Below are 215591 nucleotides of genomic sequence, written 5' to 3' on the forward strand. Positions count from 1 at the left end.
GAACATTTCTCATTAGAAGGACCCATACCAATTTTTGTGCTTACCTCCATAGACGATAATGGGCCCTTAGAAACCAACAAAATTAGAAGACCAGCTCTGTATTATTGTTGGGCATTTCCTTCATATTTTCCTCACTTGGTTGGGTGTATTGCTTTTTGAAAAAAAAATCTGAATTTCATTTGCGATGATGCTACATGTTGTATCATCTCGCCTCAATCAGCTCCTCGAGTTTATTTTGAAGTTCACCCATTTTATCAAACGGTTAGATTGGGTTATTGCAGGAGACTATGTTGCCTCTGTCTATTATCAGAAGGGTTTTAAATGTTGTGAAAGCTCAGGTACAGTCATCAGGCCTATACTTTATCCTCCACCTGTCCTTGACCCCCGAACAGCAAACAGTTGTCTGGCATCTAAACACCACCACCATAGAACATGTGGACGTGAACAGTGCTTTAAATGGGCCGGTACTCTCTGGTACTGAGTACTGGCACTTTGTTATTTTGAGAGGAAGAGTACCGGCACATCTCAAGAAAAACGTAATACTTTTAATTGGAGAGTACCGGCACTTCTCAGAAACAAGCAGGTACTCTGGTAAGGAGTACCTTCACTTCTATTTTTCCATTTAAAGCACTGGACCTGAATGAAACGAGACAACTGTGAAGTCTTTTTTCATATTCAAGTGTGGTTGCTTTGATAATTCCTGACTTGAAATCAGCATAGACAGGCAAGCAAGACTTGAGCCAGAGATTCATTCTAATGAAACCATGTTTGAGGGCCCTTGTGGCCAGCAGATGCTTTTCCTCGCAGTCTAGGGAGCCATAGTTCTTCTAGGGCAGGAACCCAGCAGGTCCACTGAAACTGAGAGATATATTATTAGCCAAATGAATACAAAGGGCGGGATATGAACACAAACAACTTCACAAAGTACGTCACAGAACCAAAGCTCACTGGAGGCAAAGGTGTATCTTCAGCACACAAAGCATTTACAAACCATAAATGAACTCTCCAGACGTTTTTGGTTTGTGGGGGGAAAACCAGGAACAGAGCAGTGCTCTCAAAAATACAACCCAAAGTGCCTTGTAATAAAGTATAGTTTAAAATATACCTGGCTGGTCAGTAAACTTTTTTGGAAGGAGTTCTTTTACTTCACTTCACAACTAACCCAAACTCCTTGCTGAATTAATATGGAAAAATAATAACATTTTCTGTCAAAATATTGAGAATTCAATTCTCATGTAGGAAAACTGGAGCGACTGGTTACAGGATCCAGGCTTCAATTAAACCTGCTATTTTAGGCACCAAACCCCAAATAATGAAGACAACCAGATTCACAATGAAAGCATTTTTGTACAACTCCAACAGTCTTCTCGATGGGCTTACAAAGTAGAGGACGAGGGCCCTTCAAAAGCAGCAGCTTGGGGATTTGGAAGAGTTCCGTAGCATAGATGGGCAGATAGACCATTTAACAGAAATAGAAAATTCTCTGAACAAGCTTTACTGTGAAAAAAATGCATGATATTCTGTACTCTAACTAGTTGAAATCTGAAGTCCTTGAAAATCAAGGCACGTTGAAAGTGGGTTTCCCACAAAGGACACTGGGTTTCAGTTCTGAGACCCGTAGCCCAATGACTAGGAAGGCAGAGGGATTTGCTGAGTGACATAGAGATACCCATGCTGGACATTCTGTTTACCTTACTTTGGATTGTCCTCTTCAGAGAAACCTAGACGCAACTACTTGCTAGACGTTTCAGCAAATGTGTGACCTTACTGGAGTCACCTGCATGTCAATTTGGGATCCTACCTGAATAACTCTGCTTCTCATCCTTACAAGGCCTTCAAGCTGTGCAATATTAAGATCAGTTATTTAGAGATCTTGGAAAGGGCAACAGTGTTCGCTAGCACAACATAAAAGCACACATTCTAGGTTTTTATGAAAGGCTGTTCCTAATGCATCAAATTATTTTGTAGGGGGTGTACTTTGAGAGTTTAGCAAATTTCTGAATATCAGCTACAGCACATGATTTGAAATGAAGCAATCAAGGAATTTGTATACACAGATCATGGCAAAGTACCTTTGGAAAGACCCTGGTGTCTGTGGTGTTGGCCAAATAACAGGTGGGAGGGTAATTCATTTTCTTTTGCTAGAACCCCCATGGCTCCTTTTTAAAATATCTACAGCTAAGGAACTCACTTTGGTGTTGGGTCTACGCCAAGGAAGAATTTCTACTAGGAGCATGAACTAGTATTTCTTGAGACACTGTGAGGACAGAATAAAGACTAAGGCCCATATTTATGAATGGTTAGTGTCGCTTTAGTGCCATTTATTTTGGCACTAAAACGGCACTAACATAACTCCATATTTATATTGTGATGCTAGCCCAGTCTAGCTTTAGAATATTGGAGTTAGCGTCGTGTTTAGGATGCACAAAACCACCTTGCATCAATAAGATGCAAGGTAGAAAATCCCATCCTAAACACGCTAACCTCCTAGCGCCATATTTATCTCCAGGCGCAGAAACGACGCACGAGGAGCAGGTGGGCCTTAATAATGGTGCTAAGCCCACTTAACACCATTATTTAATACCTGTGTCAGACCAGGCGTTAGGGTGCAGGTAGGCCCATTTCCATGGTGGAACACCATGGAATGGGTACAAAGATGCCCACCCCAAGCCCCAGCAACACCACCACCCACACTACAGGGACACTACCGGAGGGGGGGACCCCATTGCAGGTAAGTTTAGGTGAGTATATTTTCATGAGTGCCATTGGGGGCCCCTTACATGGGACTAGGTATGTAGGCTTGCCCAGGGGACACTGGTCCCCTGTGATCTGCATTGGGGTGGTGGTTATGACACCTGTCTATACTTACACAGGAGTCATTTTGGCAGATATTTTGCCGCTAACCAGCCTAATGTCATTTCTGACCCACTAGCTCCATTCCCCCTAATGCCATTCCCCTGGCGAGTGTTTTTTTTATTTTTATTTAACGGTAGCCATTCCTTAGTGCCATTGTGCGTCATTATATAAATATGGCATACAATGGCTTTAGGGAATGGCTGTAACTCACATTAAGAAAAATGACGCACAACTGCATTAGTACAGTTGTGAGCCACTTTTCATAAATAATGGCCTTATAATCAATCTTTGGCTATAAGAATTAGTGAGGGCAATAGTTGTGGGCTCTCATTAATCCTCATAACATTCCTATTTTAGCTCATTTGAAAAAACTTCAGTGTTATTTTCTGTTGCAACTCAACTTTACTCCTTCTAGGCCTATCCGTATGGGTGAAAATCAACCATCTGACTTGTACTCATTGTAACTCAGCTACAGGAAGACATGCTATGCAGCAGTCTTACTTTAGTTATATTCCCTCTGCAGGTTTTTGTATGTACCTAGTTTCGTTTTTTGGAAGAGATCCCTAGTAAGAAAGCAAATTATTAGTTGGGGTGGATGGTAGTCCTCCACAAGTAATTAAGCCAGTAACCTGTTAGGCCCAGTCAAAGGTTTAAGTAATTTAAATCTGAGATAAATCCCGGGTAGCTATGACATAGAGCAGACATGTTTCACGTAAAGGAAATGTGTAAGGCTTTCAGAAGTACCAAAACAGTTAAAAAGTCAAAGACGCAGCACAACAACAATCACACTCTAATTTATAAAAGAAACAAACAATACTTAATCTGCAAAAAGTCACCAAAACAACAATAATCCAATTAGGGGAACTAGAGAAATGTTAAACGTTTCAGTGGAAAAATACCAAAAAGTGCAAAGCACCCATGTTAGTCAATACTTCCAGTAGATAAGGTCGGATGCACTAAAGTCTGGAAGTCCAAAAGTTTCTGTGTCCCACTTCAGAAAGGGACTTTGCCACTTTTTTTTGTTTTTGAAGAAAAACACTGAAATGCCTTTTAAGTCCTAAAATATAGTGGAATATTGTCAATTTCTTTAGAGGAAAAATCTTCCCTGCGTACATTGCTGTTGAAATCGTAGCTGCTGACGTGGAAGAGAAGGTTGAATACTGGAAGCAAAGACCCAAATCAGAAAGGGACTTGGTAGTGTTTTTTGGAGGCTGAGGGGTGTGTGATTTGGGGTGGGGAGGGATTTTGGAGGGGTGGGTTTAGAGAAGGATGAAACATAATTTCAATCCGAAGCTGTGGAACTGCAGTCCAGATACTTATTGTTAGGTTGAGCAGAAGCTCTGGAGGAAAGGTTTTTCTAAGGTTCCAAACATGTTTGTCGTGCTCAAATAACCATAGAAGAGCACTTCTAAGCCTCCAGGACCTCACAGGAGGCATTTAAGACTCTAAGGATGTCACACAGAGGCCACAAGAAGGGTCCAGTCGCTACTGGTCAGCAATGGGGCACTTTAGGAAAAAGGCCTCTTGCAGCTTATTGTGTCCCTGTAACTACACAGGAACTCAGCCAACTGACTGTTAGAGTCCAATTATTTTCCCTGGGTACAACTGAAAGCGGGTCCAGCCCTTCAGATCTTGTCACATGTATGTAAAAGAAGATGCAATTCTTCTGTTCTTCCACAGGCCCAGAGAGTGTTCTAAGGAGGATGTCTTGGGGGTGGCACCTTAATGCCTGGGACCTGCGAGTGGGTGGGGGTGACTCCTGGCGCTTCCTACCAACTTTTGTAACAGTTCCTGTTCGCTCTACTGCGAACAATCCTACAGTGCAGCTTATTCCTAAAATCCGAGATGGTGATATTCTTCTCTCCTTATGCAAAGCCTGTGTGCCAACCGAGAAGTGTGGCAAGGGTAATGAGCAGAGAGCTTCCTCCACTGTGGTCACTCAATACTGGTTCTGGAGTAGCTTTTCTCCCAATGGGTTTGGTATCAGCCTCTGGGGACAATGGCTAGACCTTTCCAGTTTCACCTAACATGTACTTGTCACAGAACAGGCTACTTTGAAGTTAAGTTTCTGGGCCCAACTGGACTGGTCTTCCTGCCGGGTAAACACTTCCCCACTTCCTGGCAATTCTCCTTGCTCTGGGAGAAGTTTTCACACTTCATTCAGGTCAAGTTAAGGCTGGGCACTGGCTGGAAACCTAATGCAAATTAGCTTTAATGGCTTAAGACTAATGTTCTTTAAGTTACACCAGCCTTATGTTTAATAAAAATCTGACCTAATCATTAGCTGTTATTAATGTTAAATATAAAAATGCATATTTGAATATAGTCAGTAGCTGGCACAGGTCAACGTTTTAGATTAATCTATATAATCTGCACTTTGACTTTTCCAACAGAACACTGTCTATTGACAACTTTGTTTTAGTTTAGGCACTAGGAGACATCACACGTGTCACTCTTAAATATTATGCACTATTTTCTTGTGGACAGAGAAGTGTGCTTAGGGTGACTTATTCAACATTTAAAATCTGTTTTGTTTTTTAACTCATCTAACCAAAACAGTTTTGACACATCTGAGAGGCAGGGTTCACGCGGCTGCAGTCAGGCTACGCTGGAAAGGCCTGAGGACGTTTTTATTTGTGGCATTAGTGGATGGAACAATACGTGCTGCAGTCCACAGAAGACATTTCATTTTCTATGCCATGGGTGTAGTTTCTGAACCAAATACTATGGCATTGCAGAAGAGTTAAATATGCCAATCGGGGATTACAAGTATTAGGGGTCAGAGCACACACGATGGGCACTGCACGGCAGTGCACCAGTGTGCAGAATCGAAAAACCAAGAATACAATGCAGCAAAAAAATAGCATTTTCACACATCACTCTATTCCAAAATAAGCAGACTGTGTTGAATAGGGCTGGAGTAGGATTGCAAATGAAGATCTAGCATCCTGTCAGTATAATTGTTTGGTGACATTGTTTTCTTGGTCTTTAATTTCACATTTGTGGAGATCTACTGAAAGTCATAATGTGGATAGCTGGGCTATAAAAATTAAGGGGCAGATTTAGACAAAAGTGACGCATCGGTCCCAATGCGGCACTCTTCTTGCATGCCCCTTGCCCTCCTTAACGTCACCATTGTTGCACTGTATTTACAATGTGGCGCACTATGGCGGCCGTTACCACAACAGCGTCAAAATGTTAGATGCTGTTGTGGTGCTTTGCTACAGGGAGGCCTAGAGATTACTATGGGTGCGTCACTTTAACACCTGCCTTGAGCAGGTGTTAAAAATGACAGAAACAATGGCGCAGCGAAATCGTGTAAATTTCACTTCGCCACTTTTTGGGCCTCCTGACGCAGGCCTAATGTGGCACAAGGGGTTGCAAAGTGGCTTAATGCGTGCATTGCACCACTTTGGGAATATGGCGCAGGGTAATGGCCACCTTAATGCCGCTTTAGCGTCATAAAAATTACACTATGGAAGCGTTAAGGAGGTGCTAGGGGCTTGTAAATCTGCCTCAAGGTTTATCATTCTCAGCTGAACAGATGTTGGTTCAAAGGTAGTTCATTAAGAAGAGACTTTCTATTCCATGCTTTAGGGGATGATGATGGTGCTACTTAGATCTTGTAGGATTGTGCTAAAAAGGAGTGAAGCAATTCACTCTCCTTCTCAACGCCTACCTGTTCCTATTGCTGTTTCAGACTTTAAACTTCTCTCCCTATTAGGTTGTACCTATCTTCTGGGGGTGCTCCCTTCTTGACAATCTTCTTCTCTGGTTAATGAGTTGCAGCAGTGTTTACCCCTACTTTCTGCACTTTTCTTTTTTTTGCCCCTTCCTATTCCTCAATCAGTACTGATTTCCGCTCTTTCTTGTCCACCTCCTGCATCTCTTAGCACAGATCTAATGTTTATTAATCTGATATTCCATTAAAATATGCAATCAGTTTACAAAAAAAAAATCATGTAATATAAAAAAAAATCACAATATTAAATACAAATTCACAATAACGCACTATGTCACTTCAAGATCAAGCTTAACAAGCTTGCCTACAGCAACTACTCTCTCTCTCCACATTCCATATAGTTAAGAAGTCCTCTTATCAATTAACAACTTATAGTGTTGGTCTGAGGGACTACTTTTGGATCCCTCTAACATGGGGCAGGTGAGGAGAACATGCATTATATCTTCAACAACCTAAACCTGCAGTTGCACATAACAGAACAGGTCCTCATACTTTCCAGTATAGTGTTCGGATTCCTAAGGCAAAATTTTCAATCTAAACTTGCTACTGAGGATCTGATCACACAAGAGTATCAGGCTAATATGTTGTTCCTCTTCAAAGGGAAATTTGTGCACACTGCAGAAATATAGAAAGACGTCTCATGATGTATCCCAATCTGTCAATAAAGACTCAACACTGAATAAAGCATGGTTGAAACGGTAGGGTGTACTATGGTCAGAATTTCCTGCCTACTTCATCTTGTGTTTATTTAATTATAACATTTGTAAAGCGCTCTGCCATCAACTGGTATCCTGGCTCCAGCCATAAACAGGGGAAATAAAGACTTCTGCTAAATGTACTGCCAAGGCACACTTAGGGAAGAGCCAGTTCTTAAGGTCTTTTCTAAACTGAACAAGGTTGGTTAGCAATCTAAGGGAGGCTCGAAGTTGATTCCAAAGTCTGGCTGCTTTAATTATAAAGGTCCGACCTCCTTGTCTGGATTTCCTGAACTTTACAACACACACCAAGTTGGCTGAGCGAAGAACCCTGTTGGGAGAGTATCTTTTTCATCTCTTTCAAAGTGGAGCCGGTCCCAGCCCCTGCGAGGCTCTAAAAATGATACAAAGTGACTTCACACAATTCTTTGTCTTAGCGGGAACCAGTGTAAATCCTTCAGTGGTAAAGAAGCAAAGGCTCTCCTGGGATTGTTCAAGGTACGATTGGCAGCTACAACTTGTACTCTTGACAGATGGAGAAGCAAATACTCAAGGTCGCCCACTAGGAGAGCACTGCATTAATCTAATCGACTGAGAACAATGCTGGATACCACAGGAGCTCTGCAGAGTGGGGGGGAAGGGGGGCGGGGCAACACTGTTTTGTTCATGTGCTCTCCATGCTGAGCTTTTTGTGGAAAATAACCCCCAAGGTCTGAACCGTGTTGGCAGCAACAATGGTGCCATCGGATGGAACAGGCCAGAAATTAGGGGGAAGAACAACCAGCTCCTTATTGGATGAGCAGCAAAGCACCTCAGTCTTATCCCAATGGCTGAGGGGAGCCAGCAGATGAAAAATAAAACAATAGCTTGCTATCGTTTTATTTTTCATTTTTTTTATCTGCTGGCTCAGCCGGCAGGTGCAGGGAGGGGCGGGCTGGGCCACAGGGACGTGGAAAAGTGCACTAAGTGTGCAAGTATGTATGGCCAGCTGTTCAAGGCCAGCCAAATAAACATGCACACTTAGGTTTCTCCAACCCGGCTGTATACACATCCGGGCCGGAGAAACAGCACAAACCCCAGGCTGGTTTCTGAGCAGCATTGACTGCTGCTCAGTCCAATCTTGATGCTGCTTACATGCTATGTTTAGCATGTAAGCAGCATCAGAATTGCTGGGGAGCCTGTGCTGGTATCCCAGCAGATACTGGGACAACAGAAGAGGATCAAGGCGGCAGGAGACAGGTGGCGCAAGGTAAGTGATTTCTTTTCTTTAAACAAAAAAAAAAAAAAAAGTTTTTCTCCAATCATTCGTCGCCCATCCCCATCCCCATTCCCCTCCTCGACATATGCTTAAGCCGCCACTCTCTTATCCCCGTTGAACTTGAGAGAGTTAAAGTTGAACCACTGAATAATCTCATTCATACAGTCATGAAAGGTTGTAGACTGCTGGTTGCCTGTCAGCAACAGAATGGGTTGGATATTGTTGGCGTAGTTAATCCCTTATTGAAATGTGAATGGGCTCAGAGTAAACACTTGACTCCACACATTTTTTCAATATTTTGTATAATGTGGTTAGTACCTTCAGTCAATAGATACTATCCCATGCCAAAAACAAGGCCTACATGGATCCCAGCATTTAACGGGATCAATTCTGGCTGAAACCCTAGAAGCCATCACTGCTTTCATGAACTTGTTGTGGATCGTTACTGGAGCAAAAGCGGGAGCAATCCCTCAAAACCAAATTGCCATAAGGAAGCACAGATAGCTGTATACTTGTACATCCAAATACATTTGTTGAGGCGAGAAACCCCAAAAGGAAAATAAGATCAAATGACTTCAGTCACACTGGGGAAAATGTGCTTATTCTACCCACCGCCATCTTTGTTCCATTTCTCTGGAATTGTATTCCTTGAGCAATATTTGTCAACTTTACCACCCATATGTATGGACTATGAATCTCTCACTTTCGTTACTCCAAAAACAATCATTTAGTTTTTTGAGAGTTTGAGTTGAAATGTACTTTTCTTATGTAAGAATCTGAATACATCAGATGTCTTTATTACAACTTGCAGCAGAGGGACAGCACAACCAGCACTAAAATCACCCACAAAGTGTGGTCACTTTATTATGACAAGACATGCTACAATGGACCTCATTTCTGCTGCAAGAAAGTGTAATCATGGACATTTCCCAAAGACAGCAACATACAGAACGTTATATATGTGTCTGGTGCACAGAATAAAAACAAACAAAATTCAAATCTGTAACCATTAACTGTATTATCGAAAAACAGACTGATTGATAGATATATATATATATATATCTATCAAACAAATACTATACAAAATATACAAAAAACATACAGATACCCAAACACACAGCTGTGTTTGGATTACATATTATCCCAAGACACCAACCTCATGGGTTTATTTTATATACATGAATTCATACATCATTACATTTTTTTTTTTTTAGGTCACAGCTTACCAGACAGCGCAGCTGTGACATATGCAAAAGACATCTTGAGCAGTTTCAGAAATTTTACCTGGGAATGCATTTTGCCCGATGCTTGCCATTGGCTTTGAAACTCACATTTTCTGGCTTTCCATTTGCTGGCTTGATTTGCTTTAGGCTCCCCAGCTCAAGTTTGTCCCTCCCTATGCCCAAACCGTGTTTACAGTATTCTTCCACAAACTTGTTTTTTGTAATAAACAGGCCTTAAAGTCGTGTTCTTATCTCGACACATTTGCTGGGCATTCAAAGACCGAGGTCAAATGTCAGACTGTGTCTTTGAGGGAGCATGGTGTTTATTTTGCTTTTGGCTGATTTCAAAGTGAGAGCATTTACAGTAAACAGCAATGCAGTGTACTTTCCCCATAAAGCATGATTGTGCCCTTCAAAAATATATATAGTTTAGACATAGCAATTTTAAAAGGTATCTTGTTCTTCGTCCGCACAAAAATTTTCCCATTCGTTCATGGGGCATAAAGTTCACTATTGGCATTGTCATGGTTGGTGGAAGCATGAACGTTTCTAAAATCATGTTTGAAAATTATGACTTACAAAAAAACTTGCACTGATTTAGTCGGATCTACTAGAACTACTTAAGATGAAAGAGTTCTGCATGTGAATGAAATACAGTTTGGGAATTTTTGCAGATATTTTTAACATGTTTTTTGCAAAATGTTACAGTACACCCATGTTACTTGCTGTCTTTCACATCAATTAATTTGTAGCTAAATGCTTGCCCGTTTTGAATGGGGTGACCCCATGAAAAGTTCAGGAGGGGGCTTGTGCACCACAGTGATTTAGACTGATGTACTAGTACTACTAAGATGAAACAGTTCTGCATTTGAATGAAATACATTTTTGTAGAGACTTTTTCATATTTAACATGTTTTTTGCAAAATTCCTCTTCTGTGGTGAGACCGTTTAATTTGTGAAACTGCCTTTTCAGAAACAAAGGACAAAACTGCATTCCATTCTCAGTTTTAGCCTAACATATGGTGATCCAGGGCAATTTTACGGCCCATTTATTTTTTCCTGTGAAAAGATCGTATACTGTGCTCGACACAGAGACAGCCACATTTTAACACTGTTTAACAATGCTTGGTTTTCACTTTGATGTGTAAAGCATATGCTTTGTTTACAACATCTGTGGCAACTCGTTTTGGAGTTGGATAGAATTTTTTAGGAGAGATTTTGTGTTTATGTTTAGCAACACAATAATTATGTATTCTAGCTGCAACTGTGCCTTTTTTTGAAATGCATATAAATGATTTCCCCATTTGTCCTTGCAGGTACTAGGGTCATGAGTAGAATGGTGCAGTGGCACAGGGTCACAAAAAAGTCTAGAAAACCCCCTGAACACTGATTATTGCTACATTTTCATACTAAACAAGCAGTCACAATTGCATTTACCTTGCAGGCACTAGGGTTTTGATTTAAAAGGTGCAGTGGAACAGGGGGCAAAAAGCTCTAGGAAACCTACTGAACACTGATTATTTCTATATTTGACTTCTAAACAAGCAGCCGCATGTGCAGTTACCTTGCAGGTGCTAGGGCCATGATTTGAATGGTGCAATGGCACAGAGGCCAAAACTCAGGAAACCCACTGAACACTAATTATTGCTATATTTTACTACTAAACAAGCAGTCACAAGTACAGTTACCTTGCAGGCACTAGGGCCATGATCTGAATAGTGCAGCAGGTGCAGTGGCACAGGGGCCAAAAGGTCTACGTAACCCACTGAACACATATTATTGCTATATTTTACTAGTACCCCCAACTTGGAACTAGCTATGGCCATTGCCCCCACTTCCTAGCAACCATCTGCTGTCCCAGTGCTCCCTGTTGCACAGTGCGAGCTCCGCTTCATCCACTGCCGCCACACCGACCGCCTCCCTCTCAGGCTTCCTCTTCTCCTCACCTAGGACACTGGCACACCTTAAAAGTCTATGGATCACCTTTTTTTAACAGTACAGGCAGCTTTTACAAAAGGCACTTGTAGGAGGCTGGACTGGCTTGTAGTGAGTACCAAGGGGTACTTGCACCTTGCACCAGGCCCAGTTATCCCTTATTAGTGTATAGGGTGTCTAGCAGCTTAGGCTGATAGATAATGGTAGCTTAGCAGAGCAGCTTAGGCTGAACTAGGAGACGTGTGAAGCTACTACAGTACCACTTAGTGTCATATGCACAATATCATAAGAAAACACAATACACAGTTATATTAAAAATAAAGGTACTTTATTTTTATGACAATATGCCAAAGTATCTTAGAGTGTACCCTCAGTGAGAGGATAGGAAATATACACAAGATATGTATACACAATAGCAAAAATATGCAGTATAGTCTTAGAAAACAGTGCAAACAATGTATAGTTACAATAGGATGCAATGGGGAAACATAGGGATAGGGGCAACACAAACCATATACTCCAAAAGTGGAATGCGAACCACGAATGGACCCCAAACCTATGTGACCTTGTAGAGGGTCGCTGGGACTATTAGAAAATAGTGAGAGTTAGAAAAATAACCCTCCCCAAGACCCTGAAAAGTGAGTGCAAAGTGCACTAAAGTTCCCCTAAGGACAAAGAAGTCGTGTTAGAGGAATAATGCAGGAAAGACACAAACCAACAATGCAACAACGCTGGATTTCCAATCTGTGGTACCTGTGGAACAAGGGGACCAAGTCCAAAAGTCACAAGCAAGTCGGAGATGGGCAGATGCCCAGGAAATGCCAGCTGCGGGTGCAAAGAAGCTTCTACTGGACAGAAGAAGCTGCGGTTTCTGCAGGAACGCAAAGGGCTAGAGACTTCCCCTTTGGAGGACGGATCCCTCTCGCCTTGTAGAGTCGTGCAGAATTGTTTTCCCGCCGAAAGAACGCCAACAAGCCTTGCTAGCTGCAAATCATGCGGTTAGCGTTTTTGGACGCTGCTGTGGCCCAGGAGGTCGCAAATTGGACCAGGAGGTAGAGGGGACGTCGAGCAAGACAAGGAGCCCTCTTAGCAGCAGGTAGCACCCGGAGAAGTGCCAGAAACAGGCACTACGAGGATGTGTGAAACGGTGCTCACCCGAAGTTACACAAAGGAGTCCCACGTCGCCGGAGAACAACTTAGGAGGTCGTGCAATGCAGGTTAGAGTGCCGTGGACCCAGGCTTGGCTGTGCACAAAGGATTTCCGCCGGAAGTGCACAGGGGCCGGAGTAGCTGCAAAAGTCGCGGTTCCCAGCAATGCAGTCTAGCGAGGTGAGGCAAGGACTTACCTCCACCAAACTTGGACTGAAGAGTCACTTGGACAGAGTTGCTGGATTCGAGGGACCTCGCTCGTCGTGCTGAGAGGAGACCCAAGGGACCGGTAATGCAGCTTTTTGGTGCCTGCGGTTGCAGGGGGAAGATTCCATCGACCCACGGGAGATTTCTTCGGAGCTTCTAGTGCAGAGAGGAGGCAGACTACCCCCACAGCATGCACCACCAGGAAAACAGTCGAGAAGGCGGCAGGATCAGCGTTACAGAGTTGCAGTAGTCGTCTTTGCTACTATGTTGCAGGTTTGCAGGCTTCCAGCGCGGTCAGCAGTCGATTCCTTGGCAGAAGGTGAAGAGAGAGATGCAGAGGAACTCGGATGAGCTCTTGCATTCGTTATCTAAAGTTTCCCCAGAGACAGAGACCCTAAATAGCCAGAAAAGAGGGTTTGGCTACTTAGGAGAGAGGATAGGCTAGCAACACCTGAAGGAGCGTATAACAAAGAGTCTCTGACGTCACCTGGTGGCACTGGCCACTCAGAGCAGTCCAGTGTGCCAGCAGCACCTCTGTTTCCAAGATGGCAGAGGTCTGGAGCACACTGGAGGATCTCTGGACACCTCCCAGGGGAGGTGCAGGTCAGGGGAGTGGTCACTCCCCTTTCCTTTGTCCAGTTTCGTGCCAGAGCAGGGCTAAGGGGTCCCCTGAACCGGTGTAGACTGGCTTATGCAGAATTGGGCACATCTGTGCCCAAGAAAGCATTTCCAGAGGCTGGGGGAGACTACTCCTCCCCTGCCTTCACACCATTTTCCAAAGGGAGAGGGTGTAACACCCTCTCTCAGAGGAAGTTCTTTGTTCTGCCATCCTGGGCCAGGCCTGGCTGGACCCCAGGAGGGCAGATGCCTGTCTGAGGGGTTGGCAGCAGCAGCAGCTGCAGTGAAACCCCAGGAAGGGCAGTTTGGCAGTACCAGGGTCTGTGCTACAGACCACTGGGATCATGGGATTGTGCCAACTATGCCAGAATGGTATAGAGGGGGCAATTCCATGATCATAGACATGTTACATGGCCATATTCGGAGTTACCATTGTGAAGCTACATATAGGTAGTGACCTATATGTAGTGCACGCGTGTAATGGTGTCCCCGCACTCACAAAGTCCGGGGAATTGGCCCTGAACAATGTGGGGGCACCTTGGCTAGTGCCAGGGTGCCCTCACACTAAGTAACTTTGCACCTAACCTTTAGCAGGTAAAGGTTAGACATATAGGTGACTTATAAGTTACTTAAGTGCAGTGTAAAATGGCTGTGAAATAACGTGGACGTTATTTCACTCAGGCTGCAGTGGCAGGCCTGTGTAAGAATTGTCAGAGCTCCCTATGGGTGGCAAAAGAAATGCTGCAGCCCATAGGGATCTCCTGGAACCCCAATACCCTGGGTACCTCAGTACCATATACTAGGGAATTATAAGGTTGTTCCAGTAAGCCAATGTAAATTGGTAAAATTGGTCACTAGCCTGTTAGTGACAATTTGAAAGAGATGAGAGAGCATAACCACTAAGGTTCTGGTTAGCAGAGCCTCAGTGAGACAGTTAGGCACCACACAGGGAACACATACATATAGGCCACAAACTTATGAGCACTGGGATCCTGACTAGCAGGGTCCCAGTGACACATAACAAACATACTGAAAACAAAGGGTTTTCACTATGAGCACTGGGCCCTGGCTAGCAGGATACCAGTGAGACAGTGAAAACACCCTGACATACACTCACAAACAGGCCAAAAGTGGGGGTAACAAGGCTAGAAAGAGGCTACTTTCTCACAGCACTCAAACATTCTATAAAATATTTCAGGGCTTAATAAGAGCACCAGTTATATCGAACAAAGACAAGTTTTTATGGCACTTGGGAGATTACATGATTTGGCCAGGATCACAGGATGTTGAGCAGATGCCAAGACTTAAACCCGGTTTCCCAAGTCGGCAGCTTTTTCAGTTACTTCACATCTTTTTCACAGTGATCTGCAACATGTACAAAAATCATTGACAAAGACAATAGATTTTGCATAGGCAAAACCTATTGGCTTTGTCAGTGCGTGTTCTTTACTATAACATGTAATACAAACTTGAAATACATACCTTAAGGATGTGTGGTGTACGAAAACTTCTTCAACATTTGATTTTACTAAAATGTTGTCAAGGTAGGCCATCCAAAGGGTGCACATAACTGATTTGTCTCTTAGTTTACTATTGGTATTGTCGGTAGTGGAACCATATACGTTTCAAAACTCATGTTTGAAAAGTATTATTTAAAAAAACTTGCAATGATTTAGTCTGATGTACTACTGCTAAGATGAAACAGTTCTGCATGTAAATAAAATACATTTTTGGAATTTAATTTTTTAAGAGACTTTTTCACATTTTAAATATATGCTTGCAGAATGTCTTAAAAATTAATGTGGTCCAAAAGATAACTGTGCAGGACACTCTAGTTACTTACTTTCCTTAACGCCTATAAACTTGTAAATAAATGGCTGCCAGTTGTGAACAGGGACATGCAACATGCAAATGCTAGGAGTGCGCTTGTGGCCCCCAGACTACAGATCTACCGTAATGTTGTAAGATTATACAGCAGCACTGGCTTCAGTGCAGCATAACTACAAATAAAAAAACAAAAACAAAACAAAACACTATAACACAGTCAACGTTGGCTGTGTCATAACACTTTTTAATCTTTACTTTTAACCATTTGCAGCATGGCTAAAAAACATTGGCAAGGCCAATAGATTTCTCATAGGCAATACCTAGTGGCTTTGCTATTGCTTGTTTACTTGAGGGTATATACTTTGTATGGTACATGTTTGATAGTTCTTTGATAAATAAAAAAAATCTTTATATATTTTTCAATAATACAATTCGTGGTTACAGATTTGAATAATTTCTATTATTATTACGTTTATTCTGTGCTCCAGACAAGTATATAAACATCAGATGTCTTCAGGCTTCTAGGTGTTTGAGCAACAAAAGCAGGGTCATCCGCATACAGAAAGGTATCATAAGACGCGTATCCAAGGCTACAGGGTGTCTGCTCTCCATTTCTCAGTCAGTGTACCAAAGTGAACAATGTATAAATAAAAGAAACAATACTGGATCTAAGGAGCAGGTCTGGCATACCCCTACCTTGTTCGGACTTTTGTAGTACCAGTTTGCCACAGACAAACACTTCAAGAGCTACTGGCGCAAATTAGTTGAAACCCATCTTTTCTTGTTTTTATTCACAAACTTTGCCCACAACAATGATCTATGAGTTAGATCAAAAGCCTATGCAAGATCTAAAAAGGCAACCAACGGCCTGCCACCCTGGTATTAAACCGATTTTATTCAGAGTACCAGGCAGTAGTTTGCTGTTGAAAAACATTTCTAAACCCACTTGTGTTTTGGGGATACATTTATTTTCAATGAACCTTTCTTCTACACTACTCAAAAATCATCTTTGTCAGCAATTCGCTAGGAATGTTTAAATGGGCGAGGAGTTTATAGGTCATGGTGTATTTTGTTCTCTATGAATTTAATGATCCATTTCTTCCATGAAGCTTCGCACTTACAACTCATGTTGAAATCAAAAATATCTCTTCCCACAGTTCTGGCACCACTCCCCTTGCTCACCGCCGAGTTAGACCCCCCCCTGGGTCTGTGCAGTAAATTATTGTATCCCTGCTCTCTTTTGGAATCGTCTGAGAAGGATTGCCATACCATGTTGACTCCCTCGGTCTGCAGGGTAACAACAGATGCTACCATTGCCCCACATGTCCGCAGAGTCTCTCCTTTGTTCTTTCAAACTTCTACATACAGGGCCTCAACTCTTGCATAGTCTTCTTCCCTGTAGGGGTTGCCCTTATTTCCTTCGTTCTTAAATATTATATTTGCCGAGTGCCTTTACGTACCCTGGTCATCATCCTATTAACACTGCACCTCCCTTTTCTTTGCAGATCACAGCTTCCTAAGATAGATGCATCCAAAGCCTGTGGCTACAGCTCACAAACCAACCTATCGGACTATAAGAGAAGGTGGGATTCGAAATCATCGGAGGGTGTCATGTTGGACCAGTGGTTCCCAGAGGCAATGTAACAGGAGTAAATTAATATGAACGCGGACATTTGAGCTTCTTCTGCATGTCAGGAAGTGATCTTGTGTTACTTGGTGATGAGAAATGTCCTTTTACATAACTAGTGAGATGCCATCAACTTCAGCTAATTGCTGGTCTCAAAACTTAAACCCCCACTACTATTAAGCTGATCAAGAGGCAAACTCTAAAAATGACAACATTAACCTCTAGAAAAAAAAACATGTTGAAGCCAACTTCATGTAATTTTTGAACTAGTGACAAATACTTTTATTGATGAAACTGTTTGGTCAGTACCAAGTTCAATTATTAGTCAATAGTAACTAATGCATTCATACAGTCAAATGTATTACACACTTTTGGTTGCTGCTATCAGCCAGCCGCTAATATTGGTTCTTGCTAGTATCTCCTCCTCTCAGTATCACTACAACTAAGCAAATGCCCAACAAATGCAAAATATAACACTCATCACACAATGTAATAGTTTGTGGCTCTTTTGCAAGTACACAATAGGTGGAGAATTGGCACGTTCGCAGTGCTACAAATTTATCAGCAAAGATCTAAAAGTAAGTACCTGTAAAAATGCTAACAATGATGGGGGTTCATTTAGAATCCTTGGTGGCAGAACTGATCAAATCCTCATGCAACTCCTTTTTGTGGCTGGAGTCTTTCATTAATAGGAGTTGCCTTCACTTCCCAGCCCTTTTGATTGTGACAAACGACATTGTGGCTTTTCTCAGTTTGTTCATGTCCTCAACAAAATCCTGCATGTGGATCTGTCAAACATCCAACCAGCAAGACCTCTACTTTGGTGACCGACACTCTAACCATTCGAGACAGAGCACCAGCATTTAAACATGAGGCATGACGTCTATGTACAATTCATTTTGTGCGGGTTCTTTTTTTTTTCCTTCTTCACTGAAGGAAACATGCAAACCCACCAGACATGTTCAGCAGAGAAAATGATTTCTTTCCCTACAGTCAAAATACATTGAAACTATGCTGGTGTAACTGGAGTGAGAAGCTGCTGTATATCAACAAGAAAGGAGCCGACAGCCAGGCTTAGGCAGATGGTGACCTATGAAATGTTACTGTTCCGCTTACTAATGGAAGATTCTCCTTCAAACCTACAACTTTTCTAAGGCGTTCTCAGTAGACTGTCTGGACATTTCTTTGCTCTGGGAAGAACCTCATTTAAAGACTGTGATGCGCCACCAATAACAAGAAAAAGCATAGCTCCATGAAATAAGGTAAAAAGTACTAATTTTGGGAAGGGGCGGGGGAGTGGGAATAATATCGCTGTTGACAAATGCAACTGGCAGCTCCACAAGAAACTTTTGAAAAGCGAGGAGCTGGGATGATGGCCTCTAAGAGAGGGAACAAGGGCGGTGGTAATGAGGTTTTACTGGTTCCATGCTGACTCTTTTGCTTGGTGGAATGCTTACTCAAGCCATCAGTTAGGACGGACTGGGAGAGGGGCCAGGGAAAGAGGACAGTGTGTGTTTAACCCTCGAATGACTCCAATTAAAAACATGGAAATATGTGTTACCAATTGTCTTTGCTCTGTCCATAGCGACGTCATGAGAAATAATGGACTTGATAGATAAACTTCTGTAAGGCACACTGGGTACCTATCTGCAGATCTTCATTTTTAGAAGGCCTTAAGTTATTTTCCCACCCCATTAGTTTTGAAAAGTACACATCTTTGCTAGCGTAGCAGAACATTATGAACAAGAAGGCTCTCCATTAAAGGAAGGAATCTATATTTGCTTTTCTGTTACATGCTTAAACGTACAATGTGCCCATGCTTTCTGGCGAGCTGGGGTCTCTCAGTAAATCCATCTATCCCCATGTGGACATTAGTAGGTAAGCAGGAGAAGGTTTGGTTGACGCTAACAGTGCCCAGCCAATGACAGTCTTGTTTCAGATCACAGCTTTAGCTCACTCGGCATCTCTTCCCCTTTCAGACCAGCCAATAGGTTGTTTGCTGCCAGCACTGACATCTTGTTTCGCGTGGCATACGTGGCACTTCCTATATGAGGCAGTATCACTAAATGGAGAAAGAGAATTAGATATTGATAATGAAGCAATTACCTAAAAAACAATGGCATCCAAAAGATGGCAGCATGCGGTAACAACATCCAACAAAATGCCACCATATTCTGCAAAACTCACCTATACAAGAACTACTGCATTTCCTTCAGAGAAACCTATGCAATTCCCCAGGATTTTTCTATTTCCATTTAAGGAAAGGCTCATTTATGTATTTTCTTAATTACAATGTACCCGTCACACTGTTCAGCAAGGGAACAATGACCAACAACTACATATAGAGTAATGCTCAAACGTATGCAAACAACATGTACTTTGACAAACTATGGAATAAATAAGGAAAACGTTATTACCCATTAAGCATCTGTTCGTAGTGCTGTAGATTTACATGCTCTGCATACTCCTATCTAGTGTTGGCCTTAGAAGTTTGCAAGTTGTTTTTCTGCAGAGAAAGTATTTTGAATCACAAGGTGCCCTTCGACTTCTATTTAAGTGTCCACTACACATGAGCACTGACTACATGTTAGATTGTTTGTTGCAGAGTGAGTGAGGATAGTATTGAGTGGTAACAAAGTAAGGTGAAACATGCATTGACAAAGAAACTTAGAAGGTAAGGCAGAAAAAACGACATATGAAGTCAGAGCCGTACAAGGCTGGGGAGGAGGGTGGGCACGTGTATCTAGAGCACTACATGCTACTAACAGATGCTTACAGGGTAATATTTTCAGTTCGTAGCATGTATTGCTGTAGCTACACATGCTTTGCATAGACAGTAAAGCAGTACCAAACAGCAGGTGGTGGCGAGAATGTGGATGATATAGATGTCTGAATTGGGTCCCGAGGACCATTTGGCCAACCATTGCTTGTTGGCTGGCTACGATGTCCACACAATAATGTTTAGTTAAGGTGTTTGTGGTTGACCAGGTAGCTGCCTTCCAAATGTCAGCTAATGGAATGTTCCCTAGAAAGGTTGCTGCTTTTTTGCATGTGCAGTGCATCTCAGGAGTGACAGCAAGAGCTATTTTGCTTTGAGATAGCAGGTCTGGATACATTAGACTATCCATCTGGCAATGCCTTCTTTGGAGATAGGTTGGCCCTTGTGTGGTGTTCATGTAAAGACCTGAACAATTGGTTAGTCTTGCAGGCAGGCTTTATCCTGTCTGTGTAGTACATGAGAGCACGCTTGACATCTAGGGTGTGAAGGGGTCTCGCTTGTTGAGGGATAATGAAAATGTCACTTACCCAGTGTACATCTGTTCGTGGCATCAGTCGCAGTAGATTCGCATGTTCTGCAATAGCTCGCCATCTGGTGTTGGGCCGGAGTGTTACAAGTTGTTTTTCTTCGAAGAAGTCTTTCGAGTCACGGGACCGAGTGACTCCTCCTTTTGTCTCCATTGCGCATGGGCGTCGACTCCATCTTCGATTGTTTTTCCCCGCAGAGGGTGAGGTAGGAGTTGAATTGTAGTAATAGTGCCCATGCAATGGAGTGACTAAGTATGCACCTATTTAAGGTTGAGATGATACATATATAAATAATTGAAGGTAACTTCCAAACTGCTACAGGCTCCCGGGGAGGCGGGTGGGCACATGCGAATCTACTGCGACTGATGCCACGAACAGATGTACACTGGGTAAGTGACATTTTCAGTTCGATGGCATCTGTCGCTGTAGATACGCATGTTCTGCATAGACTAGTAAGCAGTTATTTCCCCAAAAGCGGTGGATCAGCCTGTAGGAGTGGAAGTAGTTTGAAATAATGTCCTTAATACGGCTTGACCTACTGTGGCTTGTTGTGCGGATAACACGTCTACACAGTAGTGCTTGGTGAATGTGTGAGGCGTAGACCATGTGGCTGCCTTACATATTTCTTGCATTGGGATGTTTCCTAGAAAGGCCATGGTAGCACCTTTCTTTCTGGTTGAGTGTGCCCTTGGTGTAATGGGCAGCTGTCGTTTAGCTTTAAGGTAGCAGATTTGGATGCATTTAACTATCCATCTGGCTATACCTTGTTTTGAAATTGGGTTTCCTGCATGAGGTTTTTGAAATGCAATAAAGAGTTGTTTAGTCTTTCTGATGTTCTTTGTTCTGTCAATGTAATACATCAATGCTCTTTTGACATCTAATGTATGTAGTGCCCTTTCAGCTACGGTATCTGGCTGTGGAAAGAACACTGGAAGTTCCACTGTTTGATTTAGATGGAACGGTGAAATAACCTTTGGCAAAAATTTAGGATTGGTCCTTAGGACGACTTTATTTTTGTGTAGTTGTATAAAAGGTTCCTGTATAGTAAACGCCTGAATCTCGCTTACTCTTCTCAGGGAAGTAATGGCGATGAGAAATGCCACCTTCCAGGTTAGGAACTGTATATCGCAGGAGTGCATGGGTTCAAAAGGTGGACCCATAAGTCTAGTTAGGACAACATTTAGGTTCCATGAAGGAACAGGTAGTGTTCTTGGTGGTATAATTCTCCTAAGGCCCTCCATGAATGCTTTAATGACTGGTATTCTATATAGGGAAGTTGAATAGGTAGTCTGCAGGTATGCAGATATTGCTGCAAGGTGAATCTTAATGGAAGAGAAAGCTAGGTTAGATTTTTGTAAGTGAAGCAAGTAACTTACTACATGTTCTGGAGTTGTGTGTAATGGTTGTATTTGATTAATATGGCAGTAGCAAACAAACCTCTTCCATTTACTTGCATAGCAGTGCCTGGTGGATGGCCTTCTTGCTTGTTTTATGACTTCCATACATTCTTGGGTAAGTTGTAAGTGCCCGAATTCTAGGATTTCAGGAGCCAGATTGCTAGATTCAGCGATGCTGGATCTGGGTGTCTGATCTTTTGGTTGTGCTGTGTTAACAGATCTGGCCTGTTGGGCAATTTGATGCAGGGTACCACTGATAGGTCTAGCAGCGTTGTGTACCAGGGTTGCCTTGCCCAATTTGGTGCTATCAATATGAGTTTGAGTTTGCTTTGACTGAGTTTGTTTACCAGGTAAGGAAGGAGAGGGAGAGGAGGAAAAGCGTAAGCAAATATCCCTGACCAGTTCATCCATAGGGCATTGCCTTGGGATTGTTTGTGTGGGTACCTGGATGCGAAGTTTTGGCATTTTGCGTTCTCCCTTGTCGCAAACAAGTCTATCTGAGGTGTTCCCCAGAGTTTGAAATAAGTGTTCAGAATTTGGGGGTGAATTTCCCATTCGTGGACCTGTTGGTGATCTCGAGAGAGATTGTCTGCGAGTTGATTTTGTATCCCTGGTATAAACTGTGCAATTAGGCGAATTTGGTTGTGAATTGCCCAATGCCAAATTTTTTGTGCTAGCAGGCTTAACTGCGTGGAGTGCGTCCCTCCCTGCTTGTTTAGATAATACATTGTTGTCATGTTGTCTGTTTTGACGAGAATGTATTTGTGAACTATTATTGGTTGGAAAGCTTTTAGTGCTTGAAAAACTGCTAGAAGTTCTAGGTGATTGATATGCAGTTTTGTTTGATGTACGTTCCATTGTCCTTGTATGCTGTGTTGATCGAGGTGTGCTCCCCACCCTGTCATGGAAGCATCTGTTGTTATTACGTATTGTGGCACTGGGTCTTGGAAAGGCCGCCCCTTGTTTAAATTTATGTTGTTCCACCACAGAAGCGAGAGGTAAGTTTGGCGGTCTATTAACACCAGATCTAGAAGGTGACCCTGTGCTTGAGACCACTGTGATGCTAGGCATTGTTGTAAGGGCCTCATGTGCAGTCTTGCGTTTGGGACAATGGCTATGCATGATGACATCATGCCTAGGAGTTGTAATACCATCTTTGCCTGTATCTTTTGTGTTGGATACATGCGTTGTATGATGGTGTTGAAATTTTGAATTCTTTGTGGACTTGGAGTGGCTACTCCCTTTGATGTGTCTATTATGGCTCCCAGGTATTGTTGTACCTTGCGTGGCAGAATTTTGGATTTTGTGAAATTGACGGTGAACCCGAGTTTGAAGAGGGTTTGTATGATGTGATTTGTGTGATTTGAGCACTGTATGAACGAATGGGCCTTGATTAGCCAGTCGTCCAAATATGGGAACACATGTATTTGCTGCCTTCTTATGTGTGCAGCGACTACCGCTAGACATTTGGTAAAGACTCTTGGTGCGGTTGTTAATCCGAAAGGCAGTACCTTGAATTGGTAATGTATTCCTTTGAATACAAACCTTAGGTATTTCCTGTGGGATGGGTGTATTGGTATATGGAAATAAGCATCCTTGAGGTCTAAAGTTGCCATGTAGTCGTGTAGTTTTAGCAATGGCAATACTTCTTGTAGTGTGACCATGTGGAAGTGGTCTGATTTGATGAAAGTGTTCACTACTCTGAGGTCTAGGATTGGTCTCAGCGTTTTGTCCTTCTTTGGTATCAGAAAGTACAGTGAGTAAACTCCTGTGTTTATTTGTGTGTTTGGCACTAATTCGATTGCATTCTTTTGCAATAGTGCCTGCACTTCTATCTCCAGGAGATTGGAATGGTGTGTTGTTAAATTTTGTGCTTTTGGTGGTATGTTTGGAGGGAATTGTAGAAATTCTATGCAATAACCATGTTGGATAATTGCTAGAACCCAAGTGTCTGTAGTGATTTCCTCCCATGCTTTGTAATAATGCCCTATTCTTCCCCCCACTGGTGTTGTGTGGAGGGGGTGAGTGACATGTGAGTCATTGTTTAGTAGTAGGGGTTTTGGGGCTTTGAAATCTCCCTCTATTTCTAGGGAATTGCCCTCCTCTATATTGTCCCCGAAAACCTCCTCTATACTGTCCCTGGTAAGTGGACGGTGTTGCTTGTGAGGTGCTGGCTTGTGTGCTTTGACCCCGAAACCCCCCTCGAAAGGGCGTTTTACGGAATGTGCTGTAATTCCCTCTGCTCTGCGGGGAGTAGAGTGCGCCCATGGCTTTGGCAGTGTCCGTATCTTTTTTGAGTTTCTCAATCGCTGTGTCCACTTCTGGACCGAACAGTTCTTTTTCATTAAAAGGCATATTGAGAACTGCTTGTTGAATCTCTGGTTTAAATCCAGACGTTCGGAGCCATGCATGCCTTCTGATAGTTACAGATGTATTAATTGTCCGTGCAGCTGTATCTGCAGCGTCCATGGAGGAACGTATCTGGTTGTTGGAGATGGTCTGTCCCTCCTCAACCACTTGTTTTGCCCTATTTTGGAAGTCCTTGGGCAGATGTTCAATGAGATGTAGCATCTCGTCCCAGTGGGCTCTGTCATAGCGCGCAAGTAGTGCCTGGGAGTTCGCGATGCGCCACTGGTTTGCAGCTTGTGCTGCGACTCTCTTACCAGCTGCATCGAACTTGCGGCTTTCTTTATCTGGGGGTGGTGCATCTCCAGATGTGTGAGAGTTGGCCCTTTTCCTAGCTGCTCCTACAACAACAGAGTCTGGTGGCAGCTGTGTAGTGATGAAAAACCGGGTCCGTAGGAGGCGGCTTATACTTTTTTTCCACCCTTGGTGTGATTGCCCTACTTTTGACCGGCTCCTTAAATATGTCTTTTGCGTGCCGGAGCATACCAGGGAGCATAGGCAGGCTTTGGTAGGAGCTGTGGGTGGAGGAGAGTGTGTTGAACAAGAAATCATCCTCGACCTGTTCTGAGTGGAGGCTTACGTTATGAAATTGTGCTGCTCTAGCCACCACCTGAGAGTACGCGGTGCTGTCTTCTGGTGGAGATGGCTTTGTAGGGTATGCCTCCGGGCTGTTATCTGACACTGGGGCGTCGTATAGGTCCCATGCGTCCTGATCTTGGTCACCCTGGCTCATGGTGGTGTGAGCTGGGGAGTGAGATGGAGTTTGTGCTGGTGAAACGTTAATCACGGGCGGAGGAGAGGGTGGTGGTGTAACTCTTTTCACCACTTTTGGTTGTGGTGCTTGTTCCGTCTGGAACTCCAACCTTCTCTTTCTCCTAATGGGGGGAAGGGTGCTTATTTTTCCTGTCCCCTGCTGAATGAAGATACGCTTTTGCGTATGGTCCACATCAGTTGCTTGTAGCTCTTCCTCAAACCTATGCTTTTGCATTTGGGAGGTTAGCGAGTGCTCTTCTGTATAAGAGCCTGAAGCTGGGTCGCTTGCAGTTTGTTTCGGCGTCGAAACTTTGTCTGCGTGTTTTTTCGGCTCCGAGGTGACTTTTTTCCTTTTCGGGGCCGAAACCTCTCGGCGTCGATCTGTTTCGGTGCCGCTGTCTCGGCGTCGAGCCGTGTCCACACCGGCATCTCGGTGTCGAGGCTTGTCTCCAGCACTTTCTCGGTCCCGAGAAGGCTGCGTGCCGGTGTCTCGACCGGAGTCGGACGATCTCGGCACTGTTTGGGCCTTTTTCGGTGCCGACGGTCGGTCACCGAATTTATGGGTTGAGCCATGGCCTGGTGGCAGTGGCGTCCCCTGGGCCTTGTAAATGTTTCTTTGTGTGTTTTTCGACGTCTTACTCACGGTTTGTGTATCGTCGAATCCTTCGGAGTCTGAGTCTTGGATCGAGAAGGTACCTTCTTCTTCCTGTTCCTCGAACTCCCGTTGGGCTGTCGGTGCGGACGCCATTTGAAGTCTTCTGGCTCGATGGTCTCGGAGTGTTTTTCGGGACCGGAACGCACGACAGGCCTCGCAGGTGTCTTCGCTGTGCTCAGGTGACAGGCACAGGTTGCAGACCAAATGTTGGTCTGTGTAGGGGTATTTATTGTGGCATTTGGGGCAGAAACGGAACGGGGTCCGTTCCATCGGCGTTCTTCAGCACGCGGTCGGGCCGACCAGGCCCCGACGGAGGATCGAAAAACTACCCCGAAGGGCACCGGAGCTCTTCGATCTTTCGATGCGGTGTGGAATCTAAGTACGCCGATCCCGAACGCAACAATACCGACGAAAATCTTCCGAAATTAGCTAATTTTCCGTTCCGAAACTCGGAGCGACAGGAACACGTCCGAACCCGATGGCGGAAAAAAAACAATCGAAGATGGAGTCGACGCCCATGCGCAATGGAGACAAAAGGAGGAGTCACTCTTCGAAGAAAAACAACTTGTAACACTCCGGCCCAACACCAGATGGCGAGCTATTGCAGAACATGCGTATCTACAGCGACAGATGCCATCGAACACAGAGTTCTGTGGTTTGATTGAAGTAGGAAGTTAAGTACTTCCCTGTCTTTGTGAACTTGAAAGGAGGGCTCTTGTATTGTGAGAGCTTGCAACTCACGGATTCATCTGAGAGATGTTATGGCCACAAACATGGTTCAGTCCAGGAGAGGTACTGAAGAGGCCAAGAGTAAAATGGTTCCAAAGGGAGTAAGGATTATATTATGGCCCCAGGAGGGTGCAGGGGGAACTAGGGGAGGGATTACTCTTTTGAGGCTTTCCATGAAGGCTTTGATGATCAGTATACAGAAGAGGGAGAAATGCTGTTTTGCATTTATGCGGCCATAGCTGCTAATTGAAGCCATACAGAAGTACAGATGAGGCCTGACTTCTCCAGGTGAAGCAGTTATCTTGTAATGTCCTGGACAGCAGGATTGAGGGGGTCCAGATGTTTGAGAATACAATGGTGGGCAAATCTTTTCCATTTCGCTGCATAACAGGTGCGAGTGTTGGGCATGCAGGACTCCTCTAGGATGTTAATTCATTCTTGTGGAAGGCACACGTAGCGGAACTCTAGGACCCCAAGTGCCTGCACTGAACATTTTGGGATCTATGTGTCTGATTTGGCCATGGTGCCTGGTGAAAAGGTCCAGCCTGTTGGGTAGCTTCTCATGGGTGCTCCTTCCTGATCCCAGTCAGAGGGGGGAAAAAAAACTCCTCCAGACTAGGTGACAGCTGATGGAGGGGTATGTTCCAAGATCCAGTGTGCTTACCTTCATGGTCTTCAAGTTGGGCCTCTTCACCAAAAATGTTAGGGGTGTCATCGGAGGTCTGCTGTTGCATCTTCTGGTGGGCCTGCCTCCTTTTGTGTTGTTATTGGAGTTTTTTTTTCAGGCAGGTGAGGCAGGCCTGATACGTGGTGTTGTCATGATTGGAGGAGAGGCAGAGGTTGCACACCTTATAATGACCGGACCATGGATATCTGCTGTGGCACTTGTGACAGCATTGGAAAGGCATCCATTCCATCAACCGGAGTCCAGTCTCGGATGTTAAGTTGCTGAAGATGAGGGGCATGAAGCCCCTTAGAGGGCCAGAAGCCCTGTGTTTGGGAGCTGATGGATGAGTCAATCCACAAACTAAAATTGTTGTTGAGATGAGATTCGGTGACTAAGGTTTCCAGATGAACAGAATCAAGTGACAGAAACATGCCAAAACTCAAAGTCCCAGAAGTACACGTCTAAACCTGTTGGCAGGAAAAAAACAATGTAACATGGAGTCGGTGCTCACCCAGAGTGCCAAGTAAAGGAGGAGTCACAGGGCAACTTGTGACTCGAAATACTTTCTTTGAAGAAAAATAACTTGCAAACGTCTGAGCCCAACCATGGATGGCAGTAGTATGTAGCATGTGTATTTACAGCAAAACATGCTACAAACACATTGTTCATGTACACTGGTTTCATAATGGACAGTCCTCTTTCAATTTTCATTTGATGTACACAGTGCATCTACTTAACACTGCTGGAAACCAGTTATTTAGAACACAGCACTACAAATAGTGCATTACCTTTATGAAAAAGAAAAGTCGCCGAAATCCATTTATATAATCGACAATAGATGTGTACCACTTGCCCTTTTTATGGACTGCTTAGGGGTAGCATTAACAGTGAAGAAAAGTCATTTTGATGGAGACTGGCGAACTTAGACAGGTCTCTAGTGCATCCTCCGAAGTTGTGGCCTTTTGCCCCTTGTACTCCACAGATTTGATGGTCCCGATGACCTCACCTTACCATGCATTACCTTAGCACTTAATCTTTTCTCAATATCCCTGATTAAATCATCTATTCTACAACCCTCCTGATAGCCACTGTACCGCTATTTCCTGTTTAGCTAATAGCAGTGGGAGTTGTGTGGCCTTCTTACACATTCTGTTCCTAATCTTGAATAGATGAATTCCTAAAAATCATGCCTTTGGTGCCAATTAGACCAGAAGTTGTATTCTTGGACTACTGATCCAACAGTTATTGCCAGTGTCTAGCTTTCTTAGAAAAAACTGTGTTAAATGCAAAAAAAAGTCATGGTCATTACCCTAAGGGCACATGCTGTTTTTGTTCAGGTCAACTTTGTGTGGTGTGGACTGCGTCAGTTGAAATCTGGTATTATTTAGGGCCTTCTTACATGTAACAGTGCCCTAGTCTCATCCCATAGTACAAATTACTTAACCTCAGTTGGTTTCCCACTTTTAGTTGACTGTCAATGTCTTTTTACAAAGGTGGCTATTAAGCTCTGTACAAGGTCAGCTAATGTGTAGCCACTGTGTCAGATAAGGAAGAGAATCTGTGGTAATGGGTCCGCCTGTCTCTTACATCCTTGAGTCTCCAGTTATGTAAAATGTGTTCATGCTCAATATCAGTTTGAGCTTCTCTGAAGGTTACATATGAGGTCACAGACACATGCAGCCACCCGGGTATGAAAGGGTCATATCAGTTTTCCAACCTGAAGTTAAGCAGTCCCTGTTTTGGAATCTAATGGACAAAGCGGCCCAACTGCAATATAGTTTTATCATTTGCTTCCAAACAAGCTTACCTATCTTGACCACAAAAGGTGTTTTAGTTTCCTCAGTACTAGGATAAACAGGCGTACAGTTTAGTCAACCGCTGGTGCTACTCCCATAAAACATTCCACACATGCTTTGCTTATCCTTGAATCATTTCACTAAGAACTGTGACTGAGCTGCGCCAACAGAAGCACTCCACACCTGTAATTTCATGCTGCTACCTATCTGCACCACTTCCCAAGATTCCCTTTGCTTGGCTGATCGCAAGGGCAACACTATAGAATTTAATTGGATGTCTAGTCCATCACTAATAACATGGCCATGCTGCATTTATAAAGTCTTTATGAATACTTCAGATCGGCTTGTGGCCTAGGTACCTGCTATATTTTTGAGGGACATATGCAGCAACTATGGTCTTCAAAAGCTAGGCTAGCAGTTACCCCATGTTGTCCACATTACTGTGAAACATCTTTCTAAATGTTCTGTGCTAAAATGTTTTGGTTTCCCTTACAAGGGTAAAACTATGTTTCTCCTGAATCCATCTGCCAGTGAAGGGGCACCACACAGCAAGCCTTTCTTGAGAAGTCTCACTAGACCCCTTTTTCAAACCAGTGAAGGAAAATGTTACTTATCCTGTGAGCATCTGTTCATGGCATGTAGTGCTGTAGATTCACATGCTGAACATATCCCTGCCATCTAGTGTTGGGCTTGGACAAGCGCAAGTTATTTTTCTTTGAAGAAGTCTTATCAAGTCATGAGGTATAGTGACTTCACCTATTGCTGGTATGTGAATCTATAGCACTACATATCACAAACAAATGCTTATGGAGCGGGTAACATTTTCCATTTCTGGGATGTGTAGCGGTAGATACACATGCTGTGCTGTACTGCCATTTGATTAATTTTGTTTTGACCAATGACTTTGTGTTTCACCACTGCGCATATTAGTTGCTCAATGTTCACCAGTAGCATATTGTATGTTTTGTTCAGTTGAGCGCCTATTGGCTTTGACATGGCATTAGCCATTACTTTCTGTATTCAGTTTAGCCGCCTATTGGCTTTGACATTGCATTAGTCATTACATTCAGTCTAGCTGCCTATTGGGTTTGACATGCTATTAGATATTACGTGCTGTATTCAGTTCAGCTGCCTATTGGCTTTGACATGATATTATACATTGCATTTTATATTCAGCTTAGCTGCCTATTGGCTTTGACATGATATTATACATTGCATTTTATATTCAGCTCAGATGCCTATTGGCTTTGACATGACACTAGACATTGCATTTGATATTTAGGTTAGCTGCCTATTGCCTTTAACGTGGAGTTAGACATTGCAGTTGAGAATCCAAGCTGTATTTTTCCAAGCTGTGTTTTTGCACAAGATGAACCAAGATGTTTTTCTCACAGTAGACTAGACCTGATAAGAAAGGGTACACTGGTTGTTTTTCTCTCCGCTTGAGCCTGGGAAGAGGAGAAGTCTCGGAGACCTGGCCAGTCTCCAAAGGCTTGCTCAGCTTTCCCGAGTCTGAGAGGAGGGGGCACACCTTTGTAACGAATGTCACAGGCTGCAGGGATTCAGATTCGAATCTGCCTGACTTCGTGCTGGAACGAGGCACCCGTTGCCAGTATCCCTTGTGGGTAGATGAATCTCTTTCTTGCGGCTGACAGGAGGTCATCAGCTTGCAGACCTTAGAAAGATGAAGCTGTAAATAGTTTCCCACACGGTGAAGTATTTGTTTTGCTTTGCATTCAATATCTTATAAATATAACCTGCTGTGTATATTGCAAACTGATATATTTTGTTTGATTAACGCGGACTTGAAAGCTACTAATTCGTCATTCATAAAAATTGTGGTTGGGGAAGAATTAACAACAATAAAAGTCTTCTTTGAAGTCAGAAGTGCATTTCTGGTGTGTTATGTTAGTGCTTTAAAACTAGCTAAGAGAAAAGCACTACAATTGGTACCAGGAGTGGGGCCGATCATTAAGAGTTGATTAAGGGGTATTGACGAATTAGTAGATTTCTACGTGAACACTTTAAAAGTGTAATTGTTTTTGTTGTTTTGAGAATTTCAGAAATTGTTTTTTGTTGTTTGGAGAATCACAGTTGCACGGCAGACCATGTCTGGGAATGCATGTGTTGTTAAACTGCCCGATGGTGCTATGAAAAACTGTGAATTGTTTTCTGTTTGTAGAATTACAGAAGCACGGCAGACCATGTTTGAAAATGCATGTGTAGCTAAACTGCCTGATAGTGCTTTGAGAAATAATTTCTGTTGTACATATGTAGAAAATGTGTCTTTTGGAAGTAATGATGACAGAAAGGTCTGGATACCTTTATCTGCTTATAGAGAAATGCAGGAGGAATGTAGGCAGTTGGAACATGAAAATAGGAATTTACGTGAGCAAATTAGCCAGACTGAAAGTTATAAAAATCCTGTTTTAGAAGAATCTTTCTTTTCCCATTCCAGTAATGAGGGGGTTAAGACAGCTCCGAGCTGCTTTGAGCCTGAAGTAACAAGAAAGATTTTAGAGTTGTTTACTGTTGGCACTAAGCAAGAGACACCCAGTTTCATTAGCTTGTTTGATTTTTGGAAACAGAATAGCCCTCATTTGAGTGAAATCCTAACACTTTTGTATATGGTCACTGTGAAAAATAATATGCAGCTGCGCGCTTGTGATTTGGCAAATGAAATAATTCAGACTTCAGGTTTCTGCGCAGTGCAAGAGGTAAAAACTGATGTACATGTAAATCATGAACAGGGAAGGAAAATAGTGCCCCTAGCTAGAATCATACACTGGATCTGGTACTTGCAAGACAGGGCTAGAGTACCACAGGTAGAAGAGTTATTAGTGAAATTGAGTGCACCATTTGAACTCGTGTCCACTGAAGATAAAAAGCATGTTTGTTTTACTAATGATTCATTGACTGAAATGTTGTTTTCTGGCACAGTAGAAGGAACAGCGTTGTATAATGTGTGTCAGATTTTAAAGCAAGAGCTACGTGAGATGTGTCATTTTTACGCTGATTTTTGGTTCATTGCTAATGTTTTAGCTGTTTGTTTTTCCACCTGGCTTGTACCTAACTGGTTCAATTACCTTGCAGATGTTAATGAGAAAAATTCAGAGAGAGAAGTGTTCACCCAGAATTCTGCCTTAGTGGGGATGGCTAAGTGGGTGCCCCAGAAATGTGAACAGCTGAGAGAAAAAGCCATTTACAGGTGGGCAGAGATGAGAGAGATGCCCATTCCCCTAGATTTGATAAAAACTGTGCAGCACGCACAAAAGCAATCTATCATGCAAGCAGTCACAGAGCAGTTGGGGAGAGGAAAGTTACCAGGACAGAAATGGCAAATTGATCAGGTTTTAGGGAGAGTGATTGCTGCAAATTACCAAGGAAAAATCGAAATTATGCTGATACCTAGAAAAGAAGCTGATTTATTCATACAAATTGGAGACAAAATGGCCCAAATTGGCAAAAGTGCAGTGAATGCAGGTTTGGTAAAGAATGAGTCTGCCCCAGCCATTCTGACAGTGCAAGAAAAGGGAAGCTGTGGCGCAGCAGATAAAAACCTCAGTGCTGATGTGTGGGCTGAAGTCCCAAGTGACCCTCCAGAACCTGCAGAAAATATAACAAAGGGCCCCAAAAATGTCCTGCTGATTATAAAACAGGGAAAGAAAGAGGAAGGGTGCAGTTTAAATGACAAATGTTATTTGCAAGAAAAGTCATACTTGTTTCTTTTGCAGATCCTACCACGTTTCGCCACTGTCCCTGAGTGTGCTGTGTGGTCCCCCTTCCGGTGTGTGCGTGTGGGGTCGGGGAAGGGTCCGAACCCCCAACCTGAACCTGGCTGAGTAAAGTGCCAGCACCATGGATCCATTTTGCGCAAACTGCGCCTTCAGTTTAAGCTCAACTTGTTTGATTGCATTCTTCCACTGGAACTAAGCTGTGTGTTTTTTTTTTTCCCCTTCTCGTATGGAACTCTGACTTTTGCTTACCTTCCAGCAAACCTTTCAGATGGACCGTGCATCTTTACATGAGTAGAACTCATGCCACATCAAATTGCTAACACTGTTGAATTAGAGACTCATTCAGAGTACAAATTGCTCAGTCTTTTCTATGTAGATGTATCTGATGTGAAAGGTTATGAGATCTATATGTTAATTCACTTCTATTGCTTTACAGGTATTGCTTTGATCATTCAAATCTGATTTGCTGATAATGTTTTTTTTTGTGCTGATGTTTTTTTTTTGTTTTTGTTTGAAACAAGAGATATGTGAAACAAAAATTAATTGGTCAAAGGGCGGAATGTACTGCCATTTGATGAATTTTGTTTTGACCAATGACTTTGTGTTTCACCACTGCGCATATTAGTTGCTCAATGTTCACCAGTAGCACATTGTATGTTTTGTTCAGTTGAGCGCCTATTGGCTTTGACATGGCATTAGCCATTACTTTCTGTATTCAGTTTAGCCGCCTATTGGCTTTGACATTGCATTAGTCATTACATTCAGTCTAGCTGCCTATTGGCTTTGACATGCTATTAGATATTACGTGCTGTATTCAGTTCAGCTGCCTATTGGCTTTGACATGATATTATACATTGCATTTTATATTCAGCTTAGCTGCCTATTGGCTTTGACATGATATTATACATTGCATTTTATATTCAGCTTAACTGCCTATTGGCTTTGACATATTATACATTGCATTTTATATTCAGCTCAGATGCCTATTGGCTTTGACATGACACTAGACATTGCATTTGATATTTAGGTTAGCTGCCTATTGCCTTTAACGTGGAGTTAGACATTGCAGTTGAGAATCCAAGCTGTATTTTTCCAAGCTGTGTTTTTGCACAAGATGAACCAATATGTTTTTCTCACAGTAGACTAGACCTGATAAGAAAGGGTACACTGGTTGTTTTTCTCTCCGCTTGAGCCTGGGAAGAGGAGAAGTCTCGGAGACCTGGCCAGTCTCCAAAGGCTTGCTCAGCTTTCCCGAGTCTGAGAGGAGGGGGCACACCTTTGTAACGAATGTCACAGGCTGCAGGGATTCAGATTCGAATCTGCCTGACTTCGTGCTGGAACGAGGCGCCCGTTGCCAGTATCCCGTGTGGGTAGATGAATCTCTTTCTTGCGGCTGACAGGGGGTCATCAGCTTGCAGACCTTAGAAAGATGAAGCTGTAAATAGTTTCCCACACGGTGAAGTATTTGTTTTGCTTTGCATTCAATATCTTATAAATATAACCTGCTGTGTATATTGCAAACTGATATATTTTGTTTGATTAACACGGGCTTGAAAGCTACTAATTCGTCATTCATAAAAATTGTGGTTGGGGAAGAACTAACAACAATAAAAGTCTTCTTTGAACTCAGAAGTGCATTTCTGGTGTGTTATGTTAGTGCTTTAAAACTAGCTAAGAGAAAAGCACTACATGTGCAGAGACTGTAAAACAGCCCTCCTAGAAGAGGTGGCTAACCTGACCCTGTTGCGGAAGACTGGAAAAGTGTGGGACGGACAGCCTGACCAACTTTAGCGAGCTCAAACATCCACACCGTAATGTTTCATAAATGTGTGGGGTTGGGTACACATGTAGCTGAGGCTTCTAAGATGAGAGTGAGGGATGCCTGCCAAAGCTTTGAAACCACAAATCGAAGACATGGTAGAGGCAGAAAAGCATAGGCAAATATCCCAGACCAGCTCATCCATACTACATTGCCCATGGACTGTAGGTGTGGGAGTCTGGAGGCAAAGTTTGGGCATTTTGGGCCATATTTATACTTTTTGACGCAAAACTGCGCTAACGCAGTTTTGCGTCAAAAAAATTAGCGCCGGCTAACGCCATTCTAAGCGCCATGCGGGCGCCGTATTTATTGAATGACGTTAGCCGGCGTTAGCCGCTGGCGCCGTCTGGTGTGCGTTAAAAAAAACGACGTACACCAGGCAGCGCCGGAGTAGGGGGATATGGGGCTTGGGCGTCAAGAAATGGGGCAAGTCAGGTTGAGGCAATTTTTTCGCCTCAACCCGATTTGCGCCATTTTTTTTTCACTCCCAACCCCCATAGAAATGACTCCTGTCTTAGCAAAGACAGGAGTCATGCCCCCTTGCCCAATGGCCATGCCCAGGGGACGTCTGTCCCCTGGGCATGGTCATTGGGCATAGTGGCATGTAGGGGGGCACAAATCAGGCCCCCCTGTGCCACAAATTTGTTTAAAAAAAATACTTACCTGAACTTACCTTAATGTCCCTGGGATGGGTCCCTCCAGCCTTGGGTGTCCTCCTGGGGTGGGCAAGGGTGACAGGGGGTGTCCCTGGGGGCATGGGAGGGCACCTCTGGGCTCCTTCAGAGCCCACAGGTCCCTTAACGCCTGCCTTTTGCAGGCGCTAAAAAACGGCGCAAAAGCGGCCGTACGTCATTTTTTTTTGACCCGCCCACTCCCAGGCGTGAATTTTGCCCAGGAGTGTAAATACGGCGCACATGCCTCGGAGTCAATTTTTTAGACGGGAACGTCTACCTTGCATATTATTAACGCAAAGTAGGTGTCCACGCTAAAAAATGATGCTAACTCCATGGACTTTGGCGCTAGACGCGTCTAATGCCAAAGTATAAATATAGAGATAGTTTTGCGTCGGAATTGCGTCAAAAAAAACAACGCAATTCCGGCGCAAACGGAGTATAAATATGCCCCTTTGCTTTTTCGGCTGTGGCAAACAGGTCTATGTGGGTGAACCCCCAGTGATGGAAGTAAGGGAGTAGGAATTGGGGGTGAAGTTCCCACTCGTGGACTTGTTGATGCATCCTGCTAAGCAGGTCTGCAAAGTCTTTGTCCACCCCGGTTATGTACTGCATGAGAAAACAGACTTTATGATGTATCACCCACTGGAAAATGCTCTGAGCTGGAGAGACAACTGCAGGTAGTGTGCGCGACCCTGGCTCTGTATCTAGAATATGGTGGTTGTATTGTCTGTCTGGACTAGAATTACCCTATGTTGAATGAGAGGAAGAAACTCCTTGAGGGCTAGCTGGGTTGCTACCAACTCCAGGAGGTTGATGTGTAGATCCCATTGGTTGGGGTTCACACTCCTTGTACAGTCAGTCCTTGAAGGTGTGCTACCCAGTTGGACAGCGAGGTTTCCATGTTGATGCTCACTTGCGAAACTGGGTCCAGAAAGGGCCATCCCTGCAACAGGTTTTTGAAATTTCCCCACTGCAGAGAGCAAGGAGTGTGGCCTAGTTCAAACCTAGATCCTCCCATTGACCATTATCCTGTAACCAATAATTGGTCAGTCTCTCGCCACACAGGTACACATTACACCTTACTCTTCATCAGGGAAGGATTGCATAGGGAACACCATTAGGACTAACTCCCCCCTCGGAGTAGATTAGAAACCTAGTCCTGAACAATTGCCCTGATCCTTGATGGACATTAAATAGGCAAGAAACATGTTGACCTTTTTCCATTCACATATTTGAGCCAGGAGTTCATTGTGTCCAATTCTGGCTGATTTCTGTTTTAGTCATGACAGGAGTCCTTGAATAATAAACTCAACGAGGATCAGCCCTAGTCATTTTTAACCCTCTACGCACCAATCTACTCACCTTCTAGACACCACGCCTTCCTTTGCATCTCAGAATTCACATCGGCAACTTACAAAGATCTCCTGCAAAGAGCCTTCTTGTGGGGCCCGTTGAGCGTTGTAGTGCCGACCCAAAGAGGAGCTGCTGATGATGGAGCATGATACCCTTCAGGTGTGTGAGGGCTTTTGCTCCTGAAAGGGCTATCCCTCTCCGAGGTACTGACCTGCAAATGATTTTCTTGTTTTCTGTAAGAACTGCATAATGGTGTTTGATTTGACTTTGTGGCATAGAGGGTTACAAGTAGGCTGTGCAAGAGATGTATGGTGGCTTGGGTGTGCACTAGCCATTGCTACTGCACTGTCCAGCGCTCTTGATCAGCCAATCTTCCAAATAAGGGATGACAGGGACACTGCTCCTTCTGAGGTGAACAGCTACTACTGCACAACACTTTGTAAATACTTTGGGAGCTATGGTTACTACAGCACTTAGAACTGATAATGCTCACCACTTACCACAAGCCGGAGGAACCTTTGATGCGCAGGGTGGATGTGGAAGTAGGTGTCCTTCAGGATGAAGGTAATGAAGTCGCCTTGCTGTAGTAGAGGTATGACATCCTGGAGTGTCACTGTGTGGAACTGCTCCGACAGGATGTGCTTGTTGAGGGTCCCGAGGTTGAGGATGGGCCTCAGAGATCCGTCTTTTTTTGTGTGCAAATTATGAAGTATAAGGAGTATACCCTTTCGCCATGGTGTTGTGGCCGCGTAGGCTCTATGACTCCTTTGTTGAGTACTGCATGCATCTCCTCTTGAAGCAGAGGCTGATGTTCTGGGGAGAGTCTGTCTGCGGGTTGGGTGCTGTGGGTAAGTTTGGTGTTATTTGTGTGCGTTCTAGACAGTACTTCACTACTATAACATCTAGAACCCACTAGTCATAGGTGATCTCGCCCCAGGAAGGCGAGAATTCATTGCATCCTCCCCCAAACAGGTGTTAGATGGTGGGGTTGGGGGGAAGGGTAAAAGAGTAACTGTTTGGAAGGTGCTGCCCCTTTGGGGGCTGCGCCTTTTCCCTGGACCTTCCAATGTTGCCTCTGTATTCTCCCATGAAGTACCCTCGGGAGGGTGTTTGCTGCTGTTTCTTTCTGGGGGAAGGATGTGGATGCCTCAGCGGCGGTGGTCTTAGCCTCTGCAGGATACTGTGTGCAGTGAAAGCAGCCATGGGCAGAAGGGGTCTGTAGGACACCCATGGCTTTGGCTGTCTCCGTGTACTTCTTAATTTTCTCCATCTCATCAACACATTCTCGCCATCTAAAAACAAGTTGAGGAGATGTTGTTGCATCTCTGGTTTGAATCTACACATGCGCTCCCAGGTGTGCCTCAGTAGGACATCACTCCTGTTGACGCTTCGATCGGCGGGGTCTGCTGTGTCCAAAGCACATCTTATATTGGTGTTGGAAGTTATTTTACCTTCCGCCACCAACCCCTTACCCAGTTTCCTATATTGGTCGTGAAGGTGCTGAATTAGGTCTTGCATCTCATTCCAGCCGGCATAGTTGTACCAGGAGAGCAGGGGGACTCAATTGGCATTACGCCAATGTGTGGCAGACTGGGCTGCAACAGGTTTCCCCGCTGCATCGATCTTTTTGCTTTCACAGTCAGGAGGGGGCGCATCTCCTGTGCCCTGGAAATTAGCATGCTTCCCTGCTGTATGCCATGACCATGGAGTCGGTGATCGTTGACCCCTGATGTAAGGTAGACTAGAGGGGGATGCTTTTTTGTCCACACTAGGTGTAATGACTCGCACATTCACAGGTTCTTAATGGTAGGTCTAAGCATCCCTTTGAGCATCTGAAAATACTACAGTGATCTATGGGTGAATGAGAGGGTCTCCACAAGGAAGTCATCCTCCTAAGGCTGCTTATGCATCTCCACCTTGTGAAAGGTGGCTTCCCAGTGCATAACCTCATGATATGATGTGGAGTTGTATGGACAGAGGTCCAGGTCAGTGTCAGCAGGGGCATCCATGTCATAGTCATCACAGGGGTTGTCATGGAGATGTGTTTCGTATGGCAGGTCACAGGGAGACCCCCACACCCTGAAGAAAGAGAAACCTGAGATGTGGCAAAGGGGCCAGAGGCAGCAGTGGAGCAGCCAGTCTGCTAGGGAGTGGTATGGGAGGAGGGGAGAGTAGAAGGACGAGGAGGAAGTGGATGAGGCAATGAAAGTGGTAGAGAGGTGCCCTTGCCACAGCATCTATGTTTTTTGAACACCAGTTACTAAGGCGGATTTAAGGCCCCCTCGAAGGTAAAGTTCCTCTTGGGAGGAACAGTGAGCTTGGGTTTATCTGGAGGCTTGGTAGCATAAGGCCGGTGCAAGGCTATATGTGAATAAGCTGCTGCCTAGCTTTGAGCTCCTCTTGGAGGCGCTGGATTTCTGGCTGGTCGAGGTCCTCTGAATCGGCAGAAAAGGCGGGAGCGGAAGACAGTTTTATTTTAGAGCTGAAGGTTTTTGATGGCCTGCTGGCGCTGAGCTGGTTTTCAGCTCTAACCCCTTCAGATCCGATGGGAGTTCAAGGACATCTTCAAGGCTGGAGCCGAGGTGCCAGGCATCACATTGAGGAGGACATTGGTGCCGAAGTTTGGGCTTGCGTCGGGTCTGATTTTCAGACTCCTTCAGTAAGTGCCAATCATGGCCACGTGGCAGTGATGGAATGGAGGCTTCATGAGTGGCCTGCAAGCTCGAAGCTGTATCCTCCCTTGCATGTAAGTGGTGTTGGGGAGTGGGTTATGGGAGTTTAGTGCTCACTGCAACTGTTTTCGTGGCAGTTGCAATGCCAGCTCATCCATCTTGGCATCTGAACTGGAAATCTCTGCTTACAACAGCTCCTCTATCCCAGCGCCGGAGGCCTCTGGCTGTTGGCGTTTTGGTTCTGAAGAGTTTGGGAGTAAGCCAAGGCGATACGCTAGGCTCAGCGGTTTTGGAGTGTAGTTTTGTTCCAAAAGGCAAGACACGCTGCCCAAGAGCCCTCCTGGTGTTCGGGGAATAAGCAGAGGTTACAGATTTGGTGACGGCCTATCCTCAGATATTTTGAGTGACACTTCAGGCAGAAATTAAATGCAGTCCTTTCCATCACTGGGACATTCTTGTACATCAGGGAGGTGATCTGAACAGGTCCGGCGAACACACCATGAGGCATCGAACTGGGGCTCGAAGGGACATGTCTATTGTTAGAACAATCCAACAATGGGGGGAGATGCCGATCCGTATTACCAGCAATAAATGGAGTCACTGCACCTCGTGACTTGAAAATACTTCTTCAGAGAAAAACGACTTGCACACGTTTGAGTCCAACACTAAATGGCAGTACTATGCACAGCCAGTATATCTTCATTTATACATGCCACGAACATAACGTTCAATTGATTTCCCACTTCCATAGCAGGAGTTTTCGTTCTTACCATTTCAATTCTCTTACAGTTCTTACAACTCTACAATTCATAATCGCCATCTTGACTTCCAATTCACCGTGGTTTCTTCTTCATCTGTTTTTTTTGCCAGAAGAAGTTAACTATTCCACAAATGCACTTCAACTTTGATTGGTGACCTAAATTGTGCTATCCACAAAGTTACTCAGTGATGCAATCACTAGATATTTGGTGGGTTTCTTTTGGGCACACCTTTCAACAAAACTTCAGTTATTTACCATTCACTATCCACATTTCCGGGTTTTCTGTCTTAGGGTCTTATCTATATGAACGCCCTCCTCTAGTTTGACAAGTCCATACTTTTGTTTGAAGCGTAGTTCTGTTTGGCAGTGATTTTACAGACCACTTCCATAAAACAAAATTAATTTGACACAAACACTAGGCAATCACACTGAAATCCAAGCAATCTCAGATTGATAAAAGATCCTTCTACTTACTGGCCCAAGCTTAATTAAAATACATCACTGCAGAACATCCTACTATCTTGGTCTTACATTTAATACAGAATTAGTCTGAGGCAGTGCTCTCAATATAGTCCATACCCTCCAAAAACCAATCAACCAAAACTCATGACATCTTGGTCTATATTTAGTCCATCTCAACCTGGCTTTTTCCAACTGGTGACACATCATTTACCTTACCAATAATGTTGTCTTCCAATTACAGACCCTTCATTATGCCTGGCCTTCTTAACCCTATGTAGTAGGGAGTTGTGTACAGGGCAACAAAACGGTCTTTCTTGCTGCTACGAGTACCCCATTGTTTGGCTAATGGAGGTAGCCAGAGTCTCCAATTCTGCCTTCATCTACTTTAAATTTCCCTCACACTATAGTTGGTCTTAGCACCTCTAACTATACCTACTCTTGTCTGACTTTTATGTCCCAAGCACAGTCTCACATGGGTTACAGTTGCTCTAGTGCTTTTCAGCTTCTACCTCTGATGCCTCACCCCCCTATTTTTTTTTTTAAAGCTCACAACATGCACTACCAGTTCTACACAGACCTATGCTTCATCAACTAGCAAAATCAATATGGGAATCCAAAAAAAAAAAAAAAAAAAATCCTGGGCACCATTCAAAAAGAACTGGTTCTAAAACAAAACTTCTATGTCTCAATGTCAAAGAACAAACAATCTTACTCCAACCCATCAAAAACTCTGCCACTCAGCCTAGACCTGTCTTTCCCCTCCAGTACCATAATCACAGATCTAGAGTCACCCTAAGTTTCTAATTTCTCAGTGCACAGACCTATTTTATGGCCAGCATATCCCACCTTTAACCTTGCCTACTCCATTGTATCTGTACAGAGCATTGCTCAGTTGTAGAGGGATCCAGCATTAACTTAGCATAGAACTTGCATCACTCACAGTGGCTTGCCACAACCGCAAATGTTATGGATTTCTGGTGATTTAGACCACTGTAGTCAAACTATTGATCCAACAAGAAGCGTGAGATTGAGTTCCACTGATCCGGACGGATCTAAAACTAATGCATGTCAATAGCATAGTCACCTTCAAGGACACTTGCCTTACAACCTAGGCCCCATCAACCTAATCGTCCTAATAAAGTACTTCATCCTTGGATGCACCACAACCCTTTTAACCAACACCTATTTCAGCTACCAAGAACAACCTTCATCTTGAAGGGGAAGCACACATTTATCAGCTCAGATACTACAGATATGGAAGACGCTCCCTAAGACCATCCACAGAATTCCAACTACTTCACTTTTAAATAAAATGTGCTTCCATGGCTAAAGACAGGCGTGTAGAGTTTTTTGGGTAGCAGAGCAACATACAAATTGAACTACATACAAGACATCCTGTAGACAATCATTCATCAAAAACATCTAATTGCAAAGACTTTTGGCGATTACGACTACTTTCCCCCTAATAGGGGTAGATTATTCCAAGCTGATATGACCTGCACTTATATCTCTAACACCAGTTATCTGACTGACTCTTATAGCAGATTAAGGTTGTCACAAAAAGCACCCAGACAACACTGTGAGGCCTTTCTACAGCTCCATCTATTCTCTGTGTTCTTTTGGTTTTCACTTTCTTCTAATGAATCATCTACACTCTGGCTCTTAAGAACCATCTGTCAGGCCTTCAAAGCCAACAGAGATAGGAGCCCTCAGAGTGGGGTGAAAGGGAGGGAAATATTCTAATTTATGTCTTAAGTCCAGACACTATGCATTAAAAGAGAAATTCATGGTTGCAGTAAAGGAGTTTATGAAATGTTACACAAGGAGTTGTAGTTATCTTCCCCACCTCAATAAAATTGTTTTTTAATACTTGACAACACGCTTGATGCAAAGTATAAAATGCCCATAATTACCACAATTCTTCAAGGAGAGGAGTGGATGGTCAACTGGAAGTGGTTCTGGAACAGTAACATCGAGTCCGGCAGCTGCTATCTGGCCACTAGACAAAGCCTTGTACAAGTCATCCTGGTTCACTACAGTGCCTCTGCAAAAAAAAAAAAAAGACTCTCTAAATTAAACTTTCACTTTGTGCTTAATTGTTTAGTATGGACATACAATGTTTTACGCTAGTGGTTCTTAACCTTTGGTCCATGGACCCCTGGGGGTCTGTGAGAACTCCTCAGGGGGCTGCAAATGTTTAACAAAATTAAATATTCAAATTAATAAATTAAAATGTATAAAGTATTTACAAATAAGGATGCAAAACTGAAAAATTGAAAACGTTTCCAAATTTGCTTGTGCATTAAACTAAATATTCGAATATTTGGGAATTAGTTTGGTGTATACCTTTTTTGTATTTGTGTGCATTGTTCTGAGGTTTTAAATCATAGAATTACTGTGGTAGGGTGCCGTCGGCTTCCATCAGGGAGTCAGTGAAGGGTCTGTGGATTCCAGTAATAATTCAGCGGGGGTCCACAGCAGTCAGGAGGTTTTGAACTGCTGTTTTACACCATGAAAGCCTCTGGCAAGTTTAAAATTATTTTTAGAACCTGTTTTTATCAAATGACTAGTCCTTAGTTTTAGACCTAGCTTCTTGCCCCTTCAAACGTATGAGGTCGAGTAAGCCATTATTATTAATATAAAGTTTCTAAGACACAAATCTGTACATTGCCCACCTTCTAAGACCTGCCAATACATTTACACTGCTGCTCTCTCCTTCTCAAATGCATTTGGACCCGAATACGTTGTTTTCTAGTGTTCGCTTAACAGATGTTCTGCCCGCTGATATGGGTTTAAAATCGTGTTACCAGCTTACGTGGGGACATTGTTCCAAGTGCTGTGTTTGCATCTGAGACTCAGCTGAGTAATGCAAGCAGCGAGGAGTGCTTGGTTCTGGTGTAAGTGACTTTGATTGGGGTGAACATTAGTAAAGGTGTTGTGGTGTATGACTGAAGTGCAAGATGTGTCATAAGAGACTGCGTGAGGAAGCAGTTGCTGGGCAGGGAAGACCAGAATTGCCAGACTCAGCCCTGCCTTGACAGTGGGTGGTGGAGGAATGGATTTTGTAAAGCTACGCCCGAGACAGATCCTTTCAGAGAATATGGACATGATCCTTGGAGACCTAAAGGCTGGAAGGACACCCGTAGGCTGGCCCTGAACTACTGGTGGGCAGTTTCATCAGGCTATCCAATTCCCGGGTTATCTCTGCTGCACAGGACATTGAAAAAGATGAAGAGGAGACAATCAGAACCCAGATCTACTGGTATTCTGTGAGTAAGGCAAAAATGCCCAGTGAGGGGGCGTTAGTTTGCCTTTCTTTCTGTGTTGCTTTATGTGACTCAGAAGAAAAAGCCCACCAAACCATCTCAAGTGATGGTGTCACGTGCCTCATTTCTCAAAGCGTGAACTCCAATGGTGGGGTAACCAGACACCCTCAGGACAACCAAAAGATACTTGTGTGTGTTTACTGTTATATAAATGACTAAGTATTATATAACAATAAAATACACTGAAAAAACATAGGTTTAAGTAACGTTATTGTTAGGTGACGGTGTTCAGTAACAACCTAACGTTTGAAAATCTAAAAGCCACAGAAATTGATCAGTTATAGTCTAAAGTAACTATACCAACTTGCGCCCCCACCATGAACAGTTTTGTCATCAATAACCTAATTGCAAATGTTGCAGTGATATTATCAGCGATTTCTTGAGTAATGTAATATGTGCAAAACTTGCCACAGGGGTGAATATATCTGGTTCCATTTGATGAATCGCCACAACATTTTCCAAAAAAGTGCTAGTTTTCGACTAGTTTACTTATGGAAAGTTTTGCGGTGATTCCTAAAGCAGGGGCTGAGAAAAACAGGAGGTACCAAAACGGGTTTTCCCATTCATTTTTCCGTAGAAATGTTAGACAAAACTACAGCTCAAACTGCTGAACATATTTACACCAAACTGTCAGAAACTTAGATCTTGGTCCAGACAGAGTAACTTTTGCGATTTGGTGTAAATACGTTCAGTAGTTTTTCAGTAAGTAAAGTATATTTCACGCAGCGGAGGATCTGCAGAGCCAAAAGATCTCCTGCTGAGATCTGAATGGACGCCACCACAGCAATCAGGAAGTGGTGGCAGCCATCTTAGGATTCAGGACTCTGCCCTAAAAAAAAAAAAAAGACACAAAGGCAAAGAGTGACATAGGAGGCAAGGTACAAATATCCCTGACCCCTAGGCTGGTGGTGGTGGTGTCCCAGATCCCACCTGGGCCATTTTATTTTAAAATTGTGCACCAGATTTGCAGAGTATCTGTGAATTTGCAGGGATAAAAAAAACGCAGGCTCCCACACCTTTCAAAAAACAACCCCCTGGGGTGGGCCAGGTGGCCTCACAGATCGTGGTTAGAAGAGGTGGAGGGGGCGGCATGCACCCTCCACACACACCACAGAAGCTTAAAATGGCCCTGTGTATTCCATCCACAAGGGCCACCATTTTAATACATGGTAAGGGAACACAAGGCACTCTCTTAGAGCCTAAAAATGCCCCAGGGTCCCATCCCCTAGACACAAGTAATTACGGAAGGGAGGGGATTGAACAGCCTCCCTCCCTGAGCTGAATTAGACCCTGGGGGCCCGTCCCCCGGGTCCGTGATTGAAATTAAAAGTGTACTGCCCCACTGCTTGAGCCTTTAAAGGCCCCAGGGACCCGAACCCCTGGGGCTGGCTCAGTGACTGTGTTTCAAGGAGCCTACTACTGGGACACAGCAGTTTTCCTGCTCACACTAGCGTGGATAGGGAATTATATATCTTCTCTCATCTGGCAGGATCATTTTTAAATCTCCTGCAAAACGAGAGCAAACACTAAAGGGGTCATTACGATTTTGGCAGACGGATAAGCCCGTCCGCTGAAATCCCGATGGGGAGGTTGCTGCCATTGTGGCTGCCTCCCTGCTGGGCCCATTATGAGTTTCCCGCTGGATCAGTGGGTGGAAACCACAGTTTCCACCCGCTGGTCCAGCGGGAAATGGCCTACAGCATTGTCTCCAGTTTGTAATCGAGCCAGCCGCAATGCTGTAGTGCGCAGGGTGCACCAGCACCCTCGCAATGTTCACTGAGCATTGCAATGGTGCCTGCCAGGGGGGCCCATGCACTGCACATGCCAAGTTCTCCGCCAGTCTTTTCATGGCGGTGCTACAGCCATGAAATCGCGGGCAGAGAACGAAGTTGTAATCCCCAGATTAGGACCGCCAGCACTGCCAGGCGGCGGGATGATGAAATCTGGCGGTCCCACTGTGACGCTACCACTGTGGTCATAAAAAGATGGTGCTGCGGGCTGGGTGGAGTTTTATGTTCTGTTTCCATGTCTGAAACAGAGCACTTATTGCTCCTGCCTGGACTGAGCATGCATTATTAGCTGCTCCTTCTGCTCCAAGCGGGGAGTTGACACAGTAGGGGCCCTAGGGCTCCCTTTGCAGCATCCAACATGTTGTTTGTGGGTGCCCTGGGAGATCACCACAGCACCCACCTATATTAAGGGTTGGACCTGAAGATGAGGTCCCCGGGGCCATAAGAAGCAGGGGGAGGTGAGAGGCCCTCCTCCTTTAAATAAGGTAGGGCTCTGGGGATGGGGTCCTCAGGCCTATGAAGGTATTATGGCCCCAGGGGATGGGGCCACTAGGGGCCTCATAAGGCTTGTGGAGGGAGGCCATGTGGCACCCCTTTCCCTTTATAATGGCATGGGCCCCGGTGGATGGGGTTCTTCAGGCCTAATAAAAGTGGTCTCCTGCTAGTCCAATTGTGGTTCAGCAGCCACAACTGAAGGTCTCTCAGTCTCCTTCAACACCTGTATAGGCTCTGATAAGTGCCTTTGGTCTGGGCCCACTGAGAGTTCAAATCTCACTGCAGAGCTTTCATGTGCCACTTGGGGTGGTCAATCAGCAAGACACAGGAGGCCAAGAGGCCCAGAATCCTCCCTGCACCAGTTCTCCTCCTGGTCTTTGTTTTTAGGCTCAAAAGTGTATATTCTTCCCCAAACTGGAGCTCAGGGGGTTGTATGGGGACAAGCCTCCCTAGCCCTTGAAGTGACCCAGTGGTCCCTGGGTCAAATGGGGGCAGTCTCCTTTTAGGTATCAGAGAGTTTCTCCTTCCAGTTGTCCATGGCTGTCACGTCCCAGGGTCTAGCAGCGAAGATCACAAAAACACCAATAGTCCACTCTCCCTTGTGCATGAGTTTTTAAAAGGGGGTGGAAGTTTCTAGAAGCCAGGCATTCCTTGCCAATCCTAGGGTGGCACATCACCTCTCCACCCCTCAGGCACAGCATGCTGGGATAGTTCAAGATGGTGTCATCCAGAAGTCACCAGTCACATCTGCTCCTGTGGTCTCAACTCCACCCCTCGCTGACATCAATGCCAGGGCCTTTCCCACCAAAAACTTCAAAGAGGCCCCCTCCCCCCACACACCACATTGTGTGGGCTCCAGTTGCCAGAGCTTCCTCCTTTAGTCAGTGGGCCTGGGCTGTCCCCAGCCCTGGCACAGTGCGATCAGTAATTAACAGATGCAGATTCTTTTCATCCTCACCCTTTCCTCCTCAGGAGTCGAAGGGAGCACTGTTAATTACTCCATTTGTCTGGGGCGGCCTTTGTTCTCGCTGCTGGAAAGAAACATAATTAACTTGGCCCAATAGGGTGACAAAAGGCCTGGGCTCTGATCCTGAGCTGAGCCACAGAATTATGACAATTCTGGATGACCCATAAAATGTACAGATATCTTCTTGGAACTCGCAGATTTGTTTTTGGTGCACATGTTACACCTCATTTTGATAGGTCACTGAACTTAGTAGGCCAACGTGAAGCCAAACTGCACTGAAAGACAGTTTTTCCCCTAGTGCCACTGTAGGCAAAACACCACACTGCTGTTCCTATAAGTGTACACCAACATTATAAGACCTACCCCAGTTCAATACCTAAACCTACAGAGTCTCCTCTACACCAGGCTACCTGTGCGCAGCTACCAGGCTGCGCAAAACAGTAGTTTCCCACATGCAGCCCATACACATGTGCACATGTAACAGCCAAGTGTCCCTTACTCTAGCTGCATTACATAGGCCTTATCTAAAACAAAAACAAAAAATCCGGGCATACTGAATGGGTGGAACCCAATTGCAACACCCACCTTCAGTAGCCAGCCATCAAGGTTTTGGAAGACTATTATTCCCTATATCCGCAGGTGGGCTGCAAACACAACCATCACCTTTGTGAACACCTGAGGTGCACTGGGGAACCCACAGGGGAGCACGGAGAAATGAAAATGCTCTTGGCCTACCTGAAAATCCAGGTAATGTCAGTGGGACTGCAGGGTGAGAATGTGAAAATATATGTCTGACAAGCCCAGGGCTACTATCCAATCGTATAGGTCCAAGGCAGACAGAACTTGGCCCAAAGGAAGCATCTTGAACTTGTCTTTCCGGAGGAAGAAGTTCAGGGGGCGCAGATCGAGGACAGGGTAGAGGACTCTGTCCATTTTCATCACCAAGAAATAACAGGAGTAACAGCCAGTCTCGATCTCTGATGCCAGTACCCCCTCTCTATAGCTCCCTTAGCCCAGAGAGTCTGTAAATCTTCTTGGAGTATGGACAAGCGGCCTTCTCGGAGGTTCTGCAAAGTAGGTGGCATGTCAAGAGGATAGGACAGCAAGGGTAAGGAGTATCCGTGTGCCACTCTCTGGAGTACCCATTGACGTGAGGTGATACTCCTTCACCTGGGGAGGTAAAAGGTGACTCAGCCTCTCACTGATAATAAAATGTCGTTTTGCAGCAGCTGCAGGAGGGGGCCCAGGCTTTGGGTAGGACCCTGCCCATAGAGCCTGGATACTGTTGGCTTGCTCCCCAGCCTCTACCCAGAAAGGACTGGGAAACCTGTTGGCGTTGAGCACATACTGACGCTGCCACTGCTGATGTCCCCTGCCAAAGTCTGAAATGGGTCATTGTTTGGGGAACTTCCGAGCAGGCTGATCTAGGTCCAGAGAGCTGGTACTGGTCTTGCTTTCGTCGAGTTTTTTTTTTTTTTTTTAAGGCTGAGTTAGCCTTTGCTCAAACTAATTTTAAGCCATCCAAGGGCATGCCCATGTGGGACTACTGTACATCTGATAAAAAAGCTCATAGAACGAACCTAGATGTGACACCTAAGCACAACATTAGTCCAGATTGCCCTACCCAGAAAGCCTGTTGTGTGCAGACCTGAGCTGATGGTATACTTTGCTGCATCTTGACCATTTAAGATTAGGCATTATGGGGTTAGTTTGATCTTTTCTGGGAAAGCTGGCAATACATAAACCACCCTGTCCCACAATGTGGGAAAGAAAGTACCTTTGTAAGAGGTGTGAGATATGGTTCTGGCTCAGTCTCCTAAAAGCACTAAAATTCACCAGTTCTGGACAGCAACAGAATGCACACCATAACCCACGCCTGTCATCTTGAATACAACACTTTGCCAGTGGCACAGGAACAAAAGACAGACTTTCTAGAGAAAAGCATGGCGGATGGCATGAGTTATGCTATACACTCTGTGCCCTGCTAACGATAAATGTAAAATGTAAGTCGTTTTCCACTTTTAAGCCATAACTGTTTTTTAGTGAACATATATTTAACTAGAATCACTTTCTTAAAGGTAAATTATATTTTTGTGTACTTTTAACACCAAGAAGAAAGACTACTTTAGAGGCCAGAGAGGAATGATTGTGTTCTCCAGCATGGATCGAAGGATGGTAAGCTGCCCATCTGGTGCGCCAACTATGGACATGAGAGAGCGTAGTTTAAACGTCACTATTTTAAATGTAGAATGCCTATATTTTAAAAATGCTGCATTAGTAATATTATTCATTGAAACGTACTTTATACGTGGAGAATTTTTTCATGCATAAACTAATGTCGACTGTAAGAAATAATTGCTTGTAGTATGACTAACTGAGAAAAATGTTAAAACGTATAAAGATTGCATTTACTAGAATCCATAAGCCTTAAGTTAGCGTGAGTCGAAGACTAGCTGTGTAGCTCTCATATTAAAGCGTATTTTTCTGTTTCTTCAGTGTGCTGACTTGCAAAAGGCCATGAACCAGCAATTGTTCTTTTCTCTGTTATATGTAACATTGCTAGATTTTCTCATCCGCATACTAGCAGCTTTAGTATAAAAAATTCTGTAGACTTTGCAACAAACATGGACACTTTCAAGGACATTAAATCGCGGAAAAGAGAACTCTTGACCCGAAGAGTGTGCCAGAAAATGAAGTAACCCCGGATATGCCACCTACGAAAAACTTCAATTATGAAGACCAATCAAAGTGTAGAAAATTATCAAAGAATGACAAGTGCATTACTTAATGTATAATTTAATAGGTCACAGATAGTGGGGTGAAGTGACTGTCCAATAGAATTTTGGGGGAATGTATTACGAAAAAGAGATAAAAACTCATGACACAGGAGACTCGGAGCATTAGGTAGGGAATGATATCAATTGCATCCAGAAACTCTGTCACTCTATTTGGTGATTTGAGACTTAGACAAAACCATCCTCGCCCATAGACTGCCCCATTACATTTTCCTCCTTATGAGGGAAATGTCCTCTGTCCTTAAATTAGATAGACTGACGACGATCATACTGATGTCCTGAAGATGAAGACTGATCCTGTATGCTGACCTATCCCGGAGGGTAATTATAATGTTGCTATTGGAATTCACTTATTTGCCTTTTCTTTCTAGGTACCAACTGCTGTTTATTTTTGATTAGAGACCTTAGTTTAGATGTTTTCCAAATTGGTGTTCTAAATTGTTTTGCATGAAGCCCAACATGCCGATGCTAATTAGTGGGTAGATGAGGCATTCATCTTGACTGACAAAACTGACGAGACTGACGTGATGCTATGCTGAACTAAATACCTACGAGGTTTTACGCGTTAGATTTGTTAATCTTCATGTTACTATCCTATGTTTGAGATCTTTGCATTATTATCGCATTGTGATTATGCCTTTGTTTCTTGATTAATACGTTTGCTATTAGATTGTAATCAATAGGGAATAAAATTCACAAAACTTCAATAAGGTGTGGTTATTCATGACTGAAAGGTCATGGTTGCGCCGAAAAGATTTAACTAATGTTTAAAGTGAAATATATTGTGGTGATATATGTTGACAATGTTATCAATGTATTGCTTGACATATTAATCAGTTATCTCGTCTTACGGTGTCTCACCACTGGGTCCAAAGATTCATCGGCCTAAAACGAGTCCTAATGTGTATTAATTAACATAAAGGGACGCGTTAACAGACATAATAAACTTAGGGTCTGATTTAGATTTCGGCAGATGGGTTACTCCGTCACAACGGTGATGTATATAACCCATCCGTCGCAATCTAAAGTCCATGGAAAACCAAAGGATTTACATTTCGGCAGATGGGATATCCGTTTACGTTCTAACCCTTCCACCAAAATCTAAATCAGGCCCATAATTAGGTTTTCAAGTCTTAGGAAAGGACTTAAAGAAATTCAACTGTAGCCAAACACTGGGCAATTGTTGGATCAAAGCTAAATCTCTGGCCCTCACACCACACACCATGCTCAACTTTCTCACAGAGGCGATTCTCACACAAACCGCTTAGCAATCACTGCTTAGACACATTACATGATCGAAGCACATCTACCGCCCACAGGCCCCAGAACACGGCCATACCCACAAGCAATATCCTCCACTCACACAAACTTTTTTCTTGCTCTCTCATGGAACCATGTGCTCCATACCATTCCAACACCTCTTCTACACTAGCACACTTAGGTGCGGTGTGACATGGTCCTGCCTCTCAAGCACCAAGGACAACTTCCTACACAGCACACCCTCAACCCCCAGATCCCCCCAACCACTCATGTAAGCTGTGTCCTGCAACTGTTTCCAGACAAGGCAACAGAAGTACGATGCCACATGAGTTGTGTTATTCAAACCTTTGTATCTTAACATTTGTTTTTCCTACTAAATCATTTACCTGCTTGTATTTACAAATATTGCAGTTTTCTTCATTCTTTCGAAAAAATCCTTGTTACAAATTCCTTGGGTTTCAGGCGTTAAAGAGCAAGAAACAACAACAAAGTCTGATTCCTCAGCAAGCTTTTCTAGAGACACTGAAATGAAACACAGACAGACATTTGAATTTTTGCAAATCATTAAAGATTATTAGTTCAATATTTCAAATCATTGTACATATTTAAGTACAATGGTAATATATTACTAAAGACTATATAGCTGTTCTTTTTCTATACATATGCCAAGCCCTGAAAGACAACCTGCCCCTCTTTCACTTTATTCTGGCCAGGAACGTGCCATTTTGCAACCTTTTAGTCCCTTGTATCCTCAGTCTTGTGGCTGAGGGAACCTTGTTTTCTTTTATGTTCCCTTATGCTTTAATTCTTTGTGTAGCATATCAAGGCTGTCTGAACCCTCATCTGTTTATTTAGTTTGTTATTTTAAATATCTTAGTTGGCAGTTTCAGTGACGGCTACTTAACTTTGAAGGTGGTGGGGCAGAAATATATGGCCGGGTATCGCTGAGGCCTCCTACCATCAAACACCACTCACCCCCACGTAAGCTTGAATTAAACCATAGATGTACTTCACTTTTGGATTAGGGGTCGTAAACCCCTGGCCGTATTTTATTGACAAAATATTGTTAATCAAAATTATACGCAGTCACCACAATCATGTTCACAAAGTATTTACAGAGTTCAAGGGATGCCTAGCCTTAACAGAGTACGCTAATACATCCACATTCTTGTCACTGACTAAAAAAACATTTGTTCCTGCGTACCCAATGTTGGGGGCTGTAAATGAGATCATGACTGTTTTCCCATACCCCAAACCCTACCCCTCTTTACACTACACATCCCAGGGGTAGGATCTCCATCAGGGTGTTCTCATATCTTCCAGACTGTATTGCTGTGGAGGGAGCCCGGCTGCCCGCTCGGATACCTACCTCAGGCGCCCGCCACCCTGAGACTCTACCCCCCCCGCAAGGGCCAGTGCTCGCTTCTGACCTTCTGCGCATGCGTGGGTGGTTGGCCCTAGGGGCCAGATGCCAGTGACCGCTCACAACCCCCGTGCCCCTGTGTACCCAGCCAGCACCCCTTAGAGGGTCCAATTAGCTTGCCACACAATGTTGCAATAAAAAAGGTACACATTTATCTTCCCAATCATGATCTCACCCCGCCCACCATCGTACCCAAAATACGAGAAACTAACAGACAAACTGTCCATTCACAACAAATCGAGTCACCTGAAAAAAAAAATCGTTAGCATGTAGACAATTGGATATTTAGAACATTGAAATCTAACTGTAAGAGAAGGAAATAATTCAGTAGAGACAGATGCCCAACAACAGGGGGAGGTGGGTGGGTAATTCTTGTAGTGGCCACTGGGGCCCACTGGTCGGATCGGCAAGCGTGAGAAAGACACGCTCGCCAACCGCGGCCACCTTATAAGGCCAGCCGTGTGACGTAATTTCTGTGCGTGACCCCAGAAGCACAATTTTTTTTAAATGGAGGCTAAATGGTGCTTGTTAAAGCATATTTGCATGGAAGATTGAAATATCTAGAGATCCTGAAAGAGCTATATTGAATACTATATGGTTCGAAGGGTATAGAGTACTTTGGTGTTGGGTGACAACCAGCAGCTTTCTGTTATTGTTACTTTGCAGTTGAGCTTACGCTAGAAGGGTTAGCTGTGCATGGGATTGTGCTTCCATCCCTGTGTGGGAAATGTGTTCAGCTTCTGAGCTGGATATGATCCTGGAGCTAAGGCACTCTCTAAGTTCAAAATCCCAGGGGGCAGAAGTGGAGAGGAGAGAAGAGACAGCAAGAATAGTATAGCAAGTGCCCCGACACTTGCGCAGTGTCAGATGTAGCAGAACATTCTGGAAGGGCAGAAAAACAGTGTCTGGCTGGCTACCGGGTTTTTCCGTGGGCTGGCAGAGTGGGGGTATTTCAGCACCATGGGGCCAGTTATGTTGCTGGAGACCTGTTGAAGACTCAGAATAAACAATGAAAAACAAATGGTTTAAAAGCCTACTTTAAAACCATTTGTTTTTGCATTGTTTATTTAGAACGAAACGTCCGGTAGCCACTCCGACCCTGTAGAAAACTCCATGTGTGAGATACATTAAATAAAAGAGACTAGTACAAGCACAACACAATAACCTGCGATGGAACTGTCCTTGGTTCTGCACAAGGAAATGGGTACATTCATCGTGTTTGTTTTTAAATCCCTCTATTTCCATGAAACGCTGAATCGAGACACTAATATCCATGATGCTGCAAACAAGATAAAAAAACACCTCGAGTTTGTTTACAGAGGTCTTCTCATAAGTCATTTAAAAAAAACGTTATAAAAAAAATAAGAAGAGTTTGTAATACGTAGCCTCGTAATCAAAGATGAACTTTTATTGGAAAAGTAAGGTGTAATTTAGAAGTGAAAGACGCCACTTTACAAGGCAAGGGAGTAAATGTACAACACTAACACTCACTATGGCACTAGTACTCTCCATATCCATAGCTACTAACGTGAGACTTCGTCAGGCAGCTGTGTCTGTTTTACTTGCCCTTTCCATGCTAGAAGCTTTGAGACCATTCTATCAAGGTTTCAATGTTATAAGTGAAACTTCAATTCCCAGAATGCGACATGCTGCTATAAAGGTCAGAACTATCTGAATTTGTCTCAAACGACATTGGGCCACTCGACAGCAGTGGAATTAAGATAGGTAACATGACGGCGTCAGAAAACACTATGCACAACACTAAATAAACGGAGGAGTGACGTACTCTGAGGTGGAATTTGTTCCTAAAGTAACTGAAATGTAAACTAATCTGAACCGTACTCTCGTGTTATGAAATGACTGGAAATGGAAATGGAGCATGCATACAACATCAGAGGCGGGTGTGCCACAGACCTGTGCTCATGAGGTGGGGGAACTGTAAAGTACTTTTTAAAATGCCGCAAAGGGTGTATTAAAATATAACAGTAGGTGATGTAAATACTCATGTTTTAAAGAACGCAAGCCGGATGAGCAAACGGCATGAAGCAGCAGCTGAAGGCACCGGTGGCGAGAGATAGAGGCTATAGCAGTCTTACAATTCCAAATAACCCTCAAGTTTCCCAGCATCGAGTGTGAATTGCTCACTCGTTCCAGGTTTTTAAGATGCATTCTGGGGTCTGTAGTTATGACTAAAAAGAACAGCTAAAATGTGCAGCATTCAAACAAAGTTCCTGGATTAGGCAAGTTAACCAAGCATGGTGGAGCTGAAAAACTTGACAGCTCAGTAGGCGACACATGACCCACGTGGCACCACTGCAGCAACGTGTTAAGAAGTGAAGGAGCAAAAGCTCTGCTCACAGATGTTGGGTCTGATGGGTTCGCCATCCCCAGCACAGCTGCCAACGTTTCACATTGATTATGTATGACATTTTCATTATTTCAGTGTAATTATGAGTGACATTTCAACGGCTATGAGTGACACTTTCTCCGAGCAAAATCAAGCACTGAAAACGAGGGAAATATATAAATATCAGAGATTACACCTATTTGGGCAAATTGCTTATGTGTGCCATTCTCACAGTTTTAGTGTGCTTATGAGTGACATTCAAAGACTAAGGCTCTCATTTTGAATACGGCGGTCAAAAAGGCAGTGTTTATGCTGGCGGTCTTCACAGTGACCGCCAGCGCCCCCGGAACCCAGCCGGCCGTATAATGTATATTCCTCTGGGCCGGCAGGCGGAAATGTCCGCCAGCCCAGAGGAATGCCTGGCTGGGACATTGACGGCAGCTCCACATGGAGCCACCGCCAATGCCTCTGTGCGGCGGGTGCAACTGCACCCGTCGCGTAGATCACTGCCCGTAAATCAGGCAGTGACCTGCGTGATGGGGCACTGCACAGGGGCCCCTGCACTCCCATGCCACGGATTTCCCGCCACCACCGGCATGGTGGCCCACACCGCCATGTTCATAATGAGGGCCTAAATATGCGACACTACAGTCCCACTTTATTGCAACCAAAATCATGGAATGTTGTCCATGGAAAAAGACAAATATCAGAAACCACACTCATTTGAGCAAGGAGAAACTAACTTTGCAGCAGGAGCATACATGCCAACCCTCCCGATCCAGACGGGAGACTACGGATTCCAAGGCTAGTCTCCCGCCTCCCAGGAGAAACCAGATTCCTCTGCCAGCTTCAGCTGACAGGGTCTGGTCTAGTGTGACTCAGAGTATGCACTGCTTGGTAACCTGCTCCTGCAGGCCAGTGCACAGTTTTGTCACGCTCTTTCTGCCTACCCTAGCGCTTTCACCGTGCTCCGGACAAATAAGAGAAAAAAAACTGTATGACTTGTGAGATCATTGGCAACAGAGATGCCTGGCCTGCCCAGAGCTGGAATTACTATATTTCACCTGTTGCAGTTTTGCAACAAAAAAAAAAAATAGGACAAACATTATTTCCCCACTGACTTCTAATGAAGCATGGGCAATTTCAGGCTGGAGACACTGTAAATAAAGCAATTTTTGGCTTTGGAATCAGGAGTCTCCCGATCATTTGGCATGTATGTGACAGTGAGGATGAAAACCTTGAATAAACATGGTCCCCACAACCCTGGATCGCGTGGGCGTCTACTTGTCGCTATCTATAAACACTTCATTGGCACAAAAGAAATGCCAACTGTACTCGAGTGATAAAGAAGCATATGCCTGGTGTCAACATTTCTCAAAACTGCCAAGTGGTCCCATGTCATGTGCAATTCCTTCAGCCAGCCCTGGCTTTTTATTACACTACACTACTTTCTGAGTTTTATTAATAGATTAAAAATATGGCCTCATATATCACGACATGCTCAGCGCAGATGCCCAAAAAGCCAGTACTGGGCATGGGGAGGGTGGAGGGGGCCTTCTGCAGGCAGGAACTGGTCTAGTGAGACTCTGAGTATGCACTGCCAGTAACAGTAACCTGTTTCTGGAGGCCAGTGCACCACATTTTCTTGACGCTCTGTCTGCCTTATCGCTTTCGTCTGGGCTCCTGACAGGTACAGGAAAAAAACACTTATATTTGCATTTCAGATATTCGTTCCTGCGGCAGCAAACTTGCAAGTCTCACACATGACAATAGACACAATTCAGGCCTCAATAGGAGTCAATGGGAGGAATACATTCTCCCGATTATTTTTTTAAAACCTCCCACTTTTCTCTTCTAAAATGTTATCAATTATACAAGTGATTTTACTCCTATTATTTCTAAATAATCAGCACTCCCCACCCCAACCTCAGCACCAGGTGCAGCTGAACCACAAGTAACAAAGGGATCTCGGTCACAAAAGCAGTAACCCATTGAGCTAGCCACAATAAATAAGCTGGTAGAGTTTCTTTCCAGCAGGCGTATTAACCATCTATGCTACTTTATGGTGAAAATCAAAGCTGCCAGTAGACAAAACTCAGACCTTCCTCCAGCGGGAATAAATCATCTGACTTATCTCTGACTTACCAAGTCTCACAGTGCTGGGAAAATAAAGCCTGATGCTTCCTACTGCCACTGTCGCTGTGGCTGACCTATCTGCGAGTCACTCTTACTGGCTGCAGACCGCTTCTAAGACAGTGTTACTTGAATATTTCTGAATTGTATGGTAGAAAAGGGGTGAGATATTCTTGGGGACACTTCAACATACATAATGTGCATGCCAGCGAGCAAAGATATTAACTTTTTGAGACAAATAGTGGCGAGCAAAAATGCCAGTTTAGTTAGTCAAAACTCTTACTTTAGATGGCCCTACATTTACAGGGCAGACAGACAACTTTTCACTCTGTAGGACGCCGAAACAAGCTAAGGACTTTCTTTACTGCCACAATGAAACGTCTGGAACAAACTTATTTTGTGGGATCTTCAAGAGAATTTGGTGCATGATCTTAACTTCCGCAGTGGAGGCACGACACCAGTAATGATGCCAGGCACATAGTCCTGGTTTGTTCCAAGCAGACTCTGACTCAGCAGTTTGATCTAGCAGAGGCCACCCCTGAAGGGCCAGCAGATTAACAGCTGCCGGGGACCCACAAAAACCAGTTTAACTGGTTTCTGGGCTGCCTTGGCGGCTTCAAAGGGGAGAAATCTCCCCTCACCTCCCTCAATCAGGAATGGCAAGTGCACCAAGGTTGGTGGCTCAGGAGCAGAGGACTACCCTTGACCGTGACGATGTGACTGCCCCACAGGAAAGGATCAGTGAACTCAACTCCCCGCCTCCCCTTTTGATTTTCACTGCAGCGGCCCAAGGCCTTGCAGGGACTAAATTACCCATTCATCTACACCACAACAGCGGGCAAGGGACCCAATAACATGGGATTGCTACTGCATAGTGATGCAATCCTGCCCCTCCTGCCATGCAGCAATGCAACCCTGCCCCGATGGCTCAGAGAATCGAAGTGCTAGCCCCACCTTCCGGGGTCGATAAGTTTCCCTTAAAGGGGATTTTTCTTCCCATGTTTGGAGCAGTGCCGAGATAGGACCGTCAACAGAGGACTGCAAAGTTCACCCGGCCATGCCCACAAGAATACTATGTGCCCGTTTTACAAGGGACGCAAATCCAAGGCGATCGGCAGGCTCTGGGGGAGCAAGCTGGCTAATTAGTAAGTGCTACTTCAGTGGGGACCAGCCTGCACCATCACAAAGTGAAGAAACACAAGTTAATGCCTCCAGTCATTTAGCGTGGTGTGACTTTTTTGGGCTTAGAGTGTGTAACAGTTTTCTGGGCGATCTCCAGTTGGGAAAGTCTGGTTTGCATTGACAGTTACAACAGCAAATTATTTTCTGGAGACATTCCAGAAACTTAAATCTTTACAGGGTGCTAATACAAGCCACAGGATAACAGTAACAGTGAGAATTAGGTGACGCTACCCAGCTCATACCAGGGGGAAGTCTGAGGACAGCCCACGTATGGGTGACGTGACTCAGACCACCACAGCAAGTGCCTCAAGGCCACGCCAAGTCGCGACATGGAGGAACAAGGGCAGAAAGAACAGACAGATGATGGAGGAAATGCTTTGCAGGATGTGGATGGCAACAGAGAAGCATGGCAAAGACAAGGACTGGTTGTGTCGCAAGCTGGATGAGAAGCCACATAGGGTTCCTGAGAAGGAAAAAGAAGGCAGGTCTTCAAGTACTTTGGGGGACACAGAAGGGACCCAGAAGGGACCAATCCTGACCTAGAGGCACAGCTAACACTAAAGAAACACCAGAGGAAGGAGAGTAGGGCACCAAGAAAGCTGGCCAGCAAGACCCAATGCCTGCAGCCATCCTGGCGACAGCAGGTTCCACGGACAATGCCAGTCTGAAGACAACAGATTGTGAGCATATAAGTGCAATTGTTAAGGAATGCTTGAAATCCTTTGCACCCTTATTGGTTAGCAGCAAGGGCACAGCGCAGGCTCCCACAACAGGGAGGCGCACAAGTGAGGGGGCACCCGCAGGCTGAGGTGGACAGCCGCGTGCACTGCAGTTCACCATCACCTGTATCAGCCTGGGGTGGCACGGGGTTCAGCATTAAGCAAGCTACAAGAAACCCTCGAGTATTAGGGCAGGCACCGGACGCATATGCAAGGGTTTCATTAGGGCAACCATCAATGATAAAGCCAACAGGGCTAGCAAGCCTCATCCCTGTGGTAGTCAAAGAGAGAATTTGGAGGAAGGAATTTATCAACATTTTTACATTGTTAGAAAAACAAATAGAGGGCTTGGACCTGAATCTGTGCTATAAAATAGAAGGACAGGCAAGAGAGGAAGAGAGTCAGGAAAGAGAGGAATTTTAAAAACTGGTTAGAAGCATTCAGGGTAATGTCATGCTTCATTGTAGATAAGTTTCCCCACTGTGCCTCAGACTTATGGCTGTGTGAGTCAAAAATACACGAGGCTCACAGACAATTTCCTGGCAATACTTGGCTGGAGTATGACAAGGGTTTCAGGCTTAAGATGCAAGCACACCCAGAGATCAGTGGAATGAGTAGGATGTGGGTACAGCCACAAAATTATGCCATCCGGAGAGGTCAAGGCTTGGGTGGGAAAGGAGAGCAGCCCTTTCAGACTTACCATTTCAAGAGAATGCTCGACAAGCCCACAAGGGATAGGGAAATTTGCAGGAAGCCAGGCCCCTTATTGACACACACACGTAATTAGAAGGCTGGCCAATGTGTACACCAACAAAGAGGATGCTACATTGTTAGTGAATGGCTGGTGGTGGGAGGCACCTAAAATCTGCCCAGTAACTCCCAGGTGTGGTCCACTGAAAAATGAGAAAGATTTGGGGTGCATAGATGGCCCCCTACTCACCCCTTTTCCCAAGGGCCTGATAATTTCCCCCTAGGGGTACTCCCCAAGAAGGAGGCGGGCCAGTTTAGGCTCATCCATCACCTTTCTTTCTCAGAGGGAGCATCAGTGAATGACATGATTAACCCTGAGGAATGCCCAGTAGGGTACTCTACTGAGGAAGATGCCATAGACATCGTTAAGGCAACAAGGAGGGGGTACCTCATGGTGAAGACCAACAATGAGTCTGCCTTCAGGCTCCTCTCCGTGCACGCTGACAGTTTACACCTACTGGGTTTCCATCACAAAGGGGAAACATATGTTGACAAGCCAATGCCAATAGGCTGTTCTATATCTTATGTATACTTTGAACATTTCAGCACATTCCTGGAATGGGCTTTGCACCAGCGACACCCACAGGGTGGCACACTTCACTACCTCAATGACTTCCTGTTCGTGGGGTGGGCAGGAACAGAGGAGTGCAAGGACACACTAAAGGCTTTCCAGGTCCTAGCCAGGGAGTTAGGTGTCCTCTAGCAGCAGACAAGATAGTGGGTCCAGCTACAAAGCTGGTGTTTTTTGGTATTGAGGTGGACTTGGTGGCTGGCATATCTGGGATGCCAAAGGCCAAGGTCCTAGAGATAAGGGAGGTGATCGGGTCAATGTGCAACAAAGAAAGGGTGACCCTGCGAGAACAGTAAAGGCTAATACGCAAACTCAATAATTTCGCAGCTAAGGTCATTCCGGCTGGGTGAGTGTTTGCAAGATGCTTAACCAGACTGACGGCGGGCCTGGGGGAAAAACACCACCAGATCAGGCTGGTGGCAGGCTTAAAAAGGGACCAGGCCATGTGGGTCTAGTTTTTGGCCCATTTCAAATGACTTCTTAAATGGAGAGAGGGCTGGGTGACAGGTAAACCAGTTATCCCTCTTCACTGATGCATCAGGCAGCCATGATTTTGGGGCAATACTGGGAAGCAAGTGATGCGCAGGGCAGAGACCCAAGAGATGGCATGAACTAGGCATAACAAAAACATAACTTCCCTTGAGATATTCCCCATATTGGTGGCCTTGACAGTCTGGAGTAGCAGGCTAAAGGACAAGAAGATTACACTGTGGTCTTACAACCAGGGGGTGGTGCAGGCATTTAACAATGGCTCAGCCTGCTGCCCAGACATACTGAGTTAAATGAGGCATATGGTTAGTTTGCAGCTAAGGGGGAGCTTTGACATCAGGGCCAGGCATGTCCAGGGAGCTCTGATGAACAGGTTCAGAAAGCTAGCACCACACGCACAGCATGAGATGACGCAGTTTCCAGAGGATTTGGGGGAGCTGGTGGAACAGACCTGTCCACTCTCATCGATCAAGACCTTACACCAGGCACAGCAAGGCAGTCCAAAAAATATGTAAACACAGTAATGCCGGTGGGTGTCTGCAGGCACTGGGAGACCCAGAAGCCACAGCTAAGGCAGTGGAGCGCTTCATTGAATGAGCCTACTGGCAGAAGAAAACAAAATCCTGGGCACAGGCCCACTTAACAGCAGCTGCACATTTTTCTAAGCTGAGGGTGGGCAGGGACCCAACAACTTTTCATTACATTAAAACAGCCATGAAAGGGTGGAAGCACGTGGAAGGAAAGAAGCAGGACACTAGGTGACCTATTGATTTCAGCAAACTGACTGAATTGGGAGATGCTCTAGAGGGATTGACAGATAACTCTTTCGAGTTATCCCTATTCAGACCGGACTTTACAGCACCATTCTTTGGAGCATTCGGGGTAGGTCAGCTAGTGCCCCTAGCTAAAAAGAATATAGGTGCTGCATGTCTACAAGTGATGGATCAAGGGTGGGGGGTGGGGGAATAGAGCTGCTGCTCAGGAGATCCAAAACAGATCAAGCAGGCAAGGGGTCGTGGGTGCAGCTCCAATGCATAGAGGACCCCAGATACTGACCTGTTGGATGGCTCAACAACTACTTGGCAATGCTTCCCATGGTAGTGGGCCCGCTCGTCATGCACGTTAAAGGGGAATTGCTGAGCAGATTCCAGATCACAGCAATTATGAGCAAGGCTTTGGGACAAGCGGGCCTCCCACCCTCCACATTTGGATCCCACTTGTTTAGGATAGGGGCAGACACAGCAGCAGCACATTATAAGATGCCCAAGGCCAAAATAAACGAAATGGGCAGATGGCGCTCCAACTCTTACAAAACCTATGTGAGGCCTCAACTACTGTAATATAACAGGAGACACACTACGAAGGAAGCTGATGGATAGTAAGTTACTGTGTGTTATTTTGATGGGGAGCCGGCCTAGGACAGTCTGGGTAGCTGGGCACTCATTCATTCGCAGGTTGCAGGCATAGTAGACTGGTGGTGGCAACAGACAAGCTGATGGGCTGGTAGCCATGAGCATCAAGCGGTGGGGTTACCCCGGGATGAGATGGAGACAAAAGCTGTCAACACTGGCCAAAATATGGGCATCTGCCTCTTGGTACCCCAACCTTTTAATCATACACTTGGGGGCAATAATCTTGCACAGTTAGGAGAAAATACCTCCTATTCGGCTGGGGCTGACCAAGGCAGCAAGAGCATTCAGCAGTACCACCATAATCTGGTCTGAGATCCCAAGGCTCATATGGCAGGGCACTGTGTCTAATGGAGCAGTTGACAATTCCAGGCGGAAGCTGAATATAGCAGTCACCAAATATTGCAAAGCAAATGGACTGGAGAGCATCAGGCATGGTTTGATACACCCGAGATCCCCAGAATTCAATGCACCCGATGGGGTACACCTGTCAGAAGAAGGGATGGGTGTGTTTTGGGCCAATCTGTGGGCAGGCATGATTATGGTGGGCTGTGTGTTAAAAACAAAACAAAAAACAAAACAAAAGTAGGACGAACCATGAAGTAATTAAGGGGGAAGCCCCCTGGAGATGTAAGCTTCTCAGGTGGCGTTGGGGCAAAAGGGGGACATTAGTTGGTTAAGGAGGCTCACCAGCAATGAGGTGTGTCAAAGGAAGGCCACTCACCTGGGAATGCCTTACGACAGGGTGAGCGGGACCAACAGGGAAAGTAAGCAGAGCACAGCACTTGTAGCCCAGACCTGCCGGGCAGATGGCCGGCCTCAAAATACAAAGACAAGGTAGCGAGCTAAGCATAAACACCATTAAGAAGCTATCCCCTTCACAAGCGGAAACAAACCAACAATGAATTTGTGACCCCCAAGGAGCGGCATGTATGATTGCAGGAACAACAAGCAGGTGTCGAACGATGACAAGCAGACGGCAGGATCAGATGGTAATATAACAAAATTGATTCATGACCTGTCTGGCATGTATGTTTCATGATCAGTCAATTACAGATGATTTATGGTCCTGTCACAATGACTGATGATGTCACTGTGATTTAGGACACTGTCGCTTTTTATTTATGACCCATCATGATGATTTACGCCCCAGAAATTGTAATCGTGCATACAAGAATAAAATGCAGCCATGTTTTTTCAACAAGATAACGTCTCAAGTGAATAATTGAGGTGAGGTCATGTGAGATCCATACAACGTCAGAAGTGCAGGGGCTAAGGACCATGACCATGAGCCGGACTGCAGGCATTTCCCTTAAGGGCCTAGTCTTACTTTGCCAGTGCACGAAGCAAAAGTGTACCCATTTGCATGGTGCTATGCTGGAGCCCCAATCTTGTAACAAAACATTTTAAATGTTAGCAGTGGGTTATTAAATTAATTTGTGACTTACCCGAGTCTCTGAGTGTCAGAATGATCCGATACGACACAGAGGAAATGCTGGGGTGCCACTGCGGTGATCGCTAGCCTGTCTCTTCTTGAGAGTCATAGAGCGAGTCGTGCTGCATGTTTCGGCCTGTGCCACCTGCTATCACTGTGAGACTCGTGCTGGTGTGACAAGTCTGGGACACAAGTTCGGCTCTGGAAGGGCACAGCAACAGCACATGTCGAGGTCAGGAGGAGGTGAGCGGGTGGTCAGTTCTCGAACACCGGCTTCCTCCTGTTTAACTCAGGACCATGCAGGGCATGCAGTAGATACAGCAATTCATTCCTGAGTGTCTGTCCGGTAGGCAGGAAATTGAACATGCGCCGCCCAGACATGGCTATTACTCCGAGACAAAAGAAAACAGAGTGCGGAGCCCCAGTGTTCCTGAATAGGAACCGCCCCTGGCGCGTTTGTTTGTTTTCCCTGTTTTTCACCCGACTTCTGCCTGGTGCAGGGTGATGCCAACTTTCTTTGACCCCTTCCTACCTGCATTTACCTGCTTCAATTATTGCTGCAGGGTTTAGACCAAAGCACTGAATGATAATTCGCTTCTCCTGCAATTTACTCTTGTGTGGAATGCATCGTTTTGTAACACCAGCCCAATATTTTAGTTCCTTGTGTCCCCAGCCCTCTGGCTGAGGAGCCCCGCCCTCCACAGGCCCCGTTTTTAGGTTTGGCCTGCACAGCGCTTCCACTGTGCTTGTGAAATCTATTGTTAGTATAAATCTTAAAAGGGGCTTACATCCAGCAAAGACGCATATGACCAATTTGCACATTTGTAGTTTAACGATACAAACTGGAATACTGTTTATGTTATGTTTAATGAAATGACAGGTTGAATTGCAAAACATGTCTATCGGCTTGCATAAAGCAACATAAAATGTAGTAAATACAGAATGCAGCAGCAGTCCACCATTAAAATGCTATCCCTCGCCTGTGTGAGGAACAGGCACACAGGTTGTTTGAACCGTTCAAGTCATTCATACTGCACAAAAATAAATCATGGCATTTTCATTTGGTCTAGGTGAAAGAGTTACTACAGCTTAATAGCACTGCCAAGTAGGGACAGCACACAGCGCTTTGATGCTCCCTGCCCTTTTCACAAATGGGAATTCTGACATAAAAAGAGGAGCGATATTGAGACACAGTTTTTTCCTTTTTGGGGTTTTGACTGCACAGCACTTGCGCTGGGCTTGTTAGGTTTCGCCAGCATAGTGCTGGCGCTATGCTTGTTGAAATTTGTAGGAATGGCATAAACCATATGGTAGAATAAAATGAAATGCTGCAATAATAATTGTTATACTGAGTTTAAGTTTATATTTCATGTACGCACATATAATTAGTGCATGTCCGTAGAATCAACTGTCCCAAACACAGCCTTTGTTTTTATACTGTGGGTAAGGGGTGAATGTTTTACTTCGATCTCTGATCTCCAAGTTTCTTAACGTCCCTAGCTCAGCTCCAGGGGCCCCTCTAAAACACTATGAAAGTTTTAATGGCACCTTTACTAAAGACATTGTTGTGCATTCATAACACCACAGGGAGTAGTTCTAAAACAGTCATGGTGGCAGTTGAATTCGGAATGTGTAACATGAAGACAGATCTGCTGATGTCAGCATTTAGGCCTTTGTCGACACAGGGGGGCTTATGTACAAGCCCCTTGCGCTGCTGGTGCCTCACTTTATATATGGGGAAAAGAGGTGCACCCAAGGCGCAAGGGGCTTGTAAATAAGCCTCAGAGTTTATTGTATAGACGTGCATCTCCTTAGCTGGACAGAGCTTCTACTACTCCACCACCAGGGGAGTAGCTACCAATAGTGCAGTTGCACCAGGGCTCTGGGGCCTAGCGAGCCCCCTGCATCTGAGTTATAGATGGTTTTTGCTATCAAAACAAGAGAATGGGGGGGGCACTTTGCTTGCATTGGAGTCTATGGCAACTTTGTTACAACACTGACCACATCCCCTCCAAACCCCAGTGTGGGGTAAGGTACTGCATGTTTGTTGTAGCTTTATGAACTCTATACTGTTGGACATCACTCGTACAAAATACTACTTCATACTACTTCAGCATGTTTTTGTTGCTTCCTTCAGGTAGAGCCTTGGAATCATCTGGCTAATGCAGGTAGATTTTTTATTTTCCTAGATAACCTAAAACATAATGACGAGTTTATAAGGCGAAGTAACCTAATGCACAGATAATAATTGGAAACATACTTTTGTTACTGTTACAAAATACATTGCCACACTGGAAAGAATGTAACAAGTTGACTAAGACTAACTACAAATAAATATGTTTAGCAAACTCCTAACATTAGAATGTTTCTAACATACCTGTTGCAGTACTTGCCATCTCCGAAGACTGAAAAAGGCCTCTTGAGCATTTCAAAAGTAGCAGTCTAACCTATAGCTTAGCTAATTATGCACTCCAGTGCTGAATTATGTTGGCCACATTTTTTTTATTCTGTTCATTCATTTACAATAATGTTGACGTCTTTTTTACGGTCTGGCATTAGCCAAGACCTTTCGATTTTTTAAATATATTATAGGGGCTTTCAGTCAGGCCTGTTCACCCATTAGGCTGATGTATCATTCATATATTTCTTCTGCTCACTACATCATACTGCATGGGGCAACAGGTCAGTTCACGTCAGCCATTGCTAACTTAAATGTGATGACATTCTACATATACTGCACAGGATTTCATCTAGCCCTCCATGACTCTATTGTCTATTGGTGGTTCATTGATATTTGTATTTCACCCACTACAGTTAGCCATTGGCTGACTTCACTGTTTAAGACAGAATTTTAGACAATGCTTTTTTAGGTCTGGCCTTTAAGACCAGTTTAGCTGTCTCACCAAAGTACTGTTTTACCAAAAACATCATACATATATAATGTGGTGTTAAGAGTGGTGTTTCCATTGGTCTATTAAATTGTCATTCACATTTCGATCCCAACCACCAAAGCATAAAGCATGGTACCAGTAGGTAAAATCCATTTTACTCACTAGCTCCCTTCACAGGCTGTGCACATTCTACACATCAATCTGCAATTAGTTCCTTTCTCTTTAGTGACAAAGCTATTTTAAATTGCGTTTTTTTAAAAAAATTATTTAAAAAAAACAAAAAAACATTATATTGTCTCCTTCGTGAATAATAATACAATGTATGCCTTAAGAGAATGGCTTGTTGTTTAAAAACATAACTAGTATAACAATAACATCAGTAAAAGATATTTAAAGATCTTTTTAAATTTAGGCACATAGTTACATTTGTGGCCACATGTTTTATTATTTCCTTTTCTTTCTACCTTTATGCTTGTAATAACAAATAAAAAAAATAATCACTCCACAGTGAAGTCGAGCTAAGACAAGACCTTTAGCTTTGCCAATGCTTGTTTTCTTTCTTTGCCCTGTAGTTTTGGAAGGTATCACCTTTTTATGTGACTATCTTTCCCTGTCTTTGGGTCACTATCTGCCTTTGCCTTCCTGACCTTCCATTATTTCAGGCCTAAGGGTCTCAATTGCAGGAAAAGTACAAACCTGTGATGACACGGTTTCACCAGACATGCCACAGAGCTTTTTAGGTTTCGCCTGCACAGAGCTTGCACTGTGTTTGTGAAATCTATTGTTAATATACATCTTTAAAGGGCTTACATCCTACCCCTTTACTTTTCATTGGTTCCTGTGCTTGCCACTTACTTTTCCTCCGTTACTATTGGCTGCAGCATGATATTTCCTGTTCTTCCTCATGTGTTTGCTCTTATAAGTGTCCCGAGGTCCAAGTACTGTTTTCATCTGCATTTGAAGCTGAACTTTTTTGGGATATTTTGCCTGCACAGCGCTTGCGCGTATAGCCGACAGATCTCAATGCAGCCCCCTCTCATATGGAGCTGCACGTGCCTCAGTTTCATGCCGGCTCTTTTTTTCTTATTATTATCTTCATTGTGCTCACACAGCCTGACTTTAATATGGCCGCCTCTCAGGGTGTTGCCTTCCATGAAAGTATGTCTCTATGAGGTGCGTGCATTTCGACGTGTCAGTGTCATGCCAGCTCTTCCATTTGTCGTGCCTATGTTTGGCCCCTTTAGTCCCTGTAAAACAGAATTTGAGATTCAGGCCATCAGCCCCTTGGTACTCGCAGTCCATCCCTGGGCTGCACCTAAATTGTAAGCACTCCGAATCCGAACGTAAATGGAGAAAGGCTTACTTGACTGAGTATTTAACAGAGTTTAAAAAAGCTTTGAAAACTTATGATGAAATGAAGATTGCTAAAACACTGTACTTTGCCTCGCAGATTGACAATGCCAAAGCCAATCAGAAGATTATTTTCAAAATTACTAATTCATGTTTGCAACCGACAACAGCTAGTAGTAAGATATCACCCTCACAAAGCTTATGTCATAAAATCTGTGAATATTTTGATAAAATACGATCGATTTAGTTGGCATTTGATAACCTGAAGCCTCTGGAGAATTCATCAAGTAGTGATCCTCGATATCTAACATTTTTCCTACAGTCCTTTAAAGAAATCACTCTTGCTCAATCCCACCAGGTGATTCTATCATGCAATTCAGGATCTCCTTTTGATCCTTGACCCCCCTTATTCTCCATAAAGTGGTAGACTACATTAACCCATTAGTTAATGATATGCTGAACTCTTCTTTGTTATCAACCACAGTTCCAGATGAGTGGAATTTAGTGGTAGAAAAGCCTCTTCCCAAAAACCAATTAAATGATCTCACAACATCGTCTAACCGCCTGCCCATTTCCCTACTACATGCTCTAAGTAAAATGCTTGAAAAACTAGTCAATTTACAAATTATGACTTCATAGAGCAAGCCAATATCTTGACCCGAAACAGTCGGGCTTGCACCGACACCATCAAAATGACATTGGATTTGGGTAAAAACGCAGTGTTGAGTCTATTAGACTTATCTGCAGCATTTGACACTATCTCACATGATATATTGCTGCAACAAGCTTATGATTGTGGTATTTCGCATTTGGCCTTGGCCTGGATTAAATCACTTTTATCCAACAGAAGACAAAAACTGTCATGTTAGGATCCTTTTTCTCCCCAGAAAAACTGGTCAACTCAGGGGTGCCTCAGGGCTCTTCATTAAGCCAAGCTGTATTTAATACTTATATGGCCCCCTTAAGCACCTTAATTTAATCATTTGGCATTGATGTTGCTTCCTATGCTGATGATATGCAAATGATGTTGTCTTTAGACAAGACTTCCTTGGGCTCTGAGCTTAATTTCAAATGTGGTTTGACCAAAATTATTCGGTGGATGCAAACTAACCACCTTAAATGCAGCATAGATAACACTGAGATTATGCTCTTTAGAAGTTCCAATACCTTTGATCATAGCCTCTGGTGGCCTACTTTTACTTCCACTCTGCCTCCCCACCCACCACCCCCCAAGTTCAGGTTGCCAGAAATGTAGGAGTTAAATTTAATTCAGCTCTTTCTTTTTTGCCTCAAGCAACAACTATAAGTGGTATTTGTTTTTTATGAAAACCCGGTAAAAGGTTTTAGACTTTCTACCCCTTGCAGTGCTCCTCTGGGAGTGACACCTGCGCTCTATAAAACTCTGTAATTCATTTTTTTTATTCATCCATGTCTTGTAGATTGGATTTGCAGTAGTGTGACCCCCGGGCCACCATGCCGAGGCATCCACTGACATGTAAGTAGCGGGGACTGCTGCCCCTCCTCAAACACTCACAATGCTGAGATCACCTGCCCACTGTATGTTTCTGAAACAGCATAATTGTTCACAGATGTTTGGAAAAGTCTTTCAAAGTACTCATAGAAGCAGATTTATGGACTTGGAGATCGTATAGCATTTTTTAGAAAATGTGCAGTGCGTTATATATAACGATTTCCCTGACTGATGCGCTTACATAGTCTGCTCTTCTTTAATTCACAAGGGATTTTGTTTTTTCAATTCAGTCGCAATCGCTGCCAAATACTTGTGAGATAAACTAAATTTGAGCAATGTCTTGGATTGATGTGAGGCACTGCACAGACCGACCAGGAGAGCACCTCCAGCCATCAGCACCACCCATGCCTAGAGACATCAAGCAAACACAGCACTCCCTGAGGAATCCCTTTTAGGAACGACATGGATCAGCATAGGACCACGTGGAGAGAGAGATGACCCAAAACAACAGAAAACCGGCGAATACAGTGCTTTATGATGAAGGTATCTGACACGCCTGAGGAGAATCCCATGTTCCCAATTAAGGTAGGAGGTCAGGAAATGTATTTCCTAGTAGACAGTGGTGCAACTATCTCTGCAGTGAGACACAAGTTTGGTCCCAGTAGTGGTAAAACAGTAACTACTGTAGCTGTAAATGGAATGCTGATGTATGAAGAGTTATCAGAACCCCTTCCAGTTTCTGTTGAGGATTTCACAAAGACCCATCAGTTTCTCCTGTAACCAGATGCACCAATCAATTTGCTGGGAAGAGACCTCCTCTGTAAATTGCATGCAACATTATATTTTTCACAAAATAGGATTTACTTACAAGTGCCTGAGGACAGATTAGAATTGGCTAATAGAGCACTTACTGCTTGCAAATTGAGTGAGGACTCTATGTTATGTCCAAACCCAGTTTTGTCTCTCTCTCTCTCCAACACGCTACCAATGGACCCCGTTACAGGGAGATTTCTACAATGACCTGTTTCAAGAACTGTTTAAATACAGCACTGACATTGAGATTGACTTGATGTAAGGAAATGCCTCCTTGGCATGGTTGCCCCCTGACTTTTTGCCTTTGCTGATGCTATGTTTACAATTGAAAGTGTGCTGAGGCCTGCTAACCAGGCCCCAGCACCAGTGTTCTTTCCCTAACCTGTACTTTTGTATCCACAATTGGCAGACCCTGGCATCCAGATAAGTCCCTTGTAACTGGTACTTCTAGTACCAAGGGCCCTGATGCCAAGGAAGGTCTCTAAGGGCTGCAGCATGTCTTATGCCACCCTGGAGACCTCTCACTCAGCACAGACACACTGCTTGCCAGCTTGTGTGTGCTAGTGAGGACAAAACGAGTAAGTCGACATGGCACTCCCCTCAGGGTGCCATGCCAGCCTCTCACTGCCTATGCAGTATAGGTAAGACACCCCTCTAGCAGGCCTTACAGCCCTAAGGCAGGGTGCACTATACCATAGGTGAGGGTACCAGTGCATGAGCATGGTACCCCTACAGTGTCTAAACAAAACCTTAGACATTGTAAGTGCAGGGTAGCCATAAGAGTATATGGTCTGGGAGTTTGTCAAACACGAACTCCACAGCACCATAATGGCTACACTGAAAACTGGGAAGTTTGGTATCAAACTTCTCAGCACAATAAATGCACACTGATGCCAGTGTACATTTTATTGTAAAATACACCACAGAGGGCACCTTAGAGGTGCCCCCCTGAAACTTAACCGACTATCTGTGTAGGCTGACTAGTTTTAGCAGCCTGCCACAAACCGAGACATGTTGCTGGCCCCATGGGGAGAGTGCCTTTGTCACTCTGAGGCCAGTAACAAAGCCTGCACTGGGTGGAGATGCTAACACCTCTCCCAGGCAGGAATTGTCACACCTGGCGGTGAGCCTCAAAGGCTCCCCTCCTTTGTGCCAACCCAGCAGGGCACTCCAGCTAGTGGAGTTGCCCGCCCCCTCCGGCCAGGCCCCACTTTTGGCGGCAAGGCCGGAGAAAATAATGAGAAAAACAAGGAGGAGTCACTGGCCAGTCAGGACAGCCCCTAAGGTGTCCTGAGCTGAAGTGACTCTAACTTTTAGAAATCCTCCATCTTGCAGATGGAGGATTCCCCCAATAGGGTTAGGATTGTGACCCCCTCCCCTTGGGAGGAGGCACAAAGAGGGTGTACCCACCCTCAGGGCTAGTAGCCATTGGCTACTAACCCCCCAGACCTAAACACGCCCTTAAATTTAGTATTTAAGGGCTACCCTGAACCCTAGAAAATTAGATTCCTGCAACTACAAGAAGAAGGACTGCCCAGCTGAAAACCCCTGCAGCGGAAGACCAGAAGACGACAACTGCCTTGGCTCCAGAAACTCACCGGCCTGTCTCCTGCCTTCCAAAGATCCTGCTCCAGCGACGCCTTCCAAAGGGACCAGCGACCTCGACATCCTCTGAGGACTGCCCCTGCTTCGAAAAGACAAGAAACTCCCGAGGACAGCGGACCTGCTCCAAGAAAAGCTGCAACTTTGTTTCCAGCAGCTTTAAAGGACCCTGCAAGCTCCCCGCAAGAAGCGTGAGACTTGCAACACTGCACCCGGCGACCCCGACTCGGCTGGTGGCGATCCAACACCTCAGGAGGGACCCCAGGACTACTCTGATACTGTGAGTACCAAAACCTGTCCCCCCTGAGCCCCCACAGCGCCGCCTGCAGAGGGAATCCCGAGGCTTCCCCTGACCGCGACTCTTTGAACCTAAAGTCCCGACGCCTGGGAGAGACCCTGCACCCGCAGCCCCCAGGACCTGAAGGACCAGACTTTCACTGGAGAAGTGACCCCCAGGAGTCCCTCTCCCTTGCCCAAGTGGAGGTTTCCCCGAGGAATCCCCCCCTTGCCTGCCTGCAGCGCTGAAGAGATCCCGAGATCTCTCATAGACTAACATTGCGAACCCGACGCCTGTTCCTACACTGCACCCGGCCGCCCCCGCGCTGCTGAGGGTGAAATTTCTGTGTGGACTTGTGTCCCCCCCGGTGCCCTACAAAACCCCCCTGGTCTGCCCTCCGAAGACGCGGGTACTTACCTGCAAGCAGACCGGAACCGGGGCACCCCCTTCTCTCCATTCTAGCCTATGTGTTTTGGGCACCACTTTGAACTCTGCACCTGACCGGCCCTGAGCTGCTGGTGTGGTGACTTTGGGGTTGCTCTGAACCCCCAACGGTGGGCTACCTTGGACCAAGAACTAAGCCCTGTAAGTGTCTTACTTACCTGGTTAACCTAACAAATACTTACCTCCCCTAGGAACTGTGAAAATTGCACTAAGTGTCCACTTTTAAAACAGCTATTTGTGAATAACTTGAAAAGTATACATGCAATTTTGATGATTTGAAGTTCCTAAAGTACTTACCTGCAATACCTTCCGAATGAGATATTACATGTAGAATTTGAACCTGTGGTTCTTAAAATAAACTAAGAAAATATATTTTTCTATACAAAAACCTATTGGCTGGATTTGTCTCTGAGTGTGTGTACCTCATTTATGGTCTATGTGTATGTACAACAAATGCTTAACACTACTCCTTGGATAAGCCTACTGCTCGACCACACTACCACAAAATAGAGCATTAGTATTATCTATTTTTTACCACTATTTTACCTCTAAGGGGAACCCTTGGACTCTGTGCATGCTATTCCTTACTTTGAAATAGCACATACAGAGCCAACTTCCTACATTGGTGGATCAGCGGTGGGGTACAAGACTTTGCATTTGCTGGACTACTCAGCCAATACCTGATCACACGACAAATTCCAAAATTGTCATTAGAAATTGATTTTTGCAATTTGAAAAGTTTTCTAAATTCTTAAAAGACCTGCTAGGGCCTTGTGTTAGATCCTGTTTAGCATTTCTTTTAGAGTTTAAAAGTTTGTAAAAGTTTGAATTAGATTCTAGAACCAGTTGTAGATTCTTAAAAAGTATTCCAACTTTTAGAAGCAAAATGTCTAGCACAGATGTGACTGTGGTGGAACTCGACACCACACCTTACCTCCATCTTAAGATGAGGGAGCTAAGGTCACTCTGTAAAATAAAGAAAATAACAATGGGCCCCAAACCTACCAAAATACAGCTCCAGGAGCTTTTGGCAGAGTTTGAAAAGGCCAACCCCTCTGAGGGTGGCAACTCAGAGGAAGAGGATAGTGACTTGGAGGAAAATTCCCCCCTACCAGTCCTATCTAGGGAGAACAGGGTCCCTCAAACCCTGACTCCTAAAATAATAGTCAGAGATGCTGGTTCCCTCACAGGAGAGACCAACACCTCTGAAATCACTGAGGATAGCCCCAGTGAAGAGGACATCCAGTTAGCCAGGATGGCCAAAAGATTGGCTTTGGAAAGACAGATCCTAGCCATAGAGAGGGAAAGACAAGAGATGGGCCTAGGACCCATCAATGGTGGCAGCAACATAAATAGGGTCAGAGATTCTCCTGACATGTTGAAAATCCCTAAAGGGATTGTAACTAAATATGAAGATGGTGATGACATCACCAAATGGTTCACAGCTTTTGAGAGGGCTTGTGTAACCAGAAAAGTGAACAGATCTCACTGGGGTGCTCTCCTTTGGGAAATGTTCACTGGAAAGTGTAGGGATAGACTCCTCACACTCTCTGGAAAAGATGCAGAATCTTATGACCTCATGAAGGGTACCCTGATTGAGGGCTTTGGATTCTCCACTGAGGAGTACAGGATTAGGTTCAGGGGGGCTCAAAAATCCTCGAGCCAGACCTGGGTTGACTTTGTTGACTACTCAGTGAAAACACTAGATGGTTGGATTCAAGGCAGTGGTGTAAGTAATTATGATGGGCTGTACAATTTATTTGTGAAAGAACACCTGTTAAGTAATTGTTTCAATGATAAACTGCATCAGCATCTGGTAGACCTAGGACCAATTTCTCCCCAAGAATTGGGAAAGAAGGCGGACCATTGGGTCAAGACAAGGGTGTCCAAGACTTCAACAGGGGGTGACCAAAAGAAAGGGGTCACAAAGACTCCCCAGGGGAAGGGTGATGAGACAACCAAAACTAAAAATAGTAAAGAGTCTTCTACAGGCCCCCAAAAACCTGCACAGGAGGGTGGGCCCAGAGCCTCTTCACAAAACAATGGATACAAGGGTAAAAACTTTGATCCCAAAAAGGCCTGGTGTCATAGCTGTAAACAGCATGGACACCAAACTGGAGACAAGGCCTGTCCCAAGAAAGGTTCCACTCCAAACTCCCATCCAGGTAACACTGGTATGGCTAGTCTCCAAGTGGGATCAACAGTGTGCCCAGAGCAAATCAGGGTCCACACTGAAGCTACTCTAGTTTCTGAGGGTGGGGTGGATTTGGCCACACTAGCTGTCTGGCCGCCTAACATGCAAAAATACAGACAGCAACTCTTAATTAATGGGACTAGAATAGAGGGCCTGAGGGATACAGGTGCCAGTGTCACCATGGTGACAGAGAAACTGGTTTCCCCTGGCCAATACCTGACTGGAAAAACTTACACAGTCACCAACGCTGACAATCAGAGAAAAGTACATCCCATGGCAATGGTTACTTTAGAATGGGGAGGGGTCAATGGCCTGAAACAGGTGGTGGTCTCCTCAAATATCCCAGTGGACTGTCTGCTTGGGAATGACCTGGAGTCCTCAGCATGGGCTGAGGTAGAACTAAAAACCCATGCAGCAATGCTGGGTATCCCTGAACTGGTGTGTGTGAAAACAAGAGCACAGTGCAAGGCACAGGGTGAACAAGTAGAGCTGGAGTCTGGAAGAATGGCCCAGCCTACCAAGAGGAAGGAAAGTCAGTTGGGAAACCAACTGCAACACAGCAAAAGAAAGGGAACCTCTCTTCTCAGGAAGAAGTTCTGCCCTCTGAGGGAACTGAGCCTTTGGAGCTTGAACCTTATCAGGTTGAGCTCTTAGGCCCAGGGGGACCCTCAAGGGAGGAGCTGTGTAAGGGACAAGAAACCTGTCCCTCTCTTGAAGGCCTTAGGCAGCAAGCTGCTGAAGAGTCCAAAGGCAAGAAAAATGGAACGCATAGGGTCTATTGGGAAGATGGACTCCTGTACACTGAGGCCAGAGACCCCAAACCTGGTGCCACTAGGAGAGTGGTAGTGCCTCAGCTGTTCAGGAAGTTCATCCTAACATTGGCCCATGACATTCCCCTTGCTGGACATTTGGGACAAACCAAGACGTGGGAGAGGTTAGTCAACCACTTCTACTGGCCCAATATGTCCAACATGGTTAAGGAGTTTTGCCTCTCCTGCCCCACCTGTCAAGCCAGTGGTAAGACAGGTGGGCATCCAAAGGCCCCCCTCATTCCACTTCCAGTGGTGGGGGTGCCCTTTGAAAGAGTGGGTGTGGACATAGTTGGTCCACTAGAACCTCCCACAGCCTCAGGAAATATGTATATCCTGGTAGTAGTGGATCATGCTACCAGGTATCCTGAAGCTATTCCCCTTAGGTCGACTACTGCCCCTGCAGTAGCCAAGGCCCTCATTGGTATCTTTACCAGAGTGGGTTTCCCTAAGGAGGTGGTGTCTGACAGAGGTACCAACTTCATGTCAGCATACCTAAAGCACATGTGGAATGAGTGTGGGGTGACTTATAAATTCACTACACCATACCATCCCCAAACTAATGGCTTAGTTGAGAGATTCAACAAGACATTAAAGGGCATGATCATGGGGCTCCCAGAAAAACTCAAAAGGAGATGGGATGTCCTCTTGCCATGTCTGCTTTTCGCTTACAGAGAGGTGCCACAGAAGGGAGTAGGGTTCTCACCCTTTGAACTTCTGTTTGGTCATCCTGTAAGGGGACCACTTGCCCTTGTTAAAGAAGGCTGGGAGAGACCTCTCCATGAGCCTAAACAGGACATAGTGGACTATGTACTTGGCCTTCGCTCTAGGATGGCAGAGTACATGGAAAAGGCAACCAAAAACCTTGAGGCCAGCCAACAGCTCCAGAAGTTTTGGTATGACCAAAAGGCTGCACTGGTTGAGTTCCAACCAGGGCAGAAAGTCTGGGTTCTGGAGCCTGTGGCTCCCAGGGCACTCCAGGACAAATGGAGTGGCCCTTACCCAGTGCTAGAAAGGAAGAGTCAGGTCACCTACCTGGTGGACCTGGGCACAAGCAGGAGCCCCAAGAGGGTGATCCATGTGAACCGCCTTAAGCTCTTCCATGACAGGGCTGATGTGAATCTGTTGATGGTAACAGATGAGGATCAGGAGGCAGAGAGTGAACCTCTCCCTGATCTTCTGTCATCAGACCCAAAAGATGGCACAGTAGATGGAGTGATCTACTCAGACACCCTCTCTGGCCAACAGCAAGCTGATTGTAGGAGAGTCCTACAACAGTTTCCTGAACTCTTCTCCTTGACCCCTGGTCAGACACACCTGTGTACCCATGATGTGGACACAGGAGACAGCATGCCTGTCAAGAACAAAATCTTTAGACAATCTGACCATGTCAAAGAAAGCATCAAGGTGGAAGTCCACAAGATGCTGCAATTGGGAGTAATTGAGCGCTCTGACAGCCCCTGGGCTAGCCCAGTGGTCTTAGTCCCCAAACCTCACACCAAAGATGGAAAGAAAGAGATGAGGTTTTGTGTGGACTACAGAGGGCTCAATTCTGTCACCAAGACAGATGCTCATCCAATTCCAAGAGCTGATGAGCTCATAGACAAATTAGGTGCTGCCAAATTCTTAAGTACCTTTGACTTGACAGCAGGGTACTGGCAAATAAAAATGGCACCTGGAGCAAAAGAGAAAACAGCATTCTCCACACCTGATGGGCATTATCAGTTTACTGTTATGCCCTTTGGTTTAAAGAATGCCCCTGCCACCTTCCAAAGGTTGGTGAATCAAGTCCTTGCTGGCTTGGAGTCCTTTAGCACAGCTTATCCTGATGATATTGCTGTCTTTAGCTCCACCTGGCAGGATCACCTGGTCCACCTGAAGAAGGTTTTGAAGGCTCTGCAATCTGCAGGCCTCTCTATCAAGGCATCCAAATGCCAGATAGGGCAGGGAACTGTGGTTTACTTGGGCCACCTTGTAGGTGGAGGCCAAGTTCAGCCACTCCAACCCAAGATCCAGACTATTCTGGACTGGGTAGCTCCAAAAACCCAGACTCAAGTCAGGGCATTCCTTGGCTTGACTGGGTATTACAGGAGGTTTGTGAAGGGATATGGATCCATTGTGACAGCCCTCACTGAACTCACCTCCAAGAAAATGCCCAAGAAAGTAAACTGGACTGTGGAATGCCAACAGGCCTTTGACACCCTGAAACAGGCAATGTGCTCAGCACCAGTTCTCAAAGCTCCAGATTATTCTAAGCAGTTCATTGTGCAGACTGATGCCTCTGAACATGGGATAGGGGCAGTTTTGTCCCAAACAAATGATGATGGCCTTGACCAGCCTGTTGCTTTCATTAGCAGGAGGTTACTCCCCAGGGAGCAGCGTTGGAGTGCCATTGAGAGGGAGGCCTTTGCTGTGGTTTGGTCCCTGAAGAAGCTGAGACCATACCTCTTTGGGACTCACTTCCTAGTTCAAACTGACCACAGACCTCTCAAATGGCTGATGCAAATGAAAGGTGAAAATCCTAAACTGTTGAGGTGGTCCATCTCCCTACAGGGAATGGACTTTATAGTGGAACACAGACCTGGGACTGCCCATGCCAATGCAGATGGCCTTTCCAGGTTCTTCCACTTAGAAAATGAAGACTCTCTTGGGAAAGGTTAGTCTCATCCTCTTTCGTTTGGGGGGGGGGTTGTGTAAGGAAATGCCTCCTTGGCATGGTTGCCCCCTGACTTTTTGCCTTTGCTGATGCTATGTTTACAATTGAAAGTGTGCTGAGGCCTGCTAACCAGGCCCCAGCACCAGTGTTCTTTCCCTAACCTGTACTTTTGTATCCACAATTGGCAGACCCTGGCATCCAGATAAGTCCCTTGTAACTGGTACTTCTAGTACCAAGGGCCCTGATGCCAAGGAAGGTCTCTAAGGGCTGCAGCATGTCTTATGCCACCCTGGAGACCTCTCACTCAGCACAGACACACTGCTTGCCAGCTTGTGTGTGCTAGTGAGGACAAAACGAGTAAGTCGACATGGCACTCCCCTCAGGGTGCCATGCCAGCCTCTCACTGCCTATGCAGTATAGGTAAGACACCCCTCTAGCAGGCCTTACAGCCCTAAGGCAGGGTGCACTATACCATAGGTGAGGGTACCAGTGCATGAGCATGGTACCCCTACAGTGTCTAAACAAAACCTTAGACATTGTAAGTGCAGGGTAGCCATAAGAGTATATGGTCTGGGAGTTTGTCAAACACGAACTCCACAGCACCATAATGGCTACACTGAAAACTGGGAAGTTTGGTATCAAACTTCTCAGCACAATAAATGCACACTGATGCCAGTGTACATTTTATTGTAAAATACACCACAGAGGGCACCTTAGAGGTGCCCCCCTGAAACTTAACCGACTATCTGTGTAGGCTGACTAGTTTTAGCAGCCTGCCACAAACCGAGACATGTTGCTGGCCCCATGGGGAGAGTGCCTTTGTCACTCTGAGGCCAGTAACAAAGCCTGCACTGGGTGGAGATGCTAACACCTCTCCCAGGCAGGAATTGTCACACCTGGCGGTGAGCCTCAAAGGCTCCCCTCCTTTGTGCCAACCCAGCAGGGCACTCCAGCTAGTGGAGTTGCCCGCCCCCTCCGGCCAGGCCCCACTTTTGGCGGCAAGGCCGGAGAAAATAATGAGAAAAACAAGGAGGAGTCACTGGCCAGTCAGGACAGCCCCTAAGGTGTCCTGAGCTGAAGTGACTCTAACTTTTAGAAATCCTCCATCTTGCAGATGGAGGATTCCCCCAATAGGGTTAGGATTGTGACCCCCTCCCCTTGGGAGGAGGCACAAAGAGGGTGTACCCACCCTCAGGGCTAGTAGCCATTGGCTACTAACCCCCCAGACCTAAACACGCCCTTAAATTTAGTATTTAAGGGCTACCCTGAACCCTAGAAAATTAGATTCCTGCAACTACAAGAAGAAGGACTGCCCAGCTGAAAACCCCTGCAGCGGAAGACCAGAAGACGACAACTGCCTTGGCTCCAGAAACTCACCGGCCTGTCTCCTGCCTTCCAAAGATCCTGCTCCAGCGACGCCTTCCAAAGGGACCAGCGACCTCGACATCCTCTGAGGACTGCCCCTGCTTCGAAAAGACAAGAAACTCCCGAGGACAGCGGACCTGCTCCAAGAAAAGCTGCAACTTTGTTTCCAGCAGCTTTAAAGGACCCTGCAAGCTCCCCGCAAGAAGCGTGAGACTTGCAACACTGCACCCGGCGACCCCGACTCGGCTGGTGGCGATCCAACACCTCAGGAGGGACCCCAGGACTACTCTGATACTGTGAGTACCAAAACCTGTCCCCCCTGAGCCCCCACAGCGCCGCCTGCAGAGGGAATCCCGAGGCTTCCCCTGACCGCGACTCTTTGAACCTAAAGTCCCGACGCCTGGGAGAGACCCTGCACCCGCAGCCCCCAGGACCTGAAGGACCAGACTTTCACTGGAGAAGTGACCCCCAGGAGTCCCTCTCCCTTGCCCAAGTGGAGGTTTCCCCGAGGAATCCCCCCCTTGCCTGCCTGCAGCGCTGAAGAGATCCCGAGATCTCTCATAGACTAACATTGCGAACCCGACGCCTGTTCCTACACTGCACCCGGCCGCCCCCGCGCTGCTGAGGGTGAAATTTCTGTGTGGACTTGTGTCCCCCCCGGTGCCCTACAAAACCCCCCTGGTCTGCCCTCCGAAGACGCGGGTACTTACCTGCAAGCAGACCGGAACCGGGGCACCCCCTTCTCTCCATTCTAGCCTATGTGTTTTGGGCACCACTTTGAACTCTGCACCTGACCGGCCCTGAGCTGCTGGTGTGGTGACTTTGGGGTTGCTCTGAACCCCCAACGGTGGGCTACCTTGGACCAAGAACTAAGCCCTGTAAGTGTCTTACTTACCTGGTTAACCTAACAAATACTTACCTCCCCTAGGAACTGTGAAAATTGCACTAAGTGTCCACTTTTAAAACAGCTATTTGTGAATAACTTGAAAAGTATACATGCAATTTTGATGATTTGAAGTTCCTAAAGTACTTACCTGCAATACCTTCCGAATGAGATATTACATGTAGAATTTGAACCTGTGGTTCTTAAAATAAACTAAGAAAAGATATTTTTCTATACAAAAACCTATTGGCTGGATTTGTCTCTGAGTGTGTGTACCTCATTTATTGTCTATGTGTATGTACAACAAATGCTTAACACTACTCCTTGGATAAGCCTACTGCTCGACCACACTACCACAAAATAGAGCATTAGTATTATCTATTTTTTACCACTATTTTACCTCTAAGGGGAACCCTTGGACTCTGTGCATGCTATTCCTTACTTTGAAATAGCACATACAGAGCCAACTTCCTACACTTGATGACCAAGTGAGTACAGTTGGCATTAGTACCTGGACCAAGACACTGTACTGCAGCATTTTTTACAGGCCCAGTGCCTGAATTGTACGCCTACATGGCAGACAAATATTTGTACTGGACAATGGAGTTGCATGAAGACACATTGTATGCAGGAAAAGAGGGTTGCGCTGTCAGCATTAAGCTAGGATCAAAGGAAGAGAGGTTATTTCAAGTACTAGCTTCAGAACCACATGTGTCTATAGCTGTAGCACCAGGATTTTACCCTAAAGATTTGGGCCCCATGGTCCAACGTCTCCGGGTCTTACCAAGAGCTAAGGACTTTACATTTCCTTTGGGAGTTGTGTCTGTGTTGGGAGATGGAGAAAGATGGTGTTGGACGTTGTGTATGCTCAGAAATGACAGGACTGCAGTTTTTGACAAGCTTGAAGGGAATATGGCTTTACAGCTGACAAAAAACAAGGTCCTAGAACAAGTGAACTCAGAGGTTTGGGCAAAACACAAAAATGAGGCAGGATTGTTAAAAACATGCCCTCCCCATAAAGTGACGCTTAAGGAAAATGCAGAACTACCTTATGTGCGTCAGTACAGACTGTCACCTCAGGCAGAGGAGGGAATAAAACCTGTGATTGAGTCTCTTTTACAACAGGGTATAATTGAAAAGACCACTAGCCCCTGTAACAGTCCAATAATCCCGTTGCCCAAGGGCAACACTGGACAATATAGATTCATACAGGATTTACGCCAGATAAACAACATTGTGGTTCCCTTAGCACCAATACTATATTATCTTCTATACCTGCAGAAGCAGAGTACTTCTCAGTTATAGATCTCTCCAGTGCGTTTTTCAGTATTAGAGTCCATCCAGAGAGTGAATACCTCTTTGCCTTCACAATAAAAGATACCCAGTACACTTTCACAAGACTGGCCCAAGGCTTCACAGAGAGTCCACGGTCTATGCACAGGCAGTAAAGAGAGACCTGGACAGCCTACACCTGGAAGGCAACAGTGTCATCTTGCAGTACGCTGATGATCTTCTTGTGGCATCCCCATCACTAGAGGCTTGTGAAAAAGACACTGTAGCTCTGCTGAACCACCTCCAGGAGAGAGGACACAAAGCCTCATTGTCAAAATTTCAGTGCTGACAAAAAGAGGTAACTTACCTTGGTTATGTGGTATCCAAAGGTACGCGCTGCATATCACCTGACAGAATAAAAATGATTCAAAGCATGCAGCCACCGTCCACCAAGAAAGGAATGATGTCCTTCCTGGGGATAATGAACTACTGCGGCCAGTGGATCCCTGAGTACAGATCCTATGATGCATTCTTGAGGAAATGCACACTACAGGATGCACCCAACAACATTGTATGGACTAATGAACTTGCAGAATGTTTCAAGAAACTGAAAGGGACATTGTGTACTGCGCCAGCTTTGGGGCTCCCTGATTACAAACTACCCTTCCATCTCTATGTGTCAGAGCAAGATGAAATTGCAAATGGTGTACTGACACAGCAGCATGGCTCTGGAAAAAGACCTGTGGCGTATTACTCTGTGACTTTGCCTTCATCAGTAACTGAGCATCCAGCTTGTTTGAGAACAGTGGCGGCAGCCGCTGTGATGGTAGAGAGGGCGGCTCCCATTGTGATGGACTACCCTTGTATTGTTTAAGTGCCACATTCGGTACTATTGTTGTTGTCATCAGCAGCAACACAGCATTTTTCGGCAGCCAGGTGCAAGGTTATGAGGTCATGTTGTTGTCTAACACTAATATTACCATTAAAAAATGCCCTCCTGTTAATTTGGCAACATTATTACCTGCTGTAGGTGATTCTGATGAGACCCCTGACAATGATTGTGTTGAGGTTGTAGAAACATGCACCACACCCAGACCAGATTTACAACAGACACCTTTAGAAAAGGCAGACTATGAGTGGTACACTAATGGTTCCTCCAGTAGACTAACAGACACAGATTACAGAGCAGGGGTATGCGATAACAACAGTAGACACCATAATTGAAAGTGCAGCTCTGCTCCCTGGCACATCTGCCCAGCAAGCTGAGCTGTATGGTGTAACAAGAGCATGCATCCTAGCCAACGGGAAAACTGTTAACATTTATACTGACTCACGTTATGCCTTTGGAGCTGTCCACGATTTTGGCCAGCTGTGGCAGTATCGTGGTTTCATAACAGCAGCAGAGCACCCCATTCAAAATGGCCTTTTAGTAAAGAACTTGTTAAAAGCAATACTACTACCCAACAGCATAGCAGTCATAAAATGCGAGGCACATACAGGGGCTAACACCAAGATAGCCAGAGGAAACGCCAAGGCTGACACAGCAGCAAGAGAAAGCATGTTACAGCCAGTACAAATGGTGCCCCTAATGGCAAAAAGCATTCCAAAAATTCAGCTTATTCAGAGACAATTGTTGCTAGCTGATATAAAGGAAGCACAATGGTCTGCAGCACTAGCTGAGGAAAGAGTGTGGACTGATGCTGGGTGTTTGCAAAATGATGAGGGATTATGGGTCCACCAGGATGGGAGACCTGTGGCTCTACGTAGTATGTTCCTTCCCCTTGCAAGGCTTGCTCATGGACCCACTCACATGGCACAAGGGGGGATGAATGAGCTAATTAGACAGGAATGGTTTGCACCAGGGATAACAGCCTTCACTGCACAATTCTGCTCCCAATGTCTTGTCTGTGCCCAACATACTAAAGGCCGGTCACCTGCTACACATGATCACTTACCAGTACCACAGGGGCCGTTTGCCAATGTCCAAATAGACTTTGCCTATATGCCCCCAGTGAATGGATTCAAATATTTGCCGGTGTGTGTGGATCAATTTTCAAAATGGGTGGAGGCGTTTCCCACAAGAAAGAATGATGCGGCAACTGTGGTGCGATGCTTGATGAAAGATATCATACCCCGATTTGGGGTCCCACAGGGCATTAATAGCGACAGAGGGGGTGAATTTGTGGCTGCAGTGATGCAAAAGATGTGTGAATGGTTGGGAATAGAGTGGAAACTGCATGCCACTTATCTCCCCCCCCCCCCAAAGTTCAGGACAGGTGGACAGGATGAACTCCACTGTAAAAAATAGATTAGCAAAAACAAATGATGCAACAGGCCTGAAATGGCCTGATGCTCTGCCTTTAGTGCTGCATGCCATAAGGGAAACTCCATCTAGGACAACCCTTTTGTCCCCCCATGAGGTACTGATGGGGCGGCCTATGTCTGTGGGGTTGAGGTTGCCTCTCCCAGGATCTCATGCAGCACTGCTGTGGACAGATGAAAACATTTCTGACTATGCTATAAAATTATCATCAGTCTTGAGGCATCACCATCTCCAGGTGAAGGAAGCCTTGCCCCATCCGTCCTCAGAGCCCACACATCCTTTTAAAGCTGGAGACATAGTCATGGTGAGAAAAATAAAAGATGTTTCTCTTAGTTCTAGGTGGACTGGACCACACCTTGTGCTCCTGGTGACGCGGACGGCGGTGAAGGTAAGGGACGTCATGAGTGGATTCACGGCACTAGGTGCAGATCCGCACCATCAACAACAAAGACCGACGTGCCTGCAACGGATGAGCACATGCAACCCGTGGAGCAGCGCAGCATACCAGAAAAAGGGGGGACAGACCAGACCGCTCCCAAGAGCCACGCTGAGAGTCCGTCATCAAGTGTCAGGTGACACCAACTGAAGCAGTTGAGTGAAGCACACAACGTAGTCTCGAAGAAAGGTGATAGTCACACCTGCAGAAAAATAGACTGAAGAGGACACCACAGGGCAGGTCCGTGAAACCGCCCTTGAACAAGACTACTGCAGACTAGTAGGGGAAGAGGAGGACAGTACACTGTGTGCCATTGCCTTACTGAACAGACTTCATATCTATATCTTTTGAAAAAAAAAAAAAGAAATAAAATGCATTGCATAGTACAATTAATATTTTTTAGTACCTTAATTTTGTATGTACTAACAGTATTTAGACAAATAGCTGACCATCCCCTCATTGCGGTACATGAGAAAGTAGCCCAAGTCTTAGGTCTTGAAAACTGCTGGATGTGTAGAGAATTATCCAGAAACCCCAATGACCCCATTGGCTTACATGGGACACCTGTGCCTATACAGAATTAAGCACAAGGAAAAGGGTGCCTTATACCAAATGTAACTTGGGACTGTGGAGAAGGAAGGATTGGATGGTACTCATGTTGCACCATACTGCCCAATATTCAAGCTGAATACCCAGTGTCACCTATGAGAGAGAACAATGCAGAGGACAGTGCTTTTCCTGTATGTAAAAGCATCAAGTTTCAGGATGTAACCCAGCTTCCCGATACTTAGGATACCTCGCAAGTAGCAAGTGTCCTAACATATTAGAATTTGATGATACCACGGGTAATTGGAATATAAAGGACAGACAGTTAATAAGTAGGATCTGGACAACTAAGAGAAAAGGAAAGAAAGTTACCTACACTTTACATTACTGGAACATCACTATTCTTGGCGAAACACTGTTGATAACACCTGATGGTCTTCTATATGATCCACTAATAAACAAGAAAATGATTATACTAGGGCACCAAATGTGATTTCTAAAATATTAGAATATCCTTTATGGTCAGCTCGCTGCTCTTACATGGCGCCGTGGGCAAATGTTACTTTTATAAACTCTGCATGGATTGATTATAAATGGTGTGACCAATTTCAGAACTCTTTCCCTGACGGGGTAGGCCTTCCTCTCAGTAAATATCACACATTGGACACACAGTTACAGGGCAGTATGCATTTCATTTGTGGAACTAAGGCTTACAAAGTGCTTCCGCAGCACTGGGAAGGCATGTGTGCTATTTCTTATCTAAACCAAACATTTCAGTTGTGCCGCATATTGCAGCACATGAGCCATTAAACTTGGGGAGTTTTGCTCATAGGTATCAAAGAGATATACATACACCTATTCTGGAGGCTAGACAATGTCTATTTTTTGAGCTAATGCGTATATTAATCCCTGTATATGGCGTATATGATTTGGAATTGGCCCTTGTTAACAAGTCTGCTGAGCTAGCCATAGCATTCAATGCAACAAGAGATGCACTTCAAGAGTTGCAGGTGGAAATTAATTTAGTGGCTGCCATGACTATCCAACATAGAATTGCCCTTGACCTCCTGACACTACAACAAGGAGGACTGTGCGTTTTGTTGAATTCCTCTTGCTGTTATTTTTTAAATGAAAGTGGAAACATAGCAAGGGATGTCACCCAAATTAATAAAGCAGGTAGAATATTTCTTGGAGCAGAGAAAATTTCTGATTCTGATGATTGGTCCTGGCTTTGGTCATGGTTACCAACAGGACGGCTGAAGAGCTTAGTTCTAGCACTATTCAGTATCTTTATAACAATAGTGGTACTTTTGTGTTGCCTCCAGTGCTGTTGCTCCATGCTCCAGCAGTTCTGTAGTAAGAACATCTATTCATTTTCTGCAGTTAAAGTCCTACATCCTACAGAGCAGGAGATAGCCCTCAGATATCTTACAATACAACAAGATGTAGAGGAAGCACACAAATAAATTTTTGGTTTAATGGCTATCGACCCATAACACATGAATGCTTTAGATTAGATACCAGCATATCATTTAGCCTATGTTTAAATAATGAATACCTCATAGGTGTATATCTAGATGACAATATATGTGTTTAATCTGAACAAAATGTGTAATGCCATCCAAAGATATGTATTTTTGATACGTTATTACTATGTTTCTGCAATGTATTTATATATTTTTGCAATCAAGTATGATATTACTATCAAAAAGGAGATATTGTTGGGAAAAATATATATTCACATATATGTACCTATAGATATGATACTTTAGTTCCAATTCTCTCCTCCCTTATCTGAATCCCAGTAAGACTTCCCTACTGACCTCTCTGACACCTATGCCAGTTGTACAAACAAACCTCTCCAAGCCACGTTGTTAAGTTTAGCTCGGTCTCACACTTTAAGTTCAGCCAGCAACCCAGCCCCCATTTCTTTAGGGACCATCTGCTGTCTGTTCAGGTGCTCATGCTCACACTGCATTATGTATATTTTTACACTATGGACTTCTAGTTTTGTATGTGCAGCATTTCTTTTGTATGTTCGTGCCCATGTTTGGACTGTGTCCCCTTTTGGGGTTGTGCTGTGACAGCACTTATTAACATATATAAGTGCCTGACTTATATGCTTCAGTGTAATAGTCTTTAAGGTCAGTGCAAGGGGAAAGTAACCTAGAATTTCACGGCATGTAATCAACTTAAAAAGAATTTGAAACAATCTCTATGTACTATAAATGTAAAACAAGCGAGATTTATTATCCACATATATTTTATATCATGTTGATTCAGACGATTAACAGTATAAATCATGTCATAACATGTAATTTACATTTGTTTGGGTAGGTGCTCCTAAAAAAAAGTGAAAGTGCTGAGGTGCAAGTGAGTGATGGTGATATATACAAGTAGTGCAGAGTGTGGTGGTATGCAAATTATCGACTTCCAGTGGCTCCTAAAATCCAGGAGGCCCTGGAGTGTCAAAATATGTCTATTTGTCTCATCCACTCTTTGGAAATGTGTAGACGTTTCGACCCCGTATTCGGGTAAGTCAGGATGGGGTCATCATCAGGACAGGGAAAATTGCATTGGAAGCACCTAAATTCCAGTGGGGGATTAAATCAGGTAACGGCTGTGATCTCCAGGAAAGGTAGTCCTGGAGTCTGGGTATCTGTATCAGTCTGTCGACTTGTGGTGATGGGAGAGTCAAAGATCATTTAACTCCAGTGTTCGGAGGCTCAATGTATTGAGCATACCTGGGGCTAAGACTAGCCAGGGAGCACCACTTGTATGAGGCTCCAATGATTTGGTATAAAGGTCACTCCCACAGTGGTCAACAGGCCTTATTAATCGGCCGATGCCTGGGTTTCCAAAACCCCTGGGTGAGGTCTGCGAAAAATCGTCAGGAAAATTTGCATACCACCATATGATGGTAAACTACAGGTCTAGTCATCAACCTCGGAAGATATACTTTTGGCACAGTGGGCAGCTAGGCGTCGAAATAGGCCCACATTAGATGTCTGGTTTTGTTTTGTTGCTCAGGGTGCCACCTTTGATTGCTCCACCAATTGTTAACATGCTTATTTTGGAAAACATGCATAACTTTAGGGCTTTGTAGATCCTATGTGTGCTCATGAGTATGCGCTACATAATCCAGTTCGTAGTGGTGCCACATTTAGAACATAGAGAGGTACCAGGTAAGAAAAGAGAGAATTGCCAGACCTGAATACTCACATCCATGCATACACAGAAGCAAATGAACACTCCTTATTCCATCACATACACAAACATATTACCCCATAGGCAGCAGCAGTGATTGTGAGGCGGACAGATGAGGGCGAGGTGGAGAGTCCAGGGTGAGGTGAAGAGAGAGAAGAGTGAGGTGAAACAAGGGGAGGCAAAGAATGACTGAGGGCAATAGAGGGGATGCTGAGGCAGTAGGATAGGGAGAAGAAAGTAGAATTGTGGGGGGAGACAAGGAGGGCAGGTCAGAAACCCAAGAGGGTAATCAAAAGAGGGAGAGAAGGACGAGAAAGACAGAAGTGCTAGGTGAAGGGAGAAGGATGAGGTAGAAATAGAAGGATGAAGTGGGGTGATTAAGTTTATACAGTGAGAGGATGGTGAGGTCAGGAGAGACTGAAAGTACGATAGGGTGGAAAGAGAGGAGGGTGGAGTGAGAGAAGCAAGATGGCGACATGGAGAAACAAAGGCACAGCAGGGAAACAGGTGGATAAAGTGGATAGAAAGTAGGATGAGGTGAAGAGAGTGAGGTGGGAAGATGTCGAGGGTGAGATGAGTGGAACAGGAGGGTGAAGTGGAGAGAAAGGAGGAAGAAGTTAGGAAACAGGAGGGGGGGCCCACTGAGAAAAAAGGGTGAGGTGGAGGCAACAGAAGAGATCAAGCTCATTGGTTTAAATCTTTACAAGTACACAATTAGAGCCAGTAGACAGAAAACGGAAATAGGTATGGTGTGCAGCTCACATTTGCACAAGACCATCCAGCATGCTCAGACCCAGCTCTCAGACACTTTGGAAACTCTGGAGACCACCAGTCATCGTTATGGCCCACTCAGGCTTTTTCATGACCCTTCCAGATCCCGGAGCCAGGCCTGGTGCTACATCTTGTCTTGCTGGAAATTTTTAAAGGTAGAGGCATTTTCCTCCCAACTCCTCATATTAATCAACCCTCTTCGAGGCCAAGAGTTTATGTAACACCCATTCAATGGTTAAAAAACACTTTTTAATCCATGCACAAATTACTAATGAACCTTTGAAACAAATTTATTTTAGTGAAACTGGTTGACTGCTTACTGTAACCCCCTCATTGAAGGCTTTGTTTCAGAGAACCATAAATTCATTAGATGTGACCTTTCTTTTAAGAGAGGCAGTGGAGTTGGTGAATTAAATTTACACACAGTTCATTAAGCATTACTACTTATTCATACTCTTCCACCCACTTTGTAGTCCTGTCTACTTAATTTGTTTATGTACTTCTTCAGCTAAGATCCATTCTTTAATTTCACTGTGCCAACATTGCATATCAGGTGCTCTTACACCCATCCAGGAGATGGTGACTCGACACTCTGCAAGCACAAGCGCCAACGGCAGAAATTTGTATGCCATCTTTTTCCCTTTCGGGGGTCTGACGTTCCTCACCAGACAACACGATGGCGAGAGGTCTAGTGCAATGCTCACAGTCCTTTTCAAGTATGTTACCACTAGTTCCCAGTACTTGTACACCTCCCGGCATTCCCAGGCTAGGTGCAAGAATACTGGATCACTATTCCCACATCTAGAACAGCTATCAGAACAGGAGGTGGACTTCCTATGGAGGTGCTTGGAAGTAAGGTAAACCAGGTGCAAGAAATGATAGTGGATTAACTTAAATCGGACCTTGCAGGAGATAGAGTGGGTAAGGATGTTGATACCTGCCCAGTCCACTTCGCCCAGTTGCTCTCCTGGTCCTGATCCCAGGCGGCCGGAGACCATGGATGTTGATCACCTCTGTCTAGCCTCATGGCCTTGTATAGTAATGTGATTAAGTGGCGGCCTGCCCCGCAAGATAGGAGGATTCCTCTAGTGTGCGTTGTACCAGAGGCCTCAAAAGGTGGGCTAGGTTCCTCTACCTATGTCGGCCAGTCCTTCACAATGTAAAGAAACTCCTAAATCAATTTCATATAATGCTGTGTTTACACGCCTACGATACCCTAATTACTGGCAGATGAAGGGTACAATCCCAGTCTAGGATGGCTTTGCATCCTGACTGACTTGATAAATTGAAACTAAGCCCTTCAACAAGCCAGTCAACAATCATTGAAATACCCTTGGGGTGTGGGGAGGGTCAAGCCACTCACTTCCTGTATTGTGTGCCTCAAGACCATCCTAGTCCAACAGTGCACTGCATCCACAACCATCAGACCTGATGTCTTCCCATCCTACCAGACCCCTTCACTAGTTTTCCACCCGTAGTCCTCTCTTCTCCCTGCAGGTCTTCTTCCGTGTCACTTTGTTTTCACCCTTTGGATAGCTCAGTAGCTACATTTGCCCCCATCTGCCTCCTTCCCCTGCCTCAGCTCCCCAGTCATATTTACTGCTCTGGGGCATCATATACCCCACAGTATCAATGTCATGTAGAGCCTCCTATTTCCACAGGTTGAGTGGCCGCTCTTCCCGTAGCTGAAACAGTTTATTGATCTACTGCTTCAATCTGACCCTTCCTGTCCTCTCTCAACAAATTTCATATCCGATGAGGCACCTCCTTTTTTCTGAGCAGGTTTAATGCAAGTTTGATGGGGGTCCCTACCCTCTCTGCTCAGTGCTGTGCCATTCCCCTACCTTCCCCTATCATCAGACAAGGTGCCTTCCTTGGTATCTCTTGATCCAACAGCTGCATGACACTGATCTGGGTTCTATTCTCCCATTCAACTGATAATCACCACATTAGGCAACATCATCCTGCCCTCACCAATGCGGCAAACACTCCAAGCCAGAGTTCAGGGGACCTCTTTGGAACTGTGCTCTTTGCCTCCAGTCTGGCCATACTGTCCGCATCAACATATAAGCTACAGGTTTCCCCTCGTCAGCCATGCATTTACGAGCGGAGGAAAAGCTGGTCGGCTGCCCCATGGACTCATGTTTCACCAAGATGACTGCAGATATTTTAAGCAGTGAGCAAAACTGAACCAAATTAAAGAGTTGCAGGGTTTTACAGTATTCCACAAAAATGAGTACAAAAAGTGTAGCTACATATTAAGTTTGACAAGTGAAGAACATCCTCTTTAGATCTCAAAGGGTGATCTTTTATCAACATTCAGAAGTCCAATTTATAAAAATGTGCAACTGTCTGCCATCTTGTCCACCGACTCTTACTCTACCATTTCCTTTATTATAAATCTTACAAAAATATCACAAACTATGGGACACTGACTCCCAATTACGAAAAAATAATAGTTACCAAATTCAGCGTGAAGCTCTTCTGCGCTTTCAGGTCTGGGTTGACGTCCCGTATATAAAAACTTCTTTACACCAAAGGGTTTCAGACGACGGCCTATAGCCTGCCCTAAAAACAGAAACACGTTGGGTGATATGACCAGTGAGTGGCTGTTATGAAAGATGCTACATCACAGTTTGATTAATACAATCTTTAGTCTCTGATGGTAAATGCACCATTATATTGGTGCAGGGGAAAATGAGATTAGATCAACAAAAGTAATAGATTGGCTTTAAACATACACACACAAGGTTCTGGGATCTCATTGGACACTAATACAGACACGAATTAACAAAATCAGCTAAAAAACACCTGTTTCAAATAGACCTTTTTCTACATTAAGATAACCACCAAATTTGGAAACATTCACGACCAGATTTTTGTAGAATGTTGTAAATCTGCACTCGCATGTATGTTATCTTTGGAAGGGTGCAGATTTAAAATTTTAAGGAATTTGAAGAATGACTGGAATCCTGCGAAAGTTACATCGATCCATGCATGCTACTGTAAAATGTTTAATTCCACTTTCGCATGATAAAATGTAAACATGCTTATTAGCGCAGGCGAAAAAAATGAAATCGTGCAAATTCACCCTCTAACCACCTCCATGACACCCCACCAATTAAATGGGGTGTTCTTTTCACCTCGCCGATCCTAAGAAGACATTTCCTCCCCCTTTTCCTGACGTTTCTCAGGGTGAAAAGGGGTGACATATACATATATATATATATATACACACACACACATATACACACACATACACTAACAAACGTGTATGTTTGTGAGTGTTCCTAAACGTAAAGGAAAGGCCCTATAATTCCACTGTCTACATGCCCTCATGCCTGCTTTAAGGAAAGGTTGGCTGAAAAAAACATTAAAGAAACCACAGCTCAAAAAGCGAAGAATGATTGAAGGTTGTAGAATGATTAACGTACGCATTGTTCTCATCAAGGTGCTACATATTATTTGTGACGGCCCAATGCACCTAATAACGGACTTAGTGAAAAGTGCATAACTATCACACATTGACACATTTTGGCTGTTTTCAGAATATCCAAGCCATCATATATGATAATCTTAAACAGAGGCTCCAAATTGTACTCCAAAGTACAATTACAGTAAAATCTCGACCATAACAGTTTTTTTATTTGATCAGGGTCTTTATCAGGACGGGTAATTAAGTAGCACCTTCTGTCAGAAATTTTCAGAAAATGTAAATAAACCAAGTTTGTATGATTATGTAAAACAAACAAAAAAATAAAATCACTAGAACTCTCAGAGTTGTGAAAAGATGCCTTCTCATAACACGTTTGAACCAACAATTTGCTCGGCCTTCACAACTGACATGTAAACCGATTCTATCAGCTAATGACTCAGAGGGAAGTACTGCTGTTTTATCGTAATAGCCACCTACAGCTCCCCTGCACTGTAGCGCCATACTCTACAAGTTGATCAAAACTTTTTTTTCTGAATAGGATAATACAGAACAACTTTTAAATGTCCTTTTGTACAACGCTTTTACTCAATAAACACATGGCCTGTATTTCTTGATTATTCATTATTTTACACTTTTGTGCTGGGACTCTGAGGCCACGGTTACTATCAGACTAGTATGTTCCCAACAAGTCCATTCATTTTATGTCAAGGCCAGGAAAAAAAGGAAAACATTGGAAAAAAAAAGTCCGTTATCTGTCCCTTTTGAAACAAAAACTTAAAAACAGCAAATATAAGAAGAAATGACTTCAAAAGATTATTAGATATGTCTAACTATTGCTCTATAATAAGAGCAAAGAAAAGTAGAACTGCCTTGCTAAAAGAAATGCTGAGAATTTGACGTTTAAAAGTACGATGTCTTGACCTATTGCAGAGTCAAAACATAAACAAAGGGGAAGTATTTTTAGCTGAAAAGGTGGCCGGCTTATCTGAGGCTTGGCACACCTTAACCATGAAAGTGGCTGGCGAAGAAACACTACGGCATCCACATTTCTTCTGCCCAGACTTCCACGCCTTGAATAAATGTCCAGGACATAAGAACCATCTAGAACAGAGACTCGTGCTGGCAAAAAACACCTAAGCTCACTCATACGATGAGCTCCGGTGACTGGAACCTGAAAAAATAAGTTTAATATCAATGGCCAGTAAGGAGTCCAAATTCCTTCTTAGAACATCTCCAAAATCTATCAGCTTCTGTCACCTGCTACATGTTGTTTTGTGCCTGAGCGGGCCTGCACCGCTTACTTTTGGGTATGGTAGTGGCAATAAACATACACTCACAAAACGTTAGTTTCATAATCAGCCCTTGGCGCCAAACGCCACGCCCTTTTATTTACTAGCTCCTTACGTCAGGAGCAAACCAAAACTAAAACCACATAGAGGGGTCCTGCATGGCAGCGTCCACGCAGCACTTGGAACACCCCTGACAGAAAGAGCAACATAGTATGAACATAACATTCCTCCTCAACTTAAAATAAAATAAAATTTAAAAAATGGCGAGTCATACACCCCAGCCTAAGATGTGGCCCAAAGAACATAACGAACCCTTAAGCCAAATAGGTGGTGTACCACAAAAACAGCATATTCAAATTATCACAGCCTGTTCTCTACTGACACATAGTCTTGCAGTTTCACAGGAGCAGCAGGTCGTGGCCGTAGATTGTATCGATCCACACCTCTCCTCATCATCATAGGGTCAGTCATAGGATGATTGGTGAGGGGGATCATGAGACACATCTTTTCCGTATCAGCACCCTCATCTCGAGATAGCGTTCCTGATGGCACCTGTGAGTCTTGTGAAGACCTCAGTGACTCAGAGAATAGCCCTTCATTTGCAAAAGACATCCGATCCACATCGTCATCTTCCGTTACCTGAGGCATGGGCAAGGCTGACGAACCTGACTGGCAATGCCAAAACTAAGACACTTATATCGCCTCAGCCCCACATGGGTGGAAATGAAAATGTCACTTACCCAGTGTACATCTGTTCGTGGCATCAGTCGCTGTAGATTCGCATGTTTTGCATAGCTCGCCATCTGGTGTTGGGCCGGAGTGTTACAAGTTGTTTTTCTTCGAAGAAGTCTTTCGAGTCACGGGACCGAGTGACTCCTCCTTTTGTCTCCATTGCGCATGGGCGTCGACTCCATCTTCGATTGTTTTTCCCCGCAGAGGGTGAGGTAGGAGTTGAATTGTAGTAATAGTGCCCATGCAATGGAGTGACTAAGTATGTACCTATTTAAGGTTGAGATGATACATATACAAATAGTTGAAGGTAACTTCCAAACTGCTACAGGCTCCCGGGGAGGCGGGTGGGCACATGCGAATCTACAGCGACTGATGCCACGAACAGATGTACACTGGGTAAGTGACATTTTCAGTTCGATGGCATCTGTCGCTGTAGATACGCATGTTTTGCATAGACTAGTAAGCAGTTATCTCCCCAAAAGCGGTGGCTCAGCCTGTAGGAGTGGAAGTAGTTTGAAATAATGTTCTTAATACGGCTTGACCTACTGTGGCTTGTTGTGCGGATAACACATCTACACAGTAGTGCTTGGTGAATGTGTGAGGCGTAGACCATGTGGCTGCCTTACATATTTCTTGCATTGGGATGTTTCCTAGAAAGGCCATGGTAGCACCTTTCTTTCTGGTTGAGTGTGCCCTTGGTGTAATGGGCAGCTGTCGTTTAGCTTTAAGGTAGCAGATTTGGATGCATTTAACTATCCATCTGGCTATACCTTGTTTTGATATTGGGTTTCCTGCATGAGGTTTTTGAAATGCAATAAATAGTTGTTTAGTCTTTCTGATGTTCTTTGTTCTGTCAATGTAATACATTAATGCTCTTTTGACATCTAATGTATGTAGTGCCCTTTCAGCTACGGTATCTGGCTGTGGAAAGAACACTGGAAGTTCCACTGTTTGATTTAGATGGAACGGTGAAATAACCTTCGGCAAAAATTTAGGATTAGTCCTTAGGACGACCTTATTCTTGTGTAGTTGTATAAAAGGTTCTTGTATTGTAAACGCCTGAATCTCGCTTACTCTTCTTAGGGAAGTAATGGCGATGAGAAATGCAACCTTCCAGGTTAGGAACTGTATTTCGCAGGAGTGCATGGGTTCAAAAGGTGGACCCATAAGTCTAGTTAGGACAACATTTAGGTTCCATGAAGGAACAGGTGGTGTTCTTGGTGGTATAATTCTCCTAAGGCCCTCCATGAATGCTTTAATGACTGGTATCTTATATAGGGAAGTTGAATAGGTAGTCTGCAGGTATGCAGATATTGCTGCAAGGTGTATTTTAATGGAAGAGAAAGCCAGGTTAGATTTTTGTAAGTGAAGCAAGTAACCCACTACATGTTCTGGAGTTGTGTGTAATGGTTGTATTTGATTAATATGGCAGTAGCAAACAAACCTCTTCCATTTACTTGCATAGCAGTGCCTGGTGGATGGCCTTCTGGCTTGCTTTATGACTTCCATACATTCTTGGGTAAGTTGTAAGTGCCCGAATTCTAGGATCTCAGGAGCCAGATTGCTAGATTCAGCGATGCTGGATCTGGGTGTCTGATCTTTTGGTTGTGTTGTGTCAACAGATCTGGCCTGTTGGGCAATTTGATGTAAGTTACTACTGATAGGTCTAGCAGCGTTGTGTACCAGGGTTGCCTTGCCCAAGTTGGTGCTATTAATATGAGTTTGAGTTTGTTTTGACTGAGTTTGTTTACCAGGTAAGGAAGGAGAGGGAGAGGAGGAAAAGCGTAAGCAAATATCCCTGACCAGTTCATCCATAGGGCATTGCCTTGGGACTGTTTGTGTGGGTATCTGGATGCGAAGTTTTGGCATTTTGCGTTCTCCTTCGTCGCAAACAAGTCTATTTGAGGTGTTCCCCAGAGTTTGAAATAGGTGTTCAGAATTTGGGGGTGAATTTCCCATTCGTGGACCTGTTGGTGATCTCGAGAGAGGTTGTCTGCGAGTTGATTTTGGATCCCTGGTATAAATTGTGCTATTAGGCGAATTTGGTTGTGAATTGCCCAATGCCAATTTTTTTGTGCTAGCAGGCTTAACTGCGTGGAGTGTGTCCCCCCTTGCTTGTTTAGATAATACATTGTTGTCATGTTGTCTGTCTTGACGAGAATGTATTTGTGAACTATTATTGGTTGGAAAGCTTTTAGTGCTTGAAAAACTGCTAGAAGTTCTAGGTGATTTATATGCAGTTTTGTTTGATGTACGTTCCATTGTCCTTGTATGCTGTGTTGATCGAGGTGTGCTCCCCACCCTGTCATGGAAGCATCTGTTGTTATTACGTATTGTGGCACTGGGTCTTGGAAAGGCCGCCCTTTGTTTAAATTTATGTTGTTCCACCACAGAAGCGAGAGGTAAGTTTGGCGGTCTATTAACACCAGATCTAGAAGATGACCCTGTGCTTGAGACCACTGTGATGCTAGGCACTGTTGTAAGGGCCTCATGTGCAGTCTTGCGTTTGGGACAATGGCTATGCATGAAGACATCATGCCTAGGAGTTGTAATATCATCTTTGCTTGTATCTTTTGTGTTGGATACATGCGTTGTATGATGGTGTTGAAATTTTGAATTCTTTGGGGACTTGGAGTGGCTACTCCTTTTGTTGTGTCTATTATGGCTCCTAGGTATTGTTGTACCTTGCACGGCAGAATGTTGGATTTCGTGAAGTTGACGGTGAACCCTAGTTTGAAGAGGGTTTGTATGATCTGATTTGTGTGATTTGAGCACTCTATTAACGAATGGGCCTTGATTAGCCAGTCGTCTAGATATGGGAACACATGTATTTGCTGCCTTCTGATGTGTGCAGCGACTACCGCTAGACATTTGGTAAAGACTCTTGGTGCGGTTGTTAATCCGAAAGGCAGTACCTTGAATTGGTAATGTATTCCTTTGAATACAAACCTTAGGTATTTCCTGTGCGATGGGTGTATTGGTATATGGAAATACGCGTCCTTGAGGTCTAAAGTTGACATGTAGTCGTGTAGTTTTAGCAATGGTAATACTTCTTGTAGTGTGACCATGTGAAAGTGGTCTGATTTGATGAATGTGTTCACTATTCTGAGGTCTAGGATTGGTCTCAGCGTTTTGTCCTTCTTTGGTATCAAAGTACAGTGAGTAAACTCCTGTGTTTATTTGTGTGTTTGGCACTAATTCGATTGCATTCTTTTGCAATAGTGCCTGCACTTCTATCTCCAGGAGATTGGAATGATGTTTTGTCAAATTTTGTGCTTTTGGTGGTATGTTTGGAGGGAATTGTAGAAATTCTATGCAATAACCATGTTGGATAATTACTAGAACCCAAGTGTCTGTAGTGATTTCCTCCCATGCTTTGTAATAATGACTTATTCTTCCCCCCACTGGTGTTGTGTGGAGGGGGTGAGTGACATGTGAGTCACTGCTTAGTAGTAGGGGTTTTGGGGCTTTGAAATTTTCCTCTATTCCTAGGGAATTGCCCTCCTCTATATTGTCCCCGAAAACCTCCTCTGTACTGTCCCTGGTAACTGGACTGTGTTGCCTGTGAGGTGCTGGCTTGTGTGCTCTGACCCCGAAACCCCCCTCTAAAGGGTGTTTTACGGAATGTGCTGTAATTCCCTCTGCTCTGCGGGGAGTAGAGTGCGCCCATGGCTTTAGCAGTGTCCGTGTCTTTTTTGAGTTTCTCAATCGCTGTGTCCACTTCTGGACCGAACAGTTCTTTTTCGTTAAAAGGCATATTGAGAACTGCTTGCTGAATCTCTGGTTTAAATCCAGACGTTCGGAGCCATGCATGCCTTCTGATAGTTACAGATGTATTAATTGTCCGTGCAGCTGTATCTGCAGCGTCCATGGAGGAGCGGATTTGGTTGTTGGAAATGGTCTGTCCCTCCTCAACCACTTGTTTTGCCCTATTTTGTAGGTCCTTGGGCAGATGGTCAATGAGATGTTGCATCTCATCCCAATGGGCTCTGTCATAGCGCGCAAGTAGTGCCTGGGAGTTAGCGATGCGCCACTGGTTTGCAGCTTGTGCTGCGACTCTCTTACCAGCTGCATCGAACTTGCGGCTTTCTTTATCTGGGGGTGGTGCATCTCCAGATGTGTGGGAGTTGGCCCTTTTCCTAGCTGCTCCTACAACGACAGAGTCTGGTGGCAGCTGTGTAGTGATGAAAGCCGGGTCTGTAGGAGGCGCCTTATACTTTTTTTCCACTCTTGGTGTGATTGCCCTACCTTTGACCGGCTCCTTAAAGATTTCTTTTGCGTGCCGGAGCATACCAGGGAGCATAGGCAGGCTTTGGTAGGAGCTGTGGGTGGAGGAGAGTGTGTTGAATAAAAAGTCATCCTCGACCTGTTCTGAGTGGAGGCTTACATTGTGAAATTGTGCTGCTCTAGCCACCACTTGAGAATACGCAGTGCTGTCCTCTGGTGGAGATGGCTTCGTAGGGTATGCCTCCGGACTGTTATCTGACACTGGGGCGTCGTATAAGTCCCATGCGTCTTGATCTTGGTCACCCTGGCTCATGGTGGTGTGAGCTGGGGAATGTGATGGAGTTTGTGCTGGTGAGACGTTAATCACAGGTGGAGGAGAGGGTGGTGGGGTAACTTTTTTCACCACTTTTGTTTGTGGTGTTTGTTCAGTTTGGAACTCCAATCTTCTCTTTCTTCTAATAGGGGGAAGGGTGCTTATTTTTCCTGTCCCCTGCTGTATGAAAATACGCTTTTGCGTATGGTCTACATCAGTTGAGTGTAGTTCTTCCTCAAACCTATGCCTTTGCATTTGGGAGGTTAACGAGTGCTCTTCTGTATAAGAGCCTGAAACTGGGTCGGTTGCAGTTTGTTTTGGCACCGAAACCCTGTCTGCATCTTTTTTCGGCTCCGAGGTGACTTTTTTCTTTTTCGGGGCCGAAACCTCTCGGCGTCGATCTTCTTCGGTGCCGCTGTCTCGGCGTCGAGCCGTGTCTACACCGGTATCTCGGTGTCGATGCTTGTCTCCAGCACTTTCTCAGTCCCGAGAAGGCTGCGTGCCGGTGTCTCGACCGGAGTCGGACGATCTCGGCACTGTTTGGGCCTTTTTCGGTGCCGACGGTCGGTCACCGAATTTATGGGTCGAGCCATGGCCTGGTGGCAGTGGCGTCCCCTGGGCCTTGTAAATCTTCTTCTGAGTGGTTTTCGACGTCCTACTCACGGTTTGTGTATCGTCGAATCCTTCGGAGTCCGATTCTTGGATCGAAAAGGTTCCCTCCTCTTCTTGTTCCTCGAACTCCCGGTGGGCTGTCGGCGCGGACGCCATCTGAAGTCTTCTGGCTCGACGGTCTCGGAGAGTTTTTCGGGACCGGAACGCACGACAGGCCTCGCAGGTGTCTTCACTGTGCTCAGGTGACAGGCACAGGTTGCAGACCAAGTGTTGGTCTGTATAGGGGTATTTATTGTGGCATTTGGGACAGAAACGGAACGGGGTCCGTTCCATCGGCGTTCTTCTGCACGCGGTCGGGCCGACCAGGCCCCGACGGGGGATCGAAAAAAATTACCCCGAAGGGCACCGGAGCTCTTCGATCTTAGACGCGGTGTTGAATCTAACTACGCCGATCCCGAACGCAACAATACCGACGAAAATCTTCCGAAATTAGCTATCTTTCCGTTCCGAAACTCGGAGCGACAGGAACACGTCCGAACCCGATGGCGGAAAAAAAACAATCGAAGATGGAGTCGACGCCCATGCGCAATGGAGACAAAAGGAGGAGTCACTCGGTCCCGTGACTCGAAAGACTTCTTCGAAGAAAAACAACTTATAACACTCCGGCCCAACACCAGATGGCGAGCTATGCAAAACATGCGTATCTACAGCGACAGATGCCATCGAACAAGTGGTTATCGCTCTAGATTTCGGAGCCAGCATCAGTTGGTGGTACTCTGCACGAAGATCCATTTTGGAAAACCACCTGGATCCACTGACTTCCGCCACAATATCATCCACTGTGGGGGTGAGATGCCGCTCCCTCCGGATGGCCACATTTGGTAACCGCATGTCCACACAAATGCGCACCTCGCCTGGTTGCTTTGGATTGCAGGTGACAACGACGGGGGAAACCCAGGGTGTTGGCCCTTCCACCCTCTCAATGATGTCTGCTTCTTCCAACTTGGCTAACTCCACTTCCACTTTTGGTCTGAGGTGGAACGCTATGAGTCTGTGTTTCAGTGCCACTGGCTCAATGGACTTATCAATATGTAATTTCACTTGTCGTTCCTTCAGGCAGCCAATACCTTTGAAAATGTCAGAGTATTCTTCCTCCAAAGTCTCCAGAGCCCCCGCATGTATGCTGAAAGCAAAAGTGACCAGTTCGAGCTCCTCAGCTGTACGACAGCTCAATAGCATTCCTGTCCCAACTTGCGTGACGTATATCTTGGCTCGGGTGGTCGCATCTTCATGCACGATGTCCGTCGTGAATACACCTGCCAACGGGATTGGGGGTCGCCGATCCAAATGCGAACATTTGTACTGTGGTGGGCCGAAGTCGAGGGCGAGTTGGTATCTGCCTAAACACCGACTGAGCAAGAAGGTTTATTGAGGCTCTGGTGTCAATGAGGGTTGGCACTTGATGACCTGCAATCTTCACTGTCAACACCAGGGCAGTGCGCTCTCTACGGGCGACCAGAATGCAAAAACCCAGCACTCTCAAGATAACGTAATTTATGCATTGTGCTGATATATTGTTTTGCACTGCAGAGTTCAATCCTGAAGACTTATTTTTAAGGTGCTTATAAATACTGTTCATTTACAATGTATTGCTGCAGGCTTTCAGAGTGTGTCTGGGTGTGGTCCCTTTCCAGGGCCTTCTAGAAGTTTTCCCTGCAGCATGCCTGGGTGTGGTTGTGGGCTGGGCCAAGACACTATAAAAGGGAGCCAGCTCGGGTCCACGTGCACACTATTCAGAGGTCCCGGTGCAGAGCAGCAGCAGCTTCCTGAGCTCCTGTTCCGGTGGCCTACTTTGATCTTCCAGGCCTCTGCCCTTCATACTACATTGATGATCCTTATTCAGGGCGGTAAGACGGAGGCTGGGCTGGGCCCCCGACCCAGAGATCGAGGACGCTCTAATTCTTAGGCCTTATTCTTCATGATAAACAATTTGCTCTTGCGCGTGTGAATGTGCGTTTGGACTTTTCATGGCATTTGCATGCTGTTCGAAACGGCAAGACGCGCGATTCGCTTCCTGGTGATTTAACCCTTGATATTCATTGTGCGCTACCATTCCTTGGCAGTTTCATGGTGGCATTCGAATCAGCAAGACGCGCAATTCTTTCCTTGTGTTTTAATTCATGATATTTATTGTGCGCTACCATTCCTTGGCAGTTACATGGTGGCATTTGAATCGGCAAGACGCGAGATTCCTTCCTCATGCTTAATTCATGTTCTTCATTGTGCGCTACCATTCCTTGACAGTTACATGGTGGTTTTCGAATCGGCAAGACGCGCAATTCTTTCCTCGTGCTTAATTCATGTTATTCATGGTGCGCTACCATTCTAAGGCATTTACTTGGAAGTATTCGAGTTGACAAGTCGCATGATTTATTCCTTGAATCTATGCTGTGTTACTCATGGTGCACAATCCACCTATGGGGTTTTAATACCTATGTGAAAATCTGCAATGTGCGCAATTCATGTTTCAACATTTTGAGAGAACCAAAAAAGGCCACAGTTCTAGATGAAATGTTGTGTGTTCCTGATATGTATTCTTAAAATAAGAATTATATGATGGTTCAGAACTTATTCAGATTGTTTCCTGATACTCATGATAAAAGGAAGTACTTGAATTTGAAAGTTTCAATTAACCTCTCTTGATTCCTTCACAGGTATTCAGTCATCTTGAAGCCTAGTCATTTTAAGTGTATTCTTAGGTTGTTCATGTTTTCAGAATGACAACGCTCAGAGTCATAGCCGAGTACTGACTTCTTGAGATGTAATTTTGATGAAGTGTGTTTTAACCTTTTGCCTCCTACAGGTCTCCTTCCCAGCTGTTCCCTTCCTAATCCACTTTTCCCCACTTGGACTCTCTTAGACTCTGTGACAAATCTAATCAGAGTATTGGAGCTGTCTTGTGGTGGAAGTGTTGGGAACGTTCACAGACCCTGAGGATCTGGTGACTCTGACATTCACTCGGCACGTTGGAATCCTTTTCCGGAATTCATTGCCTGGTTGAGTGGTATGGATGACATACACCGTCCCCTCAGGTTCGTCATCATCATCCATGTCCTGCGTATCCTCCTCATGTCCTGCGTATCCTCCTGTTGTTGAATTGCTTGTGCGGCATGTGCCATCTTCGGCCCAACCGACTTGGGCTTCGGGGTTGAGCGGCAAACCTTAGCAAAATGGTTGAGGTGTTGACAGTTGGTGCATTGTTTCCCTACCGCTGGACATTTACCTTGGTGCGGGTACACTCCTCCACACATATAACAAGTGCGACTACCACCTGCGTATTTACTCTTATCTCTCCGTTTTGCTGTTACCCCCGCCATGACGCCATTAACAGGCTCAACCTTTATGGATTCTGTGAGTGCCGACTCCATGTGTGCCACCCGCACACAGGACAGTTCTTTTGATCGGCCCATTGTCAGCATGTCCGCCATTGACATCCCCGGAACTTGAAAAATGTGTTTACACAATTTAGCAGAAGGACACCCTTGAATAGACTGCACACGTATCTCATCCCCTGGATCTGGCAACGTGCATGTACTCACCAAGTCCCTGAGTCTCGCATAGAAAACATCCACCAACTCCTTGGGGAGTTGCCTGGCTTGCATGAGAAGAAAACTTTCATAATCGGGATTTGCCAATGGTTCAAAATAGGCTGTGATCACACATTTTAAAGTCTGATAAGAAAATGAAGGGCCCTCTTCAACCACCAAATGTAAGAGCATCGGAAGTCTTCCTTCTGGGTCTATTTCCATTGCTACGAAATAGTTTTCAAGACGCTCCACCCACATTTTCCATTTAGCTGCATGTGCTGATGGGGGCCCATCACCCAGGAATGGTTCCAGCGCAGGAAGAGAGGTCATGGTGCCAGCAGTGGTCGTGTGCGACAGAAACCACTTTGCCAAAAACAGCAACGGAGTCCTCCACCAGCCAATGCCAGACACCACTTTTTGTCAGAGAATGACACTAAATATTACACCCTCTTGTTAGTGTCCTTCTAAAGAAAACGAGGTGAGCACTGTCCTTGATGTGGAGCACAGCCAGTAACAATCCCTTGTTCAGGGCTCAAAACCTTACAGTCATGACTCTTGCCTATTTCCGTCAATGTCTTCTATTTTTTTTTAATGACAAGCCCCAGGGCCCTGCCCTTGCACACTTGCCAACGCCATTCATCGAGAGTTCGGTATGTACCAGCCAATGCCCGGCAGCAGGCCTCATGGCTCCGCGCGCACCTCTCACCCATCAGGGGCGTGGCCACCTCCAGCCACATACAAATCCGCTCTCTTCTGATGGGAGCGCCGATGCAGCTCCGACTCCGTGGCTGCTCTGCACGGCATGCTTCAGCCTCCAGGCGCACCACCGCAGAGACCGGGTGGGGTTGCGGCCATAGACTCCTCACGGAGCCGCAAGCACCGCACACCACCAGTCGGTGCTGCCCCAAGTCCACGAGCCTCACACAGTCACTCGTCAGACGTGGCCGCGTTGGGATATTAATAAGCGGAAGCCAGGGAATTACAAGGGCCGTCTCCCGGGCCTTGTCGCCAATTTTGTTGTGTGCCTGAGCTGGCCTGCCCCGCTTACTTTTGGGGATGGTAGTGGCAAAAAACATACACTCGCAACGTTAGTTCCGTAATCAGCCCTTGGCACCAAACGCCAAGCCCTTTTATTTACTATCTCGTTACGTCAGGAGCAAACCAAAACTAAAACCACGTAGAGGGGCCCTGCACGGCAGTGTCCATGGGGCACTTGGCTCCCCTACCAGAAAGAGCAACATAGTATGAACATAACACATGTGTTCATCCCTCCAGGATTTCGTGATTTGCACACAAAAAAAAGAAGAAAAAAAAACACTAAAAAACCCTGCAAAATTGGGATTTTTGTAAAAAAAAAAAACGCCCACAAACCCACGACATTCAAGGAATGCAACTCCTTCTTCTTTTATTGGTCCAGCACTGCTTGCTGAGGTAAAGAGGGGAAAGCAGGCAGGCGAGGCATCTGTTTACTCACATACCTGCTGCTGCGACCCATCTCCTTGCCTGGAGATGCCTGGAGCGAGCCTGCTGCATAAAACAGAAGGGAGGAAGAAAAGCACATGTCGCTTTCTAGGAGCATTATTGGAAATATAAGAGAATTGCAAAAGAAGGACAGAAGAGGAAAAGTCGACCGTTCTTTAGAATTCTTTTTACATCAGGTCCATGATGTTTATTGCGAGGTGTTGTACAGCCTGCCAATGTATCATCAAATATTGTCTCTCCCCCCAACCACCTGGCGATAATTTATCACGCTTTTTCTCTATGTAGCTATTTTGGAAATAAGCATCTGCATTATTTTCAAAAGTTTTTTGTGCCGGACAGCAAAGCGTTTCACACTACAAGATTACTATGCAGAACTACAACATGCGCCTACGGGTGTGTTGCGTTTCATTTACATTTTCTTCTTTATTCCTTCTACTTCAGCGGTGCCTTGAATCAGTCATGATAAACCCATTTTAATGAACCAACATCCATTTACAGTTGGCTTGTGTGCAGCGCATCAGTACAGGTGGGAAGGCAGTTTGGAAAAAAAAAAGCTGTGGCTCAAAATTGCAGTGTCCGGGGAGGCCCGCCGCCCTGAGCATGCAGGGTGCAGAGTTTTTTTTTTTTTTTTTTTAAAGAAAGAATTTGGACACACTACCCGTGGGCATTTGGTGGGGCACGTTGGGGCAATTTGAAAAAAAAAGGAAAGTCAAATCATTTGCTGCAAAATTTCAACTTTCGTGCCTCCAAGTTCCCATTTTTGTGCTGCTAAATTTTGTAATTTATGCCACAATATCCTTGGGGGGTCTGACAAAAGTCATTAAATTAGCCTGTGCTTTATCCTCTGGTGGCATGTCACAAATGCAGCACACAAACAGTGATGAAGTGAAACACACAACAAGAAAAATTAAAAAAAACACTTTCGAAAAATAGAGTACGTTTTAATTAATATAATGAAACTAGTATAACAAAAACAAAAAAAACTACCAGCAGAACCAGGGATATTTGGTTTCAAAGTTCTAGGAAAAATGTAAATAAAAAAATACACCTCAAAGCACAAAGCCCAACTTGCTGTCATCTAGTCACACTAGACCAGGCAAAACTTACAAGTTCAGGCTGACTGCTACAAGTTCAGGCTGACAGCGAGGAGTACTGGTCAGATACAGGGACCAGATTAATCTTTCCGAAAAGTTACCTTCTCAAGTCCAGCACAAAGAGTTCCGTTCGCATTGGAGTGGGTGAGGAGGAGGACGCTGAACTTCATGGACAGACATCACTATAGCACGAGTCGGGCATCTCAGACATTCGTAGCTGAAAGGCGAAGAGCTGGTTGGGCGTTGCAGAGTCTAAAAAGAAGCATGCTTCTGTACTGAAAACTCTTCTTTCCAGACTATTGTTTAAATCCCTGTATTTCTAACACACTTATGTACTTGTACGCTTGAGGGTTGGAGAGGAAAGTTAATCCTTGCCGCCACAAAAGGATCTCCCTTTTCCAAGGGCCATGAATTACCCAGTACTTGAAGAGAAAATAAAGAAAGACTGTATCTAGGACAATTGCAATGGTCACACATCAGATACTCTTCTAGATACTCTAAGCAACCAGCCTCATTTTAGTAACCACTGTAAATGATGCAAAAATGAATTTCCAATTCAGGAAAAAGTGAAGCAGAAAAAAAAAACAAGAAAGGAACTGCTATCAGTAGAGCAGAGTCATCAGCTTCATCGTAACAAACTAAGTAAACTGAAAGGATTTGGAGAGGCGAGGTACCACAAAGTTAGGTACAAATTAAAAAACAGGGTCACCAAGAAGGACACAGCACAATAATTTCAAAAGGAAAGCTATACAACAGTATTGAAAGCAGAAAACTATAGACCTAAAGGCCTCATTATGAGTCAGATATAGAGGTACTCCCAGGGGATGCCACCCCACCCGATTCAGAGTTTTACCTGGTGCCACACGCCACCCGGTAAAACCAAACAATTTTCCACACGTGTTTATACCTGCTAGTTTAGTTAACTCCAGCTCTTGCATCTCCCGATCTAATTTCCCGGCAACTAAAAAAAGGCACCCAAGTTGGACGTACTCGCAAAATTAACTATTTGTTGAACAGGCTCTTTTAGACCACTTTCTGGTGTAGCAGGACATGCATTTTCTTTTATAATGCATACTTCATCTTAGATTTTAAAAAGGAGGAAGTCATCTTGGATAGAAAAATTATAAACAAGGAAGCGCCACGCCTTCCACTTACACATCAGTAGCATTATCCAGTGATGCCAGAGTTCATATTGAGAACCACAAGTAGCACCAATGAAAACAAAACTGTCTCCCCAACGCAGATGCCTACATCCTTACCCAACCTACATGATGAAAGTCTCACACATACAATCACAATGTTGTACAACACTCTCAAGACTCAAGGCAGATGTAAAGGAGAGTCATGAGCAGTGGGTAAGGGCAATCTGGGCACCGATCATGATCTGGGGTGTTCGAACTCTAGCAAACCAGCCCATAAGGCCTATTCCATTATTAAAATTAGTTTGTAAATGAAAGAAGAGGAAATCCTATCATAGAAATCTCTTACCAATGGAGATCCATGAAAGACATTGGGAGCATTTGGCTTCTAACCAGATATATGATTGAACAGTGCATGTCTTTACCACGCAGTCCTTACCACTCACATACCACTACCATGTAAGTCTTTACCACAAGTAATTACCGTAAACATCCATTGAGGTACATTATATGCACGGCCACTGGAATTATGCATCAGGAAAGGACCAAATTATGCAACAGTGTTGAGTATTTTTGCAGTAACAAAAAGCAAATTATGCAGCATAATGTGGCACATTTTGAAATTGTATTACTTCATTATTTCATCCTTTTTCAACTTGGTAACACTGTATAGGCATTGATTACACCTCATTAGTAGCAGTTTAACACCCAAATATAACAATAAGCAACAGAGAGGTGACCAGTACAGCTTTGCAAACGGTCTTGCACATGATGCTGCATTTTTGTTAACTTGTGAACCGTTTGAGCTGGAAACATTTTTTTGGTTAAAGTCTTCATATTATGCAGACAATGATAGATTATGTGGCAAATGCTGCAAATCTATAATAATAATGAACAATTATTATAAAACAATGCAACATTGCAAAAAATGGCAACACTTTGCAAAATTTGTAAATATCTCCATACAAATATGAAAATGAAAAACACACCTTTACACAGAAGAAGCATTTTGTAAAACATCATATATTCATTTGTCTTTCTTTCATTTCAACATAAGCAATGTCTCTTGTCCCTAACCAAGATGGCTGTCACATACTTTGAGGAAGGTCAAAAATGCATTATTTTTCCCCAAACAAAACAAATCTACATTTAGTCACTGTTTAAATTAAGAAAAAAAAACGTTTACACATTTAATAGTAAATTATCTAATAACTCCTAAAAACACAAAAACAGTTGTCCACAATTTTATATTCAGTGGTACACTGCTTTCTGATGTGACCCTAAGCACCACTGAGACTAGGAGAGTACAGCACACTAATTTTCAAACAAAGCCATCCATCTAGACAAGTAGGTATAAAAGCTTAGGATTAATCACCCTCTTATAATACTAACTATAAAAGCATGACATTTAATTATTATAATTTTTTTAAGTTTCAGACATTGTGAAGTTTACCATCAAACCCCACCTTCGGTCAATTTAACACTTTCAACTATGTACGTTACCATTCACCCTCTTTTTTCCTTCTAACAAAAAAAAAACAAAAAAAGAAAAATTAAAATTCAAGTTGAACCTATGGTCTACTTACGGACCGTGCTGCCGGACAGTGACTGGGGGCAAAAATGACTATTCTAACTCTCCCGGGTGCTTACCTCAGGAAAGGTGGTGGGCCTTTAGTGGGTGCAAAATTGCTATTTTAACTTTGTTGAGTATTTAACGCAGGAAAGGTGCTGGGCAGCGACTGGGGCCAAAATTACTATTCTTTCTCCATCAAGTACTTACCTCTGGGAAGGTGCTGGACAGCAACTAGAGGCATAATTAGTATTTTAACTCCGCCGGGTACTTACCTCAGGAAAGGTGGTGGACAGAGACTAGGGGCATGTAGGAAGTTGGCTCTGTATGTGCTATTTCAAAGTAAGGAATAGCATGCACAGAGTCCAAGGGTTCCCCTTAGAGGCAAAATAGTGGTAAAAATAGATAATACTAATGCTCTATTTTGTGGTAGTGTGGTCGAGCAGTAGGCTTATCCAAGGAGTAGTGTTAAGCATTTGTTGTACATACACATAGACAATAAATGAGGTACACACACTCAGAGACAAATCCAGCCAATAGGTTTTTGTATAGAAAAATATCTTTTCTTAGTTTATTTTAAGAACCACAGGTTCAAATTCTACATGTAATATCTCATTCGAAAGGTATTGCAGGTAAGTACTTTAGGAACTTCAAATCATCAAAATTGCATGTATACTTTTCAAGTTATTCACAAATAGCTGTTTTAAAAGTGGACACAGTGCAATTTTCACAGTTCCTAGGGGAGGTAAGTATTTGTTAGGTTAACCAGGTAAGTAAGACACTTACAGGGCTTAGTTCTTGGTCCAAGGTAGCCCACCGTTGGGGGTTCAGAGCAACCCCAAAGTCACCACACCAGCAGCTCAGGGCCGGTCAGGTGCAGAGTTCAAAGTGGTGCCCAAAACACATAGGCTAGAATGGAGAGAAGGGGGTGCCCCGGTTCCGGTCTGCTTGCAGGTAAGTACCCGCGTCTTCGGAGGGCAGACCAGGGGGGTTTTGTAGGGCACCGGGGGGGGACACAAGTCCACACAGAAATTTCACCCTCAGCGGCGCGGGGGCGGCCGGGTGCAGTGTAGAAACCAGCGTCGGGTTCGCAATGTTAGTCTATGAGAGATCTCGGGATCTCTTCAGCGCTGCAGGCAGGCAAGGGGGGGATTCCTCGGGGAAACCTCCACTTGGGCAAGGGAGAGGGACTCCTGGGGGTCACTTCTCCAGTGAAAGTCCGGTCCTTCAGGTCCTGGGGGCTGCGGGTGCAGGGTCTCTCCCAGGCGTCGGGACTTTAGGTTCAAAGAGTCGCGGTCAGGGGAAGCCTCGGGATTCCCTCTGCAGGCGGCGCTGTGGGGGCTCAGGGGGGACAGGTTTTGGTACTCACAGTATCAGAGTAGTCCTGGGGTCCCTCCTGAGGTGTTGGATCTCCACCAGCCGAGTCGGGGTCGCCGGGTGCAGTGTTGCAAGTCTCACGCTTCTTGCGGGGAGCTTGCAGGGTTCTTTAAAGCTGCTGGAAACAAAGTTGCAGCTTTTCTTGGAGCAGGTCCGCTGTCCTCGGGAGTTTCTTGTCTTTTCGAAGCAGGGGCAGTCCTCAGAGGATGTCGAGGTCGCTGGTCCCTTTGGAAGGCGTCGCTGGAGCAGGATCTTTGGAAGGCAGGAGACAGGCCGGTGAGTTTCTGGAGCCAAGGCAGTTGTCGTCTTCTGGTCTTCCGCTGCAGGGGTTTTCAGCTGGGCAGTCCTTCTTCTTGTAGTTGCAGGAATCTAATTTTCTAGGGTTCAGGGTAGCCCTTAAATACTAAATTTAAGGGCGTGTTTAGGTCTGGGGGGTTAGTAGCCAATGGCTACTAGCCCTGAGGGTGGGTACACCCTCTTTGTGCCTCCTCCCAAGGGGAGGGGGTCACAATCCTAACCCTATTGGGGGAATCCTCCATCTGCAAGATGGAGGATTTCTAAAAGTAAGAGTCACTTCAGCTCAGGACACCTTAGGGGCTGTCCTGACTGGCCAGTGACTCCTCCTTGTAGCTTTCTTTGTTCCCTCCAGCCTTGCCGCCAAAAGTGGGGGCCGTGGCCGGAGGGGGCGGGCAACTCCACTAAGCTGGAGTGCCCTGCTGGGCTGTGACAAAGGGGTGAGCCTTTGAGGCTCACCGCCAGGTGTCACAGCTCCTGCCTGGGGGAGGTGTTAGCATCTCCACCCAGTGCAGGCTTTGTTACTGGCCTCAGAGTGACAAAGGCACTCTCCCCATGGGGCCAGCAACATGTCTCTAGTGTGGCAGGCTGCTGGAACCAGTCAGCCTACACAGATAGTTGGTTAAGTTTCAGGGGGCACCTCTAAGGTGCCCTCTGTGGTGTATTTTACAATAAAATGTACACTGGCATCAGTGTGCATTTATTGTGCTGAGAAGTTTGATACCAAACTTCCCAGTTTTCAGTGTAGCCATTATGGTGCTGTGGAGTTCGTGTAAAACAGACTCCCAGACCATATACTCTTATGGCTACCCTGCACTTACAATGTCTAAGGTTTTGTTTAGACACTGTAGGGGCACAGTGCTCATGCACTGGTACCCTCACCTATGGTATAGTGCACCCTGCCTTAGGGCTGTAAGGCCTGCTAGAGGGGTGTCTTACCTATACTGCATAGGCAGTGAGAGGCTGGCATGGCACCCTGAGGGGAGTGCCATGTCGACTTACTCATTTTGTTCTCACTAGCACACACAGGCTTGTAAGCAGTGTGTCTGTGCTGAGTGAGGGGTCTCTAGGGTGGCATAAGACATGCTGCAGCCCTTAGAGACCTTTCTTGGCATCAGGGCCCTTGGTACTAGAAGTACCAGTTACAAGGGACTTCTCTGAATGCCAGGGTGTGCCAATTGTGGATACAATGGTACATTTTAGGTGAAGGAACACTGGTGCTGGGGCCTGGTTAGCAGGGTCCCAGCACACTTCTCAGTCAAGTCAGCATCAGTATCAGGCAAAAAGTGGGGGGTAACTGCAACAGGGAGCCATTTCTTTACACAAGCCCCCCCCAGCCCACAGGCCAGGAGACTCAGCCCAAGCTGGGAGAGTCTTCCTAGTCTGTCAGGCGAGGAAGAGTAGGAGAAATAGGCTGGTTAGTTGCAGGGCCTACTCTGCCTTACATCCTTCTGTTCAGGTCATTCCCTTTGGGGAACTGACCTACTTCCACAGTGATAGGACCTAGTCTGAATTGCCTCTTGTCTGCCTCTTCAATGTCTCCACCCATTCTTTCTATTTTGGTCTTAGAGGTATCCACCTCTGCTAACCTTATCTTGGCCAGGGTTACCCCTAGCTTACCCAGAGAGGTTACCCAGAGCTGGAGTAACCCCACCATGACCAATAGGGTCAGGGGGCCTAACTTGCTATTTGGCATGGGGTCAGACCACCATGCTAAGGATAGTGCAGCCATAAAGGCTAACACCCAGCAGAGGCCACTGACAGCTGTCAGTGCCCAGAACCACACCTTTAGCTCTTCACCTAAAAGGGAAGGGGCTAAGTTACAGGCTTCTTTGGGTTCAGGTTGCCTGTCTGCTGTATTGGAGTGGGGGGTTACCACATCTTGTAGTAAACACCCTTCTTCCACTCTTTCTTCTGTTAGCTGAGGAGCCACCCACTCAGGTTTAACAGTTGCCTGACTAGCCAGGACTTCTTGTGGGTCAGGTTGGACTTTATCAGGGCCATTTTTGGAGTTCTCCCCTACTGGAGCAGAATCTCCTTGGCTTGCTGTAACCTTGGCTAAAGGTTGTCCACCCTTCCTACTCTGTTTTCTTTTCTTCTTCTTCTGGGGCCTGCTTGCATTTACTGCAGAGGCAGGACTTCCAGAATCCTTGGGAGAGGACTGGCACTGGACCAGTTCCTCTCTTGAGCTCTGACTAACCTCTGGGTAGTCATTTCCAAGGAGACAATCAAGGGGGAGGTCGGTACTGACTACTACCCTTCTCCAGCTAAGAGTGCCACCCACTTCTATGGGCACTAAAGCCACAGGCCTCTTAGTGACCCTGTCTAGGCTAACTCTTACCCTGGCAGTCTCACCTGGGATGTACTGGTTTGAGAGCACCAGCCTGTCATGCACAATAGTGTGACTGGCACAAGTGTCTCTCAGGGCAGTGGTTGGGATTCCATTCACCAGTAGGTGGTGGAAGTGTCTACTTCCCTCTGGAATCTCCAACTCACCTGTTGGGCCCTGTTTCCAGTTGAAGGCTAGGAAGACCTCCTCATCTGAGGAGTCATCTCCCATGGCTACACTGGTTACCCCTGGAATTTTGTTCTGGGGTTTGTTTTTGGGACAAGAAGTGTCCTTGGTGTGGTGCCCAGACTGTTTACAGTTGTGGCACCATGCCTTAGTGGCATCCCAGTTCTTACCCTGGTACCCACCTTTGTTTTGGGTTGTGTCTTGGGGCCCACCCACCTGTTCTGGTTTTTGGGGGCCTACAGAGGACTCTTTTTCTTTGTTTCTAGTGTCACCCACTTTCTCCTGGGGAGTTTTTGTAACCCCTTTCTTTTGGTCACCCCCAGTGGAAGTTTTGGTTACCCTAGTCTTGACACAGTGGTCTGCCTTCTTTCCCAATTCTTGGGGAGAAATTGGACCTAGGTCTACCAGATACTGATGCAACTTTTCATTGAAGCAGTTACTTAAAATGTGTTCTTTCATAAACAAATTATAAAGCCCAACATAGTCACACACTTCATTTCCAGTTAACCAACCATCCAGTGTTTTTACTGAGTAGTCTACAAAATCAACCCAGGTCTGGCTCGAGGATTTTTGAGCCCCCCTGAATCTAATTCTATACTCCTCAGTGGAGAATCCAAAGCCCTCAATCAGGGTACCCTTCATGAGGTCATAAGATTCTGCATCTTTTCCAGAGAGTGTGAGGAGTCTATCCCTACACTTTCCAGTGAACATTTCCCAAAGGAGAGCACCCCAGTGAGATCTGTTTACTTTTCTGGTTACACAAGCCCTCTCAAAAGCTGTGAACCATTTGGTGATGTCATCACCATCTTCATATTTTGTTACAATCCCTTTGGGGATTTTTAGGATGTCAGGAGAATCTCTGACCCTATTTAAGTTGCTGCCACCATTGATGGGACCTAGGCCCATCTCTTTTCTTTCCCTTTCTATGGCTAGGAGCTGCTTTTCCAAAGCCAATCTTTTGACCATCCTGGCTAACAGGGGGTCATCTTCACTGAGAGCATCCTCAGTGATTTCAGAAATGCTGGACCCTCCTGTGAGGGAAGCAACATTTCTGACTATCATTTTTGGAGACAGGGCTTGAGAGGCCCTGGTCTCCCTATTTAGGACTGGAAGGGGGGAATTGCCCTCCAAGTCACTAATTTCTTCCTCTGTGAAGTCATCCTCAGAGGGGTTGGCTTTTTCAAACTCTGCCAACAGCTCCTGGAGCTGAATTTTGGTAGGTCTGGAGCCAATGGTTATTTTCTTTATATTACAGAGAGACCTTAGCTCCCTCATCTTAAGATGGAGGTAAGGTGTGGTGTCGAGTTTCCACCACATTCATCTCTGTATCAGACATTATTTTGCTAAAAGTTGGAAGGCTTTTTAAAGAATCTAAAACTGTTTCTAGAATCTAATTTCAAACTTTTAACAAACTTTTAAACTCTAAAAAACAATGCTAAACAGGGACTTAACACACAAGGCCCTAGCAGGACTTTTAAGAATTTAGAAAAATTTCAAATTGCAAAAATGAATTTCTAATGACAATTTTGGAATTTGTCGTGTGATCAGGTATTGGCTGAGTAGTCCAGCAAATGCAAAGTCTTGTACCCCACCGCTGATCCACCAATGTAGGAAGTTGGCTCTGTATGTGCTATTTCAAAGTAAGGAATAGCATGCACAGAGTCCAAGGGTTCCCCTTAGAGGCAAAATAGTGGTAAAAATAGATAATACTAATGCTCTATTTTGTGGTAGTGTGGTCGAGCAGTAGGCTTATCCAAGGAGTAGTGTTAAGCATTTGTTGTACATACACATAGACAATAAATGAGGTACACACACTCAGAGACAAATCCAGCCAATAGGTTTTTGTATAGAAAAATATCTTTTCTTAGTTTATTTTAAGAACCACAGGTTCAAATTCTACATGTAATATCTCATTCGAAAGGTATTGCAGGTAAGTACTTTAGGAACTTCAAATCATCAAAATTGCATGTATACTTTTCAAGTTATTCACAAATAGCTGTTTTAAAAGTGGACACTTAGTGCAATTTTCACAGTTCCTAGGGGAGGTAAGTATTTGTTAGGTTAACCAGGTAAGTAAGACACTTACAGGGCTTAGTTCTTGGTCCAAGGTAGCCCACCGTTGGGGGTTCAGAGCAACCCCAAAGTCACCACACCAGCAGCTCAGGGCCGGTCAGGTGCAGAGTTCAAAGTGGTGCCCAAAACACATAGGCTAGAATGGAGAGAAGGGGGTGCCCCGGTTCCGGTCTGCTTGCAGGTAAGTACCCGCGTCTTCGGAGGGCAGACCAGGGGGGTTTTGTAGGGCACCGGGGGGGGACACAAGTCCACACAGAAATTTCACCCTCAGCGGCGCGGGGGCGGCCGGGTGCAGTGTAGAAACCAGCGTCGGGTTCGCAATGTTAGTCTATGAGAGATCTCGGGATCTCTTCAGCGCTGCAGGCAGGCAAGGGGGGGATTCCTCGGGGAAACCTCCACTTGGGCAAGGGAGAGGGACTCCTGGGGGTCACTTCTCCAGTGAAAGTCCGGTCCTTCAGGTCCTGGGGGCTGCGGGTGCAGGGTCTCTCCCAGGCGTCGGGACTTTAGGTTCAAAGAGTCGCGGTCAGGGGAAGCCTCGGGATTCCCTCTGCAGGCGGCGCTGTGGGGGCTCAGGGGGGACAGGTTTTGGTACTCACAGTATCAGAGTAGTCCTGGGGTCCCTCCTGAGGTGTTGGATCTCCACCAGCCGAGTCGGGGTCGCCGGGTGCAGTGTTGCAAGTCTCACGCTTCTTGCGGGGAGCTTGCAGGGTTCTTTAAAGCTGCTGGAAACAAAGTTGCAGCTTTTCTTGGAGCAGGTCCGCTGTCCTCGGGAGTTTCTTGTCTTTTCGAAGCAGGGGCAGTCCTCAGAGGATGTCGAGGTCGCTGGTCCCTTTGGAAGGCGTCGCTGGAGCAGGATCTTTGGAAGGCAGGAGACAGGCCGGTGAGTTTCTGGAGCCAAGGCAGTTGTCGTCTTCTGGTCTTCCGCTGCAGGGGTTTTCAGCTGGGCAGTCCTTCTTCTTGTAGTTGCAGGAATCTAATTTTCTAGGGTTCAGGGTAGCCCTTAAATACTAAATTTAAGGGCGTGTTTAGGTCTGGGGGGTTAGTAGCCAATGGCTACTAGCCCTGAGGGTGGGTACACCCTCTTTGTGCCTCCTCCCAAGGGGAGGGGGTCACAATCCTAACCCTATTGGGGGAATCCTCCATCTGCAAGATGGAGGATTTCTAAAAGTAAGAGTCACTTCAGCTCAGGACACCTTAGGGGCTGTCCTGACTGGCCAGTGACTCCTCCTTGTAGCTTTCTTTGTTCCCTCCAGCCTTGCCGCCAAAAGTGGGGGCCGTGGCCGGAGGGGGCGGGCAACTCCACTAAGCTGGAGTGCCCTGCTGGGCTGTGACAAAGGGGTGAGCCTTTGAGGCTCACCGCCAGGTGTCACAGCTCCTGCCTGGGGGAGGTGTTAGCATCTCCACCCAGTGCAGGCTTTGTTACTGGCCTCAGAGTGACAAAGGCACTCTCCCCATGGGGCCAGCAACATGTCTCTAGTGTGGCAGGCTGCTGGAACCAGTCAGCCTACACAGATAGTTGGTTAAGTTTCAGGGGGCACCTCTAAGGTGCCCTCTGTGGTGTATTTTACAATAAAATGTACACTGGCATCAGTGTGCATTTATTGTGCTGAGAAGTTTGATACCAAACTTCCCAGTTTTCAGTGTAGCCATTATGGTGCTGTGGAGTTCGTGTAAAACAGACTCCCAGACCATATACTCTTATGGCTACCCTGCACTTACAATGTCTAAGGTTTTGTTTAGACACTGTAGGGGCACAGTGCTCATGCACTGGTACCCTCACCTATGGTATAGTGCACCCTGCCTTAGGGCTGTAAGGCCTGCTAGAGGGGTGTCTTACCTATACTGCATAGGCAGTGAGAGGCTGGCATGGCACCCTGAGGGGAGTGCCATGTCGACTTACTCATTTTGTTCTCACTAGCACACACAGGCTTGTAAGCAGTGTGTCTGTGCTGAGTGAGGGGTCTCTAGGGTGGCATAAGACATGCTGCAGCCCTTAGAGACCTTTCTTGGCATCAGGGCCCTTGGTACTAGAAGTACCAGTTACAAGGGACTTCTCTGAATGCCAGGGTGTGCCAATTGTGGATACAATGGTACATTTTAGGTGAAGGAACACTGGTGCTGGGGCCTGGTTAGCAGGGTCCCAGCACACTTCTCAGTCAAGTCAGCATCAGTATCAGGCAAAAAGTGGGGGGTAACTGCAACAGGGAGCCATTTCTTTACACAAGCCCCCCCCAGCCCACAGGCCAGGAGACTCAGCCCAAGCTGGGAGAGTCTTCCTAGTCTGTCAGGCGAGGAAGAGTAGGAGAAATAGGCTGGTTAGTTGCAGGGCCTACTCTGCCTTACATCCTTCTGTTCAGGTCATTCCCTTTGGGGAACTGACCTACTTCCACAGTGATAGGACCTAGTCTGAATTGCCTCTTGTCTGCCTCTTCAATGTCTCCACCCATTCTTTCTATTTTGGTCTTAGAGGTATCCACCTCTGCTAACCTTATCTTGGCCAGGGTTACCCCTAGCTTACCCAGAGAGGTTACCCAGAGCTGGAGTAACCCCACCATGACCAATAGGGTCAGGGGGCCTAACTTGCTATTTGGCATGGGGTCAGACCACCATGCTAAGGATAGTGCAGCCATAAAGGCTAACACCCAGCAGAGGCCACTGACAGCTGTCAGTGCCCAGAACCACACCTTTAGCTCTTCACCTAAAAGGGAAGGGGCTAAGTTACAGGCTTCTTTGGGTTCAGGTTGCCTGTCTGCTGTATTGGAGTGGGGGGTTACCACATCTTGTAGTAAACACCCTTCTTCCACTCTTTCTTCTGTTAGCTGAGGAGCCACCCACTCAGGTTTAACAGTTGCCTGACTAGCCAGGACTTCTTGTGGGTCAGGTTGGACTTTATCAGGGCCATTTTTGGAGTTCTCCCCTACTGGAGCAGAATCTCCTTGGCTTGCTGTAACCTTGGCTAAAGGTTGTCCACCCTTCCTACTCTGTTTTCTTTTCTTCTTCTTCTGGGGCCTGCTTGCATTTACTGCAGAGGCAGGACTTCCAGAATCCTTGGGAGAGGACTGGCACTGGACCAGTTCCTCTCTTGAGCTCTGACTAACCTCTGGGTAGTCATTTCCAAGGAGACAATCAAGGGGGAGGTCGGTACTGACTACTACCCTTCTCCAGCTAAGAGTGCCACCCACTTCTATGGGCACTAAAGCCACAGGCCTCTTAGTGACCCTGTCTAGGCTAACTCTTACCCTGGCAGTCTCACCTGGGATGTACTGGTTTGAGAGCACCAGCCTGTCATGCACAATAGTGTGACTGGCACAAGTGTCTCTCAGGGCAGTGGTTGGGATTCCATTCACCAGTAGGTGGTGGAAGTGTCTACTTCCCTCTGGAATCTCCAACTCACCTGTTGGGCCCTGTTTCCAGTTGAAGGCTAGGAAGACCTCCTCATCTGAGGAGTCATCTCCCATGGCTACACTGGTTACCCCTGGAATTTTGTTCTGGGGTTTGTTTTTGGGACAAGAAGTGTCCTTGGTGTGGTGCCCAGACTGTTTACAGTTGTGGCACCATGCCTTAGTGGCATCCCAGTTCTTACCCTGGTACCCACCTTTGTTTTGGGTTGTGTCTTGGGGCCCACCCACCTGTTCTGGTTTTTGGGGGCCTACAGAGGACTCTTTTTCTTTGTTTCTAGTGTCACCCACTTTCTCCTGGGGAGTTTTTGTAACCCCTTTCTTTTGGTCACCCCCAGTGGAAGTTTTGGTTACCCTAGTCTTGACACAGTGGTCTGCCTTCTTTCCCAATTCTTGGGGAGAAATTGGACCTAGGTCTACCAGATACTGATGCAACTTTTCATTGAAGCAGTTACTTAAAATGTGTTCTTTCATAAACAAATTATAAAGCCCAACATAGTCACACACTTCATTTCCAGTTAACCAACCATCCAGTGTTTTTACTGAGTAGTCTACAAAATCAACCCAGGTCTGGCTCGAGGATTTTTGAGCCCCCCTGAATCTAATTCTATACTCCTCAGTGGAGAATCCAAAGCCCTCAATCAGGGTACCCTTCATGAGGTCATAAGATTCTGCATCTTTTCCAGAGAGTGTGAGGAGTCTATCCCTACACTTTCCAGTGAACATTTCCCAAAGGAGAGCACCCCAGTGAGATCTGTTTACTTTTCTGGTTACACAAGCCCTCTCAAAAGCTGTGAACCATTTGGTGATGTCATCACCATCTTCATATTTTGTTACAATCCCTTTGGGGATTTTTAGGATGTCAGGAGAATCTCTGACCCTATTTAAGTTGCTGCCACCATTGATGGGACCTAGGCCCATCTCTTTTCTTTCCCTTTCTATGGCTAGGAGCTGCTTTTCCAAAGCCAATCTTTTGACCATCCTGGCTAACAGGGGGTCATCTTCACTGAGAGCATCCTCAGTGATTTCAGAAATGCTGGACCCTCCTGTGAGGGAAGCAACATTTCTGACTATCATTTTTGGAGACAGGGCTTGAGAGGCCCTGGTCTCCCTATTTAGGACTGGAAGGGGGGAATTGCCCTCCAAGTCACTAATTTCTTCCTCTGTGAAGTCATCCTCAGAGGGGTTGGCTTTTTCAAACTCTGCCAACAGCTCCTGGAGCTGAATTTTGGTAGGTCTGGAGCCAATGGTTATTTTCTTTATATTACAGAGAGACCTTAGCTCCCTCATCTTAAGATGGAGGTAAGGTGTGGTGTCGAGTTTCCACCACATTCATCTCTGTATCAGACATTATTTTGCTAAAAGTTGGAAGGCTTTTTAAAGAATCTAAAACTGTTTCTAGAATCTAATTTCAAACTTTTAACAAACTTTTAAACTCTAAAAAACAATGCTAAACAGGGACTTAACACACAAGGCCCTAGCAGGACTTTTAAGAATTTAGAAAAATTTCAAATTGCAAAAATGAATTTCTAATGACAATTTTGGAATTTGTCGTGTGATCAGGTATTGGCTGAGTAGTCCAGCAAATGCAAAGTCTTGTACCCCACCGCTGATCCACCAATGTAGGAAGTTGGCTCTGTATGTGCTATTTCAAAGTAAGGAATAGCATGCACAGAGTCCAAGGGTTCCCCTTAGAGGCAAAATAGTGGTAAAAATAGATAATACTAATGCTCTATTTTGTGGTAGTGTGGTCGAGCAGTAGGCTTATCCAAGGAGTAGTGTTAAGCATTTGTTGTACATACACATAGACAATAAATGAGGTACACACACTCAGAGACAAATCCAGCCAATAGGTTTTTGTATAGAAAAATATCTTTTCTTAGTTTATTTTAAGAACCACAGGTTCAAATTCTACATGTAATATCTCATTCGAAAGGTATTGCAGGTAAGTACTTTAGGAACTTCAAATCATCAAAATTGCATGTATACTTTTCAAGTTATTCACAAATAGCTGTTTTAAAAGTGGACACTTAGTGCAATTTTCACAGTTCCTAGGGGAGGTAAGTATTTGTTAGGTTAACCAGGTAAGTAAGACACTTACAGGGCTTAGTTCTTGGTCCAAGGTAGCCCACCGTTGGGGGTTCAGAGCAACCCCAAAGTCACCACACCAGCAGCTCAGGGCCGGTCAGGTGCAGAGTTCAAAGTGGTGCCCAAAACACATAGGCTAGAATGGAGAGAAGGGGGTGCCCCGGTTCCGGTCTGCTTGCAGGTAAGTACCCGCGTCTTCGGAGGGCAGACCAGGGGGGTTTTGTAGGGCACCGGGGGGGGACACAAGTCCACACAGAAATTTCACCCTCAGCGGCGCGGGGGCGGCCGGGTGCAGTGTAGAAACCAGCGTCGGGTTCGCAATGTTAGTCTATGAGAGATCTCGGGATCTCTTCAGCGCTGCAGGCAGGCAAGGGGGGGATTCCTCGGGGAAACCTCCACTTGGGCAAGGGAGAGGGACTCCTGGGGGTCACTTCTCCAGTGAAAGTCCGGTCCTTCAGGTCCTGGGGGCTGCGGGTGCAGGGTCTCTCCCAGGCGTCGGGACTTTAGGTTCAAAGAGTCGCGGTCAGGGGAAGCCTCGGGATTCCCTCTGCAGGCGGCGCTGTGGGGGCTCAGGGGGGACAGGTTTTGGTACTCACAGTATCAGAGTAGTCCTGGGGTCCCTCCTGAGGTGTTGGATCTCCACCAGCCGAGTCGGGGTCGCCGGGTGCAGTGTTGCAAGTCTCACGCTTCTTGCGGGGAGCTTGCAGGGTTCTTTAAAGCTGCTGGAAACAAAGTTGCAGCTTTTCTTGGAGCAGGTCCGCTGTCCTCGGGAGTTTCTTGTCTTTTCGAAGCAGGGGCAGTCCTCAGAGGATGTCGAGGTCGCTGGTCCCTTTGGAAGGCGTCGCTGGAGCAGGATCTTTGGAAGGCAGGAGACAGGCCGGTGAGTTTCTGGAGCCAAGGCAGTTGTCGTCTTCTGGTCTTCCGCTGCAGGGGTTTTCAGCTGGGCAGTCCTTCTTCTTGTAGTTGCAGGAATCTAATTTTCTAGGGTTCAGGGTAGCCCTTAAATACTAAATTTAAGGGCGTGTTTAGGTCTGGGGGGTTAGTAGCCAATGGCTACTAGCCCTGAGGGTGGGTACACCCTCTTTGTGCCTCCTCCCAAGGGGAGGGGGTCACAATCCTAACCCTATTGGGGGAATCCTCCATCTGCAAGATGGAGGATTTCTAAAAGTAAGAGTCACTTCAGCTCAGGACACCTTAGGGGCTGTCCTGACTGGCCAGTGACTCCTCCTTGTAGCTTTCTTTGTTCCCTCCAGCCTTGCCGCCAAAAGTGGGGGCCGTGGCCGGAGGGGGCGGGCAACTCCACTAAGCTGGAGTGCCCTGCTGGGCTGTGACAAAGGGGTGAGCCTTTGAGGCTCACCGCCAGGTGTCACAGCTCCTGCCTGGGGGAGGTGTTAGCATCTCCACCCAGTGCAGGCTTTGTTACTGGCCTCAGAGTGACAAAGGCACTCTCCCCATGGGGCCAGCAACATGTCTCTAGTGTGGCAGGCTGCTGGAACCAGTCAGCCTACACAGATAGTTGGTTAAGTTTCAGGGGGCACCTCTAAGGTGCCCTCTGTGGTGTATTTTACAATAAAATGTACACTGGCATCAGTGTGCATTTATTGTGCTGAGAAGTTTGATACCAAACTTCCCAGTTTTCAGTGTAGCCATTATGGTGCTGTGGAGTTCGTGTAAAACAGACTCCCAGACCATATACTCTTATGGCTACCCTGCACTTACAATGTCTAAGGTTTTGTTTAGACACTGTAGGGGCACAGTGCTCATGCACTGGTACCCTCACCTATGGTATAGTGCACCCTGCCTTAGGGCTGTAAGGCCTGCTAGAGGGGTGTCTTACCTATACTGCATAGGCAGTGAGAGGCTGGCATGGCACCCTGAGGGGAGTGCCATGTCGACTTACTCATTTTGTTCTCACTAGCACACACAGGCTTGTAAGCAGTGTGTCTGTGCTGAGTGAGGGGTCTCTAGGGTGGCATAAGACATGCTGCAGCCCTTAGAGACCTTTCTTGGCATCAGGGCCCTTGGTACTAGAAGTACCAGTTACAAGGGACTTCTCTGAATGCCAGGGTGTGCCAATTGTGGATACAATGGTACATTTTAGGTGAAGGAACACTGGTGCTGGGGCCTGGTTAGCAGGGTCCCAGCACACTTCTCAGTCAAGTCAGCATCAGTATCAGGCAAAAAGTGGGGGGTAACTGCAACAGGGAGCCATTTCTTTACACAAGCCCCCCCCAGCCCACAGGCCAGGAGACTCAGCCCAAGCTGGGAGAGTCTTCCTAGTCTGTCAGGCGAGGAAGAGTAGGAGAAATAGGCTGGTTAGTTGCAGGGCCTACTCTGCCTTACATCCTTCTGTTCAGGTCATTCCCTTTGGGGAACTGACCTACTTCCACAGTGATAGGACCTAGTCTGAATTGCCTCTTGTCTGCCTCTTCAATGTCTCCACCCATTCTTTCTATTTTGGTCTTAGAGGTATCCACCTCTGCTAACCTTATCTTGGCCAGGGTTACCCCTAGCTTACCCAGAGAGGTTACCCAGAGCTGGAGTAACCCCACCATGACCAATAGGGTCAGGGGGCCTAACTTGCTATTTGGCATGGGGTCAGACCACCATGCTAAGGATAGTGCAGCCATAAAGGCTAACACCCAGCAGAGGCCACTGACAGCTGTCAGTGCCCAGAACCACACCTTTAGCTCTTCACCTAAAAGGGAAGGGGCTAAGTTACAGGCTTCTTTGGGTTCAGGTTGCCTGTCTGCTGTATTGGAGTGGGGGGTTACCACATCTTGTAGTAAACACCCTTCTTCCACTCTTTCTTCTGTTAGCTGAGGAGCCACCCACTCAGGTTTAACAGTTGCCTGACTAGCCAGGACTTCTTGTGGGTCAGGTTGGACTTTATCAGGGCCATTTTTGGAGTTCTCCCCTACTGGAGCAGAATCTCCTTGGCTTGCTGTAACCTTGGCTAAAGGTTGTCCACCCTTCCTACTCTGTTTTCTTTTCTTCTTCTTCTGGGGCCTGCTTGCATTTACTGCAGAGGCAGGACTTCCAGAATCCTTGGGAGAGGACTGGCACTGGACCAGTTCCTCTCTTGAGCTCTGACTAACCTCTGGGTAGTCATTTCCAAGGAGACAATCAAGGGGGAGGTCGGTACTGACTACTACCCTTCTCCAGCTAAGAGTGCCACCCACTTCTATGGGCACTAAAGCCACAGGCCTCTTAGTGACCCTGTCTAGGCTAACTCTTACCCTGGCAGTCTCACCTGGGATGTACTGGTTTGAGAGCACCAGCCTGTCATGCACAATAGTGTGACTGGCACAAGTGTCTCTCAGGGCAGTGGTTGGGATTCCATTCACCAGTAGGTGGTGGAAGTGTCTACTTCCCTCTGGAATCTCCAACTCACCTGTTGGGCCCTGTTTCCAGTTGAAGGCTAGGAAGACCTCCTCATCTGAGGAGTCATCTCCCATGGCTACACTGGTTACCCCTGGAATTTTGTTCTGGGGTTTGTTTTTGGGACAAGAAGTGTCCTTGGTGTGGTGCCCAGACTGTTTACAGTTGTGGCACCATGCCTTAGTGGCATCCCAGTTCTTACCCTGGTACCCACCTTTGTTTTGGGTTGTGTCTTGGGGCCCACCCACCTGTTCTGGTTTTTGGGGGCCTACAGAGGACTCTTTTTCTTTGTTTCTAGTGTCACCCACTTTCTCCTGGGGAGTTTTTGTAACCCCTTTCTTTTGGTCACCCCCAGTGGAAGTTTTGGTTACCCTAGTCTTGACACAGTGGTCTGCCTTCTTTCCCAATTCTTGGGGAGAAATTGGACCTAGGTCTACCAGATACTGATGCAACTTTTCATTGAAGCAGTTACTTAAAATGTGTTCTTTCATAAACAAATTATAAAGCCCAACATAGTCACACACTTCATTTCCAGTTAACCAACCATCCAGTGTTTTTACTGAGTAGTCTACAAAATCAACCCAGGTCTGGCTCGAGGATTTTTGAGCCCCCCTGAATCTAATTCTATACTCCTCAGTGGAGAATCCAAAGCCCTCAATCAGGGTACCCTTCATGAGGTCATAAGATTCTGCATCTTTTCCAGAGAGTGTGAGGAGTCTATCCCTACACTTTCCAGTGAACATTTCCCAAAGGAGAGCACCCCAGTGAGATCTGTTTACTTTTCTGGTTACACAAGCCCTCTCAAAAGCTGTGAACCATTTGGTGATGTCATCACCATCTTCATATTTTGTTACAATCCCTTTGGGGATTTTTAGGATGTCAGGAGAATCTCTGACCCTATTTAAGTTGCTGCCACCATTGATGGGACCTAGGCCCATCTCTTTTCTTTCCCTTTCTATGGCTAGGAGCTGCTTTTCCAAAGCCAATCTTTTGACCATCCTGGCTAACAGGGGGTCATCTTCACTGAGAGCATCCTCAGTGATTTCAGAAATGCTGGACCCTCCTGTGAGGGAAGCAACATTTCTGACTATCATTTTTGGAGACAGGGCTTGAGAGGCCCTGGTCTCCCTATTTAGGACTGGAAGGGGGGAATTGCCCTCCAAGTCACTAATTTCTTCCTCTGTGAAGTCATCCTCAGAGGGGTTGGCTTTTTCAAACTCTGCCAACAGCTCCTGGAGCTGAATTTTGGTAGGTCTGGAGCCAATGGTTATTTTCTTTATATTACAGAGAGACCTTAGCTCCCTCATCTTAAGATGGAGGTAAGGTGTGGTGTCGAGTTTCCACCACATTCATCTCTGTATCAGACATTATTTTGCTAAAAGTTGGAAGGCTTTTTAAAGAATCTAAAACTGTTTCTAGAATCTAATTTCAAACTTTTAACAAACTTTTAAACTCTAAAAAACAATGCTAAACAGGGACTTAACACACAAGGCCCTAGCAGGACTTTTAAGAATTTAGAAAAATTTCAAATTGCAAAAATGAATTTCTAATGACAATTTTGGAATTTGTCGTGTGATCAGGTATTGGCTGAGTAGTCCAGCAAATGCAAAGTCTTGTACCCCACCGCTGATCCACCAATGTAGGAAGTTGGCTCTGTATGTGCTATTTCAAAGTAAGGAATAGCATGCACAGAGTCCAAGGGTTCCCCTTAGAGGCAAAATAGTGGTAAAAATAGATAATACTAATGCTCTATTTTGTGGTAGTGTGGTCGAGCAGTAGGCTTATCCAAGGAGTAGTGTTAAGCATTTGTTGTACATACACATAGACAATAAATGAGGTACACACACTCAGAGACAAATCCAGCCAATAGGTTTTTGTATAGAAAAATATCTTTTCTTAGTTTATTTTAAGAACCACAGGTTCAAATTCTACATGTAATATCTCATTCGAAAGGTATTGCAGGTAAGTACTTTAGGAACTTCAAATCATCAAAATTGCATGTATACTTTTCAAGTTATTCACAAATAGCTGTTTTAAAAGTGGACACTTAGTGCAATTTTCACAGTTCCTAGGGGAGGTAAGTATTTGTTAGGTTAACCAGGTAAGTAAGACACTTACAGGGCTTAGTTCTTGGTCCAAGGTAGCCCACCGTTGGGGGTTCAGAGCAACCCCAAAGTCACCACACCAGCAGCTCAGGGCCGGTCAGGTGCAGAGTTCAAAGTGGTGCCCAAAACACATAGGCTAGAATGGAGAGAAGGGGGTGCCCCGGTTCCGGTCTGCTTGCAGGTAAGTACCCGCGTCTTCGGAGGGCAGACCAGGGGGGTTTTGTAGGGCACCGGGGGGGGACACAAGTCCACACAGAAATTTCACCCTCAGCGGCGCGGGGGCGGCCGGGTGCAGTGTAGAAACCAGCGTCGGGTTCGCAATGTTAGTCTATGAGAGATCTCGGGATCTCTTCAGCGCTGCAGGCAGGCAAGGGGGGGATTCCTCGGGGAAACCTCCACTTGGGCAAGGGAGAGGGACTCCTGGGGGTCACTTCTCCAGTGAAAGTCCGGTCCTTCAGGTCCTGGGGGCTGCGGGTGCAGGGTCTCTCCCAGGCGTCGGGACTTTAGGTTCAAAGAGTCGCGGTCAGGGGAAGCCTCGGGATTCCCTCTGCAGGCGGCGCTGTGGGGGCTCAGGGGGGACAGGTTTTGGTACTCACAGTATCAGAGTAGTCCTGGGGTCCCTCCTGAGGTGTTGGATCTCCACCAGCCGAGTCGGGGTCGCCGGGTGCAGTGTTGCAAGTCTCACGCTTCTTGCGGGGAGCTTGCAGGGTTCTTTAAAGCTGCTGGAAACAAAGTTGCAGCTTTTCTTGGAGCAGGTCCGCTGTCCTCGGGAGTTTCTTGTCTTTTCGAAGCAGGGGCAGTCCTCAGAGGATGTCGAGGTCGCTGGTCCCTTTGGAAGGCGTCGCTGGAGCAGGATCTTTGGAAGGCAGGAGACAGGCCGGTGAGTTTCTGGAGCCAAGGCAGTTGTCGTCTTCTGGTCTTCCGCTGCAGGGGTTTTCAGCTGGGCAGTCCTTCTTCTTGTAGTTGCAGGAATCTAATTTTCTAGGGTTCAGGGTAGCCCTTAAATACTAAATTTAAGGGCGTGTTTAGGTCTGGGGGGTTAGTAGCCAATGGCTACTAGCCCTGAGGGTGGGTACACCCTCTTTGTGCCTCCTCCCAAGGGGAGGGGGTCACAATCCTAACCCTATTGGGGGAATCCTCCATCTGCAAGATGGAGGATTTCTAAAAGTAAGAGTCACTTCAGCTCAGGACACCTTAGGGGCTGTCCTGACTGGCCAGTGACTCCTCCTTGTAGCTTTCTTTGTTCCCTCCAGCCTTGCCGCCAAAAGTGGGGGCCGTGGCCGGAGGGGGCGGGCAACTCCACTAAGCTGGAGTGCCCTGCTGGGCTGTGACAAAGGGGTGAGCCTTTGAGGCTCACCGCCAGGTGTCACAGCTCCTGCCTGGGGGAGGTGTTAGCATCTCCACCCAGTGCAGGCTTTGTTACTGGCCTCAGAGTGACAAAGGCACTCTCCCCATGGGGCCAGCAACATGTCTCTAGTGTGGCAGGCTGCTGGAACCAGTCAGCCTACACAGATAGTTGGTTAAGTTTCAGGGGGCACCTCTAAGGTGCCCTCTGTGGTGTATTTTACAATAAAATGTACACTGGCATCAGTGTGCATTTATTGTGCTGAGAAGTTTGATACCAAACTTCCCAGTTTTCAGTGTAGCCATTATGGTGCTGTGGAGTTCGTGTAAAACAGACTCCCAGACCATATACTCTTATGGCTACCCTGCACTTACAATGTCTAAGGTTTTGTTTAGACACTGTAGGGGCACAGTGCTCATGCACTGGTACCCTCACCTATGGTATAGTGCACCCTGCCTTAGGGCTGTAAGGCCTGCTAGAGGGGTGTCTTACCTATACTGCATAGGCAGTGAGAGGCTGGCATGGCACCCTGAGGGGAGTGCCATGTCGACTTACTCATTTTGTTCTCACTAGCACACACAGGCTTGTAAGCAGTGTGTCTGTGCTGAGTGAGGGGTCTCTAGGGTGGCATAAGACATGCTGCAGCCCTTAGAGACCTTTCTTGGCATCAGGGCCCTTGGTACTAGAAGTACCAGTTACAAGGGACTTCTCTGAATGCCAGGGTGTGCCAATTGTGGATACAATGGTACATTTTAGGTGAAGGAACACTGGTGCTGGGGCCTGGTTAGCAGGGTCCCAGCACACTTCTCAGTCAAGTCAGCATCAGTATCAGGCAAAAAGTGGGGGGTAACTGCAACAGGGAGCCATTTCTTTACACAAGCCCCCCCCAGCCCACAGGCCAGGAGACTCAGCCCAAGCTGGGAGAGTCTTCCTAGTCTGTCAGGCGAGGAAGAGTAGGAGAAATAGGCTGGTTAGTTGCAGGGCCTACTCTGCCTTACATCCTTCTGTTCAGGTCATTCCCTTTGGGGAACTGACCTACTTCCACAGTGATAGGACCTAGTCTGAATTGCCTCTTGTCTGCCTCTTCAATGTCTCCACCCATTCTTTCTATTTTGGTCTTAGAGGTATCCACCTCTGCTAACCTTATCTTGGCCAGGGTTACCCCTAGCTTACCCAGAGAGGTTACCCAGAGCTGGAGTAACCCCACCATGACCAATAGGGTCAGGGGGCCTAACTTGCTATTTGGCATGGGGTCAGACCACCATGCTAAGGATAGTGCAGCCATAAAGGCTAACACCCAGCAGAGGCCACTGACAGCTGTCAGTGCCCAGAACCACACCTTTAGCTCTTCACCTAAAAGGGAAGGGGCTAAGTTACAGGCTTCTTTGGGTTCAGGTTGCCTGTCTGCTGTATTGGAGTGGGGGGTTACCACATCTTGTAGTAAACACCCTTCTTCCACTCTTTCTTCTGTTAGCTGAGGAGCCACCCACTCAGGTTTAACAGTTGCCTGACTAGCCAGGACTTCTTGTGGGTCAGGTTGGACTTTATCAGGGCCATTTTTGGAGTTCTCCCCTACTGGAGCAGAATCTCCTTGGCTTGCTGTAACCTTGGCTAAAGGTTGTCCACCCTTCCTACTCTGTTTTCTTTTCTTCTTCTTCTGGGGCCTGCTTGCATTTACTGCAGAGGCAGGACTTCCAGAATCCTTGGGAGAGGACTGGCACTGGACCAGTTCCTCTCTTGAGCTCTGACTAACCTCTGGGTAGTCATTTCCAAGGAGACAATCAAGGGGGAGGTCGGTACTGACTACTACCCTTCTCCAGCTAAGAGTGCCACCCACTTCTATGGGCACTAAAGCCACAGGCCTCTTAGTGACCCTGTCTAGGCTAACTCTTACCCTGGCAGTCTCACCTGGGATGTACTGGTTTGAGAGCACCAGCCTGTCATGCACAATAGTGTGACTGGCACAAGTGTCTCTCAGGGCAGTGGTTGGGATTCCATTCACCAGTAGGTGGTGGAAGTGTCTACTTCCCTCTGGAATCTCCAACTCACCTGTTGGGCCCTGTTTCCAGTTGAAGGCTAGGAAGACCTCCTCATCTGAGGAGTCATCTCCCATGGCTACACTGGTTACCCCTGGAATTTTGTTCTGGGGTTTGTTTTTGGGACAAGAAGTGTCCTTGGTGTGGTGCCCAGACTGTTTACAGTTGTGGCACCATGCCTTAGTGGCATCCCAGTTCTTACCCTGGTACCCACCTTTGTTTTGGGTTGTGTCTTGGGGCCCACCCACCTGTTCTGGTTTTTGGGGGCCTACAGAGGACTCTTTTTCTTTGTTTCTAGTGTCACCCACTTTCTCCTGGGGAGTTTTTGTAACCCCTTTCTTTTGGTCACCCCCAGTGGAAGTTTTGGTTACCCTAGTCTTGACACAGTGGTCTGCCTTCTTTCCCAATTCTTGGGGAGAAATTGGACCTAGGTCTACCAGATACTGATGCAACTTTTCATTGAAGCAGTTACTTAAAATGTGTTCTTTCATAAACAAATTATAAAGCCCAACATAGTCACACACTTCATTTCCAGTTAACCAACCATCCAGTGTTTTTACTGAGTAGTCTACAAAATCAACCCAGGTCTGGCTCGAGGATTTTTGAGCCCCCCTGAATCTAATTCTATACTCCTCAGTGGAGAATCCAAAGCCCTCAATCAGGGTACCCTTCATGAGGTCATAAGATTCTGCATCTTTTCCAGAGAGTGTGAGGAGTCTATCCCTACACTTTCCAGTGAACATTTCCCAAAGGAGAGCACCCCAGTGAGATCTGTTTACTTTTCTGGTTACACAAGCCCTCTCAAAAGCTGTGAACCATTTGGTGATGTCATCACCATCTTCATATTTTGTTACAATCCCTTTGGGGATTTTTAGGATGTCAGGAGAATCTCTGACCCTATTTAAGTTGCTGCCACCATTGATGGGACCTAGGCCCATCTCTTTTCTTTCCCTTTCTATGGCTAGGAGCTGCTTTTCCAAAGCCAATCTTTTGACCATCCTGGCTAACAGGGGGTCATCTTCACTGAGAGCATCCTCAGTGATTTCAGAAATGCTGGACCCTCCTGTGAGGGAAGCAACATTTCTGACTATCATTTTTGGAGACAGGGCTTGAGAGGCCCTGGTCTCCCTATTTAGGACTGGAAGGGGGGAATTGCCCTCCAAGTCACTAATTTCTTCCTCTGTGAAGTCATCCTCAGAGGGGTTGGCTTTTTCAAACTCTGCCAACAGCTCCTGGAGCTGAATTTTGGTAGGTCTGGAGCCAATGGTTATTTTCTTTATATTACAGAGAGACCTTAGCTCCCTCATCTTAAGATGGAGGTAAGGTGTGGTGTCGAGTTTCCACCACATTCATCTCTGTATCAGACATTATTTTGCTAAAAGTTGGAAGGCTTTTTAAAGAATCTAAAACTGTTTCTAGAATCTAATTTCAAACTTTTAACAAACTTTTAAACTCTAAAAAACAATGCTAAACAGGGACTTAACACACAAGGCCCTAGCAGGACTTTTAAGAATTTAGAAAAATTTCAAATTGCAAAAATGAATTTCTAATGACAATTTTGGAATTTGTCGTGTGATCAGGTATTGGCTGAGTAGTCCAGCAAATGCAAAGTCTTGTACCCCACCGCTGATCCACCAATGTAGGAAGTTGGCTCTGTATGTGCTATTTCAAAGTAAGGAATAGCATGCACAGAGTCCAAGGGTTCCCCTTAGAGGCAAAATAGTGGTAAAAATAGATAATACTAATGCTCTATTTTGTGGTAGTGTGGTCGAGCAGTAGGCTTATCCAAGGAGTAGTGTTAAGCATTTGTTGTACATACACATAGACAATAAATGAGGTACACACACTCAGAGACAAATCCAGCCAATAGGTTTTTGTATAGAAAAATATCTTTTCTTAGTTTATTTTAAGAACCACAGGTTCAAATTCTACATGTAATATCTCATTCGAAAGGTATTGCAGGTAAGTACTTTAGGAACTTCAAATCATCAAAATTGCATGTATACTTTTCAAGTTATTCACAAATAGCTGTTTTAAAAGTGGACACTTAGTGCAATTTTCACAGTTCCTAGGGGAGGTAAGTATTTGTTAGGTTAACCAGGTAAGTAAGACACTTACAGGGCTTAGTTCTTGGTCCAAGGTAGCCCACCGTTGGGGGTTCAGAGCAACCCCAAAGTCACCACACCAGCAGCTCAGGGCCGGTCAGGTGCAGAGTTCAAAGTGGTGCCCAAAACACATAGGCTAGAATGGAGAGAAGGGGGTGCCCCGGTTCCGGTCTGCTTGCAGGTAAGTACCCGCGTCTTCGGAGGGCAGACCAGGGGGGTTTTGTAGGGCACCGGGGGGGGACACAAGTCCACACAGAAATTTCACCCTCAGCGGCGCGGGGGCGGCCGGGTGCAGTGTAGAAACCAGCGTCGGGTTCGCAATGTTAGTCTATGAGAGATCTCGGGATCTCTTCAGCGCTGCAGGCAGGCAAGGGGGGGATTCCTCGGGGAAACCTCCACTTGGGCAAGGGAGAGGGACTCCTGGGGGTCACTTCTCCAGTGAAAGTCCGGTCCTTCAGGTCCTGGGGGCTGCGGGTGCAGGGTCTCTCCCAGGCGTCGGGACTTTAGGTTCAAAGAGTCGCGGTCAGGGGAAGCCTCGGGATTCCCTCTGCAGGCGGCGCTGTGGGGGCTCAGGGGGGACAGGTTTTGGTACTCACAGTATCAGAGTAGTCCTGGGGTCCCTCCTGAGGTGTTGGATCTCCACCAGCCGAGTCGGGGTCGCCGGGTGCAGTGTTGCAAGTCTCACGCTTCTTGCGGGGAGCTTGCAGGGTTCTTTAAAGCTGCTGGAAACAAAGTTGCAGCTTTTCTTGGAGCAGGTCCGCTGTCCTCGGGAGTTTCTTGTCTTTTCGAAGCAGGGGCAGTCCTCAGAGGATGTCGAGGTCGCTGGTCCCTTTGGAAGGCGTCGCTGGAGCAGGATCTTTGGAAGGCAGGAGACAGGCCGGTGAGTTTCTGGAGCCAAGGCAGTTGTCGTCTTCTGGTCTTCCGCTGCAGGGGTTTTCAGCTGGGCAGTCCTTCTTCTTGTAGTTGCAGGAATCTAATTTTCTAGGGTTCAGGGTAGCCCTTAAATACTAAATTTAAGGGCGTGTTTAGGTCTGGGGGGTTAGTAGCCAATGGCTACTAGCCCTGAGGGTGGGTACACCCTCTTTGTGCCTCCTCCCAAGGGGAGGGGGTCACAATCCTAACCCTATTGGGGGAATCCTCCATCTGCAAGATGGAGGATTTCTAAAAGTAAGAGTCACTTCAGCTCAGGACACCTTAGGGGCTGTCCTGACTGGCCAGTGACTCCTCCTTGTAGCTTTCTTTGTTCCCTCCAGCCTTGCCGCCAAAAGTGGGGGCCGTGGCCGGAGGGGGCGGGCAACTCCACTAAGCTGGAGTGCCCTGCTGGGCTGTGACAAAGGGGTGAGCCTTTGAGGCTCACCGCCAGGTGTCACAGCTCCTGCCTGGGGGAGGTGTTAGCATCTCCACCCAGTGCAGGCTTTGTTACTGGCCTCAGAGTGACAAAGGCACTCTCCCCATGGGGCCAGCAACATGTCTCTAGTGTGGCAGGCTGCTGGAACCAGTCAGCCTACACAGATAGTTGGTTAAGTTTCAGGGGGCACCTCTAAGGTGCCCTCTGTGGTGTATTTTACAATAAAATGTACACTGGCATCAGTGTGCATTTATTGTGCTGAGAAGTTTGATACCAAACTTCCCAGTTTTCAGTGTAGCCATTATGGTGCTGTGGAGTTCGTGTAAAACAGACTCCCAGACCATATACTCTTATGGCTACCCTGCACTTACAATGTCTAAGGTTTTGTTTAGACACTGTAGGGGCACAGTGCTCATGCACTGGTACCCTCACCTATGGTATAGTGCACCCTGCCTTAGGGCTGTAAGGCCTGCTAGAGGGGTGTCTTACCTATACTGCATAGGCAGTGAGAGGCTGGCATGGCACCCTGAGGGGAGTGCCATGTCGACTTACTCATTTTGTTCTCACTAGCACACACAGGCTTGTAAGCAGTGTGTCTGTGCTGAGTGAGGGGTCTCTAGGGTGGCATAAGACATGCTGCAGCCCTTAGAGACCTTTCTTGGCATCAGGGCCCTTGGTACTAGAAGTACCAGTTACAAGGGACTTCTCTGAATGCCAGGGTGTGCCAATTGTGGATACAATGGTACATTTTAGGTGAAGGAACACTGGTGCTGGGGCCTGGTTAGCAGGGTCCCAGCACACTTCTCAGTCAAGTCAGCATCAGTATCAGGCAAAAAGTGGGGGGTAACTGCAACAGGGAGCCATTTCTTTACAGGGCAAAATTAGTATTCTAAATGCACCAAGTAATTACCTCAGGGAAGGTGCTGAACAGTGACCGGTGAACAAAAATTAATACCCGAGTATTAAGGCAATTCCCCACCCACCACCCCATATCCCATACATCCCATCCATAAAGGTAAGTTTTCTAGTTTAAAAAAAATCCTTATAAATATATATAATATATATTAACCTATAAATATAACAATTTTTTAAAATATTTCCCAAAACACACCAACATTTTTAATCAGACACCTGCCCATACTTACACATACTTTCCCAAAAATGCGAGGTAAAGCTATGCATGGTAAATGCATGTGTAGTAAAGGCCTGGGTAGTAAAGGCATGCATATGGTAACAGCATGCATATGGTAACGGCAGGCGTGTGGTAAAGGCGTATACATAGAAGTACAAGTTACTTACCTTCGGTAACAAAATATCTGGTAGAGACATATTCTAGTTGAGGATTCCTTACTTTAAAATTTCCCCCATGCGTCAGACTGGACCAGAGATTTTTCTTCAAGCAATATCGTTGCGCATCGGTAGGTGGCGTTGGTCAACTCCGTGGGTGTCGTAGTCACCGTGATGACGTCGGGAGTAGTACATAGACGCCACCTCAGCGCAATAATGTCAGTTTAACGATTTTTCACACCAAAGCGCAGAGCCGCTAAGAACGCTGAGATTGGTGCGCCAGAGCTAAGGACCTGAAGGGGCAATCCCTGTCCCTAGAAATCAGTTCGCAAGCGGGGAGTATGGGTGGGTCGGTAAGGAATCTGCAACTAGAATATGTCTCTACCAGATATTTAGTTACCGAAGGTAGTAACTTGTACATCTGAAAAAGACTTCTAGTTGCAGATTCCTTACCTTAGAATAGATACCCAAGCAATGCCATCCACGGAGGTGGGCTGCGAACCAAGATCATACTTGAAAGTCCTGCAGGACCGAACGACCAAAGTAGCCATCCCGACGGACCCGACTGTCCAGGCAGCATTGTTTAGCAAAGGGTGCAGGGATGCCCAAGTAGCTGCCTGGCAGATATCCAGGACAGGAACTCCGTGTGCTAACACAGTGGAAGCAGCAGTCGCTCTGGTGGAATGAGCGCGCGCAATCCCTCAGGGGGCTGCTTCTTGACTAAAGTGTAGCACATCTTGATGCAAAGAAGTACCCATCGAAAGATGGTATGTTTTTGCATCGCCTTCCCTTTCTTCGCACCCACATACCCGACAAAGAGTTGATCGTCCACCCGGAAATCTTTAGTACGATTAAGATAGAACGCCAACGCTCTTTTTGGGTCCAGATGGTGGAGTCTCACCTCCTCATGGGAAGGAGTGGGGATGCATAAAAAGTAGGCAGGGTGATGGACTGGCCTACATGAAAAGGCGTAACAACCTTGGGAAGGAAGGAAGCCTTAGTGCTCATAACCACTTTGTCAGGGTGCACAGACAAGAATGGAGGTTTGGACGAAAGGGCCTGAAGCTCACTTACCCTGCGAGCAGAAGTGATGGCAACAAGAAAGACAATCTTTAAAGTGAGGAGCCGCAAAGGTCAATTGTGCATTGGCTCAAAGGGAGTACACATTAAATAAGAAAGGACAAGATTGAGGTCCCACTGAGGCATGATAAATGGAGTGGGAGGAAATAAATGGGTGAGACCTTTTAGGAATCTACTCACGATAGGAGATTTAAAGAGTGAGGGCTGATCAGGTAACCTAAGAAAGGCCAAAACGGCAGATAAATACGCTTTAAGGGTGCCCAAAGCAGAGCCCTGCTGTGCCAAAGAAAGAATGAATAAAAGAACCTCAGACAGAGGGGCAGAGAGGGGGATCAACAAATTTGTTGGAGCACCATGGCACAAATTTATGCAGGCGTATACCGTTTTGGTAGAGGGACGCCTGGCTGACAAAATAACATCGCAGACTTCGGATGGAAGATCAAAAGTCGTCAACTGTCACTGCACAATCTCCATGCACGAAGGCGGAGATTAGACAGGTTTGGGTGGCGAACTGTCCCCTGCTGGTGCGACAGAAGATCTGCCCGAAGAACCAGTCTGAGTGGAGGATCGATGGCCATACCCAATAGCTCTGGATACCATACTCCCCGTGCCCAGTCCGGAGCCACCAAGATGACTTGGGCCCGGTCGCTCCCGATCTTTTTGAGAACTCTGGGCAGAAGTGGTATACGTGGAAAGGCGTAAAGGAGGCCGGAGTTCCCCTAGAGACGAAAAGCGTCTCTGAGTGAGTACCGCCTTGAAAACTCCAATGTGCAAAACCGCTGACATTGTGCGTGTGGAGGCGAACAAATCTAACCAAGGCTCTCCCCACTGCTGAAAGAGATCTTGTGCCACCTCTGGATGGAGAAGCCATTCGTGATCGGCTGTGCATCGACGGCAGAGTTTGAGGTCTGACGTTGAGAGAACCTGTCAGATGTTGAACCACCAGGGTAATGCCCTGATGTTCCAGCCACGTCCAGAGGCGTAGTACCTCCTGACAAAGGGTCCAGGACCCTACTCCGCCCTGTTTGGTGCAGTACCACATGGCAGTAGTATTGTCAGTGAACACCTGCACTACCTTCCCTTTGGGAGAGGGAAGAAATGCTTTTAACGCAAGCCTGATCACCCGGAGCCCAAGAAGGTTGACATGGAGCCCAGACTCCGTCGGAGACCAGAGGCCTCTGATCTCTGCCTCTCCCATGTGGCCGCCCCAACCCAGAAGAGACGCATTTGTCACTATGGATAGATCTGGCTGGGGAAGGGAGAGGGAATCTGCCGTGGACCCAATGCAGATTCGAAAGCCATCACTGCAGGTCTTTCGCAGTCCCCTCCAAGATCTGGACCATGTCTGAGAGATTTCCCTAATGCTGCGCCCACTGGTATTTCAAGTCCCACTGCAGAGCCCGCATATGCCATCTGGCATGTGTCACTAGCAGGATGCAGGAGGCCATGAGGCCCAGCAGCCTCAGAGTCAGTCTCACCAAAACCCAAGACAGAGCCTGAAAGATCAGAATCATAGCTTGAATAACTTGGACTCGCTTTTCAGGAGGATAAGCCCGAAACTGCACTGTGTCCAGAACAGCTCCGATGAGAGGGAGGGTCTGAGAGGTAGTCGGCACATTGAAAGTGAACCCCAGCGTGTGCAGGAGGCTTGCCGTAGTCTGAAGGTGGGAGATGACTTTCTGGGGAGAGTCCGCCTTCAACAGCCAGTCGTCGAGGTAGGGAAAGACAGAGACCCCTAACCTGCGCAGATGAGCTCCAACCACCGCCATCACTTTCGTGAACATCCAAGGGGTGCTTGTAAGGCCGAAGGAGAGCACGGTAAACTGATAGTGCTCGTGACCTACCCCAAATCGTAGGTAATGTCTGTGGGCAGGCAGGATGGGGATGTGGAAATAAGCGTCCTGCAAGTCCAACGCTACTATCCCGTCTCCTGGGTCTAAGACAGAACCTGAGCCAGGGTGAGAATTTTGAATTTCTCTTTCTTGAGGAAGTAGTTGAGGTCCCGAAGGTCTAGGATAGGACATAAGCTCTTGTCCTTTTTCGGCAGCAGAAAGTAGAGGGAGTAACAACCACGACCTACTTCTGGCACAGGGACTTTCTCTATAGCTTCTTGGCAAAGAGAGCCGCGACTTCCTGGTGAAGAAGTGCCAAATGATCCTCCGGAAGTTGGCTGAGTGATGGAAGCATGGCCGGTGGGGCAGATTCGAAAGGAGGGGAATAGCCCTTTCAAACTATCTGCGGGGATAAGAATCGGGTCGACAGCGATTATGCGCACTACCGACGTCGGGATCGTCGACAAACAAACAGGAGCCGGGGAAGGTCTCAGTGGTACGATCAGCGTTGGTGCAGATCTGCAAGTGGATCCGGAGGGGACCTCAGTGGCCATAGCTGAAGCCACTGGTGTGGAACCTGAAGGCTCCTCAACTGAACCCCTTGGGCCCGAAGGCACCGTATTGGTCCGCCTAAAAATGAGGCGCATGACCTCATAGATCTCTAAGTTGGGCAGGGGTCGCTCCAGCTCCCGGAAATTCAGAGAAGCAGTGGACATCTTCTTCAATGGGATATCCTGGATTCTATGATGTGCCAGGCACTTGGAAGCTTAGGCTCGAGTATGGTGCTCAAACGGACTTCATGACTGAAATAAACTTGTTCCCTTACTCCCGCTTAGAGAGGAGATTGCCCTTGATTTGTTCAATAGTTTTGCTGTGGCGGCGAACCATGAACAGGTGCTCAAAACAGGCCTTATAAAGGGTATTTGGCACAGACAGATACTAAACCATTAAGCACATACATCCGAAGTCCTGGTAAAGCAGTACCATGAATTTAGTGTACACGCTTACAGAACACAGGTTTCACTTAAAGGTTGCAAGTTCAAGAATGTCACTGTCACCTGTGCACACTAGGTGATCTCTGAAACATAACTGTGATAGGAGTTTAGGTTAGTTTCAGTTCACAGTTTAATTTTTGCATGTCTGAAAACAATTTTTGCTGTAGTGTATGGGAAACAACAACAACTGTGACTGCAATGTACTTCAAGTCCACAATATCATGCATACAAAACTGGACACCTTTAATTCACAGCAGGTTCAAGAAATAGTGGCAGAGCAACCGACTGCAATTCGTGTGGGTCAAATATGTTTAAAGGAACCATCATTCCCCATTCTACAACTTTATTTCTGGCCAATTCAAGATTCCGCCACACATGTCAAAGTACTGCTTTAAATAAAGATAACATTCATCAAAAAGTGAAAGCAAACTAGGTAAAAATAAACATAGTTACCTATTCTTCCCAGTCCAATAATTCCCACAGTGCTTTCAGATAGACCATATCCGCACATCCAGAGAGGCGACCAGCTCTTCCATCCACCACTTTTCAAAAGTAGAAACAAAAGAGAAAGTACACAGTATAATTGACTATCCGCATCCAGAAGCTAGAAAATGGGATAAGTTATTTTAAATAAGTGTACTAATGTTAACCACTAGCCTCCACAAATCTAGATATTCGAGTAGGTATCACACAACAATTAATCTGACTCTACAGACAAAGTGACCTCTTATTAAAGAATACAAAAACACGTATTTTTTTTTTACCACTATGCATTTTCACAAGCATTTACGCCCGTTTCGACTCTTCACATCATCACCATTACCTTTGTAGAAGAGCTATAAATGCACATAATTTATCCAAAACACCCACTACCTTACAGTACTGTTTCCGTTTTCATACAGTGCCTACGGGCGAAGGACAGTGACTGGTGAGTTTAAATCATGACATCTCGTTCACCTATCCTTTCCCTCCCAATAAGGTTTTTGCCACTGGGTGCCATTTTGCAGCATCGGATCCCTCAGTAATTGTAAAGAGCAAAAGGTACATTCATTCTGTTAAGTGGACAAAGCACTGCTTCTCTACACATCAAATGCAAACAGTTTGCGATTACCTAATTTCTGGAAAGGGTCCCATCGTAGCTAAAAACACCTCACTCCCGACAAATGAGGGGGACAAAAACATCTATGGGGCTTTAATCCAATATCTTGGAGTAATAGCTACAAAAGCACGACTTAGCCAAACAACTGAGATAATACTGGAGCCACAAATATGCAACGTGATTTGTTCCTCCCCACGGGGTGAGAAGATATTGTCAGGAGTTTATTAAAGTTGTCTAGTATTGTCCCCATAACCGAAAGAGGCAGCCTATTCCAAAACGAGACAGAACGCTCCAGCCCGTCACAACCCACTCAATATTGTGCTTCAAATGCGCCTCCACCATGAGTGACCCAGATGCCCAGGTATCTAAAACTTTCGATCTCCCACCTGAGCCCTACCCCCGGCAAATCCTCCAACGGAGCACCACTTAAGGACCCCAAGGGAAACATAAGTGACTTCCTCCTGTTTACCCGAGGCCCAGACATAACCCCGAATTCTTCCAGTAACCGCAACAACAGAGGCACCGAAACTCCCGGCTCCCGTAGATATAACAACGCATCATCAGCATACAGAGAGACAATATGAGTGACCCGTCCCACCTGTACGCCCCAAAGCGCCAGTTCCCCACGAAGCCAAACCGCCAGTAAATTGTAAATTAGCACTTGTATAGCGCACTACTCACCCGTTAGGGTCTCAAGGCGCTGTACTCATACCGCTATGGAACCCCTCCTGGCTTTTCCCTGTGAGGCGCCCACTCCTGAGCACCTCAAGGGTGAAGCCAGGCATCCAAGCGCTGTTGGGGCCGTTGTGGAGATTAAGCAAGCTATTGCCCAGAGTTGCAGAGTGAGACCCATGAATTAGATTAGGCACCAAGGAGAGAATTATCTGGTCAAGGGGAATTGAGCCCAAGACCTGCCGAAGCGGGACTTGAACCCTGGTCTTGAGCCAGAGCTCTGCCTCAGGGTCTGCCGCTCTAACCATTGAGCCACACTTCTCCAGTGGTTCCATTGCCAAGGCAAAAAGAAGCGGGGAGAGAGGGCAGCCCTGCCTGGTACCCCTCCTGATTATCCAGGAGTCAGAGAGCTCCCCGCCTACCCGGACACGCACAGTAGGTGCTGTATACTGCAAAGGAACCCAAGAGCAGAAGTGAGGGCCAAATCCCATTCCGCGCAGCACTGCCTGTAAGTAGCCCCACTCAACTGTGTCAAACGCCTTGTCTAGATTCAATGACACCAGTGCTAAGTCTTCCCCCAACACCCATAGTTTCATGCAGGGCATGTGTTAAACGACGTAAATTATAAGTTGTGCTACGTCCAGGTATGAAACCACATTGATCTTCATGCACCAATCCCTGAATCACTCCACGTAGCCGAGTAGCCAGTATTTTACATCGAATCTTTATATCGCTATTCAGCATGGTAAGTGGGCGATAAGCAGAAGGGTCACAAGGGTCCCCACCAGGCTTAAGCATTAGACAAACAAAGCCCTGACACATTGTTTCCGGGAGTATACCCTGAACCTGGGCCTCCTAAAACACATCCAACAACTTCTCTCTCAGCTGAGAAGAAGTTGTTTGGTACAGCTCGACTGGGAATCCATCCCCCACCCAGAGATTTAGCCTTCGAGAGAACCTCCACAGCCACCGTCACTTTCTCCACTGTTATCTCAGCATCTAGACTCTCCATATGTTCCGATTCTAGCCGCGGCAAACACATCCGGCGCAGAAACCCTTCTAAATCAGACTCCAATACCAGTACACCAGCACAGGACATGCTCCACAAGTGCGCCACCAAAACTTGAAAGATGTCCCTCCGATTAGTAACCTGCACACCATCAGCATCCCTGATGCGCAAAATGGGAGGAGATTCAACCTCCCGCTTAAGGATCCACGCTAGTAATTTACCAGACTTATCACCCTCCCTATGAAGGTGCTGTCTATATGATCTGAGACTGACCTTATCTAAGGTCTCCCAGCAGCTACTAACCTTCTTATACAATCTGAGCTGCTCTGGGTCTATCTCCCCATCTATTTCTACACAATGTTGGATTTCCCCCAGCTCCTCAGAACCGGAAAGCTCCTGCTCCATCTGCTTGCACACACCACAGACCGTGCCTATACAGACCCCTCTCAACAGAGCCTTCAGGGCCTCCCATTCCACTCCCTGGCAGTCTGTCACCCCCCAATTGTGATCCATATAATCTTCAAGGGCCACAGCTATTGTCTCACGACAGCACGCATCGTCAGAAAATTCGTAGGCATGCACCAACTGCGTCTCACCTCCGAATCAGACCCCCAATGCATTTGCAGCAACACTGGTGCATGATCAGATAAAAACCTCCCCAGATGCCTGACGTCCCCCACCTGTGAACAAGTGAAACCACCCAAAAGGAAACGGTCCAGACGATTATATGTATTATGCGTCTTAGAGTGAAAAGTGTACTCCCTGCTCGCCGGATGTAGTTCCCTCCATCCATCCCAGAGCCCCAAATTGTGCATGACCTCTGTGAGAGACCTCACCATCAAAGGCTTGGTACCCAATTTAGACAGATGGCGATCCCTTTGAGCATCCAAAATACAATTATAATCTCCTGCCCATATTAGGGGGTCTCCAACACCCTCCCCCAGGACCTCAGGAATATTATCAAAGAACGCTCGGTCATCCACATAAGGCACATAGATATTGAGAATAAGAGGCAACCTGTCCAGCGCGCCCTGCACAAGTATATATCTCCCACCTACATCCGCTTCACTGTAGGTATGCACAAAATGTGACACCCGGCGCAATCCAGACCATCACAACCCTGGCATAGGAAGAGTAGGACGAGGAGAACACCTGCCCCTGCCACTTTCTACTTTCTGCGACTCTTCCTCTGTCAAATGCGTCTCCTGGAGACAGGCTATATGAATCTTATGCCACCTTAGAAAAGGTTGCACCCTTTAACGCATAGCATATGTTTTCAACCCCCTGACATTCCATGTCAGTGTGCTAAGCTGTCTCCCCATGTAAATGGTGCAAAAACCCCATCCCTAGTACTTCTCCTCCCTCCTCCCTCCAAAGTAGAGAAAGCAGAGTAAGCCCACACACCATGTCCCACACTCATCCACGCACTGCTGATACAACCCACAACCACATGCAAAAATGCACTAACTAACGAACCCCAACCCCCCAGAACCCACCCCGGATAAACAGTAAAACAGCAACCTCAAAACATACTGTAGATCCATGTGTATGTATGCTGCCAGGACAACAGCCTAATCGCCAACAACCCACTCCCTACCCCAACAGTGGAACTGAACACCACCCATCCCGTTAACAGAAGTCAATGTGCCCAGGAATCTTATCAGTTACAGGCAAGGAAAAGAACATTCTCCCCCTCTTCTTATTAAATCAGCTCCATGCAAATTCCCCCCCGATATCCATGCATCTCACAGTGCCCGAGACCCCAGACCGCGCCACTCAGACACAAGCACAAACCACCCAGGACTCCCATGTAGACAACACTAACAAGGATCAAACAGTATCAAGTATCAACAGAAACCGATTCCATTCATGCGTCTGATGGCTCAGTACTCTCATTAGTTATTTCAGGAACCACAACAGCCATGGTACCGTCCTGTTGAATTTCAACTCTGCCATCGGAACCAGCAGCTGCCTGAGCAGAGATTGGAGTCTGGCTCTCCCCACGCTTCCTCCAGTCCATATCATCCACACCAGAAGGACGAGCAGCCCCCCTGATGGGCCTCACAGAGTGGCCCGTGCCTGCCTTGTCCCACATCGCCAACCATCTCCAGACCTCCCCAGGATGTTCAAAGAAGTGCGACTTGCCCCCAGAAAGCACCTTCAGTCGCGCGGGGTATAGCAACATATATCTGATATTCATGGCACGCAGTTTAGCCTTCACCTCCAGAAATCCTTTCCTGGAGGTCTGGACTTTGTGTAGTCCAGGTAGATAGAGATCTTGCTATTTTCGAAGACAGCCCGGTCAGTCTCTCGGGTAGCCCGCAGGATACTGTCCCTATCTTTATAATACAAGAGGCGTGCGATGATGGCCCTCGGAGGCACCCCAGGCCTGTGAGGGACGACCAAAGCCCTGTGCGCTCGTTCCACCACAAACACCCTAGATAGACCCTCAGGCTTCAGCACATCCGTGATCCATCGTTCCACAAAGCCCGCCGCCGAGGAACCCTCCGCCTGCTCTGGAAACCCCAGGAGGCGCACGTTGTTCCTACAGGATCTGCCCTACGAGTCCTCTAGTCCTCTGCAACATCCCCACCGTGGAAGTGACCTGTGCCATCTGCCTGCGTAGAGTGGTTACCTCTGCCTGTAAGTCCACAATAGACCCCTCCGTTACCTTGACCTTATCAGAAACCTTATGAAGGTCCATCCGATGAATGTTCACCTCCACAGCCACAGCCACAGCCTCGATCTTCCCCTCGAGTACCACACGGGAGCCCTGTATTGCAGCCAGTAGCCTAGGGCGAGAAGGCTCCTCCGCCGGGGCGGCATTTCCCAAACCCTCTCAAGGCCCCCCATACGAGTCTGGCGCTGCGACACCTGGGCGGGCGTAGTATATTGCTCCATAGTATTCCCTTGCGAGGTAGTGGACTGCCGATGCCTCCCCATCTCACCGACCAGTTAATAACAGTAAATGCAGCTCCACAGTACCTTAGTCCGAGAATGGCAATAGTATACAGTCCAGGGCCACACTTCCAAACAAGGCAGCACAGGCGTCAGGTCCCCAAGGGCCTAGAGCGAATAACCATATAGCCACAGGATACAGGGCGTCCCAGGTCCAGAGGCTCCGAGGGCCCAGCAGAGGCCCCTCACAGCAGGGCCGTCACCCCACACTCCAAAGGGTTCCACAGACCGGGCCGAAAATGCACCCCTCCAGGCAGGTCACCAGCAGGGCATCCCAGCCCTCCACACCAGGGCCACAGTTCAATCCACAAGAGCACCCAGGCCACACTCCAAAACTGCCAGGCAAGCACCCCCTCAGCGCCTCCAAACTGCGCCCATCCAGCTCCGATCCGGGCCCCAGCAGGATAAAGGCCCCTTGCCGCAGGATCCTCTCTGGCTCCGCAGGAGGCCCGCGCACGGCAGGCCGCCGCCCGCGAGAAGTGGAAAAATGGCATCCGCCCAAAAAGGACAGATACAAATGCAGGCTCCCCTATCAACATCTGGGCGGGGGTGGAGGGGGGGGGGGGGGGGGGGGGTTGGTGGGGTTGGGGGTCACGGAACGGCCTTCATCCCCAGGAATGGGGCAAAAAGTCAGCCAGGGGTGGGGCGCGGTATAGGCCTTCCCGTGCCCCGTCCAGCCGCGATCCTCATGGCCCAGTACAGGCCCTCCACAATTGCAGAATCCGGGGGGTCCCCGAAATGCCACCGGAGGAGCCGCTACCCCCAATGCACCGAACCGTGCCAACGGGGGGGGGAATTGGGCTCCAAATTCCCTGAGCACCACAGGATCACTTGCAAGATCGGCCGGGACAGCAGAGCTCACTCGGAGCGCGTCCCGTCGGCCGTCTTGCCAGGCCCCGCCTCTTGGAAGCACAGTTTAGTTAGTTTAATAATGGACCAAAACATAATTTACCAAGAGTAAATAGAAAGCATTGTTGATCCCATGGAGGAATGTTGTTTGCCTCCCAAAGGTTAAAATATATATATATGTATTGTGCTTCTTTCTTAAAACAGGCAAGATCGAGCAGGTGACTTTTTAGTTTGTAATTTGCATTCATTATTATCTCATGGCCCCCTTTGTAAAGTGCAGCAGCTACATCTTTAAAATACAGGTATTCATGCAGCATGCACGAGGGCCCACAAACCAAACGATGCACAAATCAGCTTTACTGTTTTACTCCAGTTATTTAACTGTGATTTCCTCTACTTCTATGTTCCCAAAAAGTGAACCAACAACCATGGCTAGAAAACCTAAGGAACTAGACTTTCTACAGGGCAATGAAGACTACGTAGATAGTGTTTCCTTATTGCATCACATTTATTCATAGAAAAGTTTATTAAGAGCTGTGTAGCCTTTCAGTGCTATATGAATGACGAACAACAATATTTTCCTTTATTGTTTGGAACTTCAAATAGTGCTGCTGCTACTGTGGACCTTCTGGGAGGCCAGCAAACCTAGACAAACTTCTGAGTAAAGTGATACCTTTCAGGACAGGTCAAAATTGTACAGTTTAGATCTTAACTAATTTGGTCTCCTTGTCACGTGCAACTTGTGAAGTTGAAGCACAGAACTCCTTCAAGGCTGTACAAGTGTCTCCTAATGGATGTGAACTCAGAAGTACACACACCAGATGCCCTGCTTTGATTGAAAATAGACATTTTGGTACTTCCAGTTTTAAGAAACAATAGGAAGGGGAGAGATTAGAACCTAAGGAATGGTAGACATCCCGGTTCTTTATAGGATCCAGAACGATCCTGTGAACATGGTGAGTTAACCACTCACCATTCCTCACTGGAACTGTGGCCCGTGTTTCATAAAACTGTATAACCATTCATAAGAGTTTTATCCATCTACCATGTCACTTGCATGATCATATTGTGTCATTAGAGCTCACAGCAATCCTAGTCTGCAACATTTTCCTAGAACACTGCAATATTTCATGAGGTAGAGGTTAGTTGTGAGCTCCTTGTGTTGAAGATTGGACCCCCAAGACTCCTATTCCTCATCTTTTTATAATGCACAAGTATTCAAGAACAACAGTGTTCAGATGTTACTGCACACGAATTAGCTGTCTCGATATCCTGTGTGGGTCATATGTAGTGTGTTGTTCCTGTGCTTCCCCAGGTTTTCTTCCCAAGCTTCAATTTCGCAGGAGGAATTGCCATTCTCCTGTAGGTTTTGATATTCAAGGGGTACGTTAGCAGACATGAGCAATAGCCCACGGTACCAATATATTGGGAGAGAGGTCCCTCTTGCACTTAAAACCCAAATCATAACAATAAACAAATGTGCCCTCCACATAACCCAGACAAAGCTAAGAGACCAGAGTCCAGCCAGAGGACTCCGTTGAGCAATAGACTGAGTTGCCGCTTACTGTTCCTCTACCTATCGCTACACCATGTCACATAGGAAGGAATGAGCTGTTGCATTCATCCAAAGGTGTAGGGACTAAGACTTCCGCTCATAGAGGTGGGCAGTAAAACGCAGCTGTGTAGGTGGTCCTCATGCAACTCATACTTCCTGAGCTTCAAAAAAACACAACCTCAAGTTCCGTTGATGCAGCTCGCCACCCACTTAAGGTAAGTTTTTCCTCCCAGCAGCTCGCCACCCACTTAAGGTAAGGTTTCCTCCCAGCAGCTCGCCACCCACTTAAGGTAAGGTTTCCCCCCGGCAGCTCGCCACCCACTTAAGGTAAGTTTTTCCTCCCAGGGACCACAGGTGAGAATTGATGGGAAATTCCTATGGTGCAATTGCATTGTATGACGGACGTGCCTTCAAGCATCCATGGTCAGTTCTAAATGAGCTCCTCGTCCACTAACAGCTTATCTTTGAGCAAAGAAGCAAAGCAAATATTCCAAAAGAGGGAGCAGTTTTTTTAGTGCAAAAACATCAAATTGATCTGACTGTGCATCTGAACCACTATCTGCTGACTAATAAACTTTAAAGCAGATGGGATACCTGTTATTTGGGTACTCACTTCTTGACTTCCTCAACTGCTTCTGGTAGGCGACGACATGTAGCAAGAAGCAGGGCCACGGAGAGTTCAGCAGTTGCATCGGTCAACACATCTGGTGTGTAGCCCACTCGTATACCTCTGCAAAGTAAAGACCATTGTTTAACGAAAAAGAGCCCTAAATCCTTCAATAAACCACTTAATATAATAAAGCTATTGTGAATATGTCAACCAAAGGAATAGATGGTAGGGAGTGCACTATCTTTACGTTTAAACGTTGAATCTGTGTGTCGGAGCTTAATTTATGTTAGCTATTTGTAGAGATATGAGTTCCTGGTGCAGCACATGCTTACTGTGCACTTTCCAAAGTTGTTACAGTCACTTACTACTGGTGTCTAGGGCCATAATACTATTGCAATCCAGTGTAGTAAAGAAGTTAGTCCTTTTAGGCTCTTGCCACTTCAAGAAAGGTGAAGCCTGAGGCTTACTGTAGGTGGTGGATAGGGATCAGAATCTGATATACAGCACAATACGGTATATAACAGTACCACTCAATGGTTAGACTGTGCTACATCTTCGAAGATGGGACTTTGCAAATGTCAGAATTGCTCAGAACGTCCACAAACGTTCAAAACAAAGAAGTTGAAATATGGCACTATGTCTTAAACCTCTAAAACAATTTACAATCTGAAGATCCACTAATGTGATATATGCCATTTGGTGCACATGTAGACTCCTGTACATTGGGCAAACTACCCAAATGATCAAGACCTGCATCATTCATCATAAATAGCATTCCCTGAGGCACTGAGAATGCTCCCTTGGTAACACATGTCCTAGCAAACAGCCAATCAGAAAACGTTTTGACGTGGCAAGTCACTGAACAACTGCATCCTCCTGTAAGGGGTGGTAATCTGTCCTCTGTCACACGCTCTGAGGGTCGCTGGGTATCTAAATGTGACACTGTTAATAAGGACTGAACACATTAGATGATTGGCATAGTATGGTTACCATATAATCCTTTATGACCAATTTAAGTCAGCCAGGTATCATCATCAGATATCATGCACTACACGGTGTACCGTTGCCCTTCCCTCCCCCTACAACTTCTTTGGGCCCCTGCAATACTAATTGAAATACGTTTACCAATTGAGTCAGGCCCTTGTATCAATGGCTTTATTAGTTGAATATTTTACCAATATAGTTAATCCAATTACCATTAGCTGGAAGGGTATTCATTACGCATTTCTCTGTTATTAGGAGCTGATATACAGCGCAGACGTTGTACCACAACACTTTATCTGCTGTTTCTGTGTAACCATTCATTTTCATCTCTATTGTCCATTTCGTTTCTTTTGATTGCCAGTTTCATTGTAGTTTTTCCTTCCTCTGTAGATTGTAAGCACTTCGTTTCCTTTGGGCATAGCCCAGTCCTGTTTGGAAGGATGTATTAGTTGTCTATCTGGGATTCATCTTATTTTCATGTGTATGTATCATATGCTTACTTTCCGATTTGATTACTTTCTTTCATTAATTGTCAATTTAGTATCTCTGTTCCTTTATTATGTGGCAGTCCCAAATTAAGTACACTGTGTTTCCCCTTTTTCGGCATGTCTGCCGCAGCAGTTTTAATTGGAAGGTGCCCAGTCTAGTCCTCACCGTTTTTGACGCTGTGGACACAGCCTTTTGATGCTTGTGCACTTCCTTTGGTGTTCTTGCTGCAAGCCTTAGAGGAAGAGTGTTTAGTGCTAGTCTTTTCCGAACCTCGGGTGCCTTTCAGTCATGTCTTCCCCGTATTTAACCCCTTCGCTGCCAGGCCTTTCCCCCCCTCAGGTGCCAAGCCTTTTTTTTGGCTGTTTGGGGCAGTTCGCGCTTACGCCCGCATAACTTTTTGTCCGCATAAGCTACCCACGCCAAATTTGCGTCCGTTTTTTCCAACATCCTACCCAGACTTCTTGAGTTCCCATGAAGGAGACCAAGAAATTAGCCAAAATACAGCGAAAAGTCGGTTTAAAAAAAAAAAAAAAAAAAAAAAAAAAAAAAAAAAAAAAAAAGGGAAAATGGGCTGCAGTAGAAGGCTTGTGGTTTTTCCCTTGAAAATGGCATCAACAAAGGGTTTGCAGTGCTAAAATCACCATCTTCCCAGCTTTCAGTAACAGGTAAACTTGAATTAGAAAACCCAATTTTTCAACACACTTTTGGAATTTTACTGGGACAAACCCCATTTTTACTATTTGTGTGCTTTCAGTCTCCTTCCAGTTAGTGACAGAAATGGGTGTGAAACCAATACTGGATCCCAGAAAGCTAAAGATTTCTGAAAAGTAGACAGAATTCTGAACTCAGCAAGGGGTAATTTGTGTAGATCCTACAAGGGTTTCCTACAGAAAATAACAGCTGAAATAAAAAATAATATATGGAAATTGAGGTAAAAAAAACAGCCATTTTTCTCCACCTTTTACTCTGTAACTTGTTCCTGCGATATCAGATTTTTTAAAGCAATATACCATTACCTCTGCTGGACTCTTCTGGTTGCAGGGATATATAGGGCTTGTAGGTTCATCAAGAACCCTACGTACCCAGATCCAATAAATGAGCTGCACCTTGCAATTATTTTTCATTCCATACTGGGTATACAGCAATTTATTTGCTGAAATATAAAGAGTGAAAAATAGGTTTCAAGAAAACCTTTGTATTTCCAAAATGGGCTCAAGATAAGGTGTTGAGAAGCAGTGGTTATTTGCACATCGCTGAATTCCAGGGTGTTTTTTGCAAAGTGCCGAACTGTGGATTTTGGCCTCTAGCTCAGCCGGCAAATAGGGAAACCTACCAAACCTGTGCATTTTTTAAAACTAGACATCTACGAGATTTCAAGATGGGGTGACTTGTGGGTCTCTCACCAGGTTCTGTTAGCCAGAATCCTTTGCAAACCTCAAAATCTGGCACAAAAAAAAAGACACTTTTTCCTCTCAATTTGGTGACAGAAAGTTCTGGAATCTGAGAGGAGCCACAAATTTCCTTCCACTCAGCATTCCCCCAAGTCTCCTGATAAAAATGGTACCTCACTTGTGTGGGTAGGCCTAGCGCCCGCGACAGAAAATACCCCAAAACACAACCCGGACACATCACATTTTCCCAAAGAAAACAGACCTGTTTTTTGCAAAGTGCCTAGATGTGGATGTTGGCCTCTAGCTCAGCCGGCACCTAGGGAAATCTACCAAACCTGTGCATTTTTTAAAACTAGACACCTAGGGGAATCAAAGATAGGGTGACTTGTGGGGCTCTCACCAGGTTATGTTATCCAGAATCCTGTGCAAACCTCAAAATTTGGCCTAAAAACAAAAACAAAAACAACAAAAAAAAAACTTTTTCCTCACATTTTGGTGACAAACATTTCTGGAATCTCAGAGGAACCACACATTTCCTTCCACTCAGTGTTCCCCCAAGTCTCCCAATAAAAATGGAACCTCACTTGCGTGGGTAGGCCTAGTGCCGGCGAAAGGAAATGCCCCAGAACACTATCTGGACACATCAAAATGATCAAATACAAAACTACCTGTTTTTGCGGGGGGAGGGGCACCTGCGTTTTTGGCCCTTGGCTCAGCAGCCATCTAGGGAAACCTACCAAACCCAGACATTTCTGAAAAATAGACACCTGAGGGAGTACAGGGAGGTGTTCCGTGCGTGGATCCCACAATGTTTTCGTACCCAGAATCCTCAGCAAACCTCAAATTTAGCTACAAAAAAAAAAGTTCAATTTTACCCACATTTCTGTGTGGGATCACTGCACTGGGACAAATTTCCTACCACCCAACGTTTCCCTGTCTCCCGGTAAAAATAATACCTCATTTGTGTAGGTGGGCCAAGCGCCTGTGACAGGGAAGAGCCAAAAACATGTCGAAATTGAGGAGGAACCAAAGTGGGTCTAAAAGGGCAGTTTGAAAAAGGAAATTTTTAGGCTGACAAGTGCGGGGCGTGGTCAAGATGGCGGCCGGAGCAGAGAGCTCAATCAACGAATATCCTGTCCCTGCGCGGCCCGGCAGACACGGCCGTGGTGCAAGGAGCCCCCTCTGGATGACGAGGGGTCCCGGGCTCCTGGATAAAACCTAACGTCCGCGCGACGGCACAATTGGTGATCTGGACCCTTGGGCTCGGCGATCCTTGCCAAACGGAGTCCACATGTCAGAGACCAGGTGAGCTGGGAGGTCACCGCCGGGCGCGGGATCGAGGGACACCTGGGTCGATCCACCTGGCGGAGTTCCGGTGCCATACTCAGCAGGACTGCGGCGCGGCTTGCGAACAGCCGAGACCGGGCCTCCGCAGAGAGTTAAAGTAAAAGCCGCGGCAATGGCGGGACCACGCTGAGTGTGAGGGGCCGGCGCGGCGCCCGGGCGGCTGGCACACGGCGGCACCAGAGGCCTTTGGAGGACCCCTAGAGCGAAGGGGAAACAGCAACCACAGTTCCCGTTGTGCGGCTGAGGTGGGAACAAGGAACAGAAAAGGAAAATAAAGAAAGAAATAATCATTAAAAAAAATAAAAAAACAAAATAAGGAGGATCGCACCAGATCTCCCTGCGTGCCCCCCCTGAGCACGGCGCGATTCACCCTTACAGTGGCAGACCTACACTGGAGTGCACCAAAAAAGGCGCCCCGGAGGAACAAGCGTCGACCAGGTGGGGCCCCCCTGCGACTGGGAGACGGCTGGGAGATCGGGCCGAGTCGTTGCACGGGTGAAGGACGAAGCGGAGGGCCCACATGAAGATCCTGGGCTGGGATCATAGACCGAAGGGCGTCTCCCCAAGGCGGCTAGGACCACGCAATTGAAATTGCCTGAGGCTCCGGACACCTGAAATCCTCCGGGCGCTCGAGGTTATGGCTCCCACCGGCGACCCATGGTCCTATTAGAGTGATAAAACACTCTCACCAATGTTGCGGTAGGCGAAATGAACCAATAGTTGATCCACCTACCGGGAACACGTAGGGCCGCAACAATGTGAAACTGTAAGATCCACAGAAGAGTTAACATTAATAAAAGCACACGTGGGGCCCTTGGACTGTCCGCATCTGGATCATTATCTGGAGGTGGGATACGCGGCCCCACCAGCGGGTGTTCTGGCCTAGGACTACCCCGGAAAGAAAAATTGGAACAGCGGATAGATCAGTAGCAACCGCCACAAAAAGGTCATAATGGTCAAACCGAAACAGACTAAGGCAGCAACCCCCATGGACGGAGGGGCTCCGCCCATTGCGAACACTACAGACATACAGATCACAACACTTCTCCAAGTGAGTGAAACGCTGCGCACTCATTCCCTGCAATTCGATAAACTCTTGCAAGCAGTAATGGACACTAAGGCTTCGCTCGAAGGAAAGATAGACGCTGTCGTCTTGGAGGTTACACTACTCCGAGCGGACCACCGCAAATTAACGGTCAATATAGAACTGGCACTGGAAACTGTTCATCCAGAGGTCGCAAGTATGAAAACTAAAATCCGACAGATGGAAACTAAAATAACACAACTGCAGCGCAGAGCCGAAGACGCGGAGGGCTGTTCCAGGCGCAATAATGTCAGATTCCTCTGTACCCCAGAGAGAACAGAGACAACCAAAGCCGAGGAGTTCTTAGAGGACTGGTTGAAGGACAAAAGGAAGATACATGACATCACTAAAGTACCGGTGGTAGAAAGAGCACACAGGATTCCAGGCAGACCACCGCAACCTGGAGCCCCAACTCGACCACTGATAGCACGATTCTTAAACTACAAGGATAGGGACCAAGTTCTACAACATTTCAGATCCTCAGGCCCAGTTAGTCTGGAAAACTGCAGCATCACGGCCTACCCAGACTACACGATGGAAGTGCAGCGTAAAAGAGCATCGTTTGTCAAAATCAAGCAGTTACTCCACGAACGTAAAATCACTTATTCACTCATGTTCCCAGCTCGCCTCTGAGAAATAAACGGTAAAAAGACCCTTATCTTCCCGACCCCGGAAGACGCATGGACATGGATACATGCCAAGGGCCTAGCTGATCCAACCAAAGAAGACACTGTACAGGAGGAATGGATCACACCCAGCTCCCGCGGGAAGAAAAAGAAAAGCTTGATGGCACATCCAACAAAATCATAGGGGGCGGTCGATCAGGCACAGGCCTTTAAGGAAGCCAGCACATTTGTGCGCCCACAATCGGACACCAGAAGCAAAGCAGGACCCAACGACAACAGCCCATCACGCAGCGGATCCAGCTTCCCTCCTTTTCCACTGATTGGTGGCCCAGACCTCACCCCACGTATGGCGGATGACATATGAGGTCCCCCCAATGACGTCCTTGGCCCGAGACACTCGCTACAGTGTTGAAGGACTAAAGGAAAGCCTAGATGAGGACATAATGCAAGATTATCCGTTCCAGGATGGTTGGGAGCAGTCCCTCCGGTCGCAGGAACAATTGGACATGATCACCGCTAAGCCTGGCCCGGCCCGGCGGCGACGCCAGAAACCGCAGATATACTAGCCAAGCCTGATGCAATTTCTTTTGTGGCCGCGCAGGGCTCCAATACCACGGTGGTGGGTCACACAAACGCTCTCAACCTCTATTAATCTACGCCCCCCACCACCTGAACGGTCCCAAAATGGAACAGACTTGTATAGACGCTCACTTAGGCACCAGTTGTGCCAAACTGTTCAAAGTTGGGCCTTGCCCAGTAAGTTCTTTTTTTTACTATAGATGTTCTTTTTTCTTTTCCCCTCCACTGAAAGAGTATATTCTGCTTTTTTCTTGTCTCCATTATTTTTTTACAGCCATTTGGGGGGAGATGGGGAGGTCCTTGGAGGCTTCCGCGGATGGGGTTACTCCCAGCCCCTGTGATAAATTGGCGCGTGAGAGATGATACATCAGACCATATCACACACAGGGTCCACATAGAACATACTAACTTGGAACGTGAAAGGCATGGCGGGCATGACTAAACGCGGCAGGATACACACATATCTAAAACGCTATCACATACACATAGCCATACTGCAAGAAATGCATCTTACTCCAGCGGATCTTAAAACAATTGAAAAAAGATGGGCGGGACTAGTGCACAGTACTGGGACATCAACTTATGCAAGGGGAGTCCTAATCTGGATAGCATCGGGGGTCCCCTACAGGGTGACGTGCAGCACAATAGATGAGGCAGGCAGGTTTGTTCAGTTAGAAGGCTCATTTGACGGCGATCTGCTGGCGATAATAGGGCTGTATGCCCCAAATGTTAAACAAGGAGAATTCCTGCTAAACATTATCCTATGCCTGACAAATGACCTAACTCTATCTAGCATATGGGAGGGGACCTGAACTGCGTGCCACAAGTAGATATGGACAGGTCGCACCCCCTGTTAGTAGCTGCTCCTGTTAGGAAAAATTCTCAAATCCTACAATCCTGGATGACAGAACGCCGACTGACAGACGTGTGGAGACACTCGCACCCACTAGACAGGGAGTATTCTTATTATTCTCCAGTGCACTGCCTACACACCCGTATAGATTTAATACTCAGCTCTCAAGATTTGCTACATAGGTTCACAGGCGCTGCATACATGGCAAGGGTAATATCGGATCATTGCCCACTAATAGCACATATTCGATGGGTCAGACCACACGCATGCATCCCAACCTGGCACCTCCAACCAAGTTTACTACTAGACCCTCCGTTTAGAAAAGAACTAGCCACTCATATCACATTTTATTTCGCAGTTAATAGTGGGACAACGAAGTCTCGGGCAACCGAATGGGATGCACACAAGGTGGTAATAAGAGGCACATGCGTATCAGTGGCAGGGGGTGTACGACAAACACTGACACAAGATCTCCAAAAATATGAACGTGACGTACGCATGGCGGAGTGCAAACTCGTGGAAGGTACAATAACAGAAGCGGAGCTCGGGCGACTGCGAACACAGTGGAATGAGGCAGACCATCGCCTTAGGCAATATGATTACCGTCATTATCTGGCCCGCACACATGCAGAGGGGGATAGGCCAGGGAGATTGCTGGCATGGCTACTAAAGAACGAACGGCGGAACACTCCCGTAGGCGCTATCCGTCTAGACACAGAGGTCATAATCAATACTCAGGCGGAAATAAATGACGCCTTCAGAGACTACTATAGCACGCTATACAAGGCCCAGCCCCAACCCCCCCCCACCAGAACAATTAAGAGATTTCTTCAAGGAGATACAACTAAAACGCCTGGCGCGAGCTCTGGAGAACCTGATCGACCCTGAAGAGATACAACAGGCCTTGCAACAATTAGCACACTATAGGGCACCTGGTAATGACGGCCTTCCAGCAGAGTACTACAGTGTACCACTGTTGGCCAGAACAACTTTGGACCCATTTATTTCAGGTGGGGTTTTGGCCATACTCCCACCCTCTCATTTTGAAGAAAAAAAATCTTTTCTGGTCTCTGGTGGGCTTTCTGCCCCCCTGGGGGGCAAATGGGCATTCCAAAAATAGGCCAATCTGCCCCCAAGGGGGGCAGATATGGCTAACAGTAATGAGCCCCCATGGGGAGCGACCTTTGCCCAAGGGGCTGCCCCCCAAACAAAACACACACATACACACACACCAATCCCTGGTGCCTAAGGGGTTTCTGTCCCCCTGGGGGAAGATCAGCCTAATAGGAATAGGCCGATCTACCCCCAAGGGGAGCAGAAATGGCCTAAAATAATTTTGCCCCCCCAGGGGAGCGACCCTTAAATTGGCGCAAAGAAGAAATCCCCGGTGCCTAGCAGTTTCTGCCCCCCTTGGGGGCAGATCGGCCTAATGAAAATAGGCCGATCTGCGCCCCTTGGGGGCAGAAATGGCCTAAATACAATTTGCCCCCCCAGGGGAGCGACCCTTGCCTATGGGTCGCTTCCCATATATATCAAACAAAAGTAAACATACACAAAAATATATCCCTGGTGTCTAGAGGTATTTTTGCCCCTGGGGAGTGGCCGTTGCCCAAGGAGCCGCTCCCCTTATGTGTGCACATAAAATAAAAATTCCCTGGGGTCTAGTGGTTTCTTCCACCTAAGGGGGGCAGAAATGGCCCAAAAATAATTTCCCCCCCCACCCCCCCCCCCGGGGAGTGACCCCTGCTTAAGGGGTAGCTCCCCACATATTAAAAAAATATATATATATATATATAACCCTGGTGTCTAGGGGGTTTGGAAACGGGGGCAGATCGGCCTAATTATATTACGCAGATCTTCCCCCGGGGGGTGGCAGAAAAGGCCTAAAAATAATTTGGCCCCCTTGGGAGCAGCCCTTGCACAAGGGGCAGCTCCCCTTATGTGTCAGTATTAAAAAAAAATTAAAAAAATCCCTGGTGTCTAGTGAGCATTTCTAAATGCTTGCAGAGACATGAAAGGAAAGGAAAGGCCTCTCCTTTCATGCCTCTGCCGGCCCCCTCCTCCCGAGTGGAAGAGAAATGCTGAGCATTTCTTTTCAGCATCGCGCTGGAAGCATACTCCCAGCGTGATGGGAGGTGACCTCTGATGAGGTCAGCACGCAATTGCGTGCTGATGTCACCACACGTCACGGGGGGGTGTCAGGGGAAGCGATTCCCCTTCCAGCCCTGTGCTGGGAGGTGGCCCTTGGGGGGAGCACTAGCGCTTCCCCCGAGGGCCGGTACCAGGACGTAATGGTTACATCCGTGGCACCTCAGCGCCACAGCCACGGACGTAACCATTACGCTTATGGCAGGGAAGCGGTTAAAAAACAGTTGGAATGTTTTCAGTTTGGCACGGTTATTCGTGCTCCGGTAATGCCAGTTTTTCTTGGAACTGGGTTTCTTCCCTTCATGTATGCTCTCTCCCCTTTTCCTAAATGATGCATCTGTGAGCCCTAAACCTGGGGAGTACTCAACATCGTATATACCTTTCTTTTCCCCTTCTAGTGTAATTATACTGAAGATACTTTACACTAGTTACGGATCACTTTTGTGCTATTAACTGTGAGTAAACTCTTCATCTGCACATATTATAGCACAGCCTATCTTGCCCTTTTTTTAAAATAATAATAATAATAATTAAATTATGCTTTTTCCAGACAATACTGGGTTACCCTGGATACACTTGTGACTATATTCTCTCTCACCTTGGTGTGACACTGAGTATGCACCATTCACACTTTGTATTGCGCCCCTGCTGATTTTATAATTCCGATGCAGTATTTTTCTTTTTCTCCTTTTCTCATTTTTTACAGTACAATTTTGAATTTTTGCAGGTACTAAAAGCTATGGCCTATGTCTCTTTTTATGAAATCACCTGGTCATTCTTTGAACTTTTGTCCATTTTTATGAATACCTTATCCCCGTCTTGTTCAGGCAGTAATCTAATATCCTGTGCTCCCCTTTGTCCTGATGCTGACCTTATAAAAATGGTGAAAGACTGAAACGCTGTCAACAGATTTCCAGGTGACAAAGATGACATAAATATGAACTTTTGATCTGTTTATTTCCTTGCACCAAAACAGAGTATTATTGCTTTACACTGCTGTTTTGTTCTTTGTGTATCACTTTGCAACGCTCGCATATTTCACGAGCACAGTGTTTTTACTTTACACATTGAGCACCCTTTGTATACTTGATGTTGGTTGCCATGAAATGAATGTGCACATACATATAGGTATTCGTTTGAATACTTTTTACATCTATAAAACCTTAAGCAATTTATTTCTGTTGCTGACCATAGCTCCTTTGCAATTAACATTTATAGGCAATACATTGTTCTAAAGTACTGTATGCATGTTGTAAACTGTCTCCCTAAAATAATCCCTGTCTGGACATTGCTATGAAATACTAATATTACCCCGTCCCCTTGGGAGTTTGGGTGACCCCTGTGGTTTTTATCAAGATGTTCAAAGTACAACATAACTTATTTACAGAACAGTAAAAACGTACATCAGTTAAAATATCTACAAAGGAAACCCCAACATTCATTTTTTTTACCTTGTATGTGATAAACCCTATTCTTTGTATAACTATGGTTCAATCGTTAAAGTAATCATGTGGGGCTGTCCTTGCACTAACTGGGGAAACCATAGGACACTTCTATTTAAATGTATGCAAAAAACATGTTTATCTACCAGACTGTGTGTCCATTTCTACTGATGTATGGTAAATTTCAATCAGTTTTAAGTTTAAAATTAAAAAGTATCCTGCAATGCGCCAGTCAATGGGGCTATAAAAATAGTAAGCTCAGTAATACAGCTTGCTAAATCAGGCTGGCCATCTTTTTCATTAGCTTTTAGTGCAAAACTGGGCTACTCCGTGGGATTAAACCTCAGCTGCTCAGTTTCCAGTCACAAAAAAATATTAAAACACCTGAATCCAAAATCCTACTACTCAAGTAAAGGTCTTACCCAGTTAACAAACAGTAGGCTCTGGGCCTAAGGCAATGAGCACCAGATCCTGGCTTTTAAGGTTAGGGGTCACAACTGCTAGCAACGGTATCTCTGAAACTGTAAGAGCTGGGGAGGAAGTGGTTGGCTGCAGCAACAAGACCATACCATATGTTAATACACTGAATACACAGAACCTCTGGACATTCTGGGACCAGAGCAGGTGAAAACAGGAAGCCAAAAAGTTGCAGTGCATGTACGTATGCACTATTCCAGCGGATAAGATACCATCCCTCTGCACCAGCCACTGAGCAGTAGCTCTGTGCTTTCAGCTTGCCTGTCTATAGTAAAATAATCAAACCCTGGAATGGCTAGAAAAATCAGGACTTGGTCCCTTCGATAATGATTTCTATACACTGAAAGTATACTTATGCAGGAAATCAAGCCTCTCTTACACACTGCCCTCAATCTCACTCTCTGTAGTTATGACAACTATATAAAGAAAGACGAAAATAGCAAATTCTGGGGACATACATCAATGGAAGACTGCAATTAACAATTTCAGAGTTAGGTAAAGAAAATAAAAGTAAAAACAAACCGCTTTTTTATTTCGTCCAGTGCCAGATGATCAAATCCTACAGAAAGTGTGCTTATAACTTTAAGATCTGCACCTGAAAAATTAACAAACATACACATTTCTAGCATATGCAAGCCTAACTGACCAACAATCACTAAAACACTATTTAGGAAGAAAATACCAGTCAGTCATGGAAACCTTGGGCAGCAAAAGTGTAGTTGTAGAGAAAAAAATGCTATGATTACTTACTGGTAATCTTCATTACACTGAATTCTTCTCTTTGACATCACAGGCCTGACAAAAGGAGTGTTCGTCCACCAGTGGAGACCTACAACACTATTGTGCTACCTGTAGCAAACTGGAACTTGTTGCCGTTATGCCCCCACTTTGTGCCTGATATTGATGCTAACTTGACTGAGAGTGTGCTGGGATCCTACTAACCACGCCCCAGCTCCAGTGTTCTTTCCCTACAATTGTACCATTGTTTCCACAATTGGAACACCTGTGGCACCCAGATAAGTCCTTTGTAAAAGGCACCAGTGGTACCAAGGGCCCTGTGACCAGGGAAGGTCCCTAAGCGCTGCAGCATGTGTTTTGCCACCATAAGGGACCCCTCCCTCACCTAACACATGCACACTGCCATTGCAGATTGTGTGTGTTGGTGGGGAGAAAAAGGCAAAAAACTGCCTATAGCATAGGTAAGTCACCCCTCTAGCAGGCCTTACAGCCCTAAGGCACGGTGTACTATACCACAGGTGAGGGCATAGCTGCATGAGCAATATGTCCCTACTGTGGGTAAGTCCATTCTTAGACATTGTAAGTACAGTGTGGCCAAATTAAGTATATGGTCTGGGAGTTTGTCAAAACGAACTCCACAGTTCCATAGTGACTACAATGAATACTAGGAAGTTTGGTATCAAACCTCTCAGCACAATAAATCCACACTGATGCCAGTGTTGGATTTATTAAAAAATGCATACAGAGGGCATCTTAGAGATACCCCCTGTATGTTACCCAATCCTCTAGTGTAGGACTGACTGGTCTGTGCCAACCTGCCACTGAAAGACAAGTTTCTGACCCCATGGGGTGAGGGCATTTGTGCCCTCTAGGGCCAGAAACAAAGCCTGCTCTCTGTGGAGGTGCTTCACACCTCCCCCTGCAGGAACTGGAACACCTCCATCTTGGTACAGGGACCAATAGGGATAGGAATGTGCCACGCTCCCCAAAGGGAGTGGACACAAGGAGGGTGTAGCCACCCTTGGGGACAGTAGCCATTGGCAACTGCCCTCTGACCCCTAAAACGCCCCTACATCTTGTATTTAAGGGCTGCCTGAACCAAGCTAGTCAGATTCCTGACGACCTACAAAAAGAAAGACTGCTAAGCTGCAAACCTATGAAGAGAACAAGGAAGACGACAACTGCTTTTGCCCCAGCCCTACTCGCTTGTCTCCTGCTTCAAAGAACCTGCAACAAAACCAGCGACGCATCCAGCTGACCTAGCGACCATGTCAGCTCCAGAGGACTGCCCTGCTCCCAAAAGGACCAAGAACTCCTGAGGACAGCATCTCTGTCTAAAAGAAACTTTCAAGCAAGGACTCTCATCTCACTCCGGATGCGTGAGTCCTGACCCCTGTGTACCCGATGCCCACGGCCCCTGTCCAGGTGGTCCACCCAGCAAGAAAGGGTTCCCAGGCAATTGGGAGCAAGAGCCCACCCTGGGTTGACCCGCCCAAACCCCCACAGTGACGCCTGCAGAGAATCCAGAGCATCTCCCCTGACCGCGAGCTCCAGACGAAGATATCCGATGCCTAAAGGACACCCTGCCTCTACATCCCCCAGACCTTAGACAACCTGACCCACCCCCGGTGCAGCATCGACCAGCAGGCAGCCCTCTGCCCTGTCTGACCAGTGGTGTGCCCAAGACACCTCCCCCGGACCTCGCCTGCAGCCTCAGAGTGACCCCCCCGGGTTCCCTCATTGAAGTGCATTGAGAACCAGACGCCCTGTTTGCACCCTGCACCCAGCCTCCCTAGTGCCGCTGAGGGTGTGTGTTTGGTGCCTACTTGGGACACCTCAAGTTCTCTCTTGAACTCCCCTGGTCTGCCCTCCGAGTAGCAGGTACTTACCTGCTGGCGGACCGGATTCCAAGTACCCCCGTCTCCATAGGAGCCAACATTAATTTGGTTCCCCCTTGACCTCTGCACCCGACCGGCCCGTGTTGCTGGTGGTGGGTGTTTGGGATTAACTTGAACCCCCAACGACAGACTACCTAAAACTCAGAGATAAGAACTGTAAGTCAAATACTTACCTGTAAAACTGTACAATCTTTTCTTCCCCCTAGAACTGTTGAAAATTGCACAATCTCGACTTTTAAAATAGCTTTTAGCCATTTAAAAGAAAACTGTATCTATTATTGATTCCATTCAAAGTCCTGATTATACCTATGCAAAGTACCTTAAATTTTATGTACTTACCTGCAAACCGAATCTTGTGGTTCTAAAAATAAATTAACAAAAGAATATTTTTCTATATAAAAACCCGTTGGTCTGGAGTTAAGTCATTGAGTCTGTGTTTCTTATATTGTCTGTGTGTGTACAACAAATGCTTAACACTACCCTCTGATAAGCCTAACTGCTCGACCACACTACCACAAATAGAGCATTAGCATTATCTATTATTGCCTTTGTCAAGCCTCTTTGGAACCCCAGGACTCTGTGCACTATATTTTGATATAGTATATACAGAGCCAGCGTCCTACACCATCCAATTATTAATATTTTCCACCCTATATTGTACAGGCACCAGTAACATAAATTATTTAATGCCTCACAATGCACTTCATACTGACACGGCTCTTATTTGTTGTGTTACAGCTAAAACACCATTCAGCAAATTGTCAACAATCCATGAGGTTTAGCAATTTAAGACCATCTGTACCTGAAAGTTCACAATCCTGACCCAAAGAAGACTGCAACATTAAACTAGTTACAGTGTGACTTAAGTATGAGATTTCTGCTTTACCAAGTAGACACTTCTCTGCCTCAGGATGTAACCAGCCCCCTTAAGCTTTTCAAGAACACTAAACATCATTGTACTGTATTCCTTCTGAAAATGAACTTTGCACCCCTTCAAGATCACCTAAAATCAAAGTCATGGCTCTCTGGAAAACAGAGGCTGCTGATAATAACTCGAATGACATTCTCAAAAACATAATTGCTCCCAAGGAGGTCACAAAATGAGGGAAGTCTTGTGGTGTGGGATGCTGATCTGATGGTAAATAGCTGCAAGATCCAGGGTGGTGAAAAGCATTTGCACATTCTAGGTTAGGCATCATTTTAGATATGTATAGTAGGAGATATCCATCAACCACCACCACTTTATTCAATCCCCTTAGGTTTACACACAGACAAATGGCCCTAGAGCCTAACTTACCACCACAGCAGGAACTAACCACTCTTCGGCTTCTACAGCTGTACGAACACCAGCTGTTTCCAAACTTACCAGTTTTGTAGGAACTTCATCTTGCATACTTAAACACCTTTTTCTTACCTTAGATGTGCAAGGTACAGCACCTTCTTTAGGCATTAAGCAGTGAATATATTTTAATACCCTAATTTATTAGTGAAAACCTCAGCAAATACACCAGCATAGTTGGCTCAACACTCCATGATTTGTATGATTTGCATGATTTGTCATTCCCTTACTTGAGGTAGTGTATTGGGATAAAACAAATACAGAGGTCTTTCTGGTGGGGCCATCTTAGTTTGTTGCCACCTTTCACTGACAAATACACCTTTCTTGGAATAATATATCCATCATATTCCATAATGCTCATAAATTTTCTCCCCAAGGACTTCTCTTGAAAGGATTCAGAGATGATGATGAGCTTTAAGCAAGACTCAAGTAGGATGTCAATACCCCCTTTATTCGCAAACACTTTATCTATTTGACTGTCAGGCACTTTCATACTCATCTGCAACGCAATATCATCTCTTACTATCTCCATTTAGAGTTCTCTTTCACTAGGAGTACAACCTTCTCCAACATTTCTTTTACAGTAGTGTTGTTGTCAATCTTTTCAACAGCCTGTCCAGGACGTTATTGCATTTTACAAAGTGACCTTTGTGACAACGCTAGTTACACACAGCTTTCAAAGGTGGGCAATCAGTATGGTTTGCCATGTATGTGACCTAGCTGTCCACATCTGTAGCAGCAACCATTGACCCTTTCTGCTCTTTTCCTGTGATCACTAGATTGTTTTCACAATACGTAACTCACCCACACAAGCATATATTCCACTCTTTTGACGGTTGCCAAAGATGGTTCATTCTTCATCCACAACTCCTCTCTTATCCTACACTCATGCAGTTCAACAAAAATTGATCTTTAATATGTTCTGCCACCAGGGGCCCAAATGTGCAAGTAGAGGCTAATTTTCTCAGATCTGGAACATATTCTTCTACAGTCTTGTTGTCTTTCTGCATTCACCTGCTCAATGTAAATTCTACCACTGTGTTCATTCTTGACTGATATTGAAGATCCACTTTTTTCATTACACCTTAAATTCATTCCGGCCACGTGCACCCTCTTGATCAAGCTTCCATAGTGTCTTGACCTTCTTCCCTGAGAGTATGCATTAAGAGAGACAATTTACATTCAGCACTCAGACAGGTTTGGCATGCTACCACAAACGTACTTAGTGGCCTTTCCCATTTAGCCCATTTCATATATGACGTTCCTAGAAAGCTAAAAAACAGAATGGCAGTGGTGTTAAATTCTGCATGCTCAAAAAGTCTTCCATTTAAAACTGATTAGCAGGATAATAACAAAATAACCAATTTTATCTGTATTGTTTTCTTTGCCCTATCCCAAGCAGCAGTGTTCACAGATAAAGTTGCCTTTAAGATCCTTCCTCCTCATACACCTCCCTCCGTTGAAGCTCAAACAGCCTATTACATTTATGTTTTTGCTCCACAACTGCACGTCAATATCAGTCAAAGCAACCCACTGCTTTGAATTTAATGCTCGCAGGAAGATCAGCAAACATTACCTGTATACCACAGAGAGACAGGCAAGGACAGTGAGAAGAAAAAGATTTCCGCTTGCCAGTGAAAAGTAATATAATATCACAGTGATTGTCGTGAAAATAACCTCAGCTATTTATTGTCGCCTTAGCCTCAACTTCTTCCCAACTGCCATTGTACCCTTTCACATCATCCTTTCATACTAAAGTTTTAACAGGGAATAAAGCCTGTGCATAGGAGCCAGTCTTAAGTCACAAGTACATTGAAGTAAGGAAAGTAAAACACCACAGGCACCTTCCCAACATGCTGGTGTCAGACTAGCTGATCATCCACTGAATATTGGTCACCTGGTCACCCAAAACAGACTCCCCATTGTTTTTGTTTTATCTTTTACTAAACAGTTGCTCTGCCGATGATAAATCAATAGCAAAAATAGACCTCACCCAGTCACAAGCCTTAGTGCAAACACTGGAGTTGGTCACATTATATATCAAGACATTTACATACATGTGATGAGACCACATTCCTGAAAACAACTGGGTGCACCTACCCTGCCCCACCCCTAGAGAAGTCGCCAACCTCCCTCCCTAGCTTCATTCCCTGTAGGCTTGCCAATTTTCCCATACCTTCTTTGATGTCTTAGGGCAACCTCTACTCTGAGGTACCACGTTCCACTTGCTGGCACTACTTCAAATCAGATTACCAGTCCTCAACCCCAGGAGGTCTGTCTGCTCTCCAAGCCCTTGCTATGTTAAGTTTGGCTACCGCCCAACATCAGCCAGATCTTTCGGTTCTTAGGCCGCATCTCTTTGCCTGTTATTTGCAGTAGATGCCATCGAGCCTCCAGAGGAATAGTGAGGTCAGTCACCAGGGCCATTATTTGTGTTATGTCCCTCCAGTATTGTTGAATAGTCGGGTAGTCCCACAGTATACAGAAGAAAGTTCCACTAGACCACACACCAGGGCACACAGATTTGACCTGCACCTTCAAAGTTTGTACATAAGCGTTCTGGAATAATATGACCTGTGCAATATCCGTAAATGTACCAGGCAGAACTGATACCGGATGGCCATCTCAAGGGTGCTCTGCACCACATCCACCCATTCATTATCTTCAATCAGACCAATATCCCTCTCCCAAGCCACTCGCAGCACACCAAGGAGGTCAGGTGAATTATTCATCAGTTTCTTATATGTCAGAGAGACAGCTTTCTCTGGCATAGGATCCGAGAGGAGATCCTCTAGTGGCGAGGCCTCGGGCAATTGTTCTCCCTCCAGGATATGCTGCCTCATTGCATGCCCCAACTGCAAGAGACAGTATTGCTCAGTTGCACCCATCTCATACTCCTGCTGCAACACTTCAAAGGTTACAAATGCTTGGTCCCTCCATATGTCCCCCAAGTGTTCAATCCCTATCAGTTCCCATCTAGTAAACCCTACCAATCATCCAATGTCCCTCAGTGGATCACTATCCCACAACGGAGTCCTTTCTGTCAGTCTTCTCTCCCATTAGAGGAACCCACTGGCCACCCTCCATGGTCGTACCACTGCCTGTGTGTGGCAAAGTGTTTACTCACCCTCTCCTGTAGAGCAGAGGTGGATAGTCCCAGCTCCCCATAGCCTCACAGTCCACCCTATATGCTGGCACTGTACGGTCTGCAAATACCCTGTCATTCATGAATATCAGCTGGGCTGCCCAGTATTATTTGGGTGTGTTTGGGACCGCTAGTCCCCCTTCATATACCCTTTTCTGCAGTTTGCCCAGAGCTATTCTGGTGCTACCACAATCCCACAAGAGCTGGCAAAGCTCATGATTCACCTTATTAAAAAAATCTGAGGGTATTTAGTAGGGCGTATTCTGAAATACATACAGCAGGTAGGGAAGGGTCATCATCTTGAAAAGGGCAGCTCCGCCATTTGGCACACAGAGTGTCCTTAAGTAATGTCACTGCAGAGGAGATCTAGATAGGGAAAAGCGTGTTTCATCACATGGATGTCCAGGTAACAAAATCCATCCCATACCACTGGGGCCACACACCTCAATGGCAGGCGCCTCCTGCCAGGAGAAAGACAAGGGACTTGTCCCAGTTGACCTGGTACCCGGAATAATCTTAGAAGATGTGAAAGATATGCAGTATCCTGGGTGCGGTTGTGTAGCATAGAGCAAGACATCATCTTCATATAAAGAAATCCATTCTTTCCAGTCTCCGCTCTCACGGATACCTTAGATAAGTGGTACTGGTGGACCCATGAAGCAAGGTGCTCCAACGCAAGCGCAAAGATCATTGGGGACAACAGGCAACCTTGCGTCGTGCCCCGCTGAACAGCGAAAGACCAGGATGTGGCGTTAACTTGTACTCTGGCTAGTGGGGCCTGGTAAAGTAATCTGACCCACCCGCAGAATAGCTGACCAAATCACAGTCTAGTGAGTGCTGCAACTAAATAGGGTCATTCAAAATATATTGATTGCCTTTTTGGCATCCAACGAAAGTAACACTGAGTGTTTAGCCTGGTTGGCTGCAGTCAAATGCAGCACCCCATACAGATGCCTTAGGTTCAATTGTGTCCCCCCCCCCCCCCTGCATGGCATGAAGCCAGCTTGTTCTGGGTGTATTATTGTGGTGATTATCTTCTGTTGACGGGTGGCAAAGGTTTTCACTAACACCTTCGTCTAAGTTTAGAAGCAATATGGGCCGATATAACCCACATTCTTCTAGTGGCTTACCCTTCTTAGGAATAACCTCTATAGTAGCCTGCCCTCCTCCCTGGCTGCCCGGAACATGTCCAGAATAGGCCCAGCTACTTTGTCAGCAATACATTTAAATAGTTTCACTTGCAGGCAGTTAAGCTCAGCCCCCTTTCCGGATTGTAAGTCTCGAATGACTGTCTGGATTTCCTCCATCGTCAGATCTTGGTCCAAAGTCTCTCTATCTTCATCTGCCAGGATTGTGACGGAAATGTCCTTTAGAAGGTCAGCACATTCATCGGCTGACCTAGTGGTCTGGGAAGCATCTAGGCCTTGGTAGTAGGCTGAAAATGTGTCCGATATGTTGCCCCCAGTGGTGTGTAGTTCCACATTCGAATTGCGAATCTCGAGAGCCCAGTTCCATCCCCTGTCCTGTTTATCCAGCCAAGCAATTAATTTGCCGGCTTTATAGCCCACATCATACAGATGCCGCTGAGTCACTAACGCATAGGCACCCGCCCTGTTTTTAGCCAATTCCCTCAGCTCATGCTGTTTGAGTTGGATCCTGAGACAGTCGAGGGTTGTCTCCATCCCTGCAGAATAGAGGCATCAATAGCAAAGATCTCATGTTCTAGCACCTCAGTGTGTAGCTGGCGTTCGCTCTCTCCCACCACCGAGTCTGAACATGACTGCAAGTCACTGCCTTAAAGGCTTCGCACACAACGCAAGAGGTTTCTACTGTATCTTTATTTTCTAGGAAGTACTGGTCAGTCCGTTCTCTGATTTTATCCCTAAAGATGTTGTCTTTGAAGGGCCATGGATTAATCTGTGGGGGCATCTGGGATGTCTCAGTGAGGCCAAACAGGAGCACTTCCACTGGGGAGTGATCTGAGATGCTGTGTGCATTATGGACAGCCTTTCTAAATTAACCAGTGTGTGTGGTGGGTAAAAACACAGTCTAGTCGGGAGCATCTTCCGCGTGCTGCCGAGTTAAGCGTGAATTGATGTATAGTTGGAATATGTTCCCTCCATAAGTCAAGCAAGGCCAAAGCCTCCGCAAAGGCCTTTTGGGGGCCTGGTTCCCCACCACCAGAAAAGACAGGCTACCTGTCCAACTTCAGACCCATGAGTGCGTTCAAACTCTCCCTCCCCAAGAACTAACATACCAGGTGCTCATTGCAGCAGCATTGCACTGAGGGCAGGGAGGGTTAAGCATGTAGGCACAATGGTACATATACAGAACAAATGTTGTGGGTGTACTCCTCCCATGTGCCTGAAAGTGCCCCAAATCTCCGCAGTGGGTTGTGCCATGTGTTTCGTGGCACATAGGGGACGGAAGTTTTAATTAGGATCCCAACCCTTCTCGAACTGGTGGTAAACCCCGCATGGGCCACCAATGTGTACCCAAATTGGTTCAGTGCCTTGTAAAAGGTTTCCCTTCAGGTGTGTGTCCTGCAGGAGTCAAGGTTCTGGGCCTGCCTACGGAGATACTGCATTACCACAGTTCGCTTGATTTTACCACCCAGGCCATTAACAGTGCACATCAGGATTTTCAGGGATGGGTTAGTGCGTGTTGCCATGTTGAGGATGGAAGCAAATGTGGTCCCCTTGGTGTTGATACAGGACCAGCCAAGCTGTGAACCCTTCATGTGACCCTGTCCCTCTGTTAGGCATGCATAGCGCCACTGAGCTGACAGAACAATCGTACTGTGCAATCAAACCAACGCAGTAAAACTGCTTTCACATGGATCGAAAAGAACATAATTGCATTACCCAACCAAGTAACACCCCACTCCGAGATACCCCAAATTATAGGCTTAGAACTGCTCACCTCCTCACCATGCAGATTGTCTGTTGCCCAAACTGCGAAATATAAAACATCAGGGTTAGTCACCTCCGCCCATGCAGACCAAACACAGACACTGTTTTATCAAATAGCATGCCAATATGTGTACCTTAACTACTTTGATGCCACTCATGAGTCTGTCTGATTATCGCCTACCGACTGCAGTGCAGCATCGTTAACAGAGGGGTCAACAGAAGCACCATGTGTTGATCCCTTTTGGGGCCCACGTTGATTCCGCAAGTCAACAGTCTGCCAGCCCTCCAGCAAGTCCCACACCTCCTCTGGCGAAGTGAAGTACAGAGATTTGCCCTCCGTCACTACTCGCAACCGAGCAGGGGATAGCATTATGTATTGAAGTTCCTTAGTTTACAGGTCTATTTGAACCTCAAAGCTGCGGCGCTGACGCTGAACATGTAGAGTGAAATCCAGAAAGAAACATATTGTGGCATTTTCGGATTAGGTCACCGTAGGGGCGGACCACCTGTAGGATCTCTCCCCTGTCGCGATAGATGAACATCCTGACAATGACTGCTTGTGGAGGGGGCCGAGGCAGAGCCACCAGCGCCCTGTGCGCCCTCTCAATAGTGAAAAAGTTCCACAGGCACTTGGGTTTAAGGGTGTTAAGTATGAGATCTTCCAAGAACAACTGAAATCTGGGACCCTCGCCCCCTCAAGGACCCCCACGAGCCAGATGTTGTTCCTGGGGGCCCTTCCTTCCTGATCTTCCAGTTTGGCGGTCAACATGGCGTTTTGTTTGGCGAGGTATTGTATTTGGTTCTCCAGCCTTTTATTAGTGGACTGCAAGGTGGTAATGCTGGTTTCAGCTGTGGTGACTGTCTCTGATGTTTTCCTAAGGCTGGCACTCAGGAGTGTGACGTCAACCGTCATGGCATCTAGTTTTGGGTCAATGGTGCCCTTTAAATCTCGAATGGTGGCCATTATCTCCCGGAGAGAGGGCTCTGACTCATCTGGAGGAGCCGTCTGTAGCTCCGTGGATTCAAGTGGAGACCTAGGCACTGCATATTTGTTCATCTTATTTGATTGGGTGGGGGTCCTGTTCCTCACCATTGAACCAGAAAATAGATCAATATCCTTCCCTGGTCAGAGTCACTCAATAAACCTAAATAGTTCTGTATCCTCCGCAGCTGTCCAAGTCGGGCCCTGTCTACCAGCAGAGTATCCACTTTATGGATGGGCGGGTGCCACGACAGATGTCCGCCAGTGTCCCTCAATAGAGGAAAAATCACAGTTTAGAGGCAACCATGCACCACCCCCGGGAACCAGCCAATGTGGCCCCGTGGGCACATCTTCTGATTTCTGAAACGTCCTGCGCTTTGCAGTGCTCACACAGCCCCTCAGTGCTGGTATAGCTCTTGGATTTGGCCCGTTTGACAGCAGGAGACCTCCAACGTCGTCAGCCTCCTACCCATGGGCACAGTTGAGGTGGAAAAGTCAGCACAGGGGAATACTCTCCCACCTCGCAGATCGCTGGGGCACTAGGCACTTACTTTGGGCTGTAGTCATGCGGCCTGGGCAACAGTTGTCTGATCACCAGCACTCCACTCTGAGCAGTCTCCGAGTGGCACAGGACCTCCTGCACCACTGTCAGCTCATTCCTGGAGCTGGTACCCACGGGGGAGGCGCCTTCTCCCCATGGCAACCACCTTGGAGATATCACACTGGGAACCAGGTGTTTGAGCGCTTGGGAGGTTTAGCTGCTTCGGGGTGGGAGGGGGGAATGAAAGTGTAAGAGTGCACCACCACTGGTCTCCGGGACTTTCAGTCAGGCTTCCCCACCAGCCCGACCTTGATCTTTGTGCGGTGCTGTGGGTGTCTGTCGGGCCCAGGTTGCAGTCACTCTGCACAGCCCACCTGTCTCAGTGGTAGAGGCACGGCCCCATGTCTGGCGCAATGAGGTCAGTCCAGCCTTACTGTTTTGCAGCCACAGCTGCCTCCCAGGATGTAGTGGCCCACCTCAAGCCACTTACTTAGTGACACTAGACGAAGCCCGCTTCATGGGGCTGGTGATGACATGACAAGATTATAGATTTGAGCAGACGGTGGGGTTTCTTGGATCAGCAGTTGTGGAGCTCAGCTAGTGTGCGGCCATTTTAGGTGGTGCTTGCGACACACCTCCAGACTGCCCATTGGTGAAAGTAAAATATTTTGGTGCTTGAATGTTTTATGTTCCACTTCCACCTCTGAAATTCACATAATTTGCCACTTTTTGCTAAAAACAAATTTCTAACAATGAGGAAGTCCCCGAAGGTGAGCCTATCCAGACAGTCACGTCTGCACTACAGCACACAATCCAGACTCTAGTGACCCACTGCCACTATTACCTTTCAATCAGTTGACAGTCCTACTATTTGCTCTTGTCCAGCCAACCATCCTTCCGACTTACCCCAGCACCACTTAATACCAGAAGGACTCTCAAGTGACCAGTTGGCTGCCTAGGCTACACAAAAAAGAATAATATAAAAATAATTGAGAATGTTTTCAGCTTAACTTCTTCAAATAGGAGAACACATCAAAAATACAGTCCCCCTCACTATATCATTAAGACCAATGTATGCAGGGCAAAAAAAAAAAAAAAAAGGTAGAGATTTAAAAAGTCCGAAATTAGACTAAGGAAAACTATAGTATACAAAAGTAGTGGAAAAAAGCATGTGTATTGGTTCAGTTAAGGGATGGGGGTAAGGGAAATTAAGGGTTATATTTAGGGGTTGGATTGAGAGTAAGATAAGGGTGTTAAGCAATGCTAGTTACAGTGGAAAGGCTAGGGAAGGAGTTAGAAGTGGGTAAAAGTTAGGGGTTGAATAAGGGACCTGCAACTTTTAAGTTAACTTTAACATGTGGATTGCTGTAAGGAAAGGTGAGTGTTTGGATTTAGGAAAAGCATTATGATTGAGGTAATGGATGGGTTAAAGGTTTAGGATTTTGGTTAGTTAATGTAATGAACGCGTAATTTCTCTAACGTTTGTCTCCAACAGCTATGTTAGGGCTATGTGCAATAAATATTATTTGTCTGTAAGCTGAACCTTACCCATTTGTCTCATTCTCATCACAGTGCTTACAGTAGGAGGAAAAATGTAGCAGTGACATGACAATAGTGACCATTTTACGCCCGTGAGCCAAAGAGTACATGTCCAAGTCTTCTCTAGACGCTGATGAGAGAAGCTAACCCATGATAGAGATAACTGGTAGCAAGCATTGCTTTACTTGATGAGGACGAAAGCACCCAATCCAATCATAGCACAAGGCCTGGTCCACACTCCGCCTTTTCCTGTAAAAGGGTTGGTTCTGCTGGTTAACAGAAGGGGGAAGTGGCACATCCAGTGTATAACCTCTGTCACTTACCAGCGAGCGAAGAGCTGGCTGGTGCAGGAACAACAGACAATTGAAAGGAACACATAGGAGGAGGAGCTCAGTGAACAGGTGATCAGGGGCTGCATGAGTAGAGAGAACGCCAGTGCAACAAGGAACACAGACTGCGAGTTCCAGGGGAAGGGCTGAGGTTTAAAAGGGGCCTGACCACGAAGGTATTACAACTGAAGCATAGCAGGTGTGATTACACTTTTTTTTTTTGGACAACTGCTTTTCAATACAATCGGATCAAGAGTAAATTATTACTAAATGTGGACACAAAGAGGGAACGAGAATCCATACCCTTTCCCAAAATCAAAGTAAAACATGCAATGGAGAGCACCCTATTTCCTTGGTTCGCACCTCGAATACATACCTGGTAAGTATGTTCAGCGAGGATCCACAGTCGAAAAACTACAACATCTTGTGTTTATCCACGTGGAGGGTCACTGACATATATGCCGCTTTTCTTTTGTTTTTAAGCATTCATCCTCTGGTTGGTACCTCAAACCTTCCATCTATGGCCACCAGCACGCCCCCCAAAGCAGGGTAACAATTTTTAGGGCCAACGGAACTGCACCTTCACCAGCATGAATCCCTTGCTTTCATCTGCTATTGCATTGCCCTCAAGCCCTACAACCCTGCCCATCCACCAAAGGAGAGGTCACTTTCTTCAAGGGCCGAATCAGTACGCCAGTGCTCCGTAGGGGAGGACTGAGCTCATTGGCATATTCAGGACCTTACTGTTATTATTCATTCCCTCACTTTGACCTTTCTGTCCTCAGGTACAGAGAATAAAGAAGTGGTTGTGCTTCACTGTGCTAAATGTTTACATGGTGGAAAACACTATAAGAACTCCTGCGGGCACTATTCCTTGCACACCTCCCCTGCTCCGTCCTAAACTCAGGTAGTCTATTTCAGATTAAACCTTTCCACCTAAGCACAGACGGTACGTGTGACCTCCTGTTAAAAGCATGCTTTGCTGCACAGCACATAAACCTCTACTTCCACTGATTCTGATGGAGCCATAATGGTGAAATCAACTACAAATACCCTGAGCTACATTTAAAATGGGGTTTGGGGGGGAAATCTACTTGCTAACTTTAAATGGAGAACTGGCTGGAATTTGGGACCGAGGACATGCAAAATAAAAAATAAGAACAGAATTTGGTCTCTGTACATCCCCGAATGACCAGCACAAAAGCCCTCATGAACAGGATATCCTGAGAGCTTTTAGACAGAATCTTTTCCTAAGAACGTGATTGAGGCAAAAGTCTTAAACAAACTCAATCTAACCCTCACAGCAAGCTTTAGATAAAAACTACAAGAAGCCATCCCGCTCCCAGAAAAGGTACAGAAAGAAATGAGGAACAGTTTGGAGGTATGCAGATGAGAAGAACATGGTAGAGGCCAGTGGCAGAAGTGCTATTCCTCTAGCCATGTGACTTTCTTCTCCCGGGAGTTCATAAGACTTTAGGAATGCTAGATGGCCGGCAGTAAGTGTAGACGAGGTCTAATAAAGCGAAATATTTGATCTTAAAAGAAAACACACTTTCCTGACTTTGGCTGCCTACAGTATTTTGTCAAAGCTAACCTAAAAGATTTTTGGCAGTTAAATCAACATTGCTTTCTGGGCTGCTGCAAAATTTCCTGAACTTTTCATCATGCCGGCCTCCTTACTGCCAGGGTCACAGATTTCAGATCATTAAACACACTTATGGCATACGCAGTCTTTGCTTCACCATTATGTAAATTCAAAGGCATGATCTTGGGATAGAACATCCCCTGCACTGTGAAAGGGTGGTGTGAATCTCCTCCCTGAGTACCCAACTACGTGTAAACTGATATTCTGACTTATTTTGCATCTGCCATTGCGCTAATCTACTGAATGTAGATTTGCCTAGGTTTGATAATGAGAATGCGAAGTCCAGGACCTGTCATGTGAACTGAAAAGGCACACCAAGTGTGCCTCCAGGGAGACAGAGGCCTTCTCTCCCTGTCCTGGGTGTATCACGTAAGGCTGTTGTGGCAGCACATTGCGTTGTGTGATTTATAGTTTAACGAGATTGGGTTGAGGACAGCCTTAACTACTGATTCCTCTCCTGAGACTGTCAAGGAGGAGAAGCCTAGCATGTTACTTGTGTGAGGAACACCCAGAGAAAACAGACTATGAGAGATCGAAGCCAGAACTGGCAGGTGCTGTCAGAGTCCTCCCGGGCTCTCTCTGCAGTTACTGTTGAATACTCACTGCTGAAGATTTAAAAAAAAGAAAAACACAAAAAAAAACCCACAATCATCATGTTCACCTAAAAGCTAATGTTGGCTCAATCTGGTGTTGCCTCCTCCACCGACAGAGGAAGAAGCACATTTCTGTGGAAGTAGAGCTGGTCGGACAGGGAAGGCTGCAACTGCTAGGGCCAACCCTCACGGACGACTCACGATACACCTCAAGGACAGTTTCACAGCATTTTGGGGGTGGGGAATATGAGGATTACACAGAGGGAAGAAGGGTGGTCATTCACGAGTGAAGCTTCTACAGCTGACATCAATCCAATCCATCAGCATCCTCTGTGACAGCTTCATGAAGTGGAAACTGGACCCAGAGTGGTGGATACTGGCAAACACTGCACCGTCTGAGGTGGAACACCAACAATCTGGATGTGGGAAGTGTAGAGATTTACTCAATATATTTGCATTTGTATGGATATTTTGATGATACTGGGGAGGTACAGACTGATGATTGTGCCATTTCCCTAAAAGCTGGTGTTGCCACAAAAAGTTGAAAAGAACAAGAGAAAATGTAAAAGAAAATTAAATGAAATGAAAAAAGAAAAGAAAAGCAAGAAGTGGGAAATCCAACGAATTGAGACAGCAAGAAAAAGAACTCTAAAGTCAGAAGAAATGCAAAAACAAATTTTGAAAAAAAGCGAGAGATGACAAACAAATGGAAAAACAAAGATGAAGAGTGAAATAATGTTCAAGGAAGGTAGAAAAAAGAAGAACAAGGAAAAAAATAGTCAGGCTGCAAATATGAAATTATCCTGAATTAAATATGGTATAAAAAAGGTATAGAGAAATCCATTCCCATCACCCCCGAATCTACTAAATATGCCAATACATCCCCAATGAACAAAGTGAGAGAGTGAGGAGAGAAATGAAAGTTGGAGCGATTTAAGGAAGGGAAAGAGTCATGTGCTGGAAGGCAGTTTGGAAAGAAAACAGTTTTATGGTGAAGAAGATGCAGATCATCCTCATCTCAAAGTGACTGGTAATTTACACTGTAAATAAACGTTGTTACAAATGTTTCAAATAATGATAAGAGCAGTTTTTAAACATCTCAGATCACTCATATTTGTTACAGTGAATCTTTCATCACTGCTAAAATTATGCAGCATGCATCGGCGTGCCGCAACAGCAAAACATTCTCACATTTCTTTACTGGTATTCTATAGCATGCAGTTAGGGTAGGTAAATATTAATAGCTGTCATCAGGTTTTATGCAAACAGTGCAAACTAAAGGAGATGAGCGAATTCCTGCAAGCAGTCTTACCACTGGCAATCACTTGTGTTCTGGTTCAAAGAGGACCTGGCTTGACAGTGCAGCCTGGACTGTTCCCAGTGGATCAGAACCTACAGTGGTGTGCACACGGCTGGGTCTCATCTAAGGTGGCATGGTGGGGAAGAAATGATAGGTTGGAATGCTACCCCAAGCGAATGCGCATGGTTAAACTATTTGCAAGCACTCCTCCCATGACAAGTGTTTTAGTCAAAAAGTGGGCAAAAACAGGTGTTTTCTTCTGAAGTGCTCCCGATATTCCTCTGTGGGCAAAGGAGGCAGTAGCAAGTCATGCTAAATGGTTCAACAAGATGTATTACCCACCTGCAGCATCCAGAACTTCTTTATCAACCTTATCAGATAAAAGGCAGAGGAGCCCATGGGCGCCAACAATCCCCTTCAGCAGCTCTGGCCTTGGCATTGGCTCATCTGAGTCCCACTGTTGTATACTGCAGCTATAAAGAAAATGCATAATAAACATCTTTATCACAAGGATTACCAGAAACCCCAAGATATCACACATATAAGTAGATCATTAACTAATAAATGCTCTGTAGGTAAATGTAATACCATTCAGTAAGCCTGGGAACAGATATGTCGTCATGAGACAAAGCCTATAGTTTACTGATTCTGAGGCTTATTTAGAGTTTGAAGGACTGGGCAGTCCACCACAAAAGTGGTGGAGTATTTTCTCTGCTGAACTGGTGGTATGCCAATTCTGTTTAGAATCAGGGGAACCACCATGCATCAGTCTGCAGAGCCTCCACCTTGAAGTACAACCTACTCACAATGGGTCATCATTCGAACTGCCTCAGACCCTATTTAGGGCAGACATCCGGATGTACTTTTTTCCTATTTGGGACTGCGAAATAGACAGTCCAAAATAGTAAAGCACAAAAACGACACCTGGATGCTGGGAGAAAACTCCCGTCACATCAGGGACTTTTATTTTTTTGTTTTGGAACAACAAACAACATTTACTCAGTTGTGTCATTAAACCTGTTTGCAGCTCAGTAAACTTTGGGCCTCATTCTCACCCTGGCGGTAATTACCGCCAGGGCGGAGGTCGGCGGTAGCACCGCCAACAGGCTGGCGGTGCTCCGCTGGGCATTCGGACCGCGGCGGTACAGCCGCGGGCAGAAGCGGAAAGCCGGCGGGCTACCGCCGACTTTCCGCTGCCCGTCTGAATCCTCCATGGCGGCGGAGCGCGCTCCGCCGCCATGGGGATTCAGACACCCCCTACCGCCATCCTGTTCATGGCGGCTCTCCCGCCATGAACAGGATGGCGGTAGGGGGTGCCGCGGGGCCCCTGCAGTGCCCATGCCAATGGCATGGGCACGGCAGGGGCCCCGTAAGAGGGCCCCAAAAAGTATTTCAGTGTCTGCCCAGCAGACACTGAAATACGCGACGGGTGCAACTGCACCCGTCGCACCTTCCCACTCCGCCGGCTCAATTCTGAGCCGGCATCCTAGTGGGAAGGTTGATTTGCCCTGGGCTGGCGGGCGGCCTTTTGGCGGCCGCCCGCCAGCCCAGGGCAAATGTCAGAATCCCCGCTGCGGTCTTTCGACCGCGGTGCGGTGTTCTGACGGCGGTACCTTGGCGGACGGCCTCCGCCGTCCGCCAAGGTCAGAATGACCGCCTTTGTCTCCTCAATGTAGCTGCCAGAAAAGCAGATCTGCTGAAGGCGTAGAGATCTCTGCCTGTCTGGCAAAGATTTCTAAATATGGAGGTCAGCCTTTTTCCAGGGCTGTAGAGCAAATCCCTCTGCTGCCAATGTGGATGGACGGAGCAGCAGCCAAAGATGAATAAGACAAGACAACAAAATCAGTATTGAACAAGAAGCTGACCTGCGGTTTACATTTACCTTGTAGCTGAGCACATATTTTAAAACATTTAAACGTTAACACAATGACACAGAGATTGACTTTATAGAGTTAGGATGCTTTGAGCAACACAAACATGTGAACTCTTCAAGTGACTTAGTTACACAGTGCTGAAGCAGAGCAAGGAATGGCTATCAGGCTAGGCTTAAGCTGTAAAATTACAAGTATTCAGTGAGAAACTGGCACATATAAGATGGAAATTAATAACTAACGTGGAGTTCGGCAATGCTCTTGGTCTCCTCTCACCAGCTCACCCCCTACCAACCCTCCTTTGATGCTTCATCCTCTGATTGGGTTCTTTAATTTTCCATTTGTAAACCCAATCACTTGGCACAATCTACTTTTAATCATGGAGTTCAAACCTGGTCTCATAGATAAGGACAGGAAACCGAATCAGCAGAGTAAGATGGACAGGTATGCCTTTTTGCATCACAAGGGAATGGAAGAAGGTACAGCGGAGGCTGAAAAGCAGGGACCAGCAGAGACCCTGGAGTCCAAGGAAGAACCTGAGCATACATTGAGAGACATAATCACAATCATGAGATACCAAGACCATGGTGGAGTCAAAAAATTGATGCGGTTAACAGAGGTTGAACTTTTGAGATCGGATATATGGAAAATGGGTGAGAGTCACCCAAAATTAACAAATAATGATACTCAAGGTGAAGTCAAAATCTTTTAGGGTGTGGTGGCAAGCTACAAAAAGAGAATGCTGCAATGTAGACAAGACTGGAGGACTTCGAAGGTACTTTAAGAATAAATTATATATGTTACAGCAGGAGTGCTGGATCGGGCAGAAGGACACAGCATGGGACTATTTGTAGAGAACTGCATCCTGGAACATGTTAAATCTCAAAGGACTATCCAACTTTTTCTAGGCGGAAAGACCACACAAGGCACTGATGCCTCCACTGAGGCCAGGTGCCTCCACCTACCAAGAGAACGATCACAAACTGCATTTTCAATCATCCAGATAGAGACATGATAACATCACTTTGAGAGTGGAAATATCAGGCCCTTTCCAGATTTCAGCCAGCTGGTGCAGAGACAGAGGTGTAGCTGTGAAGCAGTAATCAGATAACTCCGAGAAAGATGGACCAAATACATGATGTTGTTTCCTTTGCAGCTGAACATCATAGCTGAGAACCTGGAACTTCATGTCATCAGAGGAAGCATGGGATTCAATAAAAGGGTTAGCGTTCAGTTTCCAGAAAAAAGAGCAAGACACAAGCCGGACCAAGACATCCCAGGGGTGAAGACAGCCACATTGATAGCACACTAGCAAGAAAAAGTTGGGTGACGGGGCAAGCCCGAAGTCCCATCTATGGAAAGGGGACTCCAGTGAGGACAGGCAGACAATAAAAGGTGGCAGAACTCAAAGGGTTTTTGGAGAAATATATCTATATCCAAGGATTACACATGCAAGCTGACAAACAATGCAGAGGAGACCAGAATACAACCTGCTTAAGGGGCAGAGCCATAAAATCAAACAGTGAAAGCGTCAGCCACTGCTGAAACCTTACAGCCTGCCTTACTATTAACACTGTTGGATTAACATTGTTGTCCCTGTTGAGGGCAGCTGATCAGTCTCCATGACTGAATTATATTATCTCATCGCCAATTACTTCTATTTAGGATAGATATTGCCCTAACGTCTGATGGTCAGTAACATCAATGGATTTTCACTGTACATTACCCTATTTCTAGGCATAGGTGGTGTTGTGCATGCTGCATTTGTAGGTTACTGTTTACCAGTAATATTCTGGCTTGTTAATATTGAGAGGACTAAGGTATGTAGGTAGATTAAATATACCATGCACCAGAGTACATGTGAGCCCTCTCTGGGTGCACATTGCAACTGGATATTTGAAGCATGAAAGGGCTGAATGGACTAGGTGGTAAACGAAGATGTCACCCAGATATGGTGATGGTTTCTATACATTTTCACTTTTTATTTTTGCTATTGTGGTGATTGTTTCTGTTTTTCACACGGGTCTAGATGTTTTTGGTATACACATGTAAGCCTTTTGTTCTTAGCAACCACCTTACTAGTTGTTTTTTACCTGTCAACTAGTTCCATAGTACTTGGATCAATATACTTGTTTTGTCAATGTAGGTCTCTTGCCCTTTACCACTATACAAAACCATTATTCAAGTTTTCTGTTACACACTGTTGAACTGATCTAGGTAAATAGCCCGGTGACTGTGGTTCAACAAAACTTCGACGGATAAAGGAAGAGACTATACACTTATGAAAGTAATCTTATGAGAGAAGAAGCAAGAGATAACATACATGTGGGCAGTGTAGCAAGACTGATAACATCTTGCTGTTCAGACACCATATAGTTTTGCGCTAGCTTTACAAGTTGTATGAATGACGGTCTTCATGTTTTTTTTTTTTAGAAATGTTGTGGGTTTTCGTGTGAACATAGTTTTTTGCCTTTAGACAATATATGTAATGTACCGCACATAAACTAAGGAAAAAAATTGCAAAAAAGTATGAAAACTGTTTATAAAAACTAATTGTGTGATAAACTGCATTTATAACACATGTTATGTTTCTTTTGGCTTTGTGACATATGCTGTGTTATTGTTACGTTTTCTGTTGATTATGAGACATTTGGTGTATTAATGACTATGTACTATTAAAAAAAAGTGTTTAAGGTAGGCGGGTTTTCCCTTGTACTAACTAATACGATTATCCTCCCTGTCCCTCAAACCTTATCACTGTCCTGAAGGGGTCCCTTTTCTAGAATATATGCCAATGGGCTAGACCAGCATTTCTTCACCTTTTGACTTCTGTGGACCACCCATGATTCACTACTTGAAGCTGGGGACCCCTCCTAAGCAAGTTCTGTGATTTCTACTTTACATCAGTAAACAAAAACACGCATGTATCAAACAAATACACCAATTATGGACATTATATACACAATCAAATACACAAAAACAAATTATATTCTAATTTTAATGGGAAAGTTGAAGCATTTCAAAATCTAGTTTTATTTCTAAAATTTGAACAAATATGCGTGACTCTAGCATATCACCTTGTCTTGTTGCCCTTAATGCATGCTCTCTTTTTCAGGGCATACCACTGCTGCTTCAATTCTGGCCAACACCAGTCCATACTATATTCCATTTGCTGTACTTGCGCTGCTTTGACAAATCAAGATTATACCAATTTAATTTCTAGCATTCAATTTCTTCACATGTGCAGACCATTTTAAAAGCTTTAATTTTGCTTTTTCTTAATATATTTATACCTTAATTTTTTGCTAAGGGCAATTAATTATAATGGCAGTCCACATCTCTGACTTTCTATTTTTTAGACTCTGCCTTAGCACTGATGTCTACCCACGGTGGCTGCCACCATATAAAGAAACAAGCATTTGCAATGCAAAGGATCTCACGTTTGGTCGAGTTAGCGCTATTAGTGTTGTAAATATAAAATTGAAAACAAAAAGTTAAATAGTTGATATAAGCCAGCCAATTTAAAGCGCCACAGCCAGCGTGAGTGCAAAGGAGAGACAGAAAACCGAAAAAGCAGTTCGCTCACAGTCAAACGTATTGAAAGATGTGCAATTATCCATGTAACAGGGTCGATGGCCAAGGCGGTAACAAAACTGCCCAAAGGACGGACAAACATAAAGCATTTACCAATGATAAAGGATTTTTGAAAGGCAAGCCCATGAATGGGTGAACAAGTAATCTCTGGATCTTTCGTGCTCAAAGAGGCTTCTACAGTAGTATTGGCAGGTATAGGGTGATTAAGTTCCAGAAATTCATAAGGAGACCAGACTGCTAAAAAAAGGGATGGGTGGTCCCTTGGTATCTAACAAATTGGTAGGCTTTTGTGAAGAAGCTGCTTTTTGTTTTTCTCTTGAAAGACAACAAGTTGGGGTTAATGTCTGTTGTCCGGTCGTGGTGAGTTCCAGAGGTACGCCCAGAGTGTTCTGTTCGTCTGCCAGCCATGGGATTTCCTGGATAATTTGTTTTGGATGATCAAGTTTGCTTTGCTTGATGTAGGTGTGCAAATCAAGTTAAGCTTTTGTAGGTATTTGGGCTGTTATCTCTACGAATTAAAGACCATACACAGGAGTTTGAAATTTGATTCTTTGTGCCACTGGGAGCCAGCAGAGATCTTTCAGCGCTGGTACTATGAGGTTAGATTAATTAGACTGAAACAGGTTCTGGCTGCTTGATCTTGCTTTTTCTGAAGTTTATGAAGGTGGTTTAAATGTGCACCACCGTACTGGAGTCGGGATAGCATATTAGCCCTGGTTATTCGAATCCAGAATTTACTTTGTAGAAGAGGTGTGATCATTTTGATCATCAGGAGGTTGTAGTTGGTGCTTTCAACTAGACTTGCAATTTGGTGTTTAAAGGAAAGGTGTTTGTCGAACCAAATTTCAAGGTTTCTCAGAGCTGGAGATGGGAGTTGGGATGATACCTAGTTCCCTCAGCCATTGCAAAAAGTAACAGCTTGTTGTCTTACTGGATTTTAGTTTTTGAGCCATTCAGGTGGAGGTAGCGGTCCTTCATCCTGTGGTAGATATTTTTTCAAACATGTTGTTGAATTTGTGAATAACAAAGAATATATATAAGACTCAATCCAGACGACGCTGCTGATAAATTCCAATAAATCAAATTTGATTTCAGTTTTGACAGCTCTTCGTGTCCCTTTTCAAACAGTTACAAGCTTGGTCCTAAATGAAATTTCAATGTGGAACAATCATTAAGTTGTATTTATATCCATTTCTTTTATGGAATATTACGTCGCCCTGGCTATTTTTTAAATTACTTTATTTGTAGTTTTGAGTAAGAACATATGCATCAAAACAGAGGGAAAGGCACAATCAATGGGATAAGCAGAGGAATGTCATCACATGGTAGATTTCGGTAGGGTCATCTTTCAGTACAATATATGATATGCAATACGAAGCCAAGGCCAGTGCGTTAAGAATGACAATAAGTTTACTAGTGAATCTTGGATGCTGCGGTCAGAGACAGCAATGGGGGGGGGGATATAAGGAATTCACCCAGGTGGATAAGTTGTGTGTGCCCCTATCCGGAGTTGGTGCGTAGGTTTCTGCTGGGTAATCCGGGCCTTCGCCCCTCCCCTCCATCATCAGGTGTCTGTCAACAAGTGCGTTGTTAGTGGTTAGCGGGGATTAGTTTTAGTGCGGAGGTAGAATCGGAGAGGGTCCCATGTGTCTCTGGGCCAGGAACGCGGTGGCATTAAATCCCAGGATGTGAATAATTGTTCCTGGCAGTGTGCTGCATCGTTTAGCCAGGCTGTAACTGTGGGGACTGGTCGCCTTCCCCAGTGGATGGCCACTCTCCATTTGGCTAACAGAAGCAACATGGGAGTGAGACGTCGGCTGTCTTCAGGTATCTCCTTCACGTAGCCCAACAGCGGCACCAGCGGCATCAAAGGGGCTTGGGGGGGGAGGGGGCCTTGATAGCTTGTAATGTCCAGAAGACCTCCTCTCAGAAGGACATTATCTGCGGGCAATGCCACGCTAAATGAAGGAAGGAGGTCCATGCACACTTACAGCGAATGCAGTTTGCATCAGGAGCCAGACCCATTTTAAATAAATGTAGGGGGTGGCGGGAGAGGTGGTGGAGGAATTTGAAATGAATGAGTCGAAGTCTGTAGTTTGGGAAAAGGCATTCCAGTTGACTGCAGCAGTAGAGCCATTAAGTATCAGTGAGTGCAATAGAAAGATTTTCGTCCCATTTTGCTTGTGCCCTGTATGCAATAGTGGGAGCGAATGCTTGTGTGGAGGATTAAAGTCTTGTAAAGAAGTGCCAAGGCGATGGGGACGTAAGGATATGTTCTAAGGGCAACAGAGGTATTGGTGTGGATGGGATAGTAGGGTGTAGGGCACAGCACGAGTCTCGCAGTTGATATTACAAAAATTTATCCAGTGGAGTGCGGTGTGCCCCATCCACATCTGGCAATGTAGTGAGAAATTGGTCGTCAGGATACACGTCCGAGAAGAAGGTGAGATCGTATTTATGTGCCCGTGCTCTAGCACCTGGTTCGTGGAGAGGGGAAGATCACGGGGTTGTTGGTCAAGGGAATGGATGGCGCATACAGTATAGGCAAACCCACCCTCCTCCTTAGGCCATCCCATGCCCAGCGTACACTCTCGATTGTGTCAATGTTTGCCCGAGGTGCCTTATAGGGAAGACATAGTGCAGTTGACAGGGGGCATGGTGCTGCTCTGTCCGCCTCAATGGCTGCGTGTGGTTGAAATTGAGTGGGATATACCCAAAAAATGCAAATATGGAACTTGTGCGCATAATGCACATAGGGTCATGTCCGGTACTCCCAATCTCACTTGAGCTAGTGGTAAGGTGAGGAGTTCCCAGGAAACTCACAGTTGGATCAAGTTGGATTTTAGGCGTTTAAAGAAAGTGGCGGTCAGAAGTATAGGGATATTGAGGAAAAGGTAAAAAATTAGGGAGGACCACCATCTTCGCTATTGCAATGTGGCCTGGAAGAAAAGGAGGTAGTCGTGTCCACAGCGGTATCCTATCCTCTAGCCAGGTCATGGCTCTGTCATAGTTCGCCTGCTAGAGTATGATAATATTGGGGCAAAGCCAGATGCCTAGGTACTGTACAGACTCCTCTGACCATTGATGAGGAAATTCAGAGGGGGAAGGGATGGGTACTGTCGGTGATAAGGAATGATATGGATTTTGCCCAATTCACCTGGATACCGGAGTGGCCTCTGAAATATTGGTGCCGGAGCGTCCTTGTGAAGGTAATGGGTCTCCTAAATAGCCTTCTCCTGGAATTTATTTTTAGTTTTGAACTGACGGTGGTCAGAAGATCGGCGTTTTTAGATTGGATGTAGTGGGCCTTTAAGGATCGAATCTAGCTTGGCCAATGGCTGTCGGATGGCCCACAGGACCCTGGCTTGTTTAGCAATACAGGCTCCTCTCATGACAACCTTGAAAGCATCCTATAGCATGGAAGGGGACTCCACAGAGTCCGCATTGTGGGTGAAGAATTCAACAATTTCTTTGCAGATCTCCTTGCGGAACATCTCATCCCGCAGCACGCCTGAAGGGCAGCTGCCTGGTGAAGGCCCGCAGTGTGGAGGCAGGGAGCTGTAGCTCCAGCAAGACTGGGGCGTGGCCAGAAAAAGTGTTTTGCAAATGAGTGATGCCAAGCGACCATGTCCTGACATGGGGGGAAACTAGCCAAAAATCTAGTCAGGACCAGGAGCTGTGATATGTTGAAATGCACGTTCCCTCAAGTGTATGTGAATGTGCGAGTCTCCAAATGTCCTGTAATTGATTGTCGAGAATAATTGTTTGGCGCATTTTGAAGGTGTTAGTGAGTAGACATCTGGATATGCCGGATCTGTCCAACTGGTCAGGAGCCTAGACTTTGTATCTTGGTCCAGAGCGTGGAATAGAACTCTGGATCGCCCACGTTGGGACCATACACAGCTGCCAGTATAACAGGCAGTCTGCACAGCGATCCCGCAAGGATCACGTATCTACCCTCTGGGTCAAGCACAGTGTGAGACAGTAGCCAGGCAAGTCCCCCTGCGTAAAAGTATTCTTACGCCCCTGGCAGACTTTAAATAAGCAGAGGAGTGAGAAGTGTTCTAGTTGCGGGCTCATAGGCAAGGGGACTTGGAGTTCGACAGATGATTTTCCTGTAGGAAACATATATCGATATTATGCCTTTGCAGGTAGGAGTGGATAAGATGGGCCTTTCTGCCATCGTTAAGCCTGTGTATATTCCAAGTTAAGCATTTTAGGGTGGCCATGGCGATGATGCATGTAGAGTGATGTGAGCAGTGAGCTCATGACTGATGTATGGCGAAGTGGTGACGTGCTTTGAGAGAAAGGCATAGCCAAGTGAATCCAGGAAGATAACAAAAACAACCAAACAAAGAACATAACTAAGCAACGATTCCCCAGTCCCATCCCCACTTACTTCAACCCCTGAACTTGGTTGAGGAAATTAACCCTCCCACCACCCCATCAACCCCAAACTCACAAAGAGGAAATAGTGTTGGGAAACAGCCCTGGGGGAGCGGTAACACCAAGCAAAGACCTGGTCAACTGGTGGGGTGGCCGAACCATATATGTGGATTATGATCTGTATTTGTAACAAGCACGGTGTTGGGCACAGGACAGTTAATGGTGTTGGAAAGGGAAGTGCAACAGATTAGATGGACTAAAAAGCAGCCTGGCCATTAAATAGCCACAGCCACCTTTGGGCCCCTGGGAGCAGTACGGGACTAGTCATCAAGGGCCGCTCATACAATTCAGTCATTGTCACTCAATGAGGCTCGTTAAGTGACAAAGGGCGATCCCCCAGGGGAGTGGCCTTTTTTGGTTGTGAATTTGGCAAACTTCAGTGCTGAGCGGGCATCTGTGAAAAAGTATGACTTGCCATTGACGGACATCCGAAGCTTGGTGGGGTACAGGGGGGCATATGGGATTTCCACCTTCTGCAGCATTTTTTTAATGGGTGTGAAGTCGCGACGGGCCGTCTGCACACTATGGGTGAAGTCAGGAGCACAACCCTGTCCCAGTAGTTTATGAACCTGGCGATTATCGGCCTGGCTGGCGCACCCAGGGGCTGAGCAAGCGGTGGGCCCGTTCTCTGATGAATACTGGGAATAAGTTGTCGCCAAAGAAGCTACAAAGCATTGTCTCAACAAAGTCCTTCATTTTCGATATTGAGTGGACTCCAGGATGCCTGTAATTCGGAGGTTGTTCTGCCTGCATCTGGCTTTCAGGTCTTCATTCTTAATTTTTATTATGTCCAGGATTTTGTCCTTTCTGAAAATCTAGAGTCAGTTTGATGGTCGTCAACGTCAGAGACGCAGATTTCCAGATGATCCAATCTGGACTCATGATTGTCTACACACTGCTTGCCGTGATAGAGGCGGGCAGTGCAGAGGTCCAATTTGCCATCAATGGTCTTTAGACTTGTTTTTACATCCAAGAGTATTTCCTTAAGATTGGGCTCACCAGAGTCCTCGTCAACCTAGGGATTCATCATGGCTCCCAAGCTCATCCCCCCTTCTGTACGTACGTCGTTTGCCCTCATAAGTGAGTTTTGATTGTTTGGTGTCTGGCTTTCCCATGATCTGGTAGATAATTGAGCGAGTATCGTCAGGGAACGAGCTGGGGTTCCAGGTGTTCACACAGTCAGTGCGGGTTCAGGTTGCAGGATATGAGTCCAGCTGAGGCGGCACCCCAGCAGGCACAGGCTGGGTTCAATCAGTGGTCTAAGGTCCTATGTGAGTGTTTGGTGGAACCCCACACCCACACCCAGTTATGGTCCACTCAACAGGGGGAACGAGCAGGCTCCTAGCGCGTCGCTCAATGTTTTCTTGTAACACTGTCCCTGGAGGTAGGAAGCAGATGTTGATGCAGTGAGGAGCACTCCGCCAGATCCCTTCCTTCCTGAGTGGTCAAAGATAATTAGACTTACAAGCACCAAATGCGCAGAGGTGGTCCCAGCTGATGCATGGGCGATCAGCTGCAAGCCCAGCAGGTAAAGCCACAGTATAAACCCGCAGTTCTGTTTGGTTATCTTGGCACTGAAGGTCAACACATTTTTGATAACTTACCTGTTGTGACACCCATATCTGGTGAGGGGAGATAATTGGTCTGTGTATACAGAAGCAGTGGAAAGGTTAAATAAAAAAAAATTGGAAGAGCCAAAACGTGATGATGGAGCATTTTAATTTCATGAAAAGGAAGCAAGAAGTGGACAAGACTGTGGAGGAGTACATTTCGGCTCTGGGAAATTTGGCTGCGAATTGTAATTATGGTCCAGAGCTGGATACCTACATCGGAGATCAATTTGTGTACAGTTGATTCTCTAAGAAAATACAAGAGAGGATTTTAAGTTGCAGGGATCCTCTTCTTTCTGTAGTTAGTGATATGGCGAAAAGCATTGAAAGAGCTATGGTGTCATCCAAATGTATTTCTTCTGTGTCGTCTAGTAACTGTGTGGTTAATTCCTTCCAAGGTTCTGATTCAATTAATGCGCTTGCGCTTAAAAATAACATTATCAAACCTGTATACAAAAAGCCAAATTTAGTATGTTTTAGATGTGGTTCTGCTTCACATGTAGGCAACAGTCCTAAATGTCCAGCTTTAGGCAAAAAAATTATTAAGTGTCACAAAATAGGTCATTTCCAATCTGTGTGTAAACGTAAGAGTGTACTTCAAGTTAGCAGTGTCCAAATTCATAACGATATTGTCACTCTGCAAAACTGATTTTGATAAGATGGTCCTAACCGTTGATTCTTCAGTTTCTATTCAACCAAGTTTCAAATATAAAGGTCCCTTTTGTGAAGTGATCATTGCTAATTGCTACACATTGAGTATGACGGCGGATTCTGGTGCACCAGTCTATATTATCTCAGATCAGCTTTATTACGCTCAATGGTCTGATAAGTTTCACTTGCATAAAACTGATATTTCTCCCAAGGCATATGGGGACAATGATATTGATATGTTAGGATTTTTCATTGAAACCTTGTCATGTTTGGGTAGACAAATTACTTCTAAAATCTATGTTGCTGTCAAAGGCAAAAATATTTTGGGCTGGCAAGACTTAGCAAAGATGGGTTTGAAACTTGTTCCCGGTTCTAAGAAACCTGTACAAGTCAATGACACTCAGATTTCTTACATAGGTGACACTGTTGATGATTGCGCTTTAAAAACACGGCTAGATGATTTTCAAGATGTTTTGAACTCTAAAATTGGAAAAATAGACAAATTTGAGCATGTGATAAGATTGAAGCAGAATGTTGTTCCTGTAGCTCATAAAGTCAGAGCTAATCCGTTAAGTGTGAGAGAGGATTTAAAGAAAAATTTGGACGATTTTATCCGTGAAGGTGTCATTACTACCACTGATGCTTCTGAGTGGGTCAGTCCTATTGTTGTTGTGTGCAAAAAGGGTGGTGAGATTTGTTTGTGTGCTGATCTGAGATCTCTTGACAAGAATATCTTAGTTGATTGTCACCATTTACCAAAGATTCAAGATCTTCTTACAAATATTGGTACTGCAATTTTTTTTAGTTTATTGGATCTTAAATCTGCATATCACCAAATACCTTTAGCACCAGAGTCAACTGATCTCATTACGTTTGTGACTCCTTTTGGAGCATATATGTTTTTGACATTGCCTTTTGGGTTGGCTTCTGCTGCCAGTGTCTTTCAAAAATGTATGGATCAAATTTTGAAAGGAATTGAGGGAGTGCAGGCTTACCAAGATGATGTACTCATTTTTTCAAACTGTGTTGCTGAACATCTTGTCATTCTAAGAAAAGTTTTTAATTTGTTCAAAAAAGTTGGTATCACTCTAGGACTTAAAAAATGTAAATTTCTAACTGATAGGTTGGATTATCTAGGTCATTCCATTTCTTCAGAAGGCATTAAATCTAAGTTGTCAGTTACTCAAGCCGTTACTGATGTTGACCCTCCAAAAGATAAAGATACACTTAGGTAGTTTCTGGGCATGACAGAATATAATTCAAGATTTGTTCTACGGTCTTTGCTTAAAAAGGGCATATCTTTTGTTTGGAACAGTTCTTGCGATGAAGCTTTCAATGATGTCAAACAATTGATTATAAAGGCATCAGTGTTATCTTATATTTCGGGTCATAAATGTACCATCACTGTTGATGCTAGTCAAAAAGGATTGGGTGTTGTCCTTTGTCAGTGGGATTCAGGGCAGGAACGTACTATTGGATTTGCTTCCAGGAGTTTGAAGCTGGCAGAATCTCACTATATTACAATTGAAAGAAAAGCTCTTGCGTGTTCCTGGGCTGTTGAAAAGTTCAAAACTTTTATATGGGGTACTCTATTTGAACTTTTTACAGATCATAAACCATTATTACGTTTGTTGAATGGAAACGGAACTGTTAAAGCATCTTCCAGATTGGTTAGGTTACTTTCTCGCCTACAAGAGTTCAATTTTGAAATTAAGTATATTTCTGGAGGTTGAAATGTCAGGGCAGACTGCCTGTCCAGAATGCCACTACAAAGTGTTGGTCTAAATGATGAAAATGATGAAACAGAGTGTGTTGTGGCAATCATTGAAGATGTTTTGGACTCTGTGGGTAGTGTTCAATATAAAGATTGGATGGATGCATCTAAAAAGGATGCAGTTTTGCAGAAAGCAATAATTTATGTAAGAGAAGGGCGGCCAGAATAACGCTCTTTGCCTGACTCTTTGAAAGCCTTCGCCCAAATTTCAGCAGTGCTTTCGTTAGTAGAAGGAGTTTTGATGCGTGCAGATCATTGTTTTCCACCTGCATCTTTACACAGTAATTTAATTGAGTCTGCTCATCAAGGGCACCTAGGTATTGGAGGTATTTCTAATATCTTAAAAGAATATGTTTGGTGGCCTTCAATGGATAAGAATGTGTCTCAATGGATTGACAAATGTGAAACTTGCTTGTTATCTGATAAACACTGGAAAACTTCACAGACACCATTACATTGTGTTCTTCTCCCTGTTGAGTTTTGGAACAAAATTGCATTGAATATTGCAGGTCCTTTTGATTTGTTACCCCATGAACAAACATTTCTTATGGTAATGGTTGACTACTATTCTAAATGGGTTTACTTTGCGTTCACATATACGCCCAATACAGCCTCTGTGATAAAGTTTTTACACTGGATTTTTAATATTGAAGGGGCACCAAAAGAATTGGTTACAGATAATGGTTCACATTTCACCTCAACTCAAAGAAAAACTTTTTAGATTCACATCACATTAAACATCTCAGGGTTGCATTGTATTCCCCTTCTTCGAATGGTTTGGTAGAAAGAATGAACAGATTTTTTAAGGAGGGGATACAAACTGCGCTTGCTTTTAATACTTCGGTGGAAAATTATCTGAATAAAAAGGTTTGGTCTTATATGATTACCCTGCAATACACTAAAGGGGTTTCTCCGTTTAGGCTGTTAAGGAAAAGGGATCCTAGGACTGTAGTCTGTCCTGATTGGATTAAAAACTTAGTAGGGCAACCAAAATATTATTCTTGTTTAGATTCAAACAGAGTGGGAATTAATGCAACAACCAAACATAATTTGCAGAAAAGTAATTTTGATGCCACACTTCGTGTAAAAGAACAGAGTTTTATAGTGGGTGATTGGGTTTTGATCAAAAGTCCTGTTAGAGTTAAAAAGGGATCTTCTATTTATTCTTCACCAGTTCGCATATTGAAGGTATCTAAAGGTTCCTTATTATTGGATAAAAAGGGGTGGTGGTGTAGAAGATGTGTAGTTAAACTGTCTTGTGAACAGGCAAGAAAGATTTTGGATAACAAAAATATCCTTTTCATTCATTAGAGCATGATGAAGAAATTTTAGATTTAAGTTTTTGTGCTTCAGAAAACAATCGGTCTGTTGCAGAGACTTCACAGGTTGCCAAAGAAAGTATTCACTCTCATGATAAAGCTTGCAGGACATCACGTAATGTTTCTGTACCGTCAAAGTACAAAGATTTCTTTCTTTATTAATGTGCTATGAAACAGAACGTTTTGTTTTCAAAAGGGAAAGAAGATGTAACGTTATATACAGTCAAGCTTTGTATGATGTCATGCACATGCACGTGCATGTGAAGAAATTACATGTATTCTTTTGTTGTTGTTTGAATGTGTTCTGGCTCGCGGTGTTTAACTCTCTGTGCGTTCCGAATGAGAAACAACAGTTTTCGCTCAGAAGGCACAGGAAGAGGTCGCTACGCTGTGGGCTCCTATTTTGGATAAGAATAAACTTTAACGCAAAGTTTAACCTTACTTGCTTAGGAAACAGCCAGCACATTTCAGTTCTTCCCCAGTCGTCCGCTTGCGCTCCCAGCACCAGTCAGCACAGCAATGCCCAGGGCCCTCATTCACCCTCCCAGGCCAGCCACTCAGCACGCAATCGCGGCCGGTTGACCTGCGGGCTGCGATCGGGCAGATTGCACCTGACCGATATTAGGGTCCAGGCCCAAGTTGGCAGGAGGCGCAGGGCGAGGAAGCCCCTGAGCACGACCCCTCCAGAACCACCAGGTTCACAGCCCACCTGCCCGGCAGCCAGCCATCCTGCGGGGCCGCTGCCAGTCCTAGCCCAGCAGCAGCTTGGCAGCCTGCAGTCAGAATCAGTGAGCCAACGATGTTCCGAGGTCCTGTGTCACCGGGATTGTGAGCTGGACGACCCACGAATATGCAATTACTAAGGATTTATGTTGATCGGACAGCAGAGCCCTCGAATGAGCGACCATTTTGCAGCCCGGCGAGACCATGCCTCCTCCCTGGCTATTTTTTTTTTTTTTAATACTACACATGCTGCACACCCTCAATCCAGCACTACACACTTTAAGCATCACTCTACTCAATAGGACGCACAGTATTATTTTTTTATCTAACAATTCAAATCCTCAGCTGTGCTCTACCACGATTCCTAGACTCAGAAAACATACACTCCAGCAGTTTCTGCAAATTATGCCGCTCAGTACACATCCTGCCATACTATTATTCCCAGTTTACAGATATTCTTTGTAAGCAGCAGATAACAGCTGAAAATCAGCCACCCATCACAAGTTGTCACCTCAAAACAAATATTTTATTTTTTCTTAACCAGGGTTGCGATTTCTTCAGTTGTTTACTATATGGAGGAGCTATGGTCCTGCCCCCTCATCGATTGGTCTGCTTAGCTGTCATTCACATCCTGCTTCTGACCCATCATAGCATATAGCACAGGGCATATTCAGAAGCCGTTTTCAGCCATTGACTCAGACAGTGTTTCCGAGTGAATGACGGCCTTTTGCCTGATCACATGTGCACATTAAAAAACAAAAAAAGTGCACTTCAGTGCTACTGCTGTAGGGCCGATACTTTACATTGCCAATTACTTCTCTTTCTTTCCATATTTATCATTTTTTAGTTACCCTAGTGTTTTGAAACGGTCTTCAGTTACAGCGATTCTAAGCCAATTGTCCGTTTTCTTTTTGGCAGCAAGAATCACATTTTTTTTATGCTATGTTTGAAAACTAAAAAGGGTTGATATACTTATTGTAAGTATGTGTGCCACCTAGGAAACACCCATAGGGGTCTACTAAAATTATCTGTAATGTTAAAAAAAAAAATATATATATATATATATATATATATATATATATATATATATATATATATATATACACACACACATATACACACAGGGAGTGCAGAATTATTAGGCAAGTTGTATTTTTGAGGATTCATTTTATTATTGAACAACAACCATGTTCTCAATGAACCCAAAAAACTCATTAATATCAAAGCTGAATATTTTTGGAAGTAGTTTTTAGTTTGTTTTTAGTTTTAGCTATGTTAGGGGGATATCTGTGTGTGCAGGTGACTATTACTGTGCATAATTATTAGGCAACTTAACAAAAAACAAATATATACCCATTTCAATTATTTATTATTACCAGTGAAACCAATATAACATCTCAACATTCACAAATATACATTTCTGACATTCAAAAACAAAAAAAAACAAAAAATCAGTGACCAATATAGCCACCTTTCTTTGCAAGGACACTCAAAAGCCTGCCATCCATGGATTCTGTCAGTGTTTTGATCTGTTCACCATCAACATTGCGTGCAGCAGCAACCACAGCCTCCCAGACACTGTTCAGAGAGGTGTACTGTTTTCCCTCCTTGTAAATCTCACATTTGATGATGGACCACAGGTTCTCAATGGGGTTCAGATCAGGTGAACAAGGAGGCCATGTCATTAGATTGCCTTCTTTTATACCCTTTCTTGCCAGCCACGCTGTGGAGTACTTGGACGCGTGTGATGGAGCATTGTCCTGCATGAAAATCATGTTTTTCTTGAAGGATGCAGACTTCTTCCTGTACCACTGCTTGAAGAAGGTGTCTACCAGGAACTGGCAGTAGGACTGGGAGTTGAGCTTGACTCCATCCTCAACCCGAAAAGGCCCCACAAGCTCATCTTTGATGATACCAGCCCAAACCAGTACTCCACCTCCACCTTGCTGGCGTCTGAGTCGGACTGGAGCTCTCTGCCCTTTACCAATCCAGCCACGGGCCCATCCATCTGGCCCATCAAGACTCACTCTCATTTCATCAGTCCATAAAACCTTAGAAAAATCAGTCTTGAGATATTTCTTGGCCCAGTCTTGACGTTTCAGCTTGTGTGTCTTGTTCAGTGGTGGTCGTCTTTCAGCCTTTCTTACCTTGGCCATGTCTCTGAGTATTGCACACCTTGTGCTTTTGGGCACTCCAGTGATGTTGCAGCTCTGAAATATGGCCAAACTGGTGGCAAGTGGCATCGTGGCAGCTGCACGCTTGACTTTTCTCAGTTCATGGGCAGTTATTTTGCGCCTTGGTTTTTCCACACGCTTCTTGCGACCCTGTTGACTATTTTGAATGAAATGCTTGATTGTTCGATGATCACGCTTCAGAAGCTTTGCAATTTTAAGAGTGCTGCATCCCTCTGCAAGATATCTCACTATTTTTGACTTTTCTGAGCCTGTCAAGTCCTTCTTTTGACCCATTTTGCCAAAGGAAAGGAAGTTGCCTAATAATTATGCACACCTGATATAGGGTGTTGATGTCATTAGACCACACCCCTTCTCATTACAGAGATGCACATCACCTAATATGCTTAATTGGTAGTAGGCTTTCGAGCCTATACAGCTTGGAGTAAGACAACATGCATAAAGAGGATGATGTGGTCAAAATACTCATTTGCCTAATAATTCTGCACTCCCTGTATATATATATATATATATATATAATTTAAACTTAATTATTTTGTTGCAACCGTACAGCTCTGACATTTCGGTGCCTACGTGCTTTCCTATTTTCCCCTTTTAATTTTTGTGGCATTTGCTTGCAATAATAATAATCATCATACTAAATAATAATAATAATAAATTGCACCAGCTTTCCAAGGCTAGATCAATTGGCTTAAATACTTGTTCATATTGTCACTATCACATTGATTTTTAAAGAATCACTGCTCTTGATGTTACATCTTAAACTCCCTTTACATCTTGAACTCTCTTTCTCCTTATTTATGAAAGCAACATGTGTGTTATTAGCAGGTGGGAGAACAATGTTCATGGTTGGATGGGCATCATATCCAGGAGGAGTTTTGGGCTGGGGTGAGCATTGAGGGAGTGGCAGGGCTGGCACTTGACATGGGTGAGCTGGGCCCATGCCCAGGGTGCCAATCTTCAGAGAGCTATATGCTTCTGAATGCTCATTCTACTGCTAGAAAGGACAGTTGAACAAAACTAAGAAACACACAAAGTCAGAAATTGCTTAGTGGTCATGTTTCCAAATGTGAATCCAAAAGACGATAGTTCTAACCATATATTTTATGTTTTGATAAACTGGGCCATTCTCAACGTGAAACAAATGTTGTAGATCTCCTATAAGCATGATAGATTATAAACAACCTGACACTAGTTTTTGAAGAGCTTGATAAAAGTAGACACTGCGTTACAAGAGACTAGGCAGACTTTCTCGAAATGTTATGTTGGTGATTTCATTCCAGGTTTCGAGCACTCAAAGTTCACCATGAAGTACGGAGCTGGGGAGAAAAAAGACCTCTCTCCCACCACGTCTTCAAAAAAAATTGGAATTGTTATACAGAGCTAATAAAATTAATGAAGTCTTATGATGAAAGCGTAGAAGAATTAACATGGGTTTGGCATCCAGGGATAAGTCTCAAAGGACAGGTCCATTAGCTCAGGAAACGAAAATGCTCTGCCCAGTACCACACATGGCGCACACCTGGGATCCCAGGTGCCGATTGACACCTGAGCAAGTACTGCTTCCATTTACTTCTACCTGGAACCTATGTCCAGTGTGGTGAGGTGGGTAGGAGGTGGAGAAATGTGTGCGTAGACATGCATCATTGCAGTGGCAGAAGTACTAGAACGTGCCCATACAGATTAGGTTCCTCCCCAGCAATAAACAAAGACCTTACGTTTGTAAACACGCAGACGTTGCCCCTGAACTGGACACCAGACTAGTCAATGTCTCTGTTGTATCAAGTGTCTCTCTGAGACAACTGGGTGGGCACGCTATTTTTAACATTGTCAGGCATTCTTCCTCAGTGATTACTGGGCCTGAGGCCACTGTGTCTCCGCCTCACAGTGCCACTATATCAACTAACAGTTTGCCTCTATCAAAACATCTAGGTCTAGGTATCACACCTCAGAATCTGACCTTCATTTTGACAACCCCTTGATGGCCCCAGTGTGTAAACTGGCGGATGCCTGGAATCATTTGTGTCGCAATTGCATTTGGGCACGGCCAGCACTCATTTAATGTGAATACAACTCTTGAACAACGCCCGCTCTGTTCTGCTTCAGCTTTAATGTACAAAGCAGGGAGACGGCCTATCAGTACTTCTTTTAGCTCCATAAATGCCTATTTCTAAAGAATATAAGGAAAATAAAACAAGGACTGTTGCGCCCCCTCACGGATGGTGTGCATGCTGCTCTTCAACAGGCGGACTACAGAATTATTGGGGCAGCTGAGAGGCAGTCAAGGGCTCGAGCCTAGTAGTGGCGCTGCAACTCCAGACAGGACATAAAATAAGGTAAGGCCTGCCCCGGGCTCACAACTCCACTAAGGCACCTAATTTGTTTTTAGATAAATGTATTTTATTGGCATTTCAGTTTCATACAACACCACTTCGGAGGATGCATTAATAAGCAATATAGCCATCATTATTGTTTGTGAAAGGCAAAATGTTACATTACCCACTTTGAACCATTTAGGAAGTGTGGACCAACGTACCGACTTTAAACACCCCCCATGTTTAGTTCACTACACTTGGCAGTAACAGTAGGATATACAGACCCCTCAGTGACTGTAGTAAGGTTTCAGAGCATGTTATGCAAGGATCAGCACTCCTATATCCCCATCCCATTCCGTCGCCTTGGTTTGAGTGGTTTCCCAATTGAGGGAGAAATAGTCCTTCAGATCGTCAACAATTGCACCCCTATAAATCAAATCAGTTTTGAGATTCTGCCCGCATCCTCCATAAACGGACCTTGGGTACCTCCTTTGCTAGAGAGTAGGTCAAAAGTAAAGGTGAATGATCTGATATGTACTCGGCCAGATATGTTGCGTCACGCATTGGGTGTGTGGCCTCCCCTGTACAAATAAATAATCCAGTCTACTTTGTGTGTCTGCCCCGGGGGCATAGCAGGAGTATATGAAGGATAGCAGGTGCTGAGCCCTCCAAATATCTACCAATCCCATTCCCCATATCATTTGTCGAAAGGCGTTGGTCATACGTGGTTTGGTGCCCTACCTTGCAGGAACCCGATCTACCTCCCCACCTAGGACACAGTTACAGTCCCCAGCCATGAGGATATCTGCCCGCAGAAACCCCTGCGCCTTCTCCAGTACCTCCCCATAGAAAGTGCAATTATCCATATTAGGAGCATATATATACACACACATTAATCACACAGATATTGTGGACATCTGGGGAGCCATGAAGTATCACAAATCGCCCGTCCAGGTATAGGTACATCCCCAGGTTCTGAAACGGTACACTGGGAGCCACCCATATAAGGGCCCCACGTGCGAAGCCGATATTCCCGTCACCCCACATCTGGGTTTCTTGCAGCAATGCAATAGAAACTCTGTAGCGTCTGAGGTAGGCATGGACCCTTCTGCACTTCTCAGGTTTATTTAATTTTGAAACGTTCCATGTAAGGAACTTGAAGTCAGTCCGCTGGTCGGGCATATTTGTCCAGGCCAGTTTGTAGCACCCTCCTACTGGGCCTTCGCATTGCATGTGATGATCCCCAGTGTACATAAGCATCAAATGCATGGTTCCAAAGATTGCAAACAAAAAACATAACCAACAAAACAATCAACACCCTTCCCCAGTACCACCTACCCCGTACCACAGGCAGAATATCCCAATTTCCTCCCAGCTCTATTAACAGCCAGAAGGTTGCCAGTCACATCCCCACACATTCCTTCCCCTAAAATTACTAATGCAAGTGTTAGAAGGTTGTTTAGCTAGGCGAGTAGCCGGGTCACGCCCGGTCCGCAAGCTCCTGGATGGTGCTCAGCAGACTAGAAAATGACTGGCACTCCCCCACCTACCGACTCTGCATAACCTACGACATCCACTCTCCCATTAATTCAGATACCATCCACCTGGGGAACCCCTAAGGCGTTGCGTTGTGTCTGGACCATACAAAATCCTTGTGTTAAGTGTGTTTTGTGTGACTTATGAAAAATAGCCAGTGTTAGGGAGAAAGATTAATTAGCCTGCATCAGTACTGTCTCTCGGTTTGTCTGGCACCAGCCTCATCTTTGAAAAAGGTGCCTTGATCCAGTGACCCCGGCAGCTCCATCCTGAGTGACATTTGGACATACCAAGAAACTTTCTGCATCAGGGGGCCTCGTCACAGGCCTTCAGGTCGAGGGAGTTTCCTATGTCTGGCAGATCGGTGAACAACACTCAACCGTACCTCTCATCCTCCCAGTGTGCCAGAATCTTTTTTCTGCTCCAGGTTATCTAGCCAGTACATGATGGCAAGCGTGGACTCATAGAAGTAGACCTGGCCCCTGTGCTGCACTTGTAATTTAGCAGGGTATAATAGACTATATTTAAAGTTGTGATCTCTCAACTGCCTTTTTGCCACCATCAAGTTATTGTTCAGCATCTGCACCCTCCGGGTATCTTCAGGATAAAGGAAGATGTTTGTTCTCGTAGCATGGATGGCTGCGTGTGCACTCATATTGCAGAATAGCATCACTGTAATTAAAGAGGCACGCAATCAAGGCCCTTGGGGGCGCCCCAGGTCATGGCTCTGGTGCCAGTGCCCTGTGGGCCCTCTCCACCGTGAAGAAGTTGGACAGTCTTGGGGGTTTGAGGGTCTGGGTAGTCCATTGCTCCAGAAAGAGCTCCACCAAGGGGCCCTCTGTATGCTCCAAGAATCCCACAAAGCCGAGGTTATTATGCCTCGACCGTCCCTCTGCATCTCCTAGCTGTTCTTCTGTCTGCGTAGCACTGCATTTCAACCCATCCACCTCGGCGCTCAGCTATTTAACCTCTGCCTTGAGAGTAGTCTCATCATCCTCTATGACAGCTGTGCAGTCTGCAACTTTACGGAGGTTCAGACGTAGATGATTGATATCCATAGCCATGAAGTCCATCTTCCCCACCAGCGTGACCCGGGAGCCCTGTATCACAGCCATTAGTTCTGCCGTTGTAGGCCCCTGTTGCACCACCACTGTCGCCTCCGGGAGGGTCACAGTTCTATCCGGTTGTCCTGTGCTGGTTTCACCCCCTTGTCTTTCCCCATGGTCAATAATGCACTGCAATGTACTGGCCTCTATGTCCAGAGTATTCGTCCCAGGGCCCTGAGGAAAGTGTCTGTAGGGAAAGGCCCGTTAGTTAGCCAGAACCCACTGGTGGATCCCCCCCATCAGCCAGTGCAGTGTTTTAGTCCCCCTCAATATCCGGCTCCAATTGCTGGAGCAAGTCCCATATTTATCTTGTGGGGGCCGCCCAGTGGCACCCATTCAGTTTCACAGGCCCTAAATGCTGCCAATCACTTCCGCCATAGTCCACATTAGTTTGCTTGGCCTGGGGCCAGTCATCGTATAACGTCCACCCTCACAGGGCAGCAGATGTGCACCAAGGCTCAGCCGATGCTGACTTCCAGGTACCACTTCCCCCACTCAGGACATCTGCCAGGTCCAAGAGTGGGGGAAATAGTCTCAAGCCAATTCCATGAAGCACTGCTGAGAGAGGGGCATACTTAGTAGCACCTTACTGATGCAGGCGTCTGGTCTTCTGGCGCAGCTGGCTCCTCGTTTTGCCACACCCTCACCGGCGCCGCGCAGACAGCACACACCCAGGTCTCACAGCTCTGACAAGCCGCAGGCGCCGAACCACTCGCACCTACACCCCTACACCCTGATGAAGTTGTGGAGGCCACAGTCAGGTCCCAATATTGTCCACAGCTCCGACGTCTTCCCTCACAGAGTCCACCAGTGGGCTCTCATGCCATGCGGCAGCGGTTGGACCAGGAGGCTGCGCATTCTCACTACCAGGGCAGGGCTACCGGGTCTAGCAGCCATGCAACTGGGTCGTGGGTCATCTCAGGGCCCCCACAGGATCCCGGTAGGTCCACGACACAGACAAGTGTCTCAGCAGCAGTAGCAGGGAAAGGGATGCTGTCCCAGACAAAGAATTGGGAGAATTTATAGGTCAGCGGCAGAAGCTGTGGTAAAGGGCGTTCCCCCCCCCCCCCCCCCACTCAGGCTCCTACTAATGATTTTGGGGACCAGCATTTTGTTGCTTTTTTTTTTTTAATGCATTAGGCACTACATTGCAGCATCCTCAAATTATGGCCCCTTTGGGGAACAAATATAGTTAATGTCTTATCCACCACAAAACTCTTGGGATCGATCGGGCTTCAGCACTCAAATGCCACTGACCATCTAAGAATGTCCTTCATGTTGCTTCCCTGGTTGAATTCACAGCTGCTTGTAGACATTCATCGCCAGTCTCCGCCTGCACAATGTCCTTCAGCAAGACTGCCTAGGGACAGGCACATCTCATCATGAGGAAGATGCAGTTTTTTTTTTTTTGTCAGCTTCCATGCATGGTGGAGGTTTATGCTGCAGAAAAATCAGCAAGGTTCTCATCACCTGGCTGGTAGTACAACTCCATGTCACATAGTTGCAGTTGAGTCCAATTTTCGATGTGGGGTGGCTGTGAATCAGAACCTGCAAACAGTGGCAATAACAGTCACTTACCGCTCATCTAGCCCCCCATTTCACTGCCATTACCTCCCTTCAAATTTTAGATTGACTCGACACACTGACTGTGAAAGCCCAATTTCTAATGACGATGAGGCATCATTGACCCTTCCATTTTCTTCCTGCAGAACAAGATGCCCCAGTCCACGTGTATTGTGATCCCCTCATGCTTTATTCAGAAGCCTAATATCTATGCAGTACGGAGCTGCTTAGATGTTGTCATAACGACCATGACGAGACCCATGGGGCAGGTTCTTTGACCTTTCCTAGCACTCTGTCCCTTTCCAGCTTCAAATGTTCCTTCTAAAAAAATGAATTATTAACTGAGATCGATGGAAGTCCACCACTAATAATAACTTCACTAACCTCTTACATCCAGTCAAAGACTCCATTTATTTAAACTGGAACTCAACCCTATTGTCGCTGTGCAAAGAGCAGACAAATTTAAGTTAAAGGAAAGGTGTAAAGCATTTAGAAGGAAACAGTAAAAAAAAGTAAATAACACAACAATACAAACAAGCCTACTCTAATTTATAAAAGGAGAGTGAAGTTCATTAAACAAAATGACACCGAAAAACAAACGCAGTAAGGGGAAGAGAATATATGATTTTTAAATATTTAAGTGAAAAATCATCAAGAAAAAGTAAAGTGCCAATGGTACGCTAGGGTTGTAGCTGCCTGGGACTAAGGAACTGTTTCAGGTCAGCTCCAATGGTGCGTGGGTCAGATACACCAAACAGATTCAGCTGTTTTGAGATTTTACCTTGGGCCTTAGTCTCTGAAATGGAAGTCAAAATCCTCCAGCGGGGCAAAGTTGCAGGTTATATCCAAGAACAGTTCCACAAGGCCGGACAGCCATTATAAGAGGTGTCACTGAAGCAGTTGATTTGGGCAGGAAAAGCTTTGAGGAGGAAAGTACTAACCAAAAATTTAAAAATCTAATGAGTGAAGTCCACTTGTCGGCTGGATACCTTTCACACCTTCGCACAATGAAGGTTTCTGTGTCTGGACTTACTCTGCTTTTCAGAGTTCAGAGTCATTCAGCAGGATAAGGCTGCAGGTTGAATCTGACAAGCATGCCACAAAGCTGGATACCTTCTTACAGAGGGCCCACTGAAATGAATTTGCTGTTATAAAGAATCTTTGAGCGGAAGCAGCAGATCTGCCTGGGTGTTTGGTACGATCTTCTGGAGGTCTGGAAGTCAAAAATGTTTCTAAGGCCCATTGTTTCAGCAGTGTTAGAAGCCCACTTAGACACAGTCAAGGGTTAAAGGACCTCTAGAACAGCACTCAAGGGTCAAGACTCACTCAACCAGAGGTTCATTTCAAAAAGGTACTTTTCCTAAATATTTATTAAAAATCCGATTTCCCCAGTAAATTGGGCTTTTCTTTTTAATAAATAGGAGTGGTTGAATGATTTTTCTTGCTGATTTCAAACTCAAGATACAGAATTAATATTCTAATCTGTACCCCAGTCTTCTCATAGGACGGCATGGTGCTTCCATAGTGAAAATAACATTTGGAAGCTTGTCACTGCAGGACACAATGATATTAAATTTCTTCAAGTTCCATTTTCAAATTTCAAACATCCTCCCTTAAAAGGGGTGAATTATTAATATTTAAAATGAAGGGTTTTTCACTGTCAAGGGGTTTATTTTGACAGGTTGGGCTGCAGGTGTAAACTGCAGCATTCAGGCTACATTGGTAGGTCTTATGTTTTCCTGGTCACACCAATGGATGCCACAATTAGTGCTGCAACCCAGAGGTGACATTTAACTTTCCATGCCATGGGTGCAGTTATCATACCTCTTATAGGAGAGTTAAATATACCAATCAGCGATTAGCCAATGTCTACATGTTTTAGGGGTCAAAACACATTGGACAGCAGTGCCTCAGTGAGCAGAGTTTAAAATCCAGCAATAAAACTCTGCAAAACATTGGGGGTGACCACACAAGGGGCATTTTCCTCACATATCTCTTACGTGAAAGGTATTTTTCCTACATTGCAGTGCAGTTGACTGTACAGTTTTATCAATGTGTAACTTCAAAGGATTTTGACTTCATAAACCCCAGGCAATAAAACAAATAGTCATAATCCTGCAAAAGGTCTTCCCCCCTCTTGTGCACACATCCATTGTGAAGTACATACACTCTAGCACTTCTGCCATTTTATAGTTGATTAAAATCTGTTACACACTATTCAATAAAGTGGGCAACAACATTAATTTTTCTGTGTCTCACAGTGACTTCCAACACCCCTAGTAGTGGTTCCAGTCTCCTATAGGCATAAACTATTGTTTTTGTCTCCTACAGCTGAAGTTTCATTTTCAACTGCCCATTAACGCCCCTCCCCTGCCCCAAATGCCCATCTAGCACCATGGCAGAGCTTGTTTCGGCATTTGGTGATGATTCATGAACGAGATAAGGCATTTTTCATCATCATCACCGCCTCTATGTTTACTGCATTTGTCTGAACTCGAAGAGGGTTCTACCCCCTTTGCCAGGTGTATGTGACCCTTCCAGTTTTACTGGTCATTTTTTAAATTCCCTCTGTGAGCGAAACACTCTTGCAAAAATGCCCTACCTCCGGCAAGCTGTACACTCTGCCTTTGGTTAAACATCTGCATTTCAATCCTCTTGTTGCCACAAAATAACTTAGGCCCTTTGTGTCCTTTCCACAGTGAAGTATTTCTATCAAATCGGGCCTTCTCTGACCTGACCAATAGCTCGTGATCTGCCTATTGTTAGGACTGCATTCAGGTTCATCTTCGATCCCCTCAGAATCGAGCACCTCACTACAGTGAATTTGCAGCCTTGAATTACCTGGTCCCTCTTGTCCTTCATTAGGTTGTCACTTATACAGGTACTGTCAAGTTCACCAAGACATGGCTACAACTTGTCTAATGATTCCTCGTCATGATGACTGGCTTGCCTCAGAACATACTGCACGTAGCTTGGATTTACTGAGGGAATTAAATGTGCATTGATTGCCTATATGTAGGAGGCTGGCCTGGTTTTTAGTGGGTACCCTAGGTACTTACACCTTGTACCAAGTCCAGTTATCCGTATTAGTGAAATGTAGAGAGTGTTCTAGCAGCTTAGGCTGACTAAAGGTAGCTGTAGCAGAGCAGCTTAGGCTGAACTAGGAGACATGCAAGTCTATAGTTACACAGTACTTATACACAATAAAAGACAATACTCAATGGTACCAAAAATAAAAGGTATTTTATTTTAGTGACACAAGGCCAAAAATATCTTAGAGGCAATACTCCTTCTGGAGGTAAGACCTATACACAATATATACGCTAGAGACCAAAATCAGGTAAGTAAATAGTCACAAAATAGTGCAAACAGTAGAAATTGCAATATAAAGCAATAGGCCTAGATGCAACACAAACCATATACTAAGAAAGTGGAATGCAAATCACGATTTCCCCCCTTGGAAAGTGTAGTTTGTAGAGGATCTCTGGGAGTGTAAGAGAACACCAAAGGTAAGTAAAATACCCCACCCCAGGTCCCAGGAAAGTAGGAGTAAAGTACTGCAAGTTTCCTTAGGACACACTACAAGTCATGATTAGAGGTATTGCAAGAACCAAGCAAGACTGCAAGCAACAAGTGTTGTATTCCTGGACTTGAAGACCTGTGAAGAGAGGAGACCAAGTCCAGAAGTGGCAGAAGATTCCAGGAAGGACAGGAGCCCCTGCCAACCTAGAAGATGGTGCAAAAGAGGATTCTCGGGTTAGAAGAAGTCTGCATTAGAGCACCAAGGAAGATGGCTGCGGGTTCCTGCATGATGCAAAGGATATCCCACTTTGAGATGTTGGATGCAGGCAAGTTGCAGCGCTGGATTCGTCCAACAAGCCTTGGTTCAAGCAAGGTCGCGGTTTGCATCAAAATGGCACTGCCTGGACCCAGGAGGGACCTAGGGGCCTCAACTCAGACTGAGGAGGCCGAGGGGGCTCCCAACACTGGAGAGGGCCAACAGATGACCAGCCAGCACCCACAGAAGTACCAGGACACGGGGACAAAGAAGATGCAAAATGCGGTTGGTGCAGCACAACAAAAGAAGGTCCCACACCGCCGGAGAACAACTCAGCGAGTTGCGCGTCGCAGGATGGAGTGCTGGGGACCAGGGCCATGCTGTGCACGAAGGATTCTTGGAAAAGTGCACAGAGGCCCCGGGAGATAGAGATGACGCGGTACACAGGGTGTGAGAAAGTAGCCTCTTTCTAGCCTTGTAACCCCCACTTTTGGCCTGTTTGTGAGTGTATGTCAGGGTGTTTTCACTGTCTCACTGGGATCCTGCTAGCCAGGGCCCAGCGCTCATAGTAAAAACCCTATGTTTTCAGTATGTTTGTTATGTGTCACTGGGACCCTGCTAGTCAGGACCCCAGTGCTCATAAGTTTGTGACTTATAGGTATGTGTTCCCTGTGTGATGCCTAACTGTCTCACTGAGGCTCTGCTAACCAGAACCTCAGTGGTTATGCTCTCTCTTTACAAATTGTCACTAACAGGCTAGTGACCAATTTCACCAATTTACATTGGCATACTGGAACACCCTTATAATTCCCTAGTATATGGTACTGAGGTACCCAGGGTATTGGGGTTCCAGGAGATCCCTATGGGCTGCAGCATTTCTTTTGCCACCCATAGGGAGCTCTGACAATTCTTACACAGGCCTGCCACTGCAGCCTGAGTGAAATAACGTCCACGTTATTTCACAGCCATTTACCACTGCACTTAAGTAACTTATAAGTCACCTATATGTCTAACCTTTACCTGGTAAAGGTTGGGTGCTAAGTTACTTAGTGTGTGGGCACCCTGGCACTAGCCAAGGTGCCCCCACATTGTTCAGGGCCAATTCCCCGGACTTTGTGAGTGCGGGGACACCATTACACGCGTGCACTACATATAGGTCACTACCTATGTGTAGCTTCACAATGGTAACTCCGAATATGGCCATGTAACATGTCTAAGATCATGGAATTGCCCCCTCTATGCCATCCTGGCATTGTTGGCACAATCCCATGGTCCCACGGGTCTGTAGCACAGACCTGGGTACTGCCAAACTGCCTTTTCAGGGGTTTCACTGCAGCTGCTGCCAACCCCTCAGACAGGTTTCTGCCCTCCTGGGGTCCAGCCAGGCTTGGCCCAGGATGGCAGAACAAAGGACTTCCTCAGAGAAAGGGTGTTACACCCTCTCCCTTTGGAAAAAGGTGTTAAGGCAGGGGAGGAGTAGCCTCCCCCAGCCTCTGGAAATGCTTTCATGGGTACAGATGGTGCCCATTTCTGCATAAGCCAGTCTACACCAGTTCAGGGACCCCTCAGCCCTGCTTTGGCGCGAAACTGGACAAAGGAAAGGGGAGTGACCACTCCCCTGACCTGCACCTCCCCTGGGAGGTGCCCAGAGCTCCTCCAGTGTGCTCCAGACCTCTGCCATCATGGAAACAGGTGTGCTGCTGGCACACTGGACTGCTCTGAGTGGCCAGGGCCAGCAGGTGACGTCAGAGACTCCTTCTGATAGGCTCCTTCAGGTGTTGCTAGCCTATCTTCTCTCCTAAGTAGCCAAACCCTCTTTTCTGGCTATTTAGGGTCTCTGCTTTGGGGATTTCCTTAGATAAAGAATGCAAGAGCTCATCAGAGTTCCTCTGCATCTCTCTCTTCACCTTCTGCCAAGGAATCGACTGCTGACCGTGCTGGAAGCCTGCAAAACAAAGTAGCGAAGACGACTACTGCAACTCTGTAACGCTGATCCTGCCGCCTTCTCTACTGTTTTCCTGGTGGTGCATGCTGTAGGGGTAGTCTGCCTCCTCTCTGCACTAGAAGCTCCAAAGAAATCTTCCGTGGGTCGACGGAATCTTCCCCCTGCAACCGCAGGCACCAAAGAACTGCATCACCGGTCCTCTGGGTCTCCTCTCAACACGACGAGCGAGGTCCCTTGAATCCAGCAACTCTGTCCAAGTGACTCCCACAGTCCAGTGACTCTTCAGTCCAAGTTTTGTGGAGGTAAGTCCTTGCCTCCCCACGCCAGACTGCATTGCTGGGAACCGCGTGTTTTGCAGCTACTCCGGCTCCTGTGCACTTTCCGAGGGAATCCTTTGTGCACAGCCAAGCCTGGGTCCACGGCACTCTAACCTGCATTGCACGACCTCCTGAGTTGTCCTCCGGCGGCGTGGGACTCCTTTGTGCAACTTCGGGTGAGCACCGTTTCACTCCACTTCGTAGTGCCTGTTCCGGCACTTCTGCGGGTGCTGCCTGCTTCTGAGAGGGCTCCTTATCTTACTGGGCGCCCCCTCTGTCCCCTGACGCAATTGGCGACATCCTGGTCCCTCCTGGGCCACAGCAGCATCCAAAAACCCTAAACGCACGACTTGCAGCTAGCAAGGCTTGTTTGCGGTCTTTCTTCAGGAAAACACTTCTGCACGACTCTCCACGGCGTGGGACATCTATCCTCCAAAGGGGAAGTTTCTAGCCCTTGTCGTTCTTGCAGAAACCTCAGCTTCTACTGTCCAGTAGCAGCTTCTTTGCACCCACAGCTGGCATTTCCTGGGCATCTGCCCACTCTCGACTTGATCGTGACTTTTGGACTTGGTCCCCTTGTTCCACAGGTACCCTCGTCTGGAAATCCATTGTTGTTGCATTGCTGGTTTTGGTCTTTCGTGCAGAATTCCCCTATCACGACTTCTGTGCTCTTTGGGGAACTTTAGTGCACTTTGCACTCACTTTTCAGGGTCTTGGGGTGGGCTATTTTTCTAACCCTCACTGTTTTCTTACAGTCCCAGCGACCCTCTACAAGGACACATAGGTTTGGGGCCCATTCGTTGTTCGCATTCCACTTTTGGAGTATATGGTTTGTGTTGCCCCTATCCCTATGTGTCCCCATTGCATCCTATTGTAACTATACATTGTTTGCACTGTTTTCTAATACTATACTGCATATTTTTGGTATTGTGTACATATATCTTGTGTATATTTGCTATCCTCATACTGAGGGTACTCACTGAGATACTTTTGGCATATTGTCATAAAAATAAAGTACCTTTATTTTTAGTATATCTGTGTATTGTGTTTTCTTATGATATTGTGCATATGACACTAGTGGTACTGTAGGAGCTTCACTCGTCTCCTAGTTCAGCCTAAGCTGCTCTGCTAAGCTACCATTATCTATCAGCCTAAGCTGCTAGACACCCTATACACTAATAAGGGATACCTGGGCCTGGTGCAAGGTGTAAGTACCCCTTGGTACTCACTACAAGCCAGTCCAGCCTCCTACACAGGGGTACTGTCACAAACCAGGAAGGCAAGCTCTTACCTCTGCCAAATTTGGACAGCTGGACCTTAGGACAGTCTGAGTCAAAGGGGTCCACCACCTGTGTTCCAGGGAGCATTCTCGTCGTCAGGAGAGGAGTCCCAGAGAACCGGTCATCGTCTTAGGAGGTGCCTGCAGGAGCAGGGAAGTGACTCTGTCACTCCACAAGAGATTTCTTTGGTCCTTCTGTTGCAGGGTGAAGACAGGGAGTCCTCAGAGCGTGCACACCTTGGAAACTGTTGCAGTTGCTGGCTGGAGCTGAAGTTGCAGAGTCACAGTAGCCTTCTTGGATACTTTGTTGCAGTTACAGCGGTTCCTGGAGCAGTTTGCGGTTGATCAGTCGGTCAGAGGATGCAGAGGATTCCTGAAGGAAGCAAGTTGAATCTGAAGAGGAACCCACAGGGGAGACCCTAAATAGCCCTCAGAGGGGATTGGCTACCTAACCAGGTATGCACCTATTAGGAGGGGTCTCCGACGTCACCTGCTGGCACTGGCCACTCAGAGATCTCCAGAGTGTCCCTACACCTTGGAAAACAAGATGGCTAACGCCAGGGACACACTGAAGGAGCTCTAGGAACCAACCCTGGGGTGGTGATGGACAGGGGAGTGGTCACTCCACTTTCCTTTGTCCAGTTTCACGCCAGAGCAGGGACTGGGGGTCCCTGAACCGGTATAGACTGGCTTATGCAAGGAGGGCACCATCTGTGCCGTTCAAAGCATTTCCAGAGGCTCTGGGAGGCCACCCCTCCCAAGCCTGTAACACCTAATTCCAAAGGGAGAGGGTGTAACACCCTCCTCCCAAAGGAAATACACTGTTCTGCTTTCCTGGGACTGAGCTGCTCAGACCCCAGGAGGGCAGAAACCTGTCTGTGTGATGGCAGCAGCTGTAGCTGCAGTGCAAACCCCAGAGAGCTGGTTGGCAGTACTGGGGGTCCATGGTAGAGCCCCCAGGATGCATGGTATTGCCCCCCCATACCAGATTTGGAATGGTGGAACAATTCCATGATCTTTAACACCTTACATGGCCATATTCGGAGTTACCATTGTGAAGCTACAGATAGGTATTGACCTATATGTAGTGCACGCGTGTGATGGTATCCCCGCACTCACGAGGTCCGGGGAATTGGCCCTAGACAGTGTGGGGGCACCTTTGCTAGTGCAAGGGTGCCCTCACACTTACTAACTTTGAACCTAGCCTTCGGTAAATTAAGGTTAGACATATAGGTGACTTACAAGTTACTTAAGTGCAGTGAAAATGGCTGTGAAATAGTGTGTGCACTATTTCACGCAGGCTGCAGTGGCAGTCCTGCGAAAGGGTTTGTCTGAGCTCCTTATGGGTGGCAAAAGAAATGCTGCAGCCCATAAGGATCTCCTGGAACCCCAATACCCTGGGTACCTAGGTACCATATACTAGGGACTTATATGGAGGGGTCTAGTTCGCCAATTGGAATAGGAAGTCACTAAACTATAGTGACTAATTTGGAAGCAGAGAGAGCATAAGCACTGAAGTTCTGGTTAGCAGAACTTCAGTGACACAGTTAAGCACTACTGACAACACACACATTAGGCCACAAACTATGAGCACTGGGGTCCTGACCAGCAGGATCTCAGTGAGACAGGCAGAACATACTGACAAACAAGTAGAAATTGTGGGTAACATGCCAAGAAAGATGGTACTTTCCTACACAATATCACCTTGTCATAATCATCTTCTCTACAATCTGCCAATCCTATAGATGTGTGTAGCTTTCTTCCGTCACGCAGCCCAGCACAAGTATTCATTTTTATTTGCTGGCAGTCTCATGGGACACCGGTAGAAATGTGTTGAATTCTCGGTTCATAGGGTCACGTCACGGGTGCTTCTGGGCAATCAATACACATTGGACCAGGCCCTTTGCAGGCAGGGCCGAGGAAGACACTTGAGCCTCCAACATCACATCTGCTGAGCATCGACTTGTGCCTTCTCTTTACTGCTGTATAGGGTGAGGTGATGGGTAGGCATTTTGAATATGGCTAAGGTACACCCTAAATTGGTGAGGAGCAAATTATTTAAAGACAAAGCAGAACGTCCGTCCTTGTTTTTGGGAAAGTGGGGAGGGCTTGTAGTGGGTGGGGTAGGGTGTATAACAATATGAAGCAATGTGAGACAATATGTAGGGAGCATACATGAAGGCAAGACCATACCAAAGGGATGGTCATGTACACTTTACTACATTTCTGCAGCAGATATTTTAGTTTAAGGACAGGAAATGCATTATACTGGAGATTTCTGGTGTGTTAAATGGAGAACAGTGAATGTGATGGATTGCTGCATATATTCAAGAGTTGGCACTGGAAAGCATTATATTATTGTCCAGTGGACATAGGATGGCAATGACTTTACCAGATGACATATTTATGATAAGGGAATTGGTAAACGAAGCACTGAGCATGGAGAAACTGAAGATAAACGTGTTTAAAAGTGCTGAACACCTGCCTGCAAAGTTGTAAGGGCAAGCAATGCAATTTGCAGAACAGCTCGGATGCCGCACTGCAAGCATCCAATCACAGGATAAGGTAAAAAGACTTGAAGTGTGGCAGACTTTCAGAAGAAAGTCACTGAAGTAGCACCATTGTCGCTGGACGAAGTTATGGAATGGTGTGCTCATTTTTCTGTTGCAAAATGTTCATTACATTTTGGTGTGTAATAGTAGGGAAGTTGGTGTGCATCACCAAGGAAACTGGTGTGTGGAGGACCGAGTATTTATTAAGAAAAAGACATGCAGTAGTGCCAGTATAATTTTTGGTATGAGACTTAGAGCTGGGGGTTGCATGATCAGAGGAGTGGAAGGAAAGTGGTCACAGGCACTTGCTTGCTCCTGCTGTGGTCCAGTAGACATTAAAAGGGTGCAAAGGTGAACAGTCTTTATTTCAAGTGGAAACAGCAATCACATAGCTCCTTGCCTCAAAAGATTTAGTAGGAGCACTTCCGTTGAATAATCAACTTTATATGTCTATCCTGTGAATGAAATGGATATTTAAGTTGCCGGTCTATAGTGAGATTTTTTTTGTTTTTTTTAAAAAGAGACCCGATTCAGGGTGATGAAATGAAATTCGCTCCAACAGGTGACACTTCCATACAGCAGGCACCATCCATTGCTTTCCTTGGGGACACCAAACGTTTGAGGCATTGGCAAGCTGGGAGAAACTCAAAAACAGATGGCAGAGGGGGAGTTAGAAGTAGAAAGGAGGATAAAAGAGCAGCCCTGAGGCCCACTTACAGGTAAGAGAATGTTGGTAAATTGCACAACTCATTCTAATTAAAACTGAAACACTCAGGACAAAGACAATTTGCTTTGTGATGGAACAAACCTCTTACTTTGCATAACACATGGAGATCAAATACAGAAAACTACAGCACATCAATTACAAAGACAAATGATACCCTCCCTGCCACAGTAGATCTAAAAAATTTGCAAATCTTATTCCAAGCAAAGTCAGATGATAAAAGACCTGTAGTAGAGAAGAAGTAACTTAATGTGGCAACCCCAGTCGTCTATCCTTCGAATAACTGTTTTGCACATGCCAATCCCGTTTCTCTTTTCCCAATCTAATGCATATTGCAGAACCCTCTAGAATGAATTTATAATTTGTTTACAATTAATTGTCAAAAGACCCAGATTCCATCAAGGGGCCAGGCAAGTAATAAAAGGTGAGATGTACATTTTTTTTTTTTTGCAAAGCCTGCGTTACGCAAACAGCCAGGCTTTGGGGTTGAAAAAAAGACAAATTTGGCGCCTACTTAAGTGACATTGATGAACGTGACTTGTATCCGAGTCATAACTCGGAAGCAATTTCTTGCAAGGAACTGTATAAACGATTTGCGGCCATCAGAGGGAGACAGAGATACCACAGGCTCCTGCGTCCCTTCCCCTGATTCCCTTAACACTGTGACATATGTTTTTTTTGTTGGTCCAGTTCACAGACCTTGTGTTTCTATGCTGGCACATCCAGAACACAGGAGAGGTTCGGTACCTTACATAACTCCCTCTATGATTCCATTGACAGTCACATAGAAAATTCTACATTATGAATATTAATAAGGCGGGATTTCGGTGAATCCTCGCAAACTGGCTTTTGCATGGCCTGCAGGATTAGTTCATGCGGCACAGTCCACATAAATTACTGAGTCAAAGAAACTGGCAAAGGACAGCATCTGCAATTCAACCCGCCCACTTGTACATCTGGCCCAAAGAGCATCAACCCTTTAGAAGAGTGGAGAAGCTGCTCTCATATCTACCGTGGTGCACAGAAGGAATGCACCTAATGTAACAGTGGTGCACTGAGGCTCAGCAGGGTTGATCGCTTCCTGTTGGGACTTGACACCCTTGCCCACTGTTCAGATATCTCCATGTCACAGAGACACTATCTGTTTTACATACAATGCCAGTGCGTTCCGTGACTTGTAGTCATCTTTTCGTTCAACTGAAACAATTCAATTAAAACCCGAAAATGATTTGTACAAGGCCAACACAATATAAAAATTAAAAGAGGTTTGGCTCCGACACCAGGTCATCTTGTTGCCACGGTGATGAGTCGTAATTAATACGAATTTCGTGGTCAGTCACCCTGGAATCTAGCTTTGTTTGAACTCTCAAGTCTCGTAGGTATATGTGTGAATAGCTATCCAGCTCAGGTGTTTTTCTTTGCATTATGGGATTTGTAGCCCCGTTCATCTCATTATAAAATCAGGATCACAAGCTGCAAAAATGCAAAACAAGAATTGGTTGAATGAGCTATTCATGAATGGAACTGGGGAAACCGAGATTTCTGCTGTATGTAGTCCCATTTCCAAAGAGATGATTTAAATACTGCCAAATTAATTGGATGTTCCCTTCAATTTGTTCTATTTTACAAGCAGCCACATGAGCGCTGTGGGTGAGATTGTGTTTGTAGCGCTGTATTCCATTACATGCGATCCTCAATAGTAAAGGATGCATTAAAAATAAAGGTAACTAGCCTACATATACCCGACTGTAAAGAAAAAACAGGCCAGGACTGGATAGATAGGCTACCATGGGAAGCTCGTGGCCCCTACCTACCGCTGCCTACAAGTGATACTGCTTTTCGATTATTTAATATTTACCAGTAACACATAGAGACGCATGGCGGGTCAGTAAGGGCGAATTAAAATTCAGAGGACAAACTTCAGTTCCCAGGCTCACGAATGATTGAGAAGCTAATCCAGTCCAGATTTTTATGTTTATTCTGGTATTTGTGGTCCCATTTAGCCGCATTATAAATTCAGAACAACTACAAGAAAGTAGAGATAAACATAGACTAAAGAAGTTATTAACGCATGGAATACAAAACGTACAGAGTTGACAGCACCAATCTTTCCCAAACAAAATCCCAACTGTATCCTGCGTTCTAGAAATGTTATCTTTAGTAGTAAGAAATACTGCAATAAAAACAGGCGTCCTTGCCCCACATGCAGTACCCGACTTTGCTTACTCGCTGGACTGTGCAAGGAGCTGCTGCCCCTCATGTGGGATTCGTCTGGTCACAAACACCTTCATGATTCGTTGCGCTGCTGCTCTCATTCCTTGAAGTAACAGGTCCAGCCCATTTACCAGCCTAGCGAGCCGGATCCGGAAGTTCTGGGTCCTCACCTTAAACAGGCTCTTACGTCAGTCCCTATTCCCATTTAACCCCAACAATGCTGTACAACTCTTTGCTGCACATGATTGCAAGAATTATCCCACATGCGTTTGTTTAGTGTTTTTTTTTGTCGAACACTGCTCTCATGCGGAATGTTTTGGAACTGCATGGAGTGTTTCGTCGTTACCTGACACTCTCAAAGCTCAACAATAAATAGTACTCGATCTACGGAAGGAAGTAGTTGCTAACCTTTTGACTATTGTATACCCCCTATTAAACACTAATGAAAGCCGGACCCCGGCCTTAGCAATTTAAACGATTTGAACTTCAAAGCAATACATACAAATAGAGAAAACATACATCAAACAAATTCACAAATTATTAAATCAGTTATTTAGCTCACAATTTTTTTTTTTTCAAAATCGAATTTTTATTTCAATGGAAGGTAGGAGCTTTTCAAAATGTCATTTTATTTCTAAAAGATAAACTGTAATGCCAGACTCTAGCAAATCATTTTTGCCACTTTTGCTCTTTATGCACTCTCTTTTGGTTGGCTCACACCAGCTCTTCAATCGAGGTCACATCAGTCGTCCAAACTAAATTATGTTTGCTGTACTTGAGCTTACCCCACATTTCATCCTATAGATACCGACCTAATTCATAGCGTTGAATTTCAAATCACAGAGCGTTTTAAAATTTTACATTTTGTACTATGCTTTTTATTTATATATACTTTGTTAATTTGCTAATATTATTTACATTTCTAAACAGTCTAGACTCCGTGAGTAGGTGTTGGGACCCATAGCTGTCAAAGTTTCAGATTGCTTATGTGTGACATTTTCATCTTTTCAGTGTACTTATAAGAGATATTCAACAACTAAAGGTATGACACTTAGTAACACTTTCTCGTGAGCAAAATTAAGCAACGAATACCAGGGAAACATATAATTATCAGAAATTACACCCATTTGAGCAAAGAGAAACTCTAAGAAGATCTTGAAACTCCTGCAAAGCCCCAGAAAGGGAAGGGCGCTAACTTAGTGCCTTTGTAACCTACTCGTACTATAAACAAATGTGCAACCATTGTATTAAACAGTAAACAAGTCTTTCAGAGGCAGTACTTTAATAATGTTTTGTGCGCATATGCATACGTGCAGTTAAATGCAAAGGATAATACGTACTGGATACAACAGATTGTCACTTGCATTATAAAATAAGCAATATACTACTAAGGTCATATGTAAATAATGTCTAGACAGAGTACAACACCTGGCCAAACGGACAAAACAGCCAATAAGAAAACACAATAAGACTAGCGCTAATAACCCAGTCAGATCATTCATAGTGTCGAGGTAAGGGTTTTAGAGGCTGACGGTGCCCATACTGAGTCGCCATCAGCTGGGCGGGGCACTGACCAGCCCACTGTGGCACCAGCCTGAGGACAGCAGTGAGTTACAGGCTCAGTCAGGCTGTAATAATATTTTCAAGAACTTAGTGCTAATAAAATCAGTAATTTTACTGACTCAGCGAACTGTCTGTCAGCTGAGCTGAGCGCTGCCCAGCTCACCCCAGCATGAGCGCAGCCTGACAGCATGAGCTGTAACAGGCTCAGGCAGCAGTAATGCTGTAAGTTAAATATATTTTCAGGATATTACAGACCTGAGGGCAAATGTGAGCCATAGCCGCGTCTCTGGCAGCCGGCGGTCCCACTGTCACTTAATTCTCAGCTCAGAGCTTGGAGCAACTTCGTCCCTGTGGAATGCGGGGATTGTGTGCGCACACTTATGCCTTAAATCTTAATCAAAACTACGAGTTTATCATAATACGCTGTACTGTTGGCTTGAAAGTTGGCCGTCATCTGACCAAACTAATGATCAAACGAACTGTAGGCTGTAATTCGTATGGGAATATTCCAGTGCAGTAATACCACTAAGTGTGAGCCGGGTCTTACAGCTCAGAGCTGTGCTGGAGTGCTGTCCAGCCTGCAACAGCACCGTGCAGTGTAGCCTGGGGAGAGCAGTGAGCAGAGCAGCTGTAACAGGCTCAGGCTGTGATGCTCTAAATGAAGTACAATTGCAAGGATAATGGCTCACAGACCTGAGAGTGACAGTCACAACACGGGCCGGCAGGGACGAGTCTCCGGCAGCCGCAGTCCGTCCCCTTGCGCCAGCTTCACGATGAGAGGCTGCAGGCACCAAATAGGACGGCGCCGGCAGGGGTGCGACACTGAGCACGCAGCGGCAGGCTGCCAAACTAAAATGGAACATAACTACCGCCCTACGGTAAGTCCTGTCTCGGCATTGGGCAAATCATGGCCACATTGTTGCACCCTCAGTGACGCCGTGTCACGCACAATGCTGCTGTGGTGGATGCTGGAGCCAGCAAGTGCAGCTGAGCCGCCCCAGGCCTGACCCTGCGCGACGGGACCCATCTAGGAGAGAGATTATAGCATGATTCAAAACGTTTCCCTGCAAATTCAACAGGCAGCAGTGCACTGCATAGGGTGAAGTAGGGTGCAGTCAGTGTCTGCCACACACTCTGTGGCTGCCAGAGCAGCGTGCAGTCTGCACTGATTTGCTTATGATTAGTAATTATAACTCTCCTGATTGACAGCTTCAGAAGCCGCTATAAGTGCATTTCGGTGTGGTGATGTGGACTACCACACTAAAATGCGTTAGTCTAACCCCTGATGCGTGGTACTTGGCAGGGATGCAGAGACCTGTGGACCACAGGTTAACAACCACTGATCTACATTGCTGAACAGCAGACTTGAATGATCATAGGTCTTAGACTTGCACTATCCATCTTGGGCAGGGATGTGCCGGTGAAGATTATCAAGCAATTGGTTAGAAGAGTTGGCTGCACCTACAATATTACCATCTGCTACAAGGACCCCTCTTTTCAAATGAATTCCTGAAACTCAATACCCTACAACCCATACTGGCAGGTAGGCTATAGACTTCTTGTCCAATTTCTCATGCTCTTGAATGTTGTTTCCATTTACCTACAAATCATCACTAACTTGGGAAACTTTAGAACTATAGCAGCGTGTGTCTCCTTAAAAAACAGAGGCACAGTATCCACAATGGACAGGCAGACCCGCTTGTGACTATTGATATGTTCAGGTGCCAGACAGAGAGTTCGAACAGAGATGTTTAATTTCGCAGTGTGAGCAACAGAACTCCAAAATACATCTTTCTTCATGTTTGGGGAATTTTCATCAGGGGTGCCTGAAACAAACTCCCAAAACTCTGCAGTTCAGTGAGCTGCTCCACACCTCAAAAAGTGCTGGATTACGAATTATAAAATCAAAGTACCACAAAAAT

The 215591-nt window shown here is 45.7% G+C and overlaps 1 protein-coding gene across 1 annotated transcript; it reads right to left on the reverse strand.

Annotated features, from left to right (window-relative positions):
• Positions 1-17392: 17392 nt before the first annotated feature.
• GRHPR (glyoxylate and hydroxypyruvate reductase) lies at positions 17393-212274 on the reverse strand. The gene is made up of 9 exons (XM_069237577.1): positions 212119-212274; positions 174940-175070; positions 158159-158231; positions 146220-146336; positions 137918-138006; positions 91188-91292; positions 51343-51478; positions 42237-42367; positions 17393-19199 (listed from the first exon to the last, which is right to left on the reverse strand). The coding sequence occupies exons 1-9, from the start codon at positions 212205-212207 to the stop codon at positions 19078-19080; spliced, it is 993 nt and encodes a 330-aa protein (XP_069093678.1). The 5' UTR covers positions 212208-212274; the 3' UTR covers positions 17393-19077.
• Between the last annotated feature and the right edge of the window lie 3317 nt (positions 212275-215591).

Source organism: Pleurodeles waltl, chromosome 1_2 (genome assembly GCF_031143425.1).
Source record: "Pleurodeles waltl isolate 20211129_DDA chromosome 1_2, aPleWal1.hap1.20221129, whole genome shotgun sequence".
In the NCBI taxonomy this organism is placed as follows: Eukaryota; Metazoa; Chordata; class Amphibia; order Caudata; family Salamandridae; genus Pleurodeles; species Pleurodeles waltl.

Coding starts and splice junctions, on each gene's coding strand:
- GRHPR (XM_069237577.1), bottom strand. CDS start 212,207: ATGAGAGCAGCAGCGCAACGAATCATGAAGGTGTTTGTGACCAGACGA. Junction 158,232..174,939: donor AGAAGTTCTGGATGCTGCAG/GTGGGTAATACA, acceptor TTAATTTTTCAG/GTGCAGATCTTAAAGTTATA. Junction 138,007..146,219: donor GCAGTTGAGGAAGTCAAGAA/GTGAGTACCCAA, acceptor ACTTTTGAAAAG/TGGTGGATGGAAGAGCTGGT.